Raw genomic sequence first — 219,131 nt, forward strand, 5'->3', positions numbered from 1 at the left:
TTATATACAAAAAAGGAACATTTTCTACACTACAGGCACCAAAAGGATAATGCAGAAGGGCACCAACTATGAAATGCATGGGTGGGGAACCTGAGACTGGGGGGGGTCAAATACAGCCCCAAAGCCTCTCTATTTAGCTCTCAGCCCCTCCCCATGCCATACTGCCTGTTTTTCCCTGCTGGAATGTGGCCTGCAGCTCTGATAATGCCTCCCATTTGCCTGGCTGGAAGATAGTGTGCTTGAAACTAGCCCACTGTACAAAGATAAAAGTCCCATCCAATGTCTCTGGCTCCACTTAAAACTGGCATGTGGAACCCAGATGGCTCCCAGAAGGGGATGTGGCCCTTGAGAAGAGGGTTTCCCTCCCCTAATATAATGCCTGTCCAATAAATGATATTACCTGATCTACCTCCTTCCCCCTTCCTATACCACGAGAACATGACAAAGCTGAATGAGTACCACATGCCCTTTAAGCTATTCACAGTGTCCATAATTTCCAGCTGTGCTAAAACGCAACTTCTGCTGCAAACACATATTCAGGATTCAAATACCTTCCAGATAAAAAACTCCCCCACACTCCTAGGGAATTTGTTCCAGAGGTTAGTTGCTTTCCTTGTTCGTATCATGTGTGCCAAATCATAGTCTGCCTAGCTTCAGTTTCAGATACAGGATCTCGTTCTGCTTTTTGTCCTCTTCAGACATCTTTGAACATTCCCCACTTTGCCTGCACTCCAGGCCCTCTGCTGTACGTTATGAGTCTGCTACTTAACCCTCTCTGGGTATGTCTCATAAGTTCCTCCCGAGGTTAGATGTGAACGTTTAAAAGATGACTCACCTGTCTACGTTGTACATATGGCAAAGCTGTATACTCTGCTAGTTAAATGTGCATTTCAAGGCACCATCTGGATTCTGAAGAGCATGGCAGATGTTTCTCTTTCTCCATCCTTACCATACTCCTGACACCTCGCATGCACAGATGCCTACACCTGGCCCTTTCCCCTCCATAAACAAGCCCATAAATTAAACTACCATGGGAAGGGTGTCCAGGCTCCAACTCAGTGAAGAACCCAAACTCAGATAATGGGTCTTTCCAAAACTTTATATGCACAGATCCGTGTGATACATATACTAAACAATATCTCAAAAGTGCATTAGGCAATACACATCTTTACCCAAAGGCATAGCAGGTAATATGGCTACTTAAGAGAATACATTGATCCATGAGCGTAGCCAGGATTTATGCTGGGGGGCAGGATAAGCACATGTCATCATCCTTTGTCTGGCTCTGCCTAGCAGATTCGGAATGAAATATCTCAACAACAATTGTTTTAAATTACTGCCATACCTCAGAAGTCGAATGGAATCCGTTCCAGAAGTCCGTTCGATTTCCAAAACGTTCGGAACCCAAAGTGTGGCTTCTGATTGGCTGCAGGAAGCTCCTGGAAGCCTCGCCAGACGTTCGGGTTCCAAAGAACATTCGCAAACCAGAACACTCACTTCTGGGTTTGCGGCGTTCAGGAGCCAAAACATTCAATTTGCAAGGCATTCGGGATCCAATGGACAACTGTACTTTCTTTTGGCCCCAAGTGCTAGAAAACTCTGTCAAAATCGTTCTACAATTTTAGGTAAGTATTTTTATTTATTTACTTGATTTGTGGGGTGGGCAGCTGCCCCCTGCCCCCCACCCACCCACACATTGATCCAACAGTGATATATCCCTTGCACTTCTGTGCAGGCAATAGCACAGGCAAAACCTAGAGTAGCAAACTATTTCTAACAAGCAATCTAACACTCCATCTGGAAGGCTGGACCATTTGTTCAAGCCTCTGCTGGTGTCTCCAGGACCTAGGTGAAGGATGGGGGTACCTGTGTCTCCTGAGAGACAGGGAGTGGACACAGCATCCTCCTCCAAAGAGGCAGGGGGAGACCTGGTGACTGAAAGCTAGACTAAAACTCTCACAATCCCTTGGGGGAAAGGTCTGGCAGCATGACCCCACTGGTAACATGGCAATGCAAGAAGCTATGTTATATTTTTCGACCACTTGTTTCCAAATGGCATCCAATCGTATCCAAACCTAGAGGGGAAACCTTGATCTCAGGAACCATCACACCCAATTAGGTTATGATATCATAAGAGGTGTCTAAATGCATAGAGAACAAACAACTTTCCGAAATATATAGTAGATTTGTGTATGCTGTTTCTGCTACTGTGGGCGTCCTTTGCCCTAACACAGGCATTTAAACCAACCAACCAACCAAGCTCATCACTTTGCTGGAGAACTGCATTGCAAAATTCAGAGATGTGTGAATCTCAGCTGATGGCTGCATTTTGGTTCCTGTGTTATTTTGCCAAGTGCAACTTAGGTCAGTTCAGCTTTAAATGTGAACTGAATTGAATTTCTCCCTCATCCTTAAAGTGATCCTTTCAAGAGAACTGTAGCCACTAGCCAAATTGTCTCAACAGCATTGGTATATGGCAGGCATGTCCAAAGTCAGTTTCGGGGACGTAATCCGGCCCGCTGGTTGGTTTAATCTGGCCCCTGTGGCAGTTTACAGTGGTACCTCTGGTTACGTACTTAATTCGTTCTGGAGGTCCGTTCTTAACCTGAAACTGTTCTTAACCTGAAGCACCACTTTAGCTAATGTGGCTTCCCGCTGCCGCCGTGCCACTGCTGCACGATTTCTGTTCTCATCCTGAAGCAAAGTTCTTAATCTGAGGTAATATTTCTGGGTTAGTGGAGTCTGTAACCTGAAGCGTATGTAACCTGAAGCGTATGTAACCTGAAGCGTATGTAACCCGAGGTACCACTGTATTTCCTAAAAAAACCTCAACAACTTCAATCCTAAAAATAAAGTTCAACAACTTAAACCCTAAAAGAAGCTCAACAACTTTGGTCGGCCCTCACAGCTCTTCACTTCATCAAATCTGGCCCTCTTTGAAAAAAGTTTGGACCCCACTGGTATATAGTGTAATTCACAAGGTTTTGGGGGGGGCATTGTGGAAAGATAAAGTACCTGTTTGGGTGTGGTTTGTTTAAAAAATAAAAATTTGATATGTAATAAAAGACAAACGACTCCATCTGCAATGCAGTTGTTTCTGCATCTCAGCTCCAGGGAGAAATTCTGCTCCGATTTCTGTTCCCTTTTAACAATGCCTAATCTGGAAAGCAGTTGGAGCTTGGCACCAACAACCTTTGCAGCTGGAAGAGGCCCCAGTCTTCTCAGGAACACTCTCCAAATCTACCCAGAAGGTGGCAAAACTTGACTGTGTGAGGCGTCGGAAAGGAGCCAGACTGGTGTGAGGTATCTGTTCTCAGTTCCGGAGCCATAAATCCTGGCCTGATAGGGTAGCCAGATGTGAGAGAGGGCAAGGATGCACCTGCTGAAATTCCATCTTCTACACGGCTATGGAAAGGCCACATTGGTCCGTATGTGTGTCGCAAGGGGAGGGGTCCCTACAAAATCCACATGCCTTTATCAGGACCAACCTGAAAGAAGAGAATTGCACAAGGAAGCGAAGGCTTATATAAAATGCAGAAAGGCCCAGATGGAAGGGATAGGAATGCGTCCAGTCTGAAACCTTGAAAATCTTCTTGCACCCCCTGCTCTCTGCAGGCCTATTACAGGGGTGGGGGGAGACCCTCACCTTGGGAGTGAGGATATGGTAGTCTTCTCCCCGCGACAGTTTGCAAATTGAAGGTTCTTGTACGAAGGCTCATCATGAAGGGGCTTCCTGAGCCCCTAAGCATGCAGCCACATGGCTTGTTCTCTGGCAAGTAAATTGCAGTTTAGTAGCCAAGGATTTTTATAACTGGACTGGGATAGAAATTGAACTTTCAGGTTGCAATCCTAAAAAAAAAAAATACTTAGGAGTAAGACCCAATGAGATAGGTGACTATGTCAATTTTGATTTCTCTGATTGGAACAGGAGTGGTAAACCTGATTTTAAGAAATTTTATTAAATTATATTAATTTGGTTCAATTTGGAAAATTCATATTAAAAATGGGGGTCGGGGATCTGATTTCTCTCAGTTTTCCAACCTTAAATTCAGTTCTCCATATGCCCATATCGGTGTGAAATTCTTTTTTTAAAAAGTCCTGATGAAAATACATCAGTATTCTATTCCAATTTCTTCTGATACACACTTTTTTGCCAACAATCTTGCCCAATACACATGGTTTTTGCCCGCAATTTCCCCAAATGTATGATATTTTTGCACGATATTTTCCCTAATATAGGCATTTTTATGCACACTTTACCCTGGTACATGCATTTTCCTACATGTTACTTGGTTGGAAAACTGCATTTCAAAATTCAAAAAAGTGTAAATTTCAAAGACGACTGCATTTTGGTACAGTATTATTACTGGATGAGAAAATTATTTCTATCTCTAGAAGTAAATGTGCAAAGAATTGTGCTGGCACTAGAGTTACAAAGGTGGGTGCTAATATGTGGAGAATGGCAAATATAGTAACTCATATTAACATTACTCTAGGGGTGTTCACACATAACATTTAATGAGCATACAATCCGTTTACCTGTGCACACAATAACCTATAGCTGAGTTGCACAAAAAAGTGTACACTCTTTCACACAAACATTTGTACAAGTGCAGAGGTACCTTCTACCTGTGTTCAGTGTGAACATGTGAGCAGCCTTTTTATCTATCTATCTATCTATCTATCTATCTATCATCTATCTATCTATCTAGAGTTTATATTCCATCCTTCTTCCTGAAGTAGCCAAAGGTGGAAAACATACCCAGAATTTTTTTTAAAAAAAATTCTTTAAAAAAATCTAAAAACAATTAAAGTTAAAAACATTATTCCATCCAGTGATCTCAGGATTGCCAGAAACGGTATTCTTCTGCTACCAAATGACCGGGCAAAGAAGAATGTTTTCTAATTCCTCCTGAAAGTTAGTCATGATGGACTAAGGCTTACCACACTAGGAAGGGCATTCCAAAACTGGGGAACCACCACTGAAAAGACCCTGCTATGGGTCAACACCAACCAGGCAGCCCCCTAGGGGCAGCACCACCAACAAGGCCTTGCCTGTTGATTGTAGGATCCAAGATGGTTGGTTAAAGTACATTCTCCAAATCTCCAGAGGAGGAGGAGGAGGAGGAGGAGGAGGAGGAGGAGGAGGAGGAGGAGGAGAAGAAGAAGAAGAAGAAGAAGAAGAAGAAGAAGAAGAAGAAATGGGCAGGTTTGGGGGACTCGTGTTGTTTTTTTAAGTGTTTGTTTTAACCAGGAACAGATTCCTGGAAAATGTTTCATGTGCCTGCTCAATGACCCACTTGGCTGCTCAATGACCCACCCTTGCATCGTGGTGCTCACCTTCTGTTGTCGGATATATCTGTTTTTATGTCTCTGTGTTTTTATGTTTGTACATATTTTATGGGCTAATAGCCGTAAATAAATAAATTAAATTAAATTCATGTGCCTGGTAAATAGGAACAATTGGAACACATTGTATTTGCAAACCATGACACTGCTTAGAAGGTATAGCCAGACAGTTTAGCTGACTCTGAACACCTATATGATACATGCTGTGTTGCTCAAAGAGTGGGAGAACTTCAGAGAGAGAGAGAGAGAGAGAGAGAGAGAGAGAGAGAGAGAGAGAGAGAAAGAGAGAGAGCGCCATGAGTAACTCTCTGCAGAGCTGTCTGGACCGAATGAGGTTTTTTCCGGATGTAAAATTACAGGCAGGGTTTTAATTGGGATCATAAATAAAGAGAGAGAAATGTGTCAGTCTAAGACATTTGGGGAGTGTGGGGCGGGGGGGTGGCTTTCAGCATAAACATCATGGAAAGTTAGGTCTACATTTAAAAAAAAAAATCAGAATGGCCAAGCAGAGCCTTAATAAGACTCCCTGGAAAAGACCATGATGTTGGGAAACAAGGGCACAAGGAGAAGGGGACGACAGAGGACGAGATGGTTGGATAGTGTCTTCGAAGCTACAAACATGAGTCTGACCAAACTGCGGGAGGCAGTGGAAGACAGAAGTGCCTGGTGTGCTCTGGTCCATGGGGTCACAAAGAGTCGGACACGACTAAACGACTAAGCAACAACAACATCCATTATCATTGTTGTTGTTGTCGTTGTTGTTACGCTGCCCATCTGAATGGGTTACCCAGCCACTCTGGGCAGCTTCCAACATATATAAAAACATAATAAAACATTAAACACTAAGGAACTTCCCTATACAGGGTTGCCTTCTGATGTCTTCTAAAGGTTGTATAGCTACTTATCTTCTCGGCTTGGGGGGGGGGATCACATAACTCCATACCCTCCAACATTTCTCCAATGAAAACAGGAACGTCCTAAGGAAAAGCAAGGCATTCCAGGATCAAATCAGAAACTGTCCCTGGAAAATAGAGGCACTTGGAGGTTCTGTAACAGTTATTTAGTAAGCAAAAACCCAGCACCCAAAGTCCATTCCAGGGCTGGCTGTACCATTAGGCTCTGCCTCAGGCGGCCGATCCTTAGGGAAGCAGCAGAAGCAGTGCAGCCACCTCTGGCTTTTTCTCCTAAGCCCCCAGCCCTTCCCCACAGCTACCATATGGCCTCTTCTGCACCACCTAATCTGGCCTGCTGTCTCAGGTGTGGTGGGGGATGCTATCCCTTGTTGAAATAAGATTTGACTGCAGTGCAGTTGGCTTCTGACAAGAGAGATGGGAGGGAATGCAGAGATGGGAGGGAATGCATATGGCAAAATGTCTTGGACCGGCCCTGGTGCAATCTTAATGCCACATCTGGCTAGGCTGTCAGGGGCCATATAGACCACAGCCTGGCCTTTCAGATACATTGCAGCTACCGCAGTATATTTCAGGGATGGGGAATCTCTTGGCTCTCCACATGTTGGCGGACTCCAGACCCCATCAGCCCCAGCCACCACAACCAGTGGTCTAGAATGATGGGAGTTGTAGTCCAACAGCATCTGGAGGAGCACAAGTTATCCATCCCTGGAGTAGAGGCAGGTAACATTCACATCAAAGTAAGGGAGGCCAGGTTGTGGCTGTTCCCTATAGGGTTGTCACATGTCTGGAAATTCCCTGACATAGCCAGAATACTGGAGTCAAAATTGCAAAAAAAATGTCCGGGAAAATTTGGACGTATGGCAACCCATGTTGGGAGTGTCGTTCGGGGTGATTTTCCTTAAAAGTAGCTCAAAAACTATGTTACAGGAGCCAGAATCTAGTACCAAAAGAGTTTTAGAATTAATTCAAGAATTTGGTCAGGTGGCAGGATTTAAACTGAATAAGTCCAAAACTAAGGTTTTAGAGAAAAATTTGACATTGTTTGAAAAAGAGAAATTTCAGAATGAAACAGGTTTGACTGTGGTGAAGAAAGTGAAATATCTGGGGATTAATATGACATCTAAAAATGGGAATTTATTTAAAAATAATTATGAGAAATGCTGGTTAGAAGTGAAAAAAGATCTTGAAATGTGGTCAAATTTGAAGCTTTCCTTGATGGGTCGAATTGCAGCTATAAAGATGAATGTATTGCCTAAAATGTTATTTTTGTTTCAAACATTGCAAATTGTGGACAAGATGGATTGTTTTAAGAAGTGGCAGAAAGACATTTCTAAATTTGTCTGGCAGGGCAAGAAGCCCAGGATAAAATATAAGATTTTAACTGATGCAAAAGAAAGAGGTGGTTTTGCCCTGCCAGACTTCAAACTTTACTATGAATCAGCAGCATTCTGCTGGTTGAAAGACTGGCTGCTTCTTGAAAACACAGACATTTTGGACTTAGAAGGTTTTAACAATGTTTTTGGATGGCATGCATATTTGTGGTATGACAAGGTTAAAGCACATAAAGCATTTAAGAATCATATTGTTAGGAGATCTTTGTTTAATGTTTGGATCAGATACAAGGATTTATTGGAAAATAAGACCCCAAGGTGGTTGTCACCAATGGAAGCGAAAGCCCAGAAAAAGCTCAATATGGAGGCCAAATGGCCGAAATATTGGGAAATTTTGGAACAAGAAGGAGACAGATTGAAATTGCAGAGCTTTGAGAAACTAAAAAATAAAGTGCGAGACTGGCTTCATTATTTTCAGATAATGGAGGCTTACAATTTGGACAAGAAAATTGGCTTCCAGGTGGAAAAATCTAAACTAGAAACAGAGGTGCTAGAACCTAAAACTAAGATCATGTCAAAAATGTATAACTTGCTGCTGAAATGGAATACACAGGATGAAACGGTTAAGTCAGCTATGATCAAATGGGCACAAGATGTTGGACATAACATTATGTTTGCTGACTGGGAACAGTTGTGGACCACCGGTATGAAATTTACGGCATGTAATGCCTTAAGAGAGAATATTATGAAAATGATATATAGGTGGTACATGACACCAGTCAAGCTTGCAAAAATATATCATTTGCCCGATAATAAATGTTGGAAATGTAAAGAAAATGAAGGCACATTCTTTCACCTTTGGTGGACGTGCCCAAAGATTAAGGCTTTCTGGGAAATGATTTATAATGAAATGAAAAAGGTATTTAAGTATACCTTCTTGAAGAAACCAGAGGCCTTTCTCTTGGGCATAGTCGGCCATTTGGTGCCAAAGAAGGACAGAACTTTCTTTATGTATGCTACAACGGCAGCAAGAATACTTATAGCAAAGCACTGGAAGACGCAAGATCTACCCACTCTGGAAGAATGGCAAATGAAGTTGATTGACTGTATGGGACTGGCAGAAATGACCGGCAGAATCCGCGACCAGGGAGAAGAGTCGGCAGAAGAAGATTGGAAGAAATTTAAGGACTATTTACAGAAATACTGCAAAATTAATGAACTTTGAAAGATGCTGGATTGAACTTATGTGGTCTCTAGCTGTTATGATAAAAATAACTGGGATTAATATTGTTTAAGTCATAAAATTTAAAAAGTTGATTGGAAAATAAGGTGTTAGTTAAAAGGAATGTTAAGAGATTAGGATTTGCTGGATTAACAATTTGAACTAGAAAACAAGAAGGGGAGGTATGAGGAAGTCAAAGAAACATGTTATTGAAAATCTGTTATTGAAATTGATTTGTGTTTAATATTTTTCTTTTTCTTTTTCTTTTTGTGTTTGTATAAAATTGGAAAATTCAATAAATTTTTATAAAAAATAATAATAAAAGTAGCTCAAAAACTTATCTTTTCTCTCTCTCTCTTTTGCGATTTTGCCAAAGAAGCTCAACAATTTTGGGCAAAACTAAAAAAACCCAACTCAATAACATTGGCCAAAAAAAAAAAAGACAAAAAAGCTCAACAGAACTTTTGTGTCCAGATTTTCACTTTTCAAAATATGGCAACCCTAAATTAGAAGCTTTCCCAGACTTTGCCTATAACATTCCCACTGCAGGGTGTGTGTTTGTAAATGACGTCATCTGCTTCAAATCATATTTTACTGGAGACAAATGGCCAGGGCTCATGCCAGAGAACTCTGCCGGTTAGGGCCTGATCAAAGACTTTAGGATTGGGCTCAAGATCAATGGGAAGGAGACAGAGAGAGAAGGAATCAGCTTTATTGCCTTCAGATGGTCATTAGCTGCAGGTGGAAGAAGGCATCTCCCTCACACCTGTTGTGTTGGCCCAGTCATGGAGTTGGCATCAGCAGACCCAGCCAAGACACTAATGACTCCAGGCTGCCTTTCATCTAGAAAATGCAGGGCCGAGCTGACAGAATGCCCTGATAGTCCCTTTTCTTGCCTCTTACACATATGGCCATTATTTGAGCATGACTTACTTAAAACATCCATGCATATGCCAGGCAGCCCGCTACAGTGCCCAAATTTTAAAGCAAATGTGATGACCGCAACAGGGAATGGCAGCGATCCATTAGACAGGTTCCTTTTCAATTACAGCTGATTGACAAAGCTTCAACAGAAGTCCTTTACACTTCCAAATTAAGGATTCTTTAGGGCTTTGAAGAAATGCTCTATCTCTGAGATTCCTGCATCTCTTCATCAAAAATACCCTTTCTCCGGATAACTGGTGCTTGTGGAGACAATTTGACACTTCTTTCCCAACCTTCTCTTTCTGCTTTCCCCTATGGGTGTGAGCGGTGCTTTTTTTCTGGGGGGGGGGGGTACGCAGGGGTACGCATACCCCTACCTAAACATTTCGTGAATCTAAGTTTGGCCTCATTGAGGGGCTGCATTTCAATATGAGTGGGAAAATGTTGTTGTTTAGTCGTTTAGTAGTGTCTGACTCTTCGTGACCCCATGGACCAGAGCACGCCAGGCACTTCTGTCTTCCACTGCCTCCCGCAGTTTAGTCAAACTCATGTTAGTAGCTTCGGGAACACTATCCAACGATCTCATCCTCTGTCGTCCCCTTCTCCTTGTGCCCTCCATCTTTCCCAACATCAGGGTCTTTACCAGGGAGTCTTCTTTTCTCATGAGGTGGCCAAAGTATTGGAGCCTCAGCTTCACGATCTGTCCTTCCAGTGAGCACTCAGGGCTGATTTCGTTCAGAATGGATAGGTTTGATCTTCTTGCAGTCCATGGGACTCTCAAGAGTCTCCTCCAGTCCATAATTCAAAAACATCAATTCTTCGGCGATTCTTCTTCTTTATGGTCCAGCTCTCACTTCCATACATCACTACTGGGAAAACCATAGCTTTAACTAGACGGACCTTTGTTGGCAAGGTGATGTCTCTGCTTTTTAAGATGCTGTCTAGGTTTGTCATTGCTTTTCTCCCAAGAAGCAGGCGTCTTTTAATTTTGTGGCTGCTCTCACCATCCCCTAAACACTGTTCTGGGGGGGGGGGGAAGCACTGGGTGTGAGAGTAGGGCAAGGAGAGATTTTTCAAACATTCATGAATAATCTGTACTTATGTTTATAGTCAGCTGGGCTGGGCTGGTGCCAACAATGTGGACTTTAAATGCAGCTGAGTTCATGAGCTCAAAAAGCACTCAAAAATTAGTTGCATACCTAGTTATGCACTGTTTGTCTATGCTTATTAAACAGCTGTTTTGTGTGGCTTTTATCATACACGCTTGTTGTGTCAACAGTGAATGCGTTACAGATTGATTTTCATTTTAAATATGTATATATACTCCCAAGGCTTACATTGCACTTCCAGTGGTTTCCCATCCAGGTCATTAACCAGACCTTCACTGGCTTAGCTTCACAAAAACAATAGTCTGATAATGCTAAGCCAAGCCCCAGCTTAGTGTGAACAAGCAAACATGTAGCTCCCAGGGAGGAGATGATGGCCACTTTGCTCCTGCCTTGTCAACTTGCTGCTGTGCTGTACTGAGCTAAGCCATGGTGTGTCATCCAAACCCAGACTCATGCTTCAACTGACCATGAGCTAGAACTAAAGTTTGACCTTCGATTTGCATCTTGTGGTTTTTCTGGAAGAGGTAAACCACAACGCCAGGTTCAGATGACATGCTAAGGCACACCACGTGTTTGCACAGCAGCAAAAAAACCTATCATAGCTTCCTCCATAACCGCCATAGCTTCCTCCATAGAATCCCAGGAACTGTAGCTTGTACGGGGTTATTATTGATACCCTGCCCATTTGGCTAGGTTTCCCCAGCCACTCTGGGCGGCTTCCAGCAAAATATTAAAATGCAATAATTCATCAAATATTAAAAGCTTTCCTGCACATCAAATATTAAAAGCTTCCCTAAACAGGGATGCCTTCAGATGTCTCCTAAAAGTCAGATAGTTGTTTATTTCTTTGACATCTGGTGGGAGGGTGTTCCACAGGGTGGGCGCCACTACCGAGAAGGCCCTCTGCCTGGTTCCCTGTAACCTCACTTCTCGCAGGGAGGGAACTACCAGAAGACCCTCAGTGCTGGACCTCAGCGTCCGGGTTGAACGATGGGGGTGGAGATGCTCCTTCAGGTATACTGGGCCGAGGCCATTTAGGGCTTTAAAGGTCAGCACCAACACTTTGAATTGTGCCCGGAAATGTACTGGGAGACAATGTAGGTCTTTCAGGACCGGTGTTATATGGTCTTGGCAGCCACTCCCAGTCACCAGTCTAGCTGCCGCATTCTGGATTAGTTGTAGTTTCCAGGTCACCTTCAAAGGTAGCCCCATGTAGAGCGCATTGCAGATGTCCACGCAGGAGATAACTAGAGCATGCACCACTCTGGCAAGACAGTCTGCAGGCAGGTAGGGTCTCAGCCTGCGTTCCAGATGGAGCTGGTAGACAGCTGCCTGGATACAGAATTGATCTTTGCAAAATGAGACCCTAGCAGACTACAGTTCCCAGTTTTCTTTGGGAGAAGCCATGACTATCAAAGTTGTATAGGAGTGCTTTAAATGGGTGGTGTGGGTGTTCAATACCCATGACACATCAAAGACCATGCAGGGGTCCAAAACGGAACTCATTGTTGGCCAATTATGGCAGCAGTGGCCAATGTGATGTCCTCCAGCTCTTCTTCAACTCCAGTTCCCATGGGCCTCATCCAGCATGGCCAATGGTTGGAGATGGTGGAAGTTGTCCCCCAACAACATCACTATTGGCTGTCTTGGCCCTAGGAATCACAAAGTTCTCTTCTATATGCTCAGGAGTCAAGTAGCCAAGGAGAATCTCCTCCGAGAGTTTCCCAGCAAGCATCTTTGTTCAATTTCATCTGAAGACAAGGGGCGGCAGGAAGAAACCGCTATTTCTTTTTCTCCCCTGGAGAAAAAACATGGGTCTCATCTTCCTAGTTGCGGCAAAGGTTAGCCTCTGACCCCTGCCAGACACAAGGAAGGTGTGTGCCCTGAAAGGCAAGCTTGTGTGGAGCAGCCGAATGAATAAAGCCATGGGAGAAGGAGGGGGGTGCTTTATCCAAAACACATGTTTTTTGCCACTATTCTAGTTATCTGGAATATTTCCTGCATGTTTGTTGCCGTGGTAACTGGCCCAGCATGAAAGACCTATTTACTAGGCCCTAGGATAAGAAACAGCCATGTGTTGTCAATTTTAGAGCTCTCTTTCTCTCCCCCCAACACCCCTGTCTCTCTCTCTCTCTCTCTCTCTCTCTCTCTCTCTCTCTCTCTCTCCCTCTTATACAGTCCCCCTCTGCTGTATACCCGGATGGTACGGAGCATGGAGAACGACTGGGCAAAGAGCCATGGTGGGCTGGGGGGGTGGGTTCTGCTTTGAAGGAAACGTTAAGAAAAAGTGTCTGGTGCCTTAGAGGCGTGATTTGAACAGGAGAGGCTCTGAGACTGGACAAGAATTCACCAACAGAGCAGGAGGTAAGTGAGCACTTCAGCTTTCAGAAGGGGAAGCCGCTGAGTTAGCTGAGGTGAATTCGTCCCCTCTTCCTTCTTTCTCTCTCTCTCTCTCTCTTTGCACCTTCTTTCCCCGGTTTCCTCAGGGTGGTCAACCTGAGCTGAAGCTCTTTCACCTTGCTGCTTTCTCGCTCCCTCTTTTTTTCTTCTTCCTGTGAAGCGAGCAGCCTGTCGACAAGCAAACCTGTAGGAAAATATTTGCTCTTCAAACTGCAACAGGAGAGCTGCACTGAGCTGCCTTTCTTACGCTCCAGTTCAGAAGAGCAAAAGGGGAGACATTGATGAGAGCATCGAGATTGTGTGGTCGGAGCCTCTCCGTACAACAACAGAAAGTTGTAGTCCCCGAGGGAACATGAGACCCTCTCAGAAGGACTCTGGGGACCCAGAATTGATGGTGGCCTGTTTTACAGTCTAAGCCTCCGCATGTTCCTTCTGTGAGAAAGTCTTGCAGCTCAACGAGGGATTCCTCCAGTCACCAAGGGGCTCTGTTCATACTAAACGTAATGTGTCATATGCTGGACAGAGCCCCAAGCTTCTGTCTGCCGTTTAGGATTCAGAGAAGTCGCTTCTGGTTGTCCCTGGGGACAGATCTGCTGCCTGAAGTCAGACAGGTGCAAGCTCGTTTGAGATACTTCAGTAATTAAAACCAGTCCAGGTAATTTGCCTGAATTGATTATCCTAATAAAAGACAAATGTCTCCTCTTCTTTTTCTTCGATGTCTCTTTGCTGGACAAATCAGAGTGTGCTTAGAGGTGTGGGTGAGCTGAGGGGAAGAAAGTATGATCTGTCTTTCCACAGGTGTTGCCAAGACACTCCTTGGGAATGTTTGCTTCCCTGAGCTGTGGGATCTCTGGTGCAGTATTGCCTTTGACATATGAAGGATGATGGGTTGTGTTGTGATGTATGCAGCTACAGCTGTGTGAGCATTCCAAGTAGAGGTGAATAGGAAAAGGATACATTGTAATGGCGTGTCAGTGGTTCTTACCTGTGCCCAGGTGTGTGCAGTACCTGAGCACAAAACTTTGCTGCTTTGGGATCCATAATAATGCCTGAACATCAAACCAGCTGATGTAGGCATACCTCTGGTTGACTGACACATCTGTTTCCTATATTTCATAAGGTGTAGCAAGCGGGACTGGATGGTTAGGAGTTTGGGTTTTGTTTCTTCTTATTTTTGTAAAATGCTCTGTGTTGACATCAGTGTAGGAAACTGGTCCATTTAGCTCAGTTACATCTACACCAGGGATAGCCAATGTGGTGCTGTGCAGAGGTTGTTGGACTATAAACTCCCATCATCTCTGAGCATTGGCCAAGCTGCCTGGGACAGCTAAGAATTGTAGGCATGGAGAAAAGCTTAAACTTCCGCATATTGTGCATTTGTGCGCTCCTGCCACAAATTCAACAATGTCTGGAGGGCAACACTTTAGCTACCCTTAGTCTCCACTGGTTGGAAGTGGTTCGTCAGCATTTCAGACAAGGAACTTGCTCAGCTCTACCTGAATATGAAGGGGTGGAACATAGGATCTTCTGCATATAAAGCATTTACTCTACCACCTTGGTCCCTTCCCAAGGATGCACATGGCAAACCTCAAAAATTACGCATCCCAGGTATGTTATGGCAAAGGGAGCCCACAGCATCATGTATCTGCTCCAACATATAGATGTTAAGATAGGACTGTTCACCCCTAATATTTTGTGCCTTCCCTTTGCTCAGCTTTCCTCTAAAGCAGTAGAAGTCAGCACAGTATGAGACAGGATATCGGATAGGGTGAACTTGCACAAAAGACCTGAGAACTCTTTCTCACATCGTTTAATGTACTCATTTCCATTGTAATTGCACATATACATGTGCATAAACTCTGCAGTGCTGCATGCATAGAATTTCCTGCAGAAATACATGTTGCTGTATGGATTCCTGACACTGCCACCATCCATGATTTAAAAAACCAAACCATGCAATATAATTCTAGTCCTCAAGGAAATTGAAATAATACTTTAAACCATGTGTTGTATCTGCCAGAGGCTCCAGTGTTCAAATGATAGAGTTTCGGTGCTTGTCTTTACCTGTTCACGTATCCCACAACTCACGACTGACCCATTCCTTGCCTCCTGCCACCCTACTGCTGCTTCCCCCAATAGTTTATGTTTTGCAAAAAAAAAGGTAAGGCATGGGGCTCAGAAGAAAGTTGAGCCCATGCTTTACCTTCATACTTCACACCAAATGAACAATATGATTATAATAAGGAAGCACGTTTACAAAAAATAAAAAGATTGTTTATTTACATGATTGAACTCAAGATGTGGGGTAGATGCCATTATTTCTTCCTGATTTAGAACCTGATTTCTAGAACACATTCACTACTTTCACAACCCCATCAAGTACCCCGGGATCAACAAGAGTTGGTGTGCTCAACAGAGAAGTTGTGAGACTGCATCTATTGAAGTCTGGCACATTATAGAAATGTGGGGAAGGAATATAGCTCAATGGTACAATGGCACATGCTTTGCATTTAAGAGGTCCCAGATTCACCCCCTGGCATCTCCATGTAGGCAGAGGCTGGGGAAGACCCCTGGAGAGCTGCTGCTGATCATTTTAGATCAGAGATGGGGAACCCTCTAGCCCTCCAGATGTTGGTGGACTCCAGCCCCCTCCGTCAGCATGGTCCATGGTCAGATATGGTGATCCAATGACATCTGGAGGGCCACAGGTTCTTAATCCCTGGTGCAGACCATACTGAGCTAGAAGAACCAATGGTCTGACTCTGTTTAAGGCAGCATCCTATGTTCCTGGATATATTCTATGGGGCACAGCCATCCAGCCCACTCAATGGCAGCATTATAGTCAACTTGACCATGTGTTCATATTCCAACATGCTTTCCATCTACCCCCAGTGCATATAGCTCATTCTCCCATGCCCCTGGCAGAAATATCACACATTTAACAACTGTATGGCAGACAGAAACCCTGTCCCATTGCTGAATCTGCATGCAAGGAAAGGCTTTGCCTGGTTTCTGCCTTTCATGCAGAGGTAAAAGCCGCAGCAGTCTTGCTGGTGGGGAGAAGCAACCCTGTTCAGTTAGTAGGCTGCATTTTTCACTAGTCTTGGCATTCTGTGAATTTGCTGAAAGTCCCAAGACGTGTTGAAATTCCATCAGAAATGGCTCGAATTGAAGGTTGGAGTGGGAAATGAAACATCTCTGATAGGAGGGCAAACTAGGTCACCACTGTGGTTCTCTCTAGCCTGTAGATTTGTGTTACAGACAGCTAGGCTCCCCTTTTGAAGCAAAGCATTCTTTCATATGGATGTGAAGTGACTGTTTCCATACCTTTGGCCAAAACAATACCTCCTGCCATCCCCTAAGAGCAAAAAATGCCAAGAACATTCATTCTGGCATGTGAACTATATGGCAACGGCAGAGCGCGCTGTCATGAGCCAAGGAAAATACCTCCTGACATTCCCTTAGAAAAATAAAAGCCTAGGTTTCCTCGCAATATGAAATAACTTGAATATTAAAAACAAACAGAGGCCCAGTAACAGGGTCGAGATGCAAAGAGTAACTCCTCATACAACTGAAGTTTTGCATGCAAAGATGTGCCATGGCTATGGGAGCTTCACCCACATACAACCAGAAGTAAGTAGAAGGAAATATGATGGCACTGGCACTGGCCAGTAGGCAACCACAATACTAATATAACGGCCATCCACCCCACACACATGCTATTTCATCTGCAATACTTCTACTCCCTGGACAAATTGATCACTCAATCAATCCTTGAAGTGCTATCATGTATGCTGAATGGCAGGGCCTCGCTTTTGCATGGCTGGAACTTAACTCCAGAACACAGATAAACCCGCACTGATTGATCTGCACACTTTGCCTTTGGCCCCATCCACCACTTACACGAGGGCCCTGGAAAGGGAAAGCAATGGTTGGGTTGAAAAAGTTCCCCACCCCATGGGGACAGATAGAAGAGGACACCTTCATCCCAGTATGGCTCCCCTTTATCACATGCACAGCTCAACGAGACAACCCACGGGCTGCATACCAATCAATATGGCTTACCTGAACCAACAATCCCATCCACCACCCTCACAAATGCAAACAAACCGCACTTCAGCCAACTACAGACAACCAACCACACCCTGGGCCCCCCAATCCCTCTCACTATCAAGGAAATGTAAGAAGTGAATAGAAAGAGAGCCTACCCAGTTGACACTGGCCAACCCCCCCCCAAAAAAACCCGCATGTACGCTATACAAAACGCTATACACACCTCCTCTCCTCCCTCTCTTCTTCCCCAACTCCATACTGAATACAAAACTAATGTCTCATATATAATGCAACTGATTTGTAGAAAAGTCTTTAATCCAGAAAAAAGAGAGACAAGGCACGTGCTTTGGTAAACCAAGAAAAGCTAATAATAATGTCCCCCACTTTAAACAACCTGCAGTGCTAAAAACGAAATACTTATTCTGAGAGCCAAATGGATGCATGGAAGATGAGCACCCTCAATTCCCCAAGCTTATCTTCCCCTTGTGACAGTTATCTTCCCACTCTTCTCAGAATCAGAGGCCGACTGAGCAAGGAGAAGTTCTGGTGATGGACTGTGGGAAGGCAAACCATGGGAACGGTGTGGGATCTTCTCAAATGCACACCCACTTTCCACAACACTGAGCCCCATCCCACATTTTGAACATGATGGGGGCAGACCTAGGCCTAAACCAAGGGATGGAGAACCCTTTTTTATCCTGAGGGCCACATTCTTCCGTGAGCAACTTTCTGGGGGCCACATGCCAGTGGTGGGTGTGGTCAAAGGGTGTGACTTTCATGTTTGCTACATTCTGGCCACGCAGGTGCTAGAGGTTTGTATGCAAGTGCCCATATCTCTCTGTTCAGTCAGGAAGCAGGTATTATCACATTTCCAGTCAGGCATATTCCAGCCAGGCAAAAGCACTCAAGGAGTGGCTCAGAGTGGGGGGTTGGCGGCCTAGGGAGAGTTCTGAGGGCCAGAGAGATATTGAGGGCCGCAGGCTCCCCATTCCTGGCTTTCTGCAGACATCACTGGTAATTTGATCTTCAGTTTTCCTACACCAGATATGCATATGTAACCGTAATATACCTGTAAATCCTTGCATTTCCCTTTGCTTTCAGTCTGCTGAGCTGAAGAGAGTTTTGTTGATGAAAAGCTGTGAAATGCCAGGGCCAGGTCACATGCCCCTTGCAAGGTGCTCTGCGTAAGGGTAACACTGCGGTTTGTTTTGGAGCAGCCATGGCATGTGCCAGTGGCCAGGGTGCCCAGACGACCAGGGCTATGTTTATAATAACAGTGTTATGCGTGTAGTAAGAGCAGCCTATAAAAGGCAATGCAGGCTGGTGGTTGTAGAGGAGAAATGTAAACATATAGCTGAAAGTTAGAGGCAGACCTGCTGGGCTATGAAGAAACTTGCTTGTGAGATAGAGATGGGATTGAGACTAGAGGAAGCCTAGCGTGCAGGCAGTTTAAGGAGGTCTCTGTCTGCCAAGCATAAAAACCTCAAAACCTGACAATATTAGGAGTCAGGTCACACAGCCCTTGGCTCTGTCCGTTTGGAATATTGCTGTGAAAACGATGACAGCCTTGTAGAAATTTCATAAAGCTTTTCTTGAAATCTGACAGGGGATTTGATTTTGCACCTTTAGTCTCCTGCCTTCAGATGCACAGCATTACACATTTTTTTACTTGGGTGCTATCAGCCGACGGTTAACATTTCTGTGTACTTGTCAAGGATATTTTCATAATATGCTGACCTGTCATACCGTTTGCAGTCTGGTCCTCTGACCGCCATCATGTTGCACCAAAAAGACCCATTTAAGTTATTGAATGTGCCCCCAGTTTACAACTTTTCCATTCTAACTCAGAAGCATGGAACATTTAAGACTACAAAGTCAATGATTCAGTGTTGCGCTGAGCAAGAAAGGGAAAGAAAGGAACATGTGTGACACCACTCAGGGCCTAAATTAATTTAACCAAGTAACTGAGAAAGTATGGAAGTTGATTGCTTGGGGCCAGGGAAGTGGAATGCATCTTGTGTTTGGGCTATCATTTGTGTTATGCTTATTTTCTTGTAACAGTTTATTTTATTAAAGTTTTTTTGGATGGGGTAAAACACAGTTTGGAGGTGGAGGCAAGCATTGGAACCAGAAGCCTCTCTGAGCCATGAACACACATACAAGTGATGCGCCTCTGTGGCTAGTTATCACATGCCTAGAATTCTCCATCCGATCACCTGGACACTCACAGCTCCCACTGCCCCTCGCTCAAGAATCTGCCTCTAAAATGCCAAGAATGAGCCCATCTCAAACAAGGGAGGAGGCTGGAGGCCACTATTCTTTTGCGCAGGTGTCAAAGCAGAGTGCCTCGAGTGGGATCTCCCCAGATTGACAACACAACATTACATGGAGCAGCATCTGCCATCATTCCTGAGCGCGGAGCACAATGTGCGGCCCGGAGGCAATCCACAAGGTCAGAGTCCTGACCTCCAAAGACACAGCCCCACGGGCTGGAATGTGTTTCCACAGCAACCTGTTGGGTTTGGATTTCCCCACCCCACCCCAACTGCCTCACTTATCAAGGGGACAGTTTCTGTTTTGGCAGCTAATGGAGCAGCCTGGGAGTGTAACTGGATCCACAGCTGGAATTAAAGTAATGGCCTGGCTTGTTTAAGAAGTTTGATGGATGGGGAACCCCTTGGGGTGAGTGGAGGAGGGGGCTGGATACTCAAGGCCGAGTCTCGGGAGCTGGTGCTGAAAGCAGAAGGCCACCTGCCCTTGTTGCTCCAGAGCCCTCCTTCTAATTTGAGTCCCTCCTGAGTTGTTTGTGGTCTGGTGGGTGGTTAGATGCTAGCCGGAGAGATCTGATGAGTGGCAGAGCCAAGCTGTTTGCTTTAGCTTGGAGTACTGGCTCGCTCTTTGGTTTCCCCCCTTTCAAGTGGCAACTGAGGTTGTGTTGTGGGGAATGTGGGCAAACAGGGGTCCGGACAAAGAGGAAGCTGCCATCGAGCCTCAGCACGGCGGAAGGAGCTGCTTGTTCAGCATCTCATATTTCCAGTCAGGGCCTTTGCAGATGATGAATTTATCTATATTCAGACATTTCAATGCCACACCCATGATAAATGAACCTCGCAGTGCCTGAAAGGTTGATTCTCCCTGGCCACTGCTATTGAGAATGCTCACTGTGCTAGTCCGTGCTCCAACGTTGGGGGGAAATGGATAATGTTATCTGCAAGATCCTCCTCAATTTTAGTCCAATCCCAAACGTGGTAGCCTTTTTAAAAACAGTAGCTGAGGAGGCCAGTGCAGAGGGGAAAGGGGCTGGGTCCCCTCTGTCCCTCCTTATATTTAAGTCATATGCCCATTTTATGTATATTTGATCTTCCTGGGCTGCACCTTTTGGCATGTCATGGTCATGTGGCCTTACTCTTGTATATCCATAAGTGTGAGCATCTGTAAACACAGCATCTCTCTGGATTACAGCAGCCAGTTAAAGGTAAAGGTAAAGGTACCCCTGACCATTAGGTCCAGTCGTGACCGACTCTGGGGTTGTGTGCTCATTTCACTCTATAGGCTGAGGGAGCCGGCGTTTGTCCGCAGACAGCTTCCGGGTCATGTGGCCAGCATGACAAAGCTGCTTCTGGTGAACCAGAGCAGCGCACGGAAATGCCATTTACCTTCCCGCCGGAGCGGGACCTATTTATCTACTTGCACTTTTGACATGCTTTCGAACTGCTAGGTTGGCAGGAACAGTAGCCAGTAAGGTGTCACCAAAAACAAGAGCAAGTCAATTTTGCATAACATCTGCATATTGTAATGTACAGCCACAAGCTGACAAATTATGGGTTGCATCCAATACAGCACTAAGTTGACGTCACTTAGCGGCATACTTGTCCCACCGGCAAAATGTTTTGTGCGAGAGAAATGTTGTGGCTCAATAGAAGGCTGCTTGCAAACTGATTGTGACAGATTGTGCAAACTGTTGCACAATGACTTTCCACCAGTGCAGTTGATGCGATGGGTTCCTCCATTGCACAACTTTAAAACTCACCTGTCTGCTAGTGCATTGGCCCTTAATAACAATAAAACCAAATCCATTGCAGGTGAGGAGCTCTAGTTTCTCTGTACTCCAAGAGCCTGCAGCATTCAGGTCTAAGTACAGTTCAGCAGGAACGAGGGTCTTCTCACCAGGCTGAGTGGTTCGCAGCAACCAACTTTCACAGTGAGAAAATCGATACTGCGCCTATGAGTTCAGGCCCTATGCAAGCCTCTGTCTCCCTTTGCTGTTGTGTGTGTCAGCCTGAAGGATGCTATGGGAAAGTCTCGGTCTTCTGTGGGAACCTCAGCACAAAGCTCTGTCACCCCCACTTCCCAACCCCCTGTGTTGTGTCCCGAAGAAGCACCTGGACCTGCGCCCCCATGAAGCAGAGAGCGGGGAGCTGTTGTCCTGCAAAAACTGCTCCCTCTGCCCTGTTTGCATGCAAAAGTCTTGCAGCAGGAGACTCTGTAGGCGTGGACCCAGCCCAGCCGACAGTGGGATTTGCATACATCAAAGCCACAGACAAGGAGCCTCCCATGTGTTTGTCAGCCTGAGTTAGAGATGATACGGGCCGGAGCTATTGTCTGCCCTTAAGCCACCCCTGAAAAGATCCACTTTCAATATCTGAAATAATTTCTCCCTCGGTTATTAAGAGACGAGTGGCGGCCACTTACTGAGAGGTCTCCAGCTGTGTAGCCAATGGGGTTTTCATGGCCTTTGGAAGCGAGGCCGGTCCTTTATGAGAAAAAAGAGAGGTTTCCTGTGGGAAGAAAGGTTGGCCAGGGCGTATGTATGTCACTGTGGGTACTATGGACCTTGAGCAGGTTCTGTCACACTTGTCTAGCACTAAGGAGAGGCGTGCTGTCATTTCCCAGGCTTGTGGGCGATTCAGATGCATCGTGACCAAAACCAATATGAATCATAAGCATAAGCTGTTCGTCTAGGGAACAGCCAGATGGCCCTGGTTTGAGGAGCTAGGCAAACTGATTCAGCCCTTCCAGTGCCCACAGAGGTGTAGGGTAGCTCAAACTGCCTGAGCCCTCTTTGGGTTCCACAGAGCTGAAGGAAGCCCACATGGGACCACTGGGGGTTGCATCCCCTGCCTAGCTGACTCGGGGTGGGCATTTGCACATCACCAAGAAAAGAGTGGTGGTACTGTGGTCTAAACCACTGAGCCTAGGGCTTGCCGATCAGAAGGTCGGCGGTTCAAGTCCCTGAGACGGGGTGAGCTCCCATTGCTCAGTCCCAGCTCCTGCCAACCTAGCAGTTCGAAAGCACATCAAAGTGCAAGTAGATAAATAGGTACCGCTCCGGCAGGAAGGTAAACGGTGTTTCCGTGCGCTGCTCTGGTTTCACCAGAAGCGGCTTAGTCATGCTGGCCACATGACCCGGAAAAACTGTCTGCAGACAAACGTCAGCTCCCTCAGCCAGTAAAGCGAGATGAGCACCGCAACCCCAGAGTCATCCGCAACTGGACTTAACTGCCAGGGGTCCTTTACTTTCTTTCTTTTTTAAGAAGAGAGGGAGAGGGAAAGAGGGCGCAGAGCTGCATAAAATTCACATCTGTGAATTTATGTGTATAGATGTGCAAATTTTGAAATAATGACTATGACTGAAATACCTTTCCCCAGAGCAAGGAACATGGAGACCAGCTGGCCCGTGTACCTGCTCAGTATGTTCTCCAGATACTAACTGTAAATGGGCAACTTGGGCACAATTGGGTACATCCACACCATTAAAAGCACTGTTATACCACTTAAACAGTCATGTCTTGAGTTTGTTGAGGGTGCTGAGAGTTGTTAAGACTCCCTCAGAGAGCTACAATTCCCAGCACCCTTAACAACTTGCCAACAAACTTGGACCAGCTGGACAGTCCTTCAAGTGAAAGATGCCTTCAGAGATGGAGGTGTCGTCTGTCAGTTAGGATCCATGGACCCCCTAAGACATGGGTAGGTAAACTAAGGCCCGGGGGCCGGATCTGGCCCAATCACCTTCTCAATCCGGCCTGCGAACGGTCTGGGGATCAGCGTGTTTTTACATGAGTAGAATGTGTGCTTTTATTTTAAAATGCATCTCTGGGTTATTTGTGGGGCATAGAAATTTGTTCATTTATTTTTATTATTTTCAAAATATAGTCCAGGCCCCCACAAGTTCTGAGAGAAAGTGGACCAGCAATAAGCTAGGGTGTAAGTGACCAACTTGCAGCCCATAAGCTGAAATTAATCCAGGAATTTATATACTGTATACATAAGTACATGTTTGTGTGTTTTTGTGTGTGTGTGTGTGTGTGTGTGTGTGTGTGACAGAGAGAGAGAGAGAGAGAGAGAGAGGGAGAGAGAGAGAGAGAGAGAGAGAGAGTCAAGTATCAAAATAATTTGAAAGGGCTTGGGTGCTTTGAATTTCAATTTGTGGGATAAGGCACCATATACCGTTTTGTCCTAAAGAGCAGAATATGTCAGGCCAGCTTTGGAAACGAACAGACTGGTGGTTGAGGCTAATGGCTAATGCTAAGCAGAACAGGAATTCCGTCTCTGATTCCGTAACTGAATTACACCGGAATGCCCAGTCTCCCAATCCCCTTGGCAACCTGCTGCTGCTCCAGCTGGGCAGTGGCTGACAGGTAAAGAATGGGAAGGAAGCGTGCTTCGGTGCAAAAAGGTTATCAGTCCGGTGCTGTGACAGTCAGCAGAAACCTGCCTTGGTCAGAGGCTATGGCAGAGACAAAGGGAAGATAGCCCAGGGGTGAGGAGCTAGAGAATAAGGGAGGCCTGGAGGTGAGGCTTTGTTACCATGGCTACCAGGATGCAAACACGGCTGTGCGCAAAGATGCTGGAAGCAAGGAGCAGCTTCTTAAGAAACCGTTTTTTGGTGTGTGTGGCCTTTTTGGCTGCGTAATGTGCCTGTTGAATAAATATTTCTCTTTCGCTACAATCCAGTGACACTTTCATTGTTTTTACTTCATAAACAAGAAGGCTGAGTTTCTATAACTTTTGTTTGTTTGACTTGTCTCCTTCGCTGTGCTAAAGGCAATGGAAGGGAAAGAGCAGAACACTCTTATTTGGGACTGGGAAGCGTAATGCCATGTCAGGCTTCCCCAAGCTGGAGCCCTCCAGATGTTTCGGACAGCAGCTGGGCTGGCCGGAGCTGATGAGAGCTGTGGTCCAAAACATCTGTGTGGTACCAGGCTGCAGGAGGCGGTGCTATTCTGAGGCTGCTACAAGGGCCAAACAGAAAATTGACTTTGACGTTTGGGGCCCTGAAATTGGGAAGCCGTTTTTAACTGTTTGGGAGTGATGTTTACCGCGCTTTGTACACAGAACATCATTTGACAGAGGACGTTGAGCTAAAGGGAGAATAAATTTTAAAGACAGGTTGTCAGGATGCTCAGCAGGGAAGAGAGACCTGAAAGCCACAAAAGAGATGTCACTTCTGCACACATTACAATATGTTGTAAATAAATGCCAATTACATGTGCATTTGATGGATCATTGCAGTGCAGGTACAAACCTCTGGCTGATCTTGGTTTGAAGTTTGGCTAGGAGTCTCACAGCTTCTTTTCATGAATGTACTGCTTCATGTTATCTGTTAATCAGTACAATGGTACCTCGGGTTAAGTACTTAATTCGTTCCAGAGGTGTGTTCTTAACCTGAAACTGTTCTTAACCTGAAGCACCACTTTAGGTAAGGGGCCTCCGCTGCTGCTGCGCCGCCGGAGCACGATTTCTGTTGTCATCCTGAAGCAAACTTCTTAACCCAGGTACTATTTCTGGGTTAGCGGAGTCTGCAACCTGAAGTGTATGTAACCTGAAGCATATGTAACCTGAGGTACCACTGTAATGGCTAGTGCCCCTTGGGACTGGTAGGATGGAAGACCGGGAGACCAACTGTAGATGGCGCTAGAATTGATGACAGGCAGATCTAACTAACTCAGGAATTGGTTCATTCCCCTCCCCAATTATAATCTGGCCCCTCACAAGGTCTGAGGGACAGTGAACCGGCCCCCCGCTGAAAATGTTTGCTGACCCCTGGTCTAATACGTTTCCAAGCACAATTCAAAGTGTTGGTGCTGGCCTCTAAAGCCCTAAATGGCCTCGGTCCTGTATACCTGAAGGAGCGTCTCCACCCCCATCGTTCCGCCCGGACACTGAGGGCCTTCTGGCAGTTCCCTCACTGCGAGAAGCCAAGTTACAGGGAACCAGGCAGAGGGCCTTCTCAGTAGTGGCACCTGCCCTGTGGAACGCCCTCCCACCAGATGTCAAAGAAAAAACAACCACCAGACTTTTAGAAGACATCTGAAGGCAGCCCTGTTTAGGGAAGCTTTTAATGTTTAACAAACCACTGTATTTTAATACTTTGTTGGAAGCCGCCCAGAGTGGCTGGGGAAACCCAGCCAGATGGGCGGGGTATAAATAATAAATTATTATTATTATTATTATTATTATTATTATTATTATTATTATCCTTGTGATCCTTTCCAACCCTATGATTCTCTACCTCCCCAGCTTCTGAAGTCCTGCACATCTCAACACATCCTATTTTCTTTATCAGTTTTGGTCACCCTTTCCAGCTCCTCCTCCCATTTTCTTTACCTCCAGTGGAGCACTCTCTTCCAACTATCTTTTATTGGTTTTCTTGCTTCTAGGTCCTCTGCCTCTTCTTTTTTTCCTGGGCTCTCCTGCTGGCTCTACCTCTCCATACCTAGACCTTCCTCCTAACACCCTGTTCTCGCAGTGGCCAGCCAAACGCCCATGGGAAACCCACAAGCAAAATCTGAGCAAAAGAGCATTCTCCCCTTCCTGTGGTTTCCAGCAACTGGTCTTCAGAAGCATTGATGCCTCTGACTATCTGAAGCTGTGCTTAGGCTACGTTTTTAACCTTTCCTGCAAAAACTTTGATGCCACTGCCAGACGTATAGCTGCTCTGTATCATATATGCAAGAACACCCTATCAGTGACTATTCTCTGATCTCTCCCACCGGCCTCTTTCCCTCCTTCAGTTCTGAAAAATATCCCAAATGCTCTAAAGTAGGGCAGAGGTTGGGGAGGGGGTGTTATTGGGGGAGGGGTTGTCATATTTTGCTGGTCCTAAGGCCCCAGATTACCTTAATCCTGCTCTGTGTATAAGGAGAGGAGACAGTAAGGAAATTGTCTCTTTTTCAATTCCTGGAGGAGTCGAGAGATTCTGTTTGAAGACAGTTCTTAATTTCCTGCCTTGCGTGCTTCAAAGCTGAGGTATGCCTTAGGGAGTTTTTGGGGACTGCTCTGCTTGCAAGAGCTCAGGAAGCAGAGCTCGTGGGGGAAATGACAGCTGCAATTTTAATATGATGACTGCTTTTCAAATGAGCTCAATTACGGACGCAGGGCTGTTGCCCTGTTGACAGTGTTGGTTAAAAACCAGAAGAACAACTCCATCGGATGCAGGGAAAGCAACCAGGCTAAAGGATGAACGCTGAAATGGGCCTCTTGTTAAGGCTTCACTGGGGCCAAAGGAAGCATGGAAGGTTTTCTTTCTTTCTTTCTTTCTTTCTTTCTTTCTTTCTTTCTTTCTTTTGATAGATAGATATAGATAGATGATAGATAGATAGATGATAGATAGATAGATAGATAGATAGATAGATGATATAGATATATATACAGTCATACCTCGGGTTACAGATGCTTCAGGTTGCATTTTTTCAGGTTACGGACGCACCGAAACCCAGAAGTACGGGAACGGGTTACTTCCGGGGGTTGCGCATGCACAGAAGCGCTAAAACACACTTTGTGCATGTGCAGAAGTGCTAAATCACACTTTGTGCATGTGCAGAAGTGCCGAATCGCAACCGGTGCATGCACAGATGTGATGCTGCAGGTTGCGAACGCTGCGGGTTGCGAACGTGCCCCCCACACAGATCACGTTCGCAACCCGAGCATCCACTCTCTCTCTGTGTGTGTGTGTGTGTGTGTGTGTGTGTGTGTGTGTGTAGGTTTACGAAAGTACTGGTATGTGCAATGTCTCTTTTTCAAGTTACATTTTCTACAGATCAGTTTCATTTGTTGAGACATTAGTATTACATTAGGAAGAAAAGGGGGAAAGAGGTAGAGGGGGGAATGGGGAGTGGGGTGGGGTCAGGTGGCAATGCTTCTATTCTACTTAGTGTATGTGTGGGGTTTTGTGTCAGAGTCGCCTGTGCGTGTTCTCTTTACTATTCGCTTGTATCTCTTTGGTGGTGAGAGAGGTTGGGGGTTGGCCTAAGGTGTGGTTGCTTGTTTTTGATTGTAACCCGCCAACAGCATTCAAATCAATCTGGCTAAGCTGATGCAAGCACACCCACACCCCACTCACACAAGAAACCAAAGTTTTCTTTCACTTCTGAGTATCTGTAAAAAGGGCTGCAATGAATTGCTGATGAATTGGTGCAATTTCATAGCTGTCAACTTTTCCCTTTTCTTGCGAGGAATCCTATTCGGAATAAGGGAATTTCCCTTAAAAAAAGGGAAACAGCTATGCAATTAATGTTGCTAGAAACGTTTTGGTTGGCTAAAAGTGTGTGTCTGGTTGATCAGGTAGCAGGTTCTTACTTTTTAAATGGCCCTGGCCACATCCACACCAAACATTCAAAGCACATGACTTTCCCTGAAGAATCCTGGCAGCCACAGCTTTTAAGGGTGTTGGGAACTGTAGCCCCATGGGGGAGGGTAAAACTACAGTTCCCAGTATTCTTGGTGGGGAGAGGAGCATGACTGTTAAAGCGATACTAGTATGCTTTAAATGTGTGGTGTGGGTGTGTTCTTTAAAGCTGTAGAGGGTCAAGTGGGTTTTGAGAAGTGGAGAATGCTTTTCAGCTGCATTCCTTCCTGGGCAGCCTTGCAGGGCCTGCACACCACTGATGGGAACGGCCACAGGCAACAGTGGGTGGGGCCAGAGGCAAAAGTAGGTGGCGCAATGGAGACTACTCTTTCTTTTTCAGAGAAGTGTGCATTCCAGTCACACACAACTATGGGGTTTCTGTTTCTGCAGACATAGGGCTACTATATGTCTGGGATCCCGGACATATCCAGGATTCATCCATTGAAAATAGTGTCCAGGTAGAATTTGGAGAAGTGGTAAAATGTCAGGGAAAACTGGGGGTGTATGGCAACCCATGTCAGAAGTGTTGATTTTTTGGCGAATTTCCATAAAAATTGCTCCAAAACTTCATTTTTCATTCTTTGAAGTTTTGCAAAAAAAAAAAAACCTCAACAGCTTTGCACCCAAAAAAAGACAACTTCACTCCCCAAAAAGTTCAACAACTTTTGTGTCCGGATTTTTACTTTTTGAAATAACTCTATACCCTCCAACATTTCTCCAATGAAAATAGGGGCGTCCTAAGGAAAAGCGGGGAACTTGGAGGGTCTGAAATTTATGCAGATTATATTGAGTAATCAACTATTCTTCCTCTGATTCTTTGACTTTAATCACAGGACTGTGCTTAGGTTCAGTGAGAGTTGGATACCAGTGTTCGAGCAAGTCCAATGTCTGTGCCATCCACATTGGATCAGTTTTTTTATTATGGCCTGAGGAGGTGCTTAAAGCTGCTTAAAGAAGTGCAGCCGACCGCTTGCCTCCTTGGCCCTTGCCCATCTTGGTTTCTTAGAGCTACCTGTAAGAGGATGACCGGGCGAGTCCAGAGAGTGATTAGTGTTTCACAGAAGGAAGAGGAGGAAATGCCATCGGCATTGAAGGAGGAAGTGGTGTGCCTCCTCCTTAAGAAGACCTCCGTGGACCCCAAGATGTTAAAATAACCATTGCCCGGTGGTCTTCTGGGGGCAAGATGCTAGGGAAGATGGTAGCAGTCCAGCTTCAGGCATGCTTGGAGAAAGCTGCGTACTTGGATCTGTTCTAGTCTGGCTTGATCATGGCACTGAAACTGCTTTGATCAGGAGAGAGATGGAGCAGTACAAGCCTTGATCTCTCGACAATTCCTGAAACTGTCAACCTCAGGAAGGTAGAAACTTGGGGACATTGTGCGGCAGCTAGACTGGTGGCTGGGCATGGCCGCCGAGACCATATAACACTGGTCCTGAAAGACCTACATTGGCTCCCAGTATGTTTCCAAGCACAATTCAAAGTGTTGGTGTTGACCTTTAAAGCCCTAAATGGCCTTGGTCCAGTATACCTGAAGGAGCGTCTCCACCCCCATCGTTCTGCCCGGACACTGAGGTCCAGCTCACAGGGCCTTCTAGCAGTTCCCTCATTGCGAGAAGTGAGGTTACAGGGAACCAGGCAGAGGGCCTTCTCAGTAGTGGCGCCCACCCTGTGGCACGCCCTCCCATCAGATGTCAAGGAAATAAACAACTATCTGACTTTTAGAAGACATCTGAAGGCAACCCTGTTTAGGGAAGTTTTTAATGTTTGATGTTTTATTGTGCTTTTAATATTCTGTTGGGAGCTGCCCAGAGTGGCTGGGGAAACCCAGCCAGATGGGCATGGTATAAATAATTTATTATTATTATTATTATTGTTATTCCACTCATGCCTCCAGAACCACTTGCAGAAAATACATTTATGACAAGTTAGTGTTCAGCACCACCTCAGCTGCTCTCTATTGTCCTGCAAGGTTGAATCTTGTCCCCCATGTTGTTAACATCTATAGGAAGCTGCTGGGAGCTGCCACGTGATATTTGGAGTGTAGGTGGCACTTAGTTCTTTCTTCCACCTGAATCAGGCGAAGTGGTTGGAGGCAATGGTGAGGTTGAATTTTCCTCCCCAGTTACGCTCACAAGTCATGGAAGCATCCTTGTGTGGAAACACCACATAGGGGCATATGTGTTTGTGTGTCAACTTCCAGTGACAAGTGTAGGTGTCTGCCATCTGGGTACCACACAGCTGATTCTCTTCTCTCTGCTCTCCACAGAGAGACTTCCTTGGCAAAACTGGACCATTCCAGAAACGGTAGCCTGCCACGGTAAGTCTGCCTTCGTGGATGCTGCTACTTCCCTCTCTTCCCAATTGCCGCTTAATTCCTTGTGTAAACTCTTCATTTTTGCCACCTCGAGGCATGCTTCCAGTGACCCTGTCCAGTGTTTCCTCTTCCCCCAGCACACACACACACACACACACATCTGGGAGGTCCCCTGGGAAGTCTGCTGCCTTGATCTCTTTCGGGTAAGTGCTAACTGCTGATAATAATTAACAATAAGCATTTCAGGGCAAGGTTAGGGATATTATTATGGCAAAGCGTTCACACTCCTTTACTTGTTGTTGCAGATGGGGCCGGGGATGGGGGGGGGGGCTGGGCTGGAAGTGGATGGGGATTGAGACCAAATAGGCCTCTTTTCCTGACCTTGCGTAAATGGCCGACTTTAGGTCACGGCTGTGCAAACAGAATCTTCCCTCCCCTACTTGTTTATTTCTTTATTTGTCTAGCTAATGCGGGTTTAGTTCAAATGCTGCCAAAAGGACTGCTAGTCCCCTGTCATGGGCTTCACAGCCTGTGCCAGAAATCGGTGGCAGGACCACTAGGCAGGCAGCCAGGCCAATCTCTCCTCGAAGTGCCACATTCTCCAAATTCAGGGGTGCACCTTCCCACACTCTGTCAAATAGCAGAACTCTGCTCCCTGCAACTTCAGTGGAAAAAATCATGTCATTACTGAATTACTCAGCCTGCTGCTTGGGATAGAAGTCTCAATTCGCTCCTGTGCTTGCAGGAGCTGGAGAAGCCAGCTATTCCACATCCATGGTCCATTGTCCCAAGGAGGAGTTTTCTGGGCAAGGAGGGAAAGAAAACTCCAATGGTCCTCTGTCCTTCCACAGCTATTAGTCAGCTTTGGAGGTGGTTTGGCTGCTCTCCTTCCAAAAGGAGTTGTAAAGTAAAGGTAAAGGGACCCCTGACCATTAGGTCCAGTCGTGGCCGACTCTGGGGTTGCGGCGCTCATCTCGTTTTATTGGCCGAGGGAGCCGGCGTACAGCTTCCGGGTCATGTGGCCAGCATGACTAAGCCGCTTCTGGCGAACCAGAGCAGCGCATGGAAACGCTGCTTACCTTCCCACCAGAGTGGTACCTATTTATCTACTTGCACTGTGACGTGCTTTCGAACTGCTAGGTTGGCAGGAGCAGGAAACGAGCAACGGGAGCTCACCCCGTCGCGGGGATTCAAACCGCCGATCTTCTGATTGGCAAGTCCTAGGCTCTGTGGTTTAACCCACAGCTCCACCCGTGTCCCTAAAAGGAGTTGTAAACACATGCTATTTGTCATGGTTAGGAGTTGCCCCGTCTTCAATTCAGATTTTTGTGCAGGTGCATCACCAGGTAAACTACAGAACGATGGGCTGAAGCATCTGCCTAGTATTCTCAGGCCCTGGACTAGCTCTGTCCACCCAAGCTGGTCACAGGGCACCTTCTTATTTCACCTGAACAGCAAGACATTCCTGGTGTTGATGTGGCCTTGCATGCTCTGCACCTGTGCCCTGCAGCCCTGCATTTGGACTTATCTTTGGTTCCAACTGTCAGGAGTTCAGCCTACCCTCAAGTAGGAACCTGGCAGAGATACAAGCCCGACTGGCATGTTCTCTCCCTCCTGGTCGATCGTTCGGGAGCTTCTGCCCGAACATCACAGCGACCAATGCCAACAAACACCTGCACACTTAGGGATCCGCAGAGTCTTTGCAGCTTGCATAACAGACCTCAGCAACTCAGCATTTTGGCTAATCTACTTTATTTACATATAAACATATACAGAGCACTGCAACAGGGCTCCCTCTCTCTCTAGCATCAGACAGCAAAGAGAAAAAGAACAAAAGACAATAGTCCCACTTCACGGAACACAGTAACACAAACCTCCTGTCTCCGTCACTTCCCACTCTGTGGAGTCAAAACATACACCGTCATGTGATAGACAAACATCCCATGACTGCAATCATAGATCAGGAATTCTAACAACAACACCTGCTTTCTTCTAGGCTTGCCTTTGATTCTGCTGGTTCCTGGTGTGGATAGTGTCATTATGTAGTTTAGTCAATAGGTGGCGCTGAACTGACCTGTCTCTGGGTGGAGTCAGGCAATTCCTGTTGCTGCTCTGTTCCTGTTGGAGAGAGGCAATAAAATTCCTGTCCTGTTTCCTGTAGCTTTTAAGTCTTCCATGGTATTCCTTGGTGTCCGATGGTTTCCTTGGTTCTGAGTCCCCAAGCTTGCTCCTTGGCTTCGACTCTGTCGATTGGCTCCTGGCTCATCTTGTACATCTGCCTGTGGTTCGATCTGAATACTCACCTTTTCCAGGCCCTTTGCTCCCTGGATCTTGCCAGTGGGAAAAGGCACCGGTGCTGTTTGGACAGCAGGCACCATCTGCAATAATCAACTAGCTGAACTGGCAACAATCTCCCTGAAACAATAACCCTCATTGCAGTTGCCCCTTACCCTCATGGTCAACTGACCGCCATGCAGGACAAAAGCCTGACAGTGATTGATAAAGTCCAGCTGGACTCACCGCGCTTGGCTAATCATTTAAGGAGCCATCCTTCTTCCGTTTTCACGTGCTTATCCTTACTGCTTCTCTCAAGGCAAACCTCGCTTTCCTGCCTGTCGGCCAATCTTCCCAAGCCCAAGACAGATGGCCCAATTGCATCTGCCTTCTGCAATTAAAACAGCAATTCCTGTCGCTAGGTACTGAGATGGGAAAATAAGGGACCCTCCTTTATTCCTGACCTGGAAAGTTCCCCAAGCAAAACACAGCTCACCCTCTCCAAGCATCTCATAATGAAAACAGCAGGCAACAGAGCAAGCTGTTTACACAAGCTGTGCTCTTCTTCTATGGAGAGGTTGACTGGGTTGGAGCTTCCTTGCACATCCTTGTTTTAAAAAGACATTCCAGGGACTGGCTTGGCTCCGGCATTGCATCTGTTCTGTTCTACAGACCAGTCAAAGGCTAGTCTCTTTATTTCATGGACAGAGAACCTTTCGGTTGAGGGTCAGGACCCACAAGTTGTTGGTGGGAAGGACCAAAGGCAGTGGTGGTTAAAGCTAACAGGGTGTGATGGCCTGGGACTCGGGCTCGGATTCAGAATCAGAGGAGTCTCAGTCTGCACCAGATCCTTTGCCTCAGGCATCATCTGAACCAAGTCTGGGGCCTGATCCTGAAGAGTCCCAGTCTACACAGGTTCCCCTGCAACAAACACCAGCTGGGCCGAGTCAGGGGCCTGAGCCTTCCCTAGCTCCAGATGTGGGGGATTACCTCGTTGCCTTCAGCTGGGCCATCACTTACAGCTGCTCCACTACCAGTTGGGTCAAGGGAGGCTGAGGCGGCCTCTGGGTCTAGTAACCCACCGACGTCTCCCGAGCTGCAGAGACTAAGGTCTGAGAGAAGGAGAGACCTGAGTACTCGCAGGAGGAGTGCTCGCCTTTGGGTGAAACAGGGAGGTGAGTCGCTGGGGGATCAGGACTGGCTGTTACCCTGACAAAGATAAAAGGCTGTCGGACCTCGCCCCAGGTTGTGGGAGCAACATTGCTGTATGCCAGATCCTCCCTGAGATCCTGTACCTGTCCTTGCCTGGTTTCCTGCCTTGACCCTGTTGGACTGACTCCCAGTGGAACCTTTGGATTCTGGACTGGTCCTCGACTGTGTTTCACGGGTTACCCCTGAGCCCAGCACACAGGAGCTTCGACTGAACACCTTTCCCTCTTCTTCCTCCCCAGTCTCTTCACTGCCCAGCTGTCAGCTGGGGGTCAGACATCTTGCAAAAAGGTCTGAACAGATCACTTGCAGAGGACTTTTGAAATCAGGCTAAGGTCTGTGTGTGGCCGTAGGGCTGTTGGTTGCTCATCGTAGCCCTACTTTTATATAGCAGAATTCCCTCCTTGGTCTTTCGGCCAGGCTTATCCTAGATTAGGGATGGGGAACTTTTCCAACCTTGGGGCCACATTCCCTTCAAGGCAACCTCCTAGAGGCCACATGCCAGTGGTGGGCAGAACAAGAAATATGAATTACCTGTATACCTCTGCACTCCATCCAGACAGGCAAGAGGCATGATTAGAGTTCAAGGATGCATTCCAGCTAGATAATAAAACTTGAGGTGTGAAGCAAGGCCAATGAGGGGTGTGGTCTTGAGAAGGAGGGTGTTGCTTGTCGTGTCAAGGGACCACGAGGGTCATCTAGTCCAACCCCCTGCAATGTATGGATCTTTTGCCCATCATGGGTCTCGAACCCACAACCTTGAGATTATTAGTCTCATTCTTAACCAACTGAGCTATGATGGGTACACTAATTGTGTGACAATTAGAGTAAAACAGTCTACCTATAAAGTTGGGCTGTATTAGTTATATAACAAACTAGGGTGTGTGTTTGTGTGTGTGTAATGCACATCTGTATTGGACTGAAATGTGATGATGGCATCATTATGACAAAAAGAATTTTTTTTAAGAAAATGGGATTTGTTCATAAGCACGGGCCCCCAAATGCTATAAATCTCCTGCTGTTTAGGAGGTTTGAGTCTTGCTGCAACTGACTAACACAGAATTAGTGGAATTGGAATTAGTTGCTTGTTCGCCAGAGGCGGCTTAGTCATGCTGGCCACATGACCCGGAAGCTGTACGCCGGCTCCCTCGGTCAATAAAGCGAGATGAGCGCCGCAACCCCAGAGTCTGCCACGACTGGACCTAATGGTCAGGGATCCCTTTACCTTTATATTGGTTTGTCATGCTGTGCAGGTGCAAAACCTCTTCTTTGCATACAGTATATCCTACCTGTGGTCTCTTTTTCTGGCACATCATCTGGTGCTCCATGTCTTAGGATCTGGCCCCAAGCATTATTAACACCATTTGCCTTTCATTTAATTAGAAAAACAAACAAGCCCCTCTTCATTTCATCACTACAAACAGCGAGCCAAAGATGTGGCTGGTCCGGCTCCGCCGAACGCAACAGATTTACACCAGGAATGACTGTGGTCTGCATTGTGTTTTATTCAGCCACAATAAATTCTCTCCTGCAAGTGCTCTGGTGTGGCATGAAAGCAGCTGTGTTTTCTTAGGCACCAACAATTTGACTGATATGGTTTTTATTGCCACCACAGAAGCTGTTAGCGCGTAAAAGTTACATTAAAGTTTTATGGACCTTGCTGTCTCCTATGTTAACCTTCATATATCTGAAATATACTCAGAGTCGCAAAGTGATTTCATTCTCTTTATTCAGCTCATAGTGGTGAGGAGGAATGAATCAAAGTCCCCTCAAAGTATCTGCTTTATATACATTATTTACACAATGGGCTGCACATGATTGGCTAATTCCGGAATTCTACTGTAAGCCAATCAGGTTGTGGATTCACTTCTATCTGGAGCATGATTGGGTGGTTCCTGCCAACCAATCATACTGCTGCATTGTTCTAGGACCAATCAGACTGCTGCCTTTTGGATCCTATTGTTCTAGGACCAATCAGTCTGCTGCCTTTTGGATCCTATTGTTCTAGGACCAATCAGACTGCTGCAGTTTGGATCCTATTCAACTCAGTACATAACAATATCTAAAGAGGGTTTCCAAAGGAGACACCTCCTTCCAGAAAAGGCCTCTGCAGGTCTGGAAGAACCCACACATGCCACACATTTAAACACGGAGAAATACAGAATCCACCGTCCGAATGATTCCTGTCCCTCACCTTGCAGAAAAGCAGCGGTGCCTCCTGCTTCGGTGCCCCCTTCCCATTAAAAAGCAAAACAAAACGCTCCGTCATACAAGTCTCAATCATTATGCCGTATCAGATCATGTCGCTAAGAATGCCATAATGTAACGGGCAGCCGGCCAGGAATAATATTCACATTCCCACTGGAAATCTCGAAAACCCTTTCATTTCACCGCGTCCCCAGATATACTCTCCACAAAGAGGTCATGAAATCTAAACCTCAGTGTATAAACCGCAGGAGGACATGGGCCGAACATGTCAGGCTGGGAGCGAGGGGGTGGGCTGAGGGGTGTGTGTGTGTGAAAAAAGCGGGGAGGGTGTCGCATTAAAAATTGCCTTGCCCATTTACAATCTGTTGAAAGTTTAAAGATCGCTTTCTTTGAGGTGACAAAGCGATCTGTCCGCAGCAAACAAAGGCCATTTACCCGAGTGCTTGGTTTGGGGGGGGGGGGGTTTGGTGGTGTGTGTGTGTGTGTTTGCGTTTTGTGGTTGTTGCTTTTTAATGCGCGGAACAAGGGAGACTCTGCAGCCGAGTCAGCTTAGAAGCAAGAATGGTGCCTGAATTGGGGAGACAGGATGATTTGGGAGTGTGGGCTCGCTTGCATTGTTCCCCTTCCTCCTCGCCCCCACCCCCCACCCCCGTGCTGCCCCCATGCTGATCTGGCTTTGGCAATTTGAAATTGATTATTTTGGATTGTGTGCGTGTGTAGAGCCCCGCCCCTTCTGCCGGCTAATTAAAAAGTGGCCTTGTTGAGGCAGCATGCTTTTAAATTGCTAAGGACTGGCAGGCCGGGCCCGGCAACAAAAAAATCATTAATTCTAATGTGACAGTGTTTCTTTAAGGGGCCCTCATGGTACAGGACAGGGGTCGGATCAAGTTGATTATGGACTCCTGTTCTCATCAATCTCGCGCTCTGCGGGATGGTAGCGGAAACATAGCTCCAGACTTTGGCTCGCTTTTCAGCTCTGGGCTGAGCTGGGGTCGAGACTGTTTCTCAGGCTCCTCTTTTCTCCTGGGGGGAAGGAAGGGGGGTCAGAAACGAGGCTCCTCCGCGTACAGCCAAGTGTAATGAAGAGTCAGCCTTCGTCATCTTCGGCGAGATTGCTTTTCAGCGTTAAAAGCGCTCCAGCCAGGACACTGCTGTTATTCAGCTGGGCTGGGTCTGGTCCTGCCGGATTATCCCAGAGCAGGGTGTGAGATATCAAAGTTGGAAGAGCAAGGCAGTGTCAGCTCTGCTTTGTGAGATTCACTCCCATGAATGCATGAAAGGCTCCCTGTACAAACTGCATTAGATGCGCTCCAAATGTTCATTCCTGATTGGTCACGCTCTGACCCGCAGCTGCATTCCCTGGCTGGAGGAGTGAAAGATGCACTGTGGCTTTGTTCTGCCAAAATCAGGGCTTGGAACCATGACAGGACTATCATATTACTGAAATGGAGGGTCATCTGGAGAAAAATGATCCTCGCTGTGGCTCGAGGGCCATGTCCCTCCTCGGGAGAACAAAACACAGAAAGTCCCGGATTGGTTTCCGTTGAGGTGGGCGCAGTGAATACTGGGTGCAAAGCAAGGATCCGGCAGAGACCCGGAATCCTGCTCCATCGCAACATCCAAGGATACAACTCTCACTTCTAAATTATTTGCTTCTAAATTCTGCTGTGTGGATCGAAACGGTGACTGAACAATATACAGTGGTACCTCGGGTTACATACGCTTCCGGTTACATACGTTTCAGGTTACAGACTCTGCTAACCCAGAAATATTACCTCGGGTTAAGAACTTTGCTTCAGGATGAGAACAGAAATCGCACGGCGGCAACGGGAGGCCCCATTAGCTAAAGTGGTACTTCAGGTTAAGAACAGTTTCAGGTTAAGAACGGACCTCCGGAACGAATTAAGTACTTAACCCGAGGTACCACTGTCCTTGGTATGTTTAGGCTTTATCTAAAATAGATCTTGCCTTTCAGTGACTAATTTGGACTCACTATCATAACCCAAGGTTGGCTGGTTTTAAAAAAACAAACCCAACTAGCTTTGATAATTCCATTGTCTGCCCCAAATGTCCCCCCCCCCTTGTTTCAGAGAATAGTCTCTTTTATTTTTGTTAAGTTTCTAGTGCTCATGGACATCAGCGCTATGAAAATCAGTGGGTGGCAGCTGCTGAAAGCACAGCAAAACAGTGGATGGGTTGTGTCCAGTGCTTTTTTCCTTTAAAAAATGTTTAGGGGTACTCTCATTTTCCTACTCATATTGAAATACTGCCCCTCAATGAGGCCAAACTTAGATTCACAACATGTTTAGGGGTATGCGTACCTCTGCGTCCCCCCAGAAAAAAAGGACTGGTTGTGTGTATTCTGAGAATCTGTGCAAATGCAGAATGTCCATGCTAATACTTAGCAAAGTAAATTAATAAATCCCCCAACACAGCATTTTGTAGCAAAAAGAACCTAAAACACTGCAATAAATCAGAATCAGATAGGCAATTACAAAATGTGCACCGTTTATTCTGAGTGTGGCACTCGGTTCTTATTGTCACAGAATTTGGATGGGGCATTATGACCTAGTGGTCACCGGGAAAGCAGTTTTACTCGATGCACCTTTTATTGTGGGCATAGTCCAGCTGAACCCCAGCTGAAAAGTAAAAGTTTTTAAAACATGCCCTGTCCTATTTGGGGCTGGACCTTTTTATTGGGGATGAGCTAACCACTACACAACAGGCTGAAATTCAATAGTTGTAGTGAAGCACCCAGGGGTGTGCTCTCTCTCTCGTTTTGCCCCTCACAGAGCTACAGTTTGTGACACCCTTAACAAATTACAGTTCCCAGGATTCAAAGAGGGGTGAGTGAGAGAATGTGCTTTTAAATATATGATGTGTATGCAGCCTTTGCACCCAATGTGCTTCACCTTAAGTCAATCCACTCCTCTCATTTTTCTGCCACGGTGTCTTCGCAAAACTGCAATTGCTGTTTCTTGCCCCCTTGTTTGTGGGGTCAGGGTCTCTGCCTCTGTCCCTGCAGGTGAATCCCCCATCCAGGAAACATTAACAATAATTTAGAAGCAATAACATTTGTTTGTCAAAGAGCCCTGCTGGCTATCAGGTATCACTTGGGGCAAAACCTTAATGAGAGGCACAATAATGGAACAGCAGCTTTAAAAGTATTTTTGTTCTAGCTGTATGAACTGTGCAACGGACTGGTTTGACAATTTGCCAAGAACCTTCTACAGTCATACCTTCTACAATCGCAGCTTAGTTCTCGAATTTTTCGCCCCCCCAACGCCGCAAACCTGGAAGTGAGTGGTCCGGCTTGTGAACTATTTTTTGGAAGCTGAACGTCCTAAGGTGGTTTCGCGGCTTCTGATTGGCAATCAGAGCTTCCTGCAGCCAATCAGAAGCCACACTTTGGTTTCCAAATGTTTTAGAAGTCGAACGGACTTCCGGAACAGATTCCGTTCGACTTCCAAGGTACGACAGTATATGTTATTGACAGAAAACGAAACCAGCATCCTCCCTGTAGCTTGACTAATTGAAGCTAGAAGTGGCTAGGAGGTAGGTGGAGTCGTAGACCTTAGAAAAGTGTAGATTCACAAACGCTGGCTGGCTTTTGACTTGAAATGTTCGGCTTCTCGGAAATCTGTAATGGCGAGAAGCAGCAAGGGGGAGTTGGCCAACAATGGTCCCCAACTGAGAGGTGCCAGAACTGTGCTCTGGCATGCGCCAACTGGGGGGGGGGGAAGCGCTGCGCATGCATCTGCTGCAGTTGACTCTAGCCCCTAAAAGCTTATAATTACAGTGGATGCTCAAGTTGCGAACGTGATCTGCACGGGAGGCACGTTCACAACCCGCAGCATCTGCAAACCACAGTGCCGTGTCTGCGCATGTGCGGGTTGTGATTCAGCGCTTCTGCGCATGCGCAAAGTGCAATTTAACGCTTCTGCACATGCGCGAGCACCAAAAACCGGAATTAACCCATTCCGGTACTTCCGGGTTTCGGCGCGTCCATAACCTGAAAACGCGCAACCTGAAGCATCTGTAACCCGAGGTATGACTGTACAGTGGTACCTCGGGTTACATACGCTTCAGGTTACAGAACCAACTAACCCAGAAATAGTACCTTGGGTTAAGAACTTTGCTTCAGGATGAGAACAGAAATCGCACGGCGGCAACGGGAGGCCCCATTAGCTAAAGTGGTGCTTCAGGTTAAGAACAGTTTCAGGTTAAGAATGGACCTCCAGAACAAATTAAGTACTTAACCCAAGGTACCACCGTATTGTGTTTGCTTTTAAGGTGCTGCTCTCTGCTGTTGTCTCCACTGCTGTTAGACAGAGTGAGCTGACCACCTCAGGCAGAAGTAGCTGAGGGAGCAGCAATGAGGTGTTGTGGGCCAGGGCTGTCTGAGCCAAGCAGCCTGCTATGTACCCACAAAGATGGCCCTCAGGTGTGGTGGATGATGCTGCCTCACTGCCACCGCTGAACCGAGCGCCACTCTGATTGGCTTTTGTACGTGGACTTAGGAGAGCTGCACCATCTTGCCTGTTGCCTCGGGTAGCGAAACACCTTGGACACCAGACTGACGCAGCCCTGTCCCTCTGGAAATGGTTGCCTCTATCTGCCATTCCTAGCGAGTCTGTGTCATGGCCTCTGTTTATGGCTCTGCAAATGGGCACAGCTTTGTGCCCTTCAAACCACACCACCTTCCCTCATGTGATTCCAGCCCACTCAGATCATATCCATCTCTGAGCAGCAAACTGGTTAACGTGACCTTGCGAAAGGTTGGTGGGGGCTGGGGTTACTTCTCCCTCCTTTTTTGTTCTTTTGAAGCTTGAAAGGGAGTTTAAAGGCTCCAATCAGTAATGGGAAGCGAATGGGCACAGGTCAGAATAAATTAGACTCTCCTCTTGCAATGAAAACCAGGTTGGCTGAAAATTACCCCCACTCCCCAGTTCTCACTATTTTTAGTCCCATGGCGGCAGGGCAGGCGGATGTGGTGGGGGAACAGAACTATTTACCTTTTGGCAAGCATCAAGTATTGAACTTGAGAAGGGAGAACAAAAGGGAGAACATCTTTCTCTGGGCAGGCGGAACTCAAAAGGGTCAATTCAGAGCTCGCCCTGGATTTAATACTTCTGTTACTGCTCTTTATCAAAAGAATCCAGGGAGGTGTACAAAAGAAGACTTAATTCACACAACAGAGAGATGTTGTTTGAAAATGAGTGAATAAGTATCAGAAGATACAACACACATGCAAAACCACCCAAATATTGCTTCTTAAAGAAGCTGCCGAAAAGAAAGAGCCTGTGTAATATAGTTGTTAGAGTGTTGGAGTAGGACCTGGGAGACCAGGGGTTCAAATCCTTACTCGGCCATGAAGCTCACTGAGTGACCTTGGGCCTGTCTCTGCCTCCTAGGCTAGCCTACCTCACAGAGTTGTTGTGGGGATTAAATCAGGAAGGGGAAGAACCATGTACACCACCACATGACCCCAGTAAGTGGAGCTTTGGTTGCAGGGCAGTAGCCACAGAGGAGCAGCACCTTCTCATTTCACCTCAGGCGGCAAAACGGGACGGGCCCCCACCTGGTCCTTGGGCAAGACACCTGCCACAGGCCCCGCATCCTTTGTGAGGCTACCTGCTCATCACCATTCTCCCTCATCATGGCTACTGCCTGCTTGCTTGCCAGGCAGAGATCCAGTGAGCAAGCAGTCAGTGGCATCTCCTGCCCACCTTCTCCCCACTGCCATTGTCTTGACGTCTGGTGATCAAGCAGGCTACAGGTAGGGGAGCAGGCCCAGGCGAGCTCTTGTCAGGGGGCTCCCATCTAGGGTGGATGCCCAACCACGCCGGTCCAGTCATGACCGACTCTGGGTTGCGGCGCTCATCTCGCTTTATTGGCCGAGGGAGCCGGCGTACAGCTTCTGGGTCATGTGGCCAGCATGACTAAGCCGCTTCTGGCGAACCAGAGCAGCACACAGAAACGCCATTTACCTTCCCGCTGGAGCGGTACCTATTTATCTACTTGCACTTTGATGTGCTTTCGAACTTGGCAGGAGCAGGGACCGAGAAACGGGAGCTCACCCCGTTGCGGGGATTCAAACTGCCATCCTTCTGATGGGCAAGTCCTAGGCTCTGTGGTTTAACCCACAGCGCCACCCGCGTCTCTCTTGCTCTGCCATGCACCACTTGCACCCTAGAGTGGTCATTCGGTACCTTGAAGAGAGTAAAGATCTAGCTAAGGCCGACAGTGACCGGGAAGCGTCTCACTGGGCTATGCCTATTGAGCGTGCGCAGAAAAACTGGATGGGGGGGGAGGAGGAATCTGAGAAGGAAGGGCTGAAAAGGTTTTCAGCAAATCTAAGAAAACTTGTTATAGTTTAGATTTTTTTAAAAAAAATAAGATGGGGGAAAAGGCGCGTTCTTTGTAATTTTGCAAAATATACTCGTTAATGACATGAAAGGTACTCAAACCATACTGAATCAAACCATTAGTGTCCATCTAGCTCAGAACTGTCTTCATTGACTGGCAGCCGTTCTCCAGGGTTTCAGACACGGAACTCTTCCAGTCCTAGCAGGAGATGCCAGTGACTGAACCAGGGACCTTCTACATGTGAAGCAGGTGTTCTACCACTGAGCTGCAGTCCTTCTTAACTCCAAAATGGCATTTCTTGGAGATGACCCCCCGGGTGGCTGAGAGAGGCCTCTATTCCATCATGGATAGATGCCAACGGGTCATTGGATGTGCTTCAGCTGCCCCGTTTCCCCTCCGTGATTTATGTTTTGCAAATGCCAGGTGAAACTGGGCTGGCAGCCCGTAAATCTCCCATAGGTACAAATAGGAGCTTTCCTTCCGATGCAAACAGCAGGCGCGAGGCAGGCGAACTGGATCAGGACCACAGTGGGTGGCAAAGGGTTAAAGCCCCCTCCTTCCTGGCCAGGGTCTGGGACTCAGCACCTGCTATTAACTTTTTAAAAAGCGATTCCAGAAATTGCAGATTGCATGAATGACGTCTTGTCTAGCTTTGGACTACCTCTTTTAGGCTTACACCTGACGGTCATTTGCCGGGAACACTTCTGCTCGTTAAACTGCAGGGCAAAATGTACTGGGAAAGGAAAGTCCTCTGATTCAGAGAGAATTTTACTTGAATGCTTGTAAAGAGAAAAGAGCAGTCTGCTCATGGACACCCCCTAAAACTATGGCTGTTTAAGAGGCATTCTCTCAACATTTTCACCTACAATGACATCCACATTGTGGGACAAGCACTACAACCTCCATGTTGCAGTGCAAGCATGGTCTAACTACACTATAAGCACAGAAAATAGCAGTCTGCTCATGGACACCCTCTAAAACTGTAATTGTTTAAGAGGCATTCTCTCAACATTTTCACCTATATTATTATTATTATTATTATTATTATTATTATTATTATCCACACCATGGACAAACACTACAATCTCCATGTTGCAGTGCAAGCATGATCTAACTACAGTATAAGCACCGAAAAGAGCAGTCTGCTCATGGACACCCCCTAAAACTGTAATTGTTTAAGAGGCATTCTCTCAACATTTTCACCTATTATTATTATTATTATTATTATTATCCGCACCATGGACAAACACTACAATCTCCATGTTGCAGTGCAAACATGATCTAACTACAGTATAAGTATAGGAACAATCTCATGCTGCTGTTTAACTCCCAATAAGCAAAATATACCTACATGACATGTGGGAGCTAGTATGCAGTGGTTTGAGTATGAGACCAGGACCTGGAAGATGGGTTCAAGTCCCCTCACAACCACAAACTGACCGAGTGTCATATATTTTAGCCTCATCTACTTAACTGGATTGCTGTGAGGATAAAACAAAGAGGGGGAGAGAAATGATAACTGCCTTGGGATCCTTGGAGGAAAAGCTGGATACAAATGTAGAAAACGAAATAAAGTGAAACGTGTACGTGAAATCATCTGTTTGCTGGATTCCAGCGAAATCGGTTTTCCTCCTGGATCCAGATGGGTGGAACTCGCAGCAGATTTCCCGGTGGGATTCAAAGCAGCACGGTTGCTAACAGTCCATTTGAAAGCACCCAAGGCTCCCCTTTCATAAGACGGTTGCATTGTGTGTTGGAAAACACAGCTGGGGAGGGGAGAAGCAAAGCAATTCGGGAGTGTTGCAAAAGCCCATGGTGCCCTGCCAGCTTCCGCAGACCAGGGCTGCCATTTCACTCTTGGAACAGCTGGGTGTATTTTTCATTTGGCTGTTGCCTGGCTTCTGATATCAGCATTGTGCCTGATGTCACCTAGCTGATAAAACATGGCTTCATCCCCCATTGAGAGGAGCAAATGAGTGAGTCAGACAAAGAGCAGCAAAGAAAAGGGCTCACTTTAAAGAGGCTTTCAAGGATGTTGCTTAAGTCTCTTTTATAAGCTCCTCAAAGCTCCGTCCCTCCTCCTATTAACTTCCCTCTAGGTGGGAACCTCTCCTTCTGAAGTGTGACATAATGAGAGGACTGTGACTTCTGGGGCAGTCAGGTGGGGCCAGAGAGGCTGCCATTGCTTACACAGTGTTGTACTTACCTGGTTGTAGCCCACAAAAACAACAATCAAGGGCATGTTTGCTGCTTTGGCATGATGATTTTGCACCAGTATGTACTGCTGGTGGCTTGTACGGTTTCCATATAATAATGACATCTTCTTCTTTCTTTTTTTTAAGTAATATTTATTACTTTTAAACCTTACGAAAAAGAAGAAAAAGAGAAGAAAAAAAGAGGAAGGAAAAAAAACAAAAAAACAAAAGAAAGAAAATACAATACAATACAATATATAAACAATACACAACATTAACACATTAGGCTAAATAAAACAAAGCAACAACAATTTAAAAACATACATCATACCATTTCAATGCCCTATCTTTCATTCCCTCGTTTCATCGACCTCCTCTCACCTCCCTTTTTGTATTCCACTTCTATTAATTATTTCAGCAATTCCTTTCCATCTTTCACTATTTTCTGTCATATAATTTTCTTAACTTATTTTAACCTTATTTTCCATTAATACTATAATACTTATTTGTGCTTAACTCCTTATAACATTTCTACTAAAGCCATGTAATTTCATTCCAACATTTTTCTAACACTCATTAATTTTGCAATATTTCTATAAATAAACTTTAAACTTTTTCCAATCTTCTTCCACCGTCTCTTCTCCCTGGTCTCGGATTCTGCCAGTCCTTTCCATCAATTCCATATGGTCCATCAACCTGGTGATCTTCTGTCTGAGGCTCTTAACTCTTTTCCAAGTCCCTTCTGCGGATCTCCTTCATATTTATACATGCACTTTACTTTGTCTTCTGCTGATCTTGTTCTTAATTTCCTTCCTTTGATGCTGAAGAGTAGGTCTCGGGGAAGCTCCGACTTAGCAATGTTTTTATTCCTTCTCTGCAGTTCAGCCAAATCTCCATAGTTAAACTGAAATCCAAAAGATATTTCAGGACGTGTTTCAAAATCCATCCAAATCTGAAGGTCCCCACAACTCCAATCTCCTCCTGACCCAAGTCCAGGTCCCAAATGTCAATACATCCCTGCATGGGGGGGAATCTATCCAGACTTCCGGGTTGGCGCCTCCAGACAATGGCGGAATTCCTCTGATCGGGAGGAATTTGCTTCGTGGAAACTAGGGTCTGGCCGCCACGGCGAAGGCGGGGACCCACCAAAAATCACAGGCGGGAGAAGCCTGTGAACGTGGGATTCGGCTGGCACCTTTTGCGCCTCCCCTACTCGCAGGGAAACCCGGTTTCGGGGATCCGAAGCGACGTGGGGTGAGTGGCGTGGTGCTTTGAATCGACTGCTTTTTTCACGGAGTGAAGCCGCATTGCTGTTGCCAGAGAGCGCTGACTTTTTCCTGTGGACAATTTGATCTTAAAACAACTACCCGTGAGTAGAACGGAAAATTGGATTTTTAAACGTCTTAATTTGGCACCGAAACGGGGAGGTTCTAAACAGGAAGTCCGCCTTCCCCTTTTGTAAATAGACTGAAGCAAAGAGGCTGCAAGCTAAAGTCTTGGAAAGTCCTTTGTAAAGGGTTAAACTTCCATCGGCTAAAATCAGTAAACCCCCCTTGGAGGCAGGAGAAGAGGGGGGAAATTTTGGACCGCGCAAGCCTGCAGGAGAGAGAGTGAAGAAATTTAAATTACCACCGCTCTGAACCTGGAAACGGGCTGCTAGCAAGTTTGACGTTTTGGAAAAGTTCATTGACTGTGAACAAAACGTATGTTGACAGATAGTTAAATAAGAGAAATACATTGTTCCCATTGTTTCCTTCTGCGTTTAAAAAGGAGTAAAAGTAACTGAAAATTGAAACTGATTTTATTGCTTGAACCGTGCTTAAAAGGATTGATACAAATAGAAATTGTTTCCCTCTAGAGGGAGCCTTTGAAACTGTTACAAGAGTTGAGCTGGGGGAATCTCCAGCTGCAAGATAAAAAATCGTGAGAACCAGGGACTAACCTTGGATCGGTAAGAATGTCGACAGAAGAAGCCTTAGTGATTGCATTATACAAGATAAGTGACTCTTTGGAACAGCTCCATAAGAAGACGGATGTGATGGCTATCAAAATTGATAACTTGGGACAAAAAGTGACTTATTTGGGACAAAAAGTGAATATCTATACAGAAACTACTCAGGAATCGATACAGGAATCTACTTTGACACGGCAAATTGTGGAGAAGGCGTGAGAAAAAGTTGTTGTTGTGGAACCTAAAGTAATACAAGTGGAAAAGGAGAGAGCCCCAGCCTCACAGAGGCAATTTGATGAATATAAGTTGTTGCCTTCCATGACTGAATTTAGAGAAAGTCAGATTTTGAAGATTGGAGCCCTGCTTGGACTGGAGAATAATGACATCTTCTACCAGCCTGTTGTAATTGATATCCCATTTCTAGGGGTGCGGGGGCACGATTGTCACTTTACAAGAGAGAAATTAATGATGCATCTTTCAGTAATTTTGCAAGGACCCCTGATTGGAGCAAGAGAGACATCATTTCCTTATTAGAATATTTTCTTCTTCTTCCCAGGTGTTTTGTTACCACCCGAAGCCTGTCATTTCAAAACCTTAAGTTTAATTTTAGATAGATTCCACACGCACCCTTCATTTCTGTAGTTATCATTTACGGCTGTCGTTGAAAAATTTTAATAAGCCATTGATAAGGGGAGCAAAAACCTCACACCTATTTTAATGTGCTAACAAGGTTGCCTGGAAATATAAATACACACACACACACACACACACACACACACGGGTGTTATCTGGGTACTGGTTATAATTTCAAAACTCCTTCCAGCTCTTGCCTTGCTCTGCTCTTTTATATTTTATCCCTACTTATATTTTATCACTACTACATTTTATCACTATATTTTATTGCTACTATTCTATCTAATAATATTAATATTAATAATAATAATAATAATTTATTATTTATACCCCGCCCATCTGGCTGGGTTTCCCCAGCTACTCTGGGCAACTTCCAACAAAATATTAAAATACAATAATTCATCAAATATTAAAAGCTTCCCTAAACAGGGATGCCTTCAGATGTCTTCTAAAAGTCAGATAGTTGTTTATTTCCTTGACATCTAATGGGAGGACGTTCCACAGGGCGAGTGCCACTACCGAGAAAGCCCTCTGCCCAGTTCCCTGTAACCTCACTTCTCGCAGCGAGGAAACTGCCAGAAAACCCTTGGCGTTAGACCTCAGTGTCTGGGCTGAACAATGGGGGTGGAGACGCTCGTTCAGGTATACTGGGCTGAGACCATTTAGGGCTTTAAAGGTCAGCACCAACACTTTGAATTGTGTCCGGAAATGTACTGAGAGCCAATGTAGGTCTTTCAGGAGCAGTGTTATGTGGTCTCGGTGGCCACTCCCAGTCACCAGTCTAGCTGCTGCAGTAAACAAAGGTGGAAGGTGCTGGGGAAAATGGAGCCAAACCTATTGTTTCTCAGTAGCCCAGTCTTGGTGATACTTAAGTAGCCTAAAAACGATTGAACATACTCAGTACCCCCAAGCGTTATGGGGCGAGACAAATGGAAAATCAGGGGACTTGTGAATGCCCTGCTTCAGCTCCTTGATAGTATCCTAAGGAAAACATGCAGAGTCTTGTCGCTCGGAAGTGTTGCAGGTCCCAGCGTAGGGTGTGTGGCTAGTCACCTAAATGTTCCCATAAATTAGAGTATTATAGTATTAAAGCCTAGTGCCTCTTTCCCAAAGCCTAGGAAGCTTCTGCCCGGCTTAGGGAGGGAGGCATGATGTCAGGACGTTGTGATGTCACATGCACATTGTCACCCCCCCCCCCCGCATCACCCTCGCGAGCTGGCGCCTCTGGCCTTAGCTGCTCGCCTGTGAAACATTTCACTGCACACCACTGGTGGGAGTCCATTTGCTTGCCAATTGTAAAGTTTCAGCATCAAATTGTACAGATGCCTGCCTCTTCAGCATTTTTATTATTATTACAGTGGTACCTTGGTTACCAAACGGTTTGGCTCCCAAACAAATTGGCTCCCGAACGCTGCAAACCCAGAAATAAGTGTTCTGGTTTTTGAACGTTTTTCGGAAGCCGAACATCCGATGCGACTTCTTTGGCTTCCAACTGAGTACAGGAAACTCCTGCAGCCAATTGGAAGCTGCACCTTGGTTTTCAAACATTTTCGGGAGTCGAACGGACTCCCGGAACAGATTAAGTTTGAGAACCAAAGTACCACTGTATTATTATTATCAGAGACTTTTCAATCATGTATTTAGCTTTAAAATAAAAAGCGTTCTAAGGTCCAGGTTGTTCTCCGTGCCTCATTTACTGATAATTTTGTCACTTCAACAGAGTGAGTCTGCATATCTGCAGCTAACGCATAAATGTTTTCCATTGAGCCAGATGTCCATGGCCTGCTCATTTGAAAGGTTGTGATGATGAAGATACCTGTTCTTTGAGAACAGTGATGGGGAGGGAGCCTGTTGCCTGCCAGTCTTGACTCCAGCTCCCATCAGCCCCAGCCAGCATGCCCAGTGGCCAGGAATGATGTGAGTTGGAGTCCCACATTTCAGTTTTTCAATGCTTGTAAGAACTGCTAAGGTAAGCATTTTCTTTAACCTTGGGCAATTTGATTTTCCTGTCCATTTTGAATGGGCTGTTGCTGTTTTACTCTGCGGGTTTAATTTTTCTGCATTAGTGTGCATTCTTGATTATAATGATTATGAAACTGTAGTCTAATATCCTGTAGTCTTCTAATATCCTATACTCCCACAAGATTAGAACTTCAGAATTTGGGGCATTATTTTATTTTATTTTAAGCCCCAAATAGCTATCCCCTTGTGCATGCTCTAAAGTCCAATATTTACTGGATGGAGGAACCTGAGGAAACTTAAGGGATGTGCTTACAGCCATGGATTCAGGAACAATTTGCCATTCATGTGGAAAGGAAAACCCCACATTCTCTGATAACAACGACATGGGAAGCAAGGTGCAGACAATCAGCTACAAAGTCAAACTTTGGATCAAAGAGCACTATAAATGGTATACACTATAAAAGGCCCACAGTTGTGAGGATAAAAGCAGGGGAATATGTGTGCTGCCCTGCATTTGTTGGAGGAAGGGTGGAATGAGAATATAATTATTATTGTACATGACTTCACACCTAACAAAAAGATGATGTTTCTCATGGTTTAACACAGAGGAAATATTTGCAGCATGTGGTGTTTTCCTACCTCATGTGGAAATAGGAATCTTTTGGTGCATTTAGCTAGCAGGACTGCTTAATAACAATTTCAGGAGCAGCTGTTTACCAAGTTATTTCAAAACCTCACATTTTCACCCAAATCCCCCTCTGAGAGTTAGCGATCTCCCGTGTAGACCGTGTGCGACAGACATGAAGAAACAAGCTGTCCGTCATCCCTTCTGAACCATGAAGCGGTTTGTCCCCTGATGTTAATTTAGTTAGATCACGGCCAAAGGGCGTAGCTTGTATCAATGCCAGGCCTTAATGAGCAGCTCATTTGAATCCATGCAAAGTACCAGGGAGCATGGAGACATGCTAATTAAAGTGACTGCTGTTCTTTAATTAAGCAGTAATTCCCCCCCAAAGAGGTGATTATCATGCAAATGGAGCCCACTTAAGTGATGTAAATGCTTTGGGCAATATATGAGCCTCTTTCTTTGCTAAGAAGTAAGGGGACATTAATCCAGTATGCATGTACTGGTATTAACCAAGCAGATAAAAGTTATTCATTTATTGAGCTATTGGGTTCTCGGGGCTTTGTTGCGGAACAATGGGGCCAGGCAACAGGGCTCTGCTTACAATAATATATTTATGAATAATCCTACTTCCATCCTAAAGGCCTATTCAAAGACTGCAGATGTATAGTTAAGGTCTGCCAGCAATATCTTACAAGTGTGTGTATATCTCTCTGTGTGTGCTGGGCATGTGAGAGAGGGAATACATCTGGGTAGTATTTCAAGAGCAGTAGGGTAACATGTGTCTATAGATGGTGTTGACATGTTGGTCCTGGAGGGCTGAAGGAGACAAAGGGCTCAGTCCATTGGGAATACCTTCGGTGTAAATTCTCTTGGAATGAATGGCTCTTGTGCAGGAGCACAGCTCCCCTACTTTTTCCACTGCTCCCATGCCTTTCAACCCTGTTGTTCTACAAAAGACCTTCCCCAGTTGCTCGCGCCCAAAGTAGGTAGCAAACTGATACTGTTTTGGAGGCGAGCCGCTAGTGCTAAATTTGTTCTTTAGTTTGCAACAAATCAATAGCAAAGATCCCACAACTCGGGGACAATTCTGAGGGGAGTTTTATTAGCATGCATGCTCTGCCAGGCGCTCTGTATTGGGGGAACATTGGATTTCCAAAAGTCAATCAATCAATTTATTGTGCATAGCCAAAGGCCTTTACAATGGATAGCAGAGGGCGAGGCAAGGCTTTCCTCTGAAATCGCACAACATACCCTATAAAAAGTTTACAGCATGAAATTTTAACATAAGAGAGCATTATGGAGTTTCTTACCTGCCAGAGCAAATTTGACTACCAGGTGTATAATCTGTAGGTATTTATCAGCCAGAAGCTCTATTATCATAACTCCTGGGAGGATCAGCCTGAGAGACAGTCGAGGAGGTAATTTTCTCTGGGCATTGAAGCTAAGGGGCAAAGCAGCAGGTAATACATCAGGGACAATTCACATTTCTGCTTCCTGGGTTTAGTTTGATCTGTGGACCAGCTACTTGTAACACTTACAACAGAGGGGAGGAAGAGAGGCAAAGTGGGAGGGAGGTTGCTGCAGCGCAAACACAGTGGTGAAGCCCATCTAGCACTCCTGCAAGCGTGTTTGCTCCACGCTGACCTTCCTGCTGCCTCCAACTCCCAGTAAGCAATAGCGACCCACCTGCTAGGGCGGCCAGTCCCTTCTGGGTTTAGGTTTATTAAATTTATTTATCTCTTCCTGCAACAAAAGTCCTAAAGCAATTTCCAACAAGAACAGAATACAATAATAAAAATACGTAAAGATATTAAAAATATACTCGGAGGAGAAACATCCAATCATTGGTACTGCCCAAAGTGCTCAAGGGGTGGTTGGGTGGTATTTTCCTAGCACCAAAGTAGCACCAGGGGATCTGCTACAGATTCTCAGACCCTCCAAGTGTCCCTATTTTCCAAAGACGTCCCTGAATTAGAGAAGCAGTCCCGGTTTCGGATTTGATCCCGTAATGTCCTACTTTTCCTTAGGATGTCCCTACTTTGATTGGAGAAATGTTGGGGGGTTTGGAGTTATCCGACCCCACCAGCCGTCAGAAGGCAATCCTGCATACGGAAGGTTTTTTATGTTTAATGCTTTATTATGTTTTAATACAGTTGTACCTCAGGTTAAGTACTTAATTTGTTCCGGAGGTCCGTTCTTAACCTGAAACTGTTCTTAACCTGAAGCACCACTTTAGCTAATGGGGCCTCCTGCTGCTGCTGTGCTGCCGCTGCACGATTTCTGTTCTCATCCTGAAGCAAAGTTCTTAACCTGAAGCACTATTTCTGGGTAAGGGAGTGCGTAACCTGAAGCATATGTAAACTGAAGCGTATGTAACCTGAGGTACCACTGTATATGTTGGAAGCTGCACAGAGTGGACCACCAGTAAGAGGTGCGGGATATAAAAAGTAAAATTAACATTATGGAATGGGACATCCTTATTTTCATCAGATACATGTTGGAGGGTATGGATTCTTATTTCTAAAGGTCCCAGGCCATTTGAAGAAAAGACTGCCTACATCCTGCACTTGGCAGCCTAGTACAGTGGAAGCTTGGGTTGCGAACGTGATCCGTGCGGGAAGCACGTTCGCAACCTGCTGCATCCGCAACCCGCAGCGTTGCGTCTGCGCATGTGCAGGTTGTGATTCGGTGTTCCTGCACATGCGCGAGCGCCGAAATCCAGAAGTAACCCATTCCAGTACTTCCGGGTTTGGCGTGGTGCGCAACCCGAAATCGCACAACCTGAAGCATCTGTAACCCGAGGTATGACTGTAGTATATTTTGGGCTGTAACTGTCTTGGATGGGGCTGCTGTGAAAATCAATATAACTTCTCATGATTATGCCAGGCATCAGTATCTGCTCATACTGATGTGAATTCCATGCTCAGCTTGCCATGTTAGTATTGTGAGAGAAGCAGTGCCAGATTTACGTATAAGCTAAACAAGCTATAGTTTAGGGTCCCACTCTCTTGGAGGCCCCCAAAAAATTAAAGGAAAAAAAATACTGGGTGTACATTTCCAAAATATAAGATAAAAACCAAATAAAATAAAACCTACATAACAGCAACAGTGTTTTGTGTTGTGCAAGCTCCTATGATGTACGTAATGGGCCCCGCCTGCTCCCTAAAATATCACTGGTTTGCTCATTTCGATATATAGGGTGCCTACATTCTGCACGTGCAAATGGCTTTAGATACCTGTTAGGTCCATAAATTACCCTATAGCATACATTCAACACAAAAAACAGCGAGAATTGTTGACAAAGGACCGCTGGACATATAAAGGGCCCCATTACCTTCAGTAGCTTAGGCCAGGGCCTCATTAAACCTAGACCTGGCCCTGGAGAGAGGAAGAGGGGGAAAGCTTGTCCAGATTAGAAGAAAGGTAAAAAAATCAAGTAGTTATGTCAATAAACCCTGGCTAATATTCCAAGACAGATGTGTGCCTATTTATTTTCATGGAATTATGGAATTGTAGAGACCCCAAGGGACATCTAGTCCAACCCTCTGCAGAGATATGCCATAGTGTGATGGCTTGATATTGCTCAATAGTCTTGATATTGCGCAATAGTGTAGTCAGCTTGCAATAATAAGGTCAACAGAGAATCTTGTGGCACCAACAAATTTATTATGACATAAGCTTTCATGGACTATACTCCACTTCACCAGATGCATGAAATGTTATCCTGAGTTACAGTTGCAGATGCATAATATGAGAGGCAGTGTGGTGTAGTGGTTAGAGTGTCAGTCCAGGACTTGGGAGACTAAGGTTCAAATCCCCATTTGGCCAGGAAGCTCACTGGGTGACCTTAAGCTAGTCACTGCCTCCCAGCCCAACCTAAAGGTAAAGGTGAAGGGACCCCTGACTGTTAAGTCCAGTCGCAGACGACTCTGGGGTTGCGGCGCTCATCTCACTTTATTGGCCACAGGAGCTGACGTACAGCTTCCGGGTCATGTGGCCAGCATGACTAAGCTGCTTTCTGGCGAACCAGAGCAGTGCACAGAAATGCCATTTACCTTCCTGCTGGAGCAGTACCTATTTATCTACTTGCACTTTGACATGCTTTCGAACTGCTAGGTGGGCAGGAGCAGGGACCGAGCAATGGGAGCTCACCCCGTCGTGGGGATTCGAACCGCCGACCTTCTGATTGGCAAGCCCTAGGCTCTGTGGTTTAACCCACAGCGCCACCCGTGTCCCTTCCAGCCCAACCTGTCAACCTGTTATTGTGAGGATAGATGAAGAGAAGGAGAACCAGGTATGGTATCTTGTGCTCCTTAGATAAAAATGTGGGAAATAAATAAATAAGTGTGTCTGCCTAGCAGCAGAGATTGTCACTAGTGAGGTCAGCAAGAAATAAGATGCAAGGCGTCTTGATATTGCTAAATACTGGAACAGCTTCTATATAACAGCACAAGACCTTTTCATAGAAATGAGCCGTGCCGTAGCATATGAAAGATACGTGCTTAGAAGCAGAGTATACAAAGGCTGTTTCAGGAGCAAGCAAATCTGGCTTTTATAGCTTGCAACTCATCAAAGTTAAAATGGGCCCTTACGCTGGTGATGGATTTTTGGAGCCTTAAAGACTACAGAACAAGCATCAGACTAGAGAGAATGAGAGCTTCAGTGCATCACTTGAAGCCTGGGGAGACTCCTGCATGTCTGAGTGGCAGTCTTTGAAATTCATTTATTTTTGTCTCTGGCAGCTTTGATCAGATTGTCAACATGGGGCCTGACAAGGACTTGTTGTGATGATGAGCGAGTGATAAAAGTATCTTCTCTCTAGAGGAGAGGCTGATCCAAGCTGCTCCTTTTCTCATTATGTAGGCCTGTAAACTGTGCAGGAGAGACACTAGATGTCGAGAGGATTCTGAATATGCCGCAGTTATTGTTCTGATCTATGCTGGAGCAGGGGAGTGCGGAAGGCTTCCCTGCATCCAGCATGTATTTGCATGGAATTAAAGATGGTCTTTTGATCCACTGTCTTCAAAAATAAAACCACATGGAATGACTTGATGCCAAGAATGATATTGAGGCTGCTATTTTGGGGTTAGCAGGGAAGAGGCTGCAGACTGACGGTGGCAATCCTAAATCTTGGGCGGGAAGATTTAGACCTTATCTAATACGCGGGTGGCGCTGTGGGTTAAACCACAGAGCCTAGGACTTGCCGATCAGAAGGTCGGCGATTCAAATCCCCACGATGGGGTGAGCTCCCGTTGCTCAGTCCCTGCTCCTGCCAACCTAGCAGTTCAAAAGCACGTCAAAGTGCAAGTAGATAAATAGGTACCGCTCCAGCGGGAAGGTAAACGGCGTTTCCGTGCGCTGCTCTGGTTCGCCAGAAGCGGCTTAGTCATGCTGGCCACATGACCCGGAAGCTGTACGCCAGCTCCCTCGGCCAATAAAGCAAGATGAGCGCCGCAACCCCAGAGTCGGTCACAACTGGACCTAATGGTCAGGGGTCCCTTTACCTTTACCTAATACTTTGCCAGGTTCTTACGGTGGCAGAAGATCGCTCTTATGTTTCTCCATCCGTTCCCTTTTGTTGCTGTGGTGGAACAATTTTCCTCCCAATGGAAACTACAGGGGGGGGGGAAGATGAGAAGAAACTGCACCAGCTCCACAAATGGTGGAGCTCATAATGTCCAACCGGTTGATCGCAATCTACTGGTCGATCGCGGGGTGTCCCAGGTCAATTATGTGGTTTATTTGCCACAGCATATACAGTGGTACCTCGGGTTACATACGCTTCAGGTTACAGACGCTTCAGGTTACAGACTCCGCTAACCCAGAAATAGTACCTCAGGTTAAGAACTTTGCTTCAGGATGAGAACAGAAATCGTGCTCTGGCGGCGCGGCAGCAGCGGGAGGCCCCATTAGCTAAAGTGGTGCTTCAGGTTAAGAACAGTTTCAGGTTCAGTACAGACCTCCGGAACGAATTAAGTACTTAACCCGAGGTACCACTGTATTTCAAACATTTTGACTGTGGGACACATATACCGTATTAGGGTTGCCATATTTCAAAAAGTGAAAATCCAGATGCAAAAGTTTATTTTACTATATGCCCAGGAAATTCTGCCCGGACCCAACTGACGAATTCCAGACATATGGCAGCCTTAGCTAAGTGACTTTAATGTAACACTACACTGGATACAACTAGGATTATATTTCAAACAATGAAAAAGTTGTTGAGATTTTTTTAGTTTTGCCCAAAGTTGTTGAATTTTTTTGGCAAAATCGCAAAAAAATGCCAGTTTTGAGCTATTTCTATGGAAAATCGGCACTGCCATATGTCCATATTTTCCCAAACATTTGACCTATTTCCACCCAGACACTGCTGCCAACTGCAGTATTCCGGATCTGTCGAGGAAATTCCAGGTGTATGGCAACCCTAATACAACCCACAATTGCTATGCTCTATACAGCCAGTGCTTCTCAGCCCTTGCTTAAACATTCCCATTGGAGAAGAGCTTTATTCTGCAATCCTTTAGGCATGTGCAACTGCTTTGAACATGGCAATGTACACCACACCAGTTCTTACTTTTCTTCTTGGGGGTGATTGCTGTATTGAGAGAGGAAAGGGAGTGATGTATTGCAGATCAGACTTGCTGGTGGCGACGGTGGCACTTACCCAATACATGAACTATGATGGTTGCTCCTGAAACATTCTGTATCAGGGAAGGATAGTCAATGGAAGCCCAATGGAAGCCCTCAGACCATATCTTGCCTACAAGGGCTTTTCCATCCCATGCTGTCAGGAGTCTGCGCTGGAATCACGGTTAACCTGATCTATCACACTGAACAGGTAGGAACACATCCAGTGCCCCAAAGAACCGCAATGTGGGCCGCTTGTAGGAGCTGCAGACCTCACCAAGCCTCCGCTTCCCAGTCTCTTTTCAACAGAAGCTCTTCTATTAACGGGTTCTTGATCCTGTTTATTTGGCCTTTAATCCACCAAGAATAATTGTCCTCATCGGGAAGTTAGCATTTATTAGAGGAGTCGTTTTCAAAACCCTTAAGCAAGTCACAGTGATGAAATGTGTCTGTTTTTATGGGGCTTTAAAATGCAGCTTAATCATTGTAAACAAAGAAGAGAATTGCGGACAGTGGAAATCTGGAGTAATCCCAAATGGTGAGAGAAGCAATGTGCTATCTAAAGAAGAAAACAAAAACAGAGGCCTGAAGCCCATAGCTCTGTTTATTTTATTCTTGGCCGGTGGAATCCTTTCACAGTGCAAAAGCCCCAACAAAAACTTAAAACAGCAGTAGCTATTTATATAGACAAGCACAGAGTAAACACTCTCTGATGGAGTAGTCCACCATTCACAACACAGCAGCCATTTTTTTTTTCGGGAATCCTGACACTTCCTGTTTCCATAGAAACGTGGCTCGCCCTGTTTCGCCCTTATCATTTCCCTAATGACTAGACCGCCAAGAATTCTGGTGCATGGAACTTTCCTAAATAATACATGGCATTTCAGCTGATTTTTTTTTTTTAAAAAAAGATATTTATTGAAGTTTTACAAAAACATAAATTTAAAAAGGTCATATAAAAAGAAAGAAATACAAAAAAAACATAGAAAAATACATGAAAAAGAAAAAAGAAGAGTAAAAGCAAGTCCATTTTTTGTAACCCTAACTCATTATCTTATTTCCTTGGCCTCCTCACACCTCCCCTTTTTGTATTCCCATTTAAGTAATCAAATCAGCAAATCCTTACCCTCTTTCGTTTATCTTAACTCTGTATCTTAACATATTATAACTCTATATTTTCATCCATTATCAATTCAATTTTGCATACTCTTGTTAACTTTGTTGCTAATGCCACTTATTTTCAATCCAACCTCATTTTAACATTCCTTAATTTTACAGTGTTTCTGCAGATAGTCTTTAAATTTCTTCCAGTCTTCTTCCACCAACTCTTCTCCCAGGTCTCGGATTCTGCCAGTCATTTCCGCCAATTCCATATAGTCCATCACCTTCATCTGCCACTCTTCCAGGGTGGGTAAATCTTGTGTCTTCCAATACTTTGCAATCAGTATTCTTGCTGCTGTTGTTGCGTACATAAAAAAGTTCTGTCCTTCTTTGGCATCAATTGGCTGACTATGCCCAGGAGAAAGGCCTCTGGTTTCTTCAGGAAGGTATATTTAAATACCTTTTTCATTTCATTATAGATCATCTCCCAGAAAGCCTTAATCTTTGGGCACGTCCACCAAAGGTGAAAGAATGTACCTTCATTCTCTTTACATTTCCAACATTTATTATCGGGCAAATGATATATTTTTGCAAGCTTGACTGGTGTCATGTACCACCTATATATCATTTTCATAATATTCTCTCTTAAGGCATTACATGCCGTAAATTTCATACCGGTGGTCCACAACTGTTCCCAGTCAGCAAACATAATGTTGTGACCAATATCTTGTGCCCATTTGATCATAGCAGATTTAACCGTTTCGTCCTGCGTATTCCATTTTAGCAGCAAATTATACATTCTTGAAAGTATCTTAGTTTTGGGATCTAACAATTCTGTTTCCAATTTTGATTTTTCCACCTGGAAGCCAATTTTTTTATCCAAATTATAGGCCTCTCTTATTTGATAGTAATGAAGCCAATCTCGCACTTTATCTTTTAATTTCTCAAAACTCTGCAATTTCAATTTATCTCCTTCTTGTTCCAGTATTTCCCAATATTTCGGCCATTTGGCCTCCATATTGAGCTTTTTCTGAGCCTTCGCTTCCATTGGTGACAACCACCTTGGGGTTTTATTTTCCAGTAACATGGCATTTCAGCTGATAAGCAGTCAGAGGTGCCTCACAACACATCTCACGTGTTACGCAAACGGGGGGGGGGGGGGGAGAGAGAGAGAGAGAGAGAGAGCATCTAAAAAAAAAAAAAACCCCAACCACCTCCTAGAAATCTTGACAAGAGTAGATGTTGTTTGCTTTGGAAGCAGAGACTCTGCGGCTGTTCGGATACACACAGCAAGCTCCACAATTTGGTGGCGTGTATAATATTGCACAGGCTTTTCTGAGTGACACATACACAGCTTTTACAGGCTTTAAGTAAAAACACCTCCTGGACTCATCAATCTCTCTCCTCTGTCCTTTTAACTTTGTTGTCAGCAACTACTAGTTGGAAGAGATGGGATGAGTTAACATCTCTGTTTACCCCCTTTCCCTTACTTACTCCCTCCCCACCCGCCACCCCGTCTTTTTACAACAAGGGGCCAGTAATATAACCTTTTAGGGCTTTGAGGAGCACCATTATCCTCTTCTGACTGATGCATCCTGCAATTGTATTCCTGCCTTGGATAGCTTTTGTTTTGCTTCGTAGTGCAGGAGGCAAGTGGCTGAGCCCGGAGTTAATGAGGGTAATTGCTGCTGCAAGAAGACTGCTGTAAATATTATGCTTTGGGATTCTAGACTGCTAGGTTAAACATCATCCTTGCTCTGCAGTCATCCTTGGAATGCAGCCTTCCAGCGACAGAAATAAAGCTGGATCTGTTAAGGGAGAGCCTTTCTGGATCTGCCTTTTCATGTAAAAGGGATGGGGTGGGGAAGGGCAGGGGAAAGGTTCCACAAGCAAAAATATTTGTGCTAACTGAACAAGTTGCATGGCACTACGCTGGCCAAAGGCGTTGCCGAAAGGAGGCCTACATCCCACCGTAGGGCTTTAGGGACCCCATTCGGGATTTATATAGGGTTTATTCCTTAGCTTTTTCTTCTCCCGATTACAAAATCTTCTAAGATTATACAGTAATCTTATAATTATACAATAATAATAAAAAAGGGGTCTGCAACTATCAGTGCAGATCCCTATGCGTGAATCTATTTTTTGTGCATGGACTTGGGCAAACGATTTGCAGTGCTCCAATATCTTCCTTCAGAGTGCCTTTAGTCTAAGGTTACCAGACGTCCCCGTTTCCCAGGGACAGCCCCCGGATTTACAAATCAGCCCCCTAACAAAATCTCATCATTCCTACTGAAGTTGAAAAGTGTCCCCAAATTCACTGAAAAAATCTGGTAACCTTATTTTAGCCGTGTATTCTTTGAAGTTTAATTGCATATAACAGAGCTTGCGCAACATTCCCTTGAAAAAGAAACACCTTGTGTTTTCAGTGTGTGTTCCTAAATGCTTAAGCTTTGGAGCATACGGAAAAATTCCTCCTCTGAGTTCTTCCGACGCATCTTCTCCAGGGTGGCCCTAGGAGCCAATCCTCAGTGGGCGACTCACCTACTTTCGTTCTGATTGGCTCTGATCAGCACAAAGGGTGTGAAGGCTTTTCTCAGTGGCTGAAAAGCTCATTTTTCGTGATGATGGGGCAGCTCCAGAATGGGGGAGACAGGAACCCTATCTTCAACCTGCCATAGTCCCGGACCACTACACCACTGCATGGATATGTGTTATGTACTGAGTTGAATAGGATCCAAAAGGCAGCAGTCTGATTGGTCCTAGAACAATAGGATTCAGAATGCAGCCGTCTGATTGATCCTAGAACAATAGGGTCCAGAATGCAGTAATCTGATTGGTCCTAGAACAATGCAGCAGTATGATTCGTCCGCAGGAGCCACCCAATCCAGCTCCAGATGGAAGTGAATCCGCAACCTGATTGGCTTACAGGAGAATCCCAGAATAAGCCAATCATGTGCGGCCCATTGTGTAAATAATGTATATAAAGCAGATATTTTTGGGGAACTTGCATTCCTCACTACTATGAGCTGCATAAAGAGCATGAAATCCACATTGAGTATATTTCAATATATTTTTACAGTAGTCATTTCTCTACATAGCTGACCTTTTTCTCAAATATGCAAGGCAACTTACAGAGGTTGTCTGAGCATTTTTCCATCCAAGCTGACCAAGGCCAGGCCTGCTTGGGCTCATCAAAGTGGATTGTATCATATGGGAGTTGGAGTAGATGCTCCTCAGGGTCCCTTCTATGATTCTGTGTGCCTTCTGACTAAGCCTTGGGCTGCTGGGGTATTTATGTGATGCTGAGGCTTCATGGGAAAGAAGTTTAATGGCCAAAAGGAGCTCCTATGCCACCCAGCATGGTCATGTGATCACTAGTGCCATGCCACTAGTTTATTCACTCCCAGAAAAGTTACCAGCACCTGTGGAAAAAATGAGTAATCTGTGATGAGTAATCAGAGGCGTTTGCTTGATGTTTGAGGGTCCTCCTCAGCATGAATGGTGGCAGTTTCTGTAACATAGGCAAAGAACCTCATAGGCTCATAGAATTGCAGAGTTGGGGGGGGGACCTTGAGGACCATCTAGTGCAGGGATGTCCAACCAGTCAACCATGATCGACAGGTAGATCCCCAGATGTTCACAGTCATGCATGGTTGATCGTGTGATCCCTGTTGATCGCTGGATGAAAAAAGCATTGCGAGGAAAGTCTCTGGCTCCTGCCGTCCTCGCTCTATCCCTCCGTTGCATCTAATGGGCGTCCGTTTGTCGTTTGTTAGCCTCACCTAAAAAAAGCTCAACAACTCTGGCGTCTCCCTCGATTGACAATAGGTAGATAACTGCCATTTATTTTCTACTGGGAGTAGATAGCAGTCTCTTGGGAGTTGGACGGGCCTGATCTAGTGCAACCCCCTGCGATGCAGGAATATGCAACTGTCTCATATGGGGATCGAACCCGCAACCTTGGTGTTATCAGCACCAGGCTCTAACCAACTGAGCTAACAACAGATGCTTCTGTGGTGCACTGCTGCTGTTGTATTTTGTGCAAGGAATGTGGATACACAACCCTCCGATGGCTTGCGATAATCAAGAAATCCCAGCTTATGTGAACATGTGAACATAGCCAATCAAGGTTGGAGGAAGGGGGGCGGTGGGGGCGGTCCGTCCTGGGTGTCACCACTGAGGGGGATGACAAAATGCCAGGTGGCACTCACCGTGGGGCCTGCAGCGCGCCCGAGCCACGGGTCTCTTCTGTGAGTGACGTGGTGGCCCAAACAGTCCGCCTGCTGCCTCCCCCTCAGCTATAGGGCGGCTGAGTGGGAAGAAGGCAGGCAGATTCCTCGGAGGTTCTGCAGAGCGTCCTGCCCCAGCTCGCCCCACAGGCGGCTGGCTGCGCCCCTGGGTGCAGGGCATGTGTGCCGCCCCAGGCGCCCGATCGACTTGCTCCGCCACTGTAGCCAATGGCTTGGTCTTCTACCTTGCTGCGCTGAAGCAGCCCAGTTTTGGTTGCACTCAGACCTGAACACTTCTTTTAAGGATCCTTAAATCTTTCCCAATAGAAAAATTCATTTCTTTAAAGAAAAAAATAGTAAGAAGACACCATTTTGCCATAGCTCCCCCTTTTCTTTCTCTTAAGGCTATTATAAGCTTATATGAAACGCAAACAACATGATAATTATTTATGCCCCCCCCATAGCTGGCATGGAGTGCAATCCTGTTGTTCTATAGATGATTGTTAAACTATTTGCTTTTATTTTTTAAAAAAATCTATTGCACAGATTTCTTCTCACATTTCCATCTTCCTTTTAAAACGTCTCTGTAATGCCGTGCCAAAATGGAAAAAAGGCGCAAGTGGTGCAAGCTGAAACATTAAGATGTTTAAAAAGTGTGTGTGTGTGTGTGTGTGTGTGTGTGTGTGACAGAGTGAGTGCACACTGAATTTAATATTGAATGTGGAAAGAGAAAAAGCAGATTGCAGTCTTTCTTGAAGTCTTGGACAGCAAACAATATTGTATTCAGTTGCTGCAGAATAAATGCTTTGTGTTACGGCATGCTCAAGATATGATCTCAAAAAGTCTTGCCAACTTTGCACTCTTTGTGCCAATTCGCGGGCCGTTTCTGGAAGGGGGAGCAGACCAAAAAACAACATTGCCAGGACTTGTTAGCAAAACATTTTCATCATTCAAAGGACTGCCATGCTTGAAAGTGCGAAAGATACCAAGCATGCCCAGTGACTCATAATATACATACTTTTTACCTTGCTTAATTTTTTCAAAAAATTGTCCTGCAAATTGATTTAAAAAACTGTCTCAATGTTCCACCAGGTGGGGAGGGGGCGTTGTATTGTGTGTGTGTTTTAAAATAATCCTACATGAGTTCTTGTGTTAGCGGTTAGGAAACTTTCACTTGGTTGGGTTTGAAAATGAAAACAAGGTCAAAGTACTTTCGATTTACCAAAACCTACAGGAGGAAACCAGATTTTTGGTAGTTAACCAAGGCAAGTTATTTTGGTGCTTCTCTGAGATTATCATAGAGCGACTGTGATTCTTATCAGTATTTTCCACAATAATTATGACGCTCGTTGCGACTCTTTGCACATACATACCTTCCAACATTTCTCTGATGAAAATAGGGATGACGTAAGGAAAAGCGGGACATTCCGGCTAAATCAGAAACTACTGTGGCTTCTGTAAATCCGGGACTGTCCCTGGAAAATAGGGACACTTGGAGGGTCTGCAAGAGAGCCTATTGGCTCCACTCCTTACATGTGTTTGGCATCAAACTTTATGTGTATGTAGGTTCTGTATACAGGAAAGTACCTTATACTGACTTAGGCCATTGATCTATTTGGGCCAGAATTATTTCCGCACCATGGGTGGCTGACCTGGGACCTTCCAGATTTGCTGGACTACAACTCTCATCATTCCTGACTGTTGGCCATGCTAAGCAAGGAATGATGAGAGTAGAGTCAACAATATTTAGAGGACTCCCACTGATCAACTCTGGCTGATAGAGGGTTGTGCCAATTCACATCATGGGTTAGTTTACTATTATCTATAGTTATTGATGGTGGCTTTCCAAAGTTTCAGACAGGAGTCTTTTCCAGCTATACCTGAAGATACCTGAGATTGAACCTGGAACCTTTTGTCTGCAAAGCATGTTTTCTGCCACTGAGCACCATTTATCCATCACCTGCTACCTGATTCTTTTAACTGACGATACCAAGGATTCAGCCTAGGACTTATTGCCTGCAAAGCATGTATCTTACTATTCAGCAGCATCAGTGATCAGAGAGCTCGTTGAATAGGCAGAATCCCAATTATGTTTGCAGAGTCCGTGCTTACGCTCTCTGGGTGTGCAAGTAGGTCAGGGATCACAAACTTTTTTGGACTTGTGGGCCCATTTTGAATTTTGAGAGGGTGCTGAGGTGCCAGTCACAAAACGGCTATTATGGAGAGGGTGGGCACCACACAAAATGGTTTATCTGGAGTAGCGTGGCATAACACAAAATGAGAGGGACAACCACCCCCAGGAAAAAGATGCATGGTAGTCACTCTCATTTCACAGATACAGTTTTGAAAGTACCTGCATTTTTTGCCCCATAACTTTCTAGGAAGGCTAGAAGCTTTTTTCTTTTTTCTTTTTAATTGAAAACTCAGAGTCTGGGCCACTTGTCCAGAGATACCTCTGAAGCCTTCATAGGTGTCACAGTCCCCCCCCCCCCCCCGGGCACAGAATTGGTGACTCCTGATATAGGCCCTTTCACAGGTTATGCTGAACTCAGGTATAGGGCAAGGCTAGCAAGCAAGCACAGTCCCACTGCCCCATCTACATGGAGTCACCACAAAGTGTGGTGTGGTCTGAGTGGTGGGAATGCACAGGAAGTGGGGTCCATTAATGGATCCAGCTGAAATAATTTCATGGCCTTGGCAGGTGGTGAACAGTAGAGTGGTTTCCCAAAGCTCTGTGGTCAGAGATTGGAGATACCATTTATCACAGGTAAGTTTTACTCCGCGTAGACTCATTAAAATGAATGGGCCTAACCTGGCCATATGAATTGTGTTGGGTCTACTCTGAGCAAAACATAGATCCCACCCCAAGCTGTTTGTTCCAATCCAACAATGGAGATCCAGCATGAAGAAGACCTTCAGCGTGCATTGCAGATCTAGAGGAGAACCTCGGTGTGAGTGCCATCTGCATCATGATGCTTATCCATATACAGTTCCCACAGGTGGGTGAGTCTATTGATGGAAACAGAGAATATAAGCCCACCAGGGAAGGTCCAGAACAGCAGTGGGGAACCTGTGGTCCTTCAAACGCAGTTGGTCTACAACTCCTGTTGTCCTTGGCCATTGGCCATAGTGTTTGGGGCTGATGGAGGTCCAACGACATGTGGAGAGCCACAGGGGTACATGATTTGAGTTGGGTCAATTTCCCTCTTGGTGTGGTCATATCAGTACCCTACATCTGGCAGAAACCCATTCTGAGAATGTGTTGATTAGTAAGTAATTAGATTTTAAAACATACCCACACACCCCTACAGTGAGCAGGAGGCTGTGTGCGGCTGGCAGCATAGCTAGTGTTTGAGAACAGCTCATTCCAAGGGGATTGTTTTAAATAGCAGGTCGTTAATCAAAAATCTCGTTTCATTAGAAACGAATATGGCATGTTAGTTTTTAATCTAATCGCCTATAAATTTCAGTTTGAGAATAATAATAATACATCTTCTTAAGTGGTGTGGCTGAGTCATTGGTGTCTGAGTAATGGAGTTTTGGATGGTGGGAAGAAAGCCCTCTTAGATCATATCTTTCAACAAGATTTTCTAGTATCCTCCCAGTCTTATTTCAAAATGTTTGTTTAAAGCGTGTTCGGAGCCCATTGTCATAGTATAGACAACATCTTTCCATGGGGCCACATGAAGTCTTTTTTGTCAAGAGCCACAGACAGCACTCTCCTTAAGCTATCTACAGCCTACCTTTAGCAATTTTGGTGTCCACCTCCTCTGCTCCTGTAGTTTCTCCTGGGACAAGGAATTATTGAATAATGGACCTTTTAAAAATTACAGCAAGAGTCACCGCATTAAGAGTCTGGCTACAGTACAAGGAATCTATTCAACTGATGCTTAAACTCATGGCCAAAAGCAGCTGCTCTGCCATGGCGTAAAAGGAACTTGCCATTAGCTGTCATCGAAAACAGCATGTCTCTATCCCAGCTGCTAGCAACATCAGCTTGCCTGTCTCTGTGCACAGGTGCAGAAGAAACTAGGCCTTTCTGAGTTCCCAGGACTCGGCCTGGAGAACGTCAACCCATCTCCAACATGTGGTTTGAGGGATTTCTATAGATTCTCAGCACAGGTTTCCCCCCACTAGTGATTCTTAAACTGTGTGTGGCAAAGGGGGCTGAGTGTGCTTTGATGAATGAAGTTACCATGCTTAATTTGAGATTTACGCAGGTTATCAATATATGTTGACTTTGTGATTCAACATTTACTAGTATTTAAACATGCCCATTGGAATGGGTAGTGTTTATTCGAAGAACTGCCAAGTCCCTTAAGATTCTGCCCAGTTATCAAGACCATCATTAGCTAGAGGATCAACTTGCAGGTGGCTGTCTTTTTTCCTCATATACAGGTTATATCAGGCTTCCTCAACCTCGACCCTCCAGATGTTTTTGGCCTACAACTCCCATGATCCCTAGCTAGCAGGACCAGTGTCAGGGAAGCCTGGGTTATATAATAAATACACTGGGCTACACTGTTATTTATTTTATAGGATAATTTTGGTTCTTCTGCTTCCCAGAAAAAGCCCAGAGAAAAACAAACAGAGCTAATTGAGGCTACCCAAGTACGATACAGTGTGTGGTGTGTGCGTTTGCAAGGTGCAATGTTTGGCATAGCAGTTTTGCCCGATATAATACCTTCTTATTGAAGAAATAGAAATCTCCTAACAAGTTTTGCTGCAGCCTGGAAAACCATTCACAAACTTGTAAATCCCATTAACTTCAGTGACATAGCGGTTACAAGTGGTTTTCGGGCTCTGCCCTTGTTATTTTCAGTCATTTGGATTTATTGAAGGAGGGGAACTGGGGTGTCAAAGGCAAGTCACTCCACCTAAATAAAAACAAAGCCCCGAAGCAGAGGATCTTTTGTGATGAAGGATCACAGACAGAAGCTCTGTTGGTTCAGCTTCCTGGCTTCTGGCAACAGGTCAGGCAGAGTTAAGTGATTTAACTTTTTAGAAAGGAGTTAAGTCCTCTTTCAGGGCTTTTTTCTTGTTTTTGTTTTTTCTTAGGATTAGAGAAAATGTGGGTGTTTCCCCCCACCACTCCACCCTCCTCCAGGCTTAATTCTGAAAGAATGCAGAAGGATGCATTCAAGGGTGCTGTCCCGAGGCACCCAACTTTAATCACAAGGTAAACCTTTTGTGGAGGTAGCCTAGTAGAAAAGACAGCCATTCTAGGGTGCTAATTAGCTCCAAGTTAAGCTTCTGACAAATCCAGCTGAAATAAATGTGGGATGGGAAACACATCCAGGAATGCAGGTAGAAGAATGTGAACGGAGGTGAATGAATAGCCTCCGCTGATTATACATCCCCTCCGCAGCACTCCGACAGACAGGTAGCGGGGGAGAAAGGACGTTTAATCTGAGACCATAGAAAATTGCATTGTGGCCTGCCTTTAAGGATCTCTGCCTGGGTTTTAGCTGCTGTCGTCAGCAGGACTGTCCTTTCCTTAGGGAACTGGAGGAGAGGCAGAGAGAGCACCATGCTGGGGTATAGAGTACATCCTGGCAGGGGACTGGATTTGATTCACTCCCTTAGCATCGTTATTCTCTACAGAGCAAAGAAATTTTAAAAAGGGGTATCTAAGTGAAGCAGGCAAGTGGAGTATCTAAGTGAAGCAAGCCACATTTAACAGAGGCGATATAGAGAAAACATGCTAGCCATGTATTCTGTTCCTTGCAAATAAGTCACTTTTTGATTTGTCTTATTTTGTCATTGTTTTGTTTGCAGAGATTTGCTCGATGAATATACATTTGCTTTTCAGCTTTTCAGCAGACTCAGCAAAACATTAACTAATTTTGTCTGATGAGTAAAAACATTTCAGTATCCTCAAGGGCAGTTCCACTACACACACACACACTTCATTTTAGTCATGCTTCAAGTTCATTTGAAAACTGATGTAATGTGAAATAAGCTCTTAAAACTGCCAGAAACAGCACCCAGTTGTTTAAAAACACAGTCTCAAAAAGAGCCCAAAGTTATTTCAGTAGAGCATAGTGGACAGAGCATTTAGACTGGAGAGACACATGTTCAAATCTCTGCCCAGCCATGGAGCTCCCTGGGTAGCCTTGGGCCAGTTTGTTGTTGTTTAGTCGTGTCCGGCTCTTCATGACCCCATGGACCAGAGCACGCCAGACACTCCTGTCTTCCACTGCCTCCCGCAGTTTGGTCAAACTCATGCTGGTAGCTTCGAGAACACTGTCCAACCATCTCGTCCTCTGTCGTCCCCTTCTCCTTGTGCCCTCCATCTTTCCCAACATCAGGGTCTTTTCCAGGGAGTCTTCTCTTCTTATGAGGTGGCCAAAGTATTGGAGCCTCACCTTCACGATCTGTCCTTCCAGTGAGCACTCAGGGCTGATTTCCTGAAGAATGGAGAGGTTTGATCTTCTTGCAGTCCATGGGACTCTCAAGAGTCTCCTCCAGTCCATAATTCAAAAACATCAATTCTTCGGCGATCAGCCTTCTTTATGGTCCAGCTCTCACTTCCATACATCAGTACTGGGAAAACCATAGCTTTAACTATACAGACCTTTGTGTGCTTTATTTATTTACAGGGAGTCTGTTTTTATTCATTTGGTGGTGGTGGGCGTATTCAAAAGTGGTATCCCACACCAGGCATTGTGGAATCATAGAGTTGTAAAGTTGGAAGGGATCCCGAGGGTCATCTAGTCCAACCCCCTGCAATGCACCATGACAAATGGCCATCCAGCCTCTGCTTAAAAACCTCCGATGGAAGAGTCCACCACGTCCCAAAGAAATCCATTCTTGTCGAACCGCTCTTCCTGTCAAAAAGTTGTTCCTGGTGTTTAATCTCCTTTCTTGAAACTTGAAGCCATTGGTTCAAGTCCTACCTTCCAGAGCATGAGAAAACAAGCTTGCTCCATCTTCCAAGTCACAGCCCTTGAGATAGCTATCATATCTCATTTCAGTCTCCTCTTTTCCAGGCTAAACATACCAAACTCCATCAACCATTCAGTTTCAGACCCTTGATCATCTTGGTTGCCCTCTGCACATCTTCCAGCTTGTCAATGTCTTTCTTAAATTGTGGTACCCAGAACTGGACACAGCATTCCAGGTGTGGTCTGACCAAGGCAGAATAGAGTGGCACTATTGCTTCCCCTGATCTGTGTAAGAATTTAGGCTGCAGTCCTAACCCCCTTACCTAGGAGCAAGCCTCACTGACTTCAGCAGGACTTATTTCTCAGTTGGTTGAATTTACTTATATGCCACTCTTGCATAATGGGCTGCACCCAAAGTGGCCTACAGCAAACATCCAAAAATCAAAATACAAATATACAAAATATAAAGCATGTCAGTAAATTTCAAAAATGACAATTTAACAAACACAGAATAAATTCAGTATTACCAAAATACACACACCACAATATAGGTTTAAGTACATAAATACAAAGCAAAACAAGAGTTAACTGACAGTAAAGTTTCTGGTTCTAGTTTTCCTGTGCTCCAAGCAGCTTGGCTTACAGCTCAGAGGGGAGGGGTCCTCTCACCAGGCTAGATGACACATACAGCTGGCTCCCAAATCCTTACTCCAGAGGAGGCTGGCAGCAGCAAAAAGCAGAAGCTGGGCAGGGCAATGATGGTCAGTCCCTTCCCTAGCATCCTAGTGCGTATCTTATTGGTTAGGAGTTCACTGTTGGTATAAAGTTTATCCACGAATTCTTATGGAAGCAACAACCTTTTATTTTCACTCCTTGAAAGAAATGTTTTCGCTAATAGTGTTACAGTTTATAAGCACTTACCTGGATGAGAGCCAGCTATTTCCTGAGATCCACTTTTCCCCAAGACTCCATTATATTTATTTTAAAACTTGGTGGAGGTGAGTTTTTGAAAATGCTTTGCTTAATTTAAACCCTTTGTTTTCGCTTCACTATTAATGTCAATATATATGGCCTGTAACAAAGAATCTTGTTTTGTCTAGCGACGTTGATCCTTCCAAAAATGCTTATTTTTAGAACGCCTAAAAGTCAGCCAAACATGCAGCAGCCACAATCTGTCTTCTTTTAGACAGGAAAAATACAAGCTTCTATTGGGTTTTTGTTTGTTTGTTTGTTTCGTTGTCAACTCCACAATGTTCAAGTGGATTCTAACCACAGCCAGATGACGTATAATGTCACTAGGATGGTTGTGTGCCCTAATTTACAATGGGCAGTCCTCTGTTGGGCTGACACTCCTCTATTGGAAGAGTCCAAGTCTCGTTTAAAGAGAAAGAACCCCAAGAATGGTGAGCAGGTGCCATGAAGTTTGAGATCAACAGTGAACACCTGCACAGAAGAAAAAGCAGACACCTGGCCATAGTTGTTCCCACTACTGTGAGATGTATTTTAGTTAAATGATAGCAATTCTTCCTAATTTTACATCATTACATATAAATTGGGGATGCGGGTGGCGCTGTGGGTTAAACCACAGAGCTTAGGACTTGCTGATCAGAAGGTCGGCGGTTCGAATCCCCGCGACGGGGTGAGCTCCCGTTGCTCGGTCCCTGCTCCTGCCAACCTAGCAGTTTGAAAGCACGTCAAATTGCAAGTAGATAAATAGGTACCGCGCCGGCGGGAAGGTAAACGGTGTTTCCGTGCGCTGCTCTGGTTTGCCAGAAGCGGCTTAGTCATGCTGGCCACATGACCCGGAAGCTGTACGCTGGCTCCCTCGGCCAATAAAGCGAGATGAGCGCCGCAACCCCAGAGTCGGTCACGACTGGACCTAATGGTCAGGGGTCCCTTTACCTTTACTTTTTACATATAAATTAGATACGGAAGTTCTTTGCAAATCTGTGTCCTCTTTTGAGGTGATACATTTCCACTCTTTTTGGGTGCTATATAAATGAGCACCCCAGCTGGAGCTAGCTGAATTGCCCATGGTGTATTGTCATTGAAGATTTAGAAATATTTTATGACTGTTCTTCCCCATGTCTCTATATGTTAAAGGAGAGAGATAGTTGGAGAGGCTAAACAAACTTATTAGGGAACAAGCCCCATTGGACACAATGGTCTTAATTCCAAATAAACATGTATCGGAGACAGAAGGCATGTTCAGGACTGTATGTTTGCATGAGTGACCAAAGGTAAACTTGATCAAAACAAGAGTTATTGCAGGAGCTACTCAAATGCTACAGCTATTAGAAAGTAAGATCATCACTCCTGGGATGGTAATACGTACAGGATAGGGGTGCATGCATTCTTGAGCAAAGATAAGATACTGTGTTGAATTTCATGAATGCACATTTCAATTTTTTCCTTTCATTATGAATGGGTAAGTGTGGCAAAGAAAGGAATCACAATAGCAAATGAGAGCAGGACTGTACTCTGTGTATCAAGTGTAGAATTTTATTTATGGCATCAGAATTACCCTGGCTTTGTGCCAGTGCAAAAAAATCAAGCCCGTGGCACTCCTTTCAAGGTTTTCAGCTTCCCCAAGGAGAGTAGTTCTAGTTAGCAAATGAGTAGCTTTATTTATTTATGACACATGGCCATTTTTAATTTCAGAATTTGTTATGCATATCATCACTGTGGCCTCTGGGGACATCAGGCATAAAAATGAACCTCTGATATATAGCATTCCGTGCTGCTGCTGGTAAATATATTAACTCAGCCTTGCAGAAGACTTTCAGAGAATTTACTAGCTCACCTGTCTACAGCTACAGGCCATCAAGCAGACCCAGCAGCAAGTTGCCCTTTATTTATTTTTGTTTAATTGCTACCTTTATATCTCTCCTTTCTTCCATGATGCATAATTCCCAGACAGACTCTTCAGGGGCAGGAGCAGAGGGCTCTGAGTGACTGACCCAAGGATATTCAGTGAGCTTCATGGCTGAGTGGGAGGATTTGAACCCTAGTCCCCCAGGCCCTAGTCTGGCACTCTAACCACTGCAGCACACTGCCTCTAACATATGTGAGCCCTGTGGTGCTCTGGTCACTTTAAACTGCTATCATATGCCTCTATGCAGTGCTTTTTTCCTTAAAAAATGTTTAGGGATACTCTCACTTTGACTCAAGAAAATCACAATTTTATAGTCCAAATCAGGGAAAATACAGTAAATGGACAAAAGTGCAAAAAATGTTTAGGGGTATGCATCTCTCTGCGTCCCCCCAGAAAAAAAATCACTGCCTCTATGAATAAATAACGCACGTAATTTTTTTTAAAAATCGTTTTTATCCCACACCTGCTTACCTAGGAGCATGTCCCACTAAACTAAATGGGGCTTATTTCTGACACTAGGATCGCAGCGTTCATCTCAATAATGTTCGCAGCGATAAAACCCACAGCAAACCATACACAAACTTCACACGTTGCTGGATCTCATTGAGAAAACTGGAGGTCAAACAGAGTTACACATGCGCGCAGCTCCGCCTCCTTTTCTGGACGGCAACGCCCATGTTCGTACGGGGGGTGGGGTGGGGAGAAACACCTTCGCTGTTCCTTCCTAGGACTTCCAAGCGGCGGCGCCCCGCTTCAAAGCCAGCCGTTTCCTCCGCAAAGTCGCCGCCGTCACATCTCCGCTTAAGCAACGGACGCGGCTCGGCCAGGATTGAGACTTCGCTCTTTTACGCACGCACCCCCCCCACCTTCCATTTGTTTACGCCATTGGTACATTCCAAGAGTGTTGCGGTGGCGGGAGGAGGGAGGAGCGCGGGAAGGCAAAGGAAACCGCCGTTTGGCTGAGCGAGCGCGGTGGGCGGCGCTTGAGGCGCGAGCCCAGCCGTTTTGACTCGTGAGGAGAAGGAGGAGGAGGAGGAGGAAGGCGGAGCCTCGAGAGCGCGCCTCCCCCTCCCTCTCCGTCTGTGAGAGGCTGCGCTCGGGCGCGAGCGGGCCATGGGGCGGGGCTTAACGCACCCACCCACCTACCCTCGCGAGCGGAGCCGAGCGCGCGCCTGTGGCTTGCTGGCTCGCGCGGGCTGGCGGGCGGGCACGCGCGCGTTCCCTCCCTCAGTTCAGTCAATCAGTCCGTCAGTGCTTGAGAGTCGTGTGTTGTTCGTTGGCGGCGGCGGCGGCGGCGCAGGACGGGACGGTCTGCTCTGGCCGGTTGGTCGGTCGGTGTTGGATGGAGGGTCCCGTCCGCCTCGCCTGCTCTCTCTGGAATGTACTGGGGGGCGGCTGCCGAGTGGGAGCGAGGGCTCTATGGGCGCAGGCAGCGCCGCTGCTGCCGCTGAGGAGAGGTGAGAAGGAGGGGAGCCGCGGGGGTGGGTGGGGGCGGGTTGGCTGCGGTGGGTGTGTTAAAAGCCGGTGAGGGGATGAAGAGAGGCCGAAGAAGTGCCGGGGCTTCGGGCCGAATGCCTTGAGCCCGGCCAGCCCTGGGTGTGCGCGCGTACGTGTGAATGCGCGCTTGGAGTTACAGGTCGTCTCAGGAGGGCAAAGTGTAGGGCCGGGGGACGCTGCTGCAGCTGCTGAGGGCCCTCAGAGAGGAGGAGGAGGTGGTGCTCTTCAGTTAAATGGTGAGGCTCGGTGTTTACAATCGGTTCGTTTTTACGGCTACGTGTAAAGAAAAAACCTCGGGTCGTCGCACACTGTACTCTGAACCGGGAAGTGGGGCGCGTTTGTGTGTAAACGAATCGGATCCGAAGCAAGAGCCGGGTGTTAGCTGCAGGCTGATTTTGGCGGGGACACCCCCACCCCAATGCACAACACCCACACACCCTGTAAAAAAACAACAACACGGGTCATCAGTGTGCGAAACAAATCAACACGTGCGCACATGTGTGACACCTTTAAAGGCTCGCTGATTTATTGTGCGAGTAAGCTGATGTGGGCTACGTGCAGCAAGCAGCCCACTCAGTCAAGGCAAGACGCAGTTAGGTTTTGCGCTGAGGCGGGAGCATCAGCAATGTTTCATGGCACCTGGAAGACAGTTTTATCCGGGATGTTAGCTTCACGAAAGCTGCTGCCATAATAAACCTGCTCCTCAAAGTTATTTAAATACACGAAGCATGATCCAGCCAGCCACATTTAAGTTGGATCACAGTTCATGAAAGTGGGATTCTGTAGCCCATGTAAACTTATGCCACAATAAGTATATTGCTTTTAAATATGTTATAGAAGTGAGGCTTAGGTTTCTATTGTATTCTGGTGTTTATATTTGGTTTCAATGCATGTTTCACGTTACAAGGTACAGATACTTCTGTGTATATGTGATATGTGTTTGCTTTAATAAGCTACCGTGTCTACTCCTCTGGAATTTGAGGAAATAAAGTTTGTTTAATCTGAAATAGTTTCTCGTTTCCACATGCATCTGCCCAGGGGAAAGTAATTGGTGTGGAAGTACCTTTTTAAATCCTAGAACTGTGAAAAGAAAGAAGCATTATGACTTTAGTCTTTAATTCTGGGTGTCATTTTTGATATCACAGTATCCATCCTCTAAGGTTGGCACTTGAAGAAAAGATCTGTTTGTTGTTGAGTGCATCCAAGCTTTCCCCCTATATACAAAGGGATGAACACCTCTTACTCAGCTGTACTTTTCTGCAGAGTGCATATGCAAACTAGCACTGGGGTTCTGGAATAACCAGCGCCTCCTGGTTCCATTTATAAATGTGAAAGGGGTTTTGGGGGGGGTGGAGGCAGATGATTCTGCTTAACAATTTCTTAACTTTCATTTTTACCTGACAATGGATGAAATATTTTGATTGGTATGAATATACCCTCTTGCATTTGATTACTTTACTTTAAAATAAGTTAGCCCAGTACAAGACATCACTTTTTATGTCTTCTGCCCCCATATCCTATACTTCCTTTAATGTAAAAAAATTCTTCTGCCTACTTTTTGTTACCTGACTTTGCAGTCAGGGATAACCTTACCTGATTGTGTTCCTGTCATTTATGATGCAGTTTCAAAAGCTCTAGTGTGTGCATGTGGAAGGAAGAATACCTGTGATTACCTGTGTGAATTGGAAGGTATTCTGTTCCTTCTGGTTAAGGCATGGATGCTGTATATCCATGACCAAATCCCATAGAAGCAGATAATTGGATCCTAAGCAGCTGCGATGTCTGCAGTCTTCTGATGCTGTCTTGATCAGAAACTTGCTTTTGATAGAGCCAAAAGCAGTTCCTGGCACTTCAATGGGAAATGTGATTGAGAAGCTTGGTTGTCAACTTCAAACTGTTTTAAGTTCTGGCACATCTCTTTATGAACATGAAATTGTAAGCTGCATCTTGTTTTTCTTAAAAAGTATTTATAGCAGCTACATGTTGGGAGTTCTTCTCATTTGGGCTGAGATGAAACATCACATTTTGTCTGGAAAGTTTAAATTAACTGTTGTTAACTGCTGCTTAACTAGAAAGCATTCTTACCAGGAGCAGCCTGCATTGCCGCTATCTGTTATGCACATGTTAAAATTGCAGAGTCCAAATGAGTTGTGTGGAAGAACGATATAAAATAAGAAAAGCTTGTTTCTCTGTACTGTACCTAATTTCAGAGGAACAGTTTGCTTACTTAATCAGGAACATAATTCGCTGTGACTTGTGGGTTTACATAAGAGAATTCTTAGCATTAAGTTCTTTCAGCATCTTAATTAACCAAACTTGCAGGAGATTGATGCCTCAATCTTCTGTTCCTGGAGGCTATCTCTATTGATTTCTAAGCAGAGTATTTATGATTCTGTGTCAAAACACTTGTGTTTGTGTCAAAATGAGATCAGTTGTGATTTTAACCCTGTATCACTCTTAACAGAGGCTTGGCTGGTTTTAAAACTTTGTATTCAAATATGATTTTTCCTGTGAAAAGAACTCTACAGTGTCATTTAGTTTTCTCAAAAAGGACACAGTAAAGAGCTGGATCATATTGCTTTAGTTTGTAGGTTTCATAATCCTTGCCCAGTCTAGCAGGTGGTTTGACTTTCAAGTGAATTAAATTGATTGTTTAGACAGCCAGGTCAGCAAAACAGTACAGAATGAGTTTTCTATGTACCAGAGCAAGAACTGTTGTACTCCTTTTACTGTCAAAGTGATAGAGGAATTAGTACTGAACTCAGTTTAGGAGGCCTATAATCTGATGTTTTTCCATGATGGATAAAAAACATGCAGACCTATTTTGATGTATTTTTACATTTTTTTGTGGGGCGAGTGTTTCTTTTTAGTTATAGCATGTACATAACCTAAGGGGTTGAATCTAGTTCATTATGACCTATTATCTGACAGTTTCCTTTCACAAGTAATAATGGTTGTAGTCTGTCTGCAGCGCATTTTAAACAGGATTTAGGGCAATATTATTTTAAATGTTAATGTTCTCTAACTGTGAAATATCCCTTGACTTTTAGCCATAAAAGTTATTTCCCAGGGCCATTTGGCACATATCTCCTGATTTTCAAAACTCATAGTATTCAGCAACATCGGTGTCATGTACAAAGAGATTTCATTTTGAAGGTTAAAAATCTAAAGGAAAAATTAATCACTGCTAGCTTGTTTTCATGCTCAAAGAGTTAAGCATGAATGTCTTGCTGTTAAAATGAAACCATGCAGCATGCAATAATAGGAAACATCCCTTTGTAGAATATGTAACATTTATATGATTCTTTTTATATTTCCTTAGTTCCCTTTTTCAGCCTTGCGATGTACAGTATCGCTGTCACGCACAATCTGGGTAATAGTACTGAGGTGATATTAATGTGACTCTTTAAAATCAAACTAATTATATCTGCCTGAAAGAGCCACATTAGTGTGATTCTTGCTCCCTAGTGCTTTTTTGGAGCCCTGGAGACAACCTAGTGAATAGGGCTGAAAATTCATTCTGTATTTGATTAAATGGAACAGACTCGTTGCTTCTTACCCCAGCAGGGGCTATGAGATCTCTTGATCCCCGAAGCGGCTCATAGACCCTGGGAATTCCATTAGCAAGCACCTGAGGAATTTCTGCCCTGCAGTGCCTTTTTTTGTAATACGGGTGGGGGTGGGGAAAATAGAACAAGAAGTATATCACTCTTGATGATGAGTGGGGGAGGCTACACCAGAAGAATCTGTATGTTGGCAGATCTAAAATCAAGGCATGACTTAACAGCTTATCTAGTGAGAGAAAAGCCCAACCCCAAAGAATACGAATAGTTAGACACTGATGTTTAAAGAGAACTGTACTTTACTTAAGGCACTGAAATTAGTTCAACCACCCTTATTATTGAAACCATCACTTATTTCTCAGTCTGAAGAAGCAAACCGGTGGCAAACCATTATCAGTGCAAGCACTTAGACTTGTGGAGTGGGTGAGTCTTTTTAATAAGATAGAATATAACAGACAATGGTGTGTACTTTTTATTTGCCAGTTAATATAAATTTGGTTTTTTAATTATTTTTAATTATTTTAATCATATTTGTGGTACTGTTTAAAGCATAGTTTTTTGCTGAGAGAAGCCTCTAGAGCACTATTTTGATCACACTGATTTTTTTTTAAAAGTCTGAATAAGTAACAGATTCTTGGTAATTAACCTTTTATTTGTATACTTTTCATCTTCCCCCACAGGAAAAATACTGGTAATTGAAGCATTTCTCAATAGTTCCAAGTTTGTGTTCATTATCTTTTTATCTTAAATTTTTGATAACATATGCAAATTGGTATATGATTTGTATGCAAGAATATATATGGATTGCACTATACATGTTTGATCATTTGGTGATTATCATATTTCTATATTGAATGGTATATTTCTTATGTGGTCCATTGTTTCCATTTACAATTTGTACATGGAATTTATGTCTATTTTTTAGACATACTTCATTAAAACAACTAATGTACTTAGCAATTGAATATTGCACCTTGCCTGATCATAATCACAAAGATTGCACAGGTAGTCTTGTGTAATGTGGCTTACTTTTAAGGATGACAATCCCTTCTCTAAATACATACTCCCCTCTACCTGCTCCAATTTTTAAACATTATTTTTTAATTGAAAAGATTTAGGAAGCGAAGCTTATTCTTTAACATGATTCTTGGAGGATGTGCTAATTTCAGGGTTTAGATTTTCTGTTGTTATTTGTGTATGTACATTAAATGTGGAAATTGTATTGATTTGATTTACAGCACCAGCAGTGCTTTTTCTTCTTCTAAAGAAATGTTTAGGGTACTCTCATTTTGACTCAAGAAAATCACCATTTTATAGTTCAAATTGGGAAAAATAAATACAGTAAATGGAGAAAAGTACAAAGATTTGCAAAATGTTAAGGGGCATGCATCACCCCAGGAAAAAGCACTGAACATCAGTATTGGCTAAGATTGTCTCTGGTACTGTCTGAGTTTGGAATCCAATTTTAGTAGTTGCACTGACAAACATTTCCAGTAGCATTTCTAGTTTATCATTTGGATATTTTAAAATAGAGCATATGAAGGGGGAAGAAAAATGTAAGGAGTTCCTTAGATTTACGTAATTCAATCGGTTGCATGAAATATACTTCTGAAGTAAGATTGAAATATTATTTGTTTGTAAGTTTCATTTAAGCATAATTAGGTGTGATGTGGGCTAACAAGTATAATAAATAGCTTAAATGTCAGCCTGGTAAAAGCACAAAACAGTGGGAAAATGATAAAATGGTATTATATTGATTGACACAAGAGCTAATATTTTAGGATTACAACTGAATCGTGTAGTCCTAACATTTGAAAGTAAGATTTTATTTCCAAAACAATTTTTATTCTGAGAAGTTGGCATTCTCTGTTCATGATCTGCAAACATTGATCTTCTCTATTTCTGTTTAGTAAAATTATCTAGTTTGTGAATGTTTACAAAATTCTTTTCAGCTATGCAGAACATTGGCTGTGACATACTCCCTCTGCTGGTCAGCTGCAAAGGCAGCACTATTTGTGAATACAGTACCTGTTCAGGAAACTTTAGAGTAGTAGACACTTTTCATGTTTGATAGTACAACAGCTATAACTTTAGGGAAACAAAGAAAACAGTAATTTGGGAGTCATACAAGCACTACTATCTGTCTGTTAGAATGTAAATTCAAGATTCTTGATTTCAGCTTTCTCTTTTAGAATGGGTTCACCAAAGCACGAATTGCACACACATGCATTTGTTATCAAACTACAAAAAATATATGCACTGTATTCTGTACATTAGAAGATTAAAGCTTTTAAAAACTAGATGGGCAGTCAGTCCATGTCAAGTTATTGGCACAATAAAACTATGCATTGAAAACCACAGAAACAAGTTTGGATAGTGACTTGAAGAAAGGGCACAGTTTTTAAAATGTAATGCTATCTTAGCATTGCAGCCAAGTCTGTTCTTTTAACGTAAAGTAAACTATCTTAAAGTAGCCTGGGGCATTTTATGTAGTACTGATGTCTGCCTTAGAAATGTGTCATAAGTGAGTATTCCAATCTATATTTTGTGTGGTAACTGATGTAGCATTTGCTTTATGATGCCAGTTTTTGATGGTTTATTATGCTCAAGAACTTCAGCAAAACGTATCAGTAAATGGCAGGTAACTTTCTCTGTCTCTACTGAAAATGGTTTTTCTTGCTACCTGTAGGGTTTTACATGAGTCTACTGTCTACAGCGGTCTTGATGAGTCTTCCTCAACCTAGTGCTCTCCATATGTTTTAGACAACTCCAGCTGGCTGAGGCTGATGGGAATTAAGTCCAACAACATCTGGCGGGCAACAGGTTGGGGACGGCTGACATTAAGGTTTTAGAAATTAGTGGCCACTGAGAGAACAGCATGCTGGATTAGATGGACCTTTGGTCTGATCCAGCAGGGCTGTTTGTATGTTTGTATCCATAGAAAAGTAGGTGGCAAGTGGCAAAGCAGGGGATTGGTGTAAGTAAGCTGTACAGAGAGTGTGTGGAAGATAGCTGTTCTGAAAAATCAGGGGTGGAGTCTAGCTAATCTGCTGGGCATTGAGGATGCATGTGAGGCAGAGATGCACAGTGCACTGAGGGTTTACTTACCTCACTGCTTCAACAGTGGGGTTGTGATTTTATGACAAGTCCATTGAGGTCTGGGCATCTCTAAGGCAGTCATAACCAGGCAGGAAATGTATGTGATCTTAGAAGTGAGAAGGCAGCAGGCTGTGGGTTCTGATTCTGCAAGTTTGTTGAGTGTAAAGGAAGAGAAGTGGGGAAGAGAAGTGGTGATTGTCATCCCTGTCTTTCTACCTGAGCCCTTTGTTGGCAGTATAGGCAGTGAACATACTCTCCTCACCCCTCACAGCATATATGCAGGAAGCATGATGTTGGCACAAGAGAAAGCGTGATGCAGTCAGCTGACATATCAGTAAGGGAGGGTGATGGAATAAGTTAGGCAGACAGATATGGGAGATAAACATGGATGATGGAGACCATGTATCAGGAAAAGTGAGGAGAAATTTTCTCTCAGTCTACTATTTAGTAACTGTGGGCACATTTGTGTATTCTGTACCAGCCAGTGCATTAGGCGTGGGCCTCTAGGGTCCTAAATTGAACTACAGTATTAGAAGAATAAGTCTTGGAATCCAGTGTCAGCCTCCTGATGGTGCTCTCTGTGATTGAAAGTGAGGGCATGTTAGAGGAAGTCAGCAGCCTCTTCCTGCTTATGGAACTTCTTTCTTCCAGCATTCTATGAAACCCTGTCCTGTACTAGACAGATATGGAGAATGTGTCAGAGCACCACTTTTTTGTCCCTTATACCTCCCAGCTAAGACTATTCCAACCCATCATCCATTACAACTACGGTATATTTTGCAGTTTGGCAGTAGGCATGTCTTGATTCACCGGCAGTCCCCCTAACCTGAATCAGCTGCTCACCATTGCCAGCAGCCCACATAACAGAGGCACAAATGCAAGGATCAGACACTGCAACAAGCCCAGATACAGATGCAATAAAATAGGTATTAAAGGACCTAATAATGTTAACCACAATATCAAGGGTTTATTCACCTGCTTGTCTTCCAATATGACATACAGCATCATCTGCCAGTAATAGCCTTCTGCATTCTATACAGCATAGGGCAAACAGGTCAGTAGCCTTTATGCAAAGAAAGAGAGAGAAAACACAAATATTACATCAAAAAGGACCATATCCCATTGGAGAACATTTCACCACCACAGAATACAGTACTCTGTTACTGACCTTAAGTTGACCGTTCTTGAACAAAGAGAGGTGTTGATTAACTTGCAACGCCAGGATGTGTATGTTACTGTTCACAAAGCAATGTTGCTCATTGTAATTCTTTTACATACAGTTAAGTGTTAATACATTTTTCACCATCTGCATTTCTTACATTTCATTTTCTGCTCATCCGACAGCTAATGTTTTGTCTCTTTCTCTATAGTCATGTGTACTATATTGTAGCTACTCATTCAGCATCATATTCCATACATCTGATAAAGTGGACTTTAGTCCTTGAAAGCATGTGCCATAATAAATTAATTTTAAAGATGCCGCAAGACTTTGTTTTTTGCCTATGTTCTAAATAAAACAATCTAAATAAAATGTTCTAAATAAAACAATCCGGTTGTTGCTTGAATACCTGAGGCTACAATATTAGAAATTATTAAAAAGCAAATAATCACAAATCCTTAATTTAATTCTTCAAATCCCCATTTAGCATTCACAGAAGTTATAAAGCATTTGACTGCTGGTGCAAGACTTGCCTACCACTAAGTTGATTTATTTCTGGCATTATATCACATAAATCAGGGGCTGTACAAACAATGTTGATACCATGTAAATTTTAGAATAGCTGTAGCCTTCAATCCAAGAAATCTTTCTAATAAGACTGCTGAATTGTTGAAGGAATAGTGAAATGATACTGTTGTAAATCTGCTGTTCTGTGATCTGATGAAGCTGTTGAGATACATTTTGGAACATTAAAGCTTGATTTCCTCATGGAATCTTCTGCTGAGTTACCTGGAAATTTGCATTGGGTTTTGGTTTCCCAGAACCTGAAAGAATTACAGGAGGTTAAAAAGTGTGGCCCACCACTTCATTTGAAACTAGTATATATGCCAACAAAATGCAAGCAAGACTGAGTTTGGTGAAAATGTCAGTGAAGTATAGAATAAATAGCATGAAGTCAAAACTTAACAGTTGCTCCTTTCTTACTCCGTATTGAGTCAGATTTAATTCGTCTCTACCATATGCTGGTTGAAATTCTGTGGAACTTGTGTTTGCTTTGTGTTCCCATTCATGGGACTTGTATTTTCCCTGTGGCCATGAATTCAGTGAATTCTAATTACCTATGATGTAAGACAGTAGTAGATGACTGGGTGGCTATAAATTGTAGCTGCAGGTGTGGATTTAATAGATATATGTTCCTTTTATGGATCACAAATAGTATCTATAGTACAAGTTGCAACAGAAAATAAGACTTGATAAGCTGGCTTACTTTTGGCCTGTATTTTATAGAGTTGCCATAGTTTCTTGACAATGTCAGTGTAAGTACAGTTGAAAATTAAGTTATTAGTTATTTTAGAGTAGAGTTCAGATACCTATGCACAAGTGCTTAATGACTGGTGGATACTTAATAGCAGAACACAATCATTCTTTAGCCAAAATGGATGCTAAACAGTGTGGTGTGATGGTTAGAGTGTTGCATCAGGACCTGGGAGAGCAGGGTTTGAATCCCCACTCAGCCATGAAACTCATTGGATGATCAATCTTAGCCTAACCTACCTCACAGGATTGGTGTGAGGATGACATGGGGTGGGGAGAGAGAACCATGTACACCACCTTGAGATCCTTGGAAGATAAAGGTGGTATATAAATGTAAGCAATAATAATAAATAATAATAACCCTGATGGATATGTTCTGCCTCCAAAGTTGGAAACCACAGGAGGGGAGAGTGTTGTTGTGCTCAGATCCTACTTGTGGGTTTTCTATACACATCTGGTTGGTCAGTGTGAGAACAGGCTGCTGAAGTAGATGGGCCACTGGCCTGATCCAGCAGTCTCTTTTTGCATTCTTATGTGTGTGTCTCTTCCTGTTATTTAAGTTATGGAATTTCCCAAAAGAACAGTGTTGAGGCATCTGAGCATTGTGATGGGATGAAATGTCAGATCTCTACACTTGTTCTTTGGGCCTCCCTTCATCATATCTGAATGATCTTTAATGTCATTTTTCTAGTCTTTCAAACCAAATTAATAGGTCTTCAGGCCTCTACGTTGGCTCATCTTACTTTTCTTTCTATGCGATTGAATTTGAGACTACTTGAGAGATCATATTTGGATTCAAACCTAGTTCTTGCTGTACACGTTAGTAGCTTTCTTTCTTTTTGAATGCAAAGTATCTAGCTACTGATTGCTTACACTAGTGAATGGAGTAAGGCTCTGTAAAGCTAAAAGAATTTCCTTACTGAAAATGCACCAACAGTCTTCTTGGGTTTCTTCTTCTCTACAGGCAACTCTCCACTTACGCAGGGGTTACGCTCCAGGGACAGCGCATAAAGCCAAAATTGCATATAGTCAAAACACATTGGGTTGAGTAGGTGTGTAAGATTGTCAAAGCCTTTTCCCCAAGACACCTATTCCATTTCCGTCCATTCATTTATTTTTTAGCCAAGCACATAAAGCTGGATGTGTGCAAGTTAAATGCACACAAGTTGCAAGTTACCTGTACTGCCGTGCTTGATTTGCTTTCTTGAGTTGTGTGGACTGTTACTGGGTTGTTTATGCACTTCTGGCATGGCCTACCTTGTGTGTTCTACTCCATTCTTGTGACATACTTTAGTCAGAATATTTTGGAATGTGGAATAATATACAGAAAATCATGCTTCTAGGTCAGAGGGTAGATGGTTCTATTATATCTCTAGGCCACATCTGTATTCCATGTGCAAGTTCCATTAGACTGTCATTGGCCATACCTAAGAACCAGATGTGTTCGACATGGTTTAGTGTGCATTACATAGTCAGGGCCATATGCATGCCAAGTTTTAGAACAAAGCTGCTTTTTTGTGTGTCTCGTTATAACAATTGAATAATTAAAACAGTTGAAAATCCTGCCCTGCCCTATTCCTTCTATAGCTTGCAGATGTGTAATTTAGTTGACCTATGAGTTGAGTTCAAGAATGAAAATTTATAGACCTCAAGGCAAAATGTAAAAGGCTTACCAATTGAAGTGTGGCTCAGATAAATGGGTGGTGGCTGCTATCTAGCTTCGAAACATGTACAGCTTTTTGGTTTTTCAGAGGAGAAAAGTATTTCTCTCTAGGCATCACACCATAATTAGAATTCCTTACACAACTGTGTAATCATGTTGGCAACATGTCAGCAAAATGTGTACAGTTTTTTAGCTATGTGACCCACGGAGTCTTACAATGATGAGTTGCCCAACTTTTCTTAGCCTTTATAGTTTCCAAGAATTAAACTGTAGTAGAAATGTTGAAAAGTCAGGAGCAAGGAAATACATTAAAATATGTGTTCATTGGTCGGTGGTCATAATCAGTGGTCATAATTTCTAAGTTAAATCAATATTTTTTTAAGGGTTGCAGAAAACACTTCAAAGTTTTCTGTTACCATTCTGTATGGCATAAAGAAAGAAAGTCTCAAAATGGGACTGGAAAAATGTAATGAACTCTAATAAAAGAGTAAATGGACAATTTACTACATTATTTTGTTGAAACATTCCTTGGGGGTGTAAATTTAGTTTATGGTAAATTATAATGCCTCTGAGGAGGATTTATATTGATACTCATTGGACAGTTTACTGTTTTACTTGAGTTCACTCCTATACCCTGTACTATTTTGAGGTTTCCCTCTTTCTCTACTCTTTTGCATTTGGTTCTGTCCTTTTTTATTTAGTGTTGTAGCAGTTGTTTGTAGCCTTCTACTCTTGATCTATAATAAGCCTGGTTCGTGTTGCAAGACACAAGATTTTCATAGTGACTTTCAATTTCAGTAGTAGAAGGATTTATGTGAATTTAATACTTTCAGAAATAAGCCCCCAGTGTATTTTGTTTCACAGTAACTTGCACACAGAGAATTTGTCTCAGGATTGTGGGTTTGAGACCTACATTGGGTAAAAGATTCCTGCGTTGGGTAAAAGAAGAAGAAGAAGTGTTTGGATTTGATATTCCGCCTTTCACTCCTTTTAAGGAGTCTCAAAGCGGCTAACATTCTCCTTTCCCTTCCTCCCCCACAACAAACACACTGTGAGGTGAGTGGGGCTGAGAGACTTCAAAGAAGTGTGACTGGCCCAAGGTCACCCAGCAGCTGCATGTGGAGGAGCAGAGACGCGAACCCGGTTCCCCAGATTACGAGACTACCGCTCTTAACCACTACACCACACTGGCTCTCAACAGGGGTTGGACTAGGTGTCCCACATGGTCCCTTCCAACTCTACAGTTCTATGATTCTAAGTTTCTGTGAAATAAACTCCCTGGAAAAGTTCAAGAGTTCCTTCAAATGGTTGTGGTGTTTGATGAAACATGAAATGGTGCTTTGTGGCAAGTTGGCATATTTTTGTTCCTACTAGCTCATGCTGAAACTTGACTCGAAAAACAAAACACCCTAGTCTAGTCATAGTGAATCAGTGGAACACTTTACCTGTTGCTTTAAATTAAACCTTTTTCCAGGAAAGTGTTGTGACTTGAGGAATCTAGGGGAAAAATTTACTAGTGCACATCTGTGATTCAAGGTTGTAAAAAGTGCTTGGTACACCCTTTATCTCTAGAGTTTGGTTTATCTTTAGTGCCTGACTCTGTTTTTAATTTAAATTTATATTTACCACTTTGAGAACTGAAGGTTCTCAAAGTGGTAAATATTAATATACTATTAAAATCAAACAAGGTTAGGAATGAAGTTACAGCAAAAAAGTAAGCTTTAAAGCAACATATGGTCACCATCAGAGCACTAGTAGGAGGGACAGATAATCACAATAGCAAAGGCATAAAAAAAAGCAGGTTTTTTTTACAAGATGTTGAAATGCCAATAAAGAGTGGGACCAACAAGTGTCTTGGGATTGGGAGTCACATAATCAGAGCAGTACACCTTGATACGTATGATTACTACATGCACAGTGATTTCCAAATTTGGGGCAGGGTGGACAATATCATATTTGTAAATGTTTTAAATGGAGTGTTGACTGCTTGATTCCTTCCTTGTTTTAGAACAGTGAAATAAACTTGGAAGCGAGTTTGTTGCTCATCAACTTTAATTCAGAGCATAAATGAAGGCATAACATTGTTGCTGGGTTATATAGATATCTCACGTTTAAAATAGGCATATTTGTTCCTGAACAGGGATAGCATAACCACTATAGTCCATGCATTTGTAATTTCTGGGCTAGATTACTACAATGTTCTCTATGTGGGGCTGCCCTTGGGTCTTGTGTGGAAGCTCCAGCCAGGGATGTGGCTGACAGCATGTGACAACATAGTTAAAACATTAGCATTGCTGCCATTCTGCTACTAAGTCAGGTTCTGGGTCCTAAGGGACCACCTGAACCCTTACATTCCAGACTGATCCCTGAGATAATCTGCAGGGGCATCATTAGTTGTTTCCTAAGTTGACGAGGCTCATTTGATAGTAACAAGAAGCCTTTTGTGTCACTGGAATACTTGTGGAATACTCTGCCAGTAGAGGTACCTTCTTTTTCAGCTTTTAAATCAGGGGTAGGCAACCTAAGGCTGGATGTGGCCCAATTGCCTTCTCAATCCGGCCCATGGACGGTCCGGGAATCAGCGTGTTTTTACATGAGTAGAATGTAATTTATTTAAATGTTATTTAAAATGCATCTCTGGGTTATTTGTGGAGCATAGGAATTCGCTCATCCCCCCAAAAAATGTTGTCTGGCCCCCCACAAGGTCTGAGGGACCGTGGACCGGCCCACAGCTGAAAAAGGCTGCTGACCCCTGTTTTAAATGCTTGCTGAATTTTTTTCTATTCCATGAGGCTTATGCTGGCAGCTACACATACATACTTCTGTAATAGTTAACTGTTCTGGTTTTTTTTTTTACTGTAATTTTGTGTATTTTTTATGTATAACTGTTGTAAACCACTGTGATACTTTTTAAAAGAATAGCGGTATACAACTGTTCAAAACAAACAATTAAAGCATTTCATTATTGGTGTCGCACACAAGCCATCTAGTTGCCCAAGATGAGCAGGTTCAAATGCCTACATAACTATGGGATCTCTCTGCATGACTTTAGCAAATCACTTTCTTTCTGTCTCACTTATCTCTCAGGTAGTACTTGTGCACACAGTAGCATAAAGCTTGCTTAAACATATGTTCTTAATGGTTGCGTTCAGAGTGTTACAGTGACCTACAGCAGATGGTATTGGATTTTGATGAGGAAATTTTCCACATTCCTGCCTTTCCATATCATTTTGAAAAGGCATTCATTTAATCCCCTTCCCCCTTGTGGCCTTTGGAGATTTGTATTCATCTGGTTGCCTTTTCTGTATCAAGTGTCCATATTTATCATGAATAATATAAGGGATATCACAGACCTCAGATTTAGTTGCTGTACCTAACTCCACCCTTTCTGCTCTTGGAATGTAAAATGACCCAAATCCAGAAGTTAGGGGAGCGAGGGAGTAAGATGTGCATAGCCAGACAACAGACAACTCAGTTGCTGTCAGCCCATTGAACTTAGTGAGACTTACTTCTGAGTAGACATGCATATACTTGTCTGTTCAGATTTAAACCATGCAATATTAATTTATTTTAGGAAGATGAGAGAGGGATAATAAACTGATTAGTTAATTCGTAGCTGTTACTAAACATACCTATAATAAATGTATTAATTAAATGGGTTTTCATAAAAGCTTATAACTGCATCCTGCATTGAAACCACCACTTTTTATACATTCTTATTTATTGATTTCACTGCAGTGTTTGAAACTCCCATTGTTCTAGGCACATTTTGCAACAGGGAATTTCATTTGCGCGAGCAGTTTCTGAGCCCTGGGTGCAGTACTGCGCCAAAGATTTCAAATTAAAACGGCATAGTGGAAGGAAAGGAGGACCTTTTTCTGCCTCCCCACTTCCAGCTACTCTCTGAAGACTGGAGAAGAGACCCTCTTAAGAATATTAGGGGGGTGGGTAGGAAGAAGGATTCTTGTTATAAAAAAAGTGCCTTGACAGTCCATTGTTGCGCTCATAACCTAGGTTTAAGGTGCCATTTAGCTCTTAGCTTTCATATCTCGGTTTCTAACACTGTTATACTGATATGCAGTACTAGCTTTCTTCCAAGGCATTCCAATGTTATTTGCATTTTTAAAATACTAAAACACAAAAGGTACAAAATATGGAACATTTTCGTCTTAGACCAAGTGGTGGTCCCTTCAGGAGCTGATAATGAGCCTCCTACCTTGAGCTTCTTCACTTTTGCCTTCCTTCAGGGCATACAGCTCTTAATTTGCCCCAAGGAAGATGTGGGAAGAGCTACCCCAATAGTAATAGGTGGAAGATGGCAGTTGTGGAAAAAGACGGCAGGCTTGAGGACTGTCTTCTGTTTGGTCTAGCAGTCTTAGAATAAATTATTTTAAAATTTCTTAATTGCCATTCTATTTGCTTACTAAAGATGACATACAATAATAAGAAAAAAAGCAAAGTTAGGCAGGTAAAATATGTTAAAATATGACAATTTCTCCACTAGTTTGGTAATATCTTCATTGGGACCATCCAAAATGTCACAAAAGTGTAGCATACTTTTGAGTTCCCCAGAACTCAGCATTCAAATAAGATGTTTACACAGAGATGAGACCAAGAGGTCAGCTTGTAGACTCAGTTACAAGATGGAGACTGCAGGCTAAATAAGTCCCTCCCAGGTGCTTCAGATATCAGGTTACACACCTAGGATTCTGGGATAAATAAGCGATGCCATCTCCAAATTTCTGATAAATTAAAGCCTGGCTTGTAACATATCTGTGTCAAAAATAATGAATAACAAAAAAGTCTCCTGAAATGGTTAAAAATGTTAAACTTTTGAAATAATATTATGATTCTAAAGTATAATTCAAATTAGCTTGTTACACACATTGTTTTCTGTCCTAAATTTAGAAAATTTAGGTGTGTGCACACACATCCTGCCTTCATTCTTGTTTTGAAAAACTTCTGGTAAATTATTTGTTCTATTCAGTATCATAGATTTGTGAAAGGCTAGTACAAATATTGAAAATGCAAATTTAGTTGAAGGACTGAACCTTGGAAACCAACAGACTCACTTCTCTCTTCGCAAAGTACTTCTAGATCTGACTTTTCAAATTACTTTTGCAAGTTTCTCATCCGCAGGCATGTTGGAGGCCTGACTTCTTTTAATCTAGTAATACACAAAAATATAAGTTGTAGTTCCTGCCTTTTACATTAGGTTGTGACTAAATCAAAACATTATTTGAGCTCAATCCCTTCTTTTCTGAATGTAATTAGGAACACACTGATTCTTATTGCAGCTGGCAGCCTCTCACTATTGCCTTTTTCTTCATGTGACCCCCACGGTCTCGATGACCTTTCCTGGGGTTAGTCATAGGCCTTTTTCATTGTGATGGGCTAGAAGTGGCTCATGTGGAGTTGATTATTTCCTTGCTTGTCTGGTCTTTTTGGTGCCATAACTTCAAGTCATTTCCATTTTCTTCTCTGTTTTTGGCTGACCACAGTGAAAGGAAATGCTTTTGCTGGCGACAGGATCAGTTTACATGCTTGGCCGACTTGATTGAGCCTGTGAAAAGGTGGGGGCGTAGGGTAACAAACCCCAAAGGTGCTATATTTCCTAGGTATAATTTGGTAGTTGGTAGTGTCTATTAAACATCTAAAATCTGCTTAAATTTACATTTCCCCGATTTTCCAGTCTCCCTTTCAGTGTTTAATGCACAGCAACTTTTTAAAAATCCCAAACCCACAGCCCTGTGAGAGAGAATGTATTCGCGTCAATTGTACATGAATGTGCATTGAGAGATTTTACAGTTCTCAGAAGAGTGAAGAAATGAACCCTGGGGTTAGCAGTTAAAATTGATGGGCAGCAAGTCAGTTGCTACTAGCTGATGTTTAACCACTCCTTGTAAACAAATAAGGCCTAGTGAATTGCATATGCCAGCTGTTACACTTGTATTCCTGAGGTCTGACGAAACAGCATGAAAACTGTGATCAAAGGCTTTGAGAATCACGGAGGAGCCAGTGACTAAGGAAATGCCAGTGACTAAGGAAATACCTTTCTCTAAATAATGTAGACGTCTCTACTTTTGCTTTTAAGGTGGCTCAGTGTGAAACTTAATGATCAATTTTCACTTTTAAAAACGTGTGCTGTTCCTGACAGATGTAGTGGAATCTAAATGGGTTTTCATTGATGCAAGGGGGGCAGTGTGACAAGATGTTTCTTCACACAACGTTATGTACCGATTAAGATCATACAAAACTCTGAAATTGCAACAGAATGAAATAAGCAACTTTCATAAGTTGAAATTTCTCTGTCGTGCAAAATTTTAAAATCCTCCATTTTTCAAAGGCATTGACTTGCACTGGTGGTGTCATTTGCTGCCTCTCTCAGCTCTCTTTCATTCTCCAGAATGAAATAAGCAACTTTCATAAGTTGAAATTTCTCTGTCGTGCAAAATTTTAAAATCCTCCATTTTTCAAAGGCATTGACTTGCACTGGTGGTGTCATTTGCTGCCTCTCTCAGCTCTCCACCCCTCACTTCCATAATATGTAGATAGTACTGACATACATTCATGGATTTTTAAAGTATTATGACAAGAAAAAATGTACCTGAAGTGGATTATTATTCATTCAGTTAATATTCTCAAAGGGCAAAGAAGCTTTGTTGTAATTCATCTCAAGCAAATTAGCCGCTTATCAAAAGCTCATTTTAGAGCTGGGGTAACAAAAGCAATATTGTCTGGCTTCTAGGAAATGGAATCATGATCTTACTAATTTTTGAATTTTTTTGAAAACTTGGTGCTACTTTAAATGGATGATTTGCTTATTTATTTAAGCACATCAGTAGAAGGGCCTAAAATATATTCCAGTGCAGAAATCACTAGATATATAGACGGTACAAAACAATGTATTAATCATGTGCAGGATTGTAATGTTAACTGCAGAATTTCCTGCAAATATCTCTAAAAATATTGTTCACTCATTTGATTTGAAATTCTGAACTACAGCTAAATATAAATAGTGATGATTCGATTCTGCAGTAAATTCTCCAGTTCAGAATTTTGTTCACTATGGACAGTTAACATAATAAATAAGGAATAAGTAGTGATCCAGGTTTTGGAATATTAGAAATTGTGATTAATGTCCAAAATAATATTCTGTGACTGAAATAAATGTAACATCTCATGCTGCCTCTTTCTTGAAGATTTGCAACTTGTACAGATGATCAGACTTCAGTCTGTAGACTCATTAAATCTTGACCTCTTGAAATGATCAATAGAGATATCAGTGATGACAAATGAAAGGACACCTGTCACTTAACAAAGTTGTTGGCCTTTCCTTTCAGCTTCAGGCTGAGTTTCGGTACTGTGGTTACCTTGGTAGATGACCTATGCTGTTGTAGAGATCTGGGTACCATGAATATTTATCCCTCTCCCCCCCCCCCCCGATCTTTCAGTCGACTTTGATACCATTGATTATGGATGTTGCTGGGAGGTTCAAGAAGGTGAACCTGGGGAACTGTTCTTAGCAGCTTACTTGTTGTAGGGTCCTTCCAGGATCCACACTGTCTCCAGGGTGATAATATTTACAGTACAAGAATCATCAGAGTGAGATCAGCCCCAATATGCATATGGTACACACTTCCATTTATGTCTTCCATCTTAATGACATGATTCTTCAGCTTTACTGGGCACTTGCCTAGGGTCAATAATGCACTGATTAAATCCAGTCAAGTTGCTCATAGTCAATATTTCTCTGAAATGAAGTGAGATGGGTAACTATCAGGGACATAGGGACCACCTCCTAGGGGCTGAGGTCCCTTTAGCCCCCCCCATAAAATATTTGAGGGAGACGGGCCCTTGAAGGTTGATTGGCATTGCCATTCAAATGGCGTTCATGTGCCATGTCATGTGATCAGTTATGCAGGTTGTGGCTTACCTGGGCCCCCTCAATATTTTATTCAAGTTGACACCTGTGATCAGGGAGGGTATCTTTTTAGTAGTGGCAACCCAGGTAGGGAACTCTTCCCAGGGATGTGTGTGTGTGTGTGTGTGTGTGTGTGTGTCAAGTTTGTGGTCTTTTCAGTACAGTGTGAAGACTTTGCTGCTTATTGAGCTTAATGGCAATTAATATTGGTTGGTTAGACTGTCTACTTATTTTGACTTTTAAAAAACAAAATATTGAACTTGTTAGAATTCACCTGCTTATCTCTCAGTATGATATATGAGGGACTCCATTCTCCTATACAGACTTGCAGTTACTGCAGTATAGTCACTCACTGCAGTCTGCAGATGGAACCCTCCTGGTTGTACCATGAACCACAGAGATCAAATTGCTGGTTGGGCAAGGAAATCCTTCTCCTTTGTGGCACCTACCACATGAAATGCTCTTCCCACTGAAATCAGGGAAATGCCAACCTTGGGGTGTTTCTGCCACTGATTTGAAGACATATCTGTTCATCTTTTCCCTGACCCTTAATATTACTAATACTGGCCATTGGGATGATTGTACTGATTATTTTTATTGGATTTGTTGCATTTTATTATTGTGTGAGCTGCTTTGGTATTTCTTTCTGTAAATGAAAAGTGGAATAGAAATCTTTTAATAAACAAACTGAAAAATCTACCCTCAGTGCCCTTCTGCATTCTACAGAGGAAAAGCCCATCTCTGTGCAAAAGAATAAGTGAACACAAATCTGACAGCAGAAATGACAGTATTCAAAAGCCATTGGGGGGGATATTTCTGTAAATGACCTCAAAGTGCCCATCCTAAAGCAAAGGGACTTCAGAGGCAGATTAGCTTTCCAGTGCCAGAATTTCTGTCATCAAGTACACTTTGTGAATTACCCCTGTCAAGAATGTAATGATCACTGTCTATTTTTTTCTGCATTTCATTTTCCTTTGACCTTAGTTTTTACAGTCCCTCTCAATGGGGTATATGCATGTAAATATGTGTGTATCTACCTGTAACTTGGAGTAACACTTCATATGTTTGATGAGGTGGACTAAAGACAACAAATACTTATGCCAGAACCACAAAAGACTAACACAGCTGTTACTTGGGAAATGGTTAGAATTCTACTGATGTTTGATATTGCTTTGTTTGTAAGCTGCCTCATAGATCAAATGGTAGAAAAGCAGAATATTTTGCTGCCCTCAAAAACAGAAATGCTTTTGTAAATAAATACCGTGCCAAAATGTAGTTCATGATGAGTGCTTAGCTGCCCTGATTGAGGTGATCCTTAAACCAGAAGCCCTTTGTGTTTGTGAATTACTGTTTTCTGTTAGAGAAATTAACATACATGACATTTTGTTTTATATGGAAACTAATCTGCCAATAATAAAGAAATTCTGGTCACAAAGCCACTTAAGTGGTTACTGGATGAAGAGAAAGTGGGAGTAAAGAAATTCTTTAATAAGCAATCATAAAGTAAACTTGTGGAAGACAGGAGTGCCTGGCGTGCTCTGGTTCATGGGGTCACGAAGAGTCGGACACGACTAAACGACTAAACAACAACAAACTAAACTTCTTGAAAAGCAACATAATTTATTTTCTCTTATTAAACATGTTGCTATAAATACAACGGGGTGTGTTCTGGATGTTCAGTTTTATAGCAAACAGTAAAATTTGTGACATGTACAAGTTGCGTGAATCTACTTCTACTTTTCATAATACATTTTGTTAAGCATTCATGCTCCACTGAAAATTTAATATGGCAAGCATTCAGGAATCATGGATTTTTATCAGGCTTTGCCCACCACATTAAAACTTACCTTCAAAATATATGGGCTAGAAACTTAGGTCACATCCACAACTTACATTTAAAGCTCTTATACTGTTATAAGGGTAATGGAAAATCCTGGGAACTGAAGTTTGCTCAGGGTGCTGGTAATTGCAGGTCTGTGAGGTCAGCACCCTAAAACAAACTACATTTCCTAGGATTCTTTGCAGGAAGTCATGGCTGTTAAATTGATATGAGTGCTTTATGGTGAGGGTGTAACCTTGCTCTTTTAGAATTAAAAGCATTGGAGAATGTAACATATGGTTGACTTCAATTGCAAGTGTGAGTACGCTTTGCCCTCTATCACTAGCCAGAAGAGTGAGGACCACTGGGAGGTTGTACCCCCTCCATCCCAGAGTATCATGGCAAAGGGAGGACTAGCCTGGCCCTAGCCATCAGCCATATTTTCTTTCCATCTCCCTAATGGAAAGAACTCTACACCAACTACGAGGACCTGTGACTGCAGTTGTATGAAGATGACACTGGCTTCCCTCTCTTACCAGAGCACTAAGGACCATTGAGTTAGTTTCACAGGTTCTATTCCAGCCAGAATATTCACAAGGGAAGGCCAGTGATCCTAGGTGTCTTCATTCTGGCAGTATCAAACTGTTGATTTTCCTCTACCCTTTTCTTCCTCTACCTTTTTCTTTTAGTCCCTTCTGCATGTGTGTCTCTCCCTTTGTAAAACTTTCTTTCATTTGTGCACAGTGCTTACCACCACATGCATTGTCTGATATGAACCATTTTTGGCAAGCAGGATTAAGAGCATATAGCCTTACTATGTAGCAACAAAAAACACAAAAGTCCACTTCAGACTGTTTATTTCATTGGATGGTTTCTTATGTGAATACAACTGATGTTTTGTAAACCATGTTTCATTTAATACAACACTGATTTTTATAAATAAAGACAATCCTAGAAAATCAATACATTAAAGGGCGTGTATAGCATAGATATGTATATGGTCCACTGGATGACTTTTGAAATTTTTCTGTATACAAAGCCTGTGAAATAACTGGGTAAAGTTGATGATGATGAGTGTAGTTTCAACTACACTCTTTACATAAATAGATGGTAGAAGGATTTGGCAGATAGCGAAAACACTGCTTCTCATCCTCTTAAAGTTCTCTAAATGTTTACTTCTCACATGCTGCTCAGGTGGTTCTACTACTGAATAAATGAAAAACAAGCAAATGCACAGTTATTTCCATCTGTATAGCTTGAACTCTAAAGGATCACAAATAAAAATGAACTAAATACCTTGGATTATTTATGTGAGTTTTTCTCTTTTCAGTAAGAAAATTACCCAGCAAATGGTAATATAAAATGTTGAGTTCCTGCTGGTTGAGTATAGTTCACTTCTACATTGAACATTCTAATGCAGCAATTATATACCTCATTTTATGCCATTTTTAAAAAAAACCTTTCCTTACTAGACATGGAAAATAATTGACAGATTTGGTGCTAGCAATACCTCTGGAGTAAACAAAAACACTACAGGACACCTTTACACCCACCCACCCCTTTAGGCATGTTGTCCATCCTAAAATGACTTTCAGGTACCCCAGAACTGTATTGCAGCTGGAAACAGTTAGTGAAAAGTATGTAACTTTTTTTTAAAACAGAGTTGAAAATGTAAATGCAGCATGTTGAACACATGCAAAGACTTCACTCCTAAAAACTGAATTCCCTTAAGCAACTTGGAGATCTCTTATGGCCTTCTTTGGTAAGGAAAGCAACATAGGGCTCATCCACACTTCTGCTTGTACTGTTCCTAGAAAGCACGGGTCTGAGTGGTTTTCCCCTTGCCCCACTGACAGAAAAGAAGTAGGCCTTCCCTCAAACGACCTTCAGTGTATCATTCACATGGCACCATCTGTTTGGCTGTACCATATTACATCTTATTCATGCAATCTTTCTGGCCTCATCTTACTGTCCCATCAGAATGCTTCTATTCTGCAGGCATTTGACATGGTTAATGAATTTAATATGGCAAACCCTTGTTTTAGATTACTTTTATCAGCTGTGTCAGCCTTTTTAGCTGTTCTTACATTTACGTATCTGAAAGCTGTCTTGAGTCCCTGTTAAGGAACAACAACAACAACAATGTTGTTGCTGCTGCTATATTGGTTTGCGGTAGTGCTAGGTTTGGATTTTCCTGTTTTTACCTATTGTGTACTACTTTTACAACAGCAAATGCACTGGAAGGGCAGGTTAGAGTTTTCCTAGCACTGAGAGATGCTGAGGAGAAACTCAGGAGCTGGAAATGGAACAAGACAGTTTCATACCTGAAAAACAGATGAAAAACAGTAGTAATAAATACCTAAATAGTATCCTCCAACATGTGCCGCTCCTTCCTCCTTGTTAGGAATTCCTTGGTAGCTAAGTTATACAAATTTTGTATTTGCTTAAATAGCAGGTACAGCTTCATTTTGTATGATGGGATTCAATTAACCCACTAATATGTCTGTCAGGATCATATAAGTATGTGGAAATGGTACTGTAGCAATTATGGAATGAAGAAATAACCAACCTTATTTTTAGATTTTAAAAACTAACAAAAGCCAACTAGACAAAAGACATCTGAGAGAATTTCCTTTTGTAAAACAGTTATCATATTTACACACTTGTAAATATTAAAAGATGAAAGATTGATACGATCTGTAGGAGGGGAGGGTGGTTATTGGTTTATTTTATTTTTGTTCATTTTAAAAATGTATTTTGTGTATTTAATCTTGTTTTTTATGCTGTGAACCACCCAAAGATCTATGTAGTGTACAGATTGAGTAAATCATAGTGTGGCCACCCCTGCTCTATCAAATAACATTCCTGTTAAGATATGACAGGTGTATGCTATCTACTTTCGAGAAACCATTGAAGACATTTTTGTTCTGATAGATTTATTCAGGTGGATAATGGGTCTTTACTACAAGTGTTCACTTGTTAGGATTTTAGTATTCTTTTAAATGTATTTGTTTTTGTGTTTTAAACAGTTTTTAATTTTCTTATGTGTAAGTCACATTGAGACAGTTATTTAGAAGGCTACAGTATTAATAAATGAATTGTAATAATAATAACATGCCTATTCTTTTGCAGGCTCTTCAGTGATTCTCATTAATCTGAAGCTCTTTGCCACAACACTTTCTAACTTGGCACTATGCATCCTGATCCTGGACCTTTACAAGAACTACTTTTTCTTATAGTTACCATTTGCTTCTCAAGTACAGCTTCAGGTAAGTTCACCTTCCTAAACTGTCATATATAGCTAATGTTCTCCTCCAGACATTTTGGTTGTTGATCTCTATTGCCATGACCCTATATTATGTGCTCCTCACTTGGGCACAACCTAACCATTCAAACTGCCAACCTTCTGATCGGCCAGCTCCAGGCTCTGTGGTTTAACCCACAGTGCCACCCGTGTGGATACATCCCATCAAAGACTGCCCACTAATATGGATTCTAAAGAGAGATACAGTATACTTACAAGTAGCAGAAAAAGTGAACCACACGTGTGGATCTGTTCATATCAATGATACAGATGGATAAATTGGATCAGAAAGACCTTCCTGGATATAAGTACCTGAAGTGTCTGTTAATATCTGATAATCAAGCCAAAATATTATATTACTTTCTGTATTTAAAACTGAGTTTTTAAAAAATCAGTCTAAGGATTTAGAATTAAACTCGATGATACCACATATGGTGATCAGAGGTCGTTGTATATTAAATAGTATGGCTTCACTGTAATGAAAACGGTTTCTGCATTGTCTAGCACTGTACTTGATTTTGAGAGTGGTAAAAATGCTCATATTGAGTTAAGGTTTAACTTCAAAATAGTTTTCTGTTCCAATCTGTAGTGCTTATGAGTAACAAATGCACAAATATTGAGGTTGGATATAAATTTAGAAATAGTATAAACTGGTGTGTATTTGTAGGAGATACGTTAAAAAAAAAATTCTATGGGATTCCCCCCGCCCCGCCATGATGCTGCCTATTGAAAATCCTGACACTATTTTATATTCTTTTGATTGTTGTGTTTTCTATATTGTACCTTTATTGCATATTTCTTTTGTATCAATATGTATTAAATGTTTTCCACTGCTTTGGGGGCCTTTGGGCTAAACTGCAGTACTGTATATATCCTGCAGCATACCAAATGTTTAGTCCACATTTTCATACATACTCAAAACTGCTAACAGCTAAAGGAATTGTTTGCACTGAGTGTGTGTGTCTTTCTTTTCTAGACTTGATTCCTCACTTTGTTTCTGAGCCACTTTCTACCATCCAGAAACCTGGTGCAACTGTAAAGCTTCATTGTACTGCTGAGCCCTCTACAGCTCATGTAGCTTGGCTATTCAATGGAGAGAAATTACACAAGAAAGTGGAGCAAGTAGACTCACAGCCAGGATACCTTACAATCTTCTCCCTTAGCCCTTCAAATTCTGGTGTATATCAATGCATAGTCAATAACAGCATTGGTGCAATTATCAGCAGGCCTGCAACAGTATCTATTGCCTGTAAGTTATACTTTTATTTATGGTAAAACTGAGCACATTATTCTTTTATAACGTTTCCTTTTATTTTGTCCATTTTTTTTTGTTTGCCACATCCATGAATTTAACATCTTGGAGGAATTTATGTGTCTTTAAACATGCCTTATTTGGGACAAAGGGGTGACCTCTGTGTTAGAAGCACATAGTAAAGCAAAGTATCTATTTTGTGTTTTTCTCTTGAAGTTAACTACATAATATAGAAAGAAACTATTACTAATTTCTTCCAGTAAAAATCAGTCCTCATATTGCAATTTATGAACAAGTTCTAGAAAGGGAGTTTGTGCTAAATGAAGAAATCTTTATCTGAAGGCCTACCCAAACACCCCCTAGTTTTTAGGTAGATGGTGCAAGTTTGATCAGTTTTACCTGAATTGAAAGGGGAGGGGAACAAAGCTTGTTAATTCCATGGGAATTGCCATAATTTACATTATAAACCATAATCAACTGTAAAAAAATTAGATTTTCAAATACAATTTTAAATGAAAGTTAAAAGATCTTAACAAAATCATCCCATGCTTATATTTGTCTTTTGAAAACCTTTTCCCCTCTTGTTTTCAAAAGTATTTCCAACTTGAGGGTGATTTGGCTTTTGGGGATCAGAAGTAAGATGCTTGAATTGTCTTGTTAAGTCTGAGTTAAAGAATCTCCTTTATAAAGATGCTGTGTGTATGAAGCATATCCCAAATACCCATAAGAGAAAAGTTTCTCATAATTGAGACGGGTAAGTGTTTTTGTAGAGTATTGACCCATAGCAGGATTCCCTTGAGAGCTTATAAAGGTCAGTTAGCACTGACAAACTCTACTGGTTGCAATAAATTGTGAATATATCTAAGTGTACTGTACCACTTGGAGGTGAAAATGGCAATGGTGGAACTACTGGTAGGTGAATTGGCATTTAAGTGAACTAGCAGCTCTGTAACATAAGCTGAGAATTGTACAAAACAGTGGCCCAGTTCACACATCACATTAAACCATAGTTAAAAGAAACCAGTGTGGAGCAGCATGTTCATGCATGCTGCTGAAGTCATGGGCACTTCACTTCATCCTTGTCATGTTGTTCAAACCCAGTTGTTTTTCTACAAAGGAGCAAGATGTGGAAGCCAAGGTTATTTGGAGAGAAACAAACCACAAGAGTGGGTTCAGATAACATGACATACCAAATCATGGCTTATTTCCCAACAGTACAGCAGGAGCAGGGGAGGAAGAAGACATCTGTACTCTCAGCAGTATGCACCAGCAACTCTGCTCATTCAAACTCAGTCATAATTTGTTTTAACAATGGTTTAATGTGCTGTGCAAACCTAGCCTAGCCAATGAAAACTGGCATGGCAGTACTGTACAACAGCACTATATTCCACACATTGTCGAATTGCTATTCTGCTATTCTAATTATCTTCCATTGCAGGAACAAAATGTACTCTGTTCTTGTTGCACGCCCTTTCTCTTGCATCTGATTTTATAACAGTACCCCACTAGTTCTTGCATTTTAGCCTTTCCTTTTAGCCTTACTGCAATATAACTGAAGGGTTTTTTTAATGATACTTTGAATGAATTCATCCTACCTTTCATTTAGAATTGAAATTGTCTGGTTGCCCATATAGCATTGTTGAGGTCGAAAAGGTTAGAAGAATTTTTAGATGGTGCTCTTCAGGAGACAGTCAATACAGTAACAATGGAAATTCAGACTTAGATATATTCATCCCTGGCACATACGTGTGTGCACACACAGAGAGAGAGCTTGTAGAAAATAAACTTCAAATTGGGCTGTATGCTGGAACTTTAGTTTCTGTGCTTAGTAAAGTGGGAGGGGAAGGACACACATGAACTTAAGGCTTTCCTTCATTGTTACTGCATTGACATTCTCTCCTGAGAAATATCCTCTGATCAGGACTTGAGCACCCCATTGTTATTAAACCCAAAACTTTGGAAGTAGATCCTGCTGTATTTTCTGAACCTTTAAAGAAAAAACTACGTTTTCTTCTAGATCTTGATGATTTTGAGACCTCAGTGAGGAACACAATTGTTGCGGAAGAAGGGAATACTGCTTTAATCAGTTGCAAGCCACCAAAAAGTAGTCCAGAGGCACATATTCGTTTCCGTGTACGAGGGAAATGGCTGGAACAATCAACAGGTGAGACTCTGTGTAATAAAAAGATTTAAATGGCTGCAATCCAGTGCACCCTTACCAAGAAATAAGTCCCATGGAACTGCATAGAACTTATTTCTGGGTAGATATATATATAGAGGGATTTCACTTTCTGTCTGTTTCCTGACCATTAGGAATTGCTACAGTAATTTGAGCTTTGGTCATTACATTATCTTTCTGTTTCAGTAAACACTGATTAATCTGCACACTTGAATAGAAAATCAATCCATAGCAACTAAATTAATAATAACCCAATTTTATTCTAGAAAACTACCTAATTCTCCCATCTGGAAATCTGCAAATTTTGAATGTATCTTCAGATGACAAAGGATTCTATAAGTGTGCAGCATATAACCCAGTCACTGATGATCTTAAACATGAACCCAATGGACATAAGCTCATAATCAGCAGTGAGTATTGAATGTGATAGGACTAAAATTGTTCCATGAAATCATAGGGCATAAACCACCAAGGACTACCACTGCAAGTTCCCTGAATCTCATACCTTGCACTTTGAAAAGTTCAGTTTAGAGGAAGCCCTGTCAAAGTATCCGGTACAATGCATAACCAGTTTTCCTTAACCATGGTTAAGCATTGAATCTAAATACCTAAATTATTATTATAGATGTGAAAACGTAATTTGGAGTGTGTTTGTAAATTGTAGTTAGTATTAACCTTTTTTAAGAGTTGCATCTGCATCAAGCAGACCATTGCAAAGGGCCACAACTCATTGGCAGAGCATATGCTTTGCATGAAAAAGTTGGCCTCTCTAGGTAGGACCAAGAAATGCTCACACCTTGAAACCCTGGAGAGCTGCTGCCAGACATGATAAGCAATACTGAGCTAGATAAACCAATAGTCTGGCTTCGTGTAAGGTAGATTCTTATGGTTAAAGCAGTTTGCAAGCAGAGAAATGAAGAAAGAAGGAAAAGTGATAAGCAGATCTTACTAATGTGTACTACTTAAGGTTTAGCTTGGCTATGCCTGGCAAATGTTTGGAAATTTAACCAGGCTGAAGGGAACAAACTACTGTACAATCAAATGTTACATCTTCATTCAGCCTAGGGTCAACAGTGGGTGGTTATGTTGGCATGTTTATAAAACGGTATAGAAACATAATGCCTTGGTGAGAATGTAGGAAGCCAGAGAGTTTTGAACACCCAGTTGAAAAGAACTCATGTATCCTTTTCTCTCAATTTCTAGGCTCTTCCTCAGACAGCTTTCACATTGTTCATCCCACCACTTCTCAGACTTTGGCAGTACCTCAGCACAATCCTTTGATGTTGGAATGTGTTGTTAGTGGGCTGTCTGTTTCTTATGTCCATTGGTATAAGGATGACCAAGATGTACTCACTAAAGGCAGGTGGAGAATGCTTCACTCTCATCTTATGATAGACTCGATTAATACGTCAGATGCTGGAAATTACTCCTGTGTGGTGGATAACAAGTCCGGAGTTGTGAAACATGTAAACTACAGTATAAATGTACTTGGTAAGATATGCAGTGGCAAAATGCTTGATTGGCGAGTTTTTTTGAAGCAATAAATTTATGGTCCATGAGACATGCTATTGTGAAATTAACAGAATGAATGCAGCGTATCATATGTACATTTTCTTTTCCATTCTAGAATCACCATCAATTTCAAAAGGATTGCAAGATCAGTTAGTGTCCCTGGGTAAAAATATACATCTTTCCTGTGAAATACATGGAAACCCGACACCTAACCTCACCTGGTACCATAATGCAGCTCCTGTCCATCTTTCTTCACGGCACTTTCCTTCAGGAAACAAGCTGAGAATTAATGGTTTCACCAGAGAAGATTCAGGGTTGTATCAGTGTTTAGTCAACAATGGCATTGGATTTGTGCAGTCTACTGGGAGACTTCATTCCCAAGGAGGTAAAAAAAATAAATCACATCAAACACCTTTCTGTTTATAAACTTCTGCTTTTCTTTTTGACATCTTTCAGTCTAGCATGAAAATAGCCTGTTGCTTCCTGGGATTATTCTCCTAAATTGTTCTGATCAACAAGTTATGCTTTAAAATGGTAGACCTCATTTCTTGTGTTACAAAGTAGGCTGTAGTCCACTGACCAAATATTAGCCAATTTTAATAGGCCACCTAGTGTGTGAGCTATGAAATTGTGACAGACTAAATTTATTTGCCTTAGTTTTGATGGTGTTGAGAGTGTTGTCAATGGTTTTGATGATGTTGCCAATTGAAACCAAATTCCAGCTGTAAACTTATATATGCAGAATCTCAAATAATAGAATTCTGATAATACATCTTGCTGATGTGTCAGTTTAGGGCGCATATTTGAAAGCTTTCAGTTTCTTTCTCTTCAGAATATTAAATATTCTTTTACTAGAGTAGTTAACAATCACAGCACCTGCATGAGTGGGTTCTGATGTGTTTGTGGCCCAAAGCAGTCTACGTAGCTTAGATGTCCATATATTACCCCCTGGCCCCCTTTATGACTGTGCTGGCTTCGGGATATGCAAGAACAGTACTGTATTTTATTATAATATGAGTTTGTATCTTATATTTATATTTTTAATAGACAGAGGCTTCAAGCCAACTATAACCTCGCTGCCAGCAAACAGCAGAGTAGCAGAAGGTGACACAGTCACGCTGTCCTGCAATGCCACTGGGTTGCCTCCACCTGCAATCCGTTGGTACAATAGTCATGGGCTGATTACCAGCCATCCTTCACAGGTGCTTTATTCAAAATCACGGAAGTCATCCTCCCAAGCAAGAACTGGCAACTCCATTTCAGACAGAACCTACTTCATCATGTCTCGCAGTGGATCAAGCTCCTTATATGTTCAGCCTGTTACATCAGAGCATGCTGGGAAATATACCTGTGAAGCAATTAATGAATATGGGACTGCTCGTTCCGAAGCTTTCCTTACCGTTGGTAAGTGGCATCCAAGTTGCTGCTCCAATAGCGTGCAGATATTTTGGCTGAAGTACTGTCAGGATAACTTCTTTTTTAAAAAAATTGGATTTGGACAAATCATACGTCTAATGGATGGTCAGGAGCATCTGCCTGTTGCTGTTCATACATATTCTGCAATTTATCCTGCTTTGTTTCTGGCCAAGCAAACCCATGAATGGAAACCAGGGTTCTTGACTTAACAGTTGTGGTTGGTCTGGTGGAAATAAACGATGACTGTTAGTTCACACATAATGCTAAGCCAGGGCTGTGGTTTGTTTCCTCCTGGCGTGGAAAACACAGGAGCAGGGAAGGAGCAAAGTAAGGTATGACTAACTTGTGTGCCAGTGCACAGTGCTTGCTCACGTTAAATCTGAGTTTTATTTTAATTTTATATTTAATTATGCTTTTGTGTGTTGTGCAAACTGGCTCGCTGTGTATTTCATATTTGTTGGTAAAGATCAAAAAGCAAAGCAATATTTTTTGTTCTGTAGGGCAGGGGTAGCCAAAATGATGCCCTTCAGGTGCTGTTGGATTACAACTTCCATCATACCTAGCCATTGGCTATTGGCTGGAGCTGATGGTATTTGCAAACCAACAACATTGGAATCCATGCATATCTCCAGGGCTTTTTTTCAGCTGGAACTTGCCAGAACTCAGTTTCGGCATCTCTCAGGTAGACACCATTTCCCTTATAAGAGATTAAGGGAAGCGTTCGTGGAGAGTTCTGGTGCCTCTTTTTCTTTCACTGCTTATCTCTAACCTTCAACTTCCTTCTGTAGATTCCTACGAAGCTAGTACAAAAGCAGAAGAAAGTGCTCCTGTGGAAATTGCCCAGAGTGATGAAGGAGATGGAGATTATGATTCCGATACGGGCCTTCAAAGTTCATCTCCAACAGAGATTCTTACTGAAGAAGTCGCTACAGAAAAAACATCCAGTGGCATTTCTCCACCAGAAGCTCCGATCATTCTCAGTCCTCCACAGACTCTTAAACCAGATCAGTACAATCTGGTATGGCGCCCTGGAAAAGATGGTGGTCAGCCAATTAATGCCTATTTTGTGAAATACCGCAAGGTACTTGTTCAAATTGCGTTATATTTGATAAACTTTGTGCTTCATTTTTTGAAAATTGGATGAGTTGGACTGCCATCATTTTTAGTAACAAACAGGGCTTATGTTACACACACACATACATGGTACAGAACTCTGGTATTTGATGATAATATTAGGCCAAAGAGAGATACATCCATCTGGATATGTAGGTAGCTATTTAGGAATGAAGAAGTTTCAGGTTCCTTTGCTACTGGCAACATGAAATAGAGCCTTGGGAGTTTCCAATTTAACCTCCTTAAATACTGCCCAGAAGCTTGGGGAGAAAACCAGAAATCCTAACAAGATTAGGAAACTCCATGTCCCAATGCATTCAAGTCTCTGCTCCTAAAGCTTGCTCTAAGCTTTGCAGGAAAAGTCATTAAGAAAACTCTTTCACATCAGTTACTTGCTTTCACTTTCTTATAGTGAAATAACTAAGGTATTAGCTTATATTTAGACTTTTCTTTCTTGTTTTTAACTGCAGCAGATTCAGATAGCGGTTTATTTGCTCTTAGCCTCTTGTGATTCCTTTTTGCAGTTGGATGATAATCTCAATGTTACCAACTGGAATACAGTTCGTGTCCCTGGAAGTGAAAATGAACTTTCTCTCTCAGAACTGGAACCTTCCAGTCTCTATGAGGTCTTGATGGTAGCCAGAAATGTGGCCGGTGAAGGCCAGCCTTCCATGCTTACTTTCCGTACTAGCAAAGGTAAGTAAGCGTGTACTCAAAATACATTGCAGTTGATGGGCTTTTTTCTAAAGTTCCCATTTGCGGAGACCTATAATACCCATAAAAAAACCAAAGAGAGTGGCTGCAGTCTCATTGGAACTCCATGTCCAGTACTTGCTCTGAACCAGGATTCAGGAATTGAACATAGATCTGCAGTCTGAGTAGAACCCTGAGATTCTGTGAGTGATCTTCCATTCACAGAACAATGTCAGCACTTGCTGATATAAGGGGAGGAAGGTGATTTTTGCAAATTTCTCCTCTCCTCTTTAGCCCCTAGGAAAATTTACTCTGGTAGAGTGGGGGTCCCTTGGCAACAGTATTGAAAGTTGTCTGGCTGGTTGGCTGGCTGCAGGAATGAAGGCAGATTGGCAAAATCACCTTTCTTGCATTATTGGGAGGCTGTGCTCTTTCATACATAGAAGAGCACTTTAGGATCTCTTCACAATGAGAATACGCTTTCCTTGGGAACTTCCCAAAGTTCCATTGAAACAGACTTGTAGATTCGGGCTGTCCTATAGCAAAGGCTAAACTGATGTACCATCAATAGCATGGCATATTCAGTTTTAGTAGGATTTCTGTAGTGTAAATATTATTTAGGTTCAGTAGTATTGCTGCCTATTTCCATGGGGCAGAAAGCTGTTCTCAAATGGCATAAAAATTTTGTAGGATGTGTGTGATTATAAACCTTTACTACTTGGTTCAAAACATGCCATAAGAGAGGATATTGACTGACTAGCAAGGTTTCTTCCACTCACTGAGCACATAATTCTCTCTTAGAAAGAACCTCCTCCTCAAAAAATACACAGGCTCCCTCTCAACCAGTTGGTATTCCTAAGCACTCTGTCATTCAAGAAGGGGCAACCAACAATTTTGGAGTGGTCCTTCCAGATTCATCTCGACATAGTGGAGGTAGGTGTTACCATTCAGATTTTTGTCTGTGCATTTTATACTGCAGCATACATTACAGTTTGGGGTGTGTGTGTGTGTGGAAACCCTCCTGAATGTTCTCTGGCTGTTCATCTGATTTTCAGGTCATTTATGTGTAAGTGTTCAATTTGTGACTTTTCTAGTTGAATGACAGTATAGCAACTTAAAAGAACACCAACTGAGCACTAAACTGTTTGTGGAATTGGGAAGGCCCCGTAGCTCATTGCAGAATGCATGCTTTACATGAAGAGGATCCAAATTCAATCCCTGGCATCTTCAGTTAAAACAAAAATCTGGTAGCAGATTATGAAAGACTGAGAACCTAGAAAATTGTCACTGCTCAGTGTGGGCAGTACTGATAGTAGATGTTTGATAGTCTGATGTGGTATAAGGCAGCTTCTACATCCAGTTAAAGATCTTAGGTAGCAGTGCTGGGTAAGACCTCTGCTTTTGGGAGAGTGCTTCCAGTCAGAGTAGATTGCAGTAAGCTAGGTTGGGGTAGAGAACCTCTGGTCTGTGGAGCTTCACCAAACCACATCCACTTGCCTCAAACCTGACATCATATGTGATGTGAGGTGCCAGGCAGATAGAAACTGCAGCTGGAAAGCAGTATTTAATCTGCCAATTAGTCGACCCCCACCTTGTGGACCAACTTTGACAGAGTATACACATTATGTCATCAGATGATAGACAGTGGTCCCCCCGATTCATCAGAGTTTGTCCAAGAATGAACTCTCTGTGCATCAGCTGAAGTGTGGGGAGCCTAATCCGTGATTAATCCAAACCTTCCAGAAAGTAGGACTCCTCACTCATTACATGATATATTTACCCTCCTGATTTCCTATATGATTTGTTGTGTAATGAAGAGGGTTCCAGTGTATAATCAAAATGTATTATTTGTGATGGTCTTTGGGTTGCATGTTGAGATGGTAGGATTAATGGAGTTTATAATTAGCATGTTGAGATGGTAGGATTAATGGAATTTATAATTAGTGAGAGATGTCCTACTCATTTACTAAAAAATGAGTCCAATGTATGTTCCATCACTTTTGTCGTTGCTAAATTTTACAGAATAATTTAACGTTTCATAGTTAAATTGATGTGAAACAACATAGTCAAGTGTCGGCGCTTGCATGTGTTGTCTGTCCTATGTGGTAGAAGATGACAAGCTGGAAAATAGCCTTAAGAATATATAACCTTTTCATGGTTAAACTATGTATCTTCCTCTTTCAAATTATATCCTATTTCTCTATGCTGTACTCTATGTAGTTTAAGTGTATGAACCAATAAAGTAAAGACTGAAGGATATGTCTGCCAGAATGGTTATAATCACACTTACTAACACCACCTCTCTCCATTCTTTCTGTTCCCACTGCTGTCTAACTTCAAGTGAGTTCAGTAAGTATTAATATAATATGCATGGTTTTGAATGCTAGCTAACTTGTTTCTAAGAGGTCTTAAAGCTTCTTGATACTTATGAAGGCTTTATTCTTATAGTTACTGTATCTAGGAATTTCAGTTTAGATTGTAGGCTTTCTGTTCTGCAAATGGTGAGGTTTCTGTGCAACACGTTTATTTCAGTTTGGTACCAAGTAGTAGTGACACAGCAGATCACCCTGTCTATTTCTGTGGTTGTGAATTAAGCTATGCAATTCTCTTGGTTTCTGATGATGTGCTAATGCTTCAGGACTGGTGTGCGCTGACATAATACAGTGTTCTGGCATAACGTAGTCTATATACAATAGACTACATTGCCAAATTAGCTATTTTTTTCCCTAAGAAGCTTTAATTATCTCCATATTTGAAAACTGAAATGATCTTCCATGTTTGTGTTTAAGAAAGGATTTTCTGGGCTTAAGACTAATGCACATTTGAGTATGTTCTTTCTCACTTGACTGAAACACATTATTAAATAAAATCTGGGTATAGAAATCAAGTGCTTCTAACTTCTAAATCTTTATGAAGCCTTCTCAATTTCCTATTTCAGTACCTGAGGCACCAGATCGACCTACTATTTCCACGGCATCAGAGACTTCTGTTTATGTCACTTGGATCCCACGTGCCAATGGTGGATCACCCATCACTGCCTTTAAAGTAGAATATAAACGCATGAACAGGAACAGTGAGTGGCTGGTTGCAGCTGATAACATCTCCCCTTCCAAACTTTCAGTGGAAGTTGGCAGTTTGGATCCAGGTATTAATATGCATTTTTTGTTCAAGAGAGATCACAATCAGTATTATGCATTTCTGCATTGGCGCTGTAGCCAAGTTAAAATCCTGTTAAACTATAGGATGTTGCTTTTAATGCCACCAATGTTATATAAGATTCAGGGAAATTAGCAGTCCTTGTGTCTTAACTATCACAAACTTTTTTAGTCAAGCATCTGAACAGCATTTTCATAATAAGCATGAGAATAAGTCACTGACCACCTTTACTTTCCTAACTTGGTATAGAGAGCAGGCATGTGCTCACATCTTGCCATATCTTTTCTGGTGGAAAATAACATCTCATCCAGTATTTGGCTAGATTGGATCTTTCTATCAGGAAGGGATGTCCAGCTAGTAAGTGAGAAAAATAGTATAAGATAATCTTACAATAAGGGCCATTTGGATCTTTCTGTTCTATGTTTCTAGAATGCTGGGTTTTATCTTATCATCTAATGTTCAGTTCTCTCTTTTTTTGCCATATGAAAGGAGCTGCATATAAGTTTCGTGTGATTGCTATTAATAACTACGGGGAGAGCCCACGAAGTTCTGCCTCTCGGCCTTATCAGGTAGCTGGCTTTACCAATCGGTTTTCCAACCGACCCGTCACAGGACCACACATTGCTTACACTGAGGCGGTCAGCGACACTCAGATCATGTTAAAGTGGACTGTAAGTATCAATTTATGTGCACCATGAAAAAATTGATTTTGCTTGCATCTCGCGTTAGATCAAACGTTCTGTACAGCAACAGATCAGTGGATTATACTAAACTGACCTTTTGGGAACCAAAAGCTGTATATGAAAAGCAGTGAGCACTTGAAATGCACAGTATAAATGCTGAGTATTTACAGTCAGTTTAGCAACCAGTATTGCACTCAGGAAAATGCCTTGGTGAACATGTACTCTTAAAAACTTGCATCAAAACATAATATAGATAGTGCCTACTGTAACTCTGTAGGGTGGCTGTTCCACATAGTAGGTGCTACCCTTTTCCTGGTGGTCTGGAGGCTGGAAGGTGCATTAAGAGGGCTCATCTTCTGATCTCATTGCATGGACAGGTCTATATGGGAGGAAGTATTCCTTTGTGCAACCCGGTTCCAAGTTGTTTAAGGTTTTATAAATTGCAGTAGACCCTTAAACTTTGTTTAATTGCAAATTGAAAGCCAGTGCAGTTTCTTCAAGTGGGATGTTACATGCCCACAGAATGGTGCTCCACTGAGCAACCAAGTTACCACATTGTACACCAGCTGCAACTTTCGAAACAGTCTTCAGAGCAGCCCCACATTGAATACATTATATTACTGCAATCTCAGAATTTCCAAGGCATGGGTCACTAGCTTAGGCTGTGCCTTTCTAAGAACAGTCATAGCTGACATACCAGCCGGAGCTATAAAAAGGCATTCATAGCCATGGAGCCTACTTGAGTCACCAGTGACAGAGATAGATCTAGGTATACCCCAGACTAGATACCTATTCCTTCAGGCAAAAGCAGCCCCATCCCGAACATGCAACTCTTCTGTTTCCCAGAACCAGGAACCACTTACCCATAGGGCCTCAGCTTTAGTTCATTGATCCTCATCCATGTGTAAAGGCAACAGGGTCACATTACTCCTGCCCTTCTCCTGATAAAGGTCATCCCTCAAGATGACCAAAGCTAATTTGGTCTGAACCCAGAATGGAATGGTTCCCGATTTTAAACCTTTAAACAATAATGAGAGTATAGCTTTAGCTAAAATTCTAGAACTGTATTCACAAAATACTTCTCACTGTTTTAAAGTCCACTTTTGTTCCGTTGTCTCTTCCCGCATTACATTAACATTGTCTTTCAGCCCCTGCCCCAGGAAAATATATCCCTTGTTGACTGTAGTTCTGGAATTTCAGTTGTTTTAATATTTCTTTTCTAGTATATCACTTCAAGCAACAACAACACACCCATCCAAGGATTTTATATTTATTACCGGCCAACAGATAGTGACAATGATAGTGATTACAAGAGGGATGTTGTGGAAGGTAAGATACATTACTCTGATTATGCAAGGAATTGCTCCAATTACAGTACTTCTTATTCCCCCTCCAAAGCATCAACCCAAATGCTGTTCTAATGTAAAGAAAACATAACAAAGACATCACAAAAAAGACATCACAGAAATAGACAACTCTGTATAAGGGACTGTGCTCATTGTAACATTTAAGAAAGCCAAAGTGTAATGTGGGGGGGGGGGATGAGAACCCTTTCTGATTCCTGTGAACTAGAGTTGAGGCACTAGAATAAACATCTGTGTCACTATCTGCCAGATCTTGAACCCTTGTCACAGAAATTGCAGTGGGACTATATTTGTGGAGTATTAGTTCTCATAATAAATTTCGCACATGATCCATAAATCTCATTATGGTCTAACAGGATTGTGTGGAAGCTGTTCATGTGAATGAATGATCCTTCACTTTTTGAATTCAGTGTCCCATTACTATAAAGATGCCATGTTGTTAACTTTTAGGTTACAAATTTGAGATAAGCTGCAAAATTTTCTATACTGCAATTGTTCTTCTATTTAATTCAGGTGTCAAATCTCTTAACGTGCTTGAAGCTGGAAAAGAACTGGCTTCTCAGATTTAGTCTCATAACACTAATATATAAGCAGCTGATTTTATTGGATGGATTTTGGTCCATTTGTAGGTCTTAATTTTATGAGCTGTACAGTGGGAAAGTATATAAACCAATTACATTCGTTAACGCAGGAACAGGCATTTGGTTGAGCACTGACAACTACAGAATTCCTCTGATAACACCTGTTAGTGCATCTATGAGCTCTTAAAATTATTTTATGTAAGATTAAACCTGTTCTCACAATTGCATAGAATGGCTATGGCTGCCATAAGTTGCCATGCTTGAATCTATTACTATATTAATATTGCTCTACAATGCTACAGGGCTGCTAAACACCTATGTAATGAGTGTAGTTAACTGAGAGGTTAAGCTATTACCTTGGAAGAAGTTCAGTGTTTCACTTGTAGCCTTTCTGGTACACAGAATCTGTGTTTATAAATGTTTAAGTGAGCTCCGCTGTGCTGTGAAATTTGCTTGTTCCTGATTGTTCAGGTTTATGCATTCTGAAATCTTAAAAGAAGCCTGAAACCACTAGCAGCTGCTCTGCTGTGCCAAAGCTTGAACAGAAAGTTGCACAGTGGTAGAAATGTTATACATCAAACTCTTCTTTACTACATTATATATCCACAACTACTTATTGATTTAAATATTCAAATTAGCCTTAGTTATGTAGGAAAATATAGAGAGGGGAATCTCTTGTGCATGCCTTTTGGATCACTGCAGTATTTTTCTTTTTCTTTTTTGTACCTTTCATAAGTAAATTTCGGCACAGGATTTTCAGTTCCAAACACTCAGTAGTAAAGTTTTCGCAATGGTTGTGACTTCATTAGTAGCCCAAGGTTTCATTTCATGATCAGTCTTGTCTTTCTGAGATTGTCTCAAAACTTTGATGCCTTTTCTGTATATGTTGCCACATGCTAGCTTGATTTTATTTTTAAAGTTCCTGATGTTTGCATTTGGTTCTTCATTACATAGTCAGTAGTTTTCTGTCTTTCTGCTTGTTCAACAAAAGCACCACCAAACCTTTTGTTGTCTCCTGTGCTGAAATTTTGCATTCCATACTTGGTTCATGGAGCTAGTGTCAAAAACTCAAAGTGCATTCAGATAACAGTTGCTTACATTTTCCTTGCTTCAATATATGGGAACAGAGTTAAAATATTTGTACTGATTCCAGTTCTAGTAAACGTTTGAAGGGAAAATCTAAAGCCTGATGTAATTACTAAAAGGATGCTTGAGGTGTAATGAGAAGATGGAGCTTAGAAAGATTTGGAAAACTGAGTTCCTGGGGAAAAGCTAGTCTGCTGCTTCAGCCTGTATTCATTTTTGAGGATATAAGCTGCAAACATAAATGAACTATGATTTGTTTGAAACAGTCACCTCCAAGGCTCTTCAACAAAGCAGTTAAACACACAGACTTTCAGATATTGGCAGGCTGTATTGTACAACAGTGGTGTTCTCTTGTCGGTTCAGTCTTTCAGTAGGGACAATAGTTGTATATGCATGTGATTCACACCTGGAGTGTGATTTTGAGGGGAAGCAGAATTACACTGGCTGACTCAAGCTCTATGCATTGACGCAAAGGTGAGAATTAGGTGTCTGTGCGTGTACATGTCTGTAGCCTTCCATGCAGTTGAGATCCGTGATTGATCAATGTTTCAGGTGGTGCCGAAGCATCTGTGCACATAAAGGCCCATTTTCACCTTTGTCGGACTGTATGTGGAGATCAGGGGAAGCACCAACTGAAACGACCCTGATTTACTTCCACCTTTCTAAGTGGAGCAAAGAAGAGCATTGGGTTATTGTGTAAATAGCACCCCTATTTGGGTGCTGTTGAAATACAGTAGCATCTTGATACTATTCTTCCCTGTGAAGGCTATAGCTTATAGATCTGTCTGTGTTCTAGGTGGAAGCAGTTCCAGCAGAAATAGACCACGATGTCGACATTTAAGAAGCATTAGGCGTATCTAAACCATCTTAATTATAATATAGTGGGTTCCTCTTTATTAAAACTTGTCATAAGGGTGAGCATACAGACTGAAAGTGATTTATGAGTACAGAGAAAACACCAGGTGGTGTCTAAACGAAAAATTGACTTTCAGCCAGACACAGTAAAATCATTCTCTTAAATGAACTTGTTTGGATTAGAATTTCCAATGCTGAATATCAAAGGCCTTCTTACTTCATATATTTTCATAGTACATAAAAATTGTCTGCAGCTAGTCATGCTGTTGGTAAACTGCTTTCCTCAGGTTCTCTGGAGTATGTTCTTAGACTTAAGTATAGAATTGAGTGGCTTCAAGTCTTTTTGTGATGTCTTCACTTTTCTGCCTTTAAAAACACACACACACCCTAAGGTGGCTAGCAAAATGTTACTCCTTTTATCATATGATTTGTTGTATCAACAGAAGACCTACAGACAAAAGTACAGTTTCTCTTTCTACCAGGCTCCTATCACATGCTTTATTTTTAAAAAAGTCAAGTCTTAATAGCATGGTGGAAAGTGCTGTGGGAAAACCTCACCTAAGGTCTGTTGCACAGCTGAGTCCTTTACTCACTATCAAAATGACAAGTGACACTCAATAATTCTCTAAAAGCAAATTTAATTTCTTACTTGAGCAGAAAAGGTAACAACAAGCGATCAGAAAAGTGATCAGAGGCTGAATCCTTATCTCTGTTTGCACACAGTTTTTATACATATAGGTTAGACTTGCAAGACTCCCAGTAATACAATCTTGCGTGTGATAGCGCCAGCTTAACTGCATAGACAGATGCTTCCACATTTCAGCTAGCTAGGCATTTTTTTGTTTATTCCATTTAAATGTCATGGCCTAGCATGCTCCTAAAACTTCCCTTTACACACCCTCTTGTGGTTTGCTTTTTCTCTGTTCCTCTCTTAAGCTTGCATGTCAGCATGATTACAATGAGAATACATGATTATGGTGTCAGCCTGCAGTAAGATGGTGTTAGTCTTGCTTAAGCTATAACAAAGGTGGAGGTGGTTCATGTTAACTCTGTGTATCATATTGTGATTAGTTGTATCAACAGCGAGTCAAAAGTACAGTGTCTCTTTCTACCAGGCTCCTATTGCATGCTTTATTTATTTATTTTTTAAAGTCAGATCTTAATAGCATGGTGGAAGGCCACCAACAATGGCGCTAGATGAGTCTCTTCTATGATCATAGCATGTTGTGATCCATGGCTGTCCATGCGTACTGCTTTGTATTGGCCAAATTCCAAAGTTTAAAACAACCACTTTCTGCCAAATATTTCTTATTGCAGTTTTATTTATGTGTCTGATTCAGACTTTGCCCTTAGGGTTTTATGTTAAATAGATGCTACATTCCATCTTTGAGACAAACATGTTCAGGAAGGTTGTAGACATTTTATTAGTAGTAAATTAAATTCTTCTTATATGCATATTTGTGTATGTAAGACTGATTTTGGCCTGCTATCTTAGCTCTTAATTGCAATGGGCCATTTATTTTTTACCTGTTGTCCTCAAATTGTAAGGACAGTTCCTACATTTTTTAGCTCAGTTTATATTTTCCAAATTGTGAAACAAACATGCTACATGTCTATATGTTTTTCTTTCTTTCTAGGCACAAAGCAGTGGCACTTGATAAGTCACCTGCAACCTGAAACATCTTATGATATTAAAATGCAGTGCTACAATGAAGGAGGTGAAAGTGACTACAGCAATGTAATGATCTGTGAGACCAAAGGTGAGAAGGAGCTGTTATTTTTCTTCTGTCACTAAACCAATAGCCATATATTTGCTGTTCCCTAATCTTCATACTTGGGACGCGGGTGGCGCTGTGGTCCAAACCACAGAGCCTAGGGCTTGCCGATCAGAAGGTCAGTGGTTCGAATCCCTGCAATGGGGTAAGCCCCCATTGTTCGGTTCCAGCTCCCCCCCCCCCACCTAGCAATTCGAAAGCACGTCAACATGCAAGTAGATAAGTAGGTACCGCTCCGGCAGGAAGGTAAATGGCATTTCCATGCGCTGCTCTGGTTCGCCAGAAGCAGCTTAGTCATGCTGGCCACATGACCCGGAAGCAGTCTGCGGACAAACGCTGGCTCCCTCGGCCTATAAAGCGAGATGAGCGTGCAACCCCAGAGCCGTCTGCAACTGGACCTAACAGTCAGGGGTACCTTCACCTTTAATCTTCATACTTATGTAAGAATTCATTTCTTTTCCAATATTTTTCACAATATTTCAGATGTTTTAGTTAGTTTCTTGACTTCATGAAAATAAATATTCCATTTCAGCACACTATATGTAATCTAATATGGGCTTTTAGAAATCACATGCTACCATCAAAACCACACCTCAGTGGTTGAGAGAGCTTCTCATTCAATGCATAAAACTGTGCTATCTTCCCATACTTTATCTCAAGCTAATGTTCCTGCTTGTTATTGCTGTAAACAAAACGACGGCTTCAGTTTCTCGGTTCAGAAAGACACGTAGGATTTATCAGCAGCTACCCAATACCCTTGTTGTTCAATAAATAATTTATTTCTTTTAAAGCAAACTATGTTTGAAACTATGATCAGTTTTAAAATATAAAATTTTGGGATACTAGTAAGGGTAGAAGAAGGATCTTTAATAAATTTTACGCACACCTGTCCCAGAATATATTGGTATGTGTTCATTTCAAGCCATCCATAAGCATCGATATTTGACAACAAAAATCGGCCCATTATCTTTTTTTGTCAACTACTTTACATTTTGGTAATGTTCATTATTCCTATGTGTGAAAGAAGCTAAAGCAGTGAGACGTGTGGACTTGAGGGTAAACAAATTCCAAAACAAATATATATTATCAAGTAACTTACGATAAAAAATGTTCTACCATCATATTTTATGCCATTTTGGATTACGGTAGTTGCAGCTCTTGATTGACTTATAGAATGAATAACACTTCTGTAGACTTGCTATTTTAAATGTGTGTTTTATCTTATACCCTCCTCCCTCCATATTAGTGAAGCGCACACCTGGAGCATCAGAATACCCAGTGAAGGACCTTAGCACACCACCAAATTCTCCTGATCGTGGAGTTGGGAGTAATGCTGGTCAACCAAATGGTCCCGTCCGAAGCAGTGACATGTTATACCTGATCGTGGGCTGTGTCCTTGGAGTGATGGTGCTTATTCTGATAGCCTTCATTGCTATGTGCTTGTGGAAGAATCGCCAGCAAATTGCCATGCAGAGTAGGTTAATTCTAATATTCTTCATGTCCTCTGCTGGACCAAACCTAATGAAACAACATTGTTGCCAAGTAACCTAACACCACAACATTCATTGTGAATTTCAGTTGCTGTTATGATCACCACTGAATAACAGAGGGGAACAAATTTGGAAAAGCGCTTTATTCTTCTTATGAAACATAGAGATTAGAGCCTAACTCCGTGCCTTCACTTTCCATTCCAACTTAGCAATAGAAATGTATTCTAGGAGAACTTTATATTTTCACTTTCAGAGGATATTGGTAGATATAGTTAATGGCCAACTTACATAGTTACAGTCTTCTTTGAAATCTGCTGGGAAAGGGAGACGCTTCCTGTTCCTACATTTTTGGTATTCTAAATGTTCATAAGGTATAGCAATTGTGTCTTGGTCTGGGGGAAATGTGGGATATAAATAAATATAATAATAGCAGTTTTACTTGGCTCTTATAACTATAGATCTGACAGAACAATCTATATTGCATTGAATAGTGCTGGTGCAATAAAATAAGTGTCTTTATGCCACAAAAGCTGTCAGATTCCCCAAACAGTGGTAAATATGCAAAACATGTAATCTGTGTTAGCCCCTTAATTATCAGTGGTGGTAATCTGCTATCTGAACTCTGTTAGTCAGATTGTAGCATGTTTTACAATTTGCAAAGGGCTTAAGGCATTGTAGTGCTAGGGGTGTAAACTCTATCATGAACAGCCAGCTGTAAAACGTTTTCATCTGTAACCTTTTCAGCTAAAAAACATGTTTAAGAGTTGAAGTGTTAAGCATTTTCTCCCAATCCTCACTCTTGCAGAATATGACCCTCCTGGTTACCTTTACCAACGTGCTGATATCAATGGGCAAATGGTTGAGTACACAACATTACCAGGCACAAGTCGTATCAATGGCAGCATACATGGAAACTTTATCAGTAATGGAAACCATAATAATGGTTGCCTTCACCTCCATCACAAGGTTCCTAATGGAACGAATGGAATCATGAATGGTGCTGTAAATGGAGGAACTGTTGTTTATCCAAGGCACACTAATTCCCTGTCCAGAGCGCACATGGAATATGAACACACCCACCACCTCGGAAATGTAAGTAAGCCCTAGATGTTGGAGGTCTGTTTCTTGAACATAATACGAAATGAAATCTTAGGAAATGGAAAGCATTCAGCACTTAACAAAAATATGTTGAAAATTCCACAACATGGCATGCTTTTTGAAGCTTAACTTGCTGGAAGTAACCTCATAGAAGTATGTTACATTAAAATTAATCATTTCAGACCCCTACAAGAGAACTGCACATGTATTTCAAATGACATCTCCATACATCTCAGTTAATTTTATATTTTGAATCTGAATATATGGATTTGTTTGTAAACTCTATCCCCACCCAACCCCCTTTTTTACATAACCCATGAGCTTTTACTGCACTGTTAGGGGTTAGAATCTTCATTTTTAAACAGCATTTTTAACACCCAATATTAATGTTTTGCTAACCTGGTGATTACAGAGAGGCTCAAAAAGGTTGGCTAAAAGATCAAGCATAGCAAATATGCTGTCTTTCAGTTCTCATCATTTCTTGTGACTCTGCAAAGTTTTTCAGAATAAAGATGTTATGCATGCATGTGTGAACCTGATGGGATGAACAAACACCATTGAAAAGTTTTGCGTTAGACTTGGTTGAAGAAAGTTGTGCTTTTAGTGATCTATTTTTATATTATATATGTGCATGTCATCAATGGTGATTTTTTATGTGTGAACCAGCATATAGATAGATAGAGGTAACTTGCATAAGTGTAGTTTCCCATGTACTATTCTGCTTTGTTGGTTTTTTTTGTTCTTGAAGGCTGTCAGCCCAACTTTAATGAAGGTGCTTGGGTGGAATTATTCCTCAGGCATTCTCAGTTTAACTCTACGTCACAGTAATAATGGCAGTTACACATTGGATACCCTTCCACTCACTTACATTGCTTGGAGATTTTTGTGATCTTATTGGAGACTTCTCACATTCTTCCATTAATTGTGCCAGAACCTTTAGCTTTATGACCAGGCTGTTACTACAGCCCCATTTCAGGTTTAACTTTTAAGCAGTGCACTTTATTACATTACAGTGTGCCAAAACTTTAGGTTAATAAATCAGAAAATCCCTCCTCCTGGTCCTGCTCTGACACACCATAAGTCTATCTGCATTCTGAATGTTTGAGACTTGGGTTGAAATTATTAAGAATGATTGTGATTAGGCCCATGTATTATGAAAAAAATATTCATTTGTTTCCCCAAGGAATTATCTAAATACTAATTTTTTTTCAACACTAGTCCTGCTCAAAACGTTTTGAATATTTTATGGGGAAACAAATAATGTGTTCAATTTTTTTGAGTAAGTATACTTCTGAGGGTAGTGGGGAATATAGGACTAGTGTTTGTTTTTGGTAACTGAACACAAGAGCTTCATTTTAGGGAGAAACAGATTGCTGCTCAAGCAAGAGTTGCCACTTCAGATAACCTTACCTTATCTTATTTCTTTTTGCAGCACTCTTAAAATCCTAAGTTCTCATTCTTTCTAAAAAGCCAACCCAAACACTGATTTTAGAAGTATCAAAACACAATTCTATAAGCATTCTGTAAGTGATGGATATATCCAGACTATGTGAACCTAAACAGAACAATTGTCTATTGTCTGTATAGGGGTATTCCAGGGACACAAACCTAAAACAGGTGTTAACCAGTTTTCTTTTAGATGCTTGTCTAAGGCCTGATTCTCACTTTGACATTTACATTCTTAATAAAAATACAGTCATACCTCGGGTTACAGGTTGCGTGTTTTCAGGTTGTGCACCACCCCAAACCCGGAAGTACCGGAATGGTTTATTCCAGGTTTCAGCGCATGCGCAGAAGCACTAAATCGCACTTTGCGCATACACATAAGTGCCGAAACGCGACCCCCCTTGTGCGCAGATGCGGCGCTGTGGGTTGCGAACTTGTCTTCTGCACGGATCACGTTCGCAACCCGAGCATCCACTGTAGTACTTTTAAACTAAATATGAAATCTGTAGTTCAGCATGCATGCCTATAAAATAATCCAAAGCAAAGCCTTTTCTTTTCTTATTCACTGGTTTTGTTTATTTCAAAGGGCTGCATACTGACATTTAGAGAGAGAGAGACACTCTTCAACTTAATGAGAGCCATGTGTCTGTTGTACTTGCCCCATCCATAATATCAAAGTGAGAATCTGCCTATAATATTCTAATTTGTCCTCTTCATCTTGAAACAACACACCAGGGCTAAATTGGAGTATGAAATTGGAATTTTGTGTGGCTATATAGTACGTTCTTTTAAGGCCCTCTGACCTACACAGTGAACTATGATTTACTGGTGAGCAAATTTATTGCGTTGAGCAAATGTGGCAACTTAGAACTAGTGTACAGGAGCAGTTTTGCTTTGGATGTCTTCATAGTCAAATACTGGACAGAAAGATTTGTTCAGTAGAGTTTGAGTCTTGGATGTAAAATGGTCTTTCACAGTCTTGACTTGAGTAGTTAAATACAGATTTTTATTGCCACCTGTACTACCTCATTTTCAAATATTCCTCAAACCTGCATCTCCCTTGCATTCAGCAGTGAGGTATGTGTTAATCTTAGCATTTTTATTTGTAAAGGATTCTGCAGCCAAAACCAACAATTCAAAATCCCTCTCACCCCCAAACCCCAAATCACTCTTGGCTGGTGAATTATTGCATCTGTGAAAATAAAGAACATTTCAAAACTGAGTTTGGTGAAGCAAGCTGATCTAATCAGATTAATTCCAAGAAAATCAGTCAGATGTATTCATCATACTAGCCACATGTATATCTTGTCTCCACAAGCAGACAAAAGTCTGTATTGGAAAGGAAATTACTTTCATGTCTCATCTGTGTGTGAAGCATTTTCAGTTTTGTCAAATTTGAGTTGGGCACTACAAGCTGAAAATAGAGCCAAGGAAATTACAACATACGTGGGCAAGCTACAGCTGTTAGTTTTTGCTGTAACATACATGCTGAAAGTTAGGCTTTACAAAACAAATTTTGCAATACTGTGCGCTCTGTCTTTTTGATGAATGCCAAACTTCATTACAAATTAGAATAGAATCTGTTGTTGTTGTTAAATGTAACAGATGGCATGCTTAAGGGCTTGAATTTATTCTGATTTGTTATTCTCTCCCCATCCCAAACCCCCAATTTATCTAGGGTGGTGGTGTATACACAGCTATGCCTCAGACAGACCCTTCAGAATGCGCGAACTGCCGGAACTGTCGGAACAATAACAGGTAGTAAACCGGGGAAAGGAGAATAAAGTGAGCTTTGGGATTGAGTCTGCTCCAGTTGCTTAATACACCTATGCATTTTAGGGGCTTTCAAATGGAGGTTGCTTTTTATCCCTGATTTTCACATAAAGACTATGCAAGATTTATTTAAAGAAGCTGTTACGTTTTATGGAAATGTGCATCCTAAGATGTTGGCACTCTAACAGCAGCTTTCTGGGATTTCTCGAATACTTTGAGTCCAGAAACAGGTACCATAGCAGCTGGTGATGCTGCCTCAGGATAAAAACCATCTAATCTGTGTTCTGTTACCTTGCCATTGCAAATAAATGGGTGAGCTTGCAAATCTTCTAGGTTTATTGTGGTTATTATACCACTGTGATTTCAGCATGGGTGTCTCAAACATCCCAAACAAGGGATGAATATCATCACCCAGAGGAGCTTCTCTCTGGATCCTCGTAGCTTAGTTTGTAAGCTAAGCTTCCAAGAGGCATAGTTCTTTTGCCATCCATTCTCTTTTATCTTCCCCATCTACCAGCACCTTCCAGTCTTTTTCCAACTGGAACATCTTTGAGTAGCTTGTTCCCTCTATGGTATTGCATTGGTATATGATAGCCCAGCAGGTGCGCTCTGTTTTCTTCCTTTTATATTGAATTATTACTATGAAGAGGCCCCAAAATAAGGCAAAAGTCCCTAAGCTCTGTACAGCAAAACAGAACAAACACAAGAAATGCGGATTATCTGCTCAATTTGTATGTTCCAGTCGCAAAATGGGCGTACTGGATTGACAGTTTTGAAGTATGGCAGGTGTTTTAACAGAGCTCTTATACTTGTAGTGAGGATGGGGCATGCAGTTAGGTAATGAGCCGAGTACCTCCAAAAATACAGGATCTGCATTTTGCAGCGAAGTATCTCTGAACCCTTCTCCTGAGACTTCAGATCAATGGCAGGCTAAACACCACATCCAAAAATGTAGCATCAAGCAAGAGAATTTCCAGTTTCCACAGATGCACATATGTCATTTCACATAACATTTATAAGAGTCAACAGGAGAAATGAAGCTGTCCAAGAACCAGCCACAAGGTTGGGTGTGGCTCACTGCTTAGCACTGGATACATTTGGCTGCTTTTAGAGTCCTGAAAACAGTTCCATCTTCAAATGTATAGTATCTAGTTGCCACAAAGGCCATCCATCGACACAGAAAAATGCTCTTAGGAAGCACAATGTCAGAAAAGAACAGCTGTTACAAGCTCATCATTTTTAGACTGAAAGTTTCATGCTGCAACAGACAATTTCATTATTCTAAAAGAAGCTAACTGCATGTGCACATCAAGAGAAACTGGGTGATTGGATAGAACTAGTAATAAAGATAATCAAGCAGAGGTAACATTGGGTATAATATTATCATTGTTAGATATTTCCACTTTACTCTTTTGTAAAAGGTGCCAATCCTCCCCCCCCCCCCAAGTTTATTAAATGACAACAGCAATAACTAGTTGGGAGAATCAGAGTGCCATGTATGCCGCCAAACGTCTCTGCACATGCACCTGAATTCTTTGGCTTTTCCATTTCAACTGCAACTCCTTTAGGTGCACCAGAGGCTGCTCTAGTGAGACTATCGCATTTCAAGAGTGACTCTTTGGGGTCCATAGTGGCAGGAATGAGAAGTCACAGCATGGGGGTTGGGGAGAGGAGGTTCAGTCAACATCTCTTTAGTCTTACCCTTGGTTTTTGCAACTTTCCATTAGCAAACATTGCACACCGTAGTCAGCGAGAAACCACTGTCTGTCTGCAGGGGACACGTGGAATGCCCTGGTTGATTACCAGGGTTAATTTGGTCTTATTTTGCACACAGCTGACCCTTTTGGGCCCTTAGATCAAACAAACTCAACATTTGAGGATCAATGCTAATGTTTTCCTGGTCAGACTGTTTTAAATACACCTGGGGTAATAGTTCTCTTTTACAGAAGATAAAAAGCACTCCTTGTGTTGGCTGTATATTTTGAGCTTCGTGGCTTGTGGAGTAAGGGGAAAACCCTCATGCAAACATTTTTAAGTTTGTTCATTCCAGAATATAGCCAGTTTCTTGCCCTTCAGTGTAAAACAAGCGGAAATTAAATGGCTTAGTCAGGAGCCATTCTTAATTCCTTTGCTGTCAACTTAAGTAAGCACAGCTTCTAAAATAGATGATTGTACCGTAGAACTGTGTAGCAGTTCTGTGGTGTCAGTTTTTCTTAGTATTGAGTGTGGTGCAGTCATCGCAGTCTTCTCTAATCAAAGACTGATGTAACTATGATTCCAGGATTGCACAATCTCTACTTATAGTTGCCTGTGTTTTGAGTCAGTCACGTATTTATGTGTTTATTACTTTAGATGCACAAAGCGAATAATGTTTTATTTTAAAGAAAAAGTTATCCCCCAGCATTCAAGCCATTCTGCGTTGCAAATTTTAAAGCAAATGTACTATCCTTTCAAATAGAATCAGACAAAAATGTAGTAGCAGATCTATGCTGACTATCAAAAGTCGGATTTTACAGGTCTTCTGTTAAAAATACACAAGGAGAGTTAATTTCATGATTATTGTTAGACCACAGTGTGCACATCAGCATTTGCCTCTGCTGTCTCCATTTGTGATTCTTTTTGGGAATCTCTGTGATTCTTGCAATAGGATATGGGAAGGATCTGATTGCTCAGGTAGGGGTGAGGTTGCAATTGTTTTGATATGCGCACTTTGACTATACTATTGGAAGAGCAAAGGCTCCTAAACAGAGGTTCTTAGTTGCTGCCTTACAGATGTGGAACTCCCTTCTAGATTTCCATTGAAGTCTCAGCCTGGATACCTTCCAGAAGTATTTTTAGGCTAGGTTTACACGTGCAGCAGAATTTATAAAAACTCCTAACCCACAAGGCATGTCGCAACTGTAAGTCAAAACATAACAACTTACCAATAATAGAACTGTTAAAAATATACAGCAACAGGTTTGAATTACTCAAATCAAGCTAAAAATGTGGCAGAACAAAGTCTTTTCAATTCACATAAATGACATTAAAGAAGGGACCAGTTGACTCTCCCAAAGACCGTTCCAGAGTCTAGACACTGCAGCCAAGTATGCAGTATCCTGCTGGACCTATGATGACAGTGAGATGCGGAGCATGGCCTCTAAGAAGATAGAAACATTGTTATATGATCCCCATATTGGTTTAAAAGCCTTGCCAGGAATAGAACCCTTAGCTGTAATGAGGGGAGGTTTTAGCTGAGCATTCAAAAGCATCTTTCCACCTGTAGTCTGATGTGATGCAGTCCATTTTACTGCCTCATTCTAGGACAGACATAACCTTCCCTGTTCTGGCTGGCTTTTAAAGCTCAGACGTAAAGAGGTATAAAGTGACTTCTGTATGTAAATTGTGTAAATGCAGCATCAGGTTTTTTTAACTTGGTAGAGTTGTGCTGTGTCTTAGCTGACAGTGCTTAAGCATCCTAATGGCATATAAAATGGAATAAATAATCCTCTAGTTGGTAAATGTAGGAGATGCAAATGTATATTTGGGGTAACTCTCAGAGTCTCAAGATGTGGGCTACGACCTTCCTGGGGGGATTGTGAAATAGTCGTGGGAAAGTTATGCCACAAGAACTTCATGGAATAATCCAGCAGTGCTAGAAGACATAGACAGACGCTGGCTGGTAACTTGTGCAAGGAGCAGCTCAGTTCCTTGTCTTGGCAGAAAATATAGAAATGGAGAAAGGGCAATAGCACTCCTGCTAAGGTCTTGAATGTCCATTTGTTCAAGTACATAGGTTCTCACACGGTACAGAAAGATATATGCTGCTCTGTGCTACATTGTCTAGACACTCTTCCGCTATGCACAAGGTTAAGGGAGCCTGAAAGTTTTTTAAAAAAAATTAAGAGGATGGCTTGTTAACTTGAGACACATTTTAAATATCCTGCAAATAAGAATCTTGCAGCTTGTGTTGTATTTGTCCATATGAGTGTTCCATTTGTGAAATGAATCTTATCTCTCTCCATTCACATTCCTCCTCTGAATCCACCTCTTCTGTGAATCCTGTGCCCTGACTTCTTAATCTTGATCACAAGCCAAAACACAGTCTCTGTGTATTTCCATCTGCTCACATTCATCCCCTTTAGCTCTGTTGTCTCTCATCATGACGAAATTTAGACTGTAAGCTACTTGCAGCAGGGCGACTTTTGGGTTTCTTCTGTAAAGTGCAAAGCACGTCGTTGGCACTGTATAAATAACAAAGCATTTCTAATTATGATTCTGCTTCTGTGGCTAAAGAAAGTTCCACATAATAAGCTCTCCGTCTGTAAAGCTAAATATTATGTAGCTTTAGGATGTATTTTGACAGCCATTGTGAATAAGTGGTGTGGTTGCCAAGGAATAATTTAAGACAGAGCTTCATGTTAATCATCTTCTTCCTAGGAGATAATTATGGAGAGCTAGCAAACCGTAGTCAATGAAAAGTGAATGAATTCAAAGAATGTATATGCCAGTAGTTCCTCTACTTGGTGGAAGAATACTTTCTATGTTTTATTTCAAGTTCTCTTAATAAACCCTGTAACAAGAAAAGGTTTAATTTAAATCACTGTAAACACGTATATATGTGAGAGGATGAAGTGCAGTGTCAAAATATTTTTGCTACTTCTATCATAGTTTTGGAGAATATTCTTAATTGTTCACATGCTTTGTGTCCCAGATTTTCAGTTCATATGCCTGTCCTAAATAGATATGGGTGTGCTTTGGTTTCTCATTTGTTTAGTTACAAATAATATAGTTAAGTACTTGTTAGCATATATCTTGAAAGTTGAAAAAGCAAGTTGATAACCACCTCAGTGTCCTTAGAAGCTGGTTCTCCAGCTGCAAACATTTATAGCACTGGCAGTTTCCCAACACTTTGGATTAGCTCTGGGCATGTCTACAAAGGATTTTAGCTGTAAGATGCCTTTTTTTGTTGTTCAAAGGCTAAGTAGATTCCGCTATAAGGAATTGACTTCCTTCCCTGCTTGACTAGTCTTTCACAATCCAGAATGAGAGAGAATTATCAAAGATTCTTTCTGGGAAGGCTTAAAAAGCATGTTCTCACTTTCTAAGTTTACAATGCTGAAGAATCCAATATTGAATGTAATCACTCTATCAGCAGCACTTTAACAGAGGTCAAGTTACCAACTGAAAGAGCAAATTGATATTGAAGTTCTTTTTCTTATATTTCCAAAAAAATACCCCATTTAAAAATGTGTAAGAGAGCACTTAGTGGGAGCTGTCTTTTTTTAAAAAATAAAAAACCCTCTATTTTGTACAACTGGGTAATGAAACGTTTATTTAATTTATGAATCACTCTATAAGGTGCATCACAAAGTGATTTACAGTATACTTTATAGTGAGCCATTTTCCATGAACGTGTTTGAATTTTTCTAGGTGCTTCACTAAAACCAGTGGCACTTTTGGAAGCAACCCTGCAGCTGTGATGCCCATCGTAGCACCTTATCAGCAGGACAGTTTAGAAATGAAACCGTTGAATCATATGATGGTTGCAATGTGCTTAGCGTCCACAACCCCCGGATGCAATGCTGAGGCAGAGGAAGACGGCAAGGAGAAAGTGGATCCCCCATCTCTTCGGGACTCCTGTGACCAAGAAAATGTGAATCCACTCAGTACAGATTGTATAGAAGGTACGCCAGCATTTTGGGAATTGTGAAAATATATAGCTGCCTCCGAGGCAGTTGCTTTTTATTTATAATCAGAGCAATTTAGCACAGAAACCAAACTCAGACTGAGATTAAATACTTAAGCTTCTTGTGGTTCCCTGTGCATGTTATGGAATTTGGTGCTGTGGTGCTTAAACTGCGGGCTTCTTTTTCTTTTTTAAAAATGGATTTCATCCAGTACTCTCCTTGGATTATTTGTGGTGACTAAATTGTTTTAAACACTGTGCTAATTTATTTAAATCTCTGCCAAGACCACCTTCGGCTGTGATCTTGTGTTTCAGCAACTAAGATTAATCAAACTAGCTACTTAGGATAGAAGAGCTGCAGGACAGCGGGGGAGGGAGAAATGTTGATGATTCATCAAATAGGAGACTTGTTTCCCAGCCTGTTGGAGCTTGTATGAAGCCTCTTGATAAATTTGATGGTTGTTGAAGTTGCTAATAGACAACTAGATGATAATAGCTGCGTTTTTAATTTGCAGATCACAGTGCACATTTGGAAACATCAGATCACATGTTGAGCTGGAGCCCCCTTATTCTCCAGCCTCTTTCAAAAGACTGTAATGAAAAGACAGAAGGGATTTCAAATGGCGTTACGTTGGACGGTTTGGGGAGTCTTCGACAGCTCCAAGTACAAGAGACTTAAGGAACTGACCTCCTTCCCCTCCCCACTTAAAGCCAGTAACTGCACAGCAGAGTCGCTGAAAGAGACTTACAACAGGATGTTAATTATAAAAAATGCTATTTATTTTTTGGTGTAGTGTCCTATGAATGTATGTTTTTAAGAAAGCCTTTTGCCTTTTCATTTTATTTATGTCTTGAGAAATTCCTTCCCATCCCTCCCAGCACAACACCATTGTGACTATCTGAAGGTATGTTGTCATTACAGGAGACATACTAAAATGTTTTCCACGGACATTGGAAGAATACAGCTTCATTATAGTGCAAACATTTAGGTGAAGTAACTTATTGGATTGGTTCAGATCCAAGTTGATCTTCGGTTTATAATTTACAATTTGGTGATATAACTCCACAGGATGGTTCTGTGCTAATGAAAACAGAATGAACTGTTGGCTATGGAAATTTAAATTGTTATAGCATATTAATGAACTGTTGCCACCTAACTCTAAACACCCTAAAGTGGAAAAACATGGAACTTGCAGTGGAAGTCTGGTTCTCAGTCAGTGCTAGCGAAAACTTGTTAGAAAATGGCAGGACTGAAGAGAGGCTCATTTAAGTGAATGTAGTAGTTGAGGTGTGAAGTTCTTGCCATACTCGTTCCAGATAGTGAAAGGCACAACATGGGCAACAATTAATGGTTGGCAAACACATTATGTAACCCTTACTGTTGGGTGGAAGAATTGAGCATGGGTATTTTGCACCGGCGCCCCTTATTGCCATTCTAAAGTGTTTTGATTTGTTTCCTGATGTTCCTGTTATATGTCCTGTGCATCAAGGAGGGCACATTTTCCTACTTGGGTTAGGTGAGCTTTTTTGAAAGGCTTTGTAGGATGCTTGGGTTTAAAAAAGCAAGGGGAGAATTTGATGTCAGTGATTTAGGAAAGCAATCAAAATTGTTCTGGATTGGAAATGGCTTCTTCCTATCTACCCCCCCCAAAAAAAAGTGTGTTTCTGGAGTTTGCTTTAAGGGTAAATAAGTTCATACACAGTCCACATTAAGGAAAACAGCTTAGAGAGGGAAACACCAGGAGGGAAATGGCCAGAATGGAGGAAGTTGAGAATGGTTGTCCTGGTTAATCCGCAGTTAGAACCTTTATAACTTAACTTTCACAAGATGGAGCAGTATTGAGGAAGGTTTGGGGACAAAAGTGCTAGTTGTTGGTAGTTAAGTTTAGCAACACATTCTATGAAATAGGTCGTACAAACTCACCCTTTCCCAGAAGTTGGTCCAGAAAAGGGTTCTGCTTTGGCTGCTTTATAAATACACTGGAGCATTACACAATCAAGCTTAGAATGTAAGGCCTCTAGAACATTTTGTTCATTTGGTTTAGGTACCAGCTTCAGACTCGACTTGACTTCTTTGTCTTACACCTTCCCAGGGTTGCCAACTTGAATAAAATATTTTTTGTGGGGGGAGGAGCTTCCCAAAAATGATCATGATTATTCTGTGTATCTTCATGGAACTTGGATAATAGGTGTAAAAGCAGGGCAGTCAGGGTTGGGGGTGATGCAGAATGCTTAACACCCTTGTTTCACTTCTTTTGGAGTACAAAATAGCTGCTTCGCCCCGCAGCGCCGAACACTATTCAATGGTTGTGTCAGACTTGCAGCCAAGTTGTACAACACCTGTATATGTAGCTTTAAGAAAGGTGCCTGTGCTTCAGAAATAGCTGAGGGCACAATGTGGACGTCACAAGGCTAGCTGCATATTTCCACCTTCTCCCAGTTTTAACCAGCACAAATAAAACAAACTTACACTTGTAAAACAGCTCCACGAATTGGAGGCACGTAACTCTATATTTGCTGTTGCCCCTCGGCAATATGAATTCATTTTCCTAGCTAGATCCAGGAACTAGAAACGCCCCGTTTGAAGAAGGGGTGAGGGGGGAATAGAGGAAAGGCCAAATATACTGAATAGTAATTGCAAGCCCCTTACAGAAGAGCAGAGGTGATCATAGGTGCAATGTACCATACTGAGTAACATTTGTGTGTGTATTTTGTGTGTGTGTGTGTGTGTGCGCGCGCGCGATAAAAACAAGCTTTGTATTTTTATATCTGTTGCAGCAGTTGTCAAATGCTGTGTGTGTATATAGTGTGTGATTATTTTATATAATATATTATGTATATTATATAATTTTATAAATAAGGCTCCCTAATGAGAATTTGCAGTGCTTATTTGGGTTACTGTGCAAGGACCCCGTTCTTTGTAGGAAATTAGAACAAGACTTGATTCAATTTATAATTAGGCCCACAGACCATCTCTGCTGCTCATCTCCAAACTAAACTAACGGCTGGACACTTCTGAGAAATTACTTTTCAAAGCCTTAGAGGGGGAGTGACAACTAGTAAACGAATGTGACCTGGTGGAAGCAAAGTCCCAGCTGGTTTGGAGACAATTATTATATATGCCTTTTCAAAAAGCAAGAATGTCAGAGTACCTTTGATGTGGGAATTTAAGGGATTCTGGCACCTCTGTCATACGAGGCCACTTCAATTCAAAATAGTCCAGGCAGGTAACATGAGCTTTTTGATGTGGAACTGAGAAGGTCATACTTGGAGGCTGGGAAAGAGTTTGTAATCTGTTGTAGTAGAATCTCATCAAGGACTGCTTTATTTATATTGTGTGACACTGTTTTAAGTGTTTTTCCTTTTTATTGTATTTTATTTATAAAAGTTATATATTGCCTTTATATTTTAGGGGGATTGTGAGTTTTCCCTCAATCATAGGTGTGTAATTATGAACCTTGCAAAGCATAGACAAGTGGCCAAGTTTCTCTGATCCACCCGCTCATTCAGTTCCCACTATCATATTAGATTCTGACTAGTGACTTCTGACCAGGAAACTAAGAAAATCTTGTTTTTGCATGTACTGATGGATAATAATGTGCCTTCCTACTTGGTATCCACTTAAGCTGTCACTGCCTTTTCAAATTCATTAAGCACAATAAATTTGTGGGACTTTTTAATGGCTCACAAAGCACTTTCATAAGACTTACAGCATCTTGTTTAAAATCTTTAGAATGCTAGCTTCTCAATGTTTCTAATCCTCATGTCTTCACAGAGCTTTGGAACCAAATAAGCAAGTAGAAGTCTAAACTCCACATTCATTCTCATGCTTTTAGTGTTTAGCAGATTTTCCCTGAATATTTCTCATATACAAAATTCATGATCAGAATATATTACTGCCGCAGATGAACTGTTGCATGTCTGTCATCAGTAGTTTGGCATCTGTCCTCATGGAAAGATGCAGATTATGTTAAAGCAGAAACAAAATGCACAATTTTGGCTTGCGATAGGTTAGATGTTCTCCTTTTGTTCATCCTTAAGGTCTCTGACTCATTAGAAGGGCTTCTGACTAATTTAAAATGGCAAGAACTGATGCAGCGATATATTATTATACCACAGCTATCCATGTTATGCATGGCACTAGCAAGTCTGTAAGTCCAAGCACAAAATTGGCAAGTATGTCCCACTGAAATCTGTCCTCCTTACTTCAATATAAGGAGCCAGTGCTGGGAAACCACTTCAGCTTTGACAAGTTTTTTTTTTAACAACTTTCTTGATGGAATATGTCCTGCCTATGGAACTGAAGTGTTTCTCAACCTGGTGCCCTCTGTATGTTGCTGGATTACAATTTCCGTAATCCCGAAACATTGGTCATACTGGCTAGAGCTGATGGAGTCCCACAACTTGTGAAGGGTACCAGGTTAAGGGATACTGGTCTTCATTATAAAAGGTCTTATCCCCCTCCAATCTCTTAAAAGCAACTTGGTTAAATAAAGTATTGCTGTCTAAGCAGCAAGCGTTCTAATATTTGTAATTCTTGTTCTTTTGCAAATAAATGGTTTTAAAGATGCATGTCTTTTGTATCATATAGAAAAAAATACACTATATTTTCCTTTAAAAGTTGTAATATTCTTTTTTAAAAAAGAAAATTGTACATATGTTTAAATGATGTAGGTTTGAGCAGGATTTTCCTTGTTTTTAATATTAAAGAGAATGCTGCTGCTTTGGTGTAATAGTTACAATTGCTGTCTGGTGTTTCAGTCTCCAATGTTTAAATCTGAATTCTCCAGAATTATGGATTCCAAGTGCTATGCCAAGTAAGTTAACTGCTTAACGCTGCTTTGTTATTGCTATTTTGGTATTAGTAGTTGTACACACAACATTTCTCTCTCTCACTCACACACACACACACACACACACACAGCTGCGCATCATAAAATGAAACGATTGGTTAGTATACTATGTTTACCCCGGACATATGGGGATATTTTCAGGACCTTTTCAATAGTTGTGCCCTGGTTTTGGAATGCACTCCCCAGAAAAGTTCCTCTGGCACCCACCCTGATAGTTTTCCTACAACAGGTGAAGTCCTTTTTTATTTCCCCAAGCATTTTTTACTGAACCCAATAGATCAATTGGGTAATTTTATGCTGCCCTCTATAGGTTTGATGTTTTTTAGTTTATACATAAGTTTATACATACATTATTTTATGGTGTTTAAATTGGTGTTTGATAATACGTTTGGAATAATAATAATAATAATAATCACAAATAATAACTAATTTCAAATCCACTATTTGGCACACACCTTATTTAAATGGTGACAGTAGGCCAGCCTTCTCTGACCTTGTGCCGTTCCGAAGTGTTGAACTATAACTCCCAGTATTCCTTAACCATGGCTGTGCTGCCTAGAGCTGATGGGAGTTATAGTCCTGACACCTGGAGAGCACCTGGTGAGGGAAGGCTGCGCTTGAGGATTACAGTGCTTCCATGTGTTTGCCACTGCCATCCCATAACCAGCTGTTGCTACACCGCATTGGTGTTTAAAACTGCTGTGGAGGTTTCATATAAAATAGCAACCCAAGCACTTACTATGGTTGCCTTGCTCTGGGGACCAGTTTTTCCAGCAGACAATTAGAACAGGCTTGTAATAATTGTGGAATTGGATGCCACTTCAGGGACCAAAAGCAAACTGCACCTTTTTCACATAACGTGTATACTGCCAAGCCTTGTGTATTTTTAATATTGCCTGTTGTGGATCTGTGTTACCTGTCTAAATGGCCTTTAATGTTTGCAGCATTTCAGTTATCTTCCACAACTGTCAACTCTGAAAAGGGCCCCTAATGAAGTTTAGAAGTGTTTTTATAAAGATGAATAAATATACATAAGAAGCCAGCTGCTGAATCAGGCCAGGGGCCCATCTCGCTCATCACCCTGTTCTTATAGCGACCACCCAGATGCCTGGGGGAAGTTTGGAAGCAGGACCTGAATGCTACAGCATTCTTCCCTCCTCACCACCTCAAGAGAAGGACATAAGTTGAGAAGCTCCTAGATTGCTCTAAGGGAAAGTGTAGTGTAGTCAAACCAGCCTGTGAAACTGCTCTGAACCAAGACTGCTTCCTGCAGTTGGTCAGACTGCCTTGTTTATAAAATCTTACACCAGAAATCCTGCACTCAAAATTCCCTACAAGACCCCTCTCCAGCTATCTCTGAGCAGCCACTGCCTTAAAACTGGACCTGCAGCAACGCCTCTACAGCTTCTATATCACTCCTTAGTCCACCCATCCTCATATAATTGGTCAATGCATTCCACTGGTACTTTGGATGACTTTTGCAACACCCCTATCTTCTTGTTTCAACTTTTTGAGCTGTTGTTTTGCCTGTCTAAGTTTCCACAAATCCTATGATCGCTCTTAAGAAGGTAGGAAATGGAATCCTACTTTCTATCATGGCCTACGGAGACAGTGGATATTGCAGCCTCAACATGTTCCCCAAAACAAGATTCCTTGAAGGTACCTGCTTTTAAAGTGTACCCTGATCCAGATCCTCAGAGTGGGTTCCTGTGATTTGAATCGCATAGTTGTGAATTATTTCCTAGCTGCGTGGCAATGATGGGCAAAAGCAGTACTTGGTGTTAATGCAGCCCTTAAAAGGAAATGAATCTTTACAAAGTCTGGAGCCCAGTGACAATGGCTGAAGCCACATGGACCCGTTGGACTCAGGCAGAGGTCAGGAACTTGTGACCCACCAACAACAACCTTGACCATTGGCCATGCTAGCTGGGGTTGATGGGAACAGAGAGTCCAACAAAATCTGAATGGCCACATGTTCCCAATTTCTGGGCTAGGGAACCTTACAGAAAGGCAGAATGTGGTGGTCTGTCTTTTTAATTGCAGAGAAACCGGTTACGCAGGAGTTGGGCTTCCAGTGACCGAGGCACAAACTTTTCTTTGGTGTAGATATTAGAAGAGAATGTCTGTGTGGTTGTGGTGGTATGGTTGCTACAACAAAATGCACTGTGTACAGAAATTTGATCGCAAGCAGGCAGATTGCTTGGGTAGTGAATGCCGTCTCCCACCGATCCCTTAGACAAGCTGGGAGGGGGGAGAATATGTCTGGGTCTTTGCCTGGGCCTTGTTTGCTGAAGAGTCTCATTGTTCCAGTTGCTTAGGGCTCCTGTTTTATTGGCCCAGGCAAGTCGCTAATGAGAGATGAGAGGATGCAGGGATTCCATGGCAGATGAGACCGGGTGGGTGCTTGTGGGGCTGGCAGTTCCCACAGTTTTTCTGACTGTCCTCTTGGGAGACAATGAAAGGAATGTCTCCTATGGTTAAAGTAGCTGTTGACATCCTATGTTCTTTGGGGCACTGGATTTAAAACTAGGAGGGATTAATCTGATGCAGTCAGAACTTCTGTTAGCATGTGTGCCCCTAACCACCCCCTTTCTCATTCATTTCAACAATGAGCTGAGCAAACAACTGGCTCTTCAATCCATTCCTCTGTCCCTGATCATCAGCTCAGCCTCTCCTCCACCTGCTAAGATTTGGACCACCATAAATCACCTAGGAATGGCTGTGTTGATTTCAGCAAAAATAAATAAATGGGAGGGCAGGTACACATCAGTAAATGAATGTATAAGCTGCCTTTCCATCTTGAACAGAAGATCCAAAGGTCACATGTTGGAAACAGAGAAATAGAAAGAGCAAAAGTAGCCAGTTCGTGAGCTGAAATCAGTCAAGGGAGTGATGCTGTTTGACTGATGAAACTCATTGCAACAATAGCCAGTGTGTTGAGCCACAGCTTGGTGGCATTGTGTGTGCGCAGGCATGAGACATGGACATGTTTAGCCCCTGGCTAAATCTCCATTTAAAGCAGGAATCACAGCATTCACAGAACTTACCTAGGCAGCATTTAAGGGTATTGCAAGAAGGACTTGCAAGCAACCTAGAGCCATGGCTACAGGCTCTGTCTGTAGAGCCATTATTAGCTCCACTTTTCCATACCGGATTAGACAGTTTCCCAGTCTTTTCAGGCAAACTCTATCCCCAAGGAAGAAGAAGAAGAAGAGAAGAAGAAGGAAAAAGCCCAAGGGTGACAAAGGGGGTGGGGTGGGGTATCATTAGTAATAACTTGTGGTGCAGTAATTTTGGACTATTGTCTTACAGTGACAACACTTTTTAGACAGTGATGTGTATAATTCACTTCACTTCAAGCTATGGGAAACCAGTCCTCTGTTTATGCCAACTTGCCTGCTCATGTTGCTAAGTGGGACCCTGGATGCCTGTTCCAAAGTCTTGATGATGCCACTGGCAAGAGTTGTGGTGCTCTGACTGGGTGAAGATTTCTGCACATGGTTCTTGGGTATATGAATTTTGGGGTGATTTACATCACATGCTCAAGAGAGCTCTTAAAATTATCCTTCTCCCTGGACCATACCATATCAGACAGTGGGATGTGGGGGTTGAACTGCCTGGGTGAATACTCTCTCCCACCCACAAATTTCAGGGTAGAGAAGAACTAATGCAGCCTAGCAAATGACAAGAATTCTTACCTTGGTAGGAGATTCTCTCACTTTCAGCATTCCAGGTGCTGTTGATGTGCAGGAGCATTCCAGTGTGCAACTGCTCCACCTCCAGTCCAATAATACAAAATAAGCTCTAAAGTGCAGCGTTCTTCCAGTGGCCCATCCGTTTTTGTTCCTTGGTGTTCAGGCCATTTATCACCACATTAGACCAGAGATTGACAATCAGTGGCCCTCAGGTGTGGTTGGACTCCAACTCCCATCAGCCCCAGCCCAAATGGTCCATGATGATGGGAGTTGGAATCCAAAACATCTGGAGAGTCACAGGTTCCCCACTAGATCCCAAAAAAGAATCTTCTTCACCTCCAACAGCTAACCTATAGCCATTGACTTAGAAGTTGTCTCATATTTGTGCAAGAGATGGACGCAGCCATTCCCAAGGAGCAAAATAAATTTGCAAAGCCCTGAAATGGGTGCATGATACAATCACACTGGGGTTCCCAAACTGGGAAATTAGTCCCTTGGTTACCACACTTCTTCTTGGACCTGGGGCTCCAGATAGACTACCCAGCCTCCTTCAAAAGACAGTAAGGAAGAGGTGGTCTAAGAGTCTAGGCTGAGCAGAGACGTCAGACCCATTTCAATAGATTCGTCCAACCATTTCCATCAAGCAAGACTGAACTGGAGGGGCGGCAGGGAGGGTATAGCTATGGCAAATAAATATTCCCTGAGTTGTTGTGGATCAAACACAAAGGTGACTGTCAGCTAGTCACAAGGGGCAGACATGGGTAGAGCTGTGAGGGCAGCTTCTACTGCAAAGGCAATCACCACGAGACTTTTATTGCTCCTCTATCTCCAAAGGGCACCCATAAGAGTGAATTTAACTTGTAGGATGACCATTGGGGAGAAAGGATAGCATCTATCTCTACCAAAATGGCAAGATCCGACCTGGGACTGTGCTTCTATATCTTTTAAATGGAGTTATTTAAATGCAGCACTTGACCTGACACCTGCTTTCTGCAGGCACTGGGTGCACAAGGGAGTTCCCTATGGGCAGGTCCCTTGTGCAGGCTAATCCAGAAGCCTTGGCTCTACTGCTCATCAGCTGCTCTTCTTTGCCAATACAAAACCATGAGTACACTTTAGGGCTTCTGATGGTACATTTGCAGCCACATTTCTACTTGCCCCACATCTTGTGGTGTCTGGCATCAGGCAGGTGGGTGTGGTTTTGGCCAAGTAAATGTGTTTAGGATCTGGATGGTAGGTTAGTTTGGGCCCTTTCTTTGGGCTCCTTCGCACTTCCCCTTGTCCCGTGCCTAGAAAGTATGGCTTTGAGCTGTTTTGCCTTTGCCCAGCAACTGTCCCCTGGAAAACCAGCACTTTAGCGATGATTTGGAACCAAGGACAATCTGTGGGAAAACCCAATTGCCCTTCGTTCCCATTCAGTGCTAAACCATGGGGGGGGGGGTTGGGGGGAGTGGTGGGGCAAACAGAAATGTGGATGAGCCTTTGCACTCATGGAGATATCCATTCATCGGAAAAATCAAAATTTTCAGTCAATGGCTCACAGATCCCATCACAATTGTCATTGTCTCCAAGAGGCAAACATCTTCTTGAGATAGGCAAAAACGACCTTTTCTTCAGCCTACTATATATCTTGCAAACTGAATGTGTTTGCTTAATGTCAGCTGAGGACTTAAACAAGTTCCACTTGGATGGGAGCTGTAGAAAACAGCTTGGTGGTTTCGATCTAGCCAGCAATTAGAGAAATAGGTCTGAGGTTTAAAGCAGGCTGGCAGCCAAGTAAACTAAAAAAAAAACCCACCTAAGACAAATATTGAGTTAGAAGCAAGGTCTTGCTTTCCATTTCTGCAGTTGTAATTCGTGTAATGTTAAATAGCCACTTGCACCTTTTGGTTTGAACCCAACTGTCAGAGAAACAGGGTTTTAGTGGCAGAGCACATGGGCCACATGCAGAAGGTCCCAGGTTCTGTCCCCAGCATCTCCAAATGGGATTTGGACACTCCTGAAACTCTAAGGTGGTGCTGCCAGTCAGTGCAAATGGAGGGGTAGCAAATGTGATGCTTTCCAAATGCTATGTACTGCATGTTTCCATCAGCCTCAGGCAGCATAGCCAATAGCCAGGAGTGATTAATGTTTTTATCGAGGGAACACCGCGTAGGTTCCAGCATAGTGTAGTGGTTAAGAGCGGTAGTCTCGTAATCTGGGGAACCGGGTTCGCGTCTCTGCTCCTCCACATGCAGCTGCTGGGTGACCTTGGGCTATTCACACTTCTTTGAAGTCTCTCAACCCCACTCACCTCACAGAGTGCTTGTTGTAGGGGAGGAAGGAAAAGGAGATTGTTAGCCGCTTTGAGACTCCTTAGGGTAGTGATAAAGCGGGATATCAAATCCAAACTCCTCCTCCTCCTCCTCCTCCCTGCCTCTGAAAATATATTGAGCTAGATGAATCAGCTGTCTGACGTGATACAATGCAACTTTCTATTAATCCAAAGCAACTGATCCTGATAGCAAGAGCTTCTGCTTCTCAGCAGATGGTGGCAGCTCTTTCCCTAGCACATCTTAAGGGTGGATTTAGCCTTAAAGGTGAAGCTGGAGTAACTAGACTCTCATCTAAATGAGTAACCTCTGAGATGCTGGAGGAAGAGAGGGGGTTAGGACTCTATCGTTTTCTAAAGGAGCCCAGGGATAACACACCTACTTAATATCCCAGGCACTTTCAGATTCCTCCTTCTCCCACTAAGGAAAAAAAAGATTCCACACTGTCAGTGCATCAGACTGTTTAACAGCAGCGACCAATCATTAGCAATGGTTTTCTGCACACCCACTAATGTACAAAGAAACCAGCATCTGTTGGATAAAAGGATTTTGTCCCAGGTCTCCCAGATGAGGTCTCTGAATCTTCAGCAACCACATGCAAACTAAAGTGGCACCTCTGAGGCTTCCCCATCATCATTCCTAGACCAGGAACTGCCCAGCCAGCTTCTACAAAGAGGAAGGAAAGAAGCACACCTCTTTCTCTAAGGAAGGCATCCTCCAGATTTTTCACAGGCTACCCCTTCTTTGCTGCAAGGAGCCTTTTGGTTCTGTGGCTAGTGCTTAGATGTGGCCTTCTGCTTTCAGAGAGGAAGAAGCTTCAGGGTCTGCGATGAGAGAGATCTTGCCTGATTCAAGGAGCAGTCTGATATCTCCCTCCAGTTTCCCCCAATCATTGCAATCCTTCCCCATATCACTGTCCTCCCCTTGTTGAGCTGAATAGCTCTCCCCAAGCTATTTTGACTACTGGGGAGTCACATTTCCTGGTGGTCACGGGGTGGCGGTCACTGTGATTGTCACATTAACTGGAGGGTCGTCAGCGGTGGGATCTGGGACAGGCGCTGGAGCTGGGGCTTCTTCCTGGGCCACTGCCGAATCCTCTGGGGCTTCTGTACCCTCCCCGGGGCTAACCTCTGTAAAAGGAAGAAACACATGCACAAAGTATATAAGGGACAGTGGTACCTTGGGTTACAGACGCTTCAGGTTACATATGCTTCAGGTTAAAGACTCTGCTAACCCAGAAATAGTACCTCGGGTTAAGAACTTTGCTTCAGGATGAGAGCAGAAATTGTGTGGCGACAGTGGCAGCGGCAGCGGCAGCCCCCGCCCCCGTTAGCTAAAGTGATGCTTCAGGTTAAGAACAGTTTCAAGTTAAGTACGAACCTCCGGAACGAATTAAGTACTTAACCAGAAGTACCACTGTACGGACAGGACAAAGTAACTCAAATCTAGTCTGGGGATGGTACTCACAAGACAGAGTTATAAAGAACTGGGAATTTCTCTGACACAAGTGGCACAAATCCCCGCAAGGAAAAAGCAGGCCAAAATCTTATACTATTTCAGACCAAAAGTAGACGATACAAGGAACATGGAGAGCCTGCATTCTCATGAATGGTCTGTCGGCCGTACCTGGCATGGGAAGGATATGGAAGCAAATGGAGGAGGGGAGGGAGTCGATCTGGCAACTGAGCTACAACAAGCCTGCAGGACGCCTGAGCGACACGTCTCTTGGGGAGTGATGCAGTGGCTCGGGCACCTGCAGGCTCCGCGCTGTCTGAAATGGCAACATGGGGCTTGTGGACTCTGTGGAGGTTCTGCGCAGCATGCTCTGCCCTGGCTTGCCCCGCCCCATGGATGGCTTGCCCCGTCCCCAGGTTTAGGGCATTTGCGCTGCCCCGGGTGCCCGAGCAGCTAGCTATGCCACTGCCTGTGAGCTGATGGGGGAAAGGCAGTCAACAGGAGACGAAATGCAAAAAGATTTTAAAAGACTATTTATGTATGCGACAACAGCCGCAAGAATGCTGCTCGTCCAGAAGTGAAAGGGAGAGAAAGTCCCAACCAAAGAAGAGTGGATAACCAAGATGATGGATTATGCCGAAATGGCAAAGATGACTGTGAAGATCAGACAACAAGATGATTTTTAAAAATTAGTTATGAGTGGGGAAAATATCTTAAAGACCACTGTAGATACTTAAAAACGTTAGCAGGATTGTTATCGCACTTATAGTGTAATATGATTTAAGGTAAAAAAGGAGATAAAACGGATTAGATAAATGTAGTTATATATAATAGAATGAAAAGGAAAATTGGAAAGCGGGGGGGGGGGGAGTCCAGGGATCTAAGCAGTCCCAGATGTATAGAAATTGAAAATGTCTTAAATGTATAAGAATATTGTTTTTGAAAAATGAAATATATATTTTTTTAAACGAAAGGCAGTCAATTGTTTCTGCCTATGTGCACATGATGTTCTATTCTAGAATCAATGGAAAGTGCATACTTGTGGGAGTTTTTTGGTTTTTTTAATGTAGCCCGCCCACGATCTAGACCTATTGCATGTTTTTTTTGCCCAGAAAAGTGCTTTTTGAGAAATAAGTCCCTTTCTGAAGAGAAGGACTCATTGCTATTTGATTCTGTATTATCCTGCCATGTGTCCATTTGGAAAGAAATGGAGGAAGTCCCGGCAACTGGGGGATATATCCACATCTGCGTAATGGCATTGTGAGTGGGCATATAACAAGAGTGCAACCTTCTTCATTCACTTGCCTCGTGTGCAGTAAGGAAAAGGCAGGGAAAATCTAATCAAAGGAAGGTTGTCAAATGTGTATCAAGTAGCCATGCCCAGCCTTGTAGACAGCAAGAACTAGAACAGGCATTCCCAAACTCAGCCCTCCAGCTGTTTTGGGACTACAACTCCCATCATCCCTAGCTAACAGGACCAGTGGTCAGGGATGATGGGAATTGTAGTCCAACAACAGCTGGCGGGCTGAGTTTGGGGATGCCTGATTTAGAATAAACCTAGATTGAAAGCAGCATGTTGACAACTCCGAACAGAGAAAAGGTACATTTTGGTGCTGGGATGCGGGTGGAGCTGTGGGTTAAACCACAGAGCCTAGGACTTGCCGATCAGAAGGTCGGCGGTTCGAATCCCCACGACGGGGTGAGCTCCCATTGCTTGGTCCCAGCTCCTGCCAACCTAGCAGTTCGAAAGCACGTCAAAGTGCAAGTAGATAAATAGGTACCTCTCTGGCGGCAAGGTAAACAGCGTTTCTGTGTGCTGCTCTGGTTCGCCAGAAGCGGCTTAGTCATGCTGGCCACATGACCCGGAAGCTGTACACCGGCTCCCTCGGCCAATAAAGCAAGATGAGCGCCGCAACCCCAGAGTCGGCCACAACTGGACCTAATGGTCAGGGGTCCCTTCGCCTTTACCTTTACATTTTGGTGCTACAAACATTTGCATATACAGGTCTCTGTAATTTTTTTGCTAGAATCTGTTACTGAGTTCCTTCCTTCTTTGGACCATTCATTGGATAGGGGCAAAAGGAAAACCTTACAAAAAGTAAGATGGGGAGAGATTTTCTGGAGAGAGGCCTGCCCCTTATCTCAATTAAACCTTTTGAGGTTGCCAAGGCTTTTCCATTTGGCCCCACATCATTTGCAGTTGTGTGAGGCTCCTGTCCTGTCTCTGTAATTTCTCCCCAGCATTGCCACATCACTGCGTGTTGCATCCCTCCCAAGGCATTCCAGGAAGTGCGGCTCGTGGGAAGCAGCACGAGACTCTTCCCACGGGGCACACATCTTAGCAAGACCCAGTCAGGTGAGCTGCACCCACTTCTGAACACTTCAGAGAAATCCCTTCCCTCCCCCTTTGCAAAAGAACATGGGGCAGAGAACCAGCCCCTATTTTTGCAAGACGAGAGTGTTTGGGGAAAACAAGGAAGGGATTATTAACCCAGCCCTAGAATTCACAGGAACTCCTAGATCCGGCACTTTGTCCCAAAGAAATGCAGGTTTTGTGCTTGCAAGCAAACAGAAACAACACCTAAAAATGGCAAGTTGGGTGCAAGGAGTTTGTTTTGTATAAAGGTAAAGGGACCCCTGACCATTAGGTCCAGTCGCGGGTGACTCTGGGGTTGTGGCACTCATCTCTCTTTACCGTCCGAGGGAGCCAACGTACAGCTTCCGGGTCATGTGGCCAGCATGACTAAGCCGCTTCTGGCGAACCAGAGCAGCACACGGAAACGCTGTTTACCTTCCCGCCGGAGCGGTACCTATTTATCTACTTGCACTTTGACGTGCTTTCGAACTGCTAGGTTGGCAGGAGCAGGGACTGTGCAACGGGAGCTCACCCCATCGTGGGGATTTGAATCGCCGACCTTCTGATTGGCAAGTCCTAGGCTCTGTGATTTAACCCACAGCGCCACCCGTGTCCCTTTGTTTTGTATACATGTGCTCTTTTTGTGCACTTTGGGGAATGCAGTGACTCAGCATGACGATCAGAATTGTGGAATGTGACTGAACAAAAGCAGGGCAGGAGGGCACTGAGACTTCTTATATTTTTCAATGAAAACCAAACTCTCGTCATACAAAATTCCGGCTTCAATTACAAAAAGAGAGAACAGATTCATGTGCCTAATTAGGAAAGTTGTATGATGCTGCCACTCCCAAAGAGGCAAGCTGCTGTTCAGTTTAAAAGAGAGCTTGCCTCTTCAAAACGGGGAATGGCAGTGACATTTATGTACTTATAAATAACCAACCATTTCCTTTCCAGAGAAACCAAGTGTCTGAATGGATAAACTGAGCCCGCTGGCTGCACTATGTCAAAGGACTTGTAAAATCTGCACTCATTGATCAGTGGTGCCTTGGTCCACACATGTGAGTCACCAGTTCCTGCTGTGGTTGCCAGTCCTCCAGAGCAGATTTTCAGAGGCACCATGGGTTTTCCAAAAAAAGGGATAACCACACCAGTCCTTCTCCTGGTGGGAGCTTCACATGAGTGGAACTCCACTTAGGGGATGCTCCCACAAGTAGAAGCCTAGTTTGGATGCAAGTCAACTTTATTAATCGGGTGATGGTGGAGGTATGCCATCGGTTTACCTGCTGCTGTTTCCTCGGCTTCCGTGGAAGGCTCTCCAAGCTGCTCACTGGACCCTCCTTCCATCCCTGCTGCTGTCTCAGCATCTTCTGGAGTGCTGATATGCTCACGGGCTTCTCCGCCAGCCCTAAAGGGGAGTGTACACAAGAGACATAGAAGGAAAAAGTGAAGACACAGCTAGAAACATCTCTTTTTTTTCCAAGTGAATTTTTATTGTTTTCCTTACATATTCTTTTCCAACAAATTGTAATAGCACCATACATTCCCTTTGACTCTGCCGAGTCGCGACCCCCCTCCCTCCCCACAACTGGTATATTTATCCTCTTGCCATCACGCACATCATTTCTCATATTGGTACTATTATACATTGGAGGTATTATGTCAATCCTGCTAGTGTCTTGACCTCTTTACAATTCTTCTTTAAATATTCAATAAATTTACTCCAGTTATTTTGGTATCTTTGATCTCCCTGGTCCCGGATCCTCCCTGACAGTTTGGCAACTTCTGCATATTCTGTCAACTTCGCCTGCCACTCCTGAATAGTTGGTATATCTTGTACTTTCCATCTTTGGGCCAGAAGGGTCCTTGCGGCAGCTGTAACAGCTAGAAACATCTCGAGTCTTTTGGCTCTCTCACATCCATACTATTCCTACGATCATGTCTTCACAATTTCGGTTCTTTAGACTTGGATGGAGGTTGGGCTTTTCTTGAGTGTTTTACTCTGGCAAGTGTCCAATATAAAATCTCCTAAGTTCTCTCTCTCTCTCTCTCTCTCTCTCTCTCCTTTTCAAATTTATACATTTCACTGATTTTGCAATCATTTCGACATTTCAAAACTTGAATTCCTTCCCCCTATTTCTGCGGTTCCTCAAATTTATTTTTAATATCTTCTGCATATCCAAATTAACTTAATTTGTTCATTGATTCATCTTCTTTAAATATATACTCTTATGAAACTGCAAGTTATTGCAATAGTCCTGCCAATGTTCTTATCTGTTTTCAATTTATCTGGAAAAACTCAATAAACCATTTCCATTCTTTTATAAAAAGTTTGTTATCCTGATTTCTTATTCTTCCGGTAAGTTTCACCATTTCTGCATATTCCGTAAGTTTTTGTATCCATTCTTCTTTCACTGGGACTTCTGCTTCTTTCCATTTGGGGGCAAGTAACATTCTTGTTGTAAGGTCTCTGTCAAGTGACATCTTCTGCCAAATGCTAAGCCTGGCACCATGGCTGCAAAATTGTTATTTGCCCAAAAATGGAAGGAAGAAGAGGTCACAACGAGAGAAGAATGGTTACAGAAACTAATGCAGAAAGGGCAAAACTTACCGGAAGAATAAGAAATAAAGATAACAAACTTTTTAGAAAGGAATGGAAATGGTTTATTGAGCACTTACAAATGAGCTGTAAACAGATCAAGACATTGGCAGAAAACCTGCAGCTTCAAATATATATATATATATATATATATATATATATATATATATATATGAATAAAATAATAAGTTAAGATAATTTGGAGTATGCGGGAAAGGATGAAAATAAATGTAAAGAACCACAAAAAGAGGGGGAAGGGAGTCGAAGTTGGAAATGTTAAAAATATGATTGAGTAATTGTTGTAATGTATATAAACAAAAATTATAAATAAAATCATATATATATATATATATATATATATATATATATATATATATATGCTAAATTTGGTAGCTAGTACACAAAATAGCAACAACCAAATATTAAAAATAAGCATCAAGGTCATATATGAAACATTGAAATCAAATGGCAGTAGATATTCACTATTGACAAAATATTTAAAGGCTATCTGGAAGTGTGTGTACACCCTAACATATACATACACTGCAAAGCCATGAAATTCATGATTCCTCCCATCTGCTGTGCCATCTAGGTGGCAAGTCACAGTTTATATTCTGGGCAGTAAGATGGGGTGGGGGACCAGAGGTCCTCCAAATTTTGCTGAACTCTGATTCCCATCAGCCTTGACCATTGGCTATGCTGCATGGAGCTGATGAGTGTTGGAGTCCAACAACATCTGGAGCATTTCAGGGTCCCCATACCTGCAGCAAGGGCTCCTGAAGCACCTAGCTTGCCATTGGCCTGCTGCAGGAAGAGATGCAAAGACCCTCACAGTCCTTCCAATTGTTCAGACTGGAACATTGACAGGGCCACAACAGACCTTGCTGTCTCTGATTCCTGTCTTGTGATTCCTGATTTATGATTCTTGGCTTGCAATTCTTGCTCAACAGCTGCCTACAGCCCAAGTCTGACGAGCTCTGACATCAAAATTAGCAAAGGAAAATTCTGGGAAGCACATTTATTTTGGCATAAAGTGTTCCATGGGATCTAGGTGTTTGAGCTGTGAATGCAGACCACTTGCAGTCAACAGGTTGCTCTTCATATGTTGTTCTCTATGCCCATCAGCCCCAGCCAGCATAGGCAATGGTTAGGAATGATGGGAGTTATAGTCCAACATCTGTAAGGCTGGACCATATTCGCCATCCCTAACATAAGTCAACAAGAGCAAATGAGAGCAGGAATCGATGAGTGACAGAGGACATAAGAGGCAAAGAATAGAGGATACCACTTACATTCTGAAGAGCAGGTCGTGTAACCCTGTAACATAATAAAGCAAAGAGACCACATCTTTAGAACTATGTTGCAGGAACAGTGGCAAAATTAAACCCCATCCCCAAAACCCAGGGAAAGGGAGCTTCAGAGATGAGGCTCACCCTCGCAAGACATGTTTGTAGAATGGGTGGAGAACCTGTTGCTGGGCTACAGTGCCATTTGCTGGCATCTATCTCGAGAGCCAATGGAGTGTGCCTCCAGGGGTGAAGTCCAATGGCTGCATTAGCAGCAGTGAAGTGCCCTCCCCAGGGCACAAGCCTGAGCACTAATCCTGGACTATTGGCTACACCGGTAGAGGCTGATGGGAGTCAGACTCCAGCAAGATCTGGAGGGCCACCAGGTTTCTCCAGTCCAAGAAATAAATCTGTCCTGCAGCAACGAGCCACTTGCTTCGAGCAAAAGCAGAACGGACTCATGACTTTGCATGGCTATAGGAAACATTTCACTTGATCTACTTTGGCATTATACCTTTGTTGTGTTCAGATGGGAAGAGAGCCCCCCTGGTCACTAACCTGGGGGCTATAGGCGTCATGGTGGATCTCTCTCTCTCTCTCTCTCTCTCTCTCTCTCTCTCTGCCTCTCTTTCTTTCTCTGTCTCATCTATTCCACCCTGTTTCAGTTCAGTACACACCGCAATGCATCGCCATGTTATCTAGGCAAGGCCCCACTGATTGTACCCCTAGATGGCTGTGCTATTTTGACTTCTTTGTCTCTCTGCTTCACTCCACATCAGACTTCAGCTACACTTGCTGAGCAAGAGGAGGAACTTAGGAAACTGCCTTGCGCCGAGTCACGAATCTCTCGTCTTGTCAACACTGACCAGCAGCAGCTTCCAACAATTTCAGTGCAGCTTACAGAGTCGAAACACAATTGTGGCACAAAACAGATAAAATGTAAGTGCATCATAAAGAAATGGGGGCGAGGGGAGAGGCTGAGCATATGCCCTCCTAGTGGTGCAGGAATAAAACTGTGAGCACATTTGCAAAGCTAAGCAGGGTCCGGCATGGTTTCAGATTGGATGGAAGACTGTCCATTGCAGGGAGTTGGGTTCCTTCAATCTCTATGATTCTAATGTGTACCAAGATAATCCCTACACCAAGAGGTGTATCCTGGAGAAAAGGGGGAAGTCTAGTGAGAATCCCGAGGGTGAAATAGAGATGCCTCAGGGCCGCATTCAGCCACAGAGCCTGCGGTCCCCCCCCCACCTCCCCATGACTCAAGGCCCATTACTCTTTGCCCTTGAATAACACCCCAATCTTGGAAGGTCTTTGTGGAACCCCTTGAGCTAGCAGCAGCAGGGAAGGCAATCGCCCGGCAGTCAGACACTCACTTGGATTGTTCTCCCGGTTCCGAATGATGTACTGGAACACCAGGAGGGATGTAACTGTTGCCACTATCATTCCTGCCACTGCGGCACCAATCACTGCAGGGTAAGCGTTAAATGGAGGGTCGGCTGCAAGAGAGAGGAAGCTGCTGTTGAAGGCCACAGAGTCATACCACGACTGGATCATCAGGACCCCAGAACATGCTATAGAAAATAGATCTCAGCATCACACACCACAGGGGCTTCCGGCATACCAGTCTGTGGAAACGAGGTTCTAAATATTGCCTCTGCTGAGCATCTTTCGAATTTCGGCTTTCACATAGGGCCCCTGCAAACTGGTGTTTCCTTTGGCGGGTGCATTCTGCTAAATATGTGACTAATGCATTGCTGCTGGATTCATACAGGAGCATCCACTCATCATTCCATTTCATTGGTCGATCTATTATGTTCCCCTAATATTACCGCGTTGTTGCTGTCTGGGGAGGCACTCTTGCGCTATAGCACAGCAAAAGCAGGGGGTGGAATGGGGCAGAATGGAGCATTTGTGGTATGAACAGTTACCAGATTTCAGCAGAAGTCCCGGGAACTGTGTGGACTGGAAATGAAGCAATATTGCCTACGCTGAAATTTTGCAGGCACAAACAGTATCGAAAGTTGGGTGACTAACAACCACCTGATCATAGCTGTCAACTTTTCCCTTTTCTTGCGAGGAATCCTATTCTGAATAAGGGAATTTCCCTTCAAAAAGGGAAACGTTGACAGCTATGACCCTGATACCATCAGGAGCACCTCTGCCTCAATCCGATTCACCCATTACTCTCCTGAAGCTGATTTTAAGCTTTGGGGGGGGGGGGGAGTCATAAAAGCCAATCACAGATTGCCTACATTAACATGCCAGTTGGTCCTTGGCAGCACTGTGCTATTGGAGAATTCTTTCTCTGCTAAAGGAAGCCCTCAGTGAGGCTTTACACAAACTCTCCTCAGGCTCCTCCCAGGGAGCCTGCTCATTCCAGGCTGCCGCATCTGTTTCCAATCTCCTCCATTTTCCCAAGAAAATAGTTTGCTTGTTTTTCTTGAGTGTTTCGTTTTGGTTTTGCACCTTCCTTAAAGCTGTCCCTGACCTGCACCCAGACTTGTTGCAACAGCTGCTGCCCATATGGAGGGGAGAGGCAGCTCTTTTTTGCCTGGCACCAGCAGAGTTAAGCAAAGATGTGCGGAGAATATTGGGCAGAAGGCAGAACAACTGGACTGCAGGTGGAACTTGGCTCCCAGGTCAACAAGGAACCCAAAAGAGAAGCCCTTTTACAGGCCCTGTAAACATTGCTGTGTGCATCATAAACTATATAAGTTTATATAGCTTCTGGGGCACCACAATCCTAGAGATGAGTGCTGTTTCTTCAATTCTCTAGGAGTTATGATGGCCAGCTATATACTGTCTCCAGTACAGACCCATCAAGTATCCTTTTTCGCCCACCTGCCATAACAAACGTGAGCAAATGAGCTAAGGTGATTTTACAATAAACAGATGATCGTGTCAAAATCTGCAATGGGACCATGAGATGTTGTTCTATAGTTCCACCTTTAGGACCTGGAAATAGTTGAACAAGGATCCTCCCCCACAAAGAGAACAGGGAATCCTATAAACTGTTGTTCCGTAAGGGAGATCCAAAGGCTTCTAGCTAAGAAACTCAGAGCACCTGATCAAACTGCAGTACCCCATGAGAATGCTGAGAAGCCACTGGCAGTTAGCAAACTGGTGTGAGGCTGACATAATTTTGCAGTGTGTGTGTCTGCCATATGGTACAGCAAACTGTATCTTCCCTCTACGGCATCATGCAATCACAAACCCTATTATGCAATATGGGATGTGCAAGGAATACATATAATGGGTGGGCAAATGGGCTCTGCCGCCAGCCTCTGTTTGATCAGCTGAACATCTAAAATGACACCTTTGCTTTAAGTGCTCAGATCAGGCTTTCCCAACCTGGTGCCCCTCAGATGTTATTTGACTACAGTCCTGATCATTCCTGGCCATTGGCCGTAGTGGTTGGGACTGACGGGAGTCCCAACACTTGGAGGACAACAAGTGTTGAGAAGAGCGACACACAATCTCTCTGTGCTGCAGAGAATTCTGCAAAAGGTTCCCAGTGACAAGTCACATCCGCCCCATACATTTAAAGCATGTGAATTCTCCCAAAGAATCCTGGGAACTGCAATTTGTTATGGGTGCTGGGAAGTGTAGCTTTGTGGGGGGTAAACTACAGTCCCCATGACTCTTTAAAGGAAGTAAAAGGTAAAGGGACCATTAGGTCCAGTTGTGGCCGACTCTGGGGTTACGGTGCTCATCTCGCTTTATTGGCCGAGGGAGCCGGCATACAGCTTTCGGGTCATGTGGCCAGCATGACTAAGCTGCTTCTGGCGAACCAGAGCAGCACACAGAAACACCGTTTACCTTCCCGCTGGAGCGGTACCTATTTATCTACTTGCACTTTGACGTGCTTTCGAACTGCTAGGTTGGCAGGAGCTGGGACCGAGCAACAGGAGCTCACCCCGTCGTAACGTGCTTTAAATGTGCTCTCACTGTATATGTTATGGACATTACAGAGCCTGTTAATCCAGAACTTTGGGCTGAATTCAGAGAGGCTGAGGGCTGATCCACTGGATACAATCTTGATCTTCCATCTCTGATCAAATAATCTGGGCCTTTCCTCCTTTGTCATGAGATCTCATTTTTCATATGTTTGGGAGATCTTGCAGCGAAAGCCCAGCTTTGTCAAACCCACTCAAACGTCAGGCAGGAGTTTATATCGAAGGAACCCCAAGCTAGCAAGCGAAGAAGCAATTACTTTCCAATGAGCCTGGTGGGCATGTCTTAGATAGGAGGGCGGAGAACACTTCCCAGAAGAAGAAGACGGAGGAAAATAATCCATGGCAGGAAGGATTAACCAAACCATGCAATTAAGAAGAGATGATGGGGCACAGGAATGACAACTCCATCCAAAAAGAAAAAGAAAACCACCCAAAAAAACCCAACTCACCCATCAGATATAATTTGCCCCGCCTGATCCCTGTGGCATGCAGCAGCCTGCACCATTTGGTTTTGCAAATCTAAATCCAGCCTCATGCAGTGCAGCAAGACAGGAAAAGCAGAGGAAGCTGAGCCGCTCCCCGATGCAAAAGAAGATCAGCAACAGCAGCATAATTGAACACACACAGAGAGGGAGCAAAAGCAAAGGCATTGGGAGAAGCAATGGCAAGAAGCAGGTTCTTTCTGGTCACTGCAATCACATTCCAGACTCAAGAAGCACTTCCCCCTCTATCCTGTTTCTCATCCAACCTGGCTTTGGCTCCCAGCTAACCCAGGATTGTGTCTGCTATGACTGGCAACAACTCTTCAGGGTGCCTCAGGTAGGTCTTCCTTATCATCTGCTACTACCTGATCCTACCACCTGGGACATTCTGCATGCAAAGCACCTTCTCTGCCCCAGAGCTATGGGGTCTCAACTCACAGGGCAGCCTATGCAACACATCTCTCCCCACAATGAGATCACCCCACAGCCATCCTCCCCCTGTGGCTGTTCTGCTCCATCATGTTGCATTTGTGATTTAACCCACCGCCTCCACCAGACAGACGCAGAGAATGAATTATTAGATAAACTGCCACAGGGTTTCATGTAAACATTTATCTTCCAAGCGAAGCGGATTCAGATTTTGCAGCCCTCAAATGGCACACGTACCACCTCCAGCTTTGAAATGCTCCCCAGTTTGAGAAGGGGGCATTTGCTTCACTCCCCCACAAACCACTCAAAAAAAGAATCCACTTTTAATGTTTGTTCAGTTTTTTTGTGCTCTCTCCCAACACACACTCCCTATTTACATCCTGAAATCTGCTCTGTTAGGGATGAAGAAATGGCTCATGACTGACACAAGGATCAGCCAATTCACACTGTTACACAGCCAAGCTCTGAAAAGATGGAGGGAAGTTCCTTCAGTCTAGAGCAGGGGTGGGGAACCTGTGGCTTTCCAGATGTTGTCTGACTCTAAAAGAGGATGGAAGAAAAATTCATGGAGGAGAGAGCTATCAAAGGCTACTAGCCACAATGACTGTACTCTGGCTGGCTCCATAGTTGAAGGCAGTAATGCTTCTGAAAACCAGTTGCTGAAGACCACAGGAAGGAAGAGTGCTCTTGGGCTTAAATCCTATTTGCAGGTTTTCCACGAGCATCTGTGCTACTATGAGACCAGAATGCTGTACTAGATGGGCCATTGGCTTGATTCAGCAGGATCCCCTTGTGTTCTTATTATGTCTGACCATTGCCCATGCTACTCCAGCAACCTCTGGAGGGTCTCCATTTCCCCACCCCTGGTCTAGAGAAATATATATTTTCTGCAGAGTCCCTTTAACCAACTTTTAGAACTTTGCACCAAATGGACTGGCATTTGGGTTTTTAAAGGCATGGATGGAAAGCCTCTTCCTTCTGCCTAATCTGTTCATATCAGTGTGAGAAGTAATCGCAACTACATCACTTGGAGATCAATGGTGACTGAGCAGTCTACGAATTGTCAATACAAAATATTAAACTAAATTCTGAATCACTCAGAAGACTATATGAATATAGCAGACTGTGCAAATCAAAGTCTGCTACTAGTAGGTGTAGCATCTGGGTCGTCCCAGATAAGAGCTGTTTATTTATTGCATCAGTCCCATTAAAACAAACAAACCACCAACCGATCATATTATTTCTTACATATCCGAAAAGGATTGATTGCTTCTTGGGAGAAAGGGCTAAGCTTGCCCCCCACATCCAGATGCCCAGCTCTTCCCCCGGCTCACATGAATCTACCATGTGGCCCTTAGGAAGGGGGTCACCACAGCTCCCAAGTTGACTTCTGTCACAGCCTGCAGAGGAATGCTGTCACCCTAGCTACCCACGTCACCTGGTGTCTTTACTTCAGAGGGGTGCCCGGTCGTCCGGTGGTTGACAGCCAAGATGCGGAAGGCATACACAATTGCAGGATCCAGCCCGCCCAGCCTCTGGTCGCGGGTGTCAGGGTCAATATCGCTGACTACTGTTTCCCAGCTGCTGGCCAGCTGGTTTTTGGGAGCCTTCTTTGCTTCCCTCATCTGGACCACAAAGCTGGTCAAGTTCCCCGAGCCCTGGGTCTGCCACTCCAGTTCCACCTCTGTGCGGTGGCGAGTGTACATCAGCTTGCTGATTGTCACATTGGGCGGGGAGGGGTACTCTGCAAAGGAGGAGAAGGGTATTCAGTTAGTTAGTCAGTCTTGGCAAACCTCATACCTGCCATTGCTTGGGAATTCCAAGAAATCAAAAATTCAGTGCACTTTGGAAAGGTTCAGTTCACGTATTGATTCAAAATGGTATTCACCGTATTTTTTGCCCCATAAGACGCACTTTTTTCTTCCTAAGATGTAGGGGGAAATGTCTGTGCATCTTATGGAGCGAATGCGTGGTCCCTGGAGCCGAATTGCCCAGGGGCGAAAAGCAGATCATGCTTTTTTTTTTTTTTTGAAAGAGGGAAGGGGGTGTTGAAAGGAAGCAGCTGATCGGGGAGAGAGATAAGGGACGGTAGAGATAAAAGAGGCTGCCTGGGAGGGGGGAGGTAAAAGCACATGGATCCTCAGGATTTTTGCATTGGGTCACCCCAAATTCACCATCAGATCACATGTCTGTGGCCACAGCATGAACCACAAAAACGATACATCCACTCTTTCATTCAGAATATTTTTTTTCTTGTTTTCCTCCTCTAAAAACTAGGTGCGTCTTATGGTCACGTGCGTCTTATGGAGCGAAAAATACGGTAGCTGTACCCCAACACAGATGAAAACCTCCTCCTTGAGAGCACAACATTTGGCAAAGATAAAAAGAAATAATATGGATAAATAATTACTACACGCAGTAAAAAGGATACAGATCTTCACTTGTAGATTAATAGATTATTGAATGTGTTAACATGAATAGAAGTTCGAGAGCCAGTGTGGTGTAGTGGTTAAGAGCGGTAGTCTTGTAATCTGGGGAGCTGGGTTCGAGTCTCCGCTCCTCCACATGCAGCTGCTGGGTGACCTTGGGCTAGTCACACTTCTTTGAAGTCTCTCAGCCCCACTCACCTCACAGAGTGTTTGTTGTGGGGGAGGAAGGGAAAGGAGAATGTTAGCCGCTTTGAGACTCCTGAAGGGGAGTGAAAGGCGGGATATCAAATCCAAACTCTTCTTCTTCTTCTAAATATTGCAGTTGCTGAATACGGATTATTATTTTGATTGGCATGTAACTGGATTAAATTAGATTTTGGAAGCAGAATTAAAAGAAATTATCAAATCTGTAATTCTAGCATGTGGGGAACCACCAAAATTATACAATTGGAAAGTTGATTAATTGATATTTGATTTGGTATTGTGATTTGAAATGGATATAATGAGGCTTATTTTGGATTCTTGTAATTAAAAACTTATTAAAAAATTATTTTAAAAAAAGAAAGAAAACCTGCTCCTTGATCATGAAAAATTTGGTTACTATATCTTAAGAGGTGTCCAAATGTATGCAGTTTGGAATGTTTCAGTCCACCATCTTGATTCAAAATGGTGTCCAGCTGTATCTAAACAGAGACAAAAACCTGCTCCTTGATCTCAAAAACTATAATGCAAAATTTGCTTACCAGGTACATAAAAGGTAAAGGTAAAAGACCCCTGACAGTTAAGTCCAGTCGTGAACAACTCTGGGGTTGCGGTGCTCATCTCGCTTTACTGGCCAAAGGAGCTGACGTTTGTTGACAGACAGTTTTCTGGGTCATGTGGCCAACATGACTAAGCTGCTTCTGGTGAAACCAGAGTAGCTCATGGAAACGCCGTTTGCCTTCCCGCCAGAGCAGTACCTATTTGTCTACTTGCACTTTGACGTGCTTTCGAACTGCTAGGTTGGCAGGAGCTGGGACTGAGCAACGGGAGCTCACCCCGTCGCGGGGATTTGAACCGCCAACCTTCCGATCAGCAAGCCCTAGGCTCAGTGGTTTAGACCACAGCGCCACCCACGTCCCACCAGATACATAGCTTTCCAAAATGCACAGCAGATACATCCTGCCTTTTCTCCAAGGGGTTTATGATAGCATGCATAAGAATCCTATTGGGAAGTTTACAAACAGGACACAACATCAATAGCCCCCCCCCCCCGCTCCTGCTGTTGCTCTACAGAAACTATCACTCGGAGACGCGATGCTGTCCCCTGGATCTGGAGGTTGCATATAGCCATGGATAAACACTTTGTCTACAAATGAGTTATTCGCTGTGCTGTTGCATCAACACAATCAAGAGCAGTCAATGTGTTGTGGGGACTCATTGCGATCTCATCCCCCCATCTCCATGCCTTGAATCCATAGTACCCAGCTTTAGAGCATCAAGCAGAGAAATCCAAACGATAGGAAGCCAGCGTAATTTATAGTGGGAGAAATTATGGCCGTGAAATTTACCCCTATTTCAAGCTGGCTAAAGCCTGGCAGAGGGAACCAAGCTTTTAAAACAGAATTAAACTTACACCACACTTTTTCCCAGCATCAATTCTGCTGGGTTACTCAGTCATGTGACATGTGAATGGAGTTTGGAATAGAAGATTTGGAGATATGCTTCAGAGGTCCAGACTATGGGGAGCCTGGAAAATTAATAATTACAATTTGGACTATATTTGGTCAATTTTTATTTTTATTTTTTTATTTTTAATTGGATTATGATTCGGATATGCTGATTGGCTGTTTTTATTGGAAAATCAATAAAAATGATTTTTTTAAAAAGCAAGAATGGAGTTTGGAATAGGGGCAAGTCTCCCCCAGCCCCACCCTACCTCTGACGCTCCCCTGGAACACCCCTTTTTCAGAACTTACCCCAGCTGAGCCCTGGTTGAGCCAGGACAGATGACACATCTGAGCTGGGATGAGGGACTTCAACTGGTGCAACCCCGGCTGTGTCCAGGCTCAACTGGCTCAGCCGCAGATCAACGTATTCCAAACTCCACACATCCCAGCGGATCTTGGGTTTGGATTGTAGCCTAAATGCAACCTTAGCATTTTCGCTTTACCTTCATGCATCTGCTTACTTTTAACCAGCAGGTTGATGCTGGCAGAGGTGTTGCCCACAGCATTCATGGCAGCGCAGCGATAGGTACCGCTGTCTTTCATCCACTCTGTGTCCCGAAGGGTCAAGTTAAGCCAGGCGTTCTCCTGCTGCAGCCGGTATTTCCTAGCATCTGTTCTGACGACCTGATTCTTGTTGTTGTACCAAAAGACTTCTGATCCTAGGTAGGTGCCTTCGAGCAAACAGGCCAGCTCGACCTCATTGCCTTCAAACAGCGACACCTTGGATCTGTCTACCACAAGCTTAGGAGGTTCTGTGAAGAAGAAGAAGAAGAAAGGAAGGAAGGAAGAGCCTGAGAAAAGTCGGCAATAAAGGTGCCCCTTTGCCCCCCTTTTAACAATTGTGTGCCAGGCAGGAATTTGATAGGGGAAGCTTTTGCTTAACAATCTCAGAAAATTAGAATATTAAATGAAATCAGCAAAACAAGGACTGCAAATAGAGCAATATTGGACCTCTGAGAAGTAGAAGCATGCATATGTACTCAGTGCTTGGTTTGGGCCCCTTTTGCATCAATTACTGCCTCAATGTGGCGTGCAATGGATGCTATCAGCCTGTGGCACTGCTGAGGTGTTATGGAAGACCAGGATGCTTCAATAGCAGCCTTCAGCTCTTCTGCATTGCCTGGTCTCATGTCTCTCATATTTCTCTTGGCAATGCCCCATAGATTCTCTATGGGGTTCAGGTCAGGCAAGTTTGCCGGCCAATCAAGCACAGTAATCCCATAATTTGGGGTTTTCATCAGCTGTACACCATGATCATCACAATTATAACAAATAAAGGCTTGACATATCTCGCTTTGCATGTCATGAGTCTATCACATATATTAGTTTCACCTTTTAAGCTGAATTACTGAAATAAATGAACTTTTCCACGATATTCTAGTTTTTCGAGTTCCACGTGTACTATGCCCCTGAGCTATGGCCCCATCCCAAAGGTACTGTTCTCATCTGCTTACCCAAACGGACCCGGCACTCAGTAGCTCTTGAGAGAAGTGGGTGGGCTGCCACGCAGGTGAATTCCTTTCCCCCCAGGGTGGCGTTTGATTTCATGACAAAGATGTTGTGGGATTGTTTCAGTCCTCCGAGCACATGGTCCTTCCAGTCTCTCCACCACAGAGTCACCCGGGGTTCTCCGCCTGCCCAGTCACAGGTCAGCATGAGGAATTCGTTCTGCTTGGTTGCTACGGCGCTGCAGGTCGGGTTCCCACCAGGGATCCCTGTGGCACAAACAGGACAATTCAGAGGCAGATTTCTAGCCTTAACAACTCACCAAGGCTCACTGCCTTCAGAATTCTGCTGGAGAATTCCATCTGGCCCTCCCGTTTCAAGGCAAACTGACCTAAGTTGCAGTATGCGCAGACTTAATGCCCTGATCAGAACACAGTTAATGATCAAATGATGCACTTCCACAGCTCTTGTGATGCGTGCAAAAATATGTTTTTTAAAAAAAAAATATTTATTTATTGAAATTAAACCTTTTAAACAGCAAAATCAGGGATTCTACCAGATCATATTCAATAAATAAATACATCTGTATACAAATACTAATAGTATTATTTGAAAAGTTAGAAGCAGCGTAAGTTTGAACACTCTCATTAACTTTGTTATTCTAAATATTACAAAAATACCCATCTTTCCACAAACTTGTTAGGTTGATTGATGCATATTTTTTAATAAAATAAGTAAACTCAATCATTGTTAAAAGGTAAAGGGACCCCTGAACGTTAGGTCCAGTCGCGTACGACTCTGGGGTTGTGGCACTCATCTCACTTTACTGGTCAAGGGAGCCAGAGTACAGCTTCTGGGTCATGTGGCCAGCATGACTAAGCCACTTCTGGCGAACAAGAGCAACACACGGAAACACCATTTACCTTCCCACTGGAGTGGTACCTATTTATCTACTTGCACTTTGAGGTGCTTTTGAACTGCTAGGTTGGCAGGAGCAGGGACCGAGCAATGGGAGCTCACCCCATCACAGGGATTCGAACCTCCAACCATTTGATCAGCAAGCCCTAGGCTCTGTGGTTTAACCCACAGCGCCACCCACAGCATCAGATAGTTGTTTATTTACTTGGCATCTGATGGGATGGCGTTCCACAGGGTGGGTGCCACTACCGAGAAGGCACTCTGCTTGGTTCCCTGTAAACCCACTTCTCCCAGTGAGGGAACCACCAGAAGGCCCTCAGAGCTGGACCTCAGTGTCCAGGCTGGACAATGAGGGTGGAGTCGCTCCTCCAGGTATACTGGGCCAAGGCCATTTAGGGCTTTAAAAGTCAGCACTAACACTTTGAATTGTCCTTGGAAACGTGTTTCAAATGTGCTTTAAATGCCTGGTGTAAATTACATGCCACATGTTCCCAAGTTTTTCACTGGAACAATGAGAGCTGGGGACTTAAGAACAAAAACCAAAGCCAGAGAGCCTCGTGTACTAAGGGCCCTTAAATTAGGATGGGGCTCACTCATTGTCCAGCTTGATTTGTTGTTAACCCAGACCAAAATGGCATGGGGAAGTTTAAGCGCCAATCGCGCAGCACGTAGAGAGCTCTCTATACAAACTGATATCCCCCCATGATCCAATCACAGCCCTTCAGTGCAAGCCGGGGCTGCGTATGAGCCTCAACATCCAGATTACACAACTTTTAGAAGACATCTGAAGGCAGCCCTGTATCAGGAGGTTTTTAATGCTTGATGTTTTTATTATGTTTTTACATATGCTGTAAGCTGCCCAGGGTGGCTGGGGAAACCCAGTCAGATGGGTGGGGAATAATAATAATAATAATAATAATAATAATAATAGTAATAGTAATAATAATAATAGACAAAGGTTTCACTGGGAGGAGAAGGAGGGTCACTACTCACACACAGTGGTTCTGCAGATGGTCTCGTCTCTGAGTGCCGGGTGAGAAGCCAGGCAAGTGTAGGAGGTCCCGTTGCGAACATATTTGCCATGATGGATTTGGGTGGCGTTGGAGTAGGTCGCTGTGCTGTTTCCTCCCCACCGGGATTTCACCCACCGCAGCCGCACCGGGGGGAACCCTCCCTGCCACGAACAGCGCAGGGCAAGGTCTTGGAAATTGGTGGCTGGCAGCGGAGTGCAGCTGGGCTTCCCCTTGGGCAGATCTGTGCGTAGGGGGCAAACATGGTATCAACAGCAACGAGGAGTTCCTGGCACCCAGCACATCCCTGTTGCCTGGGGCCCAATGGGTGGCGAGAGGCGAGAACTGGCATTCCCATGTATGCCTCTTGCAACATGGACACACATAGTCGTTCAATTTACAGCCATCCTGCTCAACCGTCCCAATATAAGCGGGAAATCCCAGAATTACAGAAGCCATCCTGGCTTCTGGTGGGATCCTGGAATGTCCTGTTCTTCGGTTTGGCACTCTGGAGCAAGTCAGCTGGTTCACGCCAGAGCATGGGACCCAAAGATGCTCTATTTTTGGTCTCACACTCTTGTGCAAGTCAGAGAGCTTGGGACCAAAGAACAAACAAGCGTCCCCATTTGGATCAGCAGAATGTTGGAGTGTGTCAAATGCATATTGTAGGCGATTCCCTTTAACATCTCAAATGCACCTATGAAGGTGATTCCCTTTGACATCTCCACAGGCTTCACCCACAGTGGCATTGCAGTTCCTAGAGCTCCTTGGGAAGAGGGATTGGTTGTTATACCATGCTGACAATTGTAGCTCTGTGAGGAGAATAAGGGTCTCTTAGCAGCTCTCAGCACTCTTAACAAACCACAGTCCCCAGGAATCTTGGCGGGAAGTCACGGCTGTTTAAGGCGGCATGATGCTCTGGTCCCTACCAGAGAGGAATGGCAGGCTAAATGGATGGACTACGCTGAGATGGCAAAAATGACCATGAAAATCAGAAATCAGGAAGAGAAAAATTTTAATAAAGAATGGGGGAAATTTATATTGTACTTGGAAGAACACTGTGTAAACAATTGAACTTTTTAACAGGACTCAAATAACACTTGTAATGTAACAAAGACTTTGGACATAATGGATAATTAATCAACTGGATGACTTAAAAAAATGCAGTAGAAAAGGATAAATGTGGAACCCATGGAAGGGTGCAGGGAAGTCTATAGATTCGAATGAATCTTGTATTTCTTTTGATTTAGATGTGAGTTTGAATGTAAACATTAATTGGAAAAACCAAACAAAAATTAATATAAGAAAGTGATATGACACCCCTTTAAATGTATTATTGTGCAGATGGCGTCTGACTGTGGCAAGATAGGGTTGGAAACCTATAGTGGGGTTGGGTGGAAGAGAGAATCCAGGAGATGGCACGGATTGAACAGAAGCACATTACGCTGCAATGTTTTGTTGCAGCATGCACTTGTTGTGGCTTCATTTCTTTCACTCTTCTCTCTCTCTCTCTCTCTCTCTCTCTCTCTCTCTCTCTCTCTCTCTGTGTGTGTGTGTGTGTGTGTGTGTGTGTTTAAAAATAATGTCCACAAGCTTAGAGAAAATAAGTGCTGATGCCAAGATGGCTGCCAATGTACTCCTTAAAAGCCAATGCACCTGTGCAGCAGAACTGCATGACTCATCTTCCATAGACAGCCCATCATTTGAGGATGCAGGTGGGGGGGATCTCCTGTCTGGTTCCCACATGAAAACAACATATTGCCTGTAGGCCAGCCATGAACTCAGACAGGGTTGTTTTCTGTGTGAAAAGAGAGAGGGAGAACCCCCTCCCACCCTACAGTTCTAGGTGGTACAGTACAGGACGATTGGTAAAATGCTGTTGCTACACATGTAAAGAGGCACCACAATAACTTACTGGGGATGCAAGATCATGCAATTTGGTCTCTGGTTTAAGGGCAGGGTTTAAGAATTCCTAGGTGGATTCTAAGGCCATGTCCAAATTACAGTCATACCTCGGAAGTTGAATGGAATCTGTTCCGGAAGTCCATTCGACTTCCAAAACATTCAGAAACCAAGGCGCAGCTTCTGATTGGCTGCAGGAAGTTCCCGCAGCCAATCGGAAGCCGCAGAAGCAGCACTAGCCATTTGGATTCCAAAGAATGTTTGCAAACTGGAATAATCACTTCTGGGTTTGAGGCGTTTGGGAGCCAAAACGTTCGACTCGCAAGGTGTTCGACTTGCGAGATACAACTGTACTGGCTTAAAACACAGCTGTCTCATTCTATTTCTTATTTTGGATTGAAGTCGGTTTGTGGGAAATGCATCAAAATGCTGTGTTTCCCTTTTAAAAAACAACAGGATAGATAGATACCGGCTTGATGTGGATTGTGGTTAATGTTGTGTGAACACGGCTTCCCAAACCAGCAGTGAGAGTGCACTGGTTGCAGAGTAAACGAGCACCTCTCCCAATGTTGCATCAGACATTAAACAACAAAGAAGAACCCCTTTCAGCCCACTTGAAAAAGTCTCCTTGGCTACTTACTGCTGCTGTTAGCTACATAAATAATAACAAGAACATCAAACAAAGCAATCCTCCCTTTTTAGTCCTAATAAAATGTCAACCCCATTCGCTCCACACTACTTCCTTCCAAATAAATGCAGATGGAAATAAATCTTTACTCTCTTTCATTCCTTTTTTGCAACAACAACAACAACAAAAAAGCCAAATTAGAAGCGTCTGACCAGAAAGAACAAAATTAAGTTTGTTTTGGCTCGTATGCAGAAGAACCCAATTAAGATACTGTAGCTAAAGAGTAAGACATCAGCACCCTTCTGCCGTACATTGTTTTGTTTTTCAATAAAAGGAAAGTTGTGAGTTCTTTGTTCTGTGACAGATGACATTCTGCTTCGCTTTCTCTATCGTTTAGGTTCATCAAAAGATGGAAACATCTCTAGAAGAGGCACCCATGGCCTTCATTTCCTACTGATGCTCTACACACCAAATAATCCCTCCCCCCGTCTCCTCTTTAGCCATGACAATGTTTGGAAAGGTAGAAGGAAATAAAAACCAGAAGACAGAGGGAAGGAAGGAGCAGCAGCACATGCCAGAGCCTCATGCCCAAACAAGACAAGAAGGGATTACTTACAGTAGACTGTTAAGATAATGGCCGTCTGGGTACGTGTATTCAGATGCATGTTCTGAGCAAGGCAAGTATAGATTCCTGTTTGGGTCCTTGAAATCCTGGTGATCACATACTTCTGACCAGAGTAGACCTGGGAGCTATTGTAGAACCAAATATAGTGGCTGGGTGGATTAGACGATGCCAGGCATGTCAGGATCACCTCTTCTTGCTCATTGGCTGAGAAGCCATGTTGGTTTACAGCAAACGGCTCCACGCTGATCACGGGTTCATCAGGCCCATCTACGGAAGAGACCATGAGGTTAGTTAGAGGCGTACCTGCTGCAGAGAAAGGGCTCGGGATGAACTTTAGAAGCCAGTATATTTAGCCATCATTATGACAGTCAGATAGGGACGCGGGTGTTGCTGTGGTCTAAACCACAGAGCCTAGGACTTGCCGATCAGAAGGTTGGCGGTTCGAAGCCCCGCAACAGGGTGAGCTCCCGTTGCTCGGTCCCTGCTCCTGCCAACCTAGCAGTTTGAAAGCACGTCAAAGTGCAAGTAGATAAATAGGTACCACTCTCGTGGGAAGGTAAACGGTGTTTTCCGTGCGCTGCTCTAGTTCACCGGAAGCGGCTTAGTCTAAGGTTACCAGATGTCCCTGTTTCCTGGGGACAGTCCCTGGATTTACAAATCAGTCCCCACACAAAATCCATTGAAGTTGAAAAGTGTCCCTGGATTCAATGAAAAAAATCTGGTAACCTTAGCTTAGTCAAGCTGGCCACATGACCCGGAAGCTGTCTGTGGACAAATGCTGGCTCCCTTGGCCTATAGAGCAAGATGAGTGTGCAACCCCAGAGTCGTCCGCGACTGGACCTAACGGTCAGGGGTACCTTTACCTTTATGATAGTCACAGCAGATCTACAGTATTTACTTGTAGCAATGTTAAACTGGTATCATTGTCAGGGCTTCCACCCAGTGCAAACAGGAGCTGAGCAGGAAAAGCAGTTTCTCTTACAGGGTGTATATTTTGAGGATATATTTGACATGACCTTTCACGCTGCCAAGTTGGCAACCCCTGTCTTGGGAGATTTAGATGTATTTAGATGTATCCCTTCTCTCTTTCCCTGATCAAAATTCCCCCCAAAATTTCCCCATTTTTCCTCACAGGCTTTTTCTTCATGGAGAAAACAGCAATTTTTAGATCATGGAACAGCAGGGATTTGGAGAGGTCCTCTTCATCTGCACTAAAAAATGTCCAAGGCAGCTAACAATAAAATTCAATACATAATAAATAAGTAGTTTCACAATACTACCCCTTCTGAGAGTCTGAGGCTGCTACCGAGTTAAAATTAGAACATTGAGAGATTTGACTCAGAGAGAAATGAGATAAAGAAAGCACAGACACGACCTTTTACCAAAACAGTTGTGGGAGATACAACATAGATATCCTGGCATTGGTAAGCTAATTCATAGATATATTGTGATACACACACACACACACACACACACACACACACAACCTTTGCCCTGATTCAATCCACAGGTTATAGAGCTGAAACTTGAGAGTGAATAAGAGAGGGAGAGAAAACAAACAAACACAGTTTACAATCCAATATTCACTCATCTGTAAACTTAGTTCTAGACCACCCTACATTAAAATTATCTTCAATATGAGTATAAATGGAATCTTCATAATTGCCATTTAATTAATGAATTAACCCATTGTCAGAGCTATGACAGCAGAGGAAACGCTTTAAATAATTCTGATGCTCTCGTTTCATGCACTTAATTGTTCAATTCTTTGTTTGCTTTCCTTTAAAAGGTAGCATTTCTATTAATTTTCTTGTTGTTGCAAGGTATCAAATGTTATTAAACCACTCTCATTCTGTTGGGATAGCTGAATCTCTTGATGAATTTGAATTGCACGGTTTTGCATTGCAGTCTCCCTTTGAAGTCCCTTTGTCCAAGACTGTCCGTTTTGAGATCGGTTACACCATTAATGGCATAATTATCACTGTCTGCATTTCATTTTCCGCTGATCTCACTGTGTACAATCCCCAACCATCTCTCTCTATAGACCAGAAACTCAAGATGACACCATAGGCTCCTCCAGGCTGCTGGTTTTTTTAATTGTGCATGTATCCTGCAACATGTCACAACAATTGTGAATTAGCAATGGATCCATTCCACTTAAGTTTGTTCTGTGATGCTTCCCCGATGCTGCCACATTATTGCTGTCCAGAGGGGCTACAGTGCAAGCAAAGCAGGGGGACAAAAATAAACCAGATATTTTGCATTATAAAAAAAAGTTACAGGGTTTCAGCAGAATGTTACAGGTTATGCACTGATTGGAAATGAAGCTGTGTGACTGCCCCAGAGCCTCTGCGGGTGCAAACCGTATTGAAAGCATGTGACCATCCCAGTAGCATCAGTAGCACAAATAATCACGAATGCACAATAAAAAGGATGTCAGGAAAGGCCCTCCATGCATCCAATGAAGTGAATGAAAGCTTATGCCATAATAAATGTGTCTTTAAGCGGCAAGATTCTGTTGATTTACTGTATTTTTCGCTCCATAAGAGGCACTTTTCCCCTCCTAAAAAGTAAGGGGAAATGTCTGTGCGTCTTATGGAGCAAATACATGGTCCCTAGAGCCGAATTGCCCAGGGGTGAAAAGCAGATCCTGCTTTTTTTTTTAAGAAAGAGAGAAGGGGGTGTTGAAACGAAGCCGCTGAGCAGCTGATTGGCAAGCGATTGGGAGGGAAATAAGGCTGCGGGTAAAGGAGGCTGCCGGGGGAGGTAAAGACAGCAAACTTGCAAGGAGAGGAGACAATACTAAAACAAGCAATGAAGAGAGAAATTGGAAGAAAAGGAGGAGCAAAAAACTGCTTCAGCTGAGGAAAAGACACTAAGCCAAATAAGATGGAAGGGGGTGTTGAAACGAAGCTGCTGAGCAACTAATCGGCAAGCGATCAGGAGGGAGATAAGGGATACTAGCAATAAAGGAGGCTGCCTGGGAGCGGGGAGGTAAAAGCACATGGAGCCTCAGGGTTTTTGCATTGGGTCACCCCAAATTCACTATCAGATCACATAGCATGTCCATGGCTACAGCCTGCAGCAAAAAAAATCACACATCCACTGTTTCATGGGCCGCAATGGCGCAAAAACATGGTTACAAAGCACAGATCCACATGGATTCTCAGGATTTTTGCATTGGGCTACCCCAAACTCACCATCAAATCACGTATCATGTCTGTGGCCACAGCATGAACCACAAAAATCATACATCCACTGTTTCATTCAGAATATTTTTTTTCTTGTTTTCCTCCTCTAAAAACTAGGTGCATCTTATGGTCAGGTGCATCTTAAAGAGCAAAAATATGGCATTTTTTAGCACCTTTCCAGCACTGAGGAAAGACATGAAGAGGAAAGACCAGAACATTTGGCTCCTTTCTCCGATTACTTACAGATAACGTCAAGGTACATCCTGTCGCTGATTTGGCTATTGACTTCATTTTGGGTGGTGCAGGTGTACCAGCCCATCTGAGTCCGGTTAGACGATGTCAGGTTCAATAGGCCCTCCACTGTTTCTGCGACGGATACTGTGCCATCCCGGTTAGTGTAGCGCTGCCATGAATATGTAACAGGAGGCGTCCCCTCCTTCACTGTGCATGTCATCACGACAGGCATGCCTTCTATGGGCGTTGAATTGTTCATCTGCAGGAAAGGCTTTGAAACAGGAACTGCAATAGAGCAAACATAGACTTGAGCTCAGCTATGCCCTTTCCCTTTCCAGGCACTATGCTCTACCTCCACTCTGCCTCTGAACACCATTTGTTTGGAAACTCAAGTGGGCAGACAGCTCTTGCACATACTTCCTGCCTACCAGCTTCCCATAGGACCTGGTTGACCACTGTGAGAACAAGAAGCTGGGTTAGATGGATCATTGGCCTGATCCATCAGATTTTCCTTATGTTCTTATGACAGCAACAGAACATAGATCAAGGATGAGCAAACTTCAGGATAAGAAGAGCAGAAGAGCCCTGCTGGATTGGACCAAAAACTTGTCTAATCCAACCTCGTCTTTCCTACAATGGCTAGCAAGATGCCTCTGCAAAGGCTGAAATCAAGAAAGAAGGGCAATAGCCACATAACATCGGTCTTGAAAGACCTACCTTGGCTCCCAGTACGCTTCCGAGCACAATTCAAAGTGTTGGTGCTGACCTTTAAAGCCCTAAACGGCCTCAGCCCAGTAGACCTGAAGGAGCGTCTCCACCCCCATCGTTCAGCCCAGACACTGAGGTCCAGCTCCGAGGGCCTTCTGGCAGTTCCCTCGCTGCAATAAGTAAAGTTAGCGGGAACCAGGCAGAGGGCCTTCTGGGTAGCGGCGCCTGCCCTGTGGAACCCCTTCCCATCAGATGTCAGAGAAATAAACAACTATCTGACATTTAGAAGACATCTGAAGGTAGCCCTGTTTAGGGAAGTTTTTAATGACTGATGTGTTAATGTATTTTTAATCTCTTGTTGAAAGGCACCCAGAGCGGCTGGGGAAACCCAGCCAGATGGGCGGGGTATAAGATGATAAGAAGAAGAAGAAGAAGAAGAAGAAGAAGAAGAAGAAGAAGAAGAAGAAGAAGAAGTTATTATTATTATAATCTCTCATGATCGTTTCCCAGCAACTGGTAATTTAAAGGCATGCTCCCTCTGATCTTGGATGGAGTCATTAGCCTTCATAGCTAGTAGACACTGATAAACTTATCATCCATGAATTGATCTAAATTATTATTATTAGTAGTAGTAGTAGTATTTATTGAATTTATACACCGCCCTATACCCTACATATAACGCATTGCAGTAAATTAACCTTGAGGTTACCATAGCATAGACAACAATAGTTAGTCTATCCCTGTCCAGATAGGGGCGTAGCTGGGCCACCAGCCGAAGGCGATGGAAGGCACTCTGGGCCACTGAGGTCACCTGAGCCTCAGGCGACAGCAAAGGATCCAGGAGGACCCTCAAGCTACAAACCTTCTCCTTCAGAGGAAGTGTAACCCCATCAAGAACAGTCGATCTCCCACCCACTTTTAAATCTATTTACATTCTTGGCTGTTGCCACATCTTGTAGAAGTAACTATACCCTGTGAAGTACTTTCACCTACTTCCATTCATTGGATTGTCCCAGGTTCTACTATTACAAGGGAGAAGGAACTTCTCTATTCCCTTTTGTCATGCACAATGACCCCTCCCTTGCTCGCCTCTTTTTTCTAAACTGAAAAGCTTTGAATATTGTAACTTAGCCTCTGGTCCTGAAGGGAGGATATAGCCACCGTAGTGACTATCCTGGGATGAGAGACTGAGAGAAGGGATCCCAATCACCCTCACGTGCATTTTCTTAGCTGAAAATTGCAATGTATTTTTCCTTCCCCTTAATTTACAGATGGTGCTGGGAAATACAAGGCTGACTGCCTTAAGATGGGAAAAGGATTAAATCATCCCCTGTCGGAAAGCAAACATAAGCCACTCCAATTGAACTGCTGGCAATGAATGGCAGCTACATACTTCTGAGAGATAATCCCCCAGCAACAAGAAGAGTATTTGACAACTTGAGTTTAACCAACCCCACCAGCAGCAAAATACAGGACCATGAAAGCCCAGCTGCATCATTCTGCATACAGAGGAGGGCCGGATGTCTGGATGACACACATGAAACCTGGGATACACGTTCCCCCAATGTGCCTCTTAGAAAGGCCTTCTGACCAGCACACCCGAGGCAGGAATGTTAGCTCTTTTTGCGGAGATCCAATTACTTGGCTGCAACCGTTTTTTATCTCTGGACAAATTTCAAGAGGCCAGAGTGTGCTGGCTGACATTCCTAAGGTGCTTTCAGTAGACAGGATCCTTGACAGCTCTGATCAAGATGAGCCAGGCTGCTGTTTGCGCAGGAACCCCCCAAGCACATCTGTATATTGTTTTCAATTTTGCCCATTGACCTGAGTCCAGCTGTTGCATTCTGCCAGACTGTCCTGGCTCCAGGATGGGGAGGGGGGAAACCTTTGCAAAGGTCCTCAGTGGGGCCCACTTAACCTGGAAAAGGTGGAGACCCAAACCAAAATTTTCCGCACAATCTCTCTGACCTTGGGTTCTCCATGGAAGCATCCATGGAAGCATTCACTTCTGCTACAAAATATTTTGCAGCAGAACAAATTCATTCTGGATTTTCATGCCGATTTTAAAATGCAAGTCAACACAGAAACAAGATGGACAGGTCTTATACACATGGGCACATTCGAAAGCGACACAAATTCAAAACAGATTGGGCCATTCGTTCTTTCTGAAACCCTTTCCTTTCCCCCTGTTTTCCACATTCCTCTCCTTGGCTCCTTTCCCCCTTGTAGGTTCCCAAACACATTTCAAGATAAACACACATGGAACCCTGAGGGGGGATTTTGGGGGTACACAATTTGGTGTTGAGAAGTGACAAGTGATCGAAGAGTTAAAACATCCCTCCCCACTGCTGTTTCTCTGCTCTAAATCTCGCCTTCCCTAAAGATGACATTAATGAGGCCTCAGCCAACATGATCATTGGCCAAGGAGTTGTATAGTTCAGCAGCATTTTCAGAGAAGCGCAGAGGCTCTCAAGGAACAATCCTTCCGCATTTCAGGCGCGCAAAGCTACTTACCCAGAACGATGAGCTCAATATAGAAATAAACGACTTTGATCTCATCTTCTTCGCCATACATTGCCTGGCACAGGAAGCGCCCTTCCGCTGCCGTTTTCAGGTTCTCGATCTCCAGGGTGCTGTTATCCAACGTCACATTCCCCAGAACACCAGATCCCCTCTCCACTTTGGACTCTACGCCATTGCTGATTGCGACAGCTCTGGGGATCTCCGAGCCCAGCTTGGTGAAACTCCAGAAGACAACCATGGGCGAAGTCGCATCTCCGCATGGCAGCAGCACCGAGCGATCGCGCACCCCTTTGACCACATGTTCCTCATACTTGGTTTCTTTTAAAGGGAGCAGCTGACCTAGAGGAAACAAGCAGCTTAAGTTTTCCAGGAATCCCTTTGCAACTAATATCAGCAGGTTTCACAATGGACACAACTCAAGGGGCGCCAGTACTTATTCCACAAGCATATGGATTTATGCTAGTGCAATAGAATGTTTTCCCTCCTGCAAATCTGTAACTTCCCCCAATCTGCCCCGGGAGGTTCAGAGAACCCCATTACAGATTTAGGGGGCACACAGGGGGAGAAGGTGGGATAAGTTATGTCACTTAGGCATAAATCCTTGTGCTGGTGGAAGGAGCTGCTTAGTGCTACATTGGACAACACCTATATTTTCTATGTCTTGCTCATTCATTTAGTTGAGGATATTAGGAAATGGCGTTGTAACACAATGGATTATTTTACCATACAGAACCATATAGCCCAGAGGACTTTCCCAATAGGGAGGAAGAAGTCAGTTCACATCTAAATGTGAATATACCTAATTCAGACTTCCCAAAACAATCATCTCTCTTTTTCAATCTGCACTTTTCTGAATTTTGCAATGCAGTTCCGCAGCCAAATAATGCATACAAAAACATGCAATTTAGGCAAAAGTGTGCATTAAGATGTATACATTAGCGAGGATAACATACAAGAGTGTGTTTTATTCGGATGTACTGCTTTCCCCCAAAAAATGTATACTTTGGGCAAAATGATATATAGTGGTACCTAGGGTTAAGAACTTAATTCGTTCCGGAGGTCCGTTCTTAACCTGAAACTGTTCTTAACCTGAATCACCACTTTAGCTAATGGGGCTTCCTGCTGCTGCCACCCTGCCAGAGCATGATTTCTGTTCTTATCTTGAAGCAAATTTCTTAACCTGAAGCACTATTTCTGGGTTAGTGGAATCTGTAATCTGAAGAGTCTGTTACCTGAAGCATCTGTAACCCAAGGTACCACTGTACAAAAATATAAATATTAGGAGGAATGTGAATTAAAATGCTAACTACTTTTTCGCGAGGAGTTCTTTTTTTTATTATTTAAGCCTCCAAACTGGTGAAGAAATGAGGAGAACTGAATTTAAGATTGAAAAAAATGGAAAGAAAAATGGAAAGAAACCAAAATTAACAGATTTGTCCACCCTAAATTCCAGTTACTTTAGCCCTTTAATGGAAGATAATGAAGAAGAAGAGTTTGGATTTGATATCCCGCCTTTCACTCCCCTTCAGGAGTCTCAAAGCGGCTAACAATCTCCTTTCCCTTCCTCCCCCACAACAAACACTCTGTGAGGTGAGTGGGGCTGAGAGACTTCAAAGAAGTGTGACTGGCCCAAGGTCACCCAGCAGCTGCATGTGGAGGAGTGGAGACACGAACCCGGTTCCCCAGGTTACGAGACTACCACTCTTAACCACTACACCACACTGGCTCTGCAATCTTCTGCACACAAAGCACTGAGCTCCCAGTTTATATCCTGCTCCTTCTCAAAAACTGTGGGCAGCTTATACAAATGCACCCTGCAATATTTCATAATTGGGAAATGCCAGTGACACTTCTATTTTCATACTAACAATGATTCCCTGAATACTCTCCATCCACCTATTAAATATTGGGCTGCCAGATACCCATCTGCTCTGCCATTTCCCAGTTCGCTGCATTGATTGGATATCAATATAGATATATAACTGCACTACAATCTGCTGTCACCAGTTCAAAATTAGCCTCATAACATATAAAATAGCAAGCTATGCTTCTTATGATGTTCCAGAACATCAGCCACGTATCTCAGGCAAAAACCTTCATTGGACCCTGTTAACTTGAAATAGGAGGGGTAGTTTTGTTGCCAAGGCTGGCATCAGAGCCCGGCATCCAAGAAGGACTCACTGCTAATGTTTGCTTTGAGGAGCTCTTAATAATTTTATTTAATGACCTGGCACTCGCAGCAGTACCAGCTGGCTGGATTTAGTCAATCTTTCATAAAGTTCTTACAAATAACTGGAACCTCTGTGTCCAAAAGCTATATATGGTGTCAAAGTGATCTGAATGTGTGGCCTGTCAGGACTGAGGTGACCACATTCTGAACAGCTGAACTCTCCAAATCATATTTAAAGAGCGTCTCAGCCACAGTACATTAAAGTAGTCCAGCCTAGGTGGCGTATAATATACAACTGGATAGCTATCTATACTTGGTCATGGACCACGGCACTGACAACTATTGCTTAGGAATGAACGAATCTGTCATCTAGGTTCTCTCAGTTTCTCATTTTCCTGTATTAAATTCAGTTCTCCACATTTCTACTGCAATTTATGGTTCATTTCTTCTTTTTCTTTAATCATCATGAAAATTTGCTAGCCTTTTAGTGTGAGTTCCTCCTAATAAACGTGTTTTTGTAGGCAATTTTGACAAATATTCACATTTTTTGCAGTGCAATTTCCCTTAATGTCATGTAGTTTTGTATGCTATTTTTTCTAATCACGTTTTTTTCTACACATTACCTGGCTGGAGAACTGCATGGCATACTTTGGAGAAGTGTGAATTTCCAAGGATGGCTGAGGTTTGGCTTGCATGTTGATTCAGAAAGTATGAATTAGGTAAGCTCACCTTTAAATATGAAGTGAATAAATTTCTCCCCCACTCCACCAATCTCCCCATCCAGAATGTAGATCAGGGTTCCCCAAACTTTGGTCTTCAGTTGCTTTTGGACTATAATTTCCATAATCCCTGACCACTAGTCCTGCTACCTAGGGATGATGGGAGTTGTAGTCCAAAAACAGCGGGCGAGTCAAGTTTGGGAAACCCTGGTATAGACACATATAGGTTTTTCTACTGTAGCTGGCCTGGCAAACTTTCTATACAGCTTAGGCCCAGGCTATCTGAAGGAACATATTCTCCAATATGAACCTGCCCATATTTTGAAGGCCCTTTTCTTGGTACCGTCACCCTCAAGGCATGCTTGATGGGGACATGGGAGAGGGCCTTCTCAGTGGCTGCTCCCAGACTTTGGGACTCCCTCCCTAGAGAGGCGAGACTGGCTCCCTCCTTGTTGCCCATCCACTGGCAGGTGAATGTTTTATTCTGAGAGGCCTTGGGGATCTGGTTTTTTGTTGTTGTTGTTTTTTGTTTTTAAAGAAAAGGGCTTTTAATAGTGCTGCACTGTGTTGCTAGCTGCATTTTCATTGATTTTTAAATATTGGTTTAATTCTATTTGAGCTTACTTTTTAACTATTATATTTCACTTTAAAAATATATATCCTTGTTTTAATTTGTGTAAATTGCCTTGAGTCCCAGCCTGGGGCAAAGCTAGGAGAAGAAGAAGAAGAAGAAGAAGAAGAAGAAGAAGAAGAAGAAGAAGAAGGAGAAGAAGGAGGAGAAGGAGAAGGAGAAGGAGAAGGAGAAGGAGAAGGAGAAGGAGAAGGAGAAGGAGAAGGAGAAGTTGTTACTCAGTGCTTCTTCTTTTTTTAAGAAAAAAAGATGTTGGTACTCACCATGAAGTTGTTACAGTAAGTACCCACAATTTTAACATTTGGGGGTGGGCGGTGGAAGTACTGCGTACTCTTCAGTACGTCCAGATAAAAAGCACTGATGTTACTCACCATAAGCCACTGTTGGGAGGATGTAGATTATTTTCAGCAGGCTCCTAATTTGTAGGTTCCTTGTCAATCCATAATCCATTGCTCCATGTCACTACGTGAGGAAGGAACCAGAAGCCAGAGACCCTCCTAGCTCCTTTCGAACTGGCACATCTCTCTAGCCTTCAAGCAAGTGCTCACCACTCTGTCCCCAATTTTTTCAACTTCCTGCTTACTCCGCAGACCTTGTTAACCTCCGTGACATAGAAAGCCAGTCTCTCTGGGTCCTCTTTCAGCCTCTCGTCCATCAAAATGCAGCCCTCATCAGTCTCAGGTTACTCCGAATCTCCCCTGATTAATCTTCAATTATTCATTTCTTCTCCTTAATCTCATTTCCTTGATCTATTATGCAGGAGCTTCTTCATATATGATGAGTCAACTTTCTTTGGTTTTAGCATCTTGGCCTCTAGCATGAGATAAAGATCGAGAATATTCGGTTCTCCCTAGGAAAATCTAAGTCATGAGCTTCAAATCTAAAACCATAACCAGGAGTCAAATCTATTTCGTGTTTTCCAAAAGCAGAGAAAGCAGGTCTTTCATTTATTGATTTAATGCATACATATCTTTCCTCCAAGGCACTCAAGGTAGTGTTGTCTACTTTATCCAGTTTTATCCTCTCAGCAACTCTGTGAGGTAGGTTATGCTGACAGATAGCAACTGGCCCAAGATCACCCAGTGAGCTTCAGGTCCTAGTCTGACACTCTAACCCAAGGGTAGCCAACCTGGTGTCCTCCAGATGTTGCTGGTCTACAACTCCCATCATCCCTGACTATTGACCATGCTAGCTGGGGGTGTTGGGAGCTGAAGTCCAACCTCTGCTTTAACTACTATGCCACACCAATTCTCTTTTCGTCTGAGGTAACCCTGAAGTCACACTTAAGGATATTGCATTCAGTAAGGCTTACAGCAGCGAAGGCATTCATAAATTGGAGCTTCGAGGATATGCTTGACTCTCTCACCTATTGAAAGCAGTAGGGCTTGAAGGTTTTTCGCACTTGCCTGTTTATGTCTTAAGTTTACAACCGTAAGAAAACAGACAAGGTCAGTCTGTTGGACTGTGCAGTTCAGTATTGTCTATATTGTCAGGGGGGAAACAATGCTGTCCAGGGTTGTAAAGACTGTGGAGAGAATAACTGGGTGCACTCTTCCCACCTTGGATCAAATCGATGCTTCCAGGTGCCATAAGAAAGCTGCAGAGATAGTGCAGGATAGTGCGCACCCCGGAAATGATCTCTTTCAGCTTCTGCCTTCTGGAAGAAGGTACAGGGTTATAAAGACTAGGACTAGCTGCCTGAGAAACAGTTTCTATCCAAATGCGATTTTGGTTTTAAATGCAGTGTAAGGAGTCTCTGTGGGAGTATATTGTATTTAAAAATGGGGTGTCAGAGTTTTTAGGGGGGCTAACCAGGTTGGGGTAGCTGGGATAGCAGGCTTGTTGGTTTTTGAATGTCTTATGTAGATTTTTTTTCAATTTCGCTGTTCTGTATGGGACAATGACAATAAAGATTATCGTATTGTATCGTATTAACCAACAATGTCTCTCCAGGGTTTCAGACAGGGGCACATTTCCAGCTCTGCCTGTTGATACCAGTGGGTGAACTTGGGACTTTATGCATGCAAAGAAGATGTTCTTCCACTGAGCTGCAGCTCTTCCTGTAAACTATAATGCAACCTGGATACTGGAGCTGTGTCTGAGTGGCCAATGCCCTGTTAACTCTCCCTATATCTTATAAAGCAGAAATGAAACCTTTACCCAGAACAAAAACCCCAGGAGATAAATGTATATATGGTGCACAAATCTGTATTTTGTATGGCTAGAATGTAGAGTCGTATCTGTTGCTCCACTCAATTTTGCCTCACCACTGGCATGTGGCCCCCAGAAGGTTACCCATGCAGGAATGTGGCCCTCAGGTGAAAAAAAAGGCTTCCCACTCCTGTTTTATTATGAATAGCAGAGGTCCATTGGAGAGATTTATTACCATTCAGCTACTGAAATAAGATTCCGTGCTCTTAATGGAGTGTTGAAAGACACCTTGGGCATTTCGCTCACGTGGGAGCCAGGTTAGGTATCAGTGCGTTACTTATTCATTACAGGGATGGTCAGTGGTTTTAATTTTCATCCAGGCTTTTACAGGGCGGGGGAGGGAAGGTCAAACTTCCCCCACTGAGCACTGCTCAAGATCAAAGCATAAGTCAAGCACAAACACCATCTGGGTCAGCCGAGGTCTTTGTTCACAACAGAGCAGCGAGCAGCCTTTGGACCCTGGAAGGTTACATAGCAGCATTCGCCTTGAGATGTTGGCCATTGCACAAGTGACCCAGTGTTAGATTAGTACCACATATTAGAAACACTACCCATTTCTTATGGAGACAACAGGCCAAGACCTGTAGAGGTGGGTGTTGAAAGAGCAGTGGAGCGGATGGCACCCACATCACTCTGGCCATGGGATCTGGTCCAGAGATATTTGCATATACAATTCCAACCATTTGGCTGGCAGCCAATGGGGATGGCAGTACCTGTCACTTTCGGTTCTTTTGGCTTCTCGGTTTCTTAAATTCAGTTGTCTACATTTCTGCAGCAATTTGATTTAAAAAAAAAATCATGAAAATTCATCAGCACGTTAGTGCCCAGATTTATGCTAATAAACACATTTTTGTATGCAGTTTTGACTTACGTATGTATGCATGCAATTTCTCCTAATATAATGGAAATTTGTATGTTATGTTCACTAATATATTCATTTCTATGCACACCTTTCCCTAATACGTGTATTTTCGTAAACATTGTTTGTTTGGTGAACTGCACTGCAAAATTCAGATAAGTGTGAATTTCACAGGATGGCTGGATTTCGGTTCACATGTTGCCTTGGAAAATGCGAATTTGATAGATTTGCCTTTCAGTTCAAACTGCGATGACTTTCTCCCCCATTCCTAACTTCAGGTAAGAGATGGGAAGGGAATATGTACACCTTGGATGAGAGAGAGAGGTGGTTTGGTTTTTCTTCTCTCTTGCTTCACGATTGGCTGGTATTCCTAACATATCTCCAGTGTGATTGTTTTGTGATTTTCCCATTTTACATTTGCTGTACTCATGCTGTACTCGTGTTCTGTATGAGGAAGTGGTGTTTTTATCTACTAATGTTTTCTTGTTGTGAGCTGCTATGAGCTCAATCTGGTTGTTGGGGAAAAGGCGTACAGAAACATTAAATAAAACTGAATGCTTGCTCACCCATGGCTTGGCTTAATGTTGCATGCAAACTGGACCAATACTTTTAGGCCTAGCCTGTTTAGTGTGTTTAATTACTACAAGATTATGCACTGCTAGACAGAGGCAGGAGTGTTGCGATGGAAATTTCCAGTATTTGCCTTTCTGAGACTGGAGGGTGAGGACTATTTATCTTGGAGAACCGCTAAGAGTCCCAGTCACTCAGACCTAATTTAAACTTGTCTGGCTGTGAGTTTGGGGTGACTTAACCTGTTTGGATTCAATAAAGCTGCCTGTCCTCCCACGGTTATCTGCCTCCTTTCCTTCATGCCTATATATTTTCCACATGTCCTTTCCAAAGAGTTTTCACTCTCCTCCCTTCACACCAAAAGAGAGTCCTCCTGACAGCTCTCCCTCCCTTTTAAGCATCGTGCAGGAAGTTTTGTCACCTTTCCAGGAAAATATATATATATCTTGGGATTTCAGTCAGGAGGACATGATGAAATGGTTTAAAACAAAAAAACAGGCTTCGTCATACAGAAGAGAACATCTCCAACACCCTTGAGAAAGCATCACATTTCCCAACAATCTGTTCCAACTGCCATAACAAAATTGACATGTTCGGTCCTAGAAGGGCATTTCAGATGAAAAGGAGACAAAATAACCTTGTGGCCTTTCCTCTCACCCACCGCCCTCCCCTCCCCAGATGGCTCATGAAAAGACAGCTAGCTTGTGGCAAGTACATGACATAAGATTATCTCATAGGGCATTTCCTGTCATTTCAGCTGCATTGAAACACACACGTCATATCCCGTTTTTCAGCTCACAGATTTCTTGGATACATCAAAGTCAGGCGCTGGCGGACTTTGTGAAGCTGGTCCAAGGCCAGATTCATTGCCATACATTTAAAGCACTGTGATACCACTTTAAACAGACATGGCTTCCCTCAAATAATTCTGGGAGCTGTAGTTTGCTAAGGGTGCCGAGCATTTGTTAGAAGACCCCTATTAATCCCCTCACAGAGCTAAAATTCCCAGAGTAGTTTAACAGCTAACCCTTCTTCACAGGGAACTCAGGAAATCAAAGCTCTGTGAGGCAAACAGGGGTCACCTACAACTTTCGGCACCCTTAACAGGTCACAGCTCCCAAAATTTGGCAGCAGGAAGCCATGACTGTTTAAAGTGGTATGATAGCACTGTAAACATATGAGGTGAATGTGTCCCAAGACAATTCGCTGCTTGGATCAGAACAGCAAATGGTGCCCCTCTCCACACAAGTCAAAGTCCTCTAAAGTTTTGCTGAGGATACCTGGGAGGAAACATAACGTAAGAATGCGTCGTTTTCTCTTCCTGCCTATTCACCCCATGCAGCACTGTTTCCATTCCCCTGCAGTTCACCCCTTGTTAAAAGTAGCGAGAGATATTAGGAGACCCCTATTCCCCTCACACAGCTACAATTCTCAGGGGCCCTTGTGAAGGCAAATTTGCTGTCAAACCACTCTGAAAGTTATAGCTCCATTAGGGGAATAGGAGTCTCCTAACAACTCTCGGCACCCTTAACAAACTACAGGCCTCAGAAATCTTTGTGGGAAGACATTTAAAGTGATATGAAAAGGCTTTAAATGTACAGTGCAGACGGGGCCTAAGACCCTGAGAATTATCCCCAAGCCTCCCTTGTCCTCTAAAAGGGCTATAACTCTGCTTCACAAGCACACTTGAATTACTTCTCGGGTTTGTTTCCTCTTGAGGGCATAAAATAGATTTCTTTTCAGAGCTGGGGTGTGTGTTTTTTTCCTCACACACACTTAAAAGTGGGATGCTGCAGAGAACTTGGCGAAAAATAGAATCCCTCCAAAAAGCAGCCCAGATTCTAAATGGGGGGAGAGAAGAGAGAGCCCAAAAGGATTGCCTTCCCTAAGCAACGTGCACATTGCTATTTACCACGAGCGGCAACAAATGCCAGCGTCTCCACAAGGCCTCTTTTTCCAGCAAGGAGGCACGTCACTCCCCAAGGGACAGATACGATTACGAAGCATGGTACAGACCACACACAGCGAGTACAGAAAAACACACGTTGAATTATCAGCTTTCCTTGGGTTACTCGCCCAGCCCAGGCTGATTCTTTCGCCGAGGCTGTCCCCTGTCAGAATTTTCTGAGTTTGGGGTGGGGGGTGGGGGTGGGGAACAGGGACTCCTGACTCAATAAAGATGAGAATAAAGGCACAAAGGGACTGCTTGGAGATGGGGGGTGCTGTAAATACGGGACGTTGCTGTTGTTTGTTTTCTCGACGGCGACAGAAACCGCAGAGCGCACTTTTAAAGCTGCCTTGGCTCTCAGCTCCACTGTTCCTGCCAAAGCCAGGAATCTCATTAGGTCTCCCCTCCAATACTATAGTTTGGCACTAAACATGTTGCCCAGAGGCAAGTAGTAAGTGTCTTCAATCTGGTCGCATGTAGTTTGAGACAGACCTTGCCTCCCGTATGTTCAGACAGGAGATTCTTGACTTCATTAACTGATCAGCTCATTGATGACCATTTTTTCTCAGCCCTCCTCCACAGAGCATATACAGAACTGAACAACTGTTTGATTTGCTTCAAGATAGTGCCATGAGAAAATTAGGGGTTGACTTTTACAGCCCAGCTCCCCCAAGGGACTCCCCAAATATCCCGTAAGTCCATGATCGGTCAAAGAAGAATAGGTGGAGGTTAGAACCAGCCAAAGCAAGGCAGATATTTATTTTTCTGTTGCAACAGAGTCTCCCTACCTTGCAAGGGGGTGATGACCCAGAACAAAAGCGTGCAACAACTTTTAAAGGCAAGAAATTGCCCGACCCCTTAGCCAAGGACCACCTACAAGCCATACCAGCGTCACAGAAAGAGGCGGTCTACAACGGAAATTTGAGAGTGTGGCTTGTCACCTGTCTGTCAAGATACCTGATCATGCTTGATGATTGCCTTATCCTGGCCAGTCTGGGCCATTCTTTTGAAATGGTAAATATCTTAGTTCTGGGATTCATTGTCCTAGACCTCCTTTATTCATGTGAGAAGTTTATCTATTTACAGGGTTGGAAGGATTTTGCAGACGAAAAGAACTATTGGGAAAGGTTTTTCCAAGATGCTTCCTTCTGCTGGATGCACCTTAAAATTTGTGTAAACAATAGGAGTGATGGTTTGCTCTGCTGAAGCAGCCGATGAGGTTTCCTTTGTAGATGAAGCCGGAAATGACTATGATTTTCAGTAGTGCAGGATGCATTGAGCTGCTTTATCAGCAAACAGCATGTTCTTTTCTCTAACACTCACCAGGGTCAGGGGCTGGTGAACAATTTCAATTTACTAACTTCTCCTAGTGTTGTGCTTTCCCCTCTACCTTGACTCACCATTACAGCCAAACCAGATTTCAGCCTAATGCTGGCCTTCCTCTCCATCTGGCTGCATGTTATGACTATTTTGAACAGGGATGGAGGACCTGTTACAGTTTGAGAGCCACGTTCCCTTTTGGACAACTTTCCAGTTCAAGAACCCATCGCAGGCAGGCAAAAGCATTCAAAGAAAGCGCAAAGCAGAGGTGGTGAGGAAGATGTCTCAGGAGGTTCTAGCTTGGGAAGAGTCCCAGAGGCCAGATATAGAGACTTCACTCGGCCCCCAGGCCTGAGCTTCCCCACCCCTGATTTAGAAGCTTCAGCTGGTACTAAACATAGCCTCTTGCCTCTCATTGTTGGTTGGGTTAATATGGTGGGTTGTCGACCAACATAAATACAACAGTTGTGGTTTGGCAGACGAACCAGTCTTGTGCATGAATCATAGAGTTGGAAGGAGTCTTGTAGGCAGTACAGCTCCCTTCTTGATGCAGGAACTCCCTAGCTAGAGCCTCTGCCTGAAGACCCTCAGTGAGGGAGAGGCCACCCGCCCCCTCTGGGTGATTGGTTGGTTCCAGTGTCAAACCTCTGCTACGTTTTCTCCTGACGTTCTGCTGAAACCAACCCTCCAGCCCATTGTATCTCATCAACTTGGAACAGACACATTTGCAGAGGATAAGGCTATTGGGGCCAATAACCACAACGGCTACCTGTCCTCCCTTCCTCTGAATTACAGTCGCTGGGAATTGAGAATGGGAGGGCGCTGTTGAACTCTAGTCCTGCTTGCAAGCTTCCCATAGGCATCTGGTTGGCTACTGTAAGAACAGAATGCTGGATTAGATGGGGATCTGGACTGAACCAGCAGGACTCTTCCTGTTTTCTTGTGGTAGTTCTGCTCTCCAGGGCAGCCTTACCAGAGGGATTTGGCTGGTCCACTGTTGGAAGTGGAATACTGGACTAGACAAGCCTTTGATATCTGATCTAGGAAGGCTGTTCTTGGGTCCTAATGCCTTAGACCCATTTGTTTGTTTCTCCATTCACACCCACGGTGCCAGATGCACTTTTGCAAGTTATTATCCCAAAGGAACTTTGCACATGATCAGAGAAGCTTATCGTAGTGCGCAGGGATTTTTGAAAACAAGAACTAGTGGGAGCCTTAACATTGCTGACCTTCCAGAGAGAAACCCTGGGGCTGTTGGTCCTTTCTCACTCCCGACTGACAATTGACCACTGGGTCATAGTGCTCAACAGTCCATGTACACAGCCTTTTTCTGCAGGAAATTGTTTGAAGTCTGTCTGCCAAAGAGAATGTTGCGATATTTCTTTTAAAAAACAAAATAAATGCCTTCGATCACACAATCATCAGGGTGTTGTCTTACACAGTTCACTTCTTCATTCCATTAATGGGCACGGAGAAAAACAGTGAAGCGATTTCTTCTTGTTTAAAAGAAGCTATTTTTGGCGGAAACCAGTTTGCTATCAAGTTCAGCATAAATGTCATCCTGAGTAAGAAAATATTCAAGTGATATATTCTATTCTTCCTGGAATGAACATTTCGTTCCCGAAACACAAAAGCAAACCAGGCAGATACATAAAGTATACAGATGGGGTGAGCCAAAGGCAGGTGGGCATCTGATGGAAGATCTCTGGGTGATGTGCAGCAGCTCGGATGACAAGAGTGTCTAACACCTAGTGGTTCAGCAATTGCAATCATAGCCCCACATTTTTCACTTGAATTCAGCTGCTGGAAGGAGAAAAAATTAGTCAGCAGCGGACTTTGGGAGCTCAGTTCAGCTCTTCAATAGAAAATGAATTCCTAGGGCACTTCCGTACATTCTCTTTATTCAGCATTCATTCCGATTTGTTTGTGGGGAGGTCAGATGATGTGTGAAAGCAAGTGTATAACTACAATGGAACTCGTGGGTGCACAACAAAGCTGAATGGATGGATGAAATGGAATGGATGAAAGAGGAGCGGACAATTTCTTTTTTTAAATTTTTATTTATTCATTTGGTTTTTCAAATTAAGATTTTACAGAGATATATCAAACACAAACCATAAAAACAAGACTCCAAGGAATCTCCTGGACTTCCATCCTCCCCTTTGTGGGTCCTATTATTAATCATTTCATGCCACATCTTTTATAATACTCCAAATCCTTTACCTCTTCCATTATGTCCAGAATTCAACCTTAAACTACAAGTGATATTCCAATCCTAATAACGATTTTGACTGTTTACAATGGTCTTTAAGATAAGTTATAAATTTCCCCAATTCCTTATTAAAAGTTTGGTCTTCCTGATTTCTGACTCTTCCGGTCATTTTAGCCATTTCAGCATAGTCCATCAACTCGATCTGCCATTCTTCTCTGATAGGAACTTTATCTTCTTTCCATCTCTGGGCCAGTAACATCCGTGCAGCTGTGGTTGCATACAAATGTTGTCTTAAACATCTTTTTTCATTTCATTATAAATCATTTCCCAATAATTTTTGATTACTCCCTTTTCACAAAACATCTGATCTTTGGGGGAAATGGTTTTATTGCTCAAGACCTCCCAACGGAAGCAGATTTAGGGGAGTACGACTAGTTCGCCTGTGCGGGGTGCCAAGGTGAGAGGGCACTGCAGGAGGTGCCGCAATAATGTCAGACAATGGAATGCGAGAGGTGGGGGGCCACTAAATTTTGGCATCACACGAGGCGCCACTGAAACTTCAAAGCCTGAAGCCTGCTGCTGCTGTAAACTATGCGTCCTGAATTTGCTGGTATGTGATCAAATTCCTTTTAAAAATAGCAACAGACTGGGGGCACCCCTAGGTTCTGTATGTGCTCAGATGCATCCTGTTCTTTCATTCTATGTATATGGTAGATCTTGGGGTTATCGTGAAAAGAAAGTCGATCCGACAGGCCTGAAGTCTGCCCCCACCTCACTCTAAAGAATAACACCCAAACTGGGAACTTCATAGAAGCATCACTGATGACTTGGAGGTCACTTACATATCCCAAAGAAAGAGAAAATGCAGCAGCAGCAGCATCAAAAAAAAGTTTGCCTAAACTAATATGCTATAATTTAAACAGAAATACAATGCATCCTCACCACAATGAGAAACACATATTCCCTGCATGCCAGCTTATTCTGCTGTCCATACGTTAACCAGGTCCTATAAGACTGCGCAGCTCCAGTTTAATTTTGTTGCTGCCCAGTGTCTATGTTTGAGACTGCAGCTTTCAGCTGATAGTCTCCTTATTTTCCATGTACTTTTGCAAGTGTGCCATGTTGCTTTTGATACTGCGACGCTGCTCAGGGTGTTCTATGAGCAGAAGAGGGCTGCAAACGATCTTACTTATTTCAGCCGTACTCGCCTCTTTTGCCTGCTTGCCTTTAGCGCTGCAATCCAACCCTGCTGATGTCTCATTTTAGGGGTGGGGGCAGGACTTGGCTGGCTCAGGGGCCCTTGGTGCTCGTGTATCCCTCACGTCACTTCGCCTGCTTTGATGTGGTTCCCTCGGACAGCTGGGCGAAAGTGTGAAGACGGACCTGGACGCTGCCTTGTGAAAATAACATGTGGTTCTAGTTTAGAGTCCGAGGCTCTGACTTGGAATGGGAATGCCATCGTGGGGATCCTGCTGACATGGATTTAATAATGGTACACACAGAAAGGCGGGCCTCATGGTGTTTCTCCATAGGGAACATGCAGTCTTAGTGATGATCAGCTTATAAGGGTAATATATGTGTGTTTCTCCACCATTGGGAGGAGGGTGTTTTGCTGCAGAATGAACTTGATCATTGCCTTTGTTAGAACATGACATCTAATATCGCATATAATAAAATCAGTGGGGCCATTCCAAATCCCCAAAGTAGTAGGTATGCCTGAAGAGAAACTCTTAATGCAATCATTTGCAGGCCTTGTATGCCTCCTGTCAGGGACTGTGCTGAGGAGGGCTGTACTGGGGAAGAACAGTGGGAGCCTCCCCCTCCCCTGCTCCTGATCAGGATCCTGAATCTTCCCAGGAGCAGGAGGACAATATAGATTTGGAACAGTGGTTTGCAGAGGGGCATAGTTCAGAAGACAGAAGCTGGGAAATACTGGATGAGGAACAGCTAGGAGGAGAAGAACTGGGAGAGAGAGGGCGTTAACAGATTCATAGTCATTGGACAGCATTCCTCCACCCTCCCCAAGGTCTCAGAAAGTCTCAGAACAGAAAGTGCAGAGGGTACAAGCTCAGATTACAAGACGTAGGAGTGACGTAGATTAATGGAGGGGTGTTAGCTTTAATTGGGAGCACCATCATTTCGAGGAGTCGTGTTCTTTGTTCTTTCACTGTGATTATTAAAGATTCTAACTGGTAAGACGTTCCTTTCATTTGATCTTCTTATCTACTGCAATGGGTAGAGGAAGCCAATTCCCTGAAGCCTGACACCTCCTTCCAACAACTCCTGCAGCCAAGCTGCTGCCAAACATATTCTCTGCTTTCCTTTGGACCATATTAGTGAGGCCAGGAGGGGTGGGGTCTTCTTGTCTGGGCAGCCCAGGCCCTCCATAGAGCCCAGTCTTGCACCATAGGGAGATCACTTCGGTGCTGCTAACGCAACGTTTTGACTTCACCCCTGGAGGCGCACTCCATTGTCTCTCAAGGCAGATGGATGGCAACAACAGCAGCACTCTTTGGCAGGCCACAGTTTTCATGGGGTCTCTCAGGATGCCCTTTTTGTTGTGCATTCATGATTACTTTTGCTCATGGCAGTATTGGGACAGTCATATACAATCCACTTTTCAATACCATCTACAACTGCAAAGGTTTTGGGGTGGTCACAAAGCTTCTGTTCCAATCAGTGCTTATCCTGTAATTTCCTGCTGAAATCCTATAAACCCTTTATACCACAAACATTCCAGGCTTTGTTTGCTTGCCCTGCTTTCGTTGCACTGTGGCACAAGAGAGCCCTTCCAGATAGCAATGTGTTAAAAGAGAAGCATCACAGAAGCAACTCATAAAACAGAATGGTGTGTGGACAGTCCAATATAAATCTAGCACCAATGCACTTGTGCATTGTGTATTGTATTGCCAGTGTGGCGTAGTGGTTAAGAGCGGTAGACTCGTAATCTGGGGAACCGGGTTCGCGTCTCCGCTCCTCCACATGCAGCTGCTGGGTGACCTTGGGCTAGTCACACTTCTCTGAAGTCTCTCAGCCTCACTCACCTCACAGAGTGTTTGTTGTGGGGGAGGAAAGGAAAGGAGATTGTGAGCCGCTTTGAGACTCCTTAAAGGTAAAGGGACCCCTGACAATTAGATTCAGTCGCGGACGACTCTGGGGTTGTAGCACTCATCTCGCTTTATTGGACGAGGGAGCCGGCGTACAGCTTCCGGGTCATGTGGCCCGCATGACTAAGCTGCTTCTGGTGAACCAGAGCAGCACACGAAAACACCGTTTACCTTCCCACCAGAGCGGTACCTATTTATCTACTTGCACTTTGACGTGCTTTCAAACTGCTAGGTTGGCAGGAGCAGGGACCGAGCAACAGGAACTCACCCCGTCGCAGGGATTCGAACCGCCAACCTTCTGTTCGGCAAGCCCTAGGCTCTGTAGTTTAGACCACAGTGCCACCTGCGTCCCTTACAGACTCCTTAGAGTAGTGATAAAGCGGGATATCAAATCCAAACTCTTCTTCTTCTATCAAAGACATGTTGCACAATAAACCTGGGGGGGGGTGGAGAAACCACCAGTCTGAAGGGGCCCATCGTTAATAAAAAGCAGCTATGCCAAAATGAATCAGGAAGGCCATAGGTCTCCATGTAATAAAAACTCTCTTTTCCCTTCTTTAAATCAGACTCAAGATTGCAACAGGCTCAAGATACATAAGCCTTCTGTGTTGCTGCCTGCTGTGTGTAGCCTTTGGACTTCTGCTGGGTTTGATATTTCATCCCTCAGTCTCCGTCTAGCCCGAGACCATGCAATATAGATGACTGCCAGTAATTTAACTGCAGTGCCACTGTCTGTAAGATGCCAAGGCTGAAAATGTAGAGGTGCTGACAAGCTCATCCGTTCATTGCATCCTCCAGATATCCATGACTGTGGGAGATCACTGTATATATTATTTTTAAAAAATCTAGGTAGCCACAGTGCGATCCTATGCATGCCTGTTCAAAGGCGAGTCCCTTTGAATTCAGTGGGACTTACTCCTAGGTAAGTGTGTATAGGATTGCAATCCTAGTCGATCTGATTTTGTAGTGAGAGTCTCTGATTCCACAATAAGGCAAATTTCCATGCTTTTTTGTGCATGAGTGAGTTAACAGGAACGTTATCTCTTCTCTTGCACTGAGCATGAAACTGGACCAACAATCATATTTAGATAATCAGAAGAAAGTAAACAGTACAGCTCTCCTGGGACTATGCCACTTGAGAATGAAGATGGAGAACTGGAAAACTGAACCCTCTCTTATTATTTTTTCGGTGCCGACAGAAGAACAATATACGAGAGTTCAAGCCTAGCCTTTCTGATGTGCAAGTTTTCTACATGTAGGGAACATGAGAGTAATCAATGATGGGATTCCCCCCTCTGCATTCTCAACTGCTACAGCATTACATTCTCAAGAAAGCCAGTTCTGCCAGCAAACAGGGAATTATCTTCACATGTGGTGGGGGTGTAAATATGCACAATTTTTTTCGCAAAGGGTGTTTAACAGAAATCACTGGGTTAAAGCTGGCCGAAAGTCCAGAGGCAGCATTATTATCAATTTACAATGGGGTGGAAGGTTTGCAGGCTATGAAGGACTTGCTCACAAATTTATTGACAGCTGCACAAATTATTATAGCTAGGAAGTGGAAGGGACAAGCGGAATATGATATGGAAGAATGGTATAAAGAGGTGTGGAATATAGCTATTAATGATAAATTAACATGTGCCATTAAGGTAAGACAGGGAAGACGTAGGAGAAATGATTTTGAGGAGATATGGAGGGTGTTTGTAGAATCTATACTGTTAAAACGGAAAGGGGTCAAACCATCGGAGGAATTGTTGAAATTTTGGGAGGTTGGATAGTTACAATGGAATGGTCTTGGTGGTGGGGTGCACATTTTTATTCTTATTTATTTATGATTATTACTTTGTCAAAATAAAATTGAAAATTGAAAAAGGAAGGAAGGAAGGAAGGAAGGAAGGAAGGAAGGAAGGAAGCCGGTTCCATATGAGTCTTCTGTGTAAATCTGCCCTTTCGTGTAGCTTTGATAGTCAGCATGCCTCTGAATACCAGATTCTGGGGAGCCCAACTGGAAGAGTCCTATTGCTTCAAGTTCTACTTAAGGGCTTCCTAGAGGTATCTGGTGAGACAGAGCGCTGGCCCAGACGGGCCTTTGGCCTGAACCTTCAGGGCTCTTCTGGTATTCTTATAACACACAACAAATCTGATATTTGCTCCTTGCTTAGATCTAGATTGTTTGACCATATTTAGAACAGCAGACGTACAGTGGAGTCACACCAGAATCACCAGCTCTTTTTGGCTCTTGCTAGCAGAAAGGAAAAGGAGAAAGCAACATATATGGTGGGGAGGGATGGTCTAAGAAGAAGAAGACATAAATAAAGGCTAGTCTCATGTTGCAGGTCGGGGTAAAAGGTCTGAAGAAGCTGAAAAGTGCTGATTTAGAGGATAATTTAGGATTCTCAGGGCTTTCTGTCCCAGAGAGGCTTTCGAACTGCAACAGAATAGCTGCCTTTTCATCAATTGAATGGACAGAGGGGGACTATTCCACATTAAGATCCCACGTGTTGCCGCAGATGTTATAAACAGCTGATTTCCAACAGGAAGCTGACTTAGCACATGCTGGGAGCTGGGAATTCTGCTATTCCAGTTTGCTCCTAAGTGAATTTCATGCTGACGACGCGTTGTGCTGCATTGATAGGCAGACTCGCTGCAGCCACAGATTGCATGCAGGAGAATCAACTTTGCACAGTTGCCCTGCCAGCATGGGCCAAGGCTCAGTGTGCTAACAGTACCTTCAGATATTTGACAGAGAAAATGAGGTGTGCTATCATTGTTTAATTGCATGCAACTGCTGCATGTCTAGTCTGGTTTTCTTCTTCTTCTTAAGAGGACAAACAAGTATTCATCTTCTCCCCTGCAGCAAACCCATCTCTTCCTCTTTTTGATCCTATTCTTCTGAAATGTGCATGTGCTCCAGCCCAGTTTTCAAAACTCAGTCGCCACTTATTGACTGTGCTGTACATGACCTTTGGGTTCAGACCAAGCCTCCTTCAGAAGGCGAAGAGGGCAGGAGGGATGAGCAAATCTGTTAACTTTAGTTTCTTTGGTTCCTCCTTTTCCAATCTTTAATTCAGTTCTCCACATTTCCACAATACTTTGCATTTTCTCCCACCCCCTACCTTTTTTAAAAGCCCTCATGAAAATTAATCAAATTTCTCCAAACGGTCCAAATGTTTGTATGCAATTTTTTGTATACACATTTTTGCAAATAATTTCCCCCAAACATAATGCGTTTCTGCATGCTATTTTCATCAATGTGTGTGTTTTTATGTACACCTTACCTTAGCATATGCATTTTGAACACATTATTTGGCAGGCAAGCAGCCTTGCAAAATTCAAAGATGTGCAAATTTTGAATGAGGGCTGCATTTAAGTTAGTACACTGTTTTTGAAAGTGTGGAATAGTTAGGCTCACCTTTAAGTGCATACGGAATGAATTTCTCTCCAATCTCTAGATGCCTGATCTGGTGAAGGCCATCTCAAGAAACCTGAAATGTTTCAGAGAAGGTGACAGGTGAATTTATTACCATTGTCCCCGTGGACTTTGCCGACTTCTGCAAGGCTCATAGGAGAGGCTGGGAATCTTTTTCTCAGTCCAAGCACCACACTCCCTTCTGGGGAGCCTTCCAAGGTCACAGGCCAGAGGCGGGCAGGGCCAAAGGCAAAAATGAGAGGGTTTACAGAAGTTGTCCGATTTGATCCCGGAATGTCCCACTTTTCCTTAGGACGTCCCTATTTTCATCGAAGAAATGTTGGAGTGTATGGAGTTATGCGACCCCTGAGCCAAGGAGATAAATAACTCTACAAACTTTAGAAGACATCTGAAGGCAGTGCTGTACAGTGGAACCTCAGGTTACAGACGCTTCAGGTTACAGACTCCACTAACCCAGAAATAGTACCTCAGGTTAAGAACTTTGCTTCAGGATGAGAACAGAAATTGTGTCACGGCAGCAGCGGGAGGCCCCATTAGCTAAAGTGGTACCTCAGGTTAAGAACAGTTTCAGGTTAAGAACAGACCTCCAGAACAAATTAAGTTCTTAATCCGAGGTACCACTGTATAGGGAAATCTTTTAATGTTTCATTATGTTTCTATATATGTTGGAAGCTGTCCCGAGTGGCTGGGGCAGCCCAGTCAGATGAGCACAGTATAAATAAAACAATTCGTATTCTTATTCAAATTACTACTACTACTACTATTACTACGGAATAGGAAGTCCCTATTTTCAGCAGAGAAACGTTGGAGGGTATGAAATGTGTACCTTTGTACAGTAGGCTGGTTTCTAAACACACTCCATCCAGCCAAGGAAGAGGCATTGTCAGAGTTCAAAGACACTGTCCAGCCAGGCAAAAGCATTCTATGAAGCAGGGCCAGTGAGGGGTGTGGCCAGGGGAGATGGGGCGTGGTCTGGGGAAAGTCCTGAGGCCAGGCACAGAGGCCTGGAGGGCCCCCCTCAGGCCCCGCCCCTTGAAGTATGGCATTGGGTGCAGATGTGAAACCCCAGCAAGCACTGGGGCATTCACAGAATGGCAGCTAGTGTTGGTTTCACTGTTCACCACTAAGAACCTCTCCACGCTGGTGTTTTCCTGGATGTATTCTGCAATATGACCCTGATGCAGTAACAGTTCATAAGTGGTGGATTTATAAAAGGTAAAGAACCCCTGGACGGTTAAGCCCAGTCAAAGGCAACTATGGGGTTGTGGCGCTCATCTCGCTTTCAAGCCGGCGTTTGTCTGCAGACAGCTTTTCAGGTCATGTGGTCAGCATGACTAAACTGCTTCTGGGGCAACGGAACACCATGACAAGTGCCAGAGCACACGGAAACGCCGTTTACCTTCCCACCGCAGTGGTACCTATTTATCTACTTGCGCTGGTGTGCTTTCAAACTGCTAGGTTGGCAGGAGCTAGGGCAGAGCAACGGGAGCTCACCCCATCACGTGGATTCGAACCGCCTACCTTCCGATCCACAAGCCCAGGAGGCTCAGTGGTTTAGATCACAGCACCACCTGTGTCCCCTGGTGGATTTATACTGTACCATCCACTCACCTCTTTTTGCTTTGTCAGTTGTTCTCTAATGTTCCCCCCACATTCTTGCTGCCTGGAAGGGCAGAGTTGCATATAACTGGCCTGATGCCAACATGAGCACAACGGTGCTAACTTCCCCTGCCAACCATCTCTTCTGACATTGTTATTTGAATGTAAAAGTGTAAGGGAAATATGCATCCATATGCATTGAAACATTGCATTTCCACAGCTTATTCAGATGCAATAGATCGCCACCCATGGGAGTCAATCCCAAACAAAGGTACCTCAAGGATACCTTACTCAGTGAAGTTCTGTCTGACTCCTTCCTTTCCCCAGGGCTACAACTGTTTTGCACAAAGATACGGCAACTCGGGCTTTCAGAGGATCTCCTGGGCGCTGTGGCTCTCCCAGTCACCAAGACCATGTTAAAAACTAGGCTCTGGGACATAGATCACCAGGAACTAATCTCAGCTGTGGAAAAAACATGCTCCCCTCTTTATTTTCAACTCTCTTGGGTGCAGGAATTTAATCTTAATTATTTACAATTTTTGTTTAATCCACAAGAAAGAAGGGCTTTTTCACTGGCTAGGTTCAATTCTAATCCTTCTAACCTCCTTTGGGGTAGGTTTGCAGGTTTGGCAGAAAGAGATAGGATCTGCCCATGCGATGCCCACCTGGTGGAAACTCTAGCTCACAGGGCCCTTAAATGTAAAATGTATGATGATCTCCGCCAACAATTTCTAGACCATCTATGCATTCCAACATGGAAACCAGAGACGGAGGTTATGCGCTTCTTATTACAGGGGAGAGACCAGGAGCTCACCAAGACAGTAGCTAAGTTCCTCTATTTGATTTATGCTACAGGACCCTGCCCTTGCTGGAAACCCACAGAGATGAGGCGGATTGCTTGCCTCTTCTGCCCTTTGGCGGGTGACTGTACCGTTGGGGTGGCGACGAGATCGCACTGGCCTATCTATTCTGAATGTATTCCGAATGTTCTTATGTGATGCCAATAAAGGTTACTTGACTTGACTTGAATTGACAAAGGTGCCAGATTGGGAGGGTGATGGAGGGGAGGCAATGTTGTATGCATGTTGTGTCAGGACATGGGGAGGAACTGGGGGTGAAGCCGAATGCTGCAGCCACGTAGCTTCAATGGCTGATGGCTCCTCTTCTGCCTCCTCCTGGTGCCTCTACTGATGGGAGGCTGCTTTGGTCCTCCTGGCCCTCTGTGGCAGTAGGAGCAGGAGTTGAAAGAGCCGGCCACTGGAGCTGCGCCACGCTTGGCTGCACGCTTCGCCTCTGTGCTTTTTGGACATTATATATTGTGGGGGGCCATGATTCCGAACCCAGAACTGTTAATGTTTTGAGCCACTCCTTGAACAGTTCAAGGGCAGGAGAGCACAGTGGGAGCTGTGTTGTTGCTGAGGGGAGAAGGGAATGGATTACATTTAATCACAAACCGGGTCAGAGGAGGCAGCAGTGTTATGAGAGAATGACTTTTGCACATGCTCCTCTGACAGGGACGGCAGCAATTTGTCCAAAATGGGGATCATGTTTCTGGAGACAGCGGATGATGAATTAGGATTTGTGCAGATAACACAGGAAACATTGATTCGGAGAGGGGTCAGAGGCTCTTAAAACTGACATAGTAACTAAGGACAGGAACATATATTTACATCCACGCAAGAAGACCCGGGTGGAAGCAGAGGAGGCTTTTTGGAGACGTTTCCAAGGTCTGGCTTGTTATAGAGCGATCCCCAAGGATGGCGGACTAGCAAACTCAATTCCATTACTCTATATAACGATGCCTGGGGACGCGAGCGGAAATTGCAAACCAGGCTGGCTTGACAGGAGCTGTGGAAACACTGTAAGAGCTATTTTTAAGGCACTGAGCTAGGAAACATTTGGGAACACGCTGCAGGATCACAGGAAGGGGAGCTTGATGTTTAAGGGGGCTGAGTGGAATGGCGACAGTTTATTACCACCCTGCATGCCCTCGGCATAAGGCAGGGGCCCAGTTTGCCTGCACAGCCAAGGATGGGGGTGGCATGTGGGAATGTGGAAAGTTGGATGGAGCAAGCAAAGAGAAGCCAATTTCGGTTGCGCTTAGAACAGGAAAACAGTGCCTGACTGGGCTCAAATCAGGGACATATCAGGCAGGGGTTCATCTTGAGAGCCATGGTGCTGTGCAAGCCACAAGAGGGAATAAATGAATAAAATTGGATAGATAGACCAACAAAGAAGACTCTTGCCAACTCTGGGAGTTTAGAGAGCATCCTACAAATTTCCCAGTGCCCACAGATGCCAGAGCATGATCTATGAGGAGAGGAAGAGGAGAAGGAGGCAGGCTGAGCAATACAAGCCAGGATGGACATCCTGGTCTAGCACTGGCCAGTACAATTCCTCCAAAGCTTATTGGTTCCTTAACAATAAAAGCTGTCATGTGAACATGGTCTTTTCCCATTGAACTGGCGTGCTCTGGTCCATGGGGTCACGAAGAGTCGGACACGACTAAATGACTAAACAACAACAACAAATTATGTGGCTTCGTAGACCTCACCAATTGTCCACCTTAGAAATGACCCAGAACTATCTACACCTGCCTTTCCCAAGCTGGTGGCTTCCAAATGTTGGGGAGACACCAAGTCCCATCAGGCAGGTAAAAGGTAAAGGACTCCTGGATGGTTAAATCCAGCCAAAGGTGAGTATGGAGTTCCGGTGCTCATCTCGCTTTCAGACCAAGGGAGCTGGTGTTTGTCCACAGACAGCTTTCCGGGTCCTGTGGCCAGAATGACTAAACCACTTCTAGTGCAACAGAACACAGTGATGGAAACCAGAGCACACGGAAACGCAGAAAGCGGTACCTATTTATCTACTTGCACTGGCATGCTTTTGAACTGCAAGGCTGGCAGGAGCTGGGACAGAGCAATGGGAGCTCACGCCATTGTGGGGATTCGAACCGCTGACCTTCTGATTGGCAAGCCCAAGAGGCTCAGTGGTTTAGACCAGCACAGCACTACCCACGTCCATCAGGCATACTGTAGCTAGCATGCCCAGTGATCAGGGATAATGGGAGCTGTGGTTGAGCAACATCTGTTGGAACAGGCTGCTCTATAGCATTCAGGGATTCTGTTACAGGCAAACAGGGGGCTCCCTGGGCAAATGCATTGACGTGGAAAGTGCTCCCTTGAGGTAGAAGACTGAAAACCGCTCTCCTAGCTGAGTACAACCAGAAGGTGTTACACTTCAGGTGGCAACTCTTGAACCCTCGGGCTAAATCAGGAATGGGAGACCTTTGTCCCTCCAACTGCTGACAATACTCATGACCACCCATACAGCAGCAGCAGCAACAGCAGTAGGAGCACTGAGCCACTCCTCATCTGGTTGTTTCAAGCCTGTTCTTAACCAGCAGAGGGACTTTCTTGAGAGAAGAGCTTCCATAGCTTAGAAGTACATAGTCAGGGGAAAGGCAGTGATCTGGGAAGTTCTGTGGCCTCAGAAATCTGCTTGCTGCTTAGAGAGGTTGACTCTCATGCAAAAGGGGTAACTGACTCCCATCCCACAGGTGGGGGAGGTACACAGGAATTCATCTTCACCTCAAGTTCCAAACATAAAACAGACCTCATCGGATTCCAGCCCAGGGATCTGTTTTTCATTCCAGTCCCAGGTTCTGGTTTATGTCTTCTTCTGAGAAGTATATTTTAAATGGAGAAGGCCTTGGCATTCCAGTCCTGCATTATGGCTCTGTGGTGCAAAAGGTGCTCCAGTTTTCTTCAGTCGCCAGTACCTCATCCATAATACTCCAGGATTTCCCAGCTACACCACAGCTGTTCCCTGACAGAGAAAACAGGGGGGGGGCTCCTTCTCTGATGGCTTCGGATCAAGACGCAGAGGAGGGATTCATCCCTGGAAGTATCCACGAAGTAGTCAAGAAATGTTCCATCAGGGTGAGAATGAGCTGAGCTGCTGCTGCTGCTGTCAACACAAACTCAAGATTGATTACACACTTGAATCATATCACTGATGTCTGGCAACTCTGTATGGATGCATTATTTGCTTTAAGATCAGTTCCAGATCTGTACTGAACTGGGTTCCAAATCTACTCAAGTGCAAGATTGTTAAAGAAGGTAAAGCATAGACCCAGATATAAGTCTGAGCAAACAGTGGCATGGTGTAGGGAGGGGCTCACAGATGCGGTTGACCAGAGAGCAAAATTGTTAGGGGGTGCAAAATTTCAACACCTAGAGACTTCCGGGTTGGTGCCACTGTTTAATGGCGGATTCCCTCCGAGCTCCGGAGGGAATCGGCTCCGTAGCGTCTGGGTCTGGCCGCTGCGGCGAAGCGGGGACCCTTAAAATCACAGGCGCGGATGCCTGTGAACACAGAGACTCGGCGGGCACCATTTGCGCCCCCCCAATCCGCGACGGAGCCTTTTTAAAGGCTTCGGAACGGAGGCAGGGTAAGGCGTGGTGCTGAGAGTACTCCCTCGTCTACGGAGTGAAGCCGCAAGCCATTGACAGAGAGCGCCAACTTCTTCTAAGAGTGATTGGATCCTAAAACATCAACCCGTGAGTAATACGGAGATTGGAACTTTAAAAAACTTCTTATTTTGGATTTGGAACGAGCGGGAAGGGGCTAAAAAGGAAGTCCACCCCCCCCTCTTTGTAAACAACTTAAAGCAAAGGACTGGGCAGCTAAGGTCGAGAGAATCTGTTTCTTGTTTTTTTTTTAACTAAAGATCCTGACCTCACGGTTTGGACATTATAAGAGGATATTCTGGAGGATAAAAAGAATTTTGGGAGCTGAAACTACACCCCCCCCTAGACCCGGGAACGTCCGATGAGAAAGCCTGTTGCATGGAAGATTTTGACAGCTGTCAAGTGAGCTGCTAGTCAGCTAGTTGTCAGCTGGAAAAAGAGAACATTGTTTCTGCTGTTTTTGCTGGTTTATTCGGGATAACTTGTTGAAAATAAGGTTGATACAAAATAACTGGACTTTTGGTTTTTGAGCTGAAAGGAAGATCAAGGAATTAAATCCCCCTAGAGGGGTAACAAGGATACTACATTACAAAAATGGCTGGAGTGTCTAAATTCCAAGCAGAATTGGATAGAGCACTGGTTCTCTTGGGAAACTTACAAGATGAGTACGATGCTTTGTCTACAGAGGTAGCGCTATTACACTGGACAGTAAACAACAGCTTGGAGTCTGATAAGGATTTGAAACAGGAAGCCTATTCAACTGAACAAATAAATGAAACCGAAAGCGTAGACACGATGGAGCAATATGTTCTTTTTGAAGAAAACGAAGGAGGAGATGGAGGTTTGCAGGAGTCAAAGGAGAGCTACAATATGAGGCCTGACATGATGATAAAAAAGGACAATAAAAACTGGATGCGGAAAGCCTGGTTTGATTGGGAATTTGGAAAATGGAGAGATCCTCTTTTGAGGAGATCTGAAGACCTGAGGATTATAAATTTGTTGAAGGTGGAAGCTGGAGCTGTGGGGACATTTGGATTAGAAAGAAATTTGAAACAAGAGTTGGAATACCCCATAGGCTTTGCTTTTGCTTTTAAGTATGGAGGACTGGCTAGAAGCAACACCGATTCTGTTGGGCCGGAGCCCCTCCGAGACCTGGGGCTTAACATCAAGGTCTATCAAAGAGACCGGCAGAAAGGAACTGAGAGAGACATAAGGGCCTCGGACCTGAGATCTCCAGGCTAAATAAATAATATAAAGACTGATGGATATTGGTTGGGGACTGGAACCGGGAGAAGGGTGGGTGGAGGTTGGGAATCCAAAGGGTACATAAGGATAATTTGCATTGCTTTGTTTGTTTTATATTTTGTTAGTGGTAAGGAAATTGGGTAAACCGTGGAAGGGAAATTTTGGTCGACCTTAGGAAAAAGGTTCAAGAATAAGTTAATGAGGTATAAGTATTGATGTGTAATTTTAATAAGGTGAAATTGGTTTTTTTTTCTTTTTTTCTTTTTTTAAACTAAGTGAGAATAAGGCTGTTAAAAATAAATGGAGGAAATGGAAAAAAGAAGTAAAGTAAAATAACAGTATGTTAGAATAAATGTTTAAGTTAAGGTGAAGAAATAAGTTAAGGACTTGCTGAATTGACAATTTAAATTGGAATACAAGAAGGGGAGGTGTGAGGAGGTCTGAGAAACAAGGTTGAGGAAAATAAGTATCAGAAACTGTATGTGTTTTTTCTATTTTTTTTTGTTTAGTTTCGAATATTTTGTTTATTTTTTTTTGTTTTTGTTTGTTGTTTGTTTTTTGAAAATACCAATAAATATTTAATTAAAAAAAAAACAAAATTTCAACACCTAATGCTGCCTGAATACAGCTGCATGCTGCTATCCCTGGTCTCCATTGAAAACGGCTTCTTTGTGCTAACCAGGAAGTGATCTCTCCAGACAATGGAATGGCTCTTCTTTTCTTATCTCTGTGACTACAATTTCCTGGGCAGCATGGACACCATTAGGCAGTGGAATGTGCATGAGTATTCTGTTTCTCCCCCCTCTGCTCCGCACAGTCCTGGGCACTGGCAACCCACACTATGCCACTGCAAGCAAAAAGACATTAACAGTGGCAGATTGCATGTGTTTGCATACAGCCAGTCCTGGGTTCAATCCCTGGCACCTCCATGTAAGACAGGGAAACACCTTTGTCTGAAATGCTAGTTTCTGCCGGTGTAGACCATACTGAGCTAGCAATGATGCTGTCAGGATGGGACTTTGGGGCATAAATACACTTTGAGGTGCAGTGGAGCTGGAGCTGGCCAGAGGCTGGCTCTGCTTCCATGGACCTTTGTGACAGGCCTCCACAGGTCAATATGATGGCAGGTGATTAAAAGTTCAAGCCGTGGGAGCAGGAACAGCTTTATCTCAGATTTTAGTGCTGTGGTCCCACAGCACTAAGATCAGAGATAAACCTCTGCCTTCTGGTTCCAAAGTCATGAAAAGCAGAAAACAGGCTGATCCACCCATCTCCAGATGAACTAGAATAAAGTCCCTTGCCAACTTTTGACCATATAAAGTTTAGACTACTTAGTACAACCACAGACAGTCCCTTGCGCAGAAATGAAGCAACCAAAGGCCTGTAAAACCACTTGCATGAGCTTAAGGTGGCCCCCCAGTTAGGAGCAGGAGCAGTACAATGGCAGTGTAGGTATTTGACTGGCAATCCTTGCAAGATGCACTTAGCAAACTCAGCAGAGTCTGCTCAGCCTCCCTCCAAGAAGAACATGTCAGCAACTATTATTTTATTTCATTTTTTCCTATCCCAGTTGGTTCTTAATCCAAAAAGCCCTCCGGAGGCAACAGTTATTTGGGGATTTTAGCATCAGGTGTGTCAGCTTGGTCATTATTCCAATTAAAGTGCAGTTCTAACCTGCTAAAGGATTATCGTTATATTTTTGAGTGTGTGGCGGGTGCTGATCCTGGTGGCGAGGGCAGGTCCCTCCTCTGGGTGTGTCAGAGCCATTGACGTTGCAAACGCAAAATGCTAAGTAGCTTTTGCTCTTTGCTCCTGCCAGTTTTCACAAAGCTGACAGGCACATGCCAGGTGGGCAGTTTGGGTTCTCCTCTGCACAGTGTGAAGGACAGCCTTGTCGGCATGATTGCGTTCGGATGTCTTGGGCGAGATGGAGCTGTGCAGCCTTTAAATTGGGGGTGTAGTCCAAATGCTGTCAGACTACAATTCTCATAATCACCTGGCCATTGGCTGTGCTGGCTGAGACTGATGGGAGTTGGAGTCCAACAACATCAGGAGGGCTGGCATCAGGGATGGGTGTAGCGGGACCCCTGCCAAAGTCCCGGTGGCTCAGAAGGGCCCATTGCTAAACTGACCCTGCTCAGAATTCCTACAGCCCTCCCTGCTGCGACTTGTCACATCAGTTGTGTCAGGCACTGCAATTTCAGTAATCTAATGTGGCGAGGGCCAGCTGCAGATCAGAGTCAAGCGCTATCTTGGCTCCCATTCAAAGGCACCACTGGCAGCACCAAACAGCTTCTGCCCACCTGGTGGCGGGGCTTATGATGATGGCAGCATGCAGCAGTGCCAAGGGATGGTGCAGATTAGTGCCAGGTAGGGTCTGTGGGTGGCACCATGTTGAGGGGTCCCTGGTAGTTTGATCTTGGGGGAGCAGTTCCAAATCTGCTTTAAAATCAGCTTCACAGAGGTCTACGACAGCAGCGTCAAGTTGGGACTCACAAGTATGAATGCTGGGCCACCAGTCGTATTTCTCCAGAGACAATATGCAAAAGCTTTTCAATGGAGCAAGTTCACACTTTCAGCTTAGTCAGCAAGCCCGCAGGAATCCAGTGGAGAGGCATAATAAATGAAATGACTTGGATTTGTAATTTGGGCAGATTTGGAATCCAGCATCACTGCAGGGCATTGTACCACAAAGAGGAACCCATCAATGCCGTAAACAGACAGACGATGTCACTGCGACATCCACACCCACTCCCAGTCAAGGGAGAAGCAGCCGCATCATCAGTTTTGCATAAATGCAGAGCTGGGTGAATTTTGCAAGCTATCTTCTCTCTGATCTCCCTGCCTTGAAATAAATTGGGGAGGCACATTTGATCGGAGCCATGCAGCTCTCATGACTAGCCCTATTAGAAACCCCTCTCCCCAGTTGCCATTAGCTCCCATCCCCAAGGAAAAAATTTTCCCCCATTTCATACTGACATTGTAGCCCCAGACACCCCTCCCTTGAAACAAGTACAGTAGCAGCTTCGGAGGGCAGATTTCAGATGGGGAAATGATGGAGGGGCAAAGATCCCCAGTACACCCTAGTACACCAGTACACTAGTCCTAGTCAAACACAGTTTCCCCCTCCCACTGTGAGAGCCTTTAAGCAATGAAAAAAAGAAGTTCTAGTCATGGACCTCTCCCCAGTCTACTTTGACTCTAAAGGTGAGTCCATGCTTGTACATTCTCCATTCCACAATTGTAATATTGTATGTTGATGATTTGCACATGTGGAACTGCCAGCACACCTGAAACACCACAGGCAGCATTTGGGTATCGCATGCAGTGCTTCACCTCTCCTTGGACGCAATGCATTTCTACAGAGGCAGGAGACACATTGAGCCATGAGTCACTGCATGGCAGTTGTGTATGTGTGAATGGACTCAGCATCAAGAATGACCTTGAACCGAGCCTTCTGCAGCCCAGAGGTGTTTCTGTGGGGTACAGAAGGATGGTAAGACAGTCTCACCTCTCTGCATTTAGGTTGTTTTAGTCTCTGGACTAACTGGTCTTACGTGGATTCCCCTCTCTAGGTAGCAGCATGTCTTTCTTCAACATGTGGTAAATCACCTCCACGGAGTCCAGGGGTCCTCATGCTCATTCCTCCACTGTGGGAGATAACATCCCTCTGTGCTGCATACCAGTTGCTAGGAATCACAGGTGAGGAGAGTGCTGCTGCACTCACATTCTGCTTTCTAGACCACTGAGCCTTGGGCTTGCCGATCAGAAGTTCGGCGGATTGAATCCCCACGACGGGGTGATCTCCCGTTGCTCGGTCCCTGCTCCTGCCAACCTAGCAGTTCAAAAGCACGTCAAAGTGCAAGTAGATAAATAGGTACCGCTGTGGCAGGAAGGTAAATGGCATTTCTGTGCGCTGCTCTGGTTCACCAGTAGAGGCTTAGTCATGCTGGCCACATGACTCGGAAGCTGTACACTGGCTCCCTCGGCCAATAAAGCGAGACGAGTGCCGCAACCCCAGAGTCGTCTGCAACTGGATCTAATGGTCAGGGGTCCGGTCCCTTTACCTAACTGGGCTCTTACGCCTTCATTCTGCACTTCTGTCCATTCCCTGGTGGCCTCCCTGTCACTCTGAATCAACTGCTTATTAGAACCCCCATTTTATTACCATGATGAGAATATCTGGCTGATCTATCCGGCTCTCTCCATCGCTGGACTCTCAGGGCACCTGTCCAACTGCTAGCCTTACATTTCCAAGTTGAAAAACATACACAAGTCCCACGTATTGAAGGATAACTTGGACCTTCCTCGTGTGGTGCTCAATCTTCCTTTCCTGGAGCCAGAGAGTAATAACTGCATTAAATATTCTGCGGGGACCGATGTAACTGTAAGTCATGCGCTTTTGTCGAGAGGCTGGGCCAGGAGGAAACTCTTGAGCTTGAGAAAGAGGGGTCTGCGGCAGATCTCAAGCGTGCAACTCTCGCTGTTTACACGCAGGCTCCTTCCAAACCTGGCAGGTGACTCCATTGACTGGTCCCATGTTGAGCTCCTCTTGTTGTGGAACTCGTTGCTACGTACAGAGGAGCTCCAATGGCAGAAGCAGAGCCTCACGGGAAATGAAGTCACTTGGTGTGCCGTGCCAGGATTGGAACAGCTGGGGAAAGAAAGCTGGGTTTTCTGAGTCAGAAATATTCGTCGGTGGGTCTTAACAGCAGCAGGGTGGAGGGGAAAGCTGGGAGTACCAGCGGAGGCATAGGGAACGCCATGACTTCGAGGAAAACGCCCTCCTGAGGGAACATAGGGTGCTTCATGTTTATTGAGCATTCATATTGATTTGCTTAGAGGAAGGCTAGATAATGTCTTTTTGATAAGCAGGCATTCTGGTGGGCCTACATTTTTGAGGCCCTGAAGGTTGAACTGTTATGGAAGCCCCTTCGCAACCAGCAACAAGGTCTGAGTAACTGCTGTCATCTTCTCCAATGGAGTTGTCCTACGACAGATCACCAAACCTGTGCAACATCTGTGCTACTGACTCTCAGACTTTGAGATTGTTGAAACACACACACACACACACACACACATCAATGTGAGTTCTACAACTCACATTTGGTCTGCTAGACCCCAAACTTTTAAGCAACATGAACTAAAGTTGCTTCTGGGGCCCCTCTGGGATTAAGGGCCCTGAGGCTTAAGCTTCAATAGTTTCATAGTAGATCTGCCCCTGTTTGTGGGGAGATTAGACAACCTTGCAAGTGGTATCCCACACTTTCTGATACATTCCCCCCCATTACTTTCCTTATTGTAACAAGGTCCTATCTTTTGGGATAGTGGGTTTGACCTCCTAATCTACTGCACTTGCACAAGCCTGAATTTGCCCTTCTGTGATTGAATCCCACTCCAAAATAGGGACAGTTCGGAAGCACCAATAGGAACATCAGATGCTGCCTTATACCGAGCCAGGCGATTGGTCCTCTTAGCTCAATATTGTCTGCAGTGACTGGCAGAGGCTGTCCAGGATTCCAGGCAGGATTCCAGGCCTGTTTGGAGATGCCAGGGATTGAAGCTGGGTCCTTCTGCATGCAGAGCACATGCTCTGCTCCTGAGCTGCGCCCCTTTCCCAAGGAAGCAAACTAGCTCTGTGATACATTCCTCTCTCCCTCTTCACTCAAAATGGCAGCACAGCATGCCAAAGTGCTACCAGCAGGTGATGCAGCTGAGAGCTGCGTCTATTCTGCATGAGAATTAGAGCCAAACTAAATGTGATGCTATTTACTCAAGTTAGCAATTGTGCAAAGATTTTTTTTTTTTTTTTGTGAATAGCAAGAATGGGAAGCCAGATCTAGACTGGGGCCCTGGCAGATGGATCAGGGGATTTAATCATTCTCAGCCAGTGACAGCCGCTGCCGGGGAGCCAGTGATAGTAAAGGACATTAGAGGGACAAATATTCTGAGAGTTCCAGGGGCCATATGGAGAGGCTTAGAGGGCCACATTACACTTCCCCAACCTGTGGCTTTAATACATTGACGGACTGCAACTTCCATCGCCTGCAGCAAACATAGCCAATTGTCAGGGAAGATGGGAGATGGGAGTCCAAAAACACAGGGTTCATCCATAGGTACATTTTGCCCTTGCTTTTCTGGTCTGTGTCTGAGTTCTTTTTTCTTTTTCTTTTCCCTGCCACTTTCCCCAAGAAAACCTGCTCTTTTATACTGAATCAGAACAGATGGTAATTAGGGTGTTCTGCGGATTGCTGTTTGTTCCAATTCCGCGGTAAAGAGTGGGTTTTTGCGGGGGAAGTGGTAGAGCTATAGGGGAAAAAAGCACTTGTACACAGAGCTTTAAAGCACAGACTTGTGCCAAGAAACGTGGCACAAAAGTAGGTCCAGATAAGCCCGCAGAAAGGGGAACCATATTGGGGGTGGCTGTTTTAATGTATTATAATGTGGGGCTTGGGCAATGAGAAAGGGGTTTACAGTAACAAAGCAACATCTGCATTTTGATCTGTGAAATTCTCGATGTCGTTCTGCAGCCGTTACCCTGAAGCAACTTCCTCCACCACTTCGCCTGCAAAACCCATTTAGCTGCTGGTCTCTTGCTACGTTCAAACATGTCCCTGTCTCATTGCTCAGGCATTGCAGCGGCCTCTAGTGATGAAAGTCAGCAAACAGCGAAGAGCGTGCTTGATTGCTTGTTAAGTGTTTATACCCAACCTTTCCTCCTATAGTACAAAGCAGCTTACAAAATATTAAACCACAACACAACAAAAACAGCTGTGTAAAAAGGAAAAGAAACAATGGAAGCCAGCAATGAAACAGTTTGAAACCAACTGTAGCCAAAGGCATCATAACACACAATAAAAGCCAGCATAATGTAATGTAATGTAATGAGGCAGAATGATAGAATAATAGAACTGTATTGTTGGAAGGGATCCTATGGGCTATGTAGTTCCAGCCCCCCGCAATGCAGAAATCTACCCCCACCAAAGCATGCAAGTGTCTCGAGCCACTGACTTCAGAGTAGCCACAATGAGGCTTATGGAATTACTTAGAGGGAAGCAGCTGGAGAACTGCAGAATGAAACTAAAGCCCCACTGGTGTTCCAGCTGCAAACAGGGCAAAGTCAATGACAGCAAATATCAACAGTTTTACAGCCCAGATGTCTTTTCATAAGCTGGGAGCTGTGTTGTGTTTTTTCCTTTAAAAAAAACTTAATTGGTAGTAAAACAAGCAGACGCTAATTATAACTCTCTGGGGTTCTTTTCCATTTAAAGCAGCACCTTTGCGAATGCCGTCATTTTCCTTCAAACAACAACAACAGAAATGCAACTCTCGGCTGAGCTTCGCAGAACGTCACAGCAAGCTCTTTCTGAGCCTGTGCTCTGGGCAATGGTCTCTCCACACACATCTGAATGGCTGGAATTAGACCCATATAAACCCCAGCTGCATAATTATAGCAGTTTACAAAAGTATGGTGCTGCCTCAAAGCTACTGTGCATTGATTCAGAAGTAAGAAAACGATATGAGCATTTTTAGAATGCAGGAGCTATGTATGGCGGATCCAACCAAAGGTTTATCTTGTCCAGCCTTCCACCAACCTGACACACTTTAGTGTTGTTGAACTACAACTCCCATCAGATCCAGGCAGCACAGCCTATGGTCAGATATAAAGGGAGTTGTAGCATAAAGCAGTTGGAGAGCATTAAGGCGGAAAGGCTGATCTCACCCAGAATGGCCTTTCCAGACTGGAGGGTTGTTGTTAGTATTTGTGGCTATATTTTGCAACATGTAATGGATGCAATAATAGTTCATGGGTTTGGGATTTCTATTGCACCATCCCAACATCATTCAGCTTTGTTGCTTCTGCTTTGTTGCTCAGTCTAGGTGGTGCTGTGGGTTAAACCACAGAGCCTAGGACTTGCCAATCAGTGCCAAAGAAGGATAGAACTTTCTTTATGTATGCTACAACAGCAGCAAGAATACTCATTGCAAAGTATTGGAAGACACAAGACCTACCCACCTGGGAAGAATGGCAGATGAAGGTGATGGACTATATGGAATTGGCGGAAATGACTGGCAGAATCCGAGACCAGGGAGAAGAGTCGGTGGAAGAAGATTGGAAGAAATTCAAAGACTATCTACAGAAATACTGCAAAATTAATGAATGTTAGAATGATGTCGGAATGAAGTTAAGTGGTTTTAGCAGTAATGTTATAAAGGAGTATGTAAAAATGGATTGTTAACAGGTGAGAATGTAAAGTTATAATATATCAAGGTAAAGGATTAAGATAAAAACAAGGAGGGAAAGGATTTGCTGAATTAACTAATTGAACTGGAATACAAAAAAGGGAGATGTGAGGCGATCAGGGAAACAACTAAATGAAAGACAAGATATGAAAAGATTGATTTGTTTTTAACTGTTTTAATTTTTCTGTATTTTCTGTATTTTTTTTTTTTTTTCTTCCTTCTTTTTCTTAATTTGTAATCTTTTTTGAAACTTTAATAAATATCTTTTTTTTAAAAAAAAAAGGACTTGCCAATCAGAAGGTCGGCAGTTCAAATTCTCACGACGGGGTGAGCTCCTGTTGTTCGGTCCCTGCTCCTGCCAACCTAGCAGTTCGAAAGCACATCAAAGTGCAAGTAGATAAATAGGTACTGCTCCAGCGGGAAGGTAAATGGCGTTTCCATGTGCTGCTCTGGTTCGCCAGAAGCGGCTTAGTCATGCTGGCCACATGACCCGGAAGCTGTACGCCGGCTCTCTCGGCCAATAAAGCGAGATGAGCACCGCAGCCCCAGAGTCAGCCACGACGGGACATAGTGGTCAGGGGTCCCTTTACCTAGGAGTCGCAGAGAGCAAGGAGTTAGCTCTCAAGAAGGGAAGATTGGACGATTTCCCAATACACAGGGCCTCAGGTTTCTGTGGTGCTTCCCCGATGACTATGCTACTCTGGGCACTATTGCACTAGAGCTCAACAAAAACAGGGCAAAACATCAAGAAGATGGCATTTGTGGTGCAAAAAGTTACAGGATTTCATCAGGAAGCTACAGGGCATGCACTGATGGGAAACGAAGGAGCAAGTCTGTCCCTGAAAAATGTTCAGGTGCAAACAGTATTGAAAGCCACATCGAATTGTGTATAACCAACCCCATACTGTGATGAGTACAAAAGCATCATGGATGCATCATGAAAAAGGACTAAAGCACTAAAATTTATTTATTGGTGTGTGTTTTAATTCCTTTTTCCTTTTTGTAAATCTACCAAAGAATAAAATAAAATAAAATTGGGATTAAAGGGTTTGCTCAGAACAGCGGAGGGTGTGTGTGCTATGTCCCATTGGTGTAGTGACAGTGGTACTCGCCATTCTTCTGAAAAGAAATGTTCAGGGGTGTGTCTCGAGGGATCAAGGAACGCCAATTGTGGGGGAGTGAGAAATGTCCCTGTTTTCATCTGAGGAATGTTGGAGGGGGTGGCCATGGCCAACAGCCCTTGATAAGGCTATGGGATTGTCTAATCTCACCTGTCTTACTTTGCAGAGTACAGCGCTATATTTGAAGGGCTTTCTGGTTCGAGTCAAGTTTATAAATAAATATGAAATGGGGCCCTGAAGTTGCGTGTAAAGAACGCCCAGACAGCAGACAGAGCAGGCGCACAAGTTTCCTGGTCACATTCCTCTTGACGATGCTGAAACTTATTTCTACCTTGATACACATAAATTAGCATCTGCCAGACATCATACCTGCTTTGAATTTATTGTTATTCACCCTTTTATACTGTATTTTATGCTGTTTTTTGTTGTATCACAATTAAGTGTTTTAAATTTGTTGTTAGCCGCCCTGAGCCCAGTTTTCTGAACCGGAAAGGGCAGGGTATACATAAAAATTTATTATTATTATTAATATTATCCTTCTTCCTGCTGATGAATTTCCTCTTATTTTCCTTGCAATGGGGAGATGTCCATCCGAACACCAGTAGGGATGGGCTATATGGGGGTGTACACATAAGAACCCCCCAACCAACATCTGGATAAGGAGTTGAGAAGCTTTGGCCCATTAGCCTTGAGAGTAGAGTGGTACCTCGGGTTACATACGCTTCAGGTTACAGACTCCGCTACCCCAGAAATAGTACCTCGGGTTAAGAACTTTGCTTCAGGATGAGAACAGAAATCGTGCTCTGGCAGCATGGTGGCAGCAGGAGGCCCCATTAGCTATAGTGGTGCTTCAGGTTAAGAACAGTTTCAGGTTAAGAACGGACCTCTGGAACGAATTAAGTACTTAATCCGAGGTACCACTGTATTGGCCAGGCTGGTCAGAGTTGATGGGAGGGGTAGTCCAGTAACATCTGGAGGGCCCAAGCTTCCCCAGCGCTGATGAAGACTAAGTCTGGGTAAAGCAAGGCCTCCAGATGTTGGTTTATGACTCCCCTTGCCCCTGACCATTGGCTGAGCTGGCGGGGGGGTGATGGGAGTTGGAGTCCGACCACATCTGGAGAGCTGCAGACACACCCCTCAAATGAATATCCCCATGTTCCATTAAAATGGGATGGCCGGGCTGCTCTTTGGCAATTTTGGGTCTCAGTTCTGGAACTTGTAACTTTCCAGGAGTCGCAGAGGGCGAGGAGTTAGCTCTCAAGAAGGGAAGGTTGGATGATTTCCCAATACGCAGGGCCTCAGGTTTCTTTGGCAAGCTGGAGGGGAAAGAGAAATACCGCCGCCCCCCCCCCCGCCTCAAGTGCCTTGTTTGAGCCTGTACTAAGAGACTTGGCAACCTGAAGTGATCTGCTGTCGCCGTAGCAACAAATGACTAAATAATGACAATTAGCTGAAATAGCACAGGGAAACAAGCCAAGGCAAACAACTCGAAATTACCTGCAATTCCTCACCCCCAGCGCTCGCGCATCAGCCCCCCTCCACCACACAGCCAATCTTTTAATTAAAATTAATTGCTTATTACCGTACCTCCTCCCACCCTGCAGAAAATAATAAAATTACATGAGCAAAGAGCATGAGAGTACCTGTCAGGAATCCCATGCAGATGAAGCAACAGCCAAACTAAACAGCATCCCTTGTGTCTTACGACGTGGCCCAATTTGCCTTTCACCTTGTCGCGCCTCAGGCGGGGGGGGGGAGAGCTGCAATTGCCTATCCCGCAGGCATCGTGAGACAGGTGGTGCATCGTGGAGGGCGGGGGGGGGGGAGAGAGAGAAGCTCGTGCTTCCTGCTGTGCTTAGCTAGTTTTATAATCTGGTTTGCTGGGTTTACGGTAAGCTCTGCCAGCTTCTCCTTTGACCCAGACGTAAGTGCTGGAGACAGAAAGCTGAGCGGCTTGTTCCCTGCTGAGCATATGCTCCAGCGCTATAATCCCGCCTTGCACAACTGGGTGCTCTCCAGACATTAGGGACTACAACTCCCATCAGCGCCAAGCCAGGGATGATGGGAATGGAATTCCAAGCGCTTAGAGGCAACCAGGCTGAGGAAAGCTGGGGTACACCAGTGGTTCCGTCTTCATGCACTGTTCCTTTTGCTCTGACTCAAAAGAAGGTCCTCTCCTCTATGCCTTAGGGTGAAGGCCAGATATTAAATTTATATAATAATAATTCCCAACCGGAATCTGTACATATTGCTGAATCAGGTCAAGGGTTCATCTATATACAGTGATACCTCAGGTTAAGTACTTAATTCGTTCCGGAGGTCCATTCTTAACCTGAAACTGTTCTTAACCTGAAGACCACTTTAGCTAATGGGGCCTCCTGCTGCCGCCGGAGCATGATTTCTGTTCTCATCCTGAAGCAAAGTTCTTAACCTGAAGCACTATTTCTGGGCTAGCGGAGTCTGTAACTTGAAGCGTATGTAACCTGAAGCGTATATAACATGAGGTACCACTGTAATAATAATAATAATAATAATAATAATAATAATAATAATAATAATTTATTATTTATACCCAGCCCATCTGGCTGGGTTTCCCCCTAGCCACTCTGGGCAGCTCCCAACAGAATATTAATATTATTATTAATAATAAAGCGATAAAACATCAAACATAAAAAAACTTCCCTAAACAGGACTGCTTTCAGATGTCTTCTAAAAGTGAGATAGTTGTTTAATTTCCTTAACATCTGATGCTAAGAAGAAGAAAATAACATGTAGAAGAAATAATATGAAGAAGAAAATAGCATGTTTAGATTGGCTTGCCTAAACAAAAAAAGTTTTAAGCAGGCACGAGAAATTGTACAGTGAAGGCACCTGCCTGGTGTCAATAGGCAGGGAGTACCGAAGTTCAGTCACCCTAAAGTACAGAGTTCTTACAAGTATGGAAGAAATATTATGTGGCACCTGTAAAGGTGCCAGTTCAGCAGATCGAAGCAGCCAAGTGGGCAACTTATGGGTAAGGTGATCCTGCAAGTAAACAGATCCCAAGCAGTTAATCGCTGTTCATGTTTACTATTAGGTATATTAACATCTTGGAGCTGGCCCGGTAATAAATGGGCACCCATTGCATATCTTTGAACAGGGACATTGCATGCAGACAGAATCTCCATTCCATCCACAGTTGGGTGCAGCATTCTGCGCTAACAGTAGTTTCCAGAACACACACAATGGGGCCCCCACATAGAATGTGAGCCCCCCCCTTCCTATTCTTGGGTGGGACATATGTGCAAAAGAATAAATAGATCTTACAGCAAAGCATTATTAATCCTGTCCCCAAATCAATGTTTATTTATGTCTGTGTAGCTGGACTGATTCCAAACAGAGAAGGGCCTTGTAGAGACACAGATGATTTGCAAGAAATGGAAACGCATTTCATCTTTCTGTCAACGGAGATGATACATATATATATATATATATATATATATATATATATATATATATATTAGCATGCACACTCAGTGTCTCATACATACTATGAAATCAGATCCAGGCAGATCGATAACCGTGGAATTAATTAAGTCAAAAAGGCAAGCCATTTCTTTGCCTGGCTGAGGTGTGTCTGTTCCCCTAAAGGCGCCTCTGTCAGTGTTTGGAGACTGTTCTTTATTTTGTCTCCGATTGGGACTTGCGCAAGATCGTACAGATAGGAAGCCAGCCGCAAAAGGACAGTGCCAAGGCAGTTTTATAATTATGAAAATTCCTTCTTTCCTCACTCTGTTAGGTTTAATAACACCTCGAAATCTGAAACCCGCATCTTTGCTAATAATTTGCTCTCCGGTTCTCTTGACTTACAGAAAGATTGGTTCTCAGTCTGCTTATTGTGTAGAGACCGGAAAGGGACCTCCGCGTTGCAAGCCGTTAAAGAGTATTATTGTGTATTGTGTAAAGAGAGGGGGTATTGACAAAGCCCACAAGGTACTAGTGTTTTCTTGCGCCTAGGATCATTTCTAACATCTGACACTTAATGGAGATCAGCTGAAGACCAGCTATGAACTTATAGCATTGCCAAGACACCAAGGCTGACCTGAAATTTCTAGGTCTTCCTGGTCCCCTCCCAGTGGCAGGGATGAGCTTGAATATTCAGAGAAGTGATAGCTCTGGGAAGGGAATAGGGGGACTCCTTACAACTCTCAGTACCCTTAACAAACTACAGCTCCCAGAATTCCTTGGAGGAAGCTATGGCTGTTCAATGTGGCATCGGGTGGCGCTGCAGTCTAAACCACTGAGCCTCTTGGGCTTGCCAATCAGAAGGTCGGCAGTTCGAATCCCCACCACGGGGTGAGCTCCCGTTGCTGTGTCCCAGTTCCTGCCAACCTAGCAGTTCGAAAGCACACCAGCGCAAGTAGATAAATAGGTACCACTGCAGTGGGAAGGTGAATGGTGTTTCCGTGAGCTCTGGTTTCTGTCACAGTGTTCCACTGTGCCAGAAGCGGTTTAGTCATGATGGCCACATGACCTGGAAAGCTGTCTGTGGACAAACGCCAGCTCCCTTGGCCTGAAAGCGAGATGAGTGCCGCAACCCCATAGTCGCCTTTGACTGGGCTTAACCGTCCAGGGGTCCTTTACCTTTTACTTTGTTTTATAGTGCTTTACAGGATGTGGGTGGCACTGTGGGTTAAACCACAGAGCCTAGGACTTGCCGATCAGAAGGTCGGCGGTTTGAATCTCCGCGACGGGGTGAGCTCCCGTTGCTCGGTCCCAGCTCCTGCCAACCTAGCAGTTCGAAAGCACGTCAAAGTGCAAGTAGATAAATAGGAACCGCTCCGGCGGGAAGGTAAACAGTGTTTCCATGCGCTGCTCTGGTTCGCCAGAAGCGGCTTGGTCATTCTGGCCACATGACTCGGAAGCTGTACGCTGGCTCCCTCGGCCAATAAAGCGAGATGAGCACCGCAACCCCAGAGTCGGCCACGACTGGACCTAATGGTCAGGGGTCCCTTTACCTTTATAGTGCTTTACACACAACCATACATTTTCCAAATCAATGCCAGCATGGGTGCATATCTGCTGGTATATGGTTAGTATTATTATTTATTAAATTTCTATATTGCCCTTTATCTGAGAATCACAGGGCGGTTTACAATATACAGACTCAAAATGCATACTATAGTAACAAACAAAGCAACCCCTACCCCCCAACACACATATGCGTAACGGAACGAGGTTGACAGTAACGAGTCAATCTGTTGCCCGTGAATCTATCAAGCAGAGCTTGCAGAGTGCCGTGTGTCTTTTGGGAGGGCATTTGCTGAGTTTACTGAGCCAAGGACAAGGAGGGCTCCAAGTCAAAAGACCATCAAGGGGCCCATAAAGCATCTTTGTTTTCCTCACATGAGGCCAAAAGTTCAATCCCTGCCATCTCAAGTTATGGGTTCTCAGGTTGCATGACTGGGAAAGGGCTCTTATCTGCTACCATGAAGAGCCACTACTGTCCCAGAGAGGACAACATGGGGACTAGATCAGGGGAAGACAATGTGGTACCCTCAGGATGCCGGTGGACTCCAACTTCCATCAGTCGCAGCCTGCATGGCTAACGGTCAGGGATGATGGGAGCCGTGTGGGCTAACCAGCTTCATATAACCAACATGAATGTATGAAGGGGTTAAGATCATAGAATAAGCTGTCCTGCCAGGCTTAGCTCACTGTGGGAGGGACTAGGTAATCAAGCCTTTGTTCCTCTCCAGTCTGCCTGAGAAGCCCAGAGTGTGAAGAGGCTAAGCTGGTTTGCTCCCAGCTCAGACCACATGGTTCTCACAAGTCCTTCCTGAGTTCCTATACCAATGTACCTATATATACCTGAAGGAGAGTCTCCACCCCCATCATTCAGCTGGGACACTAAGGTCCAGTGCCAAGGGCCTTCTGCTGGTTCCCTCATTGCAAGAAGTGAAGTTAGAGGGAACCAGGCAGAGGGCCTTCTCCGTAGTAGCGCCCACCCTGTGGAACGCCCTCCCATCAAGGAAATAAACAACTACCTGACTTTTAGAAAACATCTGAAGGCAGGCCTCTTTAGGGAACTTTTTAATGTTTGATGTATTTATCGTGTTTTTAATATTATATTGGGAGCTGCCCAGAGTGGCTGAGGAAACCCAGCCAGATGGGCGGGGTAAAAATAACAAGTTGTTGCTGTTGTTGTTGTTGTTGTTGTTGTTGTTGTTGTATCCATAACCACCTAAAACCTACAACCACCACAAGGGGGTGGCTCTGCCTGTCATTTGGCTCTGACACCTCCCTGCCTTCTGCCCTAGTGGGTGCTAGCCCCCAATATCTGGAGGGCACCACTTTGGCTACCCCTACATTAACCAATGTTCATATGCATTTCATTAACTGCTTTGGCTTCTTTGTTTTTTCAGGGAAGGTTCACTGGCAGAGCCCATGCATTGATATACAAAGCCCTCAACAACTTGGACCCAGGGAATCTTAAGGACTGCTTGAGCCCAACTCCATCACTGAGAGAATCCACTATTAGTTGTCCCCTGTGTCACTGATGCCCGAATGGCCTCAACCACCACTCCCACGCTGTAGAACAGTGGCTCCCAAGTACTCCAGGCCCCCTGTTTTTAAAAAGCCAACCCATGTACCCCATACTTTTGAAAATGTTGATACCTCAATTATAGTTTTTGTTACATGAATGGTGCCACAGACCCCCTGGATGGCTTACCAGTTGGGAACCCCTGCTGTAGCCCACTCTTCCAGCGGAGATTTATCAGGCATCCTCACTTTTTACTTTCTGACATCCCTTGAATACCATTTTTATGCCGACTGTCCTTTGCATATGTTTATTTTTTACAATATGGGCATGTCTTTAACTTAACATCTTACATTAAAAACCTGACAGTACCAAATTATCGAAGGCTTTTCACCAAAGCCAGACTAAACATCTTTCCTTCTGCAGTGCTGGATGGCAGGTTGAGAGGAGTTCCCTACCAGGACAGACTTTGCTCGTGTGCTCAAGATGTCAATTCCATAAAACATATTTTGCAGCACTGTGCGAAATACGAGCAAGCCAGGGCTGAACTGATACTACCCTTGCTGGTACCTTTCCCGGGAAAATCAGAGGCTCACTATGTCAGGTTCCTATTGGAAGACAGGACAAACGCTAGAACATTAGCAGTGGCAAAGTTTTTATCGGTGGTTGCAAGAATCAATGATCCCTATATTCTGAACAAAATGCTTGTTTAACCTGGAGGTAGGCCATCTGAATTGTGCATTGCTTTGTAATGATTTGTTGGGTCTCTGGACCGTAATAAAGATTGGTTTGATTTGATATTTTGATCAGCCGGTCACCTTAATAATGATCACCTGCAGTTTTGCTTTCATTTCTGCTTTTCAAGTGGTGCTTCTTGTTTCAACGTTACACACTGCCCTGGCATTTTGTCATAAGGAGGTACAGAAATACTTCTACAAATAGCTAAATAAATAAACAAACTACCTTGTGAGTCGCGATGGAGGCAAAATTCAAACCAGGACCTTCCTTTGCAACTTGGTCTCTTCCTGGTTTGCAACCAGCCCTCTGTTTTGAGCCGTTTTTCTGCTTAAAAGGCTGTGTCTGCATGTGTTTAGTGCCAGTTTGTGGCCAGAAGAAAAGTGATCATTACTACAATTCCTGGACATTTCAAATCAACCGAACATTGTCTTGCCATCCTCTGTACTGTTGAGGAAGTGCAGGCTCTCTCTTTGTGAGGCTGCCCGACACAAGTGGCTCCATCAATGAGGGCTCAAAAATGCCTTAGCCATCCCAACTCCACTTCAAGTAAGCTCCCAGACTCAGTCCTACAGCTGTTTCCAATGTTCTCCACTAACTTGATTGAATTTTTAAAAATAATAATAGTAAAAACAGTTTATCATTCCTGCTTCTCCGCAGCACCGCTGATTAGCTACATATGACACAGACCAGTCGTGGAAAGGGTAGAGTAGGCCAGCAAATAGAGGGAGGGTGCAGAGAGTCAGTGATGCAGGCCTCAAGTAGGGATGGATAGGCCAATCTGTCCATTTCAGTTTCTCATTTTCCCAACTTCAGAGTCAGTTCTCCACATTTTGACAACAATTTGCATTAAACACAAAACCTCCTCATCAAAATTAACCAGCATTTTAGTGCATTTTTTCTCCTTAAAATACACATTTTAAAATGAAATTTTGTCTAGCATATGCATTTTTGCAAAGCAATTTCCCCTAATATACTAGATCAGGCATCCCCAACCTTCGGCCCTCCAAATGTTTTGGGCTACAATTCCCACCATCCCTGACCACTGGTCCTGTTAGCTAGGGATCATGGGAGTTGTAGGCCAAAGCATCTGGAGGGCCGCCGGTTCCCAGAGTTCAGTTTCCTTAGAATGAAGGTCAATGCAGCCTGTGGCGTCTTTAGGATATATGGTTTTATTTACATATATATACAAGATAAGATGGAAGGGCTCACAGCATTTACACGCCAACAGATGTAGGCTCATCATTAGGCTTCCAGGGGAACCCCAAAGCCATCGCTTTGGGTTCAGCACAGAAAGCAAGAAGTATTTCTTTGTCTTTCCATCCAGAGACCAGACTAACACAAAGACTAGCTCCCTGCCCAATTGTTCCCCCATCCCTAGTGACACCCAGCCAGGTGAGAGCGATGGAAAGGAGTTCCTGAAATAACATCTTCCTCCAGTGGTCTCTATGGCAACAGGGGCTATTCTTGGTCATGCTTAAAGGCTGAGCTAGGGCCATTATCTGAACAAAGAGACTGGTTTGGCCAGTTCAGTGGTTCCCTTCTACTACAAACTATCGTCTCACAGATACTCAATCGCTGGCTTCATGGGTACCCACAAGCTTCATCCAAACCAACCCCAATCCTAAAACAATATAATGCATTTCTACACATATTTCATCCTGGTGGATGCATTTTTTTAGTCAGTACTTGGCTGGAGAAATTCAGAGAAGTGCACATTTCAGTTCATGTACTGTGTCAGAAAGTGAGGAAATGGGTAATTGAATTGAAATAAAGTTCTCCTTCATGCCTAGCCTCTTCTTCTTCTTCTTCTTCTTCTTCTTCTTCTTCTTCTTCTTCTTCTTCTTCTTCTTCTTCCTTGGCGATCACTTGTAGCCAAGATTGTCTTCCATGAACACAGTTTTAACAGTGAGTCCGTAAGTGACTGTGGAGGCTAATTCTGGATCCACACGTCCTTCCACAGTGGGGACATAGGTTTCCAGGCAGGAGTTGATCATGGTGAGGGTTTGCCAAGCATGCCTTCCTCTTAGCACGTTTCTCCCTTTTGTCCTGAGCTTGAGCATCTTCAAAGTCTATGACACCTTTGGTAAAGGCTGTTCTCCAATTGGAGCGCTCGTAGGCCAGTTTCCCAGTTGCTGGTGTTTACACTATGTTCTTTTAGATTTGCCTTGAGAAAGTCTTTAAACCTCTTTTGTTGACCACCAGCATTACACTCGCCATTTTTAAGTTCCAAATAGAGTAGTTGCTTTGGAAGACGATCATCAGGCATCCGTACAACATGGCCAGTCCAACGAAGCTGATGTTGAACACGGTGGTCATGGGGTAACTCTCTGCAGCATACCTTTCGAAACTGGTTTCATCAGCACGGTGGCTCGTTGGAAAGCTATTCCGGAAACTGAAGTTATCTGGGGGCAGAACTACAATGTTTAGTGGGGTAAACACGGGATTCCCAAACCAGTGCTTATTTTAAAATGTGTGAAGCAGCAGCGAGGACAGAATATGAGAAGGCTGCTTAACCCTTGCACCCACTGCTGATTTTTCTCTGAACCTCTTCCCCAACAGTCTTTCAATCGGCCAGGGATTTTGGTCAAGTGGTGGTGGGGGAAACTGTTTTCCCAAAAGCCATGTTTACTACATAATCCTTCCTTCCTTCCCTCCCTCTTAACCCAGCCTGCTTTCACTAGTCAAGAATTCTGGTCAAATGGAAAGGAGCCAGGAGAATGGATCGCATGGGAAACTTGGGCCGAGGGAGCATCTCCTTTCCGAGCTCCACAAGAAGTAAAAGAAATGTTTTGGTGAGGAGTGTTGGCTTGACTCACCCTGTTGATGCCTGGGCCACCAACGTAGCAGGCAATTGCAGAACAAACTTCTCTGTGCCACAGTGCCAGTGATGCAATTCCCCGGAAAGGGCTCTGTCTCTGCAGGATTTCAAATTACTCTCCTCTGGTTTCCATGCCATTTCCTACTCTGCTGTCATGCTGACACACATGCAATGCAATCCCCAGTCCCTAGGCGTGTTTATTCGGAAGTCAGTCCTGCAGAGTTGACGGAACCGACTCTCAAATGAGCATCGCCTTCATTTGCAGGCAGTGCCAGCTTCAGGTTTTGGGGGAGAACTTGGGCAAGGTATAAGAATGTAAGAATTGCCCGTCTCAAGCAACAAGTATGCAGAGGTACATTACCTTCAAAGTGATATTGAGTGGGGGCCAATTTACTTGCCCTCACCATGCAGAGGGGAAGTGGAAGGCAAACTGAGGGTGCCCTTCCATTTTCTCAAAATGGTTGTAGTTTGCACACTCAGAAAGAACAGGTAGCAAAAGGATTTTGGGAAATGATATATAATGAACTGAAAAAATGTTTAAAATAACTTTTTCTTTAAAAACCAGAAGCTTTTCTTTTAGGAATTTTAGGTGCCAAAATCCCAAGGGAGCAGAAAAGACTATTTATGTATGTGGCCACAGCTGCACAGATGTTATTGGCCCGGAGATGGAAAGAAGTTAAAGCCCCTACCAGGTAAGAATGGCAGATCAAGTTGATAGATTATGCCGAAATGACAAAAAATGACCAGAAGAATAAGAAATCAGGAAGACAAATTTATTAATAAAGAATGGGGGAAATTTATAATTTATCTTAAAAACCATTGTAAACAGTTAAAATCATTAGTAGGACTGGAATGACACTTGCCGTTTAAAGGTGAATTTCAGATATAATGGAGATGTGAAAGATTTGGATTAATATAAAAGATGCAGGAGGAAATGACTAACAATAGGACCCACAAAGGGAAGGAATCTTTGGAATCTTGTTTTTAGGTTGTAAGTTGGATATGTGATTGTAAAACTGTAATTTGAAAAACCTAATTAATTAATTAATTAATTTTTTTTTTAAAAAACCAGCTGAACAGGCAGCAACAGAGAGGAGGCAGCTCCAGAGTTCAGCAGTGACCCCCATCTCTGGGCTGTGTGGGTCTTGGCAGGTTCCCAGTGACACAGACCTCTGGTGCCAGCCCATTTTGCAGCCTTAGCGCTCTTAATAAGGGCTGCTTTGTTTAATTGGTTTAAGGCCTCTTGCTTAACTGAAAAGATCCTTCCCCGCCCCCCATTAATCAGACAGCGGATTTAAAAATACGTTTACTTAGCGAAACTGCAGATGGCAAATGTCATCTTCAAAGCTGTATTTTCCCTTCTCTCATGCACAAAATGGAATATCTGTTCCAAGAGGTTGCCAACTATGACCAGTGTGTGCCTACATCACCAAAAACAAATATAGCACTCTATTATCCAGGCAAGGTCTTTCTCCATGACCAACATTCTTCTGTAATTTACTTTATTTAGTCTGCATTCCCTCCATCACAGAACTTGCGGTGGCATACATGCAGTTGTGCTTGGTGCCATTCAGATACTGACCAGAGCAAGGCCTGGTTAGCTTCACCAAGCTGGCTCTATCATGTGCCCACTCTTTGTGCTGTCTCAAGCATGGTGCAATGCCACAAAGGTTCAAAGGTATTTTCATTAGAGGCTTCCTCTCATTCAGACAGGAAATCAAACCGCGTTCTTAATCTATTACATTTTACTCAATTTAGACCCACTGACATTCATGGACCTAAATGAATCATGTTCATTCACTGAAGTCAGTCAGATCTTAGTACAGTGGTACCAAGGGTTACATACGCTTCAGGTTACATACGCTTCAGGTTACAGACTCCTCTAACCCAGAAATAGTGCTTCAGGTTAAGAACTTTGCTTCAGGATGAGAACAGAAATTGTGCTCCGGCGGTGCTGCGGCAGCAGGAGGCCCCATTAGCTAAAGTGGTCTTCAGGTTAAGAACAGTTTCAGGTTAAGTACGGACCTCTGGAACGAATTAAGTACTTAATCTGAGGTACCACTGTATAACACTGGATACAACCAACTGATTTTCTGAAGGCAACAGGAATGCAAAACCTGACAGGGCTTACCCCCACCTTTCACCACAAATGATTTTAAGACGGTTTACCATAATATGTAGACAATGCCTATTTAATTTAGATGCAAGGAGCTTCTGATCCACAGCAAAGGTCAGTGCAGATGAGCCTTAGGTTTTCCTTTTTAAATCTCAATGTAGAGACAAGATGGAATGGATTTGTGGCTGAGCATATTGCAATATGGACCAGAAAAAAGTCACATTTCCATCCTAGTTTGGAGCACCTCACATTTAAAGCACCTTCATCTGACTTTAATAGACATGGCTTCCACCAAAGGATATTTGGAACTGTAATGTGTCAATGGTGCTAAAAGTGGTTAAAAGGTAAAGGTAAAGGACCCCTGACAGTTAAGTCCAGTCGCAAACGACTCTGGGGTTGTGGCGCTCATCTCGCTTTACTGGCCGAGGGAGCCGACTTTTGTCCACAGTTTTCCCGGGTCATGTGGCCAGCATAACTAAGCCGCTTCTGGCGAAACCAGAGCAGTGCATGCAAACACCGTTTACCTTCCCGCCGGAGTGATACCTATTTATCTACTTGCACTTTGACATGCTTTCGAACTGCTAGGTTGGCAGGAGCTGGGACCAAACAACGGGAGCTCACCCCGTCGCGGGGATTCGAACCGCCGACCTTCTGATCAGCAAGTCCTAGGCTCTGTGATTTACACCACAGCGCCACCACCGTCCCAGGGCTACCCACGTCCCAGGATTAACCCAGAGTGGTTAGGAAACCCCTATTCACAGAGCTTCAATTCTCAGAGCGGTTAAACTATAAACCCCTTTTCCCAGGGAATTCTGGAAATTGTTGCTCTGTGAGGGGGACAGGGGTCTCCTAACAGCTCTCAGCCCCTTCCAAGGATGCTTTGGGGAAAACCATGATGGTTTAAAGTGGCCTGATACTGTTTTAAATGCATAGTGCAGATAGGGACCAAAGTCTCTGCAGAGTCCTTTTGCAAAGGAGTCTTTCTAGATTTGTTCTAATAGAGTACAGACCCGTCTTTGAGGGGTGTGGGGCAGGAGAGAAATGAGCAAAAATGGAGTTGGCGGGGTGGGGTGGGGGGTGCTGGCCAATCCAGCAAATGATAAAATTGTCAAGAGCCCGACCTAATAAAAATACTTCAGTGAGAAAACAAAATAATACATTGTAATTTGTAAGAAACAATTTGGCAGCCGAGAAGCAGTGTGACTCCTCGGTAATCATTCTTAATTCCCTTTTATTACAGACTGTTTTGGCTAGAGATGGCAGAGGGATAATAATGTGTCAAATGGGGCTGGGAAACAAGGGAAGGTTGTACTTTTCTGCAAGAGGGCCACAAAGGAAGCGCTTGTACAGTGGTACCTCGGGTTACATACGCTTCAGGTTACATACGCTTCCGGTTACAGACTCTGCTAACTCATAAATAGTACCTCGGGTTAAGAACTTTGCTTCAGGATGAGAACAGAAATCGTGCAGTGGCGGCGCGGCGGCAACCGGAGGCCCCATTAGCTAAAGTGGTACCTCAGGTTAAGAACAGTTTCAGGTTAAGAACGGACCTCCGGAACGAATTAAGTACTTAACCCAAGTTACCACTGTACTTCGTTTCAACAAATACATTTGGTGGTTGCATTTCTTTCGTGGGGATGAAGCGCTCCTTTAATCGCATTTTAAGATGTAGGGCTGCTTCTGATATGAGATTTTACTTGAAATAAGTACTATGGAGTGATCAGAAAATAGCCAGAGAGACTCACGTATTTACAATTCTGCCAGGACAGTGGATGGCTTTGCAAAGGACACGGAAGTGATGCTGGAAGGAGCATGAGGCGTAATCTGCAGCTCCCAAGGAAGCTGCCTTATATCCAGAGAATGGCAAGGCTGGGCATTTGCCAGGGCGCCACGACCCACGGAAGACCCACTGCCACGATTGTCACTTTGTGCAGCTGAAGATCAGAGGCAGCCAAAGAGGAACTGCAAGTTTGCATGTCTCGTCTCTCTTTTTTTCTTTTCTTTTCTAGGATCATGTCAAATCTTTTTTTATTAAGCAACTTTTCAAGACAGTGGTACCTCTGGATACGAACGGGATCCATTCCGGAGCCCTGTTCGCATCCTGAAGTAAACGTAAGACGCGGCTGCACGCATGCGCGGGTCACGCTTCACAGCTTCCGCGCATGACGTCATTTTGAGCGTCTGCGCATGCGTGAGCGGCGAAACCCGGAAGTAACACACTCCTTTACTTCCAGGTCACCGTGGAGCGCAACCCGAAAATATTCATCCCGAAACTACTTCAACCTGAGGTATGACTGTACAGTGGTACCTCGGGTTAAGTACTTAATTCGTTCCGGAGGTCCGTTCTTAACCTGAAACTGTTCTTAACCTGAAGCACTTTAGCTAACGGGGCCTCCTGCTGCCGCCGTGCCGTCGGAGCACAATTTCTGTTCTCATCCTGAAGCAAAGTTCTTAACCCAAGGTACTATTTCTGGGTTAGTGGAATCTGTAACCTGAAGCGTCTGTAACCTGAAGCGTCTGTAACCTGAGGTACCACTGTATATTAAAAGGACTATTTCAGCATAAACATCTTTTACGAGTTGCCCTGGGGTTATTTTTTGCAAACCCTCCTCAAGATGCTGTTGCTACACTGCCTTCAACATTCATTGTCCTCTTAAAAACAAGGTGGCTGCTATCTTTTTATTGCCCTGTGTGTCTTGAACAGCCACTCCACCTAGAGAACAGGAGGCGACAGTGTTTACCTGCATGCTGTGAAAAGGTTTCTGCAGACCAAGCCATTAAAAGGCATCAGAGCAGGCCCCCAGACAGCTGGCAACTCGCAAGAAGGCCCAAAGGCCACAGAAGCAGCTGCTAGCTCACAATGAATTCGATAAAAAAATAGGAGTCTAGAAAACTGTATTTTTGAAAGTGAAAGTTTGCATTTCTCAGACCAGGTGTGGACAAGACCAATGCCAAAGGAGGGGGGGTAGGGTTATCTCTCTCCCCCCCCCACTGCCACATTATTTTCTACCCCCCAAAATGGGGATGTGTGCAGCAAATTTTCTCAAGGGACGACAAACTGAAACACTGAAAGGGTGTTGTGGGTTAATTTCTCATTTAAAATGGGGAAGAGCTGTGTCTGTACATTTTGCCGGGTATCTCAGGTTATAAAAATGCTAGAAAATAACTTTTCTCTCAAAAAAAACCCAAGAAATCTTGGAACCTGGAGAATACGGTTCATCCCAGGGGGAACAAGGAAGACTCTGGCAGGCACCGAATTGTTGACTAATATTGCCTGCTAGTATTTTCAGTTCAAGTCACACCCAAACGACAGCTAGTTGTCACTTTCCCACTAAGTCTGTGAGTTTCTTCATGAAATCTCCAGTCCTAGTGTTGGAACATGGGTAGGCAAACTGAGGCCTGGGGGCCATATCCAGCCCCATCGCCTTCTCAATCCAGCCCGCAGATAGTCCGTGAATCAGCATGTTTTTACATGAGTAGAATGTGTCCTTTTATTTAAAATGCATCTCTGGGTTATTTGTGGGGCCTGCCTGGTGTTTTTGCATGGGCAAAATGTGTGCTTTTATTTAAAATGAATCTCTGGGTTATTTGTGGGGCATAGGCCTTCTTTTTTTTTTCCTTTCAAAATATAGTCCGGCCCCCCAAGGTCTGAGGGACAGTGGACCGGCCCCCTGCTGAAAAAGTTTGCTGACCCCTGTATTAGAATAAAGGTGAGGCAGATTCCCAAGGCAGCAGATGCTAAAAGTGAGCATGAAGGATGGACAAGTGATTTGTACAAGCCATGGGCCTCCCCAGCACTAGCCAACTGACCTCTGTTGCCATGGAAGATGCTATTCTGTCCCCAGCACTGAAGATTCAACTGCTGGTGCAATTAGGCTGCCATATTAGGAAAGGAGCATCTTGTCTACCATATTCAGCAAAATGTCTTCAGCCGGCTGGGATGAACCTGCCTGCCTAATCTTCATACAGGCCGACTCAAGAGCAAGTCCCACCTTGCTGAATGAATGAAGTCTCTGGCCAAAGAAGCTTCCTGAGGGCTGCTGTCTTCAATTATGCCCCATGATCCAATTTATTCCCTTTTTGCTTTTGTGGATTTAAGTTCCCAATATGAAAAGCTCTAAGAATTGTCACTTTCCTGCCCCAGGCTCCGAAACTATGGTGGCAACTGATCACTGAAACAAGCTGAAACCCTTGCCGAATTGCATATTTTAAGGGGCCTGGGATAGGAGCCACTTCTTCCTTCCTCCCTCCCTCTTTCTTTAATTTCTTCCTTCCTTCCATACATCACACATTTCTGAAGTCAAAACTGATTTGCCTAGGGCACAAAATTAAGTGAAAGGAGCCACTGACATCTAGAGGCTGGTAGCTTAATCACCAGTAATAATAAACTTGCTCATTCCGCTTTTACTGAAATATGGAAGTCTATTCACTTCATTAATCTTTAAATTTACCTCCGCTGACA

At 43.6% G+C, this 219,131-nt stretch overlaps 2 protein-coding genes and 1 long non-coding RNA gene across 6 annotated transcripts; 1 reads left to right on the forward strand and 2 right to left on the reverse strand.

Annotated features, from left to right (window-relative positions):
* The first annotated feature begins 13,124 nt into the window (after nt 1-13,124).
* Nucleotides 13,125-130,615, forward strand: CDON (cell adhesion associated, oncogene regulated). Of its 4 annotated transcripts, XM_083588351.1 has the most exons (21): nt 13,125-13,213; nt 30,196-30,246; nt 96,562-96,698; nt 97,710-97,982; nt 100,003-100,149; nt 100,431-100,574; nt 101,368-101,655; nt 101,792-102,061; nt 102,724-103,080; nt 103,881-104,173; nt 104,730-104,901; nt 105,700-105,831; nt 107,837-108,043; nt 108,544-108,725; nt 109,961-110,066; nt 114,261-114,383; nt 115,645-115,872; nt 116,694-116,980; nt 120,111-120,190; nt 125,618-125,871; nt 126,389-130,615. In XM_083588351.1, the coding sequence occupies exons 3-21, from the start codon at nt 96,623-96,625 to the stop codon at nt 126,550-126,552; spliced, it is 3,783 nt and encodes a 1,260-aa protein (XP_083444477.1). In that variant the 5' UTR covers nt 13,125-13,213; nt 30,196-30,246; nt 96,562-96,622; the 3' UTR covers nt 126,553-130,615. The 4 variants fall into 4 exon arrangements, with proteins under 4 accessions (XP_083444477.1, XP_083444475.1, XP_083444478.1 ...); XM_083588349.1 differs by lacking the exons at nt 13,125-13,213; nt 30,196-30,246 and adding an exon at nt 72,541-72,848; XM_083588352.1 differs by lacking the exons at nt 13,125-13,213; nt 30,196-30,246 and adding an exon at nt 72,977-73,124.
* Nucleotides 80,498-84,613, reverse strand: LOC310750759. The gene is made up of 2 exons (XR_014542238.1): nt 83,201-84,613; nt 80,498-80,613 (listed from the first exon to the last, which is right to left on the reverse strand). It is a non-coding gene; the product is annotated as an uncharacterized lncRNA (long non-coding RNA).
* A 6,562-nt stretch (nt 130,616-137,177) lies between the features above and the next one.
* Nucleotides 137,178-204,227, reverse strand: VSIG10L2 (V-set and immunoglobulin domain containing 10 like 2). The gene is made up of 14 exons (XM_083588502.1): nt 204,121-204,227; nt 185,779-185,851; nt 170,511-170,952; nt 166,611-166,958; nt 163,398-163,673; nt 159,955-160,230; nt 156,792-157,052; nt 154,889-155,149; nt 153,896-154,186; nt 150,735-151,040; nt 145,803-145,925; nt 144,433-144,457; nt 141,825-141,949; nt 137,178-137,863 (listed from the first exon to the last, which is right to left on the reverse strand). The coding sequence occupies exons 3-14, from the start codon at nt 170,587-170,589 to the stop codon at nt 137,721-137,723; spliced, it is 2,514 nt and encodes an 837-aa protein (XP_083444628.1). The 5' UTR covers nt 170,590-170,952; nt 185,779-185,851; nt 204,121-204,227; the 3' UTR covers nt 137,178-137,720.
* Nucleotides 204,228-219,131: the final 14,904 nt, after the last annotated feature.

The sequence above is a fragment of the Podarcis filfolensis genome, assembly GCF_964270895.1.
Source record: "Podarcis filfolensis genome assembly, chromosome: 15".
Taxonomy (NCBI): Eukaryota; Metazoa; Chordata; class Lepidosauria; order Squamata; family Lacertidae; genus Podarcis; species Podarcis filfolensis.

Bases quoted from the DNA above. Each gene is read 5' to 3' on its own strand.
- CDON (XM_083588351.1), top strand. From the start codon at position 96,623: ATGCATCCTGATCCTGGACCTTTACAAGAACTACTTTTTCTTATAGTT. The intron at 100,150-100,430 runs GTGAGACTCTGT...ATTTTATTCTAG, and splicing joins ATGGCTGGAACAATCAACAG to AAAACTACCTAATTCTCCCA. The intron at 114,384-115,644 runs GTGAGAAGGAGC...CCTCCATATTAG, and splicing joins AATGATCTGTGAGACCAAAG to TGAAGCGCACACCTGGAGCA.
- VSIG10L2 (XM_083588502.1), bottom strand. From the start codon at position 170,589: ATGGATTATGGATTGACAAGGAACCTACAAATTAGGAGCCTGCTGAAA. The intron at 166,959-170,510 runs GTGAGTAACATC...TGTTTCCTCTAG, and splicing joins CCTCCCAACAGTGGCTTATG to GTCAGCTGCTCCCTTTAAAA. The intron at 160,231-163,397 runs GTAAGTAATCGG...TCTCTTCCGTAG, and splicing joins GATGTACCTTGACGTTATCT to ATGGGCCTGATGAACCCGTG.